General features: G+C 35.2%; 3 protein-coding genes, 1 non-coding gene and 1 pseudogene across 5 annotated transcripts in view; 2 read left to right on the top strand and 3 right to left on the bottom strand.

Annotated features, from left to right (window-relative positions):
- The first annotated feature begins 10,447 nt into the window (after nt 1-10,447).
- On the top strand, nt 10,448-23,058 carry LOC145302817 (uncharacterized). The gene is made up of 2 exons (XM_080144681.1): nt 10,448-10,572; nt 22,449-23,058. Exons 1-2 carry the CDS (start codon nt 10,567-10,569, stop codon nt 22,908-22,910), a joined length of 468 nt encoding a protein of 155 aa, XP_080000807.1. The 5' UTR covers nt 10,448-10,566; the 3' UTR covers nt 22,911-23,058.
- A 47,171-nt stretch (nt 23,059-70,229) lies between these two features.
- On the bottom strand, nt 70,230-191,839 carry LOC145302656 (engulfment and cell motility protein 1-like). The gene is made up of 21 exons (XM_080144672.1): nt 191,389-191,839; nt 160,870-160,910; nt 147,256-147,331; nt 145,350-145,400; nt 141,432-141,604; nt 139,644-139,743; nt 135,713-135,804; nt 133,086-133,148; nt 132,381-132,459; nt 128,531-128,581; nt 127,502-127,621; nt 123,487-123,621; nt 120,425-120,529; nt 117,041-117,149; nt 114,857-114,993; nt 108,883-109,052; nt 104,024-104,139; nt 95,068-95,166; nt 94,141-94,214; nt 83,170-83,295; nt 70,230-70,991 (listed from the first exon to the last, which is right to left on the bottom strand). The coding sequence occupies exons 1-21, from the start codon at nt 191,542-191,544 to the stop codon at nt 70,839-70,841; spliced, it is 2,226 nt and encodes a 741-aa protein (XP_080000798.1). The 5' UTR covers nt 191,545-191,839; the 3' UTR covers nt 70,230-70,838.
- A 4,653-nt stretch (nt 191,840-196,492) lies between these two features.
- Trnai-aau (transfer RNA isoleucine (anticodon AAU)) lies at nt 196,493-196,566 on the bottom strand. Its single transcript has one exon. It is a non-coding gene; the product is annotated as a tRNA-Ile (tRNA).
- Nucleotides 196,567-235,330: 38,764 nt separating this feature from the next.
- The window catches only part of LOC145302393 (uncharacterized), a 191,597-nt gene continuing 138,569 nt past the window's right edge, over nt 235,331-288,358 (bottom strand). For both annotated transcript variants that reach the window (XM_080144664.1, XM_080144655.1), the window contains exons 2-5: nt 251,637-251,803; nt 249,011-249,191; nt 243,062-243,267; nt 235,331-237,743 (exon numbers count right to left, since the gene is read on the bottom strand). In XM_080144664.1, the coding sequence (XP_080000790.1) occupies nt 236,211-237,743; nt 243,062-243,267; nt 249,011-249,191; nt 251,637-251,648 (1,932 nt within the window). In that variant the 5' untranslated portion in view covers nt 251,649-251,803 and the 3' untranslated portion in view covers nt 235,331-236,210. The remainder of the gene's footprint in view (nt 237,744-243,061; nt 243,268-249,010; nt 249,192-251,636; nt 251,804-288,358) is intronic.
- LOC145284240 (U2 spliceosomal RNA) lies at nt 283,476-283,602 on the top strand (annotated as a pseudogene).

The raw sequence follows: 288,358 nt of genomic DNA, 5'->3' as shown, positions 1-288,358 counted from the left end.
GCACTGGACCGAAGTGCTGGGCCTATTAGATTCCATAGTCTGTTTTGGACCCTGTTTAAGAGTGAGAGACTAATGCTAGATGCACCAACCTAAATGTGGTAGCAATACTTAATGCATGAGCGAATTGTGGATTTTGTAAAGATACTCTCTGGTGTAAGTGATTTTCTTGCGCAGTATGGAGCCCAACGTCTTTGTACTGTCCTTAATGTTTTGTTTTGTTTTTTCTCTCAATTCATTTTACCAGTGAATATTAAGCTGACGAGTTTAAAAGATGACCTCTCCGGTAGAGTTTAATCTGTCATGTCAATCGGTGGTTGAGAATTATTTTTGTAATTGTTGAAGGAAAAAGCTTAGTTTTATTAGCATTAAATATTACCATTCCACTAAAGACTATCTAGGATTTCTGCAATTGCAGGTTTGCAACATCTCTTCTTTGAGAAAAGGGATTACAGGGAAGGGAAAGGGGCATCCCCACAATGCTACGAATCTATTTTAAACTCTGTTAAGGCGGGATAAGCTGCTTCTAGAAGCTCCTGCCCAGGTGTGGCAACAGTACTCCATCTTTGGACGTACTTGGCTCTCACACAGGTAGAGAATTGCATCAGCAGTAAGATATCTACTGGAGCGATAGAACGGTCCCGCCATTTTTCCAACAGCCTTGACAACGGATTTAATGTACGTGTTCTATCTAAGATCAGGAGTAAAGGTCAGACCTAGAATCTTATCAAAGCATGGATCCTCCCCAAGACGAGAGTCATTTATTTCGATTGATGCCAGACGGAAATCAGAGCGTATATGATGTAAAGATAGAAGCTTGGTTTTAGTTACATTAAAATATACCAGCCACCTCTTCCCCCATTGCAACACGTGATCAAGACCAGAAGAGAGAGAATCAGGGAGAACTTGGTCATTTACGGCCTTTGAAGTGTTGCCATAGATGGTAGTGTCGTTAGCATAAATATCTACAACTGATCTTAGAACGTGATTTAAGAGATCATTGATGTAGATCAGGAAGAGAGTTGATCCCAGGATAGACCCCTAAGTGACTCCAGCATTCTCTCTTACAAGCAGTATGGATTTAGACAATGTTGTTCTACTGCAGATATTTTAACAGTCATTTCTGAACGCATATACCATACACTGGATAAGACGGGTGAAGCCAGGGCTGCAGCCCTTGATATATCCAAGGTCTGTACAAAGTCTGGCACGAAGGGCTGGTAATGAAAATTATATCGTACGGTATAACTGGACGTATATTAAATTAGATCCTTCTTAGACAATAGGACCATCCATCCAGGTTGTCATCGATGGACGTACATCCAAGCAGTATCATTAATGCGGCAGTGCTTCAGGTCAATCCATGGACCACTATTATTCCTGATATTCATTAACAACCTTTCTGATAATATTGTGCCCGAGATGAGTATATTTGCTGATGATACAACGCTCTATAGCATGCACTAGGGAAGAAAGAGTGTACATAAATCTAAGACAATGGCAGAATCGTTAGAAAATTACCTTCAGACTGTAGTAGAATGGGGCCGCAAATGGATGGTAACATTTAATACTCGTAAGACTAAGCTGCTCTCCTTTAACCATTACCAGGCGCCTCTTTAATCACCTATATCCATGACAAATAACACCCTACCTGAGAATCTTTCCTTCAAACTCCTCGGCCTAACATTCACGGGAAATATGAACTGGAACAAATACATTGAGGACAGTGTGTTTTTAATTGTGTATCTTTCTATTTATTTATATATTTATTTAGATTGCTACTGAGGCAGATTTAGACACAAGACTGATTTATAATGTACTGAATCTAACTCTCCAAGAAGGAGCATTCTAAACTGGGATAAAAATTTAAACTACCTCAGTCTAGAATGATTACTTATTCACTGACCGATGACAGAAAAGATAAAAAGCAGTATCAGAACAGGTACTGCACTTTAAATTATTTATTTGCTCAAAATATAACATAGAACAAAGCCATCAAAAGTGTGGGAAAACGGGGATCGTCGGTCATCCTCTACTGACCAACTTACTCTTCTACTGGGATCATTTCACTCACCACAATACCACACTTACTCTTATTCAAAATAATGTCAATATGTTGAAATATATATATATATATATATATAGATAGATAGATAGATAGATAGATAGATATATGCATAATATTTTTTCAATAAATATTAATAAGTTTTTTTTGTTTTTGTTTTTTTTTTACACAGTGATCACCACTTATCAAGGCCCGGAAGCCACTCAGGGATAAGGGTTATTGTAAGTACATCACGTTAGTGAGGAGATTTTATGAAGTGTTTAATTAGGGGGGGCGGTTCATTAGGAATTTGTTAACATTAGACTTGAAGACATCCAAGTTGTAGTCCGGAGGGAAGCAGGCAGACGGAACAGAGTTCCACAGGCGTGCAGTTCTAAGAAAGAAGCTTTGCTCATGAAATCCGCGTTTTGATTTAGGCACAGATATAGAGTGGGGGAAATTTTTCACAGTGGATTCAGCTAGACGGGTGTTTTTCGTGAAAGATTGGCGAGGGGGGACCAGAGATTGGAGTTCAGACGAGCACCTGCCATGAAAATAACGATAAAACAAGGATAGGCTCGCAACGTCTCTTCTGTGGGAGAGGGGTTGCAGGGTAGAGAAAAGGGCATCCCCCACTAAACCACGAAGTCTATTTTGTACTCTGTCAAGGCATGATAGGCTGTTTTTGGCAGCTCCTGCCCAGATATGGCAACAGTATTCCATCCTTGGCCGTACTTGGCTTTTATATAGATAGAGAATTGCATCAGTAGTGAGATATCTTCTGGAGCGGTAGAAGGATCCCACCATCTTTCCTGCGACCTTGGCCACAGACTTGATGTACGTGTTCCATTTCAGATCAGGAGTAAAGGTCAAACCCAGAAGCTTGTCAAAACACGGGGCCTCACCCAGAAGAGAGCCATCCATCACAATTGATGCCAGCTGGGGATCAGAGCGCTGATGATGTAAGGATAGGAGTTTGGTTTTGGATGCATTAAAGGTAACTAGCCACATCTTCCCCCACTGAACCACGCGCTCGAGATCAGAGGAGAGAGAATCCGAGAGAACTTCGTCATTTACAGCCTTTGATGTGTTGCCGTAGATGGTCGTGTCATCAGCATAGATGTCAACGAATGATTTAAGTATGTGTTTAGGGAGGTCATTGATGTAGATCAGGAAGAGAGTTGGGCCCAGGATTGACCCCTGAGGGACTCCAGCATTTATATTGCAGGCCTCCGATTTTTGTCCATCTACCACTACTCTTATGAGCCTATCAGAGAGAAATGATTTAATGATTGAGAAAACATTTCCAGTTATACCGTAGCTGGAAATCTTGTGAAGTAGACCCTTATGCCATACTTTGTCAAAGGCCTTTGATATGTCGAGAGCAATTGCCCTAGAAAGGAAGCCTTTGTCAAGAGATTCACTAATCCTGTGGGATATAACCGTCAGCACATCTGCGGTAGATCTTGCAGAGCGGAAACCATATTGTGTGTCACTAAGAAGGTTATTCCTGCTGAGGTGGTTTACTATTTCTCTATTTAATATTGATTCAAGTAACTTACTCATAACACAGAGAAGACTTATTGGTCTGTATTGAGAGGGAGATGACTTATCACCTGAATTCTTAAATACAGGGCAAACTGAGGAGGTCTTCCAGGGGGTCGGAAAGCACTTCTCCTTAAGGCAGCGCTTAAATAGTTTCGTAAGTATGGGAGCAAGTTCTGGTTGAAGCTTTTTTAACACTATAATTGGGATGCCATCAGGGCCAGTTGCTTTACTGGAATCTAGGTTTTTTATTAGCTTGGCGACCTCATGCACGGATATTTGTATGTTACCTAGCTTGTTCTGTGTTATAGGAGGAAATGTGGGGAGTTGATGGCCTTCGTCGCATAGGGTAGAATTAGCTGCAAAGTTCTTTGCAAATAGTTTGGCCTTGTCTGATGCTGACGAGATAACCTCTGGTCCATTGATAATGGTTGGGATAGAACGCACACTTCTGTTCAAGATCCTATTTGTTATTTGCCAAAACTGGTGGGAACCAAGCCGCTGATCAGCTACCTTGGATTTAACAGACTGGGCATATAGCTCTCTTGCATTTTTTATTACTCTTTTACAGTGGTTGCTGGCAGTCCTGAAAGCAGCTTTAGTCTCAGTGCATCTATTACGTTGGTAGTTATGGAAAAAGTGATTTCTGTGCGCGATAGCAGCAGCACATTCTGGGGAGAACCATGGCTGGCTGTTAGGTTTTTGTTGGAATTTTTTAGATGGTATGAATTGGTCTATGCCTACAATTAACCATTCGGTCAGATCTGATACTATAGAGGACACTTCCTTTTTAAACATGGAGTGCAGAGGTAAATCAGATATGAATGTACGGAAGCTATCCCAGTCAGCCATAGAGTATCGGTATACAGTACGGTGGAGGGGTACGTCTGATGGCTTCTTACATTTTGTTTTTATCTTAACTGATACGATTTGTTTTAATAAAAGAAATATTTTCCATAGGATAGCTGAAAATATCAATAAATTGTTTGTCAATAATAAATTTATTTAGTGTTAGAATCCAACCATTACAACTTCATACTAAATTATGTTCCCGCCTCTCCCCTTTCCACCCAATATTATTAGGGTATTAGAAAAGAAATATTATGTTGGCTCAAATTCCTTAGGGTAGAATTATTTTCCGTTGTCCCTTATAACATAGTTATAAATGTATAAGTTCTATCACATGAAAAGAAATTTATGATTTATGTATTTTACAAGTTTCTAAATTTATGATTTATGTATTTTACAAGTTTCCAAATTTATGATTTATGTATTTTACAAGTTTCTAAATTTATGATTTATGTATTTTACAAGTTTCTAAATTTATGATTTATGTATTTTACAAGTTTCCAAATTTATGATTTATGTATTTTACAAGTTTCCAAATTTATGATTTATGTATTTTACAAGTTTCCAAATTTATGATTTATGTATTTTACAAGTTTCTAAATTTATGATTTATATATTTTACAAGTTTCCAAATTTATGATTTATGTATTTTACAAGTGTCGAAATTTATGATTTATGTATGTAAAATACATAAATTTCCAAATTTATGATTTATGTATTTTACAAGTTTCCAAATTTATGATTTATGTATTTTACAAGTTTCCAAATTTATGATTTATGTATTTTACAAGTTTCTAAATTTATGATTTATGTATTTTACAAGTTTCTAAATTTATGATTTATGTATTTTACAAGTTTCCAAATTTATGATTTATGTATTTTACAAGTTTCCAAATTTATTATTTATGTATTTTACAAGTTTCTAAATTTATGATTTATGTATTTTATAAGTTTCCAAATTTATGATTTATGTATTTTACAAGTTTCCAAATTTATGATTTATGTATTTTACAAGTTTCTAAATTTATGATTTATGTATTTTACAAGTTTCTAAATTTATGATTTATGCATTTTACAAGTTTCCAAATTTATTATTTATGTATTTTACAAGTTTTTTTGTTTTGAACGCTACTAACTGAATTTCTTTCAATACAGTTTGCAATTTGGAGACGGAATTGTTTTTGTTGAGATAAGTGATTTCAATCATGCTTTTTATTTTAGATTTAAAATATTAACAACTCCATTTTATTTCAGTATTTAATTTGTGTATTTCTGTTTTATTAAATGCTAGCTTTCCCCCCCCCCTCGTACATATGTTTATTTATCTACCGAGTTGATAGCAAAAATTACGAATTATACTCATTTTTAGTTCGTGTGAGGGGAATCTATCACCATACTTTCCCTTAAACACGTCTGTTGGACTTTTATTAAGTACAATACTTAATAGTTTTTTTTGTTTTTTTTTTGTTTTTTTTTAATGGAGAGTAGAAAACGCATTGTGGATGCGTTATCGGCAGCTCCTGTTACTCTCGCTTCTTCTTATTTGTCCCTCAGTCCTCATTTTTTAAATGAGTGATTTTTCTGACAAAGGGAGAAGAAAAAGCTGTTTTCTAGGTTGGCAGTATTTTTGCGAACAGTTGGCTGAGATGGCGGAAATTTTCTGTTTCTATGTCTATCCTTGTAGCCATGTCACTAGTAAGGGTGCTGGAGGTAAACGTTTTGTCTGGGCTGACGTTATCCGCCTAATAGTCAGGGACCCGAACCTTGGATTAACCACTAAGGAGGCTGTCCTATCAGCAGGTGCAAAGTACTGGGGCTGCTGTATTGCCATTTGGTGAATGGATTCTGGACCATGCAGTAGCTTCTGGTGGGGCCTCTCGATGCCATACTAGTGGGTAATTGTTACGGCTTTACCTTATCATTAGCTACAAATAAAAAAAATTCTTCGTTTCTTTTTCTCTCTTAATTTCCCCTCTCTGTCCTGCTCTAAGTAAATCTGTCGACCTAGTCCACAAATTCCAAAATTTCATCATGACAAGTTTCAAGAAAAAATACACGATTAAACCCGGTTCTCCAACTTCCAACGTAGACCCCTACTACCATGTCTCCTTCTCCAACATCAGGGGTCTTCGTTCTAACCTTCCAGAGGTTGAAACCCAATTACAGGAGACTAAACCAGACCTTTTATTTTTAAGTGAAACTGGCATTGGACAGGCTATTTCCCTAGATGAGTTTGCAATTTCAGGATACTCTAACTTAACTTCTAAATCTGACCCCCAAGATCGCCATGGGCATGGAATATGTGCCTATATTAAAGATAGCTTTCCATGTGGGAGGGACATCTCCAGGGAAGATCCTAACTTACCCTATATGTGCTTCCGGGTTGCTTTAGCTCACACTACTGCATTTATATTTACTCTCTATCGCCCCCACAACAGCGGAGTTACTATCTTTCAAAGCATATCTGAGAAAATTGACCAAGTCCTTTCTACTTATCCTTCAGCTAACATTCACGTATGTGGAGACTTCAATGTTCACAACGTCGAATGGTTGACCCACTCGAACAAGACCGATGATGAGGGGAGGTTCTGTCATGATTTCTCCATTGCCTATGACCTCACTCAGATTGTTCAGGAACCTACCCGTGTGCCCGATAATGACGGCCAGTATGCGAGCCTACTAGACCTTTTTCTCACAACTTGCCCTGAACTATGTTCAGTTTCTGTTCTGTCGCCTCTTGGATCTTCCGACCACTCTGTTGTATCAATTAAGATAAAAATGAAATGTAATAAGTCCCCAGACGTACCTCTTCATCGTACAGTATATCGATACACTAAGGCTGACTGGGATAGCTTCCGTACATTTATATCTGATCTACCTCTGCATTCCATGTTTAAAAAGGATGTGCCCTCTATAGTATTAGAGCTAACTGAATGGTTAATTGTAGGTATTGACCATTTCATACCCTCTAAAAAGTTTCAGCAAAAACCTAACAGCCAGCCATGGTTCTCTCCAGAATGTGCTGCTGCCATTGCGCACAGAAATCACTTTTTCCACTGCTTCAAACGTAATAGATGTATGGAAACTAAAGCCGTTTTCAGGACTGCCAGTAACCATTGTAAGAAAGTAATAAAGAACGCAAGAGTGTTGTATGCTCAATCTGTTAAGTCCAAAGTAGCTGAGCAGCGGCTTGGTTCCCACCAGTTTTGGCAAATAGCAAACAGAATCCTGAACAGAAGCGTGTGCTCCATCCCAACTATTATCAATGGACCTGAGGTAATATCGTCAGCATCAGACAAAGCCAAACTCTTTGTCAAGAACTTTGCAGCTAATTCTACCCTTTGCGACCAAGACCGCCAACCCCCAATATTTCCTCCTGTATCAGAAAACACGCTATGTGATATACGTATATCTGTACGTGATGTTGCGAAGCTAATCAAAAACCTTGATTCGAGTAAAGCAACTGGCCCTGATGGTATTCCAATTATAGTACTCAAAAAACTTCAACCTGAATTAGAGCCCATACTTACAAAACTGTTTAAACGTTGTCTTAATGAGAATAGTTTCCCATCTCCCTGGAAAATCTCATCAGTATGCCCTGTATTTAAGAATTCAGGTGATCGCTCATCCCCCTCTCAGTACAGGCCAATAAGTCTCCTGTGTGTCATGAGTAAGTTGCCAGAATCTGTGTTAAATACAGAAGTAATCAAACATCTCAACAAAAATAACCTTCTTAGTGACACTCAATATGGTTTCCGTTCTGCTAGATCTACAGCAGATGTCCTTACAGTTATATCGCATAGGATTAGCAAATCTCTCGACGGTGGCAATCTTTCTAGGGCAATTGCTCTTGACATATCTAAAGCCTTTGATAGGGTATGGCATAAAGGTTTATTTCATAAGATCGCTAGCTATGGTATAGCTGGAAAAGTCTTCTCAATTATTAAATCATTTCTTTCTGATAGGTTCATAAGAGTAGTAGTTGAGGGGCAAAAATCAGAAGCTCACAGTATTAATGCCGGTGTCCCTCAGGGATCCATCCTGGGCCCAACTCTTTTCCTGATCTACATTAATGATCTTCCAAATCATATCCTTACATCATTTGTAGACATTTATGCTGACGACACTACCATTTATGGTAGCACATCTAAGACAGTAAACGACCAAGTTCTCTCCAATTCTCTCTCCTCTGATCTTGAGCACGTAGTACAATGGGGAAAGGAGTGGCTGGTTACTTTTAATGCATCTAAAACCAAGCTTCTCTCTTTACATCATCAACATTCTAATTCACATTTGTCTTCAATTGAAATGAATGGCTCTCGTCTTCAGGAGGCCTCAAGTTTTGACAAGCTTCTGGGCTTGACCATTACTCCTGATCTTAAATGGAACACGTACATCAAATCTGTTGCCAAGGCCGCTGGAAAAATGGTGGGATCTTTCTATCGATCCAGTAGATATCTCACTGCTGATGCTATTCTCTACCTATATAAGAGCCAGGTACGTCCAAGGATGGAATACTGTTGCCACATCTGGGCAGGAGCTGCTAGAAAGGACTTGGCCTGCCTTGATAGAGTTCAAAATAGACTTCGTAGCCTCGTAGGAGATGTCCTTTTCTCCTCCTTGCAACCTCTATCTCACAGAAGAGATGTTGCGAGTTTGTCTCTGATGTATCGTTATTTTCATGGAAAGTGTTCGACTGAGCTTCAATCTATGGTCCCCCCTCGCCAAACTTTCACAAGAAACACTCGTCTAGCTGTAAACACTATCAATAATTTCCCCCACTCTTTATCTGTGCCTAAACCTAAACGTAGATTCCATGAACAAAGCTTCTTTCTTAGAACTGCACGCCTGTGGAATTGTCTTCCGTTTTCCTGCTTTCCGGCTGACTACAATATGGTTGTGTTCAAGTCTAAAGTAAATAAGTTCTTGATGAGCCGTTCCATATAAGTTATTAAATTTACCAAATTTTCATTACTAATGATTACTATATTGACCAATTTCTACTGTACACTCTTTAACCCTTATCCTTGAGTGGCCTCTGGGCCTTGATAATGTGGTGATGCCTTTGTAAAAAAAAAAAAAAAAAAAGTTTCCAAATTTATTATTTATGTATTTTACAAGTTTCCAAATTTATGATTTATGTATTTTACAAGTTTCCAAATTTATGATTTATGTATTTTACAAGTTTCTTAATTTATGATTTATATATTTTACAAGTTTCCAAATTTATGATTTATGTATTTTACAAGTTTCTAAATTTATGATTTATGTATTTTACAAGTGTCTAAATTTATGATTTATGTATTTTATAAGTTTCCAAATTTATGATTTATGTATTTTACAAGTTTCTAAATTTATGATTTATGTATTTTATAAGTTTCCAAATTTATGATTTATGTATTTTACAAGTTTCCCAATGTGTATTTTGTATACAAATTATCGGTGAGATACAAATAAAACAAATAAAAATACCCGTATTAATGGATTTTATTCCACCGCAAAATTATTAAAAAGAAAGAACAAAAACTAACGTAAAAAATTGTTTATTGATTTTTAAAATAACTTTGGCATATTTACATCTTAAATTCATTCTTCTCTTTTCGATGAGTACAGCTCCAAATATTTGAAAATTTCTACATCTTAAATCGACACCATTTAATAATCTCTTTCCATATGGAGGCAGGAACTCTATTATTACTTGTACGCTGTGGCTGCACTTTTGTTATTGAAATCAGAATCGCTAATTTTATCGGTATCGGTAATTAAGAAGAGAATCAGTAATAGTATCGGGACGGGAATAATATTGAAATCGTCCCATCAATAACATATATAATATTTGCCATTAAACGGAATATTACCAGTTTTTTTTTAGATTTTTTTTATTATTATTTCCCTTTAAGATAAAAACAATACGTACTTAGAAACAAGTAATTTCATATCAAGGTCAAGTGGTTTTGTCTCTACGTACTTCCGAGTTTGAGATAAAACTCTATATAAAAAGTCTGTTTGTTCATAAATTGTTTGTCTTAGTTGAAATCGGCTGCAGATGAGACAAATTTAGGCGAAGAAGACAAACGAAAAGGAAGAACAAAATCAAACTGAAAACAATCTGACTTCTACCAAAGTTCACAATGCAGGTACGGCTGTAAACTACTCTCTCTCTCTCTCTCTCTCTCTCTCTCTCTCTCTCTCTCTCTCTCTCTCTCTTTCTCTTTCCCTTCATCTCTCTGTGTCTATTTGTTAGCCCAACGAGGTACATTTTCTGTGTTTCAATGTCAGATTAAATTTATTTGTAGTGCTATTTGTAACAAAATATCAGGCTCTTGCATAAAAATGAGGCATTACACACGCACATATTGTTTTGTCCGTGAATATATATATATATATATATATATATATATATATATATATATATATATATATATATATATATATATGTAGGCACCGCCAAAAATGGCCGCAAAATCAAGTTGTTGTTTTTTAAAACTAAATTACATTTATTAAAATCCATTATTTCTGAGTAACTTTTTTTTTCCAGAAAGATAAACCCCTGAATTTTATCATATAGAAAACAGAATAATGTAAAACTTTTTCTACTATTTTTAATTTAATTTTAAATGTTAAATTTTCCTAAAAAGTTAACAATTGACATTTTTTGTCTTGCACAAAAAACGTACTTAAATATTTTTTAAAAAAAAAGGGTTTTTGAAATAATTAATTTATTTATTTATTGTCTAACTAAGATTTAGGATGATTTTCTAAGAGAATATGCAAAAATATTATAATATAAGTACCTGAATTTCAAATAATTCCACTTATTCATATAGGTAACCAGATATTTCGCATCGACGTAGAGTTCAGATCGACTCTGTTTACGTTTTCTTTTGATAAGAAGAAAACTATGGAAAACCAAACAGGCCACAAAAAACTTATTTTTCAGTGACGAAAATTTCAATGTATTATTAAGCTGAGGCTGGCAAGTACCAGATGGGTGACCATTTGTATGAGTTTGGTTTTTAATGTGTATGTGTGTGGGGGCCAGGCTCCCCAAAATGGGGGGGGCAATTTAAAGCAGAATAAAAAAAAATTATTTCAGCGCGTTTGGTCCACCGTAGTCGAAAGGCGGCAAACGTTTTCAAACGAGATCGAAAAAAATGATGCTATTTTTAACACAAAGGGCACAATATTTATCGAATTTTTTTTTTTTTTTGTGTGTGTGTCGATTATTCAAAGCATGCCCTGTTAAATAATGGTCATGCATTATTCGGCTCGCTAAAAAAAAATTGTTAATTTATTTATCAAAAATTTTAAAATGGCTTTTTTCGTATAAATATTAAAAAAAAATTTTTTTGTTTTGCTTAACTTAAATTAATTATTTTACTTAACATATTCACCGAATTTCACACTTCAAAACTCAAAAGCGGGATAATTAAACACAATCGAAGTTCTGATATTCAGACGTCAAAATAAGGTATGCAAACAATTTTTTTTTTTAATCTATAATTCTGTCCCTTACAACAACACAATATGTTTTGTTCAGTTTCAGATGATTATTTTAAGCATATTTGTTCCCACTTCAAAACAAGGGGGGTTTTGTAAGCAAAAAATATATATATATAAATATCGTTTATGAAAAATAAGTAAACTGTTATAAAGTTCATTCTTCTCCTAATAATCGCTGAAAATTTCGTATTAATCGGATAATTACCTGATTTTTGGTAGATTTTTAAAAAGACGGTCCGTCAAAAAGTACTGACCTGCCCCCCCCCCGAAGTTTTTGCGGTGCCTATATATATGTCTGTGTGTGTGTGTGTGTGTGTGTGTGTGTGTGTGTGTGTGTGTGTGTGCGTATTATCCATATATGTATGTATATATTATCCATATATGTATATATATGCATATATATATATATATAAGTATATATATATATATATATATATATATATATTTCTATGCCAGCACTATATATTTTTTTAATTTAAAGATGAATGTTTTCTAGAACAATTTTATTGAAATATGTATGTATGTTTGTGTGTATGTGTAAAGATAGATAGATACGTAGATAGATAGATAGATACGTAGATAGATAGATAGATAGATAGATAGATAACTTTTTGTTTAAATTTTATTCAGAAAATTATTAAAGAGAATTATTTTTCAGAACAGAAATTTATTGTTTGAATAAAGAATAAAGTTCAGATTTTTGTTTCCTTAACCCATAGATTTTCGATGTAGCCTCATCTCCTCGGAGAAAAGGTCATTAGTAAAAAAAAAATAAGATGTCATTAATTTTTAGATATATTTTCATTGTGTATACTAAATAGCAAAATTATTTCGCATTAGATCTAATATTTGCTAATGACTTTTCCTCTCAGGAGATGAGCCTACATCGAAAATCTATGCGTTAAGTTTCTTCATTCAAACAATAAATTTCTGTTCTAAAAGATTATGTTTATCTGAATGAAATTTAAACAAAAATCTATCAGTTCCATTTCGTCTATCAAATATGTTGACCTATTCACTCTTGGGTTGGGATTGTCTTATATAAATATAAATTTTGTAAGACTCAGTACCATATGATTCATTAATTTATGTTCCTATTTGCCTTATGATTCTGATATATATATATATATATATATATATATATATATATATATATATATATATATATATATGCGTGTATGTGCGTCTGTGCGTGTATGTATATATATTTATTTATTTGTTTTATATATATATATCAGTTATTTATGAATATATATATATATATATATATATATATATATAGAGAGAGAGAGAGAGAGAGAGAGAGACAGACAGACAGACAGACAGACAGACAGATTTCTACGCCGAGTCGTAGAAATTTCCCAGTTGGTATCTGGAGTGGGGGGATTAATTCACTGGGGGTGATGCACTCCCAGTTTTCGTTAAGACATGCATCTCGGTCTATTGTATTCTATGTCTTGTGGCAATCATTTGCACCGAGAAAGATTAGCAGTAATACCAAAGAAAAAGTCTTCACCATTACAAACAAATCATTTGTGTGGATTTCTGAATAACTTAGTTGTTGTAGCGGAACCTCATACGTCGAAATCGACGGAGTCTGTATATATATATATATATATATATATATATATATATATATATATACATATATATATATATATATATATATATATATATATATATATACTAGCTGTACCCGGCCACGCGTTGCTGTGGCTCAGTTTGTTAAAATGGAACACATGTGAAAGTAGAGAAAAGTTTGATTCTTTTTTTCAAGAGAATGTACAAATTATTTATGTTTTTTAAAAAGATGTTAAGAAAATAAAAAGAAAAATACTTCCATCACTAATTATGCAAAAAAAAAATAAATAAAATGTTTCTTTAGTGTTTAAATATTATGCTTATAAATTACGATAAAACTTGCAGAGTATGCGCTGTTTTACAGTTATTGAAAAAATGGAACGGAAACTTAAATTTCGCTTCGTTTTAGTCTTTCTTAATTTTTTAATCGTGCCCCCCCAACGAATATAATCAAAACAGTAACATTCAACAATTATACTTTATAAAACACAAAATATTTATTTAAAAAAATTTTTTTTTTTTTTTTAAAGTTAATAACGAAAGGGAAATAATTCCATTTTTAAACGAAAAAGTCAGTTTGGTATATCTTTTTGTTATTTTTTACATAAGTCCAGCTTACCATTCACATTGGAAATGTCGACATTTATAGGTTGTCGGGTACGTTTACAATGAATAAACACTCCAATCTAGTAGATGTATCAGAATTTTTGTAGGAATTTTTTACACCCCTATCATGAAACTGCGAATAAAATATAAAAATCTCGTAATTTCTCTTTTAAAAGTGGGTTGTTTATTTTCTTTATGGATTATACTTCCAAAATAAACTATTAAAGTTGTTTTAAAAGTAATAGAAATATTTTTTTATTTTTTTAAAAACAGTAATGAACTTTACGAACTCAATATTTTTCAATTTTTAAATTTTAAAAATCTATCAAAATTTTTCTATTCATTCTATTTTACGATATTTTCAGGGTCAATGTGAAATTTTATGCTCTTTCCAATAAACCGAATATAATATTTTAGACAAACGTTTTTTTTTTTAATTCACGCCCCCCCCCATTTTCAAGTGTCTAGTAAAAAGTAAATAATTAATTTACTCACCAAAGTTTTATATATCACAAATTGAAGAGAAAAGGTCAATAAGTAATATATTCAAATTTAAAACAAAAAAGTAGTGTTTTTTAGAAATTTACCTGTAAAGTCCGAAGTTAAAACCTTTTTTTTTAAACATGTCGTTTGTTTTAGTTTTTTTTTTGTTTGTTTTTTTTGTTTTGTTTTAATAAAACCTTGGTCCTTGCTCCTTTAATTGGAAAAAAAATTAGGGCTTGAGTTAGATTTTTCGAGGAGTTATAAGCTTGGAAAGACGGGGTAGAATTATTCACTATTTTTCACGAAATTTCTGACAAACCTACCAATCTACCCATGTTAAGAACGGCTTTCGGAATAGACACCCCTAACCTTTCCAGAATACCCGAAAAGCTATAAAAGTTGACGCATCGAATGTGAATGATGAGTTGGACGTAATGTAAAAATGTACCGAATTAAAAAGGGAACGAAATTCAAATTTCCGTTCCATTTTTACAACCGTAAAGCAGAGCGTTCTATGCAAATTTTACCTAACTTACTGTATTAATGCTATTTTTTTAAGCAAAAAAAAAATTTAGGTTTGGCTATAAATTCCTAAACTCATTTCACCCTAAATAATTTAGGTGACTGAAATAGGAATCTAATTGAATCTTTAATTTCCTGAATAGTATGCGAGAATTCATTTTTCTTCGAGTTATATCGAATTCATTAATACGGACTTTAGGGGCTTTTTTCGTAATGTTACTGTAAAAATTATTTCTTATTGTTACAAATTACGATGCTTTATTTATATAAAAAAAGCAAAAATAAATTCTAGCGTTTTTTATTTACTACTGAAAACCATAACCTTAGTGAAGGTATTTTTTGTTTAAACAAAATAAAACATTCTCACTAAGAGTTAAGTAAAAAATAATTAGTTCATTATATTCTGCGACCATTATTTGAAAAATACTGCAATTTTCATTAGAATTTGTTAATTTCCTGATTTTTGGTGAATTTTTAAGTAAAGGGAGGAGTCAAAATGTTTATACACTTTGAGCGTCGGCATTCATTTTGTGTGTACCTACCATTTTTAGGTGAATATTTGATAGTAAAGCGACCACGTGTGGTTAATTTAAATTAAATTTCAATCACATGGTTACATTATCAATAATCATGTGATTAAACCCATTGAAAATTTACCGATATTGTAAACACATTCTGTTTACATTAAGCCTGTAGTGTTTTTTTAGTGATGCAATGTTGGCAACTGAGATTTTAAAAAAACCCGCGAGATCAGGAGAAAGATATCTCCAGAAAATCGCTAGATTTTTAACTTTTATCGTCTGAAATTTTCAAAAATCGCTAATTCTCCCCCCCCCCAACTCCATATTTTAACTATTTTTTAATTAAAAAAAAATTATAAATATAGTATATTCAATATATAAAATGTTCCGTGTTTTCTCACTATATGTTTCTGGAATTATATTGAAGCGGTTAGCTCCCCAGAAGGCTTACATATTTTATCAGCTAGTTTTGCCTGTTTTTTTTTTTCAGAGAGGGTATTATTTTTTTTTGTAGGAAACAAATCATAAACTCAAACTTTTTATAATAAAAGTTAAATTGAAATATACTGTAAATTAAACATCACAATAGTGGTGCAACATTGAAATTAGAAAAATAAAAAACAAAAAAAGTATTTAGGTTGGTAGATAATTAAATTCTACTGTATTGGTATAAGTTTTTTTTGTTTTGTTTTTTTTGCAGTTGTTTCTTGCTTTTTTTTTTTCGACTAAATACTTCTAAATAAAGCAGGGTTGCTTCGGAGGTTGGAATGCCCCCCCACCTAAAATGTACTTGGAAAAATCGATTTTATAGCGGGATTTAAGAATGGTTAGCCGAAAAAAAGGTGAAAAACAAAACAAATAATCAATAAATAATTGTTACCAAAGGCAATAAATGCGACTTTTTTTTTACTTACTTGAATGAGTTTATTTTATGTTTTAAAGTATTTTCAAGTGCTTTTCTTTATTTTTTAATCTAAAATTGAGGATGTGTGGGTGCCAAATATCTCCAAATTTTCTAGAATTCCCCGCTAGATTGCAAACGAAATCTCCAGATCTAGCAGGAAAACCGCTAAATTGTAACACTGGTCACGTGACAGGAAGCGGTAATAAATAATTGTCCCTAAATAAAAAAAAAAATGGCCTCTCGGTACAAAGAAATCCACCTATTTATCATAGAAAAATTAAGTATAATGTTATAATTGAAAAGAAATATATAAAAACGCACATGGATATAGTAAACATATTATACCAAAACGTGGAAGCCATCCGTCCAGTGGTTTTTTTAGACTTTTAATTGCGAACGAACCAAGAGTTACATTTTTATATGTATAGATTATTTATATTTTATATATCTATATATATAATATATATTAATATATAATAACTATATTATTTATATATAATATCATATATTAATATTAGCTGAAAATATATATGTGTGTGTGTGTGTGTATTATTTTGTTATTACCGTTTTATCTGTTTGGCTACATATGTTTCAGATATTGGACCATGTTTACGATCTAATGGAACGATTCTGCGAGGCCTGACGAGGCTGTTAGATCGTAAACATGGTCTAACATCTGAAACATATGTAGCCAAACAGATAAAACGGTAATAAAAAAAGAAAACACATATTTGCTCTGCAATAGTATTGAGCACTCTCTTCAAATTTCTACTAATTACCAATTTTACCATATATATATATATATATATATATATACTAACAAAAGTACACGTCGTTGGCTGGATTCAAAAACAGCCTACAGAAAATGGACTCTGATTTATTAAAGTATGATAGGTTATGAAAAGGAAGGGTTGTAAATTTGGGTTGAATTTGGGGGTATCAAAACCAAAGCAAAATATAATGAAAGTAAAAATAAAATAGATAAACCTCATAAGTTATTATACGATACCTGTTCACACTGAAACACTTATCACAATATTCTGTGGATCTATATTAAAAAACCTTGTTAAACTTTGTGACATATTTCCAGTCTATGGAGGTCAGGCGCGAACGAACACCACATAATTTTATTATACAATATTTCTTCAAACTGAAACATAATTATCAAAATATGCTTACGCAGATAGATATGAAAAGTCTTTATTAACGTTTGTGCCTATTTCCATTCTATGGAGGCCAGGCGCGAACGCAGACACCACAATTTTATTATACCATCCCTATTTAAGTTAAAACATACTTATCAAAGTATTATTATGTACATCTATATCAAAAACACTTGTAAACGTTTTTTTTTTTTTAATTTTTTAATTTTATATTTCCATACTTTGTGTACGAGGCGCGAACGCAGACCCCACAAATTTAATGAACCACTGTTCTGTTAGATCAAACATACCCATTCCTGTGTCTCGATACATCTTCTATTATTAAATGTAATCAGTTTTTTTAAAAATAGTCAACCATATAGGAGCCTATTCGTGACCACACACACACACACACACACACACACACACACATACACACACAGACATTCAGCTTTATATTATATATATATATACATATATACATATATATATATATATATATATATATATATATATATATATATATACACACACACACGAGTGATGCGACTATTCTAATATTTTTCCCGATTCCGATACAATGATCGATTCCGTACTAAATTCCCGATTCCGACACCATTACCAATTCCGAATCTGATTCTTTATACATCTCTAACTATTTAACTGTACAGTTGTTATTTTTCTCGATTTCTGTAAAAAAAAAAAAAACATGTTAAAAATGCAGATATTTTCCTAAACGTCAAAATACACTTGTGGAGGATGATCTATAGATTTTAACTTTGCTGGTATTTTTAAATCATTAAATACTTATTATTTTATCATTATTGCCAGCAATGGAAGATTTTGCTTTAAACAAAATCAGATAAAAAAGATAATTAAAAGAATCGTTTTGGCATCGGAAAATAGGCATCAATTTTTTCGATTCCGATACCGATTCCGATACCCCCAAATTTGTCGATTTTCCGATTAATCGTCCCAACATTAACCTATAAATATATATGTATATGTCCATTTTTGTTTTGTTTTTGCTTCGTGCTGACATTGTAATGTTTTGTTTTTTTATTCCGTTTTTTTTTTTAATTGTTTTTGTTATAATTATCATCATTTTTTTCGTATGTTTTTTGTCTCAATCTATTGTTTCTTATAATGCACTATTTTACCATAGTTCAATCGGATTAAGGTTAGCGTTGTAACTGTTCGTTGTCATGAGATCATCCGTCAAACATTATTTCCTCCTTTTCGGTTAAGGTTGAGGGAGTTTGATATCTGTTCTGTGGTTATGCTTCCATGTTGCCAGGCATTACATACTCCTTTTTGGAGGGTAGTATAGTATCGGTTTTATTATTAAGAGACTATCTTCCCAGGCATTACTTCTTCCTTTTATAGGTAGTGTAGTATGTGTTCTGTGTTTACGATACCATCCTCGCAAGAATTTTTTTGGTGCGTAGTGTACATCAACGAGAAATTATCACCATCAACTTTTCATTATCAGTTTCATCACTTACATTCTATATATTAGACATCGGAGAGAAAAAATAATTAAGGGTAACATTCACTGGTGGTGCCAAACACCGAGGATCGATTGAAAGCAAATTAATGAAATAAATTATCAGACTTTAGGGTCGATTTAATTATTTTGCAAATTTCTTCCAAGTGTTCGATTATTTATAGGCACAACTTCCTTTTCGCGTTTTGTTTTTGTTTTGTTTTTTGCTTTTTGTTTTTGTTTTGTTTGTTGTTGGTTTTTTTTTGTTGTTGTTTTTTTAGGGGGGAGGTTCATGTGTGCATCTTTATTCGTTCGTAGTGACTGATTAAAGATGCGCTCCAAACGAATGCTAAAAGCAATTGGCTTGAGTGGCTGTCCTCTTTCTTTTTCATTCGATTACCTTCTCTTCACTTCCAAAACTAAGTAGAATTTTCACAGGAACGTGTTAGCTCGATTTTCAACCAATGGAAATTGTTTTAAATGTAAACTCTAACAAGCCTATGTTAAATTAGTCAACCTCATAAAACAGTGACTTGTTCAACAAAATCAGTTTTTCAGATAAAACTTTATGCATTTCAAACAGAACCTCAGACGTACCATCCTCACGCCTTTGTCATGGCAGTAAGGAGGATTTCAAGTTCCATCATCTCGCGGACATGTACACACACACAAAAGGAAAAACAAACCAACACACATATTACCACGCTTTCTAATACTCACATAGTCATGATTCACATAAACAAACACATAAACACACACAGCCCAACCATCAAGTCTGATATTCACTGAACACCATCCTTACCCAAAACACGAGTTGTATAAACTTTCCCAAATTAATATTTGTTATAAAATGACTTATTTTCTTATATATACATACGGATAAAATAGGACCACCACCCATCCACCCCTATACCTCCCCTTGAGTTTTAAATCATTAACTACATACATTATTTAAAACTATGATAGAAACTCTATACACCTTTTTACATTCCACTCTATATAGTACGCTCCTCCTTTATCTTAGAATTCGATATATTCCCCCCCAACAACATCAATATTTTCATTGATTTATTTCGTTCCTGATGAATCCTACGCTAGACGTCGCATCCCCATTATGTTATCTAGCATCTTCTCTACTCTTCTGATGAGAAACATTAGACTTCGAAATACCTTGGTATAAAGAGGCCCCTCTATCCCCCAACTAAATGTTTGTATACCTTTATTAAATAAATGAACCATTCTATATTCACCAATATATAGTTTTTGTCTTCATTTTCCAATTTCATTGTTTCATATATATATATATATATATATATATATATATATATATATATATATATATATATATATATACATTATATTACAAGTTATATGCATGTTTTGTTATTCAATCATGTGTTTGTTGATTTTTCATTTGCAAAACAATGTTTATGTTAAGTTAGCACTTGCTAGCTGGTGACACTAATATTTCTCAATGTTTCATTCATTTCCATTTTATATGCATGCACGTCCGTTTAATATGCCTCATTTTCTTCCTTCGGTATAATATAACTTTTTATAAATAATTTATATTAATTGTCGATGTGGTTTTTGGCATAATAGTTATAGCAAGACTAGTGACACGTCACAACCTCTCTCGTAATGTTTTGATATTTCTGAATCAGAATACTTTTTCTTTCTATTAGTGATCCAATTTTCTTGCTTATTTGCAATGTTAATCTTCAAAATCACATTTTATATAATCATCTGTTGATATCTGTACATGGTTCATGTCAGTACTTGGTAGAGCATTGGTAATCAAGGTCTTGCTGTTGTCCCTTTTTCTGATCTGGAGCATGTAGAGCAGTGGGGGAGGGAAAGGGTCATTTTACTTTATACACCTTTCAAACCAAATTTTTCTCCTTCCATGAACAACGCTCGGGTCCTTCATTTTCCACAGTCCGAATGGATGTCTCTCTCCTTCGGTAAATACATTGATCTGAGCAGTTTCAGGACTTACTTTCATCCCAGATCTGAAATGCACGACTTACATCAAATCCGTTCCTAAGGTAACTCGTAAAAAATGGTTGAATCATTATACTGCTGCCGAAAATACATCACTCTCGATGAAATCTTTTGCCTACATAAGAATCAGATGCATCCTAAGATGAAATACTGTTGTCACATCTGGGGGCATGCCCAATCAGATCACTCGTTCTGGCTTTGATATTAAATCGACTTCGAAAACTGAAGGAAGCGACATTTTCTCTTCTCTGCAAATCTCTAATCGCAGAATTTGCCCGTCATTCTCTTCTCTGTCTTTGTTTATATAGAAGGTGTTCGATTGAGCTCCAATCTCTGTCCTCTCCTTGTTAGACATGCACTGCAAAAACTTGCTTACTTGCAAAACTGCAATTACCTTTCATTTCTCTCCTCGTGTGCCTAACATCAAACGAAATTTCCATAGAAAGAGTTTCTTTCAAGAACGTTTCAGTTGTGAAAAGTATCAAACCAGGTTCTTTTTACTAATGAGTCACTCGAAGATAAGGGTTGATGAGATGAGTGGATTGCCAGTTCAAACGATGAAGAATAATATGAGAGGATTGAAGCTGATGCATGTAATGAACAAAATCTGATTACGTATGAGATTTTTTTACGTTAATTATTTGTTGCCATTTGATTTGAAAACGACTGTGTAATAGTGTGGAAGTCGTGTGGTAACGTGCTCCAAGGATGGGAAGTTATTCGGTTTATGGAGAAATAAAGAACATTTTCTGGCATTTCTAGGTGGGGAGAAGAACTCTTGCTGTGAATGTGTTACTATAGAGAGCAGAAAAATTATCTCCACTAGATTTCAAAGTCGATTTTGTACTCTGTGAAAGTAAGAAAGAGTACTGGAAACGGTTTCTCACTAGATGTGACAGCAGTACTCCATTTTAGAATATATATATCATTTTTATATACATTCTGGAGCGGTAGAGTAATCTAACCATTTTTCCATAACAATATAGAATAAAATAATTATACACTAAATAAAAATAGAAACCCCCACCCCTACCCCACCAGACCATTGGTGAAGTAACATCTTCTTGTTTCCCCAGCAAATATATGCCTCTAAACTTTCTGTTCAAGCTCTTCGACGGTAAGTAGCACTAGCTTTGATTCAAGTTTGAATTATAGTGATTATTGATATTCCCCCTCTATATCGCGAACTCTTCATATAATTTGCATTACAGTTATATTTAAAATAATTTTTACATATAATTTTTATTTTTATTTTTTCCAGGACTTTATGGTTGTTTCTGTGGTGTTTTGTGCACTTGTCATCGCCGTGCACAATTCTCCTTTATGTCGAATTCCAACAAATCTGCAACAGATATATCAAGAGCTTTCAGGCGAAAATAAACTTCCTTTAGAACTCAATGACACCTCAAGTGAGTCGGAAGTGTCGTGTGCCAATCCTCACATGAAAAAAGGTTCTTGTCCGTCAATCAGCGTTACCATTGTTAATGAGACATTGTTTCCATCGCAAAGATCTCGCACTATATGTGCATGTCGTGAATGCTCGGGCACGTCTCTATTATATAATTGCGTTCATGTCTATGAATGGAAACCTGTTTTGGAACGAACAGGTACTTGCGAAAACGGTGTTTATATTTATCGGCCGACAACCATAGGAGTATCCGTCGGCTGCACGTGTCAACCAAGAAGAATTGTTTCGAATACCTGGGAGAAAGGCGATATATGAAAAAGAACTGATAAAATTAACCCGAATGCCTGATTATTTCTTTTACTTGCAATCAGGCGGATCCAGAGACTCGAAATCACATAAATGTATGTGTCGACAATTTTTCACAGATTTACGAATAATGAATAAAAGAAACTTCCGGAATTCACGTTGTATTTTTTTTTTTTTTTTTTTGCTTGTTTATTTCTCTTTTTTTTCTTCTTTTTGCAATTGGGTCAGCGCCTATCAAGGCCAAAAGCCACTCTATGATAAGGATTAATGGCACTGAATGAATATCAGCCGAAAAAATGAATAACATTAGGAGTGTACCAATATTCACTAATGGTGTAAACTGCGTTTTATTTCTTATTAGACGTAAGTATGACTTTCTTTACCCTAACAAAATATTTTTATTACTCTGATACGGGACCAGGTTTATAGGGGTAAACTCGGTGGGGAGTTGGCCATCAAAATTTTGATCACATTATATTTAAATGTTGGATTTTTTTTATTCTGTTGTGAAAACAGGGAGCAAAGACAAACGGATTTGAAGACAATCAAATTGTGATCAGTAGGGAAGCAGTAGGGAAGCAGTAGGGAATCCCCTGGTGTTGTGTTCGACAGGCGATAAGCCCTTCAAAACAGACTCTGTTCATGGAACTACCACCCCACCTTATGCACAAGGAGGGAGAAAGGAAATTATTTTCCGTTGTAATAGCAATACGAGTTCTTACTGTGAATGTTTTGCAAAGAAAACTATCGAGGCTCAGTCGAGCACCTTTCATAGAAATAACGGTAAAGTAGATAGAGGCTAGTGACGCTTTTTTTATGAGAAAGGACTACGGGAGAGAGGAAATAATCACCACTAGATTTTATAATGGGTTTTATTCTCTCTTAAAGCAGGAAAAGGTGCTCTATCCGACACTTCCCACAAATATGGTAGAAGTATTCAATCAAAATGTATCTGTTACTTCCGCTTCTTAACTGTTGGTTTACATTAGTCCTATTCAATGTAAAGTAGTAGTTTTCTTAACACACACACACATATATATATATATATATATAACATTTTTATAAATGAATATTAATTATTTTTACCGACAGACACTATTGTTTCAGCCTTATGCAATCATCAGTGTAGAAAGTGGTAATTCTTGCGGGTCGAAATATTCGAATCCAGTCAAAAAGTCACTTTTGACTTTGTAGCCCGTTATTCAACTCCTTGGCCAACAAGAATTATCGCGTAAAAGGAAAAGGAATTAAGTTCTATTTCCAATGTCAATTTAAGCAGACAAATACAGGAAGCTTGTCAGATAGTGTTCAACAGTAGATGTTGGAACATTGCATTACGCTAAAGTTGTTAGCTAACTTGAAGGAGGTTAATAATAATATGTTTTTAAATAAATATTAATTAGTTTTACCCACAGGCACAATGTTTTATGGGCAAACGTTATTGCATAGCACAGAATGTTTTTTTTTTCATTTTTTCATTTTCTCGATCTTTCGCATTACCTATTGCATATTTCTGTTGAATCGGCGTATATATATATATATATATATATATATATATATATATATATATAATGGACTCTCCCGTCGATTTCGGCGTCTAAGCTTCCACCAAAATAATTAAGTTGCTTGGAAATCCACATTAATGATTTGTTTATAGTGGTGAAGGCTTTGTTTACAACCACCCACACTTTTTTGGTATTACTGCTAACCTTTGTCGGTGCAGACGACTGCCACAGGACAGAGTTTACAGAGTTTAACTTTCTGGCACAGTAAAGAGAGTAAGCAACTTTCTAGCACGGTAAAGAGAGCCCACCTTCCTCGCAGCGGCCCTGGCAATGCTCTTGATGTATCTGTTCCAACTCATGTTTCCTGTGGACGTTAAGCCGAGGAGTTTGAAGAAGTACTTTCAGGTAATGTATCTTTAGCCATATCTATTAGTGGTTGAAAAGGTTTCTTGTAATTAGTTAAGGAAGCAAGCTTAGTCTTGGCATTTCCTTAGATATGTGTTCATTTGCTTTTTCTCTCGGCCTGTTATAGAGCGTGATGTCATCCGCAAATATACCCATATCAGAGACAATTTTATCAGGGAGGTCATTTATGAATATTAGGAATGATACATGTCCAAGTATAGACCCCTGAGGTACACCGCATTTATATCGTATTCTTTAGATGTACGACAACCTGAATTCTTCCCATATTTAAGAAGGGTTTAATTATGTTAAGTATTCGTCCAATGATACCGTATGATCTGATTTTTTTTTTTTTAGAAGACCATCGTGCTATACCCTGTCAAAAGATTTAGATATATCAAGGGCTACCATTCTACCTTCCCCTGTTTTGTTCAGTGTATGGTATATACGTTCAGATATTACAGTTAGGATATCTGCTGTAGAACGGGCTTGCCTAAATCCATATTGTTAATCAGTCCATGTTGTTGGTTTACTTTACATTTACACTTCTGCATATCAGGACAGTAAAGAAAGCGGGTAGCAGGAAGGGAATTCCAAAGTCCAACTGTTCGAGGGAAGAAACTATTAGAGTAGAAAGCTTTCTGGCATTTAGGAACCTCAACAGTGAAAGAATGAAAGTTTGTTGCTAAACGGGTTTGTCGTGGATATGTGCGTCGAGGGGTCACAAGTATAATGAGTTCATCAGTATTTTTGTCTATATTTAACTTTATATATGTGATGGGGAATAGATACCTCATTGTTTTTATCTTGTTTTATGAGTATATCTAGCTTTGTACTGGACCGTTTATATTAAATACTATTTCGTACTGGTTTCTAAATACTTATCCCATTCTTAATTATTGTCATATTTAAAGGTCTATGTTCATATTTACCTGCATATTCTTTCTCGTTTATAACACTATAAATGGAACTGACGTTACATTACTTCAATATAAGTATGCTTTTTCTAAATACGGGTATAGATAGACGAGAAAAAAACTTATTGAGCTCGGGTTAAATTATTTGAATTAGAAAAAGTAAGATTGAAAAGTCTGTTAAATATAAGAAAATAAAAAGACAAAATTCAAAGTAAGCTCTCTCTCTCTCTCTCTCTCTCTCTCTCTATATATATATATATATATATATATATATATTCTTATGCACACACAGTCTCTCTTTCTCTCTCTCTCTTTCTCTCTCTCTCTCTCTCTCTCTACGTATTAAATAGCAGTATTGCCTGTGGTAATATTCCCTTCTATTTATAACATTTCGAGATATCTTAGAAAATATTTATACATTATAGATTTTTAATGTATGTGTAGCAGTAACCAAATAAAGAACTATTTTCTTCTGTTATTGATGCCTCTATATCAAGCGATTCGGCCACAACTGATGGCAGAACGGTTGACTTTCACCACCTCCTCTCTACCAACCACCGTCATTAAATTCAAATACATTAATAACAATAATCCGCTGTGGCCAAATTGCGTATCATAAAGATATCAATTCGCAGAAGACAATATCAATTTCTCCTAAACATGTATCTTTTACATTCGACATATTTTAAATTTTTTTTAAATAGTAGTCACCACTTATCAAGGCCCGGGAGCCACTCGGGGATAATATCGTGTTAATCGTTAGTAATGGGGATTTGATAAAGTGTCTTACTTAAGGGGGGAAGTTTATCAGGAATTTGTTTATGTTGGACTTGAAGACATCCAAGTTGAAGTCAGGTGGGAAAAAGGCAAACGGAAGAGAGTTCCACAGGCGTGCACTTCTAATAAAGAAGCTTTGTTCATGGAATCTACGTTTTGATTTAGGCACAGATAACTATTGACAGTGGTTTCAGCTAGACGGGTGTTTTTCGTGAAATATTGGCGAGGGTGACCAGAGATATGAGCTCAGACGAGCACTTGCCATGGAAATAACAATAAAACAAAGACAGGCTCGCAACGTCTCTTCTGTGGGAGAGAGGTTGCAGAGAAAAGAAAAGGGCATCCCCCACTAAGACACGAAGTCTATTTTGTACTCTGTCAAGGCAGCTCCTGTCCAGATATGGCAGCAGTACTTGGACGTACTTGGCTTTTATATAGATATCTCATTGCATCAGCAATGAGATATCTTCTGGTGCAATAAAACATGGAGCCTCCCCAAGACGAGAGCCATCCATTTCAATTGATGCCAGATGGGGATCAGAGCGTTGATGATGTAAAGATAGGAGTTTGATTTTAGATGCATTAAAAGTAACTAGCCACCTCTTCCCCCACTGTACCTCGCGCCCAAGATCAGAGGAAAGAGAATCAGAGAGAGCTTTGTCATTTACGGCCTTTTATGTGTTGCCATAGATGGTTGTATCATCAGCATAGATATCAACGAATGATTTAAGTATGTGTTTTGGGAGATCATTGATGTAGATCAGGAAGAGAGTTGTGTCCAGGATGAACCCCTGAGGGACTCCAGCATTAATACTGCAGGCCTCTGATTTTTGTCCATCAACCACTACTCTTATGAGCCTATCAGAGAGAAATGATTTAATAATGGAGAAAAAATTTCCAGTTATACCGTAGCTGGAAATCTTGTGAAGTAGGCCTTTGTGTCATACCTTATCGAAGGTCTTTGATATGTCAAGAGCAATTGCCCTAGAAAGGAAGCCTTTGTCGGGAGATTCACTAATCCTATGAGATATAACATTTAGCACATCTGCTGTAGATCTAGCAGAACGGAAACCATATTGTATGTCACTAAGAAGGTTATTTCTGCTAAGGTGGTTGACTACTTCTTTATTTAATATGGATTCCGGTAACTTACTCATGACACACAGTAACTTACTCATGACATACCAAGCTTTCTTACTTAGAAAGATGACTACTATATATAGATAAATACATAAACAGACAAACAGGCAGTCAGACAGTCAGACAGTCAGACGGACAAATAGATAGATAGATAGATCGGAACTTTCATGTCTTTTTTATGTATACTTGAATAACACAAAATACATGCTAAAATATATTTTAATTTTATGATGAATTTACATTTGAAACAAAACATTTCAAGTATTGTAATGGGCCAATTGTATTCATGTCTGCTGTGAAAAATGCAAAAATTTATTTTTCCCTCAATTCAGTGCACACCATTTTAAAAACTAAACTTGACTCGATCTGTGTAGGAGTTCAAATAAACAGGGACTGGTTAGTTTACGAAGGCTAAAGAATTTCAAACTAAAGCCAGTGGGGATGGGTATCCTTATCCAATGGTATTAGTGAGCCTGCGTTTACAACCGCATTCACTTTGAAACTTATAGCACTCGTGACTAGGCTAACGTTGCCGGATTTATTTGCTTCCCCCACTGAGCAAATTAGGCACAAGGCCGTTTTTTTAATGTGGAGAGTGAAGGGGAAATGGGGGCCAGCTCCCCGGGAAGTAGGGGAGCTGGATAGTGACAATTGGTATGAAGGGTTTCCCCTACATTCACCAATAACTGATTGCTACAAGAGCAATGGTCTTATATGCGGGGTTGTCCCCACATGTGGTTTTTGATTGAACTTTGGTGCCCAGCCCCGCAGGGTGATGGCAAGTTGACTAGGCCAACGTTGCTTAATATACGTGATGCAACAAGATTATGTGTTCCAGTGTCATTTAACCGAATGTACACAGTTGTCAATAAATCGGTCGAGATCCGGTTCCGTTTTTTTGTTTGTTGTTTTTTGTTAGTTTGTTTGTTTGTTTTTGTATTTTTACTCATTGTCCCAATTGTTGCGCATTCTTCTACTTTTTTTTTTCAAGAAACAATAGTCTTAATTTTGTTAATTTCAATTTGCACGAATTGTTCAATCGTCATTCATCTAACATCATCGTGTTAACGTAATTTAAATTAATAAATCAAACCTTAAAATGACGACTTTCTTATTTCCGCACTTGCCCTCCCTGTCTACCCCTCTCTCTCTCTCTCTCTCTCTCTCTCTCTCTCTCTCTCTCTCTCTCTCTCTCTAAATATATATATATATATATATATATATATATATATATATATATATATACTAGCAGGCCGAACGTCATTGTCCGGTCGTAAAATACGATATATCTTAAATATGATATTTTGATTAATGCATATTTCGAATTTATTATTATACTAGCAGAAGTACCCAGGTTGTATATGATATATTTGAATATTTTTCCTCGCCTATTATAATAAAATAGCTGAAACAAAGCATAAATTCATAATGGCTTCTTTTTCCACACACTCTATATGGTGGGATCAATAGTGCGTTTTATTTTATAGAGGCCTCACCAGTAGATCTAATCTTTTGTTTTTTTATAGTTTAATCTTTATCTTCTATTCATTCTTTCAAAATATGATGTAATAATTGCAATTATTTTATATCATAGTGCATACCTGAAAACTGATAAATCCTCTTTTGTTTTAACTATTTAATGTACAATATATATAAAAATGTACAATATATATAAAAATGTACAATATATATAAAAATGTACAATATATATAAAAATGGCATTAGTAAATTTTTTTTTACATTTTCACCCCAAACAAGGCAAATAATCACATTAATGTAGGGGACTACTATCAGGGGCAACAACTACTGGGGTACTATGTAGGGATTTGGGCAACAAGATGTCGGTTCACGTTACACTTGAACTTCTGCATGTCAGTACAGTTGGGGAAGCAGGGACCTGGAATGGAATTTCAAAGTCCAGCGATTTTGGGGAAGAAACTATTGAAGTAGAAAGATCTTTTACATCTAGAGATCTCTACTGTGTGTGTTAGCTGATTTTGAGCTATGTGACATTTGCCCTTAAGGTCGTACATTATTGTTTCAAGAATGGAGGATCACTTTTCTATATTAATTTAACGTAAAATAAGCACCCATTTTATAGCCATCTTGGTTATAAAGTGGATGTTCATTTTCAGTTAAATTAACATAGAAAAGTGATCCCCACTTTGTGAAACTATAATTTCTTCATATCTTTTAAACTACTTGTTTCCTGGGATTTTAATTGTAATTTTCGTTTTCAGCACCCCTGAAAACCTATAACAGTGAAAAATTTAAAAGATTTTTCGTGAGTGGAAAGATACTGCACTTTAATCAGTGGTTTGTTTTCCTAGTTTTGCATATGAATTACAAAATATCTGATATTTCCCTAAAACCTCTGGCTTTGATCAAGGGGAGACTAAAACTTGCTGCTATGGATTCAAATGATCTGAAATAGCAGCAAGGAGACTTGATTCCAAATATTTCTATATTATGTCTCTCCTCTTCGGTTTTCATAGATAAAGTAATTTTCACAGTACACAAGACTTATTTGATACTGAGATACTCATAATCGTAGCCTATTTCCAAAAGTTTTTGTGATATATATATATATATATATATATATATATATATATATATATATATATATATATATATAAGAAGATGTACCCGACGTTGCCCGGCATTAAACTTAATTATAAATTCCTTTAAAAGAGAAAAAGAAGTAAAAAAAATGGAAAAAAACCTGAGACATGCACATTCAAGTATTATTTAAAAAAAAAAAAAACAGTTCGCTTCTTGTAAGTAAGAAGAAAAAATAATCGAACTGAGATCAAGACCAAAACCTAAAGACAGTGAGTTAAATACGATAACCATTATGCCAGATTAACACTTAAATAGTGTTTTCAAACTTTCCTTATTCGTAAAATAAATAATCTGTTATGTAAACGATTCGCGCATACGCATTCGTGAAATAGTTGACAAACATAAAAATTTGATGGTTACCAATTTTTCAGTTTTGCCCCCTTAGCAGCCCTTTTGTCCAGATAAAACTGATTAAAAAATTTTCCCATCTCTGAATGTCCCAAATTTCAAGTCTGTAGAACAAAAAATTCGTTGAGTATATAGGTGTAGAAGTGTCCTCACACACACACACACATTCTCACTTTTATAGCTATATAGAGATAAGTAGATAGATATAAACGTTATTAAATGACACGAGCGCTTTTGTTTAATGAAATTTTTTTTTTTCAATTTTTCTATCATTTTCGGGTGTTTATATTGTCGCTGGCTTGGAAAATATGTGCCAGACGGCTTCGTGTGGAAACGACCGGTAATAAATACCTTTTCTTTCACGTAAAAAGATTCGTGTCGAATTTCTTTCCTTCGTTTCTTTGCGAGACTTTCATACACAATGTCGATTTCGAAATATATATAGCTACAAAAGTACAAAAATATAGTATTAAATTAAATTCAGAACATTCGTTTCGTTTTTTTTTTTTTTTTTTTTTTTTTTTTGTTTTTTACTCAGTAATATGGATGGGATGAAAATAGTGAGTGAATGTGCTTATACTATTGCGAACTGTTCCTTATAATATATGTATGTAAATAGTAATGTACGATGAATTTCGTGGCGATTAAATATACATGAACTATACATATGTTTGAGTAAGGGATAGGAACCGTCTAATCACAAGAAGAATAAATGAGATGTTTAATAAGGTCAAATTTCTGTTGCCACATTTTATTCTATTTTCTGCTGAATAATTCCAATTTTGATTACTTGAATCACTTTAGAGTCTCGACGAGATGTGCTACGTCACAATGTTGTTGATCGGCGTACACTGTAATATTTACATAATTTCATTTATAAAAACTCTACTTATGTATTGAACATATTTTAAAAAATATTGTTTATTATTGCTATTAATATATTCGAACCTAATCAACTAATAATATATAAAACATTATTAAATAAAAATAATAATATAATATATAAATCTCATTATGTCTGTGTGTGGAGGGTTTTTTTATTGTATCTCCTCCTAGACTGATGGTCGCTTGACGGCGTGCAATAGCTCAAAAGATTGCATATAAGGTGCAGGATTTTATTAGGTTTTTAATTGATTAAAACAATTGTTAATGGATTCAAAAAAGGGGTTCAAACTTGAAAGAAATGACAACTTGAGGAGCATAGCGCATTTGGCGTCGTTCTGCGCACGCGTACGATCTATAACGGAGATTTACTTATTTATTTAGTAAATTTGCAAGCGTATGGAAGCAGTTTTCTGTTTGGGACAGTGCGTAACGTCATCAATTACTAACACCAGTGTTGTAGGTTCGAGCTCCACCATTTCTTTTTTTCTTTTCTTTTTTTTTTGTTACATGCTGATATTCTTGACTTTTAAATGTTACGTAATAATTATACAAGAACACTTTTATATAAACGAAAATGTCATATTACAAATATATAGGACATATTATATATCGGCTTATTTTACATTCCAATAATCACGTAAATACATCCAGTAATGGAATTTTGTATTGAATTCATTCCTAAACTAATTAACCGATCATTGTGAAGTTTATTTATGTGTATGATTATATATTTCTATGTATTGAATTCACTCCTAAACTAATTAACCGATCATTATTAATTTAATTATTTGTGTATGTCTGTATATTTGTATGCATTGGATTCACTCCTTAACTAGCTAACCGATCATTATGAATTTTTATTATGTGTATGATTATTTATTTCTATGCATTGGATTCACTGCTAAACTAATTAACCGATCATTATGAATTTTTATTATGTGTATATGATTATGTATTTTTGTGTCTTGGATCCACTCCAAAACTAATTAACTGATCATTATGAATTATATGTAATGTATATGTTTGTATATGTCTATAGATGTTATATTCCAGAAATCACATACAATTGTCAATTAGTTTGTTAATGTATTTATGTGTACAAGGAAATTTATTCAAGTAGTAAGGTGCTTGTACCGTATAGTACTCATATGAAACACTTATTTAAAATCATCGAGTAGTTTCATCTTTATATTAGAGATAAGATACTTGCACAGTATCCTACCGAAGAAATAAGGTACTCGTGCAGTATAGTACTCACATGAAAAAACAAAGTATATCTTACTTGTGACGTAAATAAGTTATTAAAACCGTACACCCCGTTAAATATTTGAGTAGTATGACTTACATAAAACTAATGTGCTTCTTCACTATTGCACCCAGATAAAAACAAATTCTTACCTCTGACGCACAGAAAATTTAGCACAACAAAAAATTTCATAAAAGTATTGAGTTCTTTCATTTTTAATTAGAAAAAAAGGTACTTGTACAGTATCCTACCCAAGAAATAAGGTACTTGTGCAGTATAGTACCCATATGGAAAACAAACGAAATTTTACTTGCGACGTGCGTAAAAGTAATAAAAATAGAAAATCAGGTAATATATTCTAGTATTACATTTATATAAGAAATAAGGTGCTTCTTTATTATAGCACTCTGATGTAAAAACAAACAAACTCTCACTTGTGACACACGGAAAAGTTAGCACAACAGAAAATTATGTAAAATTATCGAGTCGTTTCATCTATATCTTAGAAATTACGTATTTGTACATTATCCTACCCAAGAAATAAGGCACTTGTGCAGTATAGTACTCATATGAACAAACAAAGAAAATCCTACCTGTGACGCACATAAAAGTTACTAAAACCGAAAATCATGTAATATATTCGGGTAGTATGACTTTATATGAGAAATAAGGTTCTTCTTCACTATAGCACTCTGATGTAAAAACAAAAACTCTTACCTGTGACATACAGAAAAGTTTGCACAACAGAAAATTATGTAAATTATTTTAAATGTGTTTTGTAGATTACCCGCCCTAGATAAGGAAAATTCTTTCCATATAAGTGCTGAAAATTTCCTATCCTAGGGAAGGTACAATTATTTCATACATATAATACTCGTCCTAGAATAGGTAAAATATTATTTTGCTGAAGATGGCAAATGATACATAGACATCAAAAATTCCTCTATCCTAAGAATAACAGGTATGTTCAAAAATTTTCTTATATGATCCCAAGCAACGCCGGGTGACCTTGCGAGTAAATAAATAAATGATAAAATAATACAAATGTATAAAATATTTAAAATTATAAATTCATAAAAAAATTTTAAAAGTATGATTTTTTTTTTAATTATTTATAGAAACGTCATAAGAAATGTTATCATTTATTAAAATATATACACATATATATATATATATATATATATATATATATATATATATATATATATATATATATATATATACTAGCAGTTCAGCCCAGCTTTGCTCGGGTCCTATGTACTATTCATAACTTCATGTGCATATATATATATATATATATATATATATATATATATATATATATATATATATATATATATATATATATTAAAAAGTTTGTCTCATGTCCCGGTAACCTACATTTAAAATTTCAAGGGATTAGACCCAAAATTGACGGAGGAGTGTGGCAGAGTCTGCAAAGGTGAACTCTTTCAACTTTGACATCTTGGCGGCCAAATTTTCGCCCCAAAACTGATTAAAAAGCTTGCTGCATGTCTGAATATCCTTTATGTAAAATTTCAAATGTTTAGACCCAAAATTGACTGAATGGTTTGCTAGAGACGGTAATGGTCAAATCTTTTGAAGTTTGATCCCTTGGCAAACCAGAAATTAGCTGGGTAATGTAGAGACCACAGAAGTTAATTTTTTTTAACTTTGACCCCAATGTTTACCCCTTAACATTTATTGTTTTGGGCTCAACTCAAATTAAAATGTTTGATCCATGTCCAAGTAATCTACATCTAAAATTTCAAGTATTTCAACCCAAAATTGGCTGAGGAGTTTGATAGAGTTTTCAAGGGTCAAATCATAGAACTTTGACCCCTTGACAAAACGTTTTTTCTAAATCTCAATAGCCCTTATGTCAAATCTCGAGTCTATAGATTAAAAATTGACAGAGTAGTTTGGTAGGGAAATATACACACACAGACACACTCTTTCAGAGACAATTTCACTTTTATTGATATACTAGCATGGGTGCCCGGCGTTGCCCAGGTATTTGGAGGTGTGTGTTGACTAAAAGAAAAAATGGTAGTAGGAAGGCAGGCTCGAACCCGTACTGCAAAGGAGGAAAAGAACGTGAAAAAACGTGACGTCTTTGCTGTTACGATCACCGCAAATCCGGAAGTGACGTAGGTTTAAATTAAGGCTAAACAATCGAAAAGTGGCGATAACTTTTGAAAATATCGGCGAAAAAAGCGACCCCCCCTTTAGAAACGTCCCCAGTGGAGGGTGAAGAAATTAATATTTTTAGCCAATTTTTTCGGTATTTGTCGTGTGAAAGGTCGAACTTAAAAACGATACCGATCTTGTGAAAATCCGTTGCCTCTGTCGAAAGTTTTAGGCAGACATACAAACATACATACATAGATTTATATATTAACTAGCGGGGGTACCCGGCGCTACCCGGGTGTTTGGAGGTGTGTGTGATGTTAAATTAAAAAGAAACCGGGGGGTAGGATCGAACCCGAAGCCCTGAGGCGAAGTTTGAAAATAAAATCGGCCAGCCAGAATGAGTTAGTGAAAGATGTTTGAATGTATTTACCAAACCAAATTGACAGGTGCGCGCATGGAATTCGTCGAGCGTTACGACGACGACGACGACGACGACGACGATGGAAGCTATTCAGCAAATGAGGTCAATGACCAGGTTTGTTTGTTATAAGCGAAGTAAAAAAAAAGAAAACAACGTTAAAACTTAAGCGGGGGGGGGTAATCAAAACATCGAAAAAAAACACAGAAAAAAACTAACGAAAAGGCAAACGAACGATGTTGAAAATAGAAAAACGAACACGTGAAAAATGGCTTAAATAAGCCTGTTTCGATATTAAAATTTAAAAACTCGGTGGGTACCCTGGTGTTTTTGGGTGTGTGGTCGGGGGTGGATAAGCGAAGTAAAAAAAAAAGCAGAAAAACGAACGTTACGTGAGAAATGGCTTAAATAACACTGGTTCAATATTTAAATTTAAAAAATCGAAAAAGAAAAGACATCTCACACCACGATTCGAACCAAAAACGCGCTAATCAACTGAGCTAACGCGACGTACATAAAATTTAATCAGTTTTTCAACTATCTAAAGTAAACCAGGTCATAACGTCATCTGACACATGCGTAGAACCGGTCGTCGTCACGAGAGTACCGTTTTTGTTGACACTCCCCCGTCGAAAATTGTCGATTTCGGGGTGAAAACATGAACGTTTTTGGCCAATTTTTCGATATTTTTCGAGCGAAGGATGGAGCTTCAATATGATACCGAGTTTGTGAATTTTTGTTGTGTCTGTCGAAAGTTTTTAGCAGACACACAAACACACACACATACATACAAACACACATACATACAAACATACATACACACATTTTCGCTTTTATATATATAAATTAAATTTTCGACCCAAACCGATTAAAAAGCTTGCCCTATCTCTGAATATACTATATGTAAAATTTCAAATGTTTAGACCAGAAATCGTCTGAGTAATTTGGTAGAGACCGCAGAGGTCAAATTTTTTAAAACTTTGACCCCTATTATGACTCCTTTCCCGGGTTGTTTGGAAGTGTATTTTGAGCAAAAAAAGAAAAGGTCAATTTTTTTAACTTTGACCCCTATTATGACCCATTAACATTTATTGTTTGGGGCTTAAATCAAGTTATTAAGTTAGATCTATGTCCAAGGAACCTATATCTAAAATTTCAAGTGTTTAGACCCAAAATTATCGGAGTTTGGTAGAGTTCTCAAAGGCCAAATCGTTGAACTTTGACCCCTTAACAGCCAAATTTCTCTGTACTGTATATCAACTTTCGAGTCTGTAGACTGAAAATTGACAGAGTTATTGCGTAGGGAAATGTACACACACACACACACACACGTTCACTTTTATATATATACTAGCATTTCAGCCCGGCGTTGCTCGGGTGTTTGGAGGTGTATGCTGAGCAAAAACAAAAAAAAAGGGTTGATTTTTTTAAACTTTGACCCCTTAAAATGTATTGTTTGGGCCTCAAATCAAGTTATTAAGTTAGATCCATGTGCAAGGAACCTATATTTAAACTTTAAAGTGTTTAGACCCAAAATTGTTGGAGGAGTTTGGTAGAGTTCTCAAAAGTCAAATCGTTGAACTTTGACCTCTTAACAGCCAAATTTCTGGCCAAAAACCGATCAAAACCGGTACTCAATACTTATGGAGAGCTTTTGTATAAATAAAATTATAGGAGTTTCGCAGATTGATCAACATTTCATTCCATGTTTTCTTCAGGACTCCAACGGAACTTTGTAGTCGGACGTAATCGTGACAATACAGTCATCAATTATCAAGGCCCAAGAGCGACTTGAGGACAAAGGTTGATGAGTGCACAGTGGACGGTGAGACAACATTGTGGTCATTGGTAATGATGAAAGAAGTTCGGCAGAAGTTGATCATTGAAGAGGGCAGCTCAACCAGAATTTGTTGATATTGGACTTGGAAATGACAATCTTGCAGTCAGCTGGGAAGTTTTTCTACTTAGACGAGTATTAATGTTTTATAGATGAGGGCTATTTAATGAAGCTCAGTCGAGTACCTATCATAAAAATACTAATAAAGTACGGGGGGGGTCAGATAGGATCAACAGAATGATCCAACAATTTTCCCAGTAACCTTGGAAACGAATTTGGTATAAGTCTTTTATTTTAGATCTAGAGAGAAAGTCAGTTCCATAAGCTTGTCAAAGCAAGCAGTACCTTCAAGACGAAGGCTATTAATTTCAATTGAAGCACAGGGTGTTGGTGGCGAAAAGAGAGACTCCTTGTTTTGAGGCTAGTGCTGATACTATGAGCGTCGAACTTTTACGACTACTTTTGTTAACCTATCAAAGAAAACGAATTCGATGGTTAGGGGGACATTTGCATATATTCTGCTAATTAGAATTGTATGCGAACCCCTATCAAAAACCTTTGATCTGTCAAGAACTATTACTTTAGAAACGGAGCTAAATGAAGCTGCCACGAGCTATTGCTTTAGAAATAGAGAGCCGTCTGATCTTGCGTAATACAACAGTCAGCACATCAGCTGTTCATCTCGCAGGACGAAAACTATATTGCTTGTCAAGGAGTAAGTTGTTTTTGCTGTGGTGATTAACAACGTTTCCGATTATCAAATATTCAAGCAATTTACTCATGACGAACACGAGTTGATTGGTCTCTACTAAGATGCAGAAGACCAATCACAGCATTTTCGAATACTGATCAGATTGACCAATGTTTCCAATGTGTCCAATACATTTGCATTTGAGTAATTTTGAACTTTAATAATAAAAAAAAAGTGGATTCAACAATGACCAAACAACTAAAACAACTTTACTAAATATTACTTACCAAAATGTCAGGCAAAATGGTGAACATAAACTGAAGCTATAGCAAAAAAAATAACAGGTATCCAATACGTATGTTCCTAGCGCCGGCATTGAGCACAATATCAAACCGGGCAGTGCCGGCTAGTCTTTCTAGTTCAATGCAACATTTTATTTTTCGCGTCTATTCTTGTCGGAGATTCTCGGTGATTATTCTGATTGCTTTTCGTTGTTGAATAACGTAAGGGCGGCCCTATTGTGTTGAGTAGATATTAATGTGCATTTTTTTCTACACAAGCCGTTAAAACGAGACAATCTGTCTATTTTTCTGTCTGTATTTCTTGAAGACCTTTTTTCTCCCCTATGCACCGTTGCTAACGCCTGTCTGAGGCAAACACGCGCACTACCGGAGCAGGAATGGAAGCAGGATGAAAGATGGCCGATATCAATGCGTGCAGACAAACGCGTGATTTCAATCACAACATTTAATGGCGTCAGACGGATACACGTCAATAATAAGACTTTATTTATGCCTTCGTACGCATCTTACAAAATGAAACATACGAAAAACGAAACATATAAATGAAAAAATGTATCCTATTTCAACATTAATAAAATGATAATTTCTTTGTATTTTGCTTTTGTTCTGTTTGGTTTGTTGGTTTGTTTTTCTTTTCCAATTAAAAATATCTTTTTTAACACAATAAGTTCATATTACTCTTAAAATCTCATCTAAAAGTTCTCAACACTTTCCATTCGATCAACTAATTGAGATTTGGTATATGTTAGTTCGAAGCCGATTCTATACTATGACTATTATTAATTACGCTAATCTCCTGGTTATTACCAAGTATAATTTAAAAGAACTGTTTACTCTAGGATAGCGATACAAAATAGCTTTAAAACTAACAATAACAATAGAAAACAAACAAATAAATTAATTAAATAAACATGAATATACATAAACGATCACACATATATGTATATATATATATATATATGTATATATGTATGCATGTGTGTGTACACATAGGTATATTCATATATAAAATAAAAAATACACATAGGTATATTCATATATATATAAAAAAGGAGGGAAAGATCCACCTTAAACCACTAACCTAGTTCTAAAACAGATCCTTTGTTCGATAAAATGCATGCCCATTGGCTGATAGGAGGGGGCGCGGTGGATACTAAAAAGCTGATTGGCTAACTAGAAATCCTCAACATATATAAAAACAAGAAGCAACCACAAAATTTGCGCATAAGCCTGACGAATCCTACAGTGGATGAAACGCAGAATATTCAGTGTAGCTTAATTGCCATATATATTTTATAAATTACTATATATATATATATATATATATATATATATATATATATATAAAACAATGTTACTAATTTATACTCACCCCTTGTCATGAGAGCAGATTTAGACACAAGCTGGGTTTGGTTTAATACAGTCATTCCCAACGTGGGGCGCATGTCCCACCGGTGGGGCATGGCAATATTTTGGTGGGGCATGGGCAGGACGTGCACCCTTGGGCTTACTATACCAAAGAATGAGTTATTTTTTTCATTATTATTATTATTATTATTATTATTATTATTATTATTATTATATTAACAGTGAACTGTTTCATGGTGATAATAATATACCAATAGAAAATATAACATCTTGTGCTGCAGATGGTGCTCCTGTTATGATGGGCAAGAAAAAAGGCTGCTTAAAATTGATGAAAGATGAGAATCCAGAAATGATTGTTGTGAACTGTGTTATTCATAGAGAGAACTTAGTGACCAAAAATATTACTCCTGTTCTTAATGAGGTACTACGCTCAGTTATAAAATGTATCAATTCTATCAAAGCTAATGCAAAATGTGAGCGTCTCTTCAAGCAAATTTGTGAAAATGAAGATGTAGACTATTTTAATAGCACAGCTGGGATGAGATCAGGTCTACTGAGGTGAGGTGGCTCTCAAAGGGGAATTGCCTGAAAAAGATTCATGGACCTATATAATGTTCTTAGTGACTTTTTAAGTGACAAGCCTGAAATGAAGCACCCGCAAACTGTTGATGGTAAAGCATTTGTAAGTTATTTAACAGACATTTTTGAAAAACTGAATCTGTTAAATAAACAACTTCAAGGATCGAATAAAACTCTTTTGGGTGCAAAGACAAAGATATTTGGCTTCGTTTCATTTATTGAGGTCTGTCAAAAAAACATTTCTAACAAAATATTTGACCAGTTTCATTGGCTAAAAAATGTGAGGTGACTGATGCTGCTGTACTTGTCATTGTGGCCTCTGATTTTAAAGAACGATTTTCTGATTTAAAACAAATTGATTTTCCAACATGGGTGATGCAGCCAATGCTAGCGGATATATCTGAGATTTCGATGGAGTACCAAGAAGAACTCTCGGAAATGCAAACTGATGAGTCAGTTAAATATAAAAGGAGTGATGGCTTTGTGATGAGACAGAAACTAAATACCCACATTCAACCAACTTAGCAAGACAATTGTTGTTACCCTTCCCACCTTCATATTCAGCTGAATGTGGCTTTAGTGCTGCCAATGATTTATTACTGAAGAAAAGAAATCGACTAGATATCACTAGACGAGGAGACTTGAGACTTAAGCTCACTAAATTAGAGCCTGACATAAAATCTCTCTGTCGCAGACATGATGCTCAAGGATCTCACTAACAGATATTTTCATGTAAGCTAAATTTAATTTATTATTATTATTATTATTCAATAATTAAAATGATAAAAGTATTATAAAATAATTTTTCATTTAAAAAAATTTGATATTTTCGCATCTCAGTTCTCTATTATATGTTTTACATTTAAAACTTTATTTAAATGTCCTTTCGTTTTAAAATTTTTCTCTTTCGTTGATGCCATGTTCTTTGGAACCTTGTTTAGAGACAAGTTAATGGCCTTTTAAGCTTACTTCACTGAATAACAGAGGGATTTTTAATAACAAAAATTAAATATTACAAAGGGGAGGCATCAGGATTTTAGAAATGCCTAGGTGGGGCATGACCCAAAATAGGTTGGGAACCACCAGTTTAATATAAGGTAAAATCCAGCTCCGTCCAAAAAATGCATTCTGTATTTAAACATTTATAACAATGGTTGTCTATCTTGTCCTTTTCGGAACTCATCGATTGATCAATAGGTAACTCAATCTCTGCTCTCTAAGGGATGATGTGAGCTAGCATATATGAACACAAACGTGTGACGCTCCAATCTTTTTGTTTTGTTTTGTTTTATTTTATTTTCTCCAGTTTTCTTTATCGATGTTGACTTAATTGCATTGGAACAGAATTCTACAGAAAGCCGTTCGCGAACAAAAGTGTTATTTCCACCAGGAAAAGAGCCAAATAGACGGGCTCCAGCAATCGAACTGTTAATATAACATTCTTGCATATCCAAGTTGCGCGAAAGCACCTATTTACAAACTTCCTCATTCATCGGTTTTTGTTTGTTTTTTTCTCCTGTTGTATATTATTCATTAAAGTAAAATCGTTATATATATATATATATATATATATATATATATATATATATATATATATATATATATATATATACATTTTCACCCCAAACAAGGCACATGGAGGCTACTATCAGGGTCAGCAACTACTGGGGCACTATGTAGGGATTTGGGCAGCAAGATGTCGGTTCACGTTGCACTTGAACTTCTGCATGTCAGTACAGCTAGGAAAGCAGGATCCTGGAATGGAATTCCAGAGTCTAGCTGTTCTGGGGAAGAAACTACTGGAATAGAAAGATCTTTTACATCTAGGGATCTCTACTGTGTGGGGTGGGATTTAGCTGCCTGTCGGGTTTGTCGAGGGTGTCTGCGTCGTGGGGGCACAAGTGTCTGCAGTTCGTCAGAGCATTCACCATTAAAATACTTGTAGAACAGGCAGATCGATGTAACGTTTCGTCGATGGGACAGAGGCTGAAGCTTAGATGCCAATTCAGGGCCTACCAGATTGGCAACTCTTTTTTGGACCGTGTCTAGGAGCGAGAGACTAGTAGCAGACGCACCAGCTCAGATGTGACAACAATACTCCATACATGGGTGAATGGTGGCCTTATAGAGATACAGGATACTTTCAGGTGTCAGTAGTTTTCTAGCACGGTAGAGAGAGCCTGCCGTTTTTGCAGCGGCTCTGGCAATGTTTTCAATATAATTGGTCCAGCTCATGTTTCCTGTGAACGTTAGACCAAGCAGTTATAAAGATGTACTCTCAGACAGGGAGTCACTGGCCATTGCTATTGGTGGCAGAGAAGGTTTCTTGTAGTTATTGAAGGAAACCAGTTTAGTCTTGGCAGCATTGAATGTGACCATCCATTTATGTCCCCATTCCACTACAGATTGGAGGTCATCCTCTAGTGTTTTTGCCATTTCTTTAGATATGTGTTCATTTGTTTTCCTGTCATGCCTGTTAAAGAGTGTAGTGTCATCAGCATATATACCCATCTCAGAAGCAGTTTTGTCGGGGAGGTCATTAATAAATATCAGGAACAATAGAGGTCCAAGAATAGACCCCTGGGGCACTCCCGCATTTATATCACACTGTTTAGATGTTCGACCGTCGAGGACAACCTGGATTTTTCTCTTATGTAAGAAGGATTTAATTATGTTAAGTATTCTACCTGTGATACATTATTATTTAATTTTCCTGAGGAGACCCTTGTGCCATACCCTGTCAAAAGCCTTAGATATATCTACAGCTACCGCTCTGCCCTCCCTCGCTTTGTCCAGTGAATTTTATATACGTTCAGAGATTACAGTGAGCATGTCAGCTGTGGAACGAGCTTGTCTAAATCCATATTGTTTGTCAGTCAGAAGTTTAGCATCTGTAAGGTGATGGACTAGAGCATGGTTAATTATGGTCTCAAATATTTTGGTGAAAAGTGGGAGGAGGCTAATGGGGCGATAATTTGATGGGTCAGTTCTTTCGCCAGAATTCTTGAATATTGGTACCACAGAAGCAGTTTTCCAACAGCCCGGAAAGCAAGATTCATTAAGGCATTTGTTGTAGAGTTTGGAGAGAACTGGAGCTACTTCGGCTGAGCACTTTTTTAATAGCACAGCTGGGATGAGATCAGGTCCACATGCTTTTGAAGTGTCAAGATTTTTTATGATAGCATGTACCTGATCAGGGGTGATTTTAGATCGTCTAGCGTGGCGTCTGTCCGCAAAGGAAAGTCAGGCAGGAGGTGGTTGGAAAGGTCCAGTGTGGAGTTCGAGGCAAACTGGCTGGCAAGCATATTAGCTTTGTCGGTTGCTGAGCAAACAACCTCGTGATTGTTGGTTAGCGGGGGAATTGTTGATTGCCCATTATTTACTACACTGTTGTAGATTTTCCAGAATTCACGATTTCCTAATTTTTGTGCTTCGATGCGTTTTTTAGTGGCTTCAGTAAATTCTCTCATGACTGTCGCTATTTCTTTCTTAACGTTATTTCTAGCTTCTATATACTTCTGTTTGCTTGAACTGGACTTATGTAGGTTAAATCTGCGGTATGCATGCTGCCTTTGAGCAATGGCAGTTGCGCAAGTCGAAGTAAACCATTTGGGAGAGTGGGGCTTGCTATAAAATTTCCGCATGGGAACATGTGCTTCCATTGCTGTTTTGAACCATTCAGTGGTCTCATTTGCGCACTGTTCAGCAGGAAGAGAAAAACTATTTCCCCATGGGGCATCTCTGATAAGATCTCTGATGGCTTTCCAGTCAGCCTTTTTATAATATCTCGTTGTTTTGAGCACTGGCTCTTCAGTTTTGGGTCTAGAATTTAGGGCGATTTCTACCATTATCACTGCATGGTCAGCGTTCCCGAGTGGGCTGTCAGGATTTGTTGTACAATCCTCGGGAACTGTAGTCAGAAACAGATCTAGAAGTGATGCTTGTTGTTCTAGCTGGTCAGGGACACGGGTTGGAAACGTAACCATTTGTGATAGGGAGTGAGATATAGCAAAACTATGTGTTGTGCTGCCCGCTGCATCTGTTTGAGTAGAGAATCCAAGCCAGTTTTTGTGGTGAACATAAAAGTCACCAAATACATGGACTTCTGCGCTAGTGTCGAGGGAGAGTGCTGTGTCTATACTGTCAGAGACTTTGTTTATTATGGTGCAGTCCTGGGTCGAGGGAGAGCGGTAGAGAAAATAAAAGTAGCTAATGTTGTGTTGTATGTTTAGTCTAAAGCACATAAAGGCTTGATCGTCCGTTTCTACGTTTGTTTCTCTAGTCAGGGGGAGGGTGTTACGAATGTAGACTCCAAGTCCGTGCATATGTCTGTCAGAGTCCTTACGGCAGAGTGGGAGATATCCAGGCATGTTAAAGTAGTTAGAGGGGATGGAGGAGTGTAGGTTAGTCTCGCTTATTGCTAAAATATCCGGGGTATTTGTTAGGAGAAATGCTTCAACATCAGCTAAATTAGTTCTAAGCCCACGGATGTTAGTGAATGCAAGCCTCAAGGGAGGAGGCAAGTTGAATTTGTTTGTCCCTAGGCCTGGTTTAAGCTTATTTTTTTAATTGTAGTGTCATCATGTTTTTAAAGAGTTTCAGTTAAGTGAGGGGGGGCTGAACAAGAGGTTATGCAAGATATCAGACATGCAACACAATCAGACCATTAGCTGACCTTTCTTCAACTAGGATTGTGGCTTCGGGAAAGCCCATCGGGAATAAGTGCAGGGTCCCTTTCCAACCCGATATTATACAACTGTTGATGGAGCAGCCGCTCTAAGCGCTACCAAAGAGTTAGGGCTCTTGTACTACCAGTCGGAAACAGCAGCCAGGAACTGTCAATCCGGTACCCTCAGCCCATCAGAAGAAGATCACCCCAATCTAATTGCACAGGCATGCGTGGTACTCAAGCACTCCCAAGTGCCCAGTTATGAGGGGTGGGATGTGTCGGGAGTGGGGGAACGGCATTCAATGCCCTAGACAAGAAATAAGATCTACCACTAAGTGTTTTGTCGATTCACCTGTGATAGTGTCTGACTAATAGGCAAAGAAGGAGTATGGAAGCCGGCGATAGACAGAGCCTATCTACTCCTTAAGCAATTTAGGTTTGCAGACCGGTAATTTGTTTGAGTCACCAGCTCTAGGAAGGTTGTCGTCCAAGACTGGAGAGGCCTCCCTCCCCTTTGGTTTAGTTTCAGAGTTTTCATTCTCCTAGACGGGTGATCTGGGAAGATTTACTGGGTCCATCAGCTCTGAGATGGTTTGCTCCACGCCTGGGTCCTACTCCAGGTATTTCTGCGACCCCACGTGGTTAGTTAATGTTACAGGGTTAGCTTGTAAAGGTTATATATCTAATGAATAGTTACACTCCTCAAAGTAATTTTGGGGCATGCAGTGGAAGCAGTTTTGTGAGAGGGCTTGTTAGTTAATGTTACAGGGTTAGTTTGTAGAGGTTATATATCTAATGAATAGTTACACTCCTCAAAGTGATTTAGGGGCATGCAGTGGGAGCAGTTTTGAGGGGAGGCTTGTTAGAAAAGCGTTAGTGCGGATTAGGACTTTTACCTTAGGTTTTTTCATTTTTTTTTATAACTTTATGCTAGTTTGGGTTCAAGATAACGTTATAGTATGAGTAGGTATTAGGAATTGAGCTAAGAAATTTTGCCCAGTCACTGTATATTTAGGTTTACGGAGGTTAGGGTGTAGGTGAAGTACACTCAGGGTGTCACTGGAGGTACATTTTAGGTTATGGTGTATTTCTTGTGTATAATTAAGTAATATATATTTGGGCGAGTTTTCAGTAGATGCAAATAGGAGTTGTCAGTGTTTCCACTATTCAGGGGAAGATAGTTTCAGTTTTCATTTAAGAGTCATAAAGAGTTTTTCATGGCATGGAGTATCGGATTAGTTTAGTATTGTTTGTTGCAGAACCATCTAGGAAGAGGCAATTGCTATGTAATGAAGATCGCTTTGCATCCGAGTGCATACTTTGGCTGGTAAGTACCTAACTGGATAGGAATGACCTCTAATGTATGTCAGGGGTAGAAATGTATAGATGTTTAGTGAAGACCATTTGGCAGTTAGTATGTGAAAGTTAGGAACTTGAGGTTAAGGATTCCACTACTAAGGCGTATGTATAATGTAGGGTTTTAGTGGCAGCTAGAGGGGGGCAGATTGTTAGCTTTCAAGGGTCGGGGTTATTTACTTACAGAATACAGTAGAGTTTCATTTGGATTTTGAGTTTACAGTGTTGTTTTAGTTTGGGAGAAAAGAATAAAATCTACCTTTCTTTTCCCCTATTTTGCATGCAGGTTAGACATAGGCAGTCGTCTTAGAGGTAAAGAGAAACAATTATTTCGTCGTGATTCGGAATTCATATTTTTAGGCAGTCATTAAGGTTTGGACGGGGATAAGACAACGTATCTATTCAGAAATAAGTCCTAGTGACGCAGTTAATATCACTGTAGATTTCAGTTACAATTATAGTAACAGTTAATTAAAAGCTATATCCAGTGGTTTGGTAGAGATATCAATATTATCAATATTAATACAAGCGAGCATGGGGTAATTGGAGATATTAAGTATATTACTTAATAAAGTTCTCCTCACTTCTACGGTAGAAACATAAATCCACGTTTGTGCTAATTTCGGAACATTTATTCGGCCTAATGCTATTTTATCTCTAGCCTTAGTACAGAGCGTGGAAATTATTTTAGCTGGAAGAGAACGTGATTGAGTTTTGCTGGGGAGGGGTGAATTTAAAAAGCTAACCAGAGTAAAGACAAATGCATATATAAATTAAAATAAAATTTAAAAAGCTAACCAGAGTAAAGACAAAATGCATATATAAATTAAAATAAAATTTAAAAAGCTAACCAGAGTAAAGACAAATCCATATATAAATTAAAATACACATAATTACAAAAACAAATAAGAAATTTGAAAGAGAAGATATATATATATATAGTAAGTTATAAAATGTATATGGCAATTAGGCTCACTGAATATTCTGCGTTTCATCCACTCTTGGATTCTTCGGGCTTATGCGCGAACTCTGTGGTTGTTTGTCATTTTTATATGCGCATCTTCTATTGAGATTTTAGTTAGCCAATCAGCTTTCTAGTATCCACCGCGCCCTTCCAATCAGCCAATGAGCATGCATTTATCGGACAGATGCCTATTTGACCTCTGGTTGACCTGTTCCTTTGTGTGTTCTCTATTTAGCCTGGATATTTAGTTTCTTAATCTGTTTTAAATCTAGGTTAGTGTTTTTTTCTGTTTTTTATTAATGTTAGTTTATATATAAATATATATATATATATATATGTGTGTACAGACATATATGCACATATATATACATATATATATATACATACATATATGTGTGATCGTTTATGTATATTCATGTTTATTTAATTTATTTATTTATTTGTTTATTTTATATGGTTTTTGTTAGTTTTAAAACTATTTTGTATCGCTATCCTAGAGTAAATTTTATCTTGTGAACACAGTTGTTTGTAATTTATCTTCTACAGTTTAATAGATGTTGGGGTTCTTTAAAGTACAGGATAGCATTGGCTGATAGGAAGGGCGTGATGGATACTAGAAAGCTGATTGGCTAACTAAAATCTCAATAGAAGATGCGCATATAAAAACGACAAACAACCACAGAATTCGCGCATAAGCCTGACGAATCCTACAGTGGATGAAACGCGGAATATTCAGTGTAGCTTAATCGCCATATAAATTTTATAACTTACTAACTAGCTCTACCTACGTATTGAGCACTTTTGAAGTAAATACTTAAAGTTTACGCATAAATCTATACTTTCGTATATTAATTTTATGTGAGCAAATTAAGTAGGTATATATATATATATATATATATATATATATATATATATATATATATATATATATATATATAGCTTGGGTACCCGGCGTTGCCTGGGTTGACAGGAAGTTACGTTTGGAACACACCTGCTATACTAATCATTTTCATCATGGGCAACGTGAATACCCCCACAACAATTCCAAAAATAAAAGAACGGATGAAAATATATAAATGTAATCGCCGCCAAAAAGAAGAAGTACGTGATACACTCTCCGCCAGATATTTCGGCAGAGGGGATACAAAGAGAAGAAACTATTTTCCGGATATCGAGCACTGGAAAGAAAACCCCCAAAAAAAATATTGTTAAAAATAAATCATTACAACTTTTGTTTCAATAAAAATAACAGCGAAATGCCCGTTCGATCTAAAAAAAAAAAAATAGTCAAGTAGGCAGAACCCTAAAAAAAATGAAGATCTACCAAAAATTAATTCCAAAAACAATTAAATGAAATTTTTCGTCATTTTATGTTTCTAATGTAATCCTACCCTCCAAAAACAATTGAATTTGTCATATTTTGGGGTTCGTTTTGTTTATAAAATTGTTAGGTGAAAGTACAGAATGGTCTCATAAAAATTAATTAAATTCATCGTTATTTTATGTTTCAAATGTAATTCCCACCCCCACCCCCACCACCACCAAAAAAATATTGTATTTGTCATGTTACACCCCCTCCCGTTCGCCAAACTTAAAAAATGCTATGAATGACATGTCTCGTTGAACGCTTTGTGGACAACAAGCGGGTGCTCATTTTACGCGAAATTTATATATATAAGTGATCCCCGCCTCTAAAATGTTAATTTTCTTGGTTTTTTTTTCAAAATTTCTTCTTTCATATTATTTATAAAGGCTGATTAAACGTATTTGGCCCAAAATAAGTAGGTCTCTTTTTTTAGGGATTAAACGACGATGGGTCACGTTGTAAAAATTTACCTTTTTTTAATTACAAATTTAAGTTTGTAATCGATGAGATTAACGTGAAAAAAGAAAGAAAAGTGTAAATTGTGGAATTTAGAGGGGGACAGTTAAACGACGCTGGGTCACATCGTAAAAATTTGCCGATTTCTGTATAGGCGTTTAAAGAATAATAAAAACAAACAAATGAAATGTTCGGAAGTTTCTAAGGGGCAAATAACTCTAAAAAAAATCTTTTTTAATTGATGGTGGAATAATAATTCCAAATTAATTAAATTAAATATATTATCAATATAATTATTGTTTAAAATTTATTAAATAATAATTTTAAATCGAACACTTAAAACAACTCTCTCGCTAGAAACATTAATAAAATATCGCTATTTAATAAAATCGATTTTTCTTAATGTAATATGCAAATGACATGATCTCTTAATTATATATTTTACAAGAATCATACTATATATTGAAATAAATGAACGGAAACTTTTGTATATGTTAATCAAATTGGGAATAAACAAACAATCAATCAAACAAACAGACAGGAATACGAATTTATATATATAGATATAAAAATTACAACAAAATGACAGTTCATTATATACTGAATGTAAAATAGCGCGCAAACATGTTCTGTGTAGTTATATTATTTAATTTGTATAACATACAAAAAACTATATATATATATATATATATATATATATATATATATATGTGTGTGTGTGTGTGTGTGTGGTATATATATATATATATATATATATATATATATATATATATATATAAGGAGAGAGAGAGAGAGAGACTTTTAGTTTATAGTCGGATTCTGTTGCCCCATCCTATATATATATATATATATATATATATATATATATATATATAAGAACGGGAGAGGATCTATTTAGAATTAACCTGTTGGCTTTAAAAATATGTGAGAAAATGAACATTCAAGACAAAATAGAAATTTACACCCCCACTTAACCCTCAGTTTCTATTGAAGGACCATAAACCGGATTTCAATAATAAACCAAGTATTAGACATGCGCATCCGACATAGGTAATATTAGTAAAAAGATACTAGACAGAATCATACCAACCTTAAAATCCAAAATTAAGCACATCTTCAGGGAAATAATGAAATGGTTTGATAAGATCCCTAAAAACCCAAAAAGCAAATTTATCATGTTCGACATAGATGCGTACTACCTCTCCATTTCCCCTGCACTATTTAAGAAGGTATTTAAACTAGCAGAAGATGAAACTGACTTAACTAAGTTGGAAATTGAAATTATAAAAATAGCCAGAAAACCCTAATCAGATATAATGGTGAATTGTGGACCAGAAAAGATAGAGAGGGACATTTTGACATTACAATGGGTGCCCCAGACTCCTCGAGGTCACTGACTTGGTTGGTCTCTACTTACTAATGGAGATAGACAAGAAAATTCCAGGTTTAAATGGGGGTGTTTACAGGGACGACGCACTTTTCGTAGTTAATTCTAGCGACCGTATTAAGGAAAAATCAAGAAAAAACATCAGAAAGGAAGGAATTTGGATTAGAAATAACAATGGACAGCAATTGCAGGATAGTTAATTTTCTTGACGTTACCCTCAACCTAAACAATAGCACATATGAACCTTACCACAAACCTAACCAAAAAACTTTCTACATAGATTACCGATCAAACCACCCGAAATGCATGAAGAAAGCACTGATCCCCAACATTTCTAAAAGAGTCTCAGAACTTTCTAAGAATGAGAATCATTTTGAAAAAAACAAGGAATACAACAATGAGGTCCTTAGGGGATTAGGATAGAACGGAAAAATTGAATATAACAGTAACAATAATAGTAACCATAAACCAAACTGCGTAATCTCGTACAACATGGCAATGAGAGCTAGAAAAAAAACCAAGACCAATAAGGAAAACGTTGGAAATGATCATAAGAATAGTAACAGAGGGAAATAATAACAGCAAAACAGGGAAGGATGAGGGTGGTACCATTAATAGGAGGAATAGACGCAAGAGACAGTTCTGGTTCAATCCACCATTCAGCGAGCACATCAAAAATAATATGCCTAAGGAATTCGATAGAATAATAGACCAAAACTTCCCCCCTGATAATAAACTAAGCAAAATAATAAATAGAAACTCTGTAAAATTATTTTTCTCAACGTCCAGAAACTAAAATTAAAATAATTAGCTCCAACAATAGAAAAATCAGCAAAATAAGGAATAACAACGAACTAGCATCAAACGAAAACATACCAAACAGAAAATGTAATTGTAGATCACCTGAAAATTGTCCGTTGGATGGGAAATGTCTAACCTCGGAAATAGTGTACAAATGCGAGATAAAAATCGATAACTCTAATAAGATATATCTGGGAGCCATGGGAACAGTGTTTAAGGACAGATACAGAAATCACGTAGTGTCATTCAAAAAGGAACTGGGATAGAAACTAATAGAGATGGCGTAAACGACAGCAGAGGGTGGGCACAAAAATAAGCATTAGAAATAAAAACAAAAAGAAAAATACCACTGCATTAGGTGACTGGATCAGGGAACTTAACAGAAATAATGAACATTTTGAATTAAAATGGTCAGTAGTGGACAAGGGGGAAATAAAAAAGGTGCAATCTATGTTTATTGGAAGAGAAAATTTTGAATAAAAGACTTGATGCCATACAGGGATGCCTTCATAGAAATAGATTTCTGCTATCACGCCTTAAATGTAATTAAGACATAACCTTTTTACAACAATAAGGATCGTCGGACGCCAGGATTATATTTGAATGTAGAGTTAAATAGGTAGAACTGTTACAATATAAATGTAGGATCCAAATTTAACATGCGAATATAGCTTCCTTTCTTCTTAACCGGGCAAGAAATACAAATAAAGTATATTGCCTATCTAAGAATGTTTTTTCCATAACAGCAACCATTCTTATATTCAGTCGTAGCAGTATTAACGGAAAAATTAGTAACACCCTCTTCAAATCAATAAAACAACTCAGCAATTAATCTAGCTATTATTAAAAATTAAATTAGCAACTTGGGGGCTGTTAATCCATTTAAATATTAATTCAATTGATTTTGTCGTCTGACACCCTAGGTTGGTAGAATCCATGCTTACTTATTCTTCTACTTCACTCCATAGTCTAAGTGTTTTTTACCCATAAATATAGGAGTAGACATCTTCCCGCCGGGGTAAAACACACTTGGAGCCGTGGGTTGTTTTGTTGTAAGAATAGTAATTAGAGGACATACAATATTTTATTTATTTAGAAAACCCAAGAACACAACGCACAAACTATGACAGGATCAGCACACGGGATTAATAACAGATGCTGGCTAAACACATCCCATTCCTTTAGATAAAAAAAATACATAATTTATATACTTAATTGTTAAACAAGCCATTGTAGCACGTTCTGCACCCATCTGATTAAATTAATTTTAAATCATAGTCGCCTTCGAGTAATCAACGAACCAAAAACACAAACGGCCTGAATTACCTCCCTTTAACCATTATAAGAAACAAAATCGACCCAGTTTCAAACAGAATAGCAGTACTTAACAACTTAATTGGATTATATCCCCTAAAATCATCCCAAGCAACGGCACAAAAACATTTTTCAAGTAGAATTACTATGAATTTTCAGACAGTAAATAGATTAGAACACTTCACCCGAAATGTCCTACAAGGTTTATATATATTTAATACACCCATTTTACTTTATTCTCAGATTCAATCAAATTGTAAACCTGAAATGGTCTTAATCCAATTACCAATAAAACGACAATCTATAAACATTACTTGCCACTAATACGAAACTAAAACTACCCGTAATATCCTTACAATATTGTTACGAACATAATATAAATATAGATATCAAATTTTTAACAATTCTTTTTACAAAAAATCAACCATTGGGAAATAAAGGAATTTAGGAACCCAAGAAATGAGATATATTTTTTTTAGTGTTTCTTTTTTAAATGGCTTATGACTCCCCGTAGAAACTTCACATAACTCTGTTCTTAAATAAGTATACAAAAATTAGGCGATACATTAATATTTAAATGGGCTTTTCCGTAACCACAACCAAGGTAAATGTTTCTCGCATGTTTTTCCCGTTAGAGATCCTCCCCCCCCCATCTTTTTTCTTTCTATTCAAAAAATGCTACATTGCAAGAGTGTGTTTATTCATAAAGTTTGAAGAAATGCTGGTTTTTGAAAAATTTCAAACGATATAATATATATAGGAGCAAATAGTTAAAAAACATGTTAAAAACACTTTGAAAAAGAGTTAAAAACATATTTAATTTGAAAAGGAAACACTAAATACGTGGATAGTCCTTAATCCGTGGAGTTTCGAAGAAATACTTTTCTTCTCATCAGAGGGTAAGAATTAGAAAAATGCGTGATCGGATTTTGCTTGCAAAAGTATTAGATGAAACTGCAAGTAAGTCAAAGATCTTACTTGATAACAAAAAGTAAAGCAGAGGGCCTGTACATTTCAGTTGATCTCTTTTTTTGCCCTATATTTTTGCCGCCTTTTAACAGCATCTTGTCTGGGTCATTTTGACATTTGCGTTTCTATTTTATATTTTATTCAATCACCATTCAATCTTTTTTTCTTCTTCTTTTTCACTTATTTTTTCTCGTCTTCTTCACTCATTTTTCTTAATTACACCTTGTCTCGGCAGCCGAGTTTAACGCATATCTTATTTTTTTTAATAATATTATTGGAATTCTTTCCTCTTTTCCTTGTACCTATTTGTGAATTATTCCATGGATTTCGGCCTTTTGGATTATTTTGGACCATCTTCCAATTACGCGATTTCCTTGGATTTCACTTGTGCGAATGGAAATTTAACTTTCTTGGATTTACATTTTTGGATTTTGCCGTTATATGATACTTTACTTTACACCAGACTATCCATTCACGTGAAATCACCTTTTTCTCCACCCTATTCCCGCTGCTTTAATTTTTGTTATCAAGTAAGATCTTTGACTTACTTGCAGTTTCATCAAATACTTTTGCAAGCAAAATCCGATCCCGCATTTTGCTAATTCCTACCCTCTGATGAGAAGGAAAGTATTTTTTCGAAACTCCGCGGATTAAGGACTATCCATTTATTTAGTGTTTCCTTTTCAGATTAAATATGTTTTTAACTCTTTTTCAAAGGTTTTTTAACATGTTTTATTAACTATTTGCTCGTATTATAAGCTCTATCTCCTATCTGGTTTAGATTACTTTATAAATATCAATTCTTTAATATTTATAATATACTTTAGTTTTACCATCTTGGATCATTTTGTTAATTTAATTGTAATTTTTGTATTTATTTTATATATATATATATATATATATATATATATAGGTTTAATGGTTATATTAAAATTCTGAAAAAACAACATATAGACACATATATTCGAATTAAGAATTTATTGTTTGGCAAAAGGAATATATAGAAGGGGTTATGTTGATTTTCTTAATCCATGGATTTTCAATAAAGGATCATCAGAGGAATTGAAATGCGGTTAGCAAAATGTTCAGCTGTGAATAGACACTTATTTTGCTTTGAGTCTTTATTGAAAATCCATGGATTAAGGAAATCAACATAACTCCTTCTATATATTCCTTTTGTTAAACAATAAATTCTTAACTTGCATATATGTGTCTATATGTTGTTATTTTTTTTTTCAGAATATAAATATAACCACTAAACTTATATATTGCTCTATGCTTAAATATTGAGCTCCTCCTTTTTGGCTTGGATCGCCCTGAAAATATTACTTCAGGTAATATCTATCAGGATCTTTCATCTGATTTCTAATCAGTGTCTTAACTCGATTATATATATATATATATATATATATATATATATATCAAAACTAAAAACATCGTTAAATTCATTACCCACACAGCAGCAGCCGTATAGCGTAATGGTGAGAAGCCGTCATTTGGGCGATCAGGTTCTGATCCTGGCTTGAGGCAGTTGCCTGTCTAGCCGCACTGATGAGCTGTGAAACAGCGAAACAGTACTGTATGTGGATGACTATATATATATATAGATAGATAGATAGATAGATAGATAGACTTTTAGTTAAAAATCGGATTTTGTTGCCACATCCTGTATATATATATATATATATATATATATATATATATATATATATATATATATATTTAAATAAGGGAGTAGTCACCAACAATGTGTATTTTTTAACATTATTTTATTATTCCGTGTTTACGCGCGTTTCAGACGATCTGTGATGCGTCCTCGTCAGAAATTATTTTCAAATGTGTAAAAATGGCGATTTTCCTAGTTAATTTGAAGTTTTTCCAAGGGGTGGAGGCTTGTAAGTGTTTATTATTCGTTGGTATGCTGAATTTTTACTGCTTTTTTATTTGGCTTGTCCAGGGAGACGTTGACCTCGCTGTAGTCGCTATCTCTTTCTGCTAATGTTTTTTTCTTTTCCTTTAGTGTGGGGTAGGGTGTGTGTGTGTGTGTGTGTGTGTGTGTGTGTGTGTGTGTTTGTGCGCGTGTTTGTGCGTGTGTGTGTTTGCTTTTATTGGTTTGGGAATGTGTATATTGTTTTATAGTATTTTGGGGTTATTTGCTTCCTTAGGAAGGCGGCTGTGGTCCGAGGTCGTTACTAATGTGTATGTGTGGGGAGGGGGGGGGCTGGCTCTTCTGAAGTAAGGGTAGGGGTGCTTTCATTCTATTTTGATATTTATTTTTTGGATTCTTGGATTTTAGTATTGTGATTTTTTCGTTTTAATCTTATATTATGTTTGTTTAGAAAGAGGGGTGTATTTAAAATAGGGGATTTTTTAATGTTTCTATTTATTTGTCTCCCCATGTGGGTATGGCCAGACCCAGGATCGGTTCCTAGTGTGGGGAAGATTTTGTTCCCCAGAGGGGGGGGCATTGGAGGGGGGTGTAGGTATGGGAGGGGGATGATAGAAGGGATGATAGTCGTTTCAGTCATGAGGGGGTTCTCCTCCCCTGACTGAGGAGGGAGCGAGGTGTTGGAACAAATATTATACTATGGTTCTAGGTGTCTCCTAGTGTTGTTGGTTTCGAGGTTAAGTAGGTTTGGTATTGTTCAGTGTGTTGTATTAGAGATAGGGGTGTTATATCTGTGTGTGGTTGTATGCGCGCACGTGTGTGTGTTTTAATGTGTCGGTTCTGATTTATGTGTGGGTGTGTATATGTGTATGTGTATGGGTGTGCATGCGAGTGTACCTTGCATTTCATGTTTTTGTGTGATGGTATTAGGTTCTGTTCAGTTCAGGAGTGAATCTGGTGATGAAGTTTTTTTCCTGTGTAAGTAAATAAAAATAATTGTCTGTTTGGAAGATGGGTATTATTTTGAAGCTGTTTCCACTGCATGTGTGTACGTGTTTTGAAACATAAAGGTGTCTGTTATCTGCAATTTTGATGTTGCTCTTATGTAAGGCCACTCTATTGCTGAAATTTTTGGTGGCGCCTATGTAGGATTTGTTGCATGTTGTGCATCTTAGTGCATATACTACATTTCTGGAGGTGCAATTTAGATCCTTTTTTATTTTGAATGTTTGTGCTGGGTTTTTGAATGTGTATGTGTTACCTTCTATTATTATGTCACATACTCCACATCGCGGTTTGTTGCATTTTGTAACTCCTTTTGTAGTATGTGGGACGAGTTTTGAGGAAGTTAGGATGTGTTTTAAGTTTTGGGTTGGCGTTTGCTTTTTATTATTTTTGTTGTTTTAAGTATGTTGTTTAGTTTGTCTTTCTGATTGAGGAGGATAAGGTTTTTTGTTATCTGTGTGAATAGTTCTGGGTTGTTTGTGTTGTGTGTAGAGACGTATGCTAGAATTTGTTCTTTGTTGTGTTCTTTTGGGGTTCTTAGTTGGTCTATTGGAATTTTTTCAGCCAGTTCAATACCTTTCTGTATTAGTGGTAGTGGGTATCCTCTTTTCCGCAGTGTTATTTGTAGTTCATTCAGTCTAGTTGAACGGAAGTGTCTGTCTGTTGCTATGGTGCAGACTCTACGTGCTAGGGAGTAGGGTATTGATTTTAAATATACATATTTCTTTCGTTGGAATTTATTAACCCATTTTATATATATATATATAATATATATAGTTATTATTATTACATAAATATTGTCATTGTTATCAATACACACAGAGTAACTTTCGTGCCAAGAGCACATACATTTAAGTACTTGCTCTGATATTATCCTCGGACTATGTATGAGAATTCCTTCGGGACTGAGACAATTTTCCTTCAGGACCGTGACTGTTTTTCTTCTCATTTAATTAGTTATATTATTATTATTATTATTATTTATTTATTTATTTATTTATTTTCGTCCCTATCCTGCGTGCCATCTCTATAGATGGGAGGACGGAATCTACTCCCATTAAAAAGCCGACATTGTCTCTAATTCTGCCCTCTTTGGGAGTTTCATTATTATTATTATTATTATTATTCAAAACTATCACCTTTATTATTAATCATATATCATTAGCATAACTATGAATTACATTATTGTTGCCGTTTAACAATTTCATTTCAATTCCAATATACATATTGAAATCAATTGTGTCTCATTTTTGCCGTTTCAATTAAACGCTATTACGTTGCAACATTTTAAAAAGTTTAAAAATAAAAAAAATAAATAAAAACTACAATCTTCTTCCACAAATAGCTAAAATAATCCACGTGAACTTTTTCGAACATGATTGCTAGGAATGAACGCTGTCCACACTACAATTTTCCAGTTTTTTCAACGGCTTTCTTTTTCTTTTCGATACTTTTTTATGGCCAAGAGCGGAAGTCCGCTTGAATATAAAAAAAAAACGGGTTTGTATTACTGTACACATAGATTCGAAAAAGTTGTCAAAAAACAAATATATAACAAATAAATGTTATCAAAGGCAAGATAAGTTACTTTCTACCAAACTGGATATATTTTTTGTGTTTTTATTCAATGTAACATGTTTATTCAGCTCGAAAACCATACAGTGTTTACCGATGTATTGGAAAATTAAAGATGGCGGCCGATTCTCTCGTTAACACGGTAAGTTCAGGAAAAGGTGTTATAAATAATAAACTAGACAAAATACTATTAAAAACCACTGAATATATGTCAATTTATGTCACGGTAACATATACTGAGCGAATTTCTAACAGTATTTTGTCTAATTTATTATTAATTACACCTTTTTCCAAACTTACCGTGTTAAAGAGAGAATCGGCCGCCATTTTGAATTTTGCAATACATACATCGCTAAACACTGTATGGTTTTCGAGCTGAATTAACATGTTAAATTGAATAAAAACACGAAAATTATATCCAGTTTGGTAGAAAAGTAACTTATCTTGCCTTTGATAACATTTATTTGTTATATATTTGTTTTTTGACAACTTTTTCGAATCTATGTGTACAGTAATACAAACCCAAAATAACAATCAAAATATTAAATACAAAAAGTAACATCGTTTTTTCATGCTTCAAAAACCCTCATAACCTTTAAATCACTATTATATGTGGACTTTTAACATTATATATATATATATATATATATATATATATATATATATATATATATATACGCGTTAGAGACGGATAGAATGAATACAGAAATCAAAGAAATCCTAATGTTAATGTTCGGTTTATTGATTTCAATTACGTCAAAACGATGTGACGTCAATGGCGACTGAATAATCCGTGCCACATGAAATTATAAGAATATTGTTGTTGAATAAAATACACGGATATAGGGCAACAACTGGAACAATCAGTAAAAATATAAAAAAAAAAACGAAACCGGATGTTGATTTACTGAAAATTTTATAGATTTTTTTTTTTTTTTTTTTTTTTTTTTTTACACAGTGATCACCACTTATCAAGGCCCGGAAGCCACTCAGGGATAAGGGTTATTGCAAGTACATTACGTTAGTGTGGAGATTTGATGAAGTGTTTACTTAAGGGGGCGGTTCATTAAGAATTTGTTTACATTGGACTTGAACACATCCAAGTTGTAGTCAGGTGGGAAGCAGGCAGACGGAACAGAGTCCCACAGGCGTGCAGTTCTAAGAAAGAATCTTTGTTCATGGAATCTACGTTTGGATTTAGGCACAGATATAGAGTGGGGGAAATTTTTGACAGTGGATTCGGCTAGACGGGTGTTTTTCGTGAAAGATTGGTGAGGGGGGACCAGAGATTGGAGTTCAGACGAGCACCTGTCATGGAAATAACGATAAAACAAGGAAAGGCTCGCAACGTCTCTTCTGTGGGAGAGAGGTTGCAAGGTAGAGAAAAGGGCATCCCTCCACTAAGCCATGAAGTCTATTTTGTACTCTGTCAAGGCAGGATAGGCTGTTTTTAGCAGCTCCTGCCCAGATATCGCAGCAGTATTCCATCCTTGGACGTACTTGGCTTTTATATAGATAGAGAATTGCATCAGAAGTGAGATATCTTCTGGAGCGGTAGAAGGATCTCACCATCTTTCCAGCGACCTTGGCAACAGACTTGATGTACGTGTTCCATTTCAGATCAGGAGTAAAGGTCAAACCCAGAAGCTTGTCAAAACATGGGGCCTCTCTCAGACGAGAGCCATCCATCCCAATTGATGCCAGATGGGGATCAGAGCGTTGATGATGTAAAGATAGGAGTTTGGTTTTAGATGCATTAAAGGTAACCAGCCACGTCTTCCCTCACTGAACCACGCGCTCGAGATCAGAGGAGAGAGAATCAGAGAGAACTTTGTCATTTACAGCCTTTGATGTGTTGCCATGGATGGTCGTGTCATCAGCATAAATGTCAACGAATGATTTAAGTATGAGTTTAGCGAGGTCATTGATGTAGATCAGAAAAAGAGTTGGGCCCAGGATTGAACCCTGAGGACTCCAGCATTAATACTGCAGACCTCTGATTTTTGTCCATCGACCACTACTCTTATGAGCCTATCGGAGAGAAATGATTTAATGATTGAGAAAACATTTCCAGTTATACCGTGGCTGAAAATCTTGTGAAGTAGACCCTTATGCCATACCTTGTTGAAGGCTTTCGATATGTCAGGAGCAATTGCTCTAGAAAGGAAGACTTTGTGAAGAGATTCACTAATCCTGTGAGATATAACCGTCAGCACATCTGCGGTAGATCTTGCAGAGCGGAAACCATATTGTGTGTCACTAAGAAGGTTGTTTCTGCTGAGGGTGGTTGACTATTTCTCTATTTAATATGGATTCCAGCAACGTACTCATAACACACAGGAGACTTATTGGTCTGTACTGAGAGGGAGATGACTTATCACCTGAATTCTTAAATACAGGGCAAACTGATGAGGTCTTCCAGGGAGTCAGAAAGCACTTCTCCTTAAGGCAATACTTAAACAGTTTCGTAAGTATGGGAGCAAGTTCTGGTTGAAGCTTTTTTAATACTATAATTGGGATGCCGTCAGGGCCAGTTGCTTTACTGGAATCAAGGTTCTTAATTAGCTTGGCTACCTCATGCATGGATATTTGTATGTTACCTATCGTGTTCTGTGTTATAGGAGGAAATATGGGGAGTTGATGGCCTTCGTCGCATAGGGTAGAATTAGCTGCAAAGTTCTTTGCAAATAGTTTGGCCTTGTCTGATGCTGATGAGATGACCTCTGGTCCATTGATAATGGTTTGGATAGAACGCATACTTCTGTTCAGGATCCTATTTGTTATTTGCCAAAATTGGTGAGAACCAAGCCACTGATCAGCTACCTTGGATTTAACAGACTGGGCATATAGCTCTCTTGCATTTTTTATTACTCTTTTACAGTGGTTGCTGGCAGTCCTGAAAGCAGCTTTAGTCTCACAGCATCTATTATGGAAAAAGTGATTTCTGTGCGCGATAGCAGCAACACATTCTGGGAAGAACCATGGCTGGCTGTTAGGTCTTTGTTGGAATTTTTTAGATGGTATGAATCGGTCTATGCCTACAATTAACCATTCGGTCAGATCTTATACTATAGAGGACACATCCTTTTTAAACATAGAATGCAGAGATAGATCAGATATGAATGTACAGAAGCTATCCCAGTCAGCCATAGAGTATTGGTATACAGTACGGTGGAGAGGTACGCCTGGGGACTTATTACATTTAATGCCATTGCTTTTTATCATAACGTCAACAATTCCTATTTCCTAAGTCTTCAGAAACAGTGAAATTAACAAGAATCTCTTTATTATCAGATTAACATTTCCTTGTTTCCAATTTAAAGTTGAATTAACAAAAACTCTTTTTCTTACCAGATCAACACTGTCATAAAGGGTTAATAATAGAGATGGATTCTCAGTTAAATATTATGAGAGGAATGAAAATGATGAAAGGATTGAACAAAACTTGATAATTAATGAGGACAAGTATTTGTTGATTTGAAGATAACCATGTTGTAGTCAGCAGGGAAGCAATCCCATGGTAGCATGTTTCACAGACGGGAAATTCTTTGAAGGAAACCTTGTTCATGGATTATAAATAAACATAAAGAAAAATAGAAAAGTGAATAAGATGATTTATATAAATAGTTTTATTTACTTGACTAGTACAGGTACATCAGCAAATTATTGATATCAATTGTTTGAAATCACTTAATCCGGACAATAATGATGGGAGATGAGGGGAGGAATGACTGCCCAACAATTGCCAGGTTAATTACAATTTGTAACAAAGTTATTTGTCTTATCTACATGCAAGATATATATACATGTATATATGTGTGTGTGTGTGTGTGTGTGCGTGTGTGTGCATGTGTGTGTTTTCTTTGCAAACAACTATTCATCTTCAAAATTTTAACTTTCACAAAAAAAAAAAAAAAAAAAAAATAGCCAATATTTGTTGTTTATTTTAAATCGACCAATTGAAAAGTCTGTTATAAAGAAAGAATTTTTCTAATGAGAGGGAGGGGGTCATAAACTTGTCATATCTCATTATACTTATCATTTTTAAAATCAAAATTGACTATGCGAGAAGTGGGAATGATTCTTAAGATACACATTACACAGACATTGATGGTTCAGGTTCTAAAAAAGATCCGATTTGAGAAATCTGTATCAAACAATCAAATTTTTACTGTATATTATATATATTACACTTGTAGTACAATTGAGCACTCTGATTTATATATATATATATATATATATATATTAAAATAAAATGCATGAAAAACGTTTATATGACAAATGGCAATGCAATATTATACAAAATAAACAAATATTTATTTGTTTAAACTTTTAAACAAATAAATATTTGTTTATTTTACATAATATTGCATTGTAATTTATATTATAAATATATTTTATACATATTTAAAAATTTAGACAACCCTTTTCTTATGGTAACACAACTTTGACATTATATATATATATATATATATATATATATATATAGAGAGAGAGAGAGAGAGAGAGAGAGAGAGAGAGAGAGAGAGAGAGATAGATAGATAGATAGATAAGTATATACACACACGTATGTGTGTAACTGTCACTTCTTTACAAAAGAAAGGCCATCCATACAAGCAATGTCTGTTTTTTTTTGTTTGTTTTTTTTTTTACACAGTGACCACCACTTATCAAGGCCCGGAAGCCACTCAGGGATAAGTGTTTGTGAATACAAAGATGGCTTAGCACACCTGGTTTATATTTATAAGTCTTGCTGCAGATATGACCTACAATGACACTGATCTACATTTGTGCATAGTTATACTGAACAGGTAAGCTGTAAGTCACATCACATGTAAAGTCATAACTGTGTGCTCCCACCCTATTACCCCTGCATCATTTCTTTATCGCTATGGGACTTACAGAGACTTTCTCTCCTTCCATACAATGACAAGCAGTGGCAGGGTCACTAGGAGACAATATAGAAACAGGTTTTATTTCAGAGTGTCTGTCTCCTACATGGATGATCTAACATAATCAATGGGTCACAATATATATATATATATATATATATATATATATATATATATATATATATGTGTGTGTGCAAGAGAAACGTTTATCGCACAGTGTTCAAGTTGGTTTCATAAATGGTTAATGTTAAATGTCCTTTGGGTAAAGTGTCAAAACTTTGTCAATTTACATGTATAATTAAAGTAAACATGAAAACATTTTCATCATGAAATTTGATATTCACATGCATTTATGAAATGTGAATTATTTATGAAATATTGGTTATTAAGTACAAGAGATTAAAATTCAGAATTGAAATGATTTCACATCTTTCAATTGTAAAACAGATTTTAAATGTCTCGAAATAAATAAAAACATTTAAATAAAATATCTTTTCCTATTTCAGAGGAAAGAACTCTCATGCAGGTATACATAAATAAGAAATATATCCACTGCATCTAACTAAAATTATATAAATGGACCAGTGGCAAACCTGATTAACTTGACAATACAAAAAAAAAAAAAAAAAATAGTTAAACTAAATGCACTATGATCTATATATCTAGCCAAAGAGTTAAGAAAGTTATCAAAGGATTCACATGATCTGTTTTTGTTTTTACAATTTCATAGCATGAAGTCATTATTAAGAATGTTTTCCACTATTTGGAAATTTGCTGCAAGATTTTTAAATTTTAGCTAAGATGATTTGATGAGATATTTTGAAAAAAATGTTTTTTTTAATACACGAAAATTGTGCTTATTTTTGGTTTTTAATTCAAATATCAAAAATATTGTCCATCACAATTTTTAAATAGAAGTTTTCTCAATAAACATTTACACAGAATGGAAGCATATTACAGACGGATCCATTCTTGTTTAGTCTTTTATTTAACAAAAGTGAGAACAAGTTTAGAAAAACATTTTACAAATTTGTTGGTTTCAGTATTCTTGCAGATATACTTAAATATAATTTAAGTGTTCATTCTATTAAAAAGTTAGTTAAGTAGATAAGTCTGTAAAATGAAATGATAGTCACTGTATAAAGATTGCGATGCAGCAATTTTCAGAGTAGGAAGAACCTGCTTGCTAACCTTGAAAAAATGCATTGAAAACAAAGAGTACTGATAACAATGGCATAAAATGCTTTGCTCATCAAAATCATTTTATGGTAAAACAGTCTTTAAAATAGATTGGTCCGGATTTTACAAAAAATACATTAAGAATTTCATCAAATAATTTAACAAATGCCATTTTTGTGGGGAAAGGCGTCTGTCTTATCTCATGTCAACACTTTGAGGCTATTTAATGTGGAAACACAATAACTATTTAAACAATTAGATATGATTAGTTGCTGCAGAGTGAATGTTGGGGAATTGAGACTCATACGTTTCCCAACAATATTAGTACAACACTAGATCTGAAGAAATTTGAACTCAGCATTACTCTAATCATGCCTTGCCTTCGATTATAATATGATTTCAGGTATATTTACTACAATAAACTGAAAAGAACTTAGAAAATTGAAAAAAAAAAAAAAATACAATTTCTATCCACTGTCATTAAATTTCAATGTAAATCTATCAAACATTATTGCCTTTTTTTTTTAAATTAAATATTAACATGTTTTTTAAATAAATTTCTTATCATCAAAAAACAAATAGAAATTTAGGTTATTATAGACATGCAATAAGGAAAAATGTTTAAAATTTATAAACAAATAAAATATGTATGTATATGTATCTGTCTTCTGTATGTATATTTATATGCGACATGTGTGCACATATGCAGATCTGAATACACAGTTCTGCAGATGCATACAATGGTTAAGTATGTTCAATAAAAAAAATGTCATACATGCATACATATATAATAATAAATAAAATTGAATAATAAAGAATCTGGAATAAAACAAAAATCTTGAATATAATTAATTGTAATATAAATAGATATAATTATAGATGTTGCAAGTAAACCATTGTACTGACCCACAAAAGTAAAAAGATAAACCAGCAGATCTAATTACAAATAACCACTTTTAGGCTTCAAGCAAATTAACCAGTCTGTCAGCAACCAAGTTTAATTATTCAACCAATTTAGTTAACTAGTAATCAGATATTTACGTGAATTACAACTTCTTTTAGTCAAACTTTATTTTACACATGATTAATTAAGGAAGATCAACTAAAAAAAGTAGACAATTTTTAACTACAGACCTATTTATTCAACATAACAGAAAAATTGAAATATCGATGGTCAATGTTATATAGTGGGATCCACAAACTTAAAGGAGGGGATGGGTGACAAATCAGGGGTTAACAGGTGACCCAGCAAATGGAAGGGGAAGGAGATTGTTTCTTCTTTTCTGGTGACATGCTCAAGCAGAGTTTACCTAAAATGTCACTGCTTTCCATTTGAATCCATTGAGTATAAGGGTGAGTGCACAATGTTACTCAGTGAACGGTCCAGGCATATTAACATCTTTCTCTCTAACCTGTGTGTAAAGTCTATTTAATATCTTCCTTGTTTTCCACTGATTGTTTTGTGAACTAATGAAACTTGTATAAAAATGACTTGCTGTCTTTGTGTAGATATTTGGTAGGACAAACAAGTATATAATGTTACATACACATTTCACAACAAAAGGATACCATAACATCAGCAGCGATTTAAATTGGATAAATCACATCCCAAAACTTCTCAAACAAGTGAAGAAGTCTTGACATCAATCAGCCATTTTCTGGACATCTCTTTAAAAGTGTATACAAATATGAAACGGTCATACTTAGTATTTTACATCATTAATTTGGTACCTTCATCTAGCTTGGAACACTGACAGCTTGAAAACCGTCAGAAAACAACACAACTTCCATGACTTTTGGATATATTTTTCTTTCAAAATTGATGAAGCACCAAAAAAACTGTCAGCATCAATCATTGGCTGTCGAGATACTGCATCCTTTAAGACCTTCATGCTTCTTGAAATTTGACAAAACTAGACCTGATCACCCCCATCATCACATACACATTGGATAGGTTATAGAGCACATGAGAACTGTATAAAAATAAAATTCCATCATTTTCATTATGATCATTATACGTTTTTTGCACTGGAAATTTATTAGCAAGAAAGATTTCAAAAACTAAAACTATCAGACAGTCATATTTTTATTATCCCAATAGAGTAATATATTTTTAGAACATAATCAAATAAGCATTAGTGTAGAACACTTTAAAAATAAACTGGATGACTTGAGAAATAATGTTAAAAAAAATGGAACTACACAAATATTTTTGGTATCTATTTGATGAAATGTTTATTTCTTTAATATATTCTGTGAAATTTTAAGTATTTGTGTATATAATTATCTTGACTTTTTTTAAATTAAATGTTAAAATCTGAGTCTTAAAGCTACCATTTCCAGAAACATAATTACATTCTGAAACAAGTTCATATTAATAGATGGAGTCAGATTTTACAGAATTACAAAAATATTTAATCACAAAATTTACTACATGCCATTGAGGTGGTAATAGGTGGAAGGTTACAGATAACCATGTTTTTAATATAAAAAGTCACAATTAAATGGGTAAAATTGTGTTTTCTGTTTAATCAAATACTCAAAATGTGAACATTTTGAGTATTTAATTGCAGTATGAGGATGCTACAAGTGAATGATAGAAAGATTTTTCATTTATATGCTCATACGTTATTTGTATATCAATACTTCTGTAAAACTAAATAAAGCAAATATTTGTCCAATAAATGCAAGAATTTGCTGTGTTCTTTCAGATTTTCAAACTAAAAACTAGAATTCAAAGCTAATCCAACTACTAAACTATCTCAGCAGATTTTTAAATAGAGAAAATATATAAATGACAAAAATCAAAGTTGTTTGATTCATAGGCATCTGAGATCCAATCTATGGTCCCCCCCCCCTTGTCAAACTTTCACAAAAAATGTTCATCTAGCTGAAACCACTATCAATAATTTCCCCTACCCTTTACTTATGCCTAAACCTAAATGCGGATTTCATGAATAAATCTTTTTCTTAGAACTCCACGCCTGTGGAACTCTATTCCATTTGCCTGCTTTCCAGCTGATTACAATATGGCCGTCTTTAAGTCTAATGTAAACAAGTTCTTGTCCCATTGACTACCATGCACTCATTAACCCTGATCCTCAAGTGGCCTTGATAAGTGGTGACTTTATTGTAAAAAGAAGAAAAAAAACGTATTATTGGAGACAAAAATTATTTTAAATAAAATACAGTTGGGAAATTAGTTCAAAACAATGTTTGGTTTTCCTACTCATTTGAAACCTATCTGTATTCAGAAATTTAAGACAAGATATTATAAATTACTGTAAATATCAGTTCTGAGCAAAGTAGCCATCTTGTATAGTCACTTGTTTACATAAGATACCTTATTATCTGTAACTAAGCAAGATGGCAACTTTGTTCAAAACTAATATTTATAGTAACTTTATATTAAATATTCAATTTTTTTTTATGAACACAAATAGCTTACAAAGGGGTATCGAAACTAAAATAAATTGTTTGGGACTAATTTCCCCAACTGCATTTTCATTAAAATATTCAATGTTCTTCAATATGACAGAATTTCATTTGAAAAATAAGATTTTCCGTATGTTTAACAGCATGAATAAACAATGACATTCGACATCTGTTTTCTACATTTTAATTCAAGCCAGAAAAATTAATTTTTAATCAACAGTTTAAAGACTTAAAAATCTCCTTTCAAATTTAGAACAGTCACAAAATAAACAGATGTCAAGTATTCTGGTTAATTTGTATTCATGAATAAAAAAAAAAAAATAAATTCTTGAATGTATGCATGCTTTCTCAAAAAAACAAACCCAAAAGGATTATATTTCGAAGGATCATCTATGTTGAACAATTGTAGGTTGCTATTTTACTGACAGCGCAAAGAAATGAAAGTTCAAACATTTTCTAACAGTCTAAATACACGAGCAAATAAAAATAAATCCACCGGCTGATTTCATAGTCCATATCATTTAGATTGATTAGGCGCTATGTAAGAGTCATATTATCCTTTAGTTTTATAATATTAAGACTAGCGGGATTCCATGGAAATTCCATGACAATTTCTACATTAATCTGCATAATTTACTGCCAATAACAATATTCCTTTTGAAATAATAAACATCTGTCACGGTTAATAATATTGATAAAAAATGGGTCTGTCCTGTTTTCATAAAAATTATCATATTCTCTAAATGTATAAAATGAACGTTTCTTCTTTGTAGTAATTTAAAACAATAAAATAAAAATAATTGTCAGTTAATCATTCTTCAAATCAAACTGTATATCACTCTTTGAAATACAAAATGCCATAATTTGATTTAGGAAATATTCATTGCAAAACGGGTCAAGTTGCAATTGTTTACTTTAGCAACATCAGGTTAATCACCAATAATCATTTTTGCTGAATCGATGATCTCATTTTTTTAATGAGTGTGAAAGGTGATAACGTATGTACGGACATTAAATGCCTTAGCATATTTTTATATAGATACACGAAAATACAGATGTGTTTAGCTAAGTATGGAAGGCCACACTGGTTTAAAAAAATACCCCTTCTCAATCTCAAATTCCAGCAAGCAAAAAAGAAATTATTTCTATAATCTTGTAAAAACAGACTTCCATAGATTGTACTAAGGAAATAATGTATTTTAAAATTAATAATTAAAAGTTTATAATATTTAAGTCATTTCAGAGGATTGAAATATTTAACACAACATATATCTGACACTCAAGTTATATATAGGAGTATAAAAGATTAACTTTACAAAAGTATTGAATTCTGAAACAAGCAGAGTCAACATAGCAAGCTTTGCACGCAAAGGGCTCAATATCTTTTCAGATAGAGCTTTTAAAATAATAAATTTGGCATATCTGAAAATTTTATTGCAATTTCATGCTTTATCCATTCTTCAGATTGCTCAAGAACATTGCACATTTGAATAAACAAAATATTAATATGAACAACATTTACTTTCTTTTTTCGTATAAAACTATCTAAAAAGATACTGAGTCCTGTATATTAACCAAGTCTACTGCCTGCATTCAGCATTAAATTCATATCTGAACAATGGTTTTGAGAAATTGACTTTTCCACATTATATATAAGTTCCTATCAACTTAAGATTATGGGAATATTCTTTTAGCCAACATAAAAAAAAACGCTTGCTGCATAACTACAGCTTCTAATATTTTTAAGTGATACTTAAGCCATGCTCTGTGCAGCATAGAAAGCACCTCATTGCTATAAACTTTGACACATGAGTCATTCTCTACTGATTTGGGTCTACCTAGAGTGATGCCATTTGAAATCACAAGCAATGCTAGTAATTTACAATTGTATATATTCTGGCATTATCAGACCAGTACCTCTGCCATAGAGGAACATTTATTGGAGAACGAGTCCTGTGTTAAAATTTACAGTGACAAAGTTGTTCTGTATTACACAGGGCAGAAAAAATATTCTGATAATCATTAATGAGAATTATATTTATGATTATTTTACGAAATAACTAATAAAGACGTATTAATGACAGATAACTGTAACAGTTTTGTTTATTAAATTCATTCAATGTTTTTTTTTAAATTTTGCAGAAGTAATGTTAAATATATAGTTTTTTGTGTTTTTTTTCCATAGGAAAAAAAAAAAGAAAAGAAAAGAATTATATATTTAATAATATATCAATCATGCTTCTAAACAGTACAAAAATACAAAACCTTTTTAAAATACAAAACAAAAAATTACAGCTATCAGTAATTAAGTTGTTTTTACACCAGAAGCCTGCATGAACATGCAATATATATATATGTGTGTGTGTATATAATGGTTTTATCGATTGGTTTCCTAGATGTAAATCCAATGGAACTCAAGTGATTATTAAAGAGTGCTCAACGCAGGGCAGAGCTGGTATATAGTCTGTTTATTATACAAATATTATTGGTTACATACGTGCATACATGTTTCAGTGGAATTCCAATTCAAGGATAACACCTCATCAAACTAAAAAAGAATCAATATTGCGACAATATAGATACTTTTTTGGTTTGATGAGGCGTTATCCTTGAATTTGGATTCCAGTGAAACATGTATGCACATATGTAATTAATAATGTTTGTATAATAAATACTATATATAGATAGATAAATAGATAGTGTGTGTGTGTGTGTGTGTGTGTGTGTGTGTGTGTGTGTGTGTGTGTGTGTGTGTGTGTGTGTGTTTAGGAAGCATATTTTCATTAAGACAAATGTTATTAAATAACATAAGGGGGTTTCTGCTTGAAAAGACTTTTTTTTTTTTTTCTTTTCAATTTTAGAATGGGCCATTTAGTATTTCAGTCAAATTGGTGTATGAAAAAAAAAAAAAAAAAGACAAAATAAATTATTGTTTTGAAATTATGCCTGTGCATTTTGCATATCACATCTCACCTTCACATACATTTATTTAAAAAGGTGTAAATTAATATCCATTGGCGGAACTCAGCAGTAAAGACATTATTTTGTATACCCAAAAACTTACCACACCTGATGAAGATTTGATGAATCAAATCAAAAGTATTTGCAAAAAAAGGAAAATGGGACAAAAAATTAAACTAATTTGACTGAAAAATTAAATGGACTATTGGAAAAAAATTTTTAAATGTCTTATTGAACAGAAATGCTCCATGATATTAAGTAACATCTTCCTATATATTCATATTCTTTAAGTAGAGTGTGATTTACGCATGCCAGTAAAAGAACTATCAGTTTGAAAAAAAAACAAAAAAAAACTGAAATCAATTTCATTTAAATGAGATTTGGTTTCTACAAAAATAATTCTTTAAAAATATTACAAATATTATGTGGAGTGCTTATTTTGTTTTGTACAATATTGCTCCTCGCTCCAACTTCATCTACAGAACATAAAAATATTGGTAATTGGTTCCTGCACCATTGTGGAAGTTTTTGTTTTTATATATGGTCATTAGATATTATAGAAAAAGTCCAAATTGTCTGGTTCTGGTGGGATTGGTGGCGCCATACTTGGAATCGGAATGCCCTCAGTATCCAACAGACGTAATTTGATTTCCATACCCAATAGCATTTCCAAATCTTCTTTCATTTGCTTACTTCCCATCTGAAAAGAGAAATGAGTCAAAGTATAGAAAAAGTAAAAATGAATATACATATTGAGATTATATGCTAGAGAGCGTAATGTATTTAGTGTACAGAGCAAATATTTAGAAATAAGAATAACTAAATCTTAATGCAGATCAGACAATAATTATTTTTGCCTTAATGTTTTGTTCAGGTCTAGGAATAAATTTAAAATCTTAAAGTGGAATGGTTAGATTTTAAATTCATTCACAGACCTGAAAAAGACTGTTTATGGTCGAAATAATTAGTGTCTGGTATGTGTTAAAGTTTTCTGCTATCCTTTATAGATAAGAAGAAGAGAGAGAATACAGATGAGAACAAAGAACAGAGAAAGCTGAAACATGGTGAAAGTGGATGTAAGTATGTAAGATAGAAACATTTTATTATACATATGAAAAAGTTACATTTATTAATTTACATATATAATATATAGTGAATATATACATGAACCCAAAGTTGTAGATGGGCCATCTTCAACTAAACAAAATAAGAATATTGTAAAAAAAAAAAAAAAAAAAATTAATATATAAACATAAGTTTTTTTTTTAAGTTTTGATTTTTCTGATCCATTCCAAAATACAAAGTCGAGTTTCCTTCAAAATTCCTTAAATTAAATTAAATATATATTATTTGCTATTTATCTATTAATTTTTCTTGTTACTATAAATAATAATGGTAGTAATCATTTATATATATATATATATATATATATATATATATATATGTGTATGTGTATATGTATATACTTTGTACCACGTGTTTACCAAGAACGCAACAACATAAGAGAGAAAAAAGAAAGTTTTGCAAGTTATATCTGGTAATTAACAAAATTTTGTTTTAAAAACTTATTTTTATTAATGTCATGAGACTTCCACATAAAAATATAAAAACTTCTTAAAAGAAAACAAAAATCTTTGGGGGGGGGGTTCTTCCTTTACATTATACTAGCGAGGGGTACCCGGCGTTGCCCGGGTGTTTGGAGGGGGGGGGGTAAAAAAAAAAGTAAGTATGAGGATCAAACCTGAACCCTTGAGGCAAAGTTGTAAATTAAAGTGTGAAAAAAAAAAAGTGCAATGTTAACCATTGCCCCACCGCGGAAACACGTTTGAATTTATTTAATTAGTTGGATTTAGCAGGTGCCCGTTTTAATGAGTTTGACTGCGGGATAGTATTCATTTACTGCTGAACGCTTTTTTTTCCATCCCCAAGATGTTATAGGAAAAAGACTAACCCACATGCGGCGAGCGACAAATATTGAATATTTATCTTCCCGAAATCGAGCAAATTAAATAGACAGACGAGCTCCGTTGTTAACTGTGAGATATTACCATTTATATGTGATATAAAAAGTTTTAAAAAGTTGTGAACCGACCGACCGCTTCTCTGAAAGAAGCCTTTTGTAGACACACAGAAAAAGCGAACACACATACGTACATACATACATAATACATTTTCACTTTTATATTTATAGAAGACTAGCGAGGGGTACCCGGCGTTGCCCGGGTGTTTGGGGGGGTTTAAAAAAAAAAGTAAGTATGAGGATCGAACCCGAACCCTTGAGGCAAGGTTGTAAATTAAAGTGTGAAAAAAAAAAAAACGTGCAATGTTAACCATTGCCCCATCGCGAGATGCTAACAGAAACACGTTTGAATTTATTTAATTAGTTGGATTTAGCAGGTGCCCGTTTTAATGAGTTTGACTGCGGGATAGTATTCATTTACTGCTGAACGCTTTTTTTTCCATCCCCAAGATGTTATAGGAAAAAGACTAACCCACATGCGGCGAGCGACAAATATTGAATATTTATCTTCCCGAAATCGAGCAAATTAAATAGACAGACGAGCTCCGTTGTTAACTGTGAGATATTACCATTTATATGTGATATAAAAAGTTTTAAAAAGTTGTGAACCGACCGACCGCTTCTCTGAAAGAAGCCTTTTGTAGACACACAGAAAAAGCGAACACACATACGTACATACATACATAATACATTTTCACTTTTATATTTATAGAAGACTAGCGAGGGGTACCCGGCGTTGCCCGGGTGTTTGGGGGGGTTTAAAAAAAAAAGTAAGTATGAGGATCGAACCCGAACCCTTGAGGCAAGGTTGTAAATTAAAGTGTGAAAAAAAAAAAAACGTGCAATGTTAACCATTGCCCCATCGCGAGATGCTAACAGAAACACGTTTGAATTTATTTAATTAGTTGGATTTAGCAGGTGCCCGTTTTAATGAGTTAATGAGGTCAACTGCGAGATAATATTCATTTACTGCTGAACTCTTTTTTTTCCCACCCACAAGATTTTATAGGAAAAAGACTAACCCACATGCGGCAAGCGACAAATGTTGAATATTTATCTTCCCGAAATCGAGCAAATTAATTAGACAGGCGAGCTTCGTTAACTGTGAGATATTACAATTTGCATGTGATATAAAAAGTTTTAAAAAGTTGTGAACAAACCGACCGCTTCTCTGAAAGAAGCCTTTTGTAGACACACAGAAAAAGCGAACACACATACATACATACATACATACATACATACATTTTCGCTTTTATATTTATAGATAAAACAAAAATACTTTGCTATAAATTTATTGTTAAGCTCACACAAAAGTAAAAAAAGCTATTACTAAGCCCAAGTCCAATTGGAAAGCCCCCCCCCCCTCAACAAAATCTCTCTTAGATACACACAATTATCTAAACAAAAGCCTCCCTAAAAAAAAATCATACAGTATTTATCTCCCATAAAAAAAAGTTAACTGCCTTAAAATATTAGAATGACCTGGAAATGAGAGATTATTTTATATTAAATTTATATATGAAACCGATTCTCCATTCTAAGATAATTTTTTTCTTTTTTTTTTTTTTTTTTCTCTCTGCTAAATTTTTCAGAGTGTTCACATGCAAGGTAGAATCTCATATTTTGGAGTTGAATGCCAGATTTCACTTTCTTGTACCTAAAATGCATTATAATTCAACCTAGAGTTATCTCATTTCCTTTTTAAAATGGATACATGGTATTTTTAAGGTATTGACACATTACTTGGAAATCATGAATTTTTTTAAAGATTTTTAAGTGCCATATTCTGATTCCTTGTACAAAATATTTATTTGGCAAATTTCATTGTTTAAGCTGGTGTCTAAACAAAAAAAAAATAACATTTTAACTGAAAGAATAGTGTAAAATATATGATAAAATGCATTAGGCCTTAAAGGGGGGAAAACATTCACCCATTAGAAGTACAGAAAGTTATAACTTCTTTATTTTTAATCGGATTTAAAAAATTAAAAAATATTTTTTCTTGGATCATCAAGCTCTTTCTATTTTCACATATATGTCCTTACTAAGATAAGCAATTTCAATTTTTTCATACTAGTTAAAGTAAACACTACTTATCTAAAAACAATTGCAAGCAATATACCCACGCATTTAGCCTGATGACTTTGGAATTTTTTTTTTTTACGAATCTAAAGATTGATCAAGTCAAAAAACTTATTTTGGTTTATGTGGGCTTGATATTCCGACTGGAGAATAAATTTAATAAAATGACATGTTTTCCATAGCATATGCATGAGGCAATCTTTTATTTACAGTAGAAAACTAGACAAAGCACTCTACAAAAGATTTACAACAGAAAAGTGATTAGGGACGGATAACTAATCCTGGTTCTTCTTCGTTAAAATAGCAAAATTCGAAAAATCAAGAAATTGAATTTAAGTTATTTGGATTCATCAGACTACTGTTCTCATCTTGAGTGTCATTTTCACAACGTTTCAGTCGATGTAACCTTCTTCAGGTGTATCATGTCGAACTCAAGAATTTGGACATCGATTGAAATGTTGTGAAAATCACACTCAAGATGAGAACAGTAGTCTGATGAATCCAAATAATACAAATGACCAATGCTCATCTAAAAAATTCAGAAACATTGAATTTCAAGTAAAAATAATGGTATCTTCTTAATTGTCATGTCACAATAATGAAGATATAAAAAAAAAACAATAAGGTAGAAAATTAATGAAAATACTTTTCAAAGACAATTAGCAAAAATTAAGTTTTGCAAAAATAAAAAGAAACGGGAGAGTTGGAATCGTAACAAAAGGGAGGTAAATATTTTCAGAAAAATGATTTTCGCTAATTGTCTTTGAACATTGTTTTCCTTAATAATTAATCTTTTACCTTATTGTTTTTTGTAATTTTTGGATATTTTCATCATTGCGACATGACAATTAAATAGATATGATCGGTTTTACTTGATTTTTCTATTTCGCTATTTTAATAAAGAACCCTAATCCCTATATGATGAAGAACACAGGAGATAATCTGATCCCTATAAAAGGTTTTAGCAATCTGACTAAATTGATAATTTCAATAGATTTCCTGCGGGAATGAAACATTAACATTTCTGCTTACTTCCTAAATATATATATATATATCTATATATCTATAAAAGTGAAAATGTGTGTGTGTGTGTGTGTGTGTGTGTGTGTGTGTGTGTGTGTGTGTGTGTGTGTGTGTGTGTGTGTGTGTGTGTGTGTGTGTGCATTTCCCTACCAAATTACTCTGTCAATTTTCAATTTACAGACTCAAAATTTGACATAAGGGGTATTGAGATTTGGGGAAATCTTTGTAATCGGTTTTCGGCCAGAAATTTGGCTGTCAAGGGGTCAAAGTTCTATGATTTGACCTTTAAAAACTCTAACAAACTCCTCTGTCAATTTTGGGTCTAACACTTGAAATTTTAAATGTAGGTTACTTGGACATGGATCTAACTTTTTAATTTGATTCGAGTCCAAAACAATAAATGTTAAGGGGTCAAAATTGGGGTCAAAGTTTTAAAAAGTTTGACCTCTGCAGACTCTACTAAATTACTTAGCCAATTTCTAGTCTAAACATTTGAAATTTTACATAATGGGTATTCAGAGCTTTTTAATTGGTTTGGGTCGAAAATTTGAACTTCCAAGGGGTCAAAGTTCTAAAGAATTGACCTTTGCATTCACCAGTAAACTACTCAGCCAATTTTTGGTCTAAACATTTGAAATTTTACATAATGGTTATTTAGACATGCAGCAAGTATTTTAATAAGTTTTGGGGCGAAAATTTGGCTGCCAAAAGGGCAAAGTTGAAAGAGTTGACCTTTGAAGATTCTATCAAACTCCTCCGCCTATTTTGGGTCTAAACATTTGAAATTTTAGATGTAGGTAACTTGGACATGGGTCAAACATTTTATTTTGATTTGAAACCAAAACAATAATGTTAAAGGGTCAAAATTGGGGTCAAAGTTTTAAAAAATGTACCTCTGCGGTTTCTACCAAATTATGCAGACAATTTTTTGATCTAAACATTTAAAATTTTACATAACAGGGTATTCACACATAGGGCAAATATTGAACAATAAAAAGGGCATGAGCGAAGGAGGGCAGAAATGCACGTAGTAAATAAGGTTAGTGTTAAGAATAATAGTAAATTAATAGCAAATAATTTTGGGTTTGAGATTAATTGAAAAATTGTCTGCATGTGTGTGTACATTTCTCTAGCAAACTACTGTGTCAATTTTTAGTCTAGACTATAGATTTGACATAAGGAATATTGAGATTTGGGAAAATCTTTTTAATCGGTTTTCGGCTAGAAATTTGTCTGTTAAGTGATCAAAGTTCTACGATTTTAACATTGAAAACTCTACCAAACTCCTCCACTAATTTTGGGTCTAAACACTTGAAATTTTAGATGTAGGTTACCTGGACATGAGCACAAACTTTTTATTATATATATACATATGCATATAAAGTTATGAACAGTATATAGGGCCCGAGCAAAGCCAGGCTGCACTGCTAGTGTGTACGTATTGTGATACATTTATTAAAATGTATAATAAATTATTTTATTAATTTTTAGCCAAGAGGAGATATATTTTCAGTATATTTTATTCACTGTATCATTTTTCGTGCCAAAAGGATTCAATTCACGTCTGCTCGGTCACATTTTGTAAACAAAACAGAAGAAAAAAAGGGGAGGAGGAGGCCTGCGAACAGGAGGAGAAGGGAGAGACAGATACTGTGAACGAAGAGTGTAAAAGGAAAGAGAAAAGAAAGATAGAGAGAAATAAACTGTATATATATATAGAGAAACTGTGTAGAGAAAGAGAGAGGTAGATCGTACACAGAGAGAGGGGCCTGAAAAAAGTTGTCAACAGGCAGTGGAGCTTCGCACTTCAAAGCGACAAGACGTAAGTCAGCGAAGGTCGGGTTGGCAAAGCCGGCGAAAGGTGATGACGACGTGGTAGCGGCATTGCGGAGGTAAATATCAACGACACCAGCCAATGATCAGCAGTCAAAGTTAGAATATTGACTGAATAAAAGAATGAACCCAGCAAAGGAAGGAATCATGGAGCAGTGAAACTTTTACTATAAATCAAGGGCTTCGATGAGCTTCAGAAACAATATTTGGAGCAATTAACACGCACGCGCGTAATGAAAAATAAATAATCCGAAGGACAAAAATATGAAAATTAACCTGCGCGCGCGTAATCAAATATAAATAATTTATAGGAAAGAAATATGAATAAAAAAAGACACAAAAGAAAGGTCGCCTTTCAAAGGATATTAAGTGAGTTTTTCAATCAAAACTTTCATTTCTCCAACATCTCTCTCTTACCCTAGAACCTGTATCCAATTGAGCAGACGATTTCTTGTTTTATGTGAACATTGACTGTTAATATATTTTTCTCTCGGTAGAATTTGAATCATTAAATCATTTCATTTAGTTAGGCATATTTAATTTTCTTTTCTTTTCTAAAATTTTATTTTATTTTTATATAAATAAAAGTTTGTTAATTTTTCAACGATATTTGTCCTCGTTATTTCTTACGTGATTTCGTTGTCCAGTACATTTCATTTTATTGTTGTCTTCGGGACGGTTATACCATTCCCATAACAACGCATTAACAAGGAACCTGGGAAACTTTATTTTTTTTATATATTTCGTTACGTCACCCATCTCTACCATCCCCAGTAGGACTGGGATATGTCGTAACAGTATATATATATATATATATATATATACATATATATATTTATATTTATATACTAGCAAAAGTACCTGTCGTTGACTGGGTTGAAAAACAGCCCACAGAAAATGGACTTGGATTTATGAAAGTATGATAGGTTATGAAAAGGAAGGGTTGTAAAGAGATAGCTTCGAATTTGGGGGTATCAAAACCAAAGCAAAATATGATGAAAGTAAAAATAAAATAGATAAACCCCATAATTTATTATACCATACCTGTTCACACTGAAACACTTATCACAATATTCTGTGGATCTATATTAAAAAAACCTTGTTGAACTTTGTGACATATTTCCATTCTATGGAGGTCAGGCGCGAACGAACACCCCATAAGTTTATTATACCATATTTCTTCAAACTGAAACATAATTATCAAAATATGCTTACGCAGATAGATATGAAAAGTCTTTATTAAAGTTTGTGCCTATTTCCATTCTATGGAGGCCAGGCTCGAATGCAGACCCCACAATTTTATTATACCATCCTTATTTAAGTTAAAACATACTTATCAAAGTATTATTATGTACATCTATATCAAAAACACTTGTAAACGTTTTTTTAATTTTTAAATTTTTTTATTTCCATACTTTGTGGACCAGGCGCATAGCAGACCCCACAATTTTAATGAATTATCATTATGTCAGATAAAACATACCCATTCCTGTGTCTCAATACATCTTCTATCATTATATGTGATCAGTTTTCTATAATAGTCAACCATATAGGAGCCTATTCGTGACCAGACACACACACAAACATTCAGCTTTATATTATAGATATATATGTGTGTGTGTGAGTATATACTCAGTAAAATAAAATAGAAACCCGCGTTTTTTTTTGTCAAAAGAAAAATGAACTAAAATACTTTTCAACAAATGTGTATACAGCGTGATGTGTATGAACGTGAAACCTGGCCAGTGAGGATTGAAGATATGTGTTGCATGGAGAGAAATTAAACAAGGATAATACGATGGATATGTGAGTTATAAAGACAGGCTTAGATCTGATAAACTCAAAAAAAGTTAAATCTTGTGTATCCTTTGAACCAGACATAACTCGGCATTCACTCAGTGCATGACATCAACAGCCGGATTATGTCCAGTGTCGCCGCTAATAATAACACTACATAGAAGAAAATAGCAAAATCTTAAGTGTAGAAACATTAACAGAAAAAAAAAAGAAAAACCTACCGTAATTCTTAATTTTTATTAACTGTGTGAAGAAAAATTTTTTTTTTTTTTTTCAAATAAAGAATTTTTAACCAAATTTTTTTTTTCAAATGAATAACAACAAAAGCAGATGGGTTATTTTTGTTTTTGTTTTTTTTGGTCAATTCACCTATGAGCAGTTGGAATTTTTTTTCCAAAGTCAGGAAAATTTCCTTAGGAAGATGTTTTTTCCTCAGACTTTTGGACAGCATCAGATGACGGCAAAATGGATGGAAAAGAGGTAACGGATATGTAAGGAAGATCTTCACCAACTGGGTAGCTTTCAGCGATGTGAGTTAATATGGAGATAAATGGATAAAAATCCAAAAGCTCCTGGCTGATTTCACGTTTTTGTTTGTTGCGTTGTTTAGCCTTCTTCCACATTCGCTCCACATGATTCGTAGTTGCTTGCATTTCAAGATCTACGAAGTGAAGGCTGTGGTTCATCATTAAACAGTAATAACCCTCTCCTCTCACTTTGCTATATGTCTTCCAACAGTTTCATACGACCGTGGTCCCCGGCAGAATATATCTTTTTTATTAGTGGAAGGAGGGTTTCTGCATTTCAGTTTGTACGCTCACTTATCACTCTTTTATCATCGGGGGGTGGGGGGTCATATCCATCGAAGAACCAGACCAGTGTGAGTAGTCTGCTGACATTATGTTTGCATTGGTTGAAAACAGAATCGCTTATCTCCAGCATATGTCCTGGGCCTCCTATCTGTCGGGAATTCCTGAAAAAATAATCCCAGAAAATGTCTTGCAGGAAATTCTCCCAATCAACTATAGTGTGCGCCAATCTCAACCCACATTTGCGTTGAAGGTTTTTATTTGTTGCCATCTCAAATACCCATAGGTTTATCAGTTTGATAATGCATGCGATTTTCAGCAATGATTTTTGCAAAGAAGTTCCCAATCAAGATTGCTGTTTACCGTTGACATTTAACATTCCTACATCTCCAGCCATAGCAATCAGTAATGCTCCCTCTTTTTGCTCATCATCGCAGGTTGCACATCTTATTGCCATTAGTTTCCGCTGTTGACAAAAATCAACTATGGCATCCAATGTCTGGAGTTGTTGGGCAAGTATGACCAAATTCATTTTTTTAAGAGCTTCTCTACTCTTTCTGATTTGCATCTAAGAAATGGTGGGATTTCTTTTCCTCTTCTAATTGGTATCCTAATTCTTGTCTGTTGTTCAGGTACACAGGCATGTCAAGTTGAAACTCAATGTGTTGCATTGTGATTGGCTGATCACCATGTTATGTCAGACAACAGCTAAACCCAAGCTGTTAACATCGTATTCTTGGGAAAGCCGAGCGAACACTGAATTACGTCTGGTTCAAAGGATGCACAAGTACTCTGAACAGTATAGCGAGATGTGTACAGACTAGGAGACTTAGATGGTATGGCCACACTGATAAAAATTGGATAGAAGTGCTTAGGTTAGTAAATGTAGAACGGTTTAGGTAGTAGAATTAGTTCATAGTGGAAGAGCAAGCAAAACATGGGAAGAAGTAATAAGGATGAAAGAAAGAGGGATAAATAGAAACCTCTCCAGAGAATGATAATAATTATGATCTACAAGCTGTACCAGGCCACACATTGCTGTGGCTCAGTGTGTTTAAACACAAAAAAAATATGAGAAAGTGCACGTTTCTAATGTGCATAATTGCACAATACTTTTGGGTATACAATATTTGGCAATTTCTAAAAATTGCGCTTCCAAAACAAAGATGGCGGAAATAGATACAATTGATGCAAATATGGAACAGAAGCTACTAAGCATGAAACAAAACACAGAACCATACAGAAACAATCCATTTTATAAAAACTATCTCAGTTTTAACACTTCTAATATATTTAATATATTATTTCAAAAATACTCCATTTAAAAATTAAAAAAAAATTTTTTTATTGTTTCGTGTGGGAAGTGCAAAACAACATAGGGTGTTTTGTTTCAAGAAATTGTTTTTGTTTTGACATTATCTATGTTATCATGAAACAATAAAGGGTTCTCCTGTAGGAGACGTCTCCCTGAACTACTTTCACTTTTTCATGCCCCTATTCTGAATTCATAGCAGTGGGCCAACATCAGTAAACTTTCTTTTTTCTACCATATCGGTCATTAACAATGTTTTTTTAATGTTTTACTTATTCCAAACCGATATAAATTATCGCAGAGTAAAAATGTTTAGATTAAAACATAAATCATTTTTATTATTTAAAATTATTTAATCAAGTAAAAATTCCATTTTTACTTGATTACTAAATTTAAAAAGTTAATCTATGGTACCTAACAATTTGATAAAGAAAAATGTCATAATAAGTGAATTTAACTTGAAAATACTATAAAAAAATATAGGCTTTTAAATTTCAACTGGCGTAAATTATTGTACAGTAATAATAATTAAATTAAAACAAAAATCATTTTCGTATTTTGAATTATTTAATCAAATAAAAATTTCATTAACTTCAGTTTCTTAATTTGTTAGGTAATTTGCTAGAATAACTTGTTAATCTAATTATTTTTATTGTGCAATAATTTATATCAGTTTTTTTTATATCTAACACATTTATATATGTTAAACATTTAAAAAAAAAAAAAAAAACATTGTTAGTGACCGTTTTAGTAGAAAAAAACTAAAGTCCACTGATATCGGCACGCTTCTACGAATTCGGAATGGGGGAATGTGAGCGAGAATAAGTGAAAGTAGTTCAGAGAGATGTCCTCTAAAGAACCTAATAAAGATCTAATAAACTTTAATTTTTACATTCCTTTAAATAATGTTTTGTTTAGTTTCAACAAAAAAAAAAAAAAGCTTTTATTTTTCACATTTCTTTAAGTGTTTTTGTTTTAACACTTGTGTTATCAGGAAACAATAAAAATTATTCAATAAATACTGAAGTAATATGCTGCTATAATTCTAAAAACAAATTCAAACCATTGTAAAATAACATTTATGCAAAATATAGTCAAGTACTACATATTTCTGTAAAGTATTAAATGTAGGCAAATTACTTATTCAATATACTTAAGTCCTGTATCATAAATGGAACATTTTTATATCAATTTAAACAAATAAAGATTTTGCCCGGAGCTATAATCTGCAAAATGAAACTTATTTAAAAAATATTTTTTATTTTTTCATAATTGTATCAAAATTAAATTCATTTTCATAACATGAAATATGAGGGGAGGGGGGGGGTCACCTAAAATACAAAAAAAAAAAAAAAAAAAAATATTCCCCTCATATATTTAACAAAAACTGCTTTTAAAATATAAGTTAATTCAAAAATGAATAAGTATCGAAAATTACATGAAATTCTGACCATTAGATGATTTTTGCGAGATTTTTAAACACGGGTGCGTTTACACTTTCAAAATGATCACTACATAAGAAAATTGTTTTATGATATCAACAATGTAAACATGATTTTAGTCTCGCAGTTTCATTATTTTCTTACACTGAAAAGGAAATTTTTTTAAATATTACTAGTTTATTTTAAGCTTTTTTTAAATGGTACAAAAATATGATAGTAATATTAAATTAGATTATAGTTACACTGTGTTCCGTATGTGGCACGCGTTGAAGGTGCCTAATGATCTAAAGATTGAATAATTGTAACTAGAAAAATTATGTTTTCATCAATTTTTGTTTAAATTTTGTAATTTTTTGTTTAAACTTTAGTAATTAAGAAATTGTTTTTAATCTCAAAAGTTAAATCATGCAAATTTGTGGTTAATATTTCATTTCTATGCATAATTCCATGAATTTGCCTCTTACCAATGCTGAGGTCGCTATTTTTAATCATCAACCACAAAGCTCAGTAATTTATAAATTTCTTAAAATTATTTAATTTTCCTAGAAATTGAGACTTACCGGGTTCGCAAGAAGGGTATTAATCCCATCTGTCCACATGTCAAACTCATGCTGACTTGAAGCCACAAAATTCTGAGGGTCACACGTCACCGGAATCATCGAGAAACAGAGATTTACAGCAATATTCTAGAAGAAAAATTGGAAATAGAATTATGAATGGAATATTGGTAGGAATCTAAATTGGTCAGATAAACAAAAGTCAAAATTGGTAATTTTTAGATAATAAGGTCATTTCTTTTTTAATCAGGACTGTAGAGCAAGTAGGCAAAATCCAACTGATCCATTACATTTTAAAACATGTGACCCAGACTGTGATCTTAGAAGTCTTCCACTATCATATATATATCTACAATATAAAGCTGAATGTTTGTGCGTGTGTTTGGTTACGAATAGGCTCCTATATGGTTGACTATTATAGAAAACTGACCACATATAATGATAGAAGCTCTATCGAGACACAGGAATGGGTATGTTTGATCTGGCATAATGATAATTCATTAAAATTGTGGGGTCTGCATTCGCGCCTGATCCACAAAGTATGGAAATAAAAATGTAAAAATTAAAAAAAAAAAAAAACGTTTACAAGTGTTTTTGATATAGATGTACATAATAATACTTTGATAAGTATGTTTTAACTTAAATAGGGATGGTATAATAAAATTGTGGGGTCTGCCTGGCCTCCATAGAGTGGAAATAGGCACAAACTTTAATAAAGACTTTTCATATCTATCTGCATAAGCATATTTTGATAATTATGTTTCAGTTTGAAGAAATATGGTATAATAAAATTATGGGGTGTTCGTTCGCGCCTGACCTCCATAGAATGGAAATATGTCACAAAGTTCAATAAGTTTGATTGATTGATTGATTGGTTTTACGGCATATCAACCTATGTGGTCATTTAATGCCGGAGTCCTTTTATTTTTTTTAACTTTTTTTATTGGGAGGGGGGGAATGACTTTTTCAGCCTTTCCTCCCTTTTTTTATAAAATTGAACTAAGAAATTAAATGTTGTATTTATACATGGATGTGTATATTTGGGTGACTTTAAATTTCCTTAAATTTTCTTATATAAATTTACTTTCCTTAGGTATGCTAGAATATTTGCTGAGTTGACCTTTTCAAAAAGGTCTTCCATATTGCTTTCTGTATAATATAATTTTCTAGTTGGGGCAAGGTCATCACACCCAACTAGGATATGTTTTACTGTGAGTGTCTCCTGGCATGGGATGCACTCTGGTGCCGATTCTCCATTTAGTATATAAGAATGAGTAAAGTTGGTGTGCCCTATGCGCAGCCGAGTCAGTATCACATCTTTTCGGCGTGATCTCTTGATGTCCGGACATCGTTCCTTAAGTTCAGGTTTGATTGAGTATAATTTGTTGCCCTCTTGCTGACTCCACCGCAGTTGCCATTTTTCCTGTATGTATGCTTTTATCTGGGGTCTAAGATCAGTATGTGGAATCTTAAAATTGTCAGTTGGAAGGTGAGAAGATCTTTTTGCAGCTATATCTGCCCTGTCATTGCCTTTGATCCCCACATGGCTGGGGATCCAGACAAGAATAATGTTTTTAGTAGTTGAAAGGATATTGATTTTTTCTATTAATTTTGTTGTTAGTGGATTTTCTTGTTTTTGATTTTGTATAGATAATAGGACTGATAGAGAATCTGTGAGAATGATGAAGTTTTTGGTGGTTTCCTCTGAAATTATGTTGAGTGCTAGATCGATAGCTATAGTCTCTGCAGTGAATATAGATGCTTCATTTTGAAGATTTCTCTTCATTGTGGTTTTATGGTACGTTGCTGCACATCCAGTGTGATTGTTGCTTTTAGACCCGTCTGTGTAGATAAAGGTGCAGTCTGAATATTGCAATTTTAAATGTTGGAGTTCGTCGTGGTATTCAATTGGGTTTGTGGTAGATTTGGACTTTTTGTTTAGGTTGAGTTTTATTTCAACTTGTTTCATGGTCCATGGGGGTGTTTTAGGCAGTATGAAGTTGTGAATGCTGGAGATTGGAATTTTCGATTCTTCAATGCTTTCCTTCATTCGGAGCCCGAACGTTTTGATAGTTTTTCTTCTCATGTTAAAGAGTTCTTCATATTTAGGATAGAAGGTACATTGGTATGCAGGGTTGTTTGGGCAAGACTTCAGTTTCAGTAAATATTGAAGGGCTAACTTTTCTCGCCTTAGATCTAGTGGGGGTTTGTGTGCTTCCGTGTATAGACTGTTCACGGGGGAAGTTCTGTATGCTCCTAGGGCCAATCTTAGGCCAGTATGGTGAATAGGGTCTAGGCTTTTTATATATGATGTTCGAGTTGATCCATATATGAAACAACCGTAGTCTAGCTTTGAGCGGACTAGTGCTCTGTAAAGTTTAAGGAGTGTTTCCCTGTCTGCACCCCAATCGGTATGTGCTACCACTCTCAAAAGATTTACAGCTTTGTTACATTTTTTTTCAGATAGTTTATGTGTGGGATGAATGTTAACTTTTTGTCAAATAAAATCCCTAAGAATTTGTACTGGTCAGTAACGGGTATGGGCATTCCTTCCATGGTTAGGACAGGATCATTATGCATGCTCTTTAGTTTGCAAAAATGCATGCATTTCGTTTTTCTTTTGGAGAATCTAAATCCATTCTCTTCCGTCCATCTCATTACTTTGTTTAAGCACAATTGAAGCTTCCTTTCTATTATAGATATATATCTAGATCTACAGCATATTAGGAAGTCATCCACATATAGGGAGCAATCTACCCCAGGGTTAAGGTTTTTTACAATGTTGTTAATTCGGATACTGAACAGGGTCACTGACAGTATACTCCCTTGAGGTACTCCATTCTCTTGTTCTTTCAAGTCCGAGAGAGCTGTGCCAACCTTTATTCTGAACCGTCTATTTTTTAAAAAATTTTCAATAAAAATTGGCATTCTGCCTTTTAGTCCAAGCGCCTTCAGATCCCTTGTAACACCGTACTTCCACACAGTATCGTAGGCTTTTTCCATGTCAAAAAACACTGCTGTTAAATGTTCCTTCCTTACAAAGGCTTCTCTGATGAAGGTTTCAAGTCTGACTATGTGGTCTATTGAACTTCGGTTTTTCCTGAATCCTGTTTGAAATTCTGTAATAAGATTCTCTGTTTCCAGGAACCAGATTAGTCTTTTGTTTATAATCCTTTCCATGGTCTTACAAATGCAGCTTGTTAGAGCTATTGGCCTGAAATTCAATGGATCTGAGACGTTACTTGATTGGGATTGGATGTTTGAGTTTTCAGATTTGGGGATTGGTATTATTGTGGCCTCTTTCCAGGTCTCGGGTACGTTTCCACTGGACCATATAATATTGAAAATTTCAAGTAGGTATTTCATTGAGGTTTCTGGAAGTTTTTTGAGGATTTCATATGGAATTTCATCAGGCCCTGTAGCTGTGTCATGGGATTTGGTTAGCGATTCTTTTAATTCAGGCAAGGTAAGAGGTTGGTTGTATTTTTCAGTATTTTGTGATTTAAATAGAATTTTCTTTTTCTCTTCCTTTTCTCTAATCTTTTTGAATTTCTCTGTTTGTCTGTCACATGATGAAATTTTTGATAAATTATCTGCCAGGTTATTGGAAATGTCTTTTTGATCGGTGTATATTTTGTTGCCTTTAGAGATGTGGGATATTGGTGTACTACTACACTTTCCTTCTATTTTCCTCATCATGTTCCAAACTGTTTTCGCCTTGGTATTCACATTAATTTTGGATATATAATTTCTCCAAGTTGTTCTTTTGGATTCCTTTATGATTCGTCTGGCTTTTGCTCTGTTGTTTTTGAAGAAATCCAGATTTTCGCTTGTTGGATACTTTTCGAATTTTCTCAAGGCAGCTCGTCGAGCTCTGATGGCTTTTCTGCATTCTTTTGTGAACCAAGGTTTGTTGTGATTGTTGGTTTTGGTTGTTTTCGGTATGGTATTATTTGCTATGTTTGTGAGTGTTTTAATGAAGTAGTTCAAATGGTGATCTTCATCATTCTTTTCGATAATTAATTGGTTTTTGCACTGTTCCTGGAAGTCTTCCCAATCCGCTTTATGTAGGTTCCATTTGGGTGTTTTTTGTTCAGTGCTAGTACTTAGACTTTCCAGGATGATTGGGAAATGATCACTCCCACAGGTGTCATTGTGTACTTTCCAGTCATAGTCCATATATATGGAAGGATCACATAAGGTAAGGTCAATGGCGGTGAAAGTACCTGTTGCTGGGTACATATAGGTGTAGTTTTGATTATTAAGGAGGCATAGATTATTTTTATTTATTATGTTTTCTATTTCTTTTCCTTTTTTATTTGTTTCTTTACTTCCCCATATTACATTGTGACTGTTGAGATCTCCTAGTAGAAAAAAGGGTTTAGGGAGTTGTTTTATTAATTGAGTTATCTCAGTTTCGTTGATTGTATCTTTTGGAGGGATGTATATTGAGCAAAGTGTTATAGTTCTATGTAGAGTCACTGAAACTGCAATTGCTTGCAAGTTTGTGTTTATATTTATTTGTCTTTGAGGGACTTCATTCTTCACAAGTATTGATGTGCCTCCAGAAGCTCTGTCCGTATCTTTATTTATGTAGTTGTAAGATGTGTAGTGTTTTATGTTGATGGTATTATTTTCTTTCAGAAAGGTCTCCTGTAGACAGACAAGTGCTGGGCTCATATTTGTTATTAATAATGTGAGTTCATTTTGGTTTGCTTTTATCCCTGATATTCCATTGTAATATTTTGTTCATCATTTGGAATTGTGTTCAACTTCCATCGTCTCCAATCCCTCAAATCTATTTTCTGTCGGAGTCCCTGTTCGAGATATAGATCGGGATCTTTCTTTTCCTGTTTTTGTTTGTTTTTTTTTTTGTCTGGGGGGATTTTTGATTCTTTTCTGGCTTGTGATGTGTTTGATGGTTGTTCGGTTGTTTTTGTAGAAATGGTTTGTGGTTTTGTTTCTTTTTGTGGTTCAGTAGTGTCTTTACTTAATATTATCCTTGGATTGGTTGCAGACATTGCATTATTCATTTTCCTCATTTCTTCTAATAGTTCTTTCATTTCCTTTATTAGTTTGCTTAGGACATCAATTTTCTTGTCAGTTGTATCCGTTACATGTATATGACCATTTTGATTGTTGATTGGATTAGTTTTTTTTGTTGCATCTGCATATGTTTTAGTTTCGATGATTTTCCTGGCCTCTGGGTAGGATATATTCTTTATATGTTTTAGTTTGGTCACTTCTTTTTCTCTTTTCCATATTTCGCAATATCTAGAGCCAGCGCCATGGTTTCCCAGGCAGTTGGCACACTTGAAATCTTTTCTGCAGTCAATGTGTGGGCCACTTTCTCCACATCTTCCACACACTGGTAATCGTGTGCACCGATCTTGATGGTGTCCAAACTTCTGGCACTTGAAGCATTGGAGGGGGTTTGGAATATAAATTTCCACATTTATTTTCATATATCCGACTTTCACTTCTTTGGGTATGGTGAGGGAATCGAAAGTTAGTATATATGTATTGGTATCGATTTTCTCACTGTTTTTTTTAATTTGAACTCTGCGAACATCTAACACATTCTGTTTCTGTAAGTTTGTCCTGATTTCCTCCAAGGGACAAAGTGCAAGTTCGTGGCTTTTCACTACTCCTTTGCAGGTATTTAGGGTTGGATGTCTGTAGCATTTGACTTTGATATTTTCAAATAATTTTAGTTTCAATATTTCTTTAGTTTGTTCTTCGTTATGGGTTTCTATTAGTAGGCTGCCGTTAAATTGTTTTTTAACAGACTTTGGTTTTAGAGTTTTAAGATTTTTTTCAATCTTAAAAGGTGATAGTTTGCTCAAAGGAGTTTCCTCCATTGATTCTATTACTACGAATGTTGAGTTCCTTGGTTTTATCGTCTCTTCGTCAGAGCTACTGATGTCAGAGACATCAGAGTGGGTTCTCTTTGGGTGGTTGGGTGGTTTTTGGGAGGAATAAGCCATATATTTTGTTTTCTTTTTTCGTCATCTTTGTTCCCCACCCACCTCGGAGTCCTATTTGGGAAGAGCCTAGGGGGAAACCCATTCGCCCAGCCTCTACAGGGATACAATGATGATATAACCAACTTTGGTGGTATCATAATGATTATCTGTTCTCTCTTGATATTGCTATGGGATCTGTAGCAATCCTGAGGGGTTTACAGCCTCATCATCGATATTCACACCTAATCGATTGACCCTCAGCCACCGCTTTCCATCATATATTAGGGAGTACGGTTATTTGTGGGAGAGGGGGGATGTGTTGTATTAGTAGTGAGTTTTTGGAATGGGTAATATATGGTGGGGCTTGGCATGACTGGCCGATTGGTCGGATCGGGCCTCTCCGACCGCCCGTCTAATCGAAGTAAGGGCCAAAGTAATGTGTTGCGGTGCCTAAACTTCTATGTATCCTGGTTTAGGTTCACTCAATCACCAGAATCACGTCCTAAGACTTTACGGGTAGCAACCCACGGCTAACTGGTTGCCTCATTGAGGGATTTTTACCCTCTGCAGGGGGGCAGTCGGTTTGTTCTCATGCCCTACCGACAGGGCAAAAAAATAAATAAATAAATAGATAATTTAATAGAATATATTTGTTTTCTTTTTCTTTCTTTTTTTGTTGTTTCTTTTCCTTTTTAAAATCTGTTTCTATTTAACCCATAGTTGGGACCCTAACAGGTACTACCAATCAAGGTCAGGGTGGACCTGGGAGCAATGGCAATTAAGAGGTGGCTCCACACTCCCCAAGCCCGTAAGCCGGACCTCACCATCGGATGTAGTTTAAGGTCATATCCAGGACCGGGAGTAAGGTAGGAAAAAATAAAATAAAAAGGGGGGGGAAAGGCTGTTGTTTTTGTTTTTGGTTTTGCAGAACATAATTAAGTTTTACAAAAAAGATCAGAAAACAAAAAAAAACGTCAATGTAGGTGCATTTCGTCTCAGGAAGCCACAGGGCAGCCTGATCTGGTAGCACCAGGAAAGTTCAATAAGATTTTTTAATAAAGATCCACAGAATATTGTGATAAGTGTTTCAGTGTGAATAGGTATGGTATAATAAATTATGGGGTTTATCTATTTTATTTTTACTTTCATCATATTTTGCTTTGGTTTTGATACCCCCAAATTCGAAGCTATCTCTTTACAACCCTTCCTTTTCATAACCTATCATACTTTCATAAATCAAAGTCCATTTTCTGTAGGCTGTTTTTGAACCCAGTCAACGAGGGGAACTTTTGCTAGTATATCTATATATATATGTGTGTGTGTGTGTGTGATAGATTTCTTCTCAGCCCACTTGACACCAACAAAAATAGGCAAACTCTATTCTAACCTCCAACCTAAAAAAAGATGCTTACAATTTCCGCAACCACAGTAATATCACGGTAAAAAAAAGCTGATAAAATAAACATATTTATAATACTTAACAAGTCTGACCACCACAAAAACCTACAAACCATTCTTGACGATGGCCCTGTCGGTGGGGCATTAGAATACACTGACTGCCCCCCAGCAGAGGGTAAAAGTCCCTCAATGGGGGTCCTGGATATGACCTTAAACTATATCCAATGGTGAGGCCCCAGCTTGTGGGCTTTGGGGAGTGTGGAGCCACCCTTTAATTACCATTGCTCCCAGGTCCACTCTGACCCAGAGTGGTAGTACCTGTTAGGCTTCCAACTATGGGTTAAATAGAAACTGACTTGAAAACAACAAATATATTCTATTAAAAAAATTTTATTCAAAATCTTTGGATTTGGCATTAAATAACCCGAAAAGGGTTGATATGCCATAAAACAAAAACAACCAACCAACCATCCTTGACGACTGCTTATTATTTAAAAAATTTAATAATAATCTTAAGATAACAAAAGTTAACAAACTCATCACGGCTAATAATGCCCAAATTAGAAATTACCAACTTCCCAAAATTATCAATGAGTATAAACCTGGCTACATGGAACGGTAAAAATACATAAACCGAACTCTCCCTTATGACTCATTATATAACAGGTTGCCACCACAATCTACTCGCTAACCAAAATACTCAATGATCTAATTAGCCCATATTTAACCTAGTAAACAGTGTTAAATCAATACATGAACTACTACAAATCCTAAAAGCCAAACAACCCAACAACAAAATCATCGCCTCTCTTGATGTAGAAAGTCTATTCACAAAAGTTCCTGTAAAAAAAACATTGACATAATCCTTAATAACACATACAACAACCCATCTCTCCCTCCCCTTAAAATCAACAAAAAAATGCTTAAACAATTATTATTACTCTGTACCCTTCTACGACTATAAATGAAATATTTACACCCAAATAGAGAGAGTCTCAATGGGTTCCGTCCTCAGTCCGATATTTAGTGAGTTTTATATGAGTGATCTCAAAAACAAGATATTTAATTACACCAGCAAACACTATCTATGTACGGTATGTTGATGATATTCTTATCCTAGCCGATAACAACTAGCAAATGCTAAGACTGAAGGAGCTCTTTCAAGATAACTCCATACTTTCACAATAGAAATGAATGTTAATAATAAAATTCCTTTCCTTGATGTCCTCATTGATACTTCTAACAACACCATCAACACCTCCAACTACAAAAATATCTACTAGCCTTAACTCCTGCCTCCTAAACTTTAAGAGTGAATGCCCCCACCAATACAAGATAGCCATAATAAAAAACCTTAACCACACCAACTTAATCTCTGACAAAAATCACTACTACTTAAACTAAAAAATATCAAGCAAGTCCTCATCAATTAACATTTTCTATTGCAACCAGGATTTAAATTGGAAGAAAAGGCCATAAAAAATAGTATTCATAGATACATTTTCTCAACTGACAAAAATAACCTTAGACTTATTGTATATTATAAAAAATTTAAAAGCCAAAACCTAGTTGTAAAAGAACAAAAACAAAAAAAATCAATGCCTCTCCCATCCTCAAACAACTAGAATGGACCGACGTCATCTATAAGTTCCAATGTCTGCTGGTAAAGTGTAACTCCTATAATAAAAAAAAAAAAAACAGTAGTTACGTTGGTTATAACAGTTACACAATGACCATGTTATCCCATAGCCTCACCATGCATAATGTAGAATCTAGTGCTCAACATTTACACAAAAAGCATACTTCCTAAGTCAGATAAATTTTAGTTAGCAATACACAAATAATACACCATGAAAATGGTATACATAAGAACCTAGAAACCGGTCCTTAATATAGTTACTTTTCAAACCAGCCAAAGCATTTCGAAATGCCTATTATAACCCCCTTCCCTTTCTAACCGAGCCCTCATCTCAAAACTAGACACTTCCTCCCTCCCCACTGGGCAAAAACGTACGCATTGACCATTTTCCAACTACTACTACTATAGATCAAAAGGTATTAATAAATGTCCCAGTTAGATTTGTCTCTTTGAAGCATGTTGCGATTTTGTTGCTTTTTCGTCAAGACATCATCAAGAATGTGTAAGATTTGGTTGTGTTGACAGGGCGAAAAGCAATAAAATCGCAACATGTTAGAAGAGACAAATCTATGGGACATTTATTAATACTTTACATAAAAAACATCAGAAGAATTGAAAAAATGATAAAACTTAAACAAAAGCTGTTTTCTTTCTTTAACAATGTTTGTTTAAATGAAAAAATGCTGCCTATATATATGTATATATATATATATATAATATACACACAGGCTGTTTCAGCAAAATCCCCACTTCTTTTACTATAAAGGATGTTGTAACAAAATCTGTCAAAAAGAAAACGAAATAAGTAATAAAAACAAAAGCTGTATATGCAGAAAGTAGACAGTTTATTTAGCAATAGTTCGTTTACATACAACATTATTTTTCAATGAATCGCCATCAACAGAGGTGAAAGGATCACATACTTTGGCAATCATGTTTTTTTTTATAGTGGTGAATGTCTCGACAATGGCAGCTTTCAGAGACTAGACCATGTTGTGGGTGTGCTTGTTGTTCTTGACCTTGATCATGCCTCAGAAGAAATAATCAAGTGGATAAAGTCAGGCAAAGACGGTAACCACAAGTCCGGTGCCCAGTGATGAACACTGATGAGCTGCCATGCCTGGGTTGTCTTGACTTTGTGTGCAGGCACATTATATATATAAGTTAGGTATGTTTATAAATTTCTATGTATAGAATTCACTCCTAAACTAAGTAACTAATTAAGAGCTTTGGACCATCATTGCTAACATAGCCGCTAAACATAAATGTGTGCTATATTTAGTTTTAGTTTATGCAAAGGGAGAAAAAGGATTATGAAATCAAAATCCAGATACAATTTTTTTCTGAAATTTTAACAAGACACAGCAACTAATAAACATTCCCCAAATTTCAGTTTCTTTAGTTTATGTAAAGCATTTTTATTGGGAGCAAAAAATATGAGCACAACATCAGATTTGAAAATTAAAATACATTGGATTTCCAGTCACCTTGACATTGAACACCTAAGACGCAGAATCCATTTTACTTTTGTGCCTCATTTTTTTGTTTTTCAGGAAATCGTGCCAGAAAAGAAATTAACTACTTGATGCAAAGAGGTAAAAAAAAAAAAAAAAATATAAGTCAGAGACCAACCAACAATAATATTCTGACTCAGAAAACAGTAATTCTTACTCCTTTGTCACAAACATTGCTTATAGAATGTGAGAAGTAAAGGACAAAATAAAGGAAGCAAGAGTTACGAGGCTGTCGAAAGTAAACCCATGGTCCACTTTCTTCTCATAACGCAACATGTCAGTCTAATTCTAACTCTCACAAAGGCAAACAAATTCGAATGGCAGAACAGAGATGATAGATTCTGTATAAATTACAATTCAGTTTATATCAACCAATACTTAGCTTGAAGACATTAATAATATATTAAAAAAAATTCAAAAAGTCATTTTATTTTAACAAAGTTTGGTTTTGTCTTACCTTTCTACGAGTTCCTTCTTTGACATGAGGACACTCTTTGTCAACAACCAAGGATTTAACATCAACAACTGACACTAAAAAGAGAAAAAAACGTTTATATATAAGACTATCTTGCTATCGCTTTGCAATTTAATTCCTATTCACTATTTTCAACATACCAATACTACTAGTAATACTACTAATAATAATACAATATTTGTTTATCTATCTTAGAAGTGAAAGCAATTTTTTACTTTGTTATTATTATCAGTTATTATCAGGATAAGAACCTTTCTTCTTTTCTCATAAACTAAATTTGCATGTATAATTATTGTGTACATTCACTTTTACTTCAGATATACAAACAACAAAAAATGTTTTCACATTGCTGGTAAGAAAAAAGAAAAGGATAGTGGAAGCAAGAAGATATTGATTTCTGAATGTTAGTTTACTTAGAGCATTCCACAACGTTGGATGAAAACGTGTTACTGATAGCCGGACGCCATATTGAATATCCACTCTAGACAAGTGAAATAACTAAATATAAAGAAGATGGCCACCAAGTTCAATAACTAACACTGAAGACCTTCTAAAGGTGTCATATATACATATAGATCATCTATAGGTACAGCAAAATAGTTTATCTTCAGTGTAGCTAGACATGCAAATGTTTTAAATGGAAATTGAAATCCAACTCTTTTTTTATTATTTACAATCTTTGTTTTTATTCACTGCATCATCAGCAGAAGCTAAGAAAAAAAGAAATTTTACTGTTTATATAATCAACATTAACTGCCAAAGAGTGCTCTCTTCATTTTATGAAGAGTTTTGCATTTTGTTGATACAAGTTGGTGTTGCCACTTAACATAAAGGTCCTATGGACAATATGCAACGTAATTCAAAAATCCACAGATTTTATAAAAACTTCTTAAAATTCGATTTACTTACGCTTATTTGGCAGTTGTTCAATTGTTGGGATCGTCTCAGAAGACCAGTCACCATAGTGGAATGTTTTCAGATTGGTAGATAAACGCCAGAACCATTTATCTGAGGAGGAAATAATTTTTTGAATTAGAACAATAAAGCTTTAAAAAAAAAAAAAAAAAAAAAAAAAAAAGACAAAGAGCAAACTAACAGCAAAGAACGTCTGTTTCATGGCAAATCAACCCATTTTGGGATTGGCTAATGTTGAAGTACAATAACTATTGTCAAAGATTCATTGTATACGATTAATTGAACATAAGTTTGTTTTTACCTATCAGTGTTGGAAAATTGCAGGGTCATATCTTTCCCAATAATATCAAAACAGCAGAATAGATCTGATTGATACACATTATCCCCCCCCCCCCGCTCTCCATACACAAGTACGTCAGGACTGAAAATTACCCTGACAATTGTACATTGAGATTTTTAATTTTCTTCTCAATGAAGAGCGGGAAGGGGTTCAAGTCAAGAAAAAAAAAAACACTCAGATTAGATTCCTAGCAGTGTTTTACAAAAAATACTCCTTTGGTTTTGCAACCTCAACACTTGTCAAGAATCTAGTAATAATAGAACATGTTACTAAGTCGCTGTATGAATAGATGCCGTCACTAATAACATTAATTGGAATCATCCCAATCTTCTCCCATATAGCAGTTTTATAAAGAACTGCTGACCTTTTGGCTGGGAACAAAGCGTAGTATCTGCTACTGTGACACTTACGTCACCCGCGCGTCGTCCAGTGGTGGAATGCCCCCGGTTGTCGGTTCTGGTGTTTTCTCGGCGATGATGTCAACGGCCAGTTTCCTGAAACAGACTTGTCATGCAAAACAATTGAAGGGACCAAGTCAATAAGCGTTTCTTTTTGTTTAAACTTCTTTGTATTCAATCAGGGTACAGTCGCAGTCAGCTGTTCAGTTAGGGACTGGCCACTTGTTAACTGCGAGGTTTCCTCTTCTCTCTCCGACAGAAAACTCAATTATCTACGTGACAGGGTCAATCGATGGGGGAATCTTCGTTCGTCGGACCCAACTCTCTAACTCTCTCTCTCAATCTCTCAAGGCTCGCTGCTTATATTGTGGGGGCGTGGACTGGGTCTCTTCCTGTTTCAGGTCGTTGGCCAATCAGAATTAAGGGATCACTGTCCGTCAAATCTTCGCCAGGCGGCCTATACCCAAAAAAGGAGCTGTCTTTCTTTCTCTGTTGGCATTCGGGTGTTCTCTAATGGAACTTGACAGGTCGTAAAAACAGAGATGCCCAACTTAATTATTTTTTAGAGGACATAAAAACAGCTGAATCCGATTCCACAAAGGCCACGCGTCTTTTCAATAGGGTCACTTGTCGCCCCGCTGTTCGTCGACTGTTTGCTTTGTACATCGGAATTTCATTGGTATCCTCGCCACCCACGGGCTGTCATGGCCAATTTAACGTCATCACGTTCTCCCACCATAAGCTATGATCTTATCTTTTTTCTCTGTCTTTCTTTCTCTTCCTTTCGTCGTTTACAGCTTCCTTTTTTTTCCTTTTCTTTTTCCACGGGTTCACCGCTACTCTTGGCCTTTTGGTCAGGATCAAAGTACAGCATCTGTTCTTCGGATGCCGCACTTCCATTTCTTGTTCTCTTTCGGTGGAGGAGAAATCCTTCACGACTGGGACAACTCCTATTTTTGTACCCTTGAGCGTCTCTCATTCCACTCCCCTCCCATCGACATGTCTTTTACATCGTAAAATACACCTTTTGCCAGGTGAATTGTTTCTCAGATGGCTGGATTGCCAACTGCACTGACCGTTTCAATGAGAGAGAGAGAAGAAAAGGGGAAAAAAAAAAATCGCAAATCGTGAGCCAGCCCCTCTTTCCAGAATATATTAATCGCATGCCAAAAGAAAAGTGATAAAGTCTCTGGAGTTTTAATTGTTCGGATTAGTTGTAAGAAACCAAAAAAAAAACAGAGAAAAAAAAAACAAAATAAAGTAAAAAAAAAACAAAAACAAAAAAAAAAAAACAACAAAAAAAAAAACAAGAAACAAGCGGAATGAAAGGAGGGGAAGAAAAAAAAAACGTCTTGTTTGTTAGGAGAGTGTGGGTGTGTGTGTTCCCTCCTCTTCTGTCTTTGGTTTGTCTTAGATTTACAGGCGTAAGATGGAAGTGTCATGAAAAAAAAAAATTTTTCTTTTTCTACTTTTTTTTTTTGTGTGCGCGTTTTCACCTTTGTTTATCTTTGGTCTGCAGGTGTAGGATGAAAGTGTCATGCAACATTATTATTTTTTTTTTTTTGTTTTGCTTGCCGTGTGCGTGTGTGTGTGTTTTCTCTTCTGTTTGTCTCTGGTCTACAGGTGTAAGATGGAAGTGTCATGCAAAATTATTATTTATTTATTTATTTATTTTTTGTTTTGCTTGCCGTGTGAGTGTATGTATTTTCTCTCCTCTTCTGTCTTTGGTTTACATTCCTACAAATTTAAGGACCATTTTGGGCGGCCCCCGAACGGACTCGTCCTCCGCTCGTTCCACCACGCCTGTTAGAACTGGGAGCTGCCCCCCCCCCCGGCCGGTGCCCTTCTTTTCGCTTAGCTGCCCGGCTGTCTGCACTCTGGTGGTGCGCACACCCCCCCAGTGCAACATAGCACTGCAGTGCCTGTCTAACGAGGTCCACAGGCTACCTTAAATCATGCAGTCGCTCAACCCGTATTTTCAATAACCCGTCTCTCAACCTTCCCGGGGCCACTATACTGGGGGTACAGGTTTCCCGATGACAACACCCAACTGCGCACATACACGTACACCTTTCTTTTTCTCTGGCCGTTGGTATTCTCATCTTCATCATCTCCCCCCTCACATCCTTATCCAGCTATCTGCAAATTAAAAACACTCTCCAGATTTTCTTTTCTCACACCTCATTGAACAAATCCTATCCACATATCCATCTTTCTTTCTTTTTCTCTTCCTTCCCCCACCTCTTCCCTTTCCTTTTTTTTTTTTTCTTTTTCTTTCTTTACTTCACTTGTCCCATAAGCATTCTCTCATTCGGAACAAGGTACAGCATCTGCCCTAACGCCACACCCAACATGCACTATTCTCATCCAGTGAAGGAGAGATCCTCCCCGACCGAGGCAATCCTGCCCTTCAGTCCCATAATTTGTCCCAGCAGCGCCATTTTGGTCAGAGACCAAGTGCCACAACTGTTTCAATGCTACACTAACAATATTCAATCCCCGTCCCGTGAAGGAGAAATCCTTCTCGACTGAGCATTTCTAAATTTCTTTTTTTTTCAAAACAGAACAATATCAGCACCATTAGTTTCTTTAAGATATTCTACTCGACAGTTTAAATTCCCCCAAGACACCCTCGCTCAATACGCGACTTTCTCGTGCTAAGTTACTCTCCCCGTTGGCCAATTTACTCACTGCGAGATACTTCTCAATTACTTATAGTTCTTTCCTGCTATTTACGGCGCCCCTCCCCCTGAAGCCTTCCGTTTTAGTCCCTAGCTACCTCCAAGGTCAGTCCGCGACACAATCTGCCAACAGTGCGAACACATGGGGGCCCTCCATGCATCCACAGAGAAAACAGCTGCACCACATTTAAACCTGGAGATGTCGCTCCAACCTCCCGTCTCTGTCCTACTGACCCCCACTGGTCCTTGGTGGAAGGACGTCACACTACTCCTGGGACAGGGAGTCCCTTGCTCCCCTCAACGGCAGCCTCGGTTCACCTCTCCCCATTTGCTGGAGCCAGGAGATGGGTATTGGACACTCTTCATCCCCTTCGTTCGACTCCTCAGCTGACTCTGCAGTCAACTGCCATTCCACTCTCTTTTCTTCACGAGCCGCGCCTACTCTTCGTGACCTCCTATAGCTGGTGGAGTGGAACCCTGAAATTTCCCGTTCCAACCTTCCGTCCGTCTCTATATTTCTAGGCTCTATGGAGGTCGTCTCTTGTCTTAAACCGTCGCTCGGTGTCGTCCCTATAGTCGTCAGGAACTCTGTCCTCATCTCGCGTTTGACTACCCCCGGGATTCTTTATCTTTTTACCCGTCTCCCTCATCCAAACTTGGTCACCCTGTCTTAACTGTCCAGTAAACGCTGCCTTTTTTTTCTTCTTGACCTTCCTGGTCCTATTAGTCCTATCGGCCGTCGCCTTGAGGACCGTCCCTGATTCTCAAACTACTGGATCTGTAGGAGTTACTCCCTTCTTATTAACCTTATATGTCGCTACCCGTTTGACTTGGGACAATTTTTCTCCCTGTTCCTTGGTGCTATCCACCTTGCCCATACAGGCCCCAACCGTTCTTGGGGAAAGCTTCCTGTTGCTGTCAGCTCCCATAGGGAGAGGGACAGACCTTGTGTCACCTAGTGGTATCTTCACCCCTCTCACCGTTAGCGCGTCTGGATTAAAACTCAGAGTGGCTCCCCTCGCTCGGAGCCAATCCTCTCCCAGAATCATTTCGTTGCATAGCCCGGGTACCACATACAGGGGGAAATTCTCTTTCTTTCCGGCCACTGTACGGGTAGCCATACCTTCCCTGTCACCAACATCCAGCTACCATCGGCCTGACTGAGCCCCACATCCAACGGGTACAACCTTCTCCTCCCTGCCACAGTCCGACAGACGTCCGCGTCTATTAGGGATATTATCGCTCCGGTGTCAACCAGAGCCTTCACCTGCGTGGCTCCTATCGTCACATTACAGGTGAGTTCTCCCTTTTTTGTGAGCGGAGGGAACACCTGGGCTCTCCTCTTTTCCTGTTTCAGGGTTCTCTCCTGGTACCCCGCTCCCGTGAGCATCGCAACTTGTGACGGTGGTTTCTTTCCAACCCCACCTGTCTGCCCTACCTCTCTTTCTCTACAGATTCGCCGAGGGGGTGGGGTTTGGTTCTGATTCCCTCTCTCCAGAGGATCTTTCGCCCTCGGGTGGCTTTTTCCTCGGTCAGGACAGTCCCTCCTAATATGTCTCGGGTCTCCACACCGCCAACACCTGTGGGACTGGTGGCTGTAGGAGAAATGGTCAATTTTACCTCCTCTCTGACACGCGTTCAGTTCGGTCTTTACGATGCCCACTCTTACTCTCCCATTATGTCGGGGTGTCTTCTCGTGGACAGTGGGGCACTCTCTTGACCTGTGGCCGTCGCCGCCACAGTTCCAGCACACCAATCCAGGCTGGCCCCGGGCGAGTCCTCCGGCCCCATATCTCATTCTGTTCCCCAGTTCCCGGCTCCTATTTCGCGACTCCTCTCCCATTATTCTTTTCTGCAACCACGCATAGTTCTTAGCTATTTTGCGTGCTTCTTCTAGAGTGTCCGGGCAACTCTTTAGCACCTCTATTTTGGTCGCTTCGTCCCGCAATGCATCCACCATCGTGTCCACCAGCATTGCTTGGGTTGTGGGCATATCGCGGTGTTCGGTCACCGGATACGCCAGGACCGCCAATTCTTGCATGCGGTCGACCAGTCTATCCACATCTTCCCCGTCGGCCATCTCTATTCGAGACAGCTCGCGCACCGCCTGCACTGTGGTCTTTTCGCCGGCGAATTTCCTCTTCACCTGATCGCGAAAATCAGACCAGGCTATGCCCGGGTTACTTTCCAGGCATTTGCATATGTATTCTGAGGCCGCTGCGACTGCTCCGTCACAGGCAAGCAGCACCATTTCTCTATCGGTCAACCCATATACTAATCTTTTTTTTTCTATTATCGCCAACCACTCCTTGACTCCCCTCGGGTCTCCCCCATATGCGGGTACGCTAATTCCCCACAGTGGCCGCTCCATGGTCATCTGCAGCTCAACAGTCTGCTCTGACCCTTCCCCCATCGACTGACCCGCCCCGAGTCCTCCCTGAGAATACATTATGTTATTATCTATTTTTTTTCACTCCTACCACTCCTCGCCCCCTACAAGGTGTAACAGCGCCCAACACAAAACACAGACAGCCGCTGAAAGCAAAGCATACAAAAGAGGGAACCAGCAAAAAAAAATGGACTTACCCGGTCTGATGCACTTGTGTTCTTCTGCGACTGGTGGATGAGAATGACTAACGAGCTGTTCAAACTTTATAATCAGTTGATTAAAGTTCGTCGTCTGGCTTCACTCGTGGCGTTTTTTTTTTTTTTTCTTTTTTTTTTTTTTTACAAGATGCGCTTTGGTTTCGAATTTACTTTCTTTCCTTTTTTCTTTTTTTTTTTTACAAGATGCGCTTTGGTTTCGAGTTTACTTTCTTTCCTTTTTTCTTTTTTTTTTCAATTTTGGCTTTCTCTCTTTTTCTCCCTCCTTGTTTTGTTCGTTTTCTTTTTCTTTTTTTTCAACTTTCCCTTCCCACTCTCACAGGGAGATCTTGTGCCTTCGAGAGAGAAAAGAAAAAAAATTGTGTGCCCGTGGAAATTCGTTCGCACGTTTCCTACCGAAACGAGGTATCACCAGTTATGTGACACTTACGTCACCCGCGCGTCGTCCAGTGGTGGAATGCCCCCGGTTGTCGGTTCTGGTGTTTTCTCGGCGATGATGTCAACGGCCGGTTTCCTGAAACAGACTTGTCATGCAAAACAATTGAAGGGACCAAGTCAATAAGCGTTTCTTTTTGTTTAAACTTCTTTGTATTCAATCAGGGTACAGTCGCAGTCAGCTGTTCAGTTAGGGACTGGCCACTTGTTAACTGCGAGGTTTCCTCTTCTCTCTCCGACAGAAAACTCAATTATCTACGTGACAGGGTCAATCGATGGGGGAATCTTCGTTCGTCGGACCCAACTCTCTAACTCTCTCTCTCAATCTCTCAAGGCTCGCTGCTTATATTGTGGGGGCGTGGACTGGGTCTCTTCCTGTTTCAGGTCGTTGGCCAATCAGAATTAAGGGATCACTGTCCGTCAAATCTTCGCCAGGCGGCCTATACCCAAAAAAGGAGCTGTCTTTCTTTCTCTGTTGGCATTCGGGTGTTCTCTAATGGAACTTGACAGGTCGTAAAAACAGAGATGCCCAACTTAATTATTTTTTAGAGGACATAAAAACAGCTGAATCCGATTCCACAAAGGCCACGCGTCTTTTCAATGGGTCACTTGTCGCCCCGCTGTTCGTCGACTGTTTGCTTTGCACATCGGAATTTCATTGGTATCCTCGCCACCCACGGGCTGTCATGGCCAATTTAACGTCATCACGTTCTCCCACCATAAGCTATGATCTTATCTTTTTTCTCTGTCTTTCTTTCTCTTCCTTTCGTCGTTTACAGCTTCCTTTTTTTCCTTTTCTTTTTCCACGGGTTCACCGCTACTCTTGGCCTTTTGGTCAGGATCAAAGTGCAGCATCTGTTCTTCGGATGCCGCACTTCCATTTCTTGTTCTCTTTCGGTGGAGGAGAAATCCTTCACGACTGGGACAACTCCTATTTTTGTACCCTTGAGCGTCTCTCACTACTACACTTTGCCTTTCTGTCCTCTATCAGTGTATGACCGAGACAATTTTTATTTTTGTTCTTATCCAGAGTGCCCCTTTTTGAAAACTGAATTTTTCCTCACATTAAAAAACAACCTTGTGTCAAACTCTGCCATCATGGGGAGGCAATTAAATAGGAACAATTCGTCTGACGATGGACACATCCTTGTTCAAACAAAACAATAAAACTTTAACTGAAAAGAAAAGCGGAGGCATTAATATGGATATAGAAATAATACTGTTCCAATTGTTTCTCCTGATTTGGAATTCCATCTTCATCAAAAAGGTAAAATCTCAATACATATATAAATATAAAAGCGAAAATGTATGTATGTATGTATGTGTGTCCGCTTTTTTCAGAGAAGCGGTCGGTCGGTTCACAACTTTTTAAAACTTTTTATATCACATATAAATCGTAATATCTCAGAGTTAACAATGAAGCTCGCCTGTCTATTTAATTTGCTCGATTTCGGGAAGATAAATATTCAACATTTGTCGCTCGCCGCATGTGGGTTAGTCTTTTTCTATAACATCTTGGGAAGCGTTCACGCAGTAAATGAAATACTATCCCGCAGTCAAACTTGACCTCATTAACTCATTAAAACGGGCACCTGCCAAATCCAAGTAATTAAATAAATTAAAACGTGTTTCCGTTAGCATTTCGCGGTGGGGGAATGGTTAACGTCGCACGTTTTTTTTTTCACACTTTAATTTACAACTTTGCCTCAATGGTTTGGTTTCGATCCTCATACTTACTTTTTTTTTTTTAACCCCGCCCCCCACCCCCGGAGTTTCCACACACACCTCCAAACACCCGGGCAATGCCGGGTACCCCTCGCTAGTCTATAATATAAATCTCACCTGTGTGTTTAAATGTATGTATGTATGTTTGTTTGTATGTCTGCCTAAAACTTTCGACAGAGGCGACGGATTTTCATGAGATTGATATCATTTTGAAGCTTGACGTCTCGGATGACAAATAATGAAAAATTGGCAAAAAACATTAATTCCTTCATCTTCAACTGGGCAGTTTTCTACAAGGAGAGGTTGATTTTTTGTGAGCTATTTTTGCAAGTTATCGTATCGGTTGAATTGACTTGGCCTAATTTTAATATTCCGAACTTGCGGTCACATGATGGAGTAGGGGTAAGATGTCAGATTTTTTTTCGCTTTCTTTTCCGCTTTCACGTGACAGTTTCAAGCCTGCCTGCCTACTACCACTTTTTTTTTTTTTTTTTTGCTCAACACACACCTTCAAACACCCGGGCAACGCCGGATACCCAGGCTAGTCATAACATAAACTACACATGCACCTTTGATGGGATGTAGTCCACATGAGCACTGTATACATTTTATTATTATTTATTATTTATTATAAACTTAGTATAGTTGTTTATATAGTTTGTACAATATCCATAATCATGCTAACTTGAAGAATTATGAAAGACAAAAATAACTTGGAAAAAAAATAAAAGATATTTTTTCAATCACACAAAGAAAATATTATTTACCTTTTTTGAGTCCTCTGGCTCCAATTTTGGAAAATAATGTTCCGCCCATCATAAAATTCATTCGTTGCTTTTTTATCATTTCCATAATATCGGGAGTGATCTGTTTCCTTAGCTCACTGGAATTTTTTAATTACATAATTTAAATAGAAATAAATAAAATGGTATAATTTCAATAAAATTTAAAATCAAAAACAAAATATAACTTAAAGAATTTTAATGCATTTCAACCAACAATTCTTTCAAAAGATGATCTTTAAATAAAATGTGATTATTTCTTACTAATGAACTGACAATTTGGCAAAAGTTAATCCGATAGATGAAGTGCCAGTTAAATGATGAATATTATGAGGGGATTTAAATAGAATGAGGGTAATTTATTGACATTGGATTTGAAGATGACTATGTTTTAGTCTACAGAGAAACAATATAATCTATATATCTATAAATGTGAAATTGTGTGTGTGTGTACATTTCCCTACCAAATTACTCTGTCAATTTTCAGACTCGAAATTTGACATAAGGAGTATTGAGATTTGGGAAAATCTTTTTAATTGGTTTTTGGACAGAAATGTGGCTGTCAAGGGGTCAAAGTTTAATTATTTGACCTTTGAAAACTAACAAACTCCTCCACCAATCTTGAGTCTAAATACTTGAAATTTTAGATGCAGGTAACTTGGACATGGATAAACTTTTTAATTTGATTTGAGCCCAAAACAATACATATTAAGGGGCCACTCCATCCATCCATCCAGCCAGCATGGTCGTAGCCGAGATTGAACACTACTCGAGTTTTAGTGTGATTTGAATCTTGTCGGTAGCTGAATACTTGTTTTAAAAAATTTGACCTCTGCAGTCTCTACCAAATTACTCAGCCAATTTTTGGTTTAAAAATTTGAAATTTTACATAAGGTGTATTCAGACAAAGGGTAAGCGTTTTACTTGGTTTTGGGCTGAAAATTTGGCTGCCAAAGGGTCAAAGTTCAAAAGATTTGAACTTTGCAGTCTAGCAAGCTATTCAGCCAATTTAAAAAATTTTACATAAAAGGTATTCAGACATGCAGCAAAGTTTTTTAATCAGTTTTAAGGCAAAAATTTGGCTGCCAAGAGGTCAAAGTTGAAAGAGTTGACCTTTGCAGACTCTACTAAAATCCTCCACTAATTTTGTGTCCAAATACTTGAAATTTGAGATGTAGGTTACCTGGACAGGAGTCAAACTTTTTAATAGGTCATCTCGTCAGCATCAGACAAGGCCAAACTATTTGCCAAGAACTTTGCAGCTAATTCTACCCTATGCGACGAAGGCCATCAACTCCCCATATTTCCTCCTATAACACAGAACACGCTAGGTAACATACAAATATCTGTGCATGAGGTCGCCAAGCTAATCAAGAATCTTGATTCCAGTAAAGCAACTGGCCCTGGCAGCATCCCAATTATAGTGTTAAAAAAGTTTCAACTAGAACTTGCTCCCATACTTACGAAACTGTTTAAGTGTTGCTTTAAGGAGAAGTGCTTTCCAACTCCCTGGAAAACCTCATCAGTATGCTCTGTATTTAAGAATTCAGGTGATAAGTCATCTCCCTCAGTACAGACCAATAAGTCTCCTGTGTGTTATGAGTAAGTTACTGGAATCCATATTAAATAGAGAAATAGTCAACCACCTCAGCAAAAATAACCTTCTTAGTGACACACAATATGGTTTCCGTTCTGCAAGATCTACCGCAGATGTGCTAACGGTTATATCTCAAAGGATTAGTGAATCTCTTGACAAAGGCTTCCTTTCTAGGGCAATTGCTCTTGACATATCAAAGGCCTTCGACAAGGTATGGCATAAGGGCCTACTTCACAAGATTTCCAGCTACAGTATAACTGGAAATGTTTTCTTAATCATTAAATCATTTCTCTCTGATAGGCTCATAAGAGTAATGGTTGATGGACAAAAATCAGAGGTCTGCAGTATTAATTCTGGAGTCCCTCAAGGGTCAATCCTGGGCCCAACTCTCTTCCTTATCTACATCAATGATCTCCCTAAACACATACTTAAATCATTCGTTGACATCTATGCTGATGACATGACCATCTACGGCAACACATCAAAGGCTGTAAATGACAAAGTTCTCTCTGATTCTATCTCCTCTGATCTCGAGCGCATGGTTCAGTGAGGGAAGGCGTAGCTGGTTACCTTTAATGCATCTAAAACCAAACTCCTATCTTTACATCATCAACGCTATGATCCCCATCTGGCATCAATTGAAATGGATGGCTCTCGTCTAGGAGAAGCCCCATGTTTTGACAAGCTTCTGGCTTTTGTCCTTTACTCCTGATCTGAAATGGAACACGTACATCAAGTCTGTTGCCAAGGTAGCAGGAAAGATGGTGGGATCCTTCTACCGCTCCAGAAGATATCTCACTACTGATGCAATTCTCTATCTATATAAAAGCCAAGTATGTCCAAGGATGGAATACTGCTGCCATATCTGGGCAGGAGCTGCTAAAAACAGACTATCATGCCTTGACAGAGTACAAAATAGACTTCGTGGGGGATGCCATTTTCTCTTCCCTGCAACCTCTCTCCCACAGAAGAGACGTTGCGAGCCTGTCTTTGTTTTATCGTTATTTCCATGGCAGGTGCTCGTCTGAAGTCCAATCTCTGGTCCCCCCTCGCCAATCTTTTACGAAAAACACCCGTCTAGCTGAATCCACTGTCAAACATTTTCCCCACTCTTTATCTGTGCCTAAATCAAAACGTAGATTCCATGAACAAAACTTTTTTCTTAGAACTGCACGCCTGTGGAACTGTTCCATCTGCCTGCTTCCCACCTGACTACAACCTGGATGTCTTCAAGTCCAACGTAAACAAATTCCTGATGAACCGCCCCCTTAAGTAAACACTTCATTAAATCTCCACACTAACGTACTGTACTTGCAATAACATATATATATATATATATATATATATATATATATATATATATATGTGCACATAAAGTTTGCCTTAATGAAGCTTGCTTTCCAGACTGTTGGAAAACTGCTTCTGTTGTACCAGTATTCAAGAATTCTGGCGAAAGGACTGACCCATCAAATTATCGCCCCATTAGCCTCCTCCCACTTTTTGCCAAAATATTTGAGACCTTAATTAACCATGCTCTTGTCCATCATCTTACAGATGCTAAACTTCTGACTGACAAACAATATGGATTTAGACAAGCCCGTTCCACAGCAGACATCCTAACTGTGATCTCTGAACGTATACAATTCACTGGACAAAGCAGGGGAGGGTAGAGCAGTAGCTCTAGATATATCTAAGGCTTTTGACAGGGTATGGCATGAGGGTCTCCTCAGGAAAATTAGATCATACGGTATCACTGGTAGAATACTTAACATAATTAAATCCTTCTTAGATAAGAGAAAAATCCAGGTTGTCCTTGACGGTCGTACATCTAAACAATATGATATAAATGCGGGGGTGCCCCAGGGGTCTATCCTTGGACCTCTATTGTTCCTGATATTCATAAATGACCTCCCCCGACAAAATTGCCTCTGAGATGGGTATATATGCTGATGACACTACACTCTATGGCAGGCACGACAGGAAGACAAATGAACATATTTCTAAAGAAATGGCAGAAACACTAGAGGAAGACTTCCAATCTGTGGTGGAATGGGGACAAAAGTGGTTGGCCGCGTTCAATGCTGCCAAAACTAAACTAGTTTCATTCAATAACTACAAGAAACCCTCTCTACCACCTATAGCAATGGCCAACGACTCTTTATCTGAGAGTACATCTTTCAAACTCCTTGGCCTAACGTTCACAGGAAACATGAGTTGGAACAATTACATTGAAGGCATTGCCAGGGCCGCTGCAAGAAAGGTGGGTTCTCTCTACCGTGCTAGAAAACTACCAACACCCGAAAGTATCCTGTACCTCTATAAGGCCACCATTCGCCCATATATGGAGTATTGCTGTCACATCTAGGCTGGTGCATCTGTTACTAGTCTCTCGCTCCTTGACAAGGTTCAAAAGAGAGTCGCAAACCTGATAGGCCCTGAACTGGCATCTAAGCTTCAGCCTCTGTCCCATCGACGAAATGTTGCATCCCTCTGCCTTTTCTACAAGTATTTTAGTGGTGAATGCTCTGACGAACTGCAATCACTTGTGCCCCCACGACGTGAGCACCCTCGACAAACCCGACAGGCTGCTAAATCCTACCCCCACACTGTAGAGATCCCTAGATGTAAAAGATCTTTTTACTCTAATAGTTTCTTCCCCAGAACCGCTAGACTCTGGAATTCCATTCCAGGTCCCTGCTTCCCCAACATTACTGACGTGCAGAAGTTCAAGTGTAACGTGAACCGACATCTTGCTGCCCAAATCCCTACATAGTACCCCAATAGTTGTTGCCCCTGATAGTAGCCCCCTACACCAAAGTGGCAATTTGCCTTGTTTGGGGTTAAAATGTAATAAAAAAAATTAAAAAAAAAACAAAGTTATGAACAGTACATAGAGCAAAGCTGGGCTGAACTGCTAGTAATATATAATAATAATAATATAATAATAATAATATATAATAATAATAATATAATAATAATATAATAATAATAATATATAATAATAATAAGAAATTAACAAGTTGATTCCGCTAACAAAGTGGACATACCTTGCAGATTGAAAAACACCTCCGATACATTATGCATGCAATATCTCTAGTAAACAATTCATTGAATGCAGTTAATTGACCACAAATAACTATGTTACTCAAGAAAAACGATAATTAAAAAAAAAGGAAAGAGAAAGAAAAAAGAGAAAAGGTAAAAATAAACAAAAAAGAATTTAAAAAAAAAAAAAAAAGTAACTTACATGATAGGTTGTGCATTTGACTCCAATGCCTCTTTACTTTGTCGTTCTTTTTCCCAATTCTTAAGAATTTCTGCATAGGTAAACTGCTTCAAGAGATCACGGAAGTCATCAAAATTAAGTGGCCTGTCATTAAGACCCCGGACGATCTGTTCCCGCACAACACTCAACACCTAAACCAGAAAGTTAGAGAATAATCAAAAACTTAGTCTAAAATAAGATCAGACTATGATTTAAGTTTTTGCAATTATTAGCAGCTGTGCCTACCATTGCCAGAATTCAAAAATCAAATGGTTGGTCACATCCAAATGTGATTAACAGATAAAAGTCTAAATAAAAAGCTACTGCTGAGAGTAGAAGAAATTCTAGTACTATATGTACTTCATTTGTGTGCATATATTTTGATCATGTTATTTATTAATTTGAGAGACAAGAATCACATATACATAGCTAATGTTTTGTGCGTTACAATAAAAGAGATAATCGAGTAAACATTCAAGCAAATGCAAATACCAGCAGTAGTTAATTGAAGTATTAGTATTGTTTATCATGTAAACGACTGGTTTTTTTTTCAAGTTAATTTAATTCTAAGAATAAGTAAGGCCAGAAGCAAAAACTTTGAGAAAAAATTGGAGTTTAATTTTTCAATGTTTACAAAATATTTTTTATTATGTAAGTTTAGTAAATTCTCTATTTAAACATTATGTTGCTAGGTATATGTGTTTGTATCTGCAAGCAATATCATGCCAAGCATCAGTAGCTAACTTAAAGTATTAAAATTGTAAACAAGCCAATTATTGTTTTTTTTTTCAAGTGAATGTAATTATAAAAGTTGTATATTAGTTAGTAAGCAATAAAAAAAGAATGTCGTCATTTTTTATGATTTCAGTACACTGGTATTGTAGATAAACAATATTTAAAATAATTAAATTTTTACAATTAAAATGAAACCCCAATTAGTTTTTCAATTTGATTTTTTTTCCTATTCGATTTTATTCTGTCGAACTACCGCAAAAACTAAATGGCATCAGGTTTAATTGAATAAATTTTAATCTAATTATACTATTTTAATTTAATGAATTTTAATCTCATTTTACTGTTTTAATTGAATGAAATTTAATTTAATTTTACTATATATACTGCAAATATGCAGCAAATATAAAAGTTTGAATTAATACTTCAATCTAAATTAATGTGGCATTTCATCTCATCATCATTGTCAGTTTAGTTATGAGAGGCAGAAATAAACTTAAGACTAATTGGAATTATATTACATTTTTACTATGATACCTGTCTGCTGAACTAGCCACTTTTCTTCTTTATGTTTCTGTATTCTTGTTCCAGTTAAAGAAAAGACATATTATAATATTGTAGATGTTGATGTTTTCCTTGGAACTCATGGTGGGCCTTTTCCTATTTAAGTAAAATATGTACAGACATGGTTGATTCAACAAATTGGCTATCTCCTGTCTTGACACTCAACAAACACCATCACTATACAATGCATACAGTGCATTTCTGCTAACTAGATAAATGAGGAAAGGGAATAACTCCTGGATTAGTTCTCCCTCGAGATTTCAATCTGCATGCCATAATTATCTTAATGAAGAAAGATGGACAAAAGGGTCAGAGATTCAGTTATTGACAGGGAGTACGAGTTGGTAGCTGATCCACATCCAAAATGCAGCAAAGAGAGATGTTATTGAAAACTTCAACTAGAAGTCATTGGAGATGTGATAGTGTTAAGACTATCCTGTCAGGAACTACAGTTCTTGGAAGGGCCACCTAAGGCAGATTGGCCAGATATTCAGCAGTTTAATATCTGTAGTCACACTAAAAGGGATTGGTGTTTGTTCTGGCAAACAGGACCTCAGGGTCATTCTCTCTCTGTATTTGGAGAATCTGTAACAAACAGGATGTTTTCTAGGGTAGGACTTGGGGTGCACCACTATACAAAATCCCAAGTAAACTCTGTGTGAATTGATACACTGTATTTTTTCATGTTTTTGTGACAAGACAAAAAATTTATTTAGACAATAACATCTAAAATTTGAATGTTATGAATCTAAGAATATTCTAGTCGTTATTAATATGATCTTAAAACTGATGTATCTTATATATAGCATGGTTAACTGTAAGAGATTTACTTGATAAAAAGAGAATTTCAAAAACATAAAAGGTAAAAAAAAGAAAAATACTTTCATATTTTATCTAAACAATCTCACTCCATTCTCTCTTGAATTGTATTTATTTTAAAGTTAAATAGTTTCTCATCACTTTGCTTCTTCCTCCTTCAGCAAAATAGTAATATTATCTTTTTGGTTGCAGAGATGGAAGCAAAGTGATTTTTAATCCTAATATTATCTACAATTAATAACACTTGGAAATCTTTTTTAAAAAAATAATGATTTTAATTTCATGTGCAAAGACACTTAACGGTTGAAACTCATTTTTTCTTTTATTCGTTTTAATTTTAGGTAGTCAATAAACTTGCAGATGAAAAAAAATTGTATACAGTTGTGATTACAGAACAAGAGTTTATCCATCAGAATAAGTGTAGATTGAATCATTTGATTTTTACAAATATTTCTTTTTTAAATTAACATTAGAAAATTCCTGCTATATTCAATGTTATATTTACCTTCTTCATGTGTTGAACACATTTCCTTTTTTTTTCTACCAAGGAAAAGAAGGGTTAAATCTGCATTGCAAGAATTCGAACAACGGGGTTGAGGGTGGGTCCATAGATCATAAAAAAAGTTCAATCTTCAGGGGTCACTAGGATATGTTTTTAAGACTTTCTTTCGACTCAATTTTTCGGGATACCTATGCTAATTGTTAATATTAGTGAAAAAAATTACAAAGTCACAGGAGAAAAAAAAATAACTAAACATACAGTGATGATCATATTTATTGGCACGGTAAAATAAAAGTTAAATTTTGTCTAATAAATTCTAAAAAAGGGATTAAATTAAAGAAAATAACAAAGTATATTATGTATTTTTAACTGGCCTTTTCGATGCAGCAATCGGATTTTAGAAAAAATAAATAACAAAGGAACAACAAACATAATTGCAAAAAACCCTTGTTCAAAATTATTGGCACGATTTATTTAATAATCAATTGTATAGCCTTTGGCCTTGATTACCTTCCTCAGTCGCTTTTCATAGTTTACAACCAAGTTGTTGCACTCTTCAGTAGTAATTTTAGCCCACTCTTCCTGACAATAATCCTCCAATTGAATAAGATTCTTAGGCTTCCTTTGCATTACCCTCAATTTTAATGTTCTCCATAAATTTTCAATTGGATTAAGGTCTGGGCTTTGTGATGGCCACTCCAAAATATTAATATGATTGTCCTCAAGCCATTTCTTAGTCAGTTTAGCCGAATGCTTTGGGTCATTATCTGGCATGAACCACCAACGACGACCAAGTGAGAGCTCTTTAGCAGAGTCTTTCAGGTTTTCATCCAATATTTTAACATAATCTTCCTTTTTTATGCTACCTGTGACCTTAACAAGTCGCCCTGGTCCAGAGGCAGCAAAGGATCCCCAAAACATCAAACTGCCTCCACCGTGCTTCACTGTGGGTATGGTGTTCTTAGGCAGGAAAGCTTCGCCAGATTTTCTGTAAATATAAGACACTTTATTATGGCCAAATAACTCTATTTTCGTTTCGTCAGTCCATAGAACACGTTTCCAGAATGCAACATCTTTATCAATATGACGTTTTGCAAAGGCTAGCCTTGCTTTCAGGTGCATAGGCTTCAATAAGGGAGTCTTTCTCGGACGACATGCTTTTAAACCAGCTCTCTTCAAAACTCTACCAACTGTATGTCGAGATACATTCACTCCAGAGGTGCTCTGTTCATCAACAATCTCCCCAACAGAGATCCTTGGGTTTTGTTTTACTTGTCGAACAATTTTCCGTTCATCTCTTGGGGAAAGAATCCTTTTTCTCCCTCTACCCTCTAAACTCATAACGTGGCCTTGCGATTTGAACTTGTTTATTATGGCTCTAACAGTGGATTTGGGAAGGTTTAGCTTCTTTGAAATCTTATCATAGCCCTCCCCATTGGTATGGCATGCTACAACAAGCTTCCTGACGTCTTCGCTGTGTTCCTTAGTTTTAACCATGGCGATTGAAAATTATAATTTAGTCACTTATAATAGTTTAAATAAATCGCTATCTAAAAATTATCTGAAAAAAATTATTCACTGAATTAGCGTTAAACAAGCATAATATGGCTATAAAAAAGTTCAGAAAGCACGTAAACCGGAAATTGATTGATATTATACTGATACTAAAAGAAAAACAAAGCCGTGCCAATAATTTTGAACAAGGGTTTTTTGCAATTATGTTTGTTGTTCCTTTGTTATTTATTTTTTCTAAAATCCGATTGCTGCATCGGAAAGGCCAGTTAAAAATACATAATATACTTTGTTATTTTCTTTAATTTAATCCCTTTTTTAGAATTTATTAGACAAAATTTAACTTTTATTTTACCGTGCCAATAAATATGATCATCACTGTATGCCCAGCTCAAGGGAGGTAACCTCACACAAAAACTTTTTCCCTTGGAATTGTCTCCCTTGTATTTATTTAATTTAAATTTAAAAATGAGTTATCTTCTCTGTTAATATTTATAATTTATGTTATGTTTATTGTTATTCAATTGTTATATCTAAATTTAAAATGAGTTATCTTTGCTAATTTTTATTTTTACATGAGTATTTAAAAATACTGTTACATGATAAGGGCTGTCCCCTTTTCATGTGAGTAAAAAAATAGGGAATTAGTTAAATGTAAATATGAAATAGGATAGTCAAGGATTCGAACTTGCGAAGCTAGATTTGGAATTGAGAATTCCAATCATAAGTTAAAATAAATACAGAATGTTATTGAAAATAAAGAATGTGGAATTGCCATTGTTTAGCTCACACAAAAAAGTTAGATATCTGTTTATTGAAAAAGGAATGTAATGATTAATTTTGTTTCTGTTAAAAAAATGAAAATTAAAATAAGGAATTTAAAAACAGACAATGGAAAATGTTATTTGTAAAGTGGGTTACGAAAATTAGGTTAGAGGGTCAGCTTTGTAAGAAACATGTGACTAACAATGCATGCTTAAACACGGAGGCATGTCGTGCCATGTGTTTTCGTATGCACGTGCTTGGTCATGCAGTGACGTCATGAGTTATGAATTTAGTTAGATAAGTCAGAATAAGAGATTAGTCAGAGAGGAGAAGTGAGGAGAGATCAATCAGTGAGATCAGAGAAGCAGAGGAGATCAGACTGATACTCCGTTAGAGTCAAGGCACCCTCTGGAAGCGAGAGGGTTTAGAGATAACCATGTAACAACTTTGAATCCCTGAAATACAAAATCATGTCCGACCGGTCGAAGAAGAAATAAACGTATCATCACGTGTTTTTATAACTGCCATCTTGTGTTGTTATTCTACCAAAACAAAGGTAAAGTGTAATTGTATTAATATGAACTTTGCGTTTATAAAAATGTACAACTGTCAAAACGTAAACGCACTATCTATCGGTCTATCAAGATATTCAGAAATCTCCTCTCATTGAATTACAGGCTTGGTGCTCTTGTAGTAGTATGTACCGTACCTGCCTGTCTTGTTATATATAAGACCTGTCTCCATCTCCCAACAATATGAACACTCACAATGAATATATATAACATCTTCATCCAACAACATGATCACACACATGAAACACTAAGACTCTTACTAACATGAACAACAAATATAATACGTCACCTTAATACCATTCAGTACGTAACAATACTTCATATTAAAATTTGTAATTTTTTAAATAAATTGTAACTAAGTATAATATCAATAATATGGTACAACAATATGAAATTTGGCAAACCAGAAACAAAGTTTGATTTTTAAGTTACGACTACAACAAATTTTTAATTAATTTAAATGGATGACTATGGACACAAATTTTATTACCTTCTGGAAGTCCTGTGTAGTAGCTCTCATCTCTTTCCAAGTCTTGTTCCATAACTGAATGCAAGTGCTGAAAAATTCTTCAAATGACCGATCATGACTAAATAAAATCCGATGGTATGTATTGCTTTCTTCTGAAGCTGTAAAAGATTTTAAGTTATATTTTTTTTATTAAAAGCAAGTGTAAGATTATACAAGCTAAACAAATGGGAAGAGTTAAGCAATTCTTACTCAAATAATAAACAAGATTAAACCATTTCTTGGTGTTATGGAGAGGTGCGAGCGAGCTATTATCCAAGCAAACGAAAATGAAACAATAGAATCCCCGGGACCTGAAGCCATGATGTCAAATCATTATGGCTCAGATCAGGCAAGCAAAAATGAAACAATAGAATCCCCGGGGCCTGAAGCATGACGTCAAATCCTTTATGGGTCAGACCAGGCAAGCAGAATCCCCGGGCTGATGACGAACTAGATTACCAGGTCAAAATACTTCAATAAAAGAGAAAAATAAACAAAGCAGAGACAGTGAAAGAGACAAACGGCAAAGAGACACGACTGTCATGTTTCACAACCATCCCTGCCACTAATGCCGTCATTGTGTTGAAAAGTGTATATTAAATACTTCGTAAAATAAACTAAGTGTGTTTTTATAAACAAAAGTGTCTCGTATTCATTGATAACTGACTTAACTGTCCATTTTAATTGCTAGACGATCACCAAGCAGACATATACGTAACATTGGTGAATGGTTCTTGTGTTTCAGACATTCACATAGAGAAGCAATTTTAAAAAAACTAGATATGCCATACTCATTAATCATTCATTTCTTCTCAAAGATTAAACCCCAATGTAACTGCCGCCAGATTCATCTTTTCATAGGATAGATGGGTTTTGGTATTCTAGCCCTTTAATGCTGAATATCAAAGCCTAATAGACCCTAGCTAAATCTGTCACTGTAAAACAGGCCCTTAAGATAAGGCCAAAAAACATAGGAAAAATATCGTTCTAGTTAGAGTAATATCGTAAAAGTGGTATCAATATATTTAAATAAGATAAATAATTATTCATTTGTGTTATATATAGCTTAGAAAGCAAAATAAGATAGACGTTCCTACTTCCGGGTCATGATTCAGTCAATGCCCCAGGCGAAGTGATATCACAGAAAGAATGCCAAGCCCTTTCTGAGATTAGACCCTGGAGAGACCAGGTCGCTTCGTTTCACCATCCGTCCATCGTTCGGCTGGTTTCAAATGTAGTAGCAGTTCTTTTTTCTTTAGTACCTAAAAGTGCCAACGAGGTAAGAATCCAAAATCTTTATATATTTTGTTGGTTATGAATTAGTTATAAGTTTGTATGTAGCCTTGTTTTTAATAAGAATATATTAAATATTTCTTTACTTATATATACGTTTGGCAGTCACATTCTCATTCCACGTGATAGTCTTGAAGAACCCTTTTTTGTATCGCATGTGTCTGGTGTCACTGTCATGTCTATTTCCTTTGTATTATTTTATTTGCTTGCATGTTATTTTTGTTAAATAACATATCATTTTGTACGTTTTGTATTACATTTATGCCAATCGTTTTTATTTACTTTTATTGCAGTTTTCACAGCTGCATATGTACAAGAATAAAATTATTCTAATCATAATTAAAGCAGTTGTCAGTTCTTTCACGCATATCAAGAGACTAAAGGAATCACACCCAGTCTATACAGGCATATACAGTAAACCATTGCCTAATTGATTGTGATGACCTTGCCTCTGTTTCTCAAGGTTATAAATATGATTAATCTTAAAAACCTGTTTGAAAATGTGAATGCAGATGAAATCTTCACCTTTTGTAGGAAAGTCAATTCAAAGCATTAAAAAAAGAAAATAAAAATGTCACACATATACATCAGCAGAAGCAGATTGATTTTATCAGCCAGCATGACTTAAACTAAACTCTAACAGACAAATAAAGTTGAATTTTAAATTTGTGCTTTTTCTCTCTCATTCTTTGGCTAATATTGCCTCATGACATCTTTGTTCTATAAACATGTTTTTTTTTATTTACTTAATCTTAACATGAAAGTTTCTGAATTTTAATTTACGAGAAAAGAAAAAAAAAAACATGGAAAAGAAATACCAAACTCCCAGAAAAAATGGTTACTATTTAAAAGAAAGAAATGGACCATACTCACGGGGTTCTCCAATCTTCAAAATTTCACAAAGAATCTTTGTCAAATAGATGCTAGCCTGAGCAAACGGACAGTCATGTTCATCAGCACGACTGCAATTCTCCAATACAACCTAAACAGCATGAAAAATACAATTAACCTTCTGGGAATTTCCATGCAAATATGCATATTTGGAAGCTCTTTCAAATGAATACTAATAATTTGTATTATTTGGACTACTGTTCTCAGCTTGCGTGTTATAATCAAAGCGTTTTGACCAATGTAACCTCAGACCATTTTTAAATGTATCTTTTTGAACTTGGGAACATACAGAATTCCGAACGAAACCCTTTACATAATCCATGTTCTAATTTTGTCAGCCATAATCAATAGGTAGATGTGTTAATTATTACATTATTATTAGTTATTACCACTTGTAGTAAGAATTGAACCTTAAACTTCTAGATGACTGTCACTTAGAACTGACTGTTAATAAACCCACAAGCACAATGAATAAAGGCATTGATTAGTTCTAAAAGAAAATCTTCTGGGGGCTGACAAATGTTCTAACTACATGTGATAATAATATCATTTACACTTTTACCTGGTCATGACTGACAGAATGATAACAGATTAAATGATTCAGGTCAAAATTCTGTATAGGGTTTCCGAGTTGTTTGAAAAAGATTCCAAAATCTAAAAGGGTGCACATGAAGAATGTCTGAAATAACGTCAATGACGCATTGTGAAAATAACAACCAAGATGAGAGTTATAGTAATCCAAATTTTAAAAAATGATACAAAAGATTTGGAAGCAGTAAATAAAAATCTTTTTTAAAAAATTGTTTAAAATATGATGAAATCAATAAAATATGATGAAATCAATAAAATATGAAATCAATAAAATATGAAATCAATAAAATATGAAATCAATAAAATATGATGAAATCAATAAAATATGATGAAATCAATAAAATATGAAATCAATAAAATATGATGAAATCAATAAAATATGAAATCAATAAAATATGATGAAATCAATAAAATATGAAATCAATAAAATATAATGAAATCAATAAAATATAATGAAATCAATAAAATATGAAATCAATAAAATATGATGAAATCAATAAAATATGAAATCAATAAAATATGAAATCAATAAAATATAATGAAATCAATAAAATATAATGAAATCAATAAAATATGAAATCAATAAAATATAATGAAATCAATAAAATATGAAATCAATAAAATATAATGAAATCAATAAAATATGATGAAATCAATAAAATATAATGAAATCAATAAAATATGATGAAATCAATAAAATATGATGAAATCAATAAAATATGAAATCAATAAAATATGAAATCAATAAAATATGATGAAATCAATAAAATATGATGAAATCAATAAAATATGAAATCAATAAAATATGATGAAATCAATAAAATGCAAGTAATTGTATAAAGAGAGTAAAAAAAAACAAAAAACGGATTCTACAAAAGTTGAATCTTAGCCTTGGATTTTTAATTAAATCGTTCTGTTTTATTATAATATTTGATTCATGGTATACAAAGAAATTAAGAGCAATTGTAAGAGTTTTTGTTCATTTCTTCTTCATTATTATGCAGTATGTCTTTTCTCATATCAGATATGGATTGCATGTAGATAATGGTGGTACAAAATGTTTTTCTCCATGAAATTTTATCCTTTACATTGGTTTTGATGTGCTATAGTTTAAGGTCATCTTTAACCAAGTTAGTTCAAGTTTCTTCAGTCTTTCTTTTCTTTTTTTACTTTCAAGTGAAATGTGTATATATCTATTTATAAAAGAAAAGCTTCAGCTAACATGCCTATACTACTATCGGTGAATGCAATACAGAGCTGAATCCAGTCTGGACACTTCAACTTTAATCGCAGGGAGTCAAAGCTATGATCAAGACATTCACTAGAAATTCATCCAATCATAACAAGCCTATCCCTTTGCATATCCAGAAAAAATATAAATTCATTTTTTTTTTATTTCCCATTAATTTGGTTAGTTAATGAAGGTAAAAATAAGAAAGCAACAGACAGATATCAACTTTAATTTGAAGGAATTAAAATAAGAGACTTTAATATTAACCAAATGCAAGCTTAATTATAAAAAAAAAATGAGATTTTAAAAATCTGTTTGATAAGAAAGAGAAGCAAAGGGGAATGAATAATATCAAAATGATTGGCTGAGTAAAATCAAATGTTAGGAAAGGAGACTTTTGAAATCGTTGCTAAGTTAATCAGTTAGTGTTTAACTGCAGTTGCCTATGGACGCTCATGTGGGCCTGTTCTCAGAGCCACATAAAGAAGATGATAGTCAAACGTCCTAGGAATTTATGACTTAAACCAGAAACAATCTGTCGAAGGAGATTAATTACTGTTTGAAGAATGAAATATATATTATAAATATTTAACGTTGTTTATGCTTAATCTTCATCCATTCATACTAAACCATTGACTCAACTACCACAAAGGAAAGATGACAAATATCACCAACTGCAGAACTGAGGTACCAGATAAACCTACTGTTGTGATTTTATTTATCCACTATCTTTGTATCAGCAGGTGTTCTGCTTCTCTTTAGGGTAAAATTAATGACAGCAAAAAGATTGAAGATTTTAAAAAAAATTTTCTTGGTTGATAAACTCTGGGTAGATATCATCATCTTATATGCGTACACACTACATATAGAATGGTTGTGGTAACTACTGTTTTGTCCTGTTAAAGTCAACTACTCAAAAGCGTGTTATGTCACATGCATGAAAGATGTGGTGTTTTATTTAAGCAGTCGATTTTAACAGAACCAGACAACTAAAAAGTTTCAAGTTTTATATAATATATAAAGTACAGCCAGTCTGTTCCTTGTGTTATTGTGATTGATTACCTTTTTTCTGTTAAAATCAACATTTCATTTCGGTCAGTCAGTTTTTCTGAATTATTGTAACCTATTGGTAGGGAAAATAAAATGTAATTTGATTTAATTTATTCTAGAAAATACATTGTTTTATTCAGAATTATCTTTAAATGGCCCCTAACTTTTAAAACATGAGCTATAACTCTATATTTATTCATAGAGAACTGTATCCCTTTGATTAGAATAAAAAATAATATTGTGAAAAAAAAAACAAAAAAAGTTTGGTATCATTTAGAAAAAAATTTGCAAAAACAAATTGCAAATAAATACACTACCGGGAAAACCACTTATATTATCACAATGGAATGTAACAATAGCCTAACACGTTGCTCTGACAAAGGATTTTTTAAATCTAAAATATGAAATGCATTATTCAATAAAAAAAATGTTTTAAGTAATTTAAGTTATAATAATTTCATGTAAAAATAAATATTAATTTATGATAAACTTACTTTGACATAACTATCACCATGTACACGAGCAAAATATAGCATGCAATCCAAGGCCAGCACACCGGGAGGAGTTTGTCGAAAATCCTCTAATGGATTTGCAACATTCTGTAAAAAAAAAAAAAAAAAGTTTGATTTAAATCTCTTAAAAACAAGATCAAAGATTCGACTAGTTAGGAAATTTAATGAAAAATCTGTTTTGCACATGTCATAATCAAAGTTTAGTTTGAACACATTTTTCAGCATCTTTCTTAATTAAAAAAAAATTGAATATTTTCAGAGTTAGAAAAATAGAATATAAAAACTGTTGACCAATGAAAGAGACTGTTAGGCATGTCAATGCAGTGTGAGGATGTATGGAAGTAAAACTTGGCCAGAGAAAGTTGAAGACATGTATTGCATAAAAAAAAATGATATGAGCAATAAGATCGATGTACAAGTCTTCAAGATAGACTTAGATCTAATGAACTCAGAGGAAGATTAAGTATAAAGAGATGCATACACAACAGAGGGCTTATTGGAAATATAAATGAGAATTCTTGGATTAGTGCTACATGATAAGGGCTGTTCCCTTTTCATGTAAGTATAAAAATAGAGAGATTTAGTTAAAATGAAAATGAAATAGCATAGACGAAATTCGAACCTCGTAATTTAGGTTTAGAAATAGATTACATGTGAGAATTAGAAAATGGAATGTAAAACAAACGATTGTTTAGCTTAGAGATAAAATAGTTTCAAGAAAAGAATGTGCACTGTCAATTTTGTTATGAAAATTCAATTGAAAGAATGCAGCTACAAGATAATTTAATAAACATGTTTTTAACATATTGGAAATATAGGTTACTGAGAATATAGGTTAAAATTCCTTTTGTAAAAAAAAGGAAAAGTTTTGGGCACGCATGTCCAGAACACGTGAAAGAAGACATGTTTTAACATGTGTATGATGTCATGGAAAATAGAAAGTTCTAGATATAGTTAGAAAACTTTAGAGTTAAGCAAGGAGAAACTGGGGAGAGAGAGAGGAGACAGACAATAGTTTAGAGTTTGATTCGAACGTCTAGAAGCGAGACGGTCACTTTTGAAACTTAATATGTGAAGCTTTGAATTCTTGATAATGAAAACCATGGCCGGTCGTGAGAGGAAATAAAACCATCATGTGTTTTTATAAACATCGTCTTTGTGTTGTGATTCTACCAAAATGTAAAGTGAAAATTGTCATTATATGTCTTGTACATCATGTGTTTCAAAATGTCTGTACATACACATCTTACATACACGTCTCGACATCTCATATCTACACTAAGACTGTCTGAACACTATCTCTTCACTCAAAGAGCTTCCATCAACACATCTAAGTATAAACGTTTTTATAAATATGAATATCATTATAAAACGAACAATCTCTCTACAACATCTAATCTCTCTCTAAGACACTCACTATTAATAACAACAAGAACAATAATACTAATGAAACCCTATATAACATTAGTACATGTAGCACAGGTAAAAATGGAAGTGATAAGAATGGAGTTGAGAGAATTATTAAATTATGTTGTGAGGTCTAAAGGGCAAGGTTTAGTGAAACGAACAGACCAACAGAAATAACCAGTCATATAGATGCAATGTCCAGGTTTAAAACATATTCAAATTAAAAATACGAAAGGTGAAAACTAACAACTTATGAAAGGAGCAAAGTGTAGTATATGTTTTATTTTCTTATCTTTGGTTAGTAAAGGATAAATCCTTCAAAACCAAGGCAATTTAATTTTTTCTTTTGATTCAGAATAACCCATTTGGGGGGAGGGGAGATAGATTTTTCCCGCATTAGAAACAAATCTTGTGTTGAACTTTGTCTTCGTGGGGAGGAAAGTAAATAGGACCAGCATTATTAATTAAAAAAATGTTTTACAAAACAGACGATCGATACCCACGCGTATTTTCGTTTTTTTCTTTTCTTTTTTAAACACAATGCAAAGGAGATAACTCCAAGGGAAGACGTTTTTTTGTGAAGTTACTTCCCTTGGGCTGGGCATATGTTTTGTTAGTTTTCTCTTGTGAATTTGTATTTTTTTTTTTCATTAATATTAACAATTAGCATAGATATCTCGAAAAATTGAGTCAAAAGAAAGCCTTAAGAAAAAATATCCTTGTGACCCCTGAAGATTGAACTTTCTTTATTATCTACGGACCCACTCTAAAACTCACGGTTTGAATTCTTGCAATGTAGAGCTAAATCCCCTTTTCCTTAGTAGAAAAAAAGAAACATGTATTCAACGTCTAAAGAATGTTGCAGGGGTGTAGTGGCCAAAACGTTGTGCCAATAACACCCAAGATGAGAATAATTGTGCGATTAATCAAAATAATACAAATATTAACAGCTTATCTCAAAAATTCAGAATTGCATCGAATAAATGGTACATTTGAACGTTCTTGATTGTTCCAGTTAATTTGGATTTTTGTGTGAACTATTCCAATAGAAAAAAAAAAAAGAAAGAAATTTTGGAGGGAGGACATTTGTAGATTAACATCCTTTATTGACTCACCCTAAAAAAAAAAGAAGAGATTTTTTTTTGCAATTAAGTGTGAACACCCTAAAAAAAATCTTGGCAGAAAGAAAAACAAAAGGTAATTATTTTAGCATTTAGAGTGGTAAGATCAGTTTTATGTATAAATCTAACACAAAATGCTTTCCAATTCTGAGTCATTCTATAATTTTAGAGCATTTAACAATATTTTTTTACCACTAACCCGAAGACTGAGTGGAAATCAGTGTTTTTAGAAAACAGTAATGAATGTTTTGAAAAATAATTCATTGGGGAAGGTGAAATGCAGCTATATCATTGCAAATTAGATCAAATGCATTCTTGTCTTTATAATTTTGTTGCCACAGAAAAAGTTACAAATATTGTCTACAAAACTGACTGAACATCAAGAAAAGAAGGCAATACAAAATGGAGAATAACCAAAACTTCCAGTTAAGTTCAACATCACTGAATAAATTTGACTCAATTTTGTAAAATCTGAAAAAAATTGAGACACATGAAGAAAAAAAAATGTCCACTTACTTTAAAACCAAGTTTCTTAGCATCTTTTGAGGCATCCTTTGTGAAATCACGACTGACAGTGATAGTTTTTCGTGAACCAATCTCACCTTCAAAGTCAAAGGCAATTTTCTGAAGTTCACTTATATCTTTGGCATTCTTGAAATTGAAAAAAAAAAAATATAACATAATTAGATAGAAAAAGATAAACATTAATATTTCTTCTTCACCCGAAACAAATGTTATCATTTGTCATTGTAATACTTCAAGATCAACAATCAAAACATAAGTATGCCCCCATAGATAATCTATAAGGTCTGTTCAAAGTCTTAAGCTTTTTTCAATATAATTTCATTTTTGTTGAGCAAACAATTATGTTGCAGTGTGATGGATTTATTTGACCGCACAAATCTTCACTGACAGAAAAGCTGTTCATCTCTCAGACATGTAAATTACTAGATGATCAGCAGGTAGTGACATCTCTATAATTTTGGCTATCTTCCCTGGTAGCTGTAATAATAAATAATCTTATAAAGAAAAACGCTACAAATATCCTTACTAAGTGGCTCATCTTCTCTATTGTTTTATTTTTTACAGTATTAGAAATAGGTGAACAACAAAAACAGAAATTATGTTTTCGAATTTTGGAGATAAGGATTGATAATTTGTATTATTTGGACTATTAAACTCCTGTTCTCATTTTGAGTGTTATTTTCACAACATTTTGGCTGATGTAATCTCCATGGCATAACGGATGAAGAAATAGGTGAAATTCAGTTGTAAGTTATACTCTTCAGGAGATTGAAGAGTCACTCTTCAGTATGGGTGATACCCAGAATACAAATGTGAATTACTTAAGATTTCTACCTGGACATGATTGGCAGAATGAAAGCATACTATCACTATGGATTAAATAAAGGGTTGCATTCATAATTCTATGCAGATTCCCAAGTTCAACAGGATATACCTGAAGAAGGTCAGAAGTTACATTGGCCGAAATGTTGTGAAAATAAAATTCAAATTGAGAACAGTAATTCAAATAATACACATAATAAAGACAGAATTGAAAAAAGGAGCATCCAAACAGTCAGTACACAGGTCTAAAGAGGCAAATTTTTATTTCTTCTTTGCCATGTCTAATTTCAGATTTCTGCCTATGACATATACTGACACATACCTAAATCTATCTAAAACTTTTAAATAGAATTTTACACTCTCTGCTGAATTTTACCCTTTTATAGAAAACTAGCAGGGAGACCCAGTGTTGCCCTGAACTAAGTGAGGATCAACAAATGTTTCATACTTCTAATATTTTTATTGTCATCAAAATTGGTGAAATCACCCATATTTCAATCAAATCAATTGATTGCCTGCTCTAGTTAGGGGCACATCAAAGTGCACTAGGAGGAAGCTTCACATGCCTTCTCGCATACATTGTATTCACAATACATTGTAGTCTACATTGCACTGTAGAGAACCTACCATTGATTTTATAAAATTATTTTCATATAATAGCTTGAATAAAACTTCTTAAATGCACTTGCAATGTTAGGCTATTGCAGAGTGTTAACTTTGGTAAAAATTGTACTGTTCTTTCTTTTATCAGATTTTTTTTTATACAGTGGAGGCATTCCAATGCAAAACCTATCTAAGAAAAGTCCCAGACACATAAAATGCATTTGTGTGAAATTCTCAAAATCATTTCAGAATCCATAGGGAATGAACTCACACACACATACACACAGATTTTGATATACAAGTAGAGATATCATTTTTAACATTATTTTCACACACTCACATCTAAATTATGCTACAATATGAAAATTGCAATTTATCAAAAGAACTAGCCTGAGTGCCCGACATTGCCTGGGTATTTGGAGGTGTGTGTTGAGCAAAAAAAAAAAAAAAAGTGATAGTAGGCAGGCAGGCTCAAACCCGTACCCCGAAGGAAGAAAAGAATGTGAAAAACAAAAATATCGATCTTGTGAAAATCTGTCGCCTCTGTCGAAAGTTTTAGGCATACATACATTTAAACAGACAGGTGACATATATATTATAGATTTCAGTCATCTACAACTTTTTTCCACTCAAATGAAAAATAAGGCTCAACTTCAAATTAAAAAAGCTGAATATGAACTTGATAAATGGTTGCATACAGCTGGCTTACCTCTCATCATTTTTATTTGTCTCATATGTGCAACAGTTGCATGACTGAGATCAATTTTTTTTTACATGCAATCTCTTGTGTAGTGACTAGTTTGTGGTTCGGTTGGCTAAAACAGGCATGTTAAAACTCACCTAGAAATACATTAGGTAATTTCTATGCTTACTACATATTCTTGATTTCAACCCAGTCTGAGTTTGACACTAGAAATAAAAACAATTGCTGAACAGATGTGTGAAAACTACATGCCAAAAACATCTCGTCTCTTCCCATAAAGCAAGAAGACAAGATGAAACTGCTAAACTCAATTTTCTTTTTATAGCTAAAGCCTACCTGCTGAACCAAACCTGTGCTTGTATGTTAATGAAACTATTAAAAAAGTTGAGTCAATAGTAGAGATGTTGTTATTAGTTTTATATGAAACTTCAGTGATCTATGGTATCTCCACTCTCATGCTACACGTTCATCATGACAACATTTGTATTTGCATTGCCATTTGGTGAATGGATTCTGGACTATGCAGTAGCTTCTGATGTGGCCTCCTAATGCCATAATAGTGGGAAATGTTACAGCTTTTCTCTTCATGGTCTGCAAAAATCATTTTACCAGTTTCTTTTTCTCCTTTCCTTTCCCTCTCTATTTTGCTCTAACAAACTTCAGTGAAAAAAAAAAAAAAAAACATTTTTTAGCATTTTATGGTTGTATTAACCAAGAAAATCTTAAACAACAAACAACACAATATCTTGAACAGTCATTTAAATTTAACATTTTATTCATACTAAACACCTCACTCCCATGCCAGGGAGATAGGGGGGTGCTTACAAGTGCTCTTTATATACATCAGTTTTGGAGAGAGTCTGATTGAAAAAATAAGGTTTGTTGCCAGCCAGTACTTTAGTCTGTGACGTCATCCATCAAAGTTTCCAATTCACCTATTTTTTTTTTTTTTTTTTACATTGGAGTCACCACTTATCAAGGCCTGGACGCCACTGGAGGATAAGGGTTAATGAGTGTATGCTAGTCGATGGAACAATATCGTAATTGTTAGTAGTGGAAATTTAGTAAATTGGATTACTTAAGGGAATGGTTCATCAAGAATTTGTTTACGTTAGACTTGGAGACAACCAAATTGTAGTCAGGAAAACGGAACAGAGTTCCACAGACATGCAGTTCTAAGAAAGAAGTTTTGTTCATGGAATCTATGTTTAGGTTTAGGTACAGATAAAAAGTGGAGGAAATTATTGATAGTGGTTTCAGCTTGACAAGTGTTTTTCATGAAAGTTTAGTGAAGGGTGCTCAAACGAGCACTTACCATGAAAATAATGATAAAGCAGAGATAGGCTTGCAATGTCTCTTTTGTAAGAAAGAGGTTGCAGGGAAGAGAAAAAGGCATCCCCCAGTAGGCTACGAAGTCTATTTTGAACTCTGTCAAGGCAAAATAAACTGCTTCTAACAGCTTCTGCTCAGATGTGGCAACAGTACTCCATCCTTGGCTCTTACATAAGTAGAGAATTGCATCAGCAGTGAGATATCTACTGAAACAGTAGAAGGGTCCCACCATTTTTCTAGCGACCTTGGCAACGGATTTGATGTACGTGTTTCATTTCAGATCAGGAATAAAGATCAAGCCCATAGTGAATTTGAATGACAATATTATACTATTTTTAACTTTACATTAAAAGTTCAATGTAAAATTTAAAAAAAAACATATGTAAAATACAAAGAAAAATTTAATTTAAAATTCAGATATTTTTTTTTAATTCAAAGTCGACCTTTTTAAATTTGAGGTTCAAATTTTTTTATTTTTAGGATATAATGGTGTAGAAACAAATATGAAGACTGATCTGATTAAAAAAAAATGCTGAAAAAATTTACCTTTGCAGGATCAGGTGGGGAGTTCATTCTTTCTTCATACAAGTTCAACATTATCTGTTGTAAGACACTTAATTGGTGGGCCATGTCCGTATCAATAAGCTTTGATTTGAGGATGACATGCTGAAATCAGAAGAAGTCAAATCTTTTTTTTAATTATATAGCATTTAAAAGAGTATTTTTTTTTTACATGGATGTCACCACTTATCAAGGCCCGGAGGCCACTCAGGGATAAGGGTTATTGCGTGTACAGTAATCAATGAGATAGTATTGTAGTAATCATTAGTATCGGAGATTTGATAGTGTCTTACTTAAGGGGGCGGTTTGTCAGGAATTTGTTTATGTTGGACTTGAAGACATTCAAGTTGTAGTCAGTATTATAATTTGCTTGATGTGTCATGTGTACATTTGATTATTGAAGTATTTTTTTTATTATTATATTTTAAATATGTATTTCAAGATACAACCTCGTTTTTAAAACTTATCTTCATGTGGAAACTTGAAAAAATGCAGGAGATCTCTTTTTATAAGTAGGTTTAAAATTAGCACTTCTATCTGGTCATGGATGATAGAATGAGAACAAGCTACCCCTATGGATTAAATAAAAGACTGTTTGAAATTCCATATAAGCTTACAAGTTTGACAAAGATTCCAAAGTTTACTATTTGGTTTCCATTCCCAAGTTTACTCTTTTTTTTTTAAAAAAAGATGCACTTGAAGGTAAAAGTGACACGTTTGAAACTTTGTAAATATAACGAGATGAGAATAGTGATCCAAATAATCAACAATTTATCAATCCTCAAACTTAAAAAATTCAAAACATAGTCATATGCTTAAATGTTATATCATAAAAAAAGAAATAAAAAAATAAAATAAAATTTTAAGACACAAAACAATACCAAATTAAACAAAAAAATATTGTTGTTTTTTTTTAACTAAATTAGATTTTTAAGAAAAAAATTATCCTATTTTGAAAAGTCATATTAATTTAAAAAGGAAATGCCACTTGAACAAAGTAGAAAAGAAACTTACATCAATGATGATGTTTCGAAAGCTTTTCGACTGCAAGTTTTCAGTCATTTGCTAAAAGGAAAAAAATGGATTAAAAATTACAAATATTAACCATAAACATTTAAAACTGAAATTTCATTTAGTTTTTTTTTTTGTTGTTTTTTTTTTCACATTTTCAAGCATTCGAAAAAAAAAAACTAATAAAATACAAGCAGCAAAGCAAAAAGGTTAATTATCACAGATGAACGGATGATTTAGTCCATATTAATTATTAAAATACTATAGGTAAATCAGGTCACATTAAACTTATACAGATCCACTAAGGAAAACATTTTAAAAAATAATCTGAAAATTTGATACTCAAAAATCTATAAATATGAAAGGGATACATGTTGGATATGTCCACCATTATATTTTTAATATTTTATTATGCATGTGTAAAATGATTTTTATTTTACTGTAAGAATAGCAAAGGGTTATATTTTTCTTAAAACTCCAATTAACCATTTCTTAAATCTAAAACTAAAACATTCAAATTTTTAAAATGAATAAATTTTTTTTTATATGTTTAACTCAAATGATACAATTTATATCATTAACTCTTTGTTTTCCCCACAGGTATTCAATGATATATACTAACAAAATAATGCATTAAAAATATCTGATGGAGGGGCAAAACAACTAGTGCTTGACAAAGTTTAGTCCATATACACAAAAGATGAAAACTTTGAAGTTAATAGATGTATGAACTTCAAATTTGACAACCATATTGGTGTACGTTGTTTAAATGGGGGGGGGGGTCATATACTTATAGTTTTTCATTAAAGAAATTTTCCAAAAGAGCAAGCACTTTCCCCACTCACCATTCAAAAATGTTATCTTATTTTAATAAGACATTACATAAAATTAAAACAACCAAAATTGTAATAAATTTTGATTGTTTTAAGACAACCTCACCAAATAGGGGCTTAAAATTCAACAATTAAAACTTTTTCTAAATCCATAACTCTGACTCTGTAAAAACTCTATTTTCAATTTTCACCATGGAAATATATTTGCTTCCTGAGAACTACAGCATAGTCATTTTCAAATCCAGTTAAATTTTATCCATTCCATTCATTATTTTCAATCCTTTCATAATATTCATCATCATTCAATTAAAATCTATCCAACTCATCAGCTCTTATCCTCAAACGTCTTTTAGCCTTGATAAGTTGTGATATATTAGGTTTTTAGTTGAATTGAAGTATTTTGGGATCATCAGTTTTTAGATGAATTGAAGTATTTGGGGATTTTGAGAATTGAAGTATTTTGGAATGATTTTTTTGTTTGTTTTTAACTATCAGGATCACCACTTATCAAAATCAAGTGTCACTCAAGAATAAGTGTTAATAAGATGGAAATCAAAAGATGAGGAACACTATGAGAGTACTAACATTGATCAATGGAATGAACTGACTTTGATTACTCAAGGAAGGAATTTTATTGATGTTATCAGCAGTGAAGCAGTTTCATGGTAATGTGATCCATGGAAATTCCACCTGATGCAAGGCATACGGAAAGAAAATAGAATGTTTTTTGTTGTGCTAATGAGATGAGTTCTTAATGCAAATGTTTTACAAGAACGAATCAAACATTGGAGCTCAGTCGAGTATGCCTCACAAAAATAAAGATAAATTCTAAAAACTAGCAACATCTAGAAAGAAAAAGAGATAACCCCCTCCACTAGACTTCAAAGTTGAATTTGTTTATCAAGATAGAAAAGAGTGTCTTGTGAAGCAACTTCCCTTCTGTAACAGCAGTATTCTATCTTTGGATATGTATAAAGCTTATACAGGTCAAGGATTGCATCCGTGGTCAGGTAATTTTTTAAAAGGAATTTAACGTTACATTTAATATCTATGGTATTTCTGTTTATAATAAATAAGAATTCTGCATTAATTAAAATATGATATTTATGGATACTCTCCGATAGGGCAACGATAGGTGGCCTGCTAGTTTCTTATAAACAAACATATAATGAAATGATACGACAGATTAGTCTTGATATTCTAAATATATAAAGTAAATAATTAAATCATTTTGGTGGATACTTTAAGGAGAACAGGTGTGAGCCCCCCCCCTTTCCACTGTGTAAGGAGAGGGTGACTTCATGGCTGAAAATGAATAAGATAAGTCCTGGTTCACTAGGATTAGTTTTCTGGAGAGCTCCAATAAAGTAGTGAGCTTTATCTGTGTGGTCTCATGTTTTATTTTGAGAAGAGTTTCTTTCAACATGAACAATGCACTCTGAATCAAATATGGCGAATTGAGAGACCATTATCAGCAAAGCTGTCATCAGTTGAGGACCTAGTTAGATTGAGGCTTAGGGCCAAATAAAACTATTTTCATTATTATGAAGTAAAAAAAAAAAAAAAAAAAAAAAACAGAGACTGAGACATTATTTTTTTTAATTTTTTTTACATAGGCATCACCGCTTATCAAGGCCCAAAAGCCACTCGAGGATGTGAGTAGTGTTTTTTTTTTTTCGAATCAGTTCACTTTTTGTAAGTAAAAAAAAAAAAAATGCTTAAACTGAGATAAAAACCAAACCTAAATACAGTTTTTTTTTTTTTTTTTTTTTTTTTTTTACACAGTGATCACCACTTATCAAGGCCCAGAAGCCACTCAGGGATAAGGGTTAAGTACAATAACATTTAGACCAGCTTGATACAAATTTTAAAAAGCGTTTTCAAACCTACTTATTCTTAACATAATGAAACTATCATGTGAACCATTCATGCATGAGAATTTGTGAAACAGTTGGCAAACATAAAAATCCAATGACCGCTACGTACCAATTTTTTTTAATTTTGACCACTTAGCAGCCCTTTTTTCAGATAAAAACCAATCAAAGAGTGTTCCATGTGTCTGAATACCCTATATACTAAATTTCAAGTCTGTAGATCAAAAATTTCTTGAATATACAGGTTGAGAAGTCTCCTCACACACACACACATACACATTCTCACTTTTATAGATATATAAACTTTGTACGACAGTCAAAATTAATTCCTGAATAGAACAGTTTTGCACTAATTTTATGTCCCCTAACAAAGATCAAAATAAAAATATATTACATGATCTTTATCCTAGAAAATGTCTAAAATTTAAGGCTCAAGTCTGAAGAATCTAAAAAAAATTCAATTTGAGGAAATCTTGCTTAATTTGTGTCCGATGACTATGAATCAAATTTAATGCAAATCTGATATACTCGAATTTTCAAATGGGAGGTTGCACCCATACGATTCCACTCCAAAGAACCCCAAAAAATTAAAATTTGGAGAATACTTATTAATTGATGTCTAATACCTATTGTTCAAATTTTACAAAAATCGAAGGTATTTGAATTTTCATGAAGGACTTCTATCTCTTTGGCATAAAACTAAGTACATCTCATATTACAATCTTTAATGTCTAACAGTTGTGTTCCAAAATTCATGATAATTGGTTATTTAGGAGTAAATCTTGTATACACGAATACATAAACATAAACCTAATTTTATATATATATATATATATGAGACATGAGTATTGGCTGAAGAGAGCTTGATATGGATATCTAAAACGGTCCTAATTATCAGGCTTGAAACCGACGGTACCAATGACTTATCTCATCTGTACACCAAATACAAAATATAAATACACTCTTATTTTTCGGATATCTTCGGATTTTCCTTTTAATTGGGCACTCTGCTGGATTTCTTTTTCAAAAAAAAAAAAAAACTAAATCATTATATATATATATAAGGAGAGAGAGAGAGAGAGAGAGAGAGAGAGAGAGAGAGAGAGAGAGAGAGAGAGAATGTTTGAAGATAAATAAAAGTAATACTTTATGTTTTTCTCTGTCAGCTTTCATCAGCATCGCATTAAGTACTGCAATGAGGTTTTTGGGAATTTCAACAGAACTGCTGTAAAAAAGAAGACAAAAAGACAAAGGAATAGAGAATAAAGAGCAAATTTTTTTTTCAACAAACAAATTTTATAAGTCAGCATTTATGTATTTCGTTCTTACTTTACGAGTATCCGATTGATGATATAATATATAAAGAGTTTCTCTTCCACCAAACGCTCACTTACTCATTACTTCCTCTTCCTCTTTGTATCACATTGTATAGTAGCTGTCCCCCCAGCAGAACCTTACAACTGGGTGTCAGGTGGCCAGCACTCTCTACTTCTGTGTGGCAGAACCTGCACTTGTTATCATTGTTAAGATCACTCATCTTCTTCAAAGCATTGGTCATGAAGCCGATGAAAGTACACCAACTGCAATACTTCCAAACATCCTCTTAGCAAATAATGTATGATTGTTTTATTTGATATTATATGAGGTCTTATGTAAAAATTGGATTTAACGAAATATTTCTCATTAAATGGGAACTTGCTCCCATTTCCCAAAATGGAATATTTAACAAATTTTCACTAAGTTCTGTATTAATAAATACAAAATTCATTTTAAACAAATTTGCAGTAAATATTTTAAAGAAAACAAAAAACAAAACATAACAGCATGATACTAATAATCTATATAACTTACTTTTCGATGAGAGCAATGATTTCGAATGGGGTGAAAAATTCTTCAACGATTGTATATTTATCACTGAAAAAGATTTAAAAAAAGGTCAAGATTAAAGAGTTTTTATTATATGTATTTTCAGTAAAATATCTGACATTTCTCAATTATAAAAAAATCTGAGACATTAGAAATTGTTCGCTTATTTTATAACTAATAATCACAATTTATGACTACATTAAAAAAACAAAGGACACCAGTATGTAATGTTAATTTATTTCGGATAACACTTATTTTAAAAAGCAAAACTACAGGACAATCTTTATGATTTGCATACCTGTCAGAGAACGAAAATGTCATATTCCAAAAATTATGTCAGTTGATCAAGTAGTTTGTTTGTTTTTTTTTTTTTAATTTTATTTAAGAAAATCAAATTTTATAACTACCTGGAGGGACAGGCAGTAGGCACCCTATATTTTAGAAGGCATTAAAATTCAAGGGCGAACAACTCTATTTGATTAATGAGGTTTATCTATTTATCCATAAGTAGGAGATAATTAATGACTGCCAAAAATACTTAATCATTAAAAATCGTAAAATTTAATTTTCTTCAATAAAAAAATGCATGCTTTTTTTAATATAACATCTTTGTTCTGGGACGAGTACTTACATCATAAAGATTTTTCAGTAATTTCTTTTTTAATAAGTATAATTCTAAATATGCACACAAATTTGATTAAATCATTTGTAACGAAAAAAAAAAAGAAAAAAAAAGAGAGACAGAGTGAAGTATTAGACAATGGATCTACTCGTGTGATTTTTGCTTAGTTTTTGGTGGAAATTGAACTTTTTAAAGACATTGATATGGTTTGTTTTCTTAGTACATGTAAAAATTCTGTTCTGAAGAGATTCAATGTTTTACAAAAAAATTACGTTTTGTTATATTACTGAAAATAAATATTGCCTTGAAAGAACTGTAAACAATTTTAATACCTTTGTATATACCCTTTATTTGGAATATAACTTGAAAATGATTTAAATACATATATTATATATATTAATAGTTCAAGTAAGTTTACAGTCACAGGGTAAATTATTATTCTGTCCATATAAAAATGCTCAATAATAAATAGAGGTAAAAAGAAACATTTTTATTAATAAAAAATTTGTATGAATAAAATGTGTCATATATATATATATAGAGAGAGAGAGAAAGAGAGAGACAGAGAGGGGGGTAGAAGCAGCAAACTTTAAATTGCTAACTATTTTTTTTATTGCAGATTTAGCAACTATTCATTATTTTGAGTTCAGCTTGATTTAGCACTTGGAAGGAGCCATATGCCACACAATGCATGATACAATCATTTTACTAAGAGAAACATTTGATGAATGAATAATTTCACAAAATGGTCCTATAAACTGGTCACTTTATTTATGCAATTAAACCCCATTAGACTATTTTCTATGGGGATATGTAAAATCCTATGTCTACGCTGATAAACCAGATAAAATGGACCACTTGGAAACATCATTAGATGTGATGTGTTAATGCTAACATACAACCTAATTTAATACATAGAGTTGTAGAAATTAGACCTCTAGATCTGGGCTGATGCATCTACCTCTAGTCTCTCACTCTTAGACAGGATCCAAAAACAAGAGTTTAAAATCTAATAGATCCTGCATTGTCAACCAAGCTCCAACTTCTGTCCCATCACTGCAACGTCATATTCCTATGCCTGTTTTACAAGTACTTGACTGAAATGTGCTTCGATGAGGTTATAGCATTTGTTCCACCCCCCGACATACATACTCCCGACTAACCCAACAAACAGTAAAATTCTACCACTTCACTGTTCAGATTTCTAGATGCCGGACAGCCTTCTACTCTAATAGTTTGTTTTTTTTCCACAGACTGCTAGACTTCGGAATTCCCTCCTTGTTTCCTGCTTCCCTGACTGTACTAACTTGCAGAAATGTAATATGAACAAACATCTTGCTGCTCAATTTCTCACAATCCCCTGTTAGGCATGATCCCAAATAGTAGTCCCTTTACATTCCAAGTGGTAATTGTTTTCTTTGGAATGAAAAAGAGTAAAAAAAAAAAAAAACATGAAAATGCCTTCGAAACCATCAAATCCTTTCTTTCTGATGGATTTATAAAAGTAGTTGTTGATGAGCAGAAGTGTATACTATCTCAAGAATTCTGGGCTCAATTTTCTTCCAAAGATGCATTAAACAAAATCACATTCTAATATCATTCGTTAACATCTATGCAATATAATCAACTTTTTCTGACAACACTTCAAAGGGAATAACACAGCTGATCAAGATCTTGTTGATCCCTTCTATTTTTATTTTGAAAATGTGATGACATGAGGAAACAACTGACTTTGTACCGTTAATATCTCTAAACCAAGCTCTCTTTTCATCACCAATGCTCAGTTCCTTGTTTTGCTCCAGTCAAAATGAATGGCTCCTTCCTTGAGGAAGCCCTTGTTTCGATAAGTTCTGAGGACTGACTTTTACTCCAGATCCAAAATGGAGAACTTGTTGCTAAGGTTGCTAACTATCTGTACACGAACAATAAAAAGTATAGAAATCAGCAAGAAATTTTTAAAAGATGCAAAAATAACATGTTTTTGTCTTACCTATGTAGTAAAACAGATTCAATGATTTCTAGAGCAGCCTGGAGGCAGGTGACTTCTTTCACACAATCTTCATCCTTTAGACATTCAGCAACCTGGTAGTAAATAAGAGAAAATTCTTAGCTGCTATACAAGAACATTCTCAACAAGAAAAATAATATAAGTAATGATACACAAGATATATAATAATATAAAAAAAAAGAAAGTTCTATTTTTTGTTTGTCTGAAATTCTAGAACTTCAGAACTACAGAAATCCGAAATTCGGATTTATGATAACCTCAAGCAAGTTATGATCAAAACAAATTTAAAAAAAAAAAAAAAAAAAAGAAAGAAAAATTAAAAAAAAACTAAAATTTATTCATTTGGGATTACAGGACCAAATTAATTGTGGAGTTAAAAAAAAAGGTCCTTCTTTGTTATAATAGCGAAATTCGAAAATCAAAATATTGAATTTCAAGTAAAATCAATGTTATCTATTTAATAGTCATGTCGCAATAATGAATATATCTAAAAATTACGAAAAGCGATAAGATACAAAATTAATTATTAATGAAAATAGTTTTCAAAAACAATCAGCGAAGATTGTGCTTTGCAAAAAAAAAAAAAAAATTTTTTTTTAAGAAATCGTAACAAAAGGGAGGTAAATATTTTCTGTAAATTGAAAATCTTTGGCCAATTTAGCAAAACTTAATTTTTATTAATTGTCTTCGAAAATTGTTTTCATTAATAATTAATCTTCTACCTTATCGCTTTTCGTAATTTTTGGATATTTACATTATTGCGGCATGACAATTAAGTAGGTAACATTGGTTTTACTTGAAACTCAATATTTCGAATGTCGCTAAAGAAGAACAAAAAACGAAAAAACACTTACATAATTCAATAAATCAAGGGAAATAACTCTATACTATAAATTAATTGTTTAGCTTTTAAGAAAGAGACAACGTGCACATCAAAATAAAAAAAATGGATAAAATGCTCGATTGAGACGAGGTAAATGTTTGTTTCATAACTTCTGAAACCTAGAAATTAAATAAAACATGCCTTATCATACACTTGCTGCATTTACTTGGTGTTGCCCAGGAGTCTTTTTACTGTCATTGTTTTTGTCTTTTAAATTTATTTCTTGTGAATATTTAGATTTTTGGAAAGATAATACAGAGAAGAAATATATGTAATTAAAAAATTTATTTTGCAATAAAATTGGTTAAACATTTTTAAATCTTAGAAATACTTTCCATTTTTTTTTTAACTATTTTTTTCTAAATTATCTTTATTTTATTTTGAAAGTTAAATTCAATTATTTTTTTTAAATAAACAAATATCATCTGATATCAATTGAAATGACTAGCTCTCGTCTTGGGGAGGCTCCGTGTTTTGACAAGCTTCTGGGCTTGACCTTTACTCCCGATCTGAAATGGAACACATACATCAAATCCGTTGCCAAGGTCGCTAGAAAAATGGTGGGATCCTTCTATTGATCCAGTAGATATCTCACTGCTGATGCAATTCTCTATCTATATAAGAGCCAGCTACGTCCAAGGATGGAGTACTTTTGCCACATCTGGGCAGGAGCTGCTAGAAAGGACTTATTCTGTCTTGATAGGGTTCAAAATAGACTTCGTAGCCTCGTAGGGGATGCCTTTTTCTTTTCCCTGCAACCTCTACCTCATAGAAGAGATGATGCAAGTCTGTCTCTGCTTTATCGTTATTTTCATCACAAGTGCTCGTCTGAGCATCAATCTATGGTCCCCCTCACCAAACTTTCATCAGAAACACTCATCTAGCTGAAAACACTATCAAAAATTTCCCCCACTCTTTATCTGTGCCTAAACCTAAACATAGATTCCATGAGCAAAGCTTCTTTCTTAGAACTGCAGGCCTGTGGAATTGTTTTCCACTTGCCTGCTTTCGAGCTGACTACAATATGGTTGTCTTCAAGTCCAACATAAACAAGTTCTTGATAAGCCGTCTCACTTAAGTTAACAAATTTACCGAATTTCCATTACTAAAGATTATTATGCTGCCCAATTGACTATTGTACACTCTTTAACCCTTATCCTTGAGTGGCCTCTGGGCCTTGATATGTGGTGATGTCTATGTACAAAAAAATAAAAAATATTCAAAGTTTCAAATTTTCGGCTTATAATAAAGCCTTCATTGGGATGTTTTTAAAAAACAATAGATTTTTTCTTTTTTTTTTTCTTACTTGCTATGATGTTGTTTGGCAGAATCTATTTGTCGGAGATGATGATTGTGTATTGTCCAGTCCAGTGGGTATGCTGGTTATTGTGCAAATATGTAGTATTAGTAGTAATCCACTTGTTAGAAGCATGGAGAAAATGAAATTCAAAACAGATGAACGCCCACATACAAATTTTTACGTTTTAAATAAACATATATTCATTTATTTAATGTTTCAAATTTTCGGCTTATAACAAAGCCCTCATCAGAATTTTTTAAAAAAACAATGCAACACTTTTTTTTCTTTCTTTTCTTTTTTCTTACTTACCTCATTCTTCTAACCTCATGTTTTGAATTTCATTTCCTCTGTTCTTCTAAAAAGTGGATTACTACTAATACTACACATTTGCACGAGAACCGGCATACCCACTGGACTGGACAATACACAATCACCATCTTTGATAAATAGACTGTGCCAAACGACATCATAGCAAGTAAGAAAAAAAAAGAAAAAAATGTATTGTTTTTTAAAAAAATCCTGATGAGCGCTTTGTTATAAGCTGAAAATTTCAAACTTTAAATAAATGAATATTTGTTTATTTAAAAAAAAATTTAAATTTGCATGTGATCGTTACGTATACAGAGAGGGTTGTCAATCAATGTGCCAGCAAAATGGAGGAGACTATTTAAAAATCCAGAACGCATTCTGGTGGATATGATTTTTAATTAAGTTATTTTTTAAGTATGATTTTTTTTTAAATTTCATATTTTAGACTAGTAATCAAAATAACTTTTCTACAATTTCATTCTATTCAAGTCAATCTATTATTAAACTAAATGTGAATCGATCAACGTTTGTTTGTGTAAGGATTTTTCCTATATAATTTAATAGCACAAAATACATAATAAAATATACCTTAGCTCAAGGATTGATTTATGTCTGAAAAAAAAAATAAATAAATAAAAAAAATTGGTTTTAATCGTTTAATTAGCTATAAACTCTAATTAATAGAGCAACTTGTTCCCTTCTTTCTTAATTATCTAGGTATTTCTATTGGACTCCCCTGAATCCATATTGATTCAATCATTCTAATCTTCCTTAATACCTCCATGAGCATTTTGAGAAAAACTTATTTATATACATTTGTAAGTTAAATGGTAACGTAACACCCTTCTTTATATTTATATAAGAATACTTTTTCGTAATAATAATAATAATAATAATAATAATATAGAAGTAAGTAAAATAATATAGTAAAAATAATAATTATATAGAAGTAAAGAAACTTCTTATTTTTCATTATACAAAATGAACATCTTAAAACATATGTAATATTATATAAAAAATAAAAGTATAATAAATAGTTATAATGATTATAACCTAATTGGTAATGGATATAGCTAGTATCTACTAAAAATAGCTAACAGATAGAAAAAAAGGGATAGGGATATTTTTTACTCAGAGTTTTTTGGGGTACTATTTTGTTTTCGTACATTTTAAAAATAAAATGTTCATTTATTAAAAGAAAAAATATCTTGATTTATTATACTACTTCTCTTGGAATACAAAGTTGAAGTTTTACTGAAAGGAAATGTATTTATTTACATTCAAATTATGGCTTTCAACAAAGAGTTAATATGACAAAGAGGAACAGAAAGAAAAAAAGAAAAAGAAAAAGAAAGACAAAAAAATAAGTAAATAAAAATAATATCTTCTCATTTTTCCTCCAGAGCAAAATAGATGATTACCTTTGCAATAAAATCCTCATCCACAATATCCCAACTGACAATGCTGTGATCCATCAGAGACACAAAAGATTTGAGGGCAAAGGCCAAAAGAGGAATTGTGCTGAAAACAGATAGCAAAACAAAAACCTTTTAAAAGAACATTCCTTTTAAGTATCTTCAAATCAATTCTTAAGCTCTTACAGACAAATTAGCACAGATTATAGATGTGTGAAAATAAGAAAATATTTACATGCAATTCACTTATTTTGGAACTTCCTCAAAAGTGGGAAAATTTTTGTAAAAGAAAAATGTTTATTTGTAGCAAAATTAACGTTAATAAGGTGAACAAATGAAGGATGCATGGTCCCCCGTAAGTGCACAGTGAATGAATGAGACATAAAAAATGACTAAGTTCAGCATTGCCCCCATTTAGCCCCAAAAGTCCTCAGGGGATGTCAAATCCTAGTGAAAATGAACAAACCGTGCAGTTTTAGGCCTTAATATATGTAAATTTAAGTTCTGAACCATGCAAAAAAAGAAATGACAGTCCATCATTTGCCCCCCCCCCACACACACACACTATTTAGCCCCAAATTTCCTCAAGACCTTAACATATTTAAATTTGAGCTCAGCACCATGCAAAGCTGCTAAATAGACATACACAGAAAATTTGGGACAAATATGATAAAATAGTCCCAAAAATGGAGTGTTTTTATTAGCCCTAAAAGCACTCCTGGGGCACACCTAAGAATTATCACGAAATATAGACAAACAAAATTATATAGAAATCAGTTAGTTACAATTTTTCAGAAAGTTTTATAAAAATCCAAGGCATTAATTTTTTTTTTTTTTTTTTGATAAGCATAAAAGTGTCAATTTTAGCAATTTTAACCCAAAAATCACCCCTAGGGGATCAACCGGAGTTTTCCTGGAAAATCCATTCTGTTACGTTTTTACTCATATCATGTTTAATGTTTGTGCAAAATATTTTTAAATTCCAAAGCGTAGTTATTGAGAAAAGTGTGGACAGACAAACAGACAAGGGTGAATTTACAGGTCCACTCTCCTTTTGTCGGAGGACCAAAAATGGACAATTCCATATAAGGTTAATTAAACAGAGGAATGGCATACTCCATTAGAAGTCAAAACTTAGAATTGGAAGTAAGGCTAATGTGTATTGGTAGTTGTATAGTGGAAGGAACTATTTGGCAGATAATTTCTACCTTTGGGAATTATGTGCCAAAATGATCAAATGCGGTTTTTGAGTCTTCCACGACCCACAGGAGTTAGAAAGGGAAGATGCAATTCATCTAAATGTAAATTACTCTAAAGATTATTGTTAAACGAAAAGCTTTGAAGAGAAAGGAAAATAAAGGTGAAAGAGAGCAAAGTCTAATATTAGGGGACAAGATTTATTTTAATGCTTCATGCTCATGATTTAGTAGTTGCTTATGAAACAATAGAAAATCTACTTGTTAAGTTAAAGATTTTGAGGAATACTGAAGTAAATGTCTAAGAATGAATGTTACGAAAACCAAAATGATGATCAGTGGTTGTAGTGTTGCAAAGCTCCCTCTTCCCCAACAAAAAATAAAAGTTCCTTTGCTCAGTTTGTGGAAAAGGAGTCGGGAGCAACTCAGTTTTCTACATTTGAAGTTTGACTTATTCAGGAATTGTAAGCTTTGGAGAGAGTTCAGATTGTGGGAGAATAAGCTTTAAATGATTACATTCAACAGTAAGATTATTCAGATTGAACCTTTAGTTAATTAATCTTTTGTTTTATAATAAGTGTTATAAGTTTATACGTACAATTCTTGTCGATTGGTAACAATTTCTATGATGAGATGGAGGCCTTGCTTACTGATAAACTCCTGTGCAAAGGAACTATCTACAGACAAGACTGGCAGCTGTTTGAGAGCGTCAAATTTATTCTCTTTTTTGTTGTCCTTCAGCTTATCATAAATTTCTTGAGAGGTTTTAGCCTTAAAAAGAAAAAAGAAATCACAGCGCTTATAGACAGGAGCAAAACAAGAATCATGATTTAGAAAAGTAAATGCATAAATGATATCTTCCAAATTGAAATTCAGTCATATTAAATATTAACGTGTTTCTTTTTTAGTCTTAGAATGTTTTTCAACTTGGAGTGTGTGCTCTTAATATAAAGTCATTTATCTTATTTTTATACATATATATTTACATAAAAATGGTTATATTTGACTAGATGAACCATTGGTTCGACATTGGTATATTAGTTTTAGATCATTTAAAGGCAGGTGAGGCACTCTTTAGCCTTGGTAGGCAATCACCTAGTCACAGTGCCTCAATAAAAGCCATCCAACACACATGCCAGTATGTATAATGGTGGTGATTATCATCATCATCCTCAACAATAACGAATTCTGAAGGTGAATAGAGATCATTTATTTGAAGTTTGTCTGCATTTGAACACTTCCAACGAAAATACCCTTGACCCACCTGACTAGCAACAAATCACACAGTTGTAGATGGAGAACGCCTTCTCGGAGATAATGCTCTCCATGATGGTATCTCCCACCAGCTCCTTGTCATGTATTAACAACAACAGAAGTCTCTTCATCTAGTCATCAATTTGGAAATAATAATAATAGCTATATTTTCTACTTTAATAGTTTTTGTTTTTTCGGACTACTGACCTTTGAAATTCCCTCTCCATTTCTCCAATAGTACTAATACAGTATCATACAGTGGATGTCTATTCATGAACAAAACTAAGTATTATAGTAGTATTTAAATATAGCTTTATTGAGAGCAGGCATTTTTCTGCCTCCTCACTAAAGGAGAGCTTAATCCGAGGTGTAGTCATTGAATGCCTAAAGAGCATTCATGGCTGGTATTTACTACTCCCCTCAAAAAGAAAAACAAATTAAGTACATATGAATTAATCTTAGAAATAAATTGAAGAAAATTTTTCATATAAATTTTGGACTTCTGTAAAAGATGGAAATTTCCATAGTCGACCAGAACTTATGCATTTTGGGACCAGTCCAATTTTCAATTTTGTAAATCCTCTCTATCTGGTCTAAAATATACCCCTATTTTCTGAGATGCAACCATAAAATGTACTCTACATTAATCCTTGATGGAGCTTTCACAGTACCAGGATACCAGGAATCTTGATAAGCAACAACTATATCTTCACCAGTTGATGGTAATTTTTGTCATTTCTATTTTGTTGTTTTACTGAAAATTCAACTATGTAAACAAAGAAATAAAACAGTAATTTTGTACCTTGTTTCCACCTTAACATTTAAAATTACTTTTATAGTTTTATGGTATGCTGAAAACGAATATCACACTTAAATTTTCTGCAAATAAGTAGTTTTCCAGATATTAAGCAATGTCATTTCTTATGTTATTGCTGGTGGCCATCTTGGTACGCGTGAGCGCGCAAACGTAAACCCGAGAAACTATGCACAAATGCATGTACCAAGATGGCCACCAGCAATAACACAGGAAATGATATTGCTTAATATCTGGAAAGCTACTTATTTTCAGAAAATTTAAATGCAATATTCGTTTTCAGCATACCCGAAAACCTTACTAGGTAGTTATTTTAAAGAAAAATGTTAAGGTGGAAACTAGGTAAAAATTTACAAAATGCATCACAATGAAATTCTTTATCGAACCACCTAATTATTATTATTTAGATATTCTCAGTTAAAAATAAAAATAGGTTTGTTTTACAGATTTGAAAAAATGGTCTTCACAACGAGTTATAAATAAATACAAGTTTCACAATATATTTTATTTAAATGTTAAGTGAAAGTACAGAATAGTTAACAAAACACCCGTCCATCCCCATGTTAAGAATTTATTATTTCAGCATAGTAGCATAAGTGCACAAGTACATTTTATTTGTTATATATTTTTTTGTTTTTTATTTACCACTAAAAAAACACAATTCTACCTTAAGTACAAGTAAGAAGTTATAAATATAATAACAGAAACGCATGTACTTAGTACATTTTGTTGCTTTTTTTAACGCTTTTAGTACATGTGTACTAAAAGCGTTATAAACAACAAAATAGTATTGTTTGGAAATCAAATTTGAAAAAATTGAAAATAATTTTTTTAAATTAACAAACTCAGAATAAAAAATGAAACTGATTTTTCTGCTTTCGTTTTAAAAGCAGAAAAAAACAGTTTATTTAAACTCATTAATGTGCTGACTTTAGCGCATAGTGAGCCGTTTTCCCCCGTTAAGCAGATTTGAATTTCTATAAAAGGTAACATTTTAAAGAAATTTCAGCACAATTAATAATTATCAAAATATTTACATATTATACATGAAAATAATTCTGAAACTATTATCTTTATGAAAATGGATGATATATACCGATTTATCTATCAACTTTGAAATATTCTTCGTCAACTTTGCTCGGTTGTAACTTTGCTTCTTGTGGTTGTAAAAATATAAATCAAAGTCCAGTAGAGATGGACTTTTATGCTCATATAGCCTGTAAGATTTCAGCCATATTCAATCAAATTTGACCATACACATATGTATCTAAACGTAATGTATGAAATGTAAACATTGAAAAAACAATTTCCCTTTTTGCTGTTGTCATTTTTTATGTTTTTTTCATTTTAAACTTGGAGCATAAAGGCAAAATAAATTAACATCATTGGAATGTTTATTCTATTTTCTTTCCAGCAATGTAATTCTTTTAAAAATTGACCCACAAATAAAAAAGATATGACGTGTTGAAGCACATTAGGTATGTAATATTGCCAATGTCCACGAAAATACAATAATGCTACTCGAATCTATGCTCACTGTTTCCACAAGGCTGCAGTTTCATAAATAATGTTCACTTACTTTTTTTTTGTTACATAATGATAATCTGCTTCTTTTTTTTTTTTTTCCTTTCTACTTTTTTCCATTTTTTCCCACCTTATTATGTTTAAACCACCTTGGAAAAAATTTATTTTTTTACGGTTTAGCCCAGCATAGTATAAACACCTTCACCTACCCATGTTAGGAACGGCTTATTTAGAAATCCATTACAAATGTGTGGAGGGGGTTATTATTTTTCAACTGTTACATACTTCTACCTAACAAATTATTGACAGATGCTGTAATAAAAAATGAAATAAAAAACACTTCGCTACAGAACACATTAGTGCTAAAATTAAATTAAAACATTAGATACTGGAACCCTAACAATTTTGCTCTGGTGAGCTTTAATAAAAGGTTTAGGAATTATTGGTATTTTAACATGCACTGCCAATTCTTTCCTTACATACACAGAACTAACATAAAATGTAATCAGACACATATTGCTCTTAACTTGACAGGCACGCCTCCCCTCCCCCATGATTTATCATGTTGACACTCTCTTTATAGAACTGATTAAACACTTGCAAATAAGTCAGAACACAAAAATATTATGTAAGCAAGTTGCAACATACATTTTATTGGCTACAGAAAGATTTATTTGTCATATATTTGTTTTTTTACCACTGTTACTTTCTGTGGAGTATTTTATTAATTAGAAAATGTGCTAGAGCTACTTTCAGAAAAAATTGCTTGCAGTATACCAAGAAGAAAAATGCTGGCCAACTTGAAAGATATAGTAGTCAAATTAATAAAACCAATTCCAATCAAAAAAATTCAATGAGCATAAAGATTATTATAACTTTTTAGCCACATGATAAGAAAAAATGATTTTAAGTATATATACTTACCGGAGAACTTGTCAGTTTTAATATATTCCCTACTTGAATCTCATTTCGATTCTGAAAATATAAATCAATAAATATTTACAATAATAACCAAATATCTGTCTACAAATATATCCGCACATCACTTGCTAAACAAAATGTCAAAACAGTAAAGAATTCTTCTGAAGTGTACAAAATGTAGATGTTTTTGTAGTGAGGAGTTCTTTTTTTTTATGAAGTGAGAGTGCTGGTCTCAAACCTAACCTTCCCAGAAGGTACATACAGCACCTAGCCTTCCCAAATGGTCACCCATCTGGTACTGGCCAGGCTCAATGTTGCTTAATTTTGGTGATCTTGCAAGAACCGGTGTGTTAACATGATTGTTCCATACTTATATATTAATGTAAAGATCTATTTATTTCACCAGTGTCATCTATTTTCTTGGCCTCAATGAAAACAAAACTGTGACTTGTTAATCCTGTCATGGCATCAAGAATTGCAGTCACTGAAACTAGAAAAAGACAAACAACAAACACTGCTCACTAACTGACCGTTTCATTTTCCAGCCTATTTCAGTCAAAATTTCAAGTAACCATCCGTTCTGATAGTTCACAATTGATATGAGACATTATACAAATGATAGCCACTTGTAGGAATAAGTCCGGAGAGATCACTTGGATATTTCAGTGCATCTTCCTAACTATCATCAGAGTCAGTGACATTATCCTACAGCATCCAAGTCTTGAGGATGAAAATAAAACAACTTTGTCCTTGTGTACAAATAAGTAAATACACACTCTTTAATATCTTTGTTAAAATATCAAAGAAAAAGAATTAGGTTTTAGTTTTTTTACTTCAAATTAACAGGGACTTTTTTAAACAGGTTTTTGCATAAATAACAAAGGATGTTAAAAAGTACACGCATCCTGTTTGGGAGAGATCAACCTATGTCGATAGGTTAGATCTAGCATAGAACAACACTTGCCACTAGTTGATCATTGGTTGCCTGAAGGCCATGAACTTTTAACAACCTGCATCTCCATATTGGCATTGCTCCTGCAAATGTGAGATGGGAGGTTATCAGCTGTATAGAGATTACAAAGGCTATCAGTATGCACTATCTCTTTCATAGATATGAACATTGTTCCGAAGAGTGAAGTCGAGAAACTTTGTAAGCCATGTTCATCTAATATCTCAGGAAGAAATCAAATTACACCTATGAACCAGAAAGCTAAAGAATGAAACTCACTTTTATTGAGATGGAAATTAATCTGCCCACCTTTTGAATCTCTCTCCGTTATGACTTAGAAGCATTATTGATCCAATGGAAAACATTCAACTTGCTGAGAAGAGAAATAAGGTGATCAAACATTGCTATAAATAGAGGAGATCAGAAAACTTGAAAAATTAAAAGTTAGAATTTGTAAATTTTTCTGGTTCCAGAAAATTAAACTGTGGTGCCAAGATACTGCAATTCTTGATGGTGTGAAATGGTCAGCTCTACAAGCAAAGAATTTCATGCTATTGGGCTGGCAAATATTGCCTCTGTTTAGGCAGACTGATTTGAGAATTAATGCAAATACAACAGAATCAATATTTGACTACACCATTGAACGCAGAATGTAGAGGCAGATAACCAGCACTGGCAAGAAGGGGTGCAGAGCAAACATTTCAATACTTTAGCTGCAGCAGCTTTGATGTGGATGACATAAATGGACAGCTGCTGTGAGACAGCAATCCTTATAATGTCAATGTTTAAAAAGTTTTCAAATAATGTCGAAGAATCAAGGTATGGCAACCGTTCAGACAGAAACTTCTGTACTGATTGCAACTATGGATTCATTTGGAGAAACGAGATTGGCTCCATGTGTAGTTTCAAAATGATTGCTGTCTTAGATATGAAGAAGATATTAAAAAGATGCTGACTCACCTTTTCAGTAATATAAGTCTGACGATTTGCATCCGTAAATTGAAGAGCATAGTTTTCGGGCTCAGACAATTGCCATCTGAAATAGAAAAGCAGAAACTTTACCATTTTCTTTTACCAGCAACATTAGCTTAAATTTTCGGTTTGAATGTTTATAAATTAACAGGTTTCTTTTCCTTGGGTAGAAGACGTATATTTATGCAAATTAAGTTCACGTGACAAAATGCATTGTATTTTTGGATTTATTTTCTGCTTATATTAACCATTCCAAACCTGGTTACTAATTTTCTCTTGCATAGAATTCATAGAGGAAATGACCATTTTTTTTATTACCTCATTTTGAGTTTCCATCTCTTGTGAAGGGAAGAAGGGGATTATAACAATTAGATATGAAGAAAAATGATACGCGAATGACACAATAAAGATGTAATGTGATTCTTACAGACAGGCTTAGATCAATAAATGTAGAACAACTAAGATAGAAGGCCCAATTCAGAAGGGAAGACCAAGAAAAACATGGAAGGAAGTGATAAAAAGAGGGAAAGGAGGAGGGAATTAAAAATAGAGCTAGTGATAGGCTGGTTTGGAAGTAAATTTCTTAAAATTGTCCAATTCATGCCAACATATAGAATGGACATTAAACCAAATATGATGATGGTCATCATTAGTTTTATCTCCTCAAAAATTTACAATTTTAGTTATTTAATGCAGAAACAAATAATTGTCATAAATAAAATAAGGAGAATGCAATAATCTGTTTTACCAATATAAAAAAGACGAGATCCTATGAGACATATTATCTCAACCCAAATTTTGCTAAATTGCTCTGTTCATCTGTCTTGTTTATTAAAACGTTCTTTTTTTGGACACTTAATACTTGGAGCCTTTTCCTATTATTTTCTGTTCATCCCGACATTCCAGTTACAATATAAACAATTCACTTTTTACAATTAATTAAAGATAGTGTTATTTTACTCATAATAGGATAAAACGTTCGTTCATATAATTCCTAGGACTGTGTTACCAACAAGGACCACAAAATTATGAAGTTAAGTTAAATCTAGTCAGATCTGTTACACTTACAAAGTAATCCATTTGGAAAGGTATTAACGTCTCCCCCCCCCCTCTTGATAACAGGTAAATTAACAGAAAAACAAGAAGAGTAAGATAACATGTTTTATTATTGAATTAGTTTAGAGATGAGTAATTTGTATAATTTTTATTTAATTATTTGGACTACTGTTGGAGACGCCTCTCCATGGGATTAATGGACTATCTCATGACATCACTTCCTCTAGTGACGTCACTTCCGGTATCGAGTATCGGTGCCTGGCAGTCTGAGATTGGCACGCGACCAAGCTGGATGTGTTCAAAGGTCCTACTGTGAAGGAATGGATTTGTTCAACGAACTTTGCCTGTAATATATGTGAATACATGTTTGTTCCTAAAAATCCTGTGTTCCTTTCGTTTATTACCATTTAACCCCATAACAACTGGCAGCGAGGATTCAACTTTCACACGGGTTAATTCCACAAAAAAGAAAAAACAAAATTCTAATTGACTTCAAAAGAACTTCGAATTTACAAGCTAAGAATTCGGCTGGCAATTACATTCTGAAAACAACAAAAACAAAAAGGAAACAAACTCATGGCAAAGTTATTGACGAAATTGTAAGTAATCTTTTGTCTCTATATTTAAATTGAAAAGAACTGGGCGAAACGCATTTTTTATAATGTTCAAAAATTAAATTGGTTGCCTATTGAAAGATGAAAGAAAAAAAAAGAAAAAGAGAAAAATGCTGACCTAATTTTCACCACGAGAACAATTCTAGCGTAAAATGTTGACTGTTTAGGCATATGCAAATTTGAACATTTTTCAAATGAAGTGAAAAGTTGTTTTTTACTTTGTTTTTGCTTCTAACTTTATGCATATTTTAACGAAAGAGAAATGTTTCTTTTCTTCTTTCCCTTTTCGTTTTACTTGGACTAAAAGAAAAATACTTTTTTTTTTCATTGAGTGGAAGTTTCTGAAATATTCTATTTTCAACTGTCGGTTCTAAAGTGAAAACTTTTTTTTCTGCCGTGTGGGGACAACTCCCCCCCACACACACACACACACACACAAAGGAAAAAAATCAGCCATTTTGGTTAACTTCCAGATAATTCCACAATTATTTTTATTCTTTTGCAACTGTAGTGTACCACAATATATTTTTTTCTTGCTTTGTTTCGCAAGTAGAAAAAAAAAAGTAAAAAATTTTTTTGTCCACCCTCATATTGGATTATCTCTAAGGGTTTTACCAAGAAGCAAGGGACACATTGCTCCCTCCTTTATATGCACACACTCAAGGAAAGGACATTTTCTGTTTTTTTTTATTATTTTATCTCTTTTCTCCAGTCAAAAACGGAAATAATTTTTTTCTCGTGTGATGGAGATGTTAAAAGATGGAGGACGTTAAAGCAGTATTAATAAAGGCTCAGATGGACCAGCAGCAGAAAGCTGATGAAAATTTAAAATAACATGATAAATAGTTCTAGTTACAATTTCAAGAAAGGCAACAAGCGTTGGAGGAGAGAATGCTACTTCAACAAAAGAGACAAGAAGAGCTATTGTTAAAAATATTCGATAGAATGGAACACAGGGACGACAGTTTTGCTTTTTCCCAAAGTACAATATGGAACGCTATAGAAACGTTCAACTACCAACCAGAGTTGGAGGGGATGTTTGACGCTTTCTATCGGAGATATGAGGACCTATTCACTGTGGATTGTCAAAAGTGGAGCAACGCTAAGAAAGTTTGCCTACTTTTGAGGAAATTATGGACCACAGAACATAACAAGTTTGTGGATTATATTCTCCCCAAGAATTTTCTGAAGTGGTCAAACTTTTATCCGAACTATTCAGCCTGAATTCCACGCTCTTTCATAGAAGATGGAAGTGTTTGAACATGCAAAAAAGCGATGACAACGATTACCTAACCTTTGCATCCGTGGTAAATAAACACTGCAATGATTTTCGTCTATCTGACTTATTGGCAGATCACTTTAAGTGTTTAATTTTTGTGCAGAGTCTAGTCTCATCCAAAAACACTGAGATTAGACAACTTGTTATCTCAAGACTTGAGAGCGAACAGAGCATCACCCTCCAGAAGTTGGTCGAGGATTGTCAACGGGTAGTTTGCGTAAGGAACAATTCGAGACATGTGGAGGAGGCAGGCGCAACATTCATTAGAAGGACGAACTTCAGACCGGAAAAATACTCACCTCGAAAAAGCAAAGCTGGAAGTAAGAAAACTTGGGCTAAACCTAATAATAATAAACCCAGTCACAAAACCCGGATACAAGTCCGTGCTATTGCTGCGGCGGGAAACATTGGTCGAGTCAATGTTTTTACAAATATAAGTACTGCAACGAATGTGGCAGGAAGGGCCACAAAATGACCCAGTGCAGGAAGAACAAAGGCAAGAACAGCGTTCGACAGACTAGATTCAACTTGGATTCAGATAAGAACCGGCACAAATATGTCACAGTTAACATCGCAAATAAAACTGTGCATCTACAATTGGATTCCAGATCAAACCTGTCCATCATTAACCTTAAGACGTGGAAAAGGCTAAGGAAACTAACCATGCGGAAGACGAACAAATCAGCTCGAGCTGTGACAGGTGATAAAGTGGAATTTGAGGGAGAGCTAACACTTAAATGGTGTTACTAAAAAAGTGAAAGTGTATGTACATAGGACATCCGAAAACCTCTTCAGTACTGACTGGATGGAGCGATTCGAATTGTGGGACCAACCCATGCTTAAATTCTGTCATAGGGTAGAGGACTCGTCTACGAAGGAGCAATAACTGAAAGACAAGTTAAAAGTGGAATTTCCAGAAGTATTCTCACCAGGACTAGGAAAATGTACAAAGGCTATAACAAGATTTGAACTAAAAGAAAACACTCTGCATGTTTTCAAGAAGAAACTTAATGTCGCATTTGCAGCAACAGAGAAATCAAAAAAGAAAGCTTCAACAGAATCTTCCAAAGGAGGCATAAAAACTGAAACTGCAAAGCCGAAAGCTAAAACACTCGTGCCAAAAGAATTCCCCAAGCCAAAGCAACCAAAGAAGGCTCAAGGGACCCCAACAGATGAAGCACTTCAACAATTTTTACACATGTATAGGATTACACCCAATCCGGACACACCAACAGCAGTCTCACCTGCAGAAACGATGTTTGCACGGAAAGCGAGATCCGTTTTTGAGAAACTCTTACCCAGACAGTCAAGGCCATTAGTGACCACTTATGTACCCATTAAACGTTTCATATCAGGTGAAAGAATGTTTTTCAAAAGTTATAAAAACAACACATCATTCTGGGAGGTGGGTACAATTACTAAGTCGGTGACATGGTATATATCATCCAAGGACCAACATATACCCACAAACGTCACCAGAACCAACTAAGATGCCAATCAGTTGAAACCAGTGACTGTCCACCATTGGAAAATAAGCTGATAGCACTGTCTTCGAAACTTTTGATCTTAAACCTCCTCAACCAACACCTGAATTACGGCGGTCGTTCCGCAAGAGAAAGGTTACCAAGCCATTGATGGTAAACCCTAAAAGGAAGAGGTACTGACAGCTTTTACGAACAAAAAGCTTGGGAGGGGCTGTTGGGATTAATGGACTATCTCATGACGTCACTTCCGGTATTAAGTAGAGGAATGGATTTGCTCAACACATTTTGCCTGTAATATATGTGAAACATGTTCCTCTTTTTTTTTTCTTTTTTTTTTTTTTTTTTTACACAGTGATCACCACTTATCAAGGCCCAGAAGCCACTCAGGGATAAGGGTTATTGCAAGTACATTACGTTAGTGTGGAGATTTGATGAAGTGTTTACTTAAGGGGGCGGTTCATTAGGAATTTGTTAACATTGGACTTGAAGACATCCAAGTTGTAGTCCGGAAGGAAGCAGGCAGACGGAACAGAGTTCCACAGGCGTGCAGTTCTAAGAAAGAAGCTTTGTTTATGGAATCCACGTTTTGATTTAGGCACAGATAGAGAGTGGGGGAAATTTTTCACAGTGGATTCAGCTAGACGGGTGTTTTTCGTGAAAGATTGGCGAGGGGGGACCAGAGATTGGACTTCAGACGAGCACCTGCCATAGAAATAACGATAAAACAAGGATAGGCTTGCAACGTCTCTTCTGTGGGAGAGAGCTTGCAAGGTAGAGAAAAGGGCATCCCCTACTAAGCCACGAAGTCTATTTTGTACTCTGTCAAGGCAGGATAGGCTGTTTTTAGCAGCTCCTGCCCAGATATGGCAACAGTATTCCATCCTTGGACGTACTTGGCTTTTATATAGATAGAGAATTGCATTGTAGTGATATATCTTCTGGAGCGGTAGAAGGATCCCACCATCTTTCCAGCGACCTTGGCAACAGACTTGATGTACGTGTTCCATTTCAGATCAGGAGTAAAGGTCAAACCCAAAAGTTTGTCAAAACACGGGGCCTCACCCAGGCGAGAGCCATCCATCACAATTGATGCCAGATGGAGATCAGAGCGTTGATGATGTAAGGATAGGAGTTTGGTTTTGGATGCATTAAAGGTAACCAGCCACATCTTCCCCCACTGAACCACGCGCTCGAGATCAGAGGAGAGAGAATCAGAGAGAACTTTGTCATTTACAGCCTTTGATGTGTTGCCGTAGATGGTCGTGTCATCAGCATAGATGTCAACGAATGATTTAAGTATGTGTTTAGGGAGGTCATTGATGTAGATCAGGAAGAGAGTTGGGCCCAGGATTGACCCCTGAGGGACTCCAGCATTTATATTGCAGGCCTCCGATTTTTGTCCATCTACCACTACTCTTATGAGCCTATCGGAGAGAAATGATTTAATGATTGAGAAAACATTTCCAGTTATACCGTAGCTTGAAATCTTGTGAAGTAGACCCTTATGCCATACCTTGTCGAAGGCCTTTGATATGTCAAGAGCAATTGCCCTAGAAAGGAAGCCTTTGTCAAGAGATTCACTAATCCTGTGGGATATAACCGTCAGCACATCCTTCCTAAAAATCCTGTGTTCCTTTCATTTATTAGCATTTAACCCCATAACAGAAATGCATGACGATTTTTTTTCAACTACTATCTTCATCTTCTAGTCGCTGTCTACACAACGTTTCAGGCAATTATTTCTCTGATCTTTGTCAGTTTAACTGCGACGGGATAGGAATGTTTAATCCTCCAACTGCATCCACAGCAATTGCTGCCTTCAATAGCTGTTGTCATTTCACCATGGTTTGGTCAACTAATCCTCTGACCAACTTTTGAGTGAGATCGAAACCGCTATCTCTAGACAATGCTCACCTGGAATCATAGATATTGTACATCTCTATCAACTGCACCACAGGCTTTGAAGGGCAATCAAGGTTGGATTTTGGATTGGTTGGATTCAAAAACCGGTCAGAGGATTAGTTGACCAAACCGTGGTGAAATGCCAACAGCTATGGATGCAGTTGAAGGATTAAACATTCCTATCCTGTCGCACTTAAACTAACAAAGGCCAGGGAAATAATTGGCCGAAACGTCGTGAAAACAACAACTGGAAGATGAAGATAATAGCAGGGTTGCAGAGTCGGAGTCGGAGGGAGTCGAAGGTTTTAGCTGGAGTCGGAGTTCTAAAAACCCTAGGAGTCGGAGTCAGAATTTTTTATCCGACTCTGACTCCTTAAGTCCAAAAAAAAAAATTTTTTAAATGGTTTTCCAGGCACTATTTCAACCACAGACTCAGAGGGAACCTGCGATGAAGAAGATTTTGAAAAGCTTTTGGATCAAGAAGATCATAAAGCAAGGTCAAAGCGGCGTAAGCTACAGGAAACAGCTAAAACGCTATCTTCAGTGAATAAAGCCTTAGCAAGTTTCAAGCTAGACTTTCATGCTGCATTACAGCAAGTAGAACAACTAGATAGAAAGTCTAAGTTAAATGTTCATGAAGCTATAAAGCAGTACCCTGTGATAGTGAAAGAATCTGCAATGTTGGCAGCAGCACTTCCTCCAACACAAGTGAGTGTTGACCGTTTGTTTTCAGCGCTAAGACTAATCAGAACAGACCAAAGGGCTGCAGTGAAAGAGAAGCTCACGGAAGTCATCTTGTTTTTGAGAGTAAATTATTAAATTCTTATTTGCAACTTTCAATTCTATAATTATAAATAAAGCCTATTTTTTATGTTTACAAATAACACATTTTTATAGATTGATTTTTCCCCTAATATTGTGATAGAAGATTTATGAGAATGGACAAATGCAATAACAGAGGAGTTTTTCGGGAGAGGAGAGGGTACAAAGGAAAAAGAAAATATATAGCTTGAAGTGCAACTCTGCTATGACAGATTTGAATATGCTGATACCCTGGTAAATGATCATGAGCATAAATAATACCATTGTGTATTTTATATATATATATATATATATATATATATATATATGTATATATATGTATATGTATATATGTATATATATATATATATATATATATATATATATGTATATGTATATATATATATGTATATATATATATATATGTATATATATATATATGTATATGTATATATATATATATGTATATGTATATATATATATGTATATATATATATATGTATATGTATATATATATATGTATATATATATATATATATATATATATATATATATATGTATATATATGTATATGTATATATATATATGTATGTATATGTATATATATATATATATGTATATGATATTTCAATAATAAGCAATCCATGCTACTATAGCCCTTTATGGCTTTTTCCTGTTTTACCTTTGATCTTCATTTCATAAAGGCAATATTATCTTTTAAAATATTATTCTCTGTATAATGTCTTAATCCCCCTCTTCTGATGAGAAGTGTTTGGCTTCAAAATGCCATGGCCTAAAGGTTTCCCTATCCCTAAATATTGTATTCTATTTTGAACTGATAGCATAATAAAATTTAATTGTAAACTTTTTATCCCTTTGTTATCTAAACTTATTCTATAAAGCTGGTTGGGCTTATGTGTGAGTATATTCATCATGCAAGTGAATGTTAAACGTCGAAAATGATATACATGAAAAGTAATAATAAAATGCTTGCTGAATAGATGTGGGAGGCTGGTATATGGATCTACAAAATAGATTTTCACAAAGGGTCAAGGAGTCTGGAGTCCAGAGTCAGAGTCGGAGTTGAAGATATTAACGGAGTCGGAGTCGGCATCCTAGTAATTCTAGGAGTCGGAGTCGGACTTTTACCATCCAACTCCGCAACCCTGAATAATAGTCTAAGTAATAATGCGTTTTAGTCTAGCTGTTGACATTTGTAAAGCATATTTGAGTCAGGAGCATTAATACATTTCTTTCAGGAGGCTTGATAATATCTTTGTATATCACATCGATCAGTCCATGTATTTGTTTCTGTTTGCTTGTATCACATCTATGTTTTTTTTGTTTTGCAGTTAATTTTCCATCCTATTTCCATTGTCACACATTTTCTCTCAAGTCAACCAAATTGTGTTAATTGAAAACATTACATGATATGAAAAGGCCAATCCTATTTAGACTAGGCATCTCTGCTTATTGTCAGCTTAATCCTGATGCTCAATTTAAGCTTTGCTAATTTCTCCTTTGCACACTGCAACTTGACCTGTAAAGCATAGCTAACATATGGATGTTATCCAATAGACCTCTTTTCTTTTTCTCTAACACTCTTCATATTTTGTTTTGATAATGTTCTACACATCCATCTGGTTAAGTGACAGAATGTTTGATTTGTCAGCTATGCTGATTCACTTTCATATAGCTGCATATATGTAAGAGTCAATTGCATCTTCTTTTCATTGAATTAGAATGAACGAGATGCCTACAATAAGTTCCCAGACTTTTTTCATATGAGAACTTTTATTGATAGTACATACATGAAACTGTCTCATTTGAAGTAATCTCCTCTGGATGTAATGCACTTGTTATACCATTCCAACAAGTTCTGATAGGCAACATTGAAGTCCTCCTGTGTGAACGTGTCATTGAACCTCATCACAGCCTCTTTCATCTCCTCAATTGTCCAATAACGACAGTCTAAGGTTTTCCTTGAGCTTAGGGAATAAACAAAAATCACAGGAAGCAAGGTCTGGACTATAGGGAAGGGTACGAATCTTGATGCCCATCTTGATCAAATAGTCTGTGACAAGGATGAAGAACCCTTGAGTTCCTCACGAATAATTGTGTGTACAGTTCCCACACTGACATCAAACTGTGCACCTATTGTCTCTATAGACACACAATGATCCTTTTCAATGAAATTCTTTATTTGGCCAATAAACTCTGGTGTTCTAACTTCCTTACTCCTCCCACACTTATCATCTCTCACAGATTCCCCGCCTTCCCTGAATCTCTTATGCCACTCAAAAACTGATGCTCAATTAATGCAAGATGGTCTGAAGTATTCCATACATTTCTGTGAGATTTTTCCAAACTTAAAAACAGAATTTTATTGTGTATAATTCTTCTAAAATGTCCTCATATCCAGATTGCATTTTCGAAATTCACCTGCTGTGACAATCAGGCTTTAGTAGGGTGTATTCCAATCCCTGCTGTAGTTGTTCATTTGAACATTAAATCATAAAAATTGGTCAGTCATCGCATAAGATGTATAGCAATAACATACTTAATTTTCAAGTGTCTACAACAATTTTAAATGCCTGTATAAAAAAAAGTTTGGAAACTTATTGAAAGCACCTCGTATGTGCCTTTTTTTACAGCATATCAACTACGTTTTGGTTATTTAATGCCAAAACAATAGTTATTATAAAAGTTTTATACAATTAACTGAACATAAGTTGCATTTTTTCATAGCTAGGATCAACTGTGAGTTCACATCTTTCCAATGTGAAATTAGTACACAAAACTAAAAGTATTCGAACTCGACACAGACAAACCTATTCATAAAAAATTTGTAGCCATTAGGCAAACATTCTTTGATTTAATTTTTTATACATATCTTCTATTCATTTAATGTTAATTTTTTTAAGTTTTCTGATATTATGCAAGCTTATTCTTTAATTTTCACAGTTCAGTGGGTCAGCTGTCTCAAAATTCCACTCTGTGCAGTCCTGTCAAGTTTTTCTTGGTCAGCCAACCTTTCTGCAATTTTAGATATCTATTCTTCTGCAAGCTATATTTAGGAGGTTACGATCTCCACATGACTATACCAGTGTAATCGATTTGTCTTTAGATTAATCTCTATGCTGGACAAATGTAGTGCTTTCAGTAAGTCCTCTGACCTGATTTGTTGGGTTTGGTCAGATTTCACAATGATAGATCTATTCAATCATAGATCTGTAATAGTGCTGCAGTCGGACAAAAGAAAAGGCTGGGTGATATTCACTTTTGACACAGCTATGGATGTAGAGGGGGATAGCTTATTATAAATAATCATTCGTATTTTATTGTATTTTAATTAGTGAAAAAAAATATTATCGACTTGTTTCCATCACACTATCATAACATATTATACATGTGCATCCTGTTAGACATTTCATTGGAAAGATGTGAATGTATCACTTGTGATAGTGCAAATGCATTGTTTTGGTCAACAAATAAGATCAGCTCAGTTAATGAATCTCCCCTTCACCATGTCTCTAAAATCGACCTTGTGAAAATTGTGTGCAACCTTTCTACAATGTATCTTAGTGCCTTTTATTTAGACTCCTCACATATTTACCATATTGCAACTACAATACTGTCTTCTTCATAGCTGGTATTGGCTTTGGGATGAATTGGTGACTATTGACAATGTAGGATATTTAAAATATTAATTTATTAACAAATATACCCTTCATTAACCTCAACATTGATCTTAAATGTTGATTGAGAATGCAGTATCCAAGCTGAGACGATAAACATTGCTTGAAAAGTAGTGCGGAAGATAACTTGCACAATTCTAAAACAATCATTGAGCAATTCCAATGAATTTTATTATCGCTTTAGTCAGATAACCATGGCGAAGAGTGTACTACAGATCCTGTGTTTTGCAGATGACTCTGAACATAACTGACTCAAATTATTTCAAGATTACATTCTGTTCTTATTACATGATGTGATCAAGCAACCATAGCTCAATATCTCTCAGCCCTCCCTCTTTATTTTTGATATTTATAAAGGTTGATGGGGCAGACATGGTTACAAAAATATATATTAACAAAACACTACAACTCAATTACAACTTGAACAATGAACAAAAGCAAAACCATAAGTCAATGTAAAATAAAGTATTACAAATAATCAAGTACGTCTATTTTTCTAATCCCAACAATGGTTATTAGTAACAATTGGTAATAAACCTGGATAAGTAGTAGCAATAAACTTTAGTGATTACGTAGAAAAGAAAAAAATGTATTTTCTCACCATAATCTACAGGATGGAAGATAAATTTGTCGCCCTAAAGAAAACAGCACTAGAGCTTTATTTTAAAACTTTTATTGAAGAGATCACTCAAACAAACACCACGCTCATATTTGCTTATTATCTCTTACTTCATTTCAGTCAGCATCATCCTTATTTTTTTTTAATTTTCTTAGACAAAACCTTTTTATTTCCATTTTTCGAACTCAGCGTTAGAGTCAGAAAAAAGTAACAAAAAGGAGATGCAATGTGATCTGTATAGCGGGAAAGACATGTGGTATTGAGCCGGACACCGTAACTTGGATTTTCTCTCATATATATATATATATATATATATATATATATATGCAATATCAGACACAAGAAGGTAATTCCATCTCAAATCCTCCAGAAAAAAATATCTTTTGATACCCTTACTTCTCAGATTTTTTCCAAACTTTGTCTTTATGTGGGTATCATGAAAACTAGGGAATTCTGAAAATTTGAGTCTTTAACTCTTAACGGTTCTGGAAATATCGTAATTTTTGTACTTTGACAAGGTTTTCCACACGTGGAATTAAAAAAAAATCACATCTAAAACTTCTGAAAATGAACGGTTTCTGAGTTATTGAACTTTTAAGCCGAAATTTGGGTATTGGTCTAGTGCGGCCCAAAAAACCATGTGGTACTATTGGAAATTGAATTATTTTTATTCCTAGACATTCTTGATAGTCTAAACTTAAATTCCTCCAAAAATAGGGTTTTGTTCTTGTTAGCTCATAATCGAACCTCAAAAATGGGCCAATCACAGAGACCAATCCCAAATAATAAACTGCATGTGGTGTGGATACGATGTGTTTGAAGTATTTTTGAGCCCCTAAATATTGTCACGGCCCCCTATGATTGGCCCATTTTTAAAGTTTGATTGTGAGCAAGTGAAAAAAGAACAGGAGCCCATTTTTTGGACGAATCAATGCAGAGGGATATGGATACTAAAAAACAGCACTTATGCTGGGTGGATATGTGGTTCGAATTTTCTTTTTTGTAAGATAGTACAAATTAAAGTCAAAAACAATCAACACAACACATCATTTTATGAGTGTAAGGCAACATATGCTGTCACAGTTTTATCATAATCCTCGTCAGAAATAGTAAAGTTCATTCCACTTGAGTTTTTTGTAGGTACATGGATACTACAAATGATGTTTTTTAGAGGAACAGGACACTAGTCAGCACTGCGAGGTCAGTTGAAAGTTTTAGATGGACCATGGGGGTGCATGAACTGAACATCAACAACATTGAGGTTTACTTTCTGCACCAATCTAACCTATCAGAACGAGTTATACACACATGTACGTTGAAGGAGCAACATCCCCAATATCAATATGAGTGGGGATTTTAAAGTCGTGAATATCAACAAATGAATCATCCTCACTACAGAGTTTGTGTCTGATCTTGCATCCTGATTGTGGAACAAAATGATGACTACTTCCCGTCCCGGGTACTGTTTTCCCATCCTCTTCTCCATTCTATCTCTCACCTCAACCATGTCTTCCTTGTTGATTCCAAAGAACAAAATGGACTTCATTTCCGCTTAGTACACCTCCAGTACGGCTTTGTAAGTTAGAATCTGGTTGTTCAAGGGTCTCTGCAAGCTTTGCTTTGCTGCATGCCATTTAACTGAATCTCATCACAAGGGGATTTCCCATGGCTGGTTGTGAAAAAACTACACTCAGCGTCGATAGCATAATCAAATTTGTGGAAGCACAGATTAAGAAAGTTTTTAAATTTCTTATATTGGCCACCGCAACCATCTGAAACATAGATTTCGTTGATACCTGTGAGATGTTGTTTAATGAAATCCGTCACCATGCTCTGTATTTGATGAACAAAGCAAGTGTTGTGTGTATTGCCGTCAGAGATAAAACATAATGAATGATGCTGTAGAACTCACTCTTCATCTTTGTAGTATATTACAAGGGGGTGAAGTGTGCAGTACTCCTTGATCCAGTGAAAACTTTGTATCTCATCTTAAATGGAAAATTGATAGTTTTCAGCGAAATCACCCAGGTTTTAGACATGATTTTTGGATTCCTCATGTGGAAAACCTTGTCAGTGCAAATTTTCAAGGTTCTACAACAGAAAGGTCTTATACATAGAAGAGGAGATGAATAAATGAAGAAACACTTACTCTTTGCAGATATCATGCATTATAGCCACAAGTGGTCGGGACTGAAATAAAAAAAATTAAACAAATTGTGAAACATAAACATTTATTGTCTATGCAAAACTACATGTTTCATTAAAGATGATAGCTGCATTAATATATATATACATATATATATATATATATATATATATATATATATATTCAAAGGTAAACAGTTACATTTGGTCGCTACAAAGAGCCATCTGTTTCAGTCAATGAGACTTCGTCGAGTGACCCTAAAACAGATGCCTGTTTGTAACGGCCAAATGTAACTGTTTACCTTTGAATAAATAATAAAAAAAACATTTTGCTCTTGTTATCGAGCACTATCTAACAACCTTGGTGAGTTAATTAGTTCCTACTTTTGAATATCTCAAGCCTGGATTTATATATATATATAGGCAACATTTTCGTATCAATAAAATTTGTTTCTAGATTTTGGAGATGAGGATTGATTATTCGGACTACTGTTCTCATCTTAGGTGTTATTCACATAATGTTTAGGATGATCTAACCTCCCATCTTCTTCAGGTGTATCTTGTCAAACTCAAGAATCTTTATCGAACTCGGGAATCTTCACAGAATTTCAAACAGAACCATTTCTCCACGAGGGTATCATGCTCTCGTTTCATTAGGAATTAAGTAATTCACAATCATATTCTTCATATCGCCTAAACTGATCATTAAACCTTCAACCTCCAGAGGAAGAGTAGTTACAACTGAATTTTATCATGACAGTCATACTAAACAGGCCTTCAAAACAACTTGCTAATAACAGAGAAGGCTAACAGGACAATATTTTTAAAGATAGAGACAACAGAGGAATCATTCTAATTAAAGGAGTAACAGAACTAAAACGACATTGAAAATTTCAATAGAAGAAAGTTCAGGCGCACAACATTTGAGAACAACAACACGAATAAAATCAGAACTGAAAGTTTTAGACTGGTCAAGACCAACAAGAATTCTAGCAACCATCTTTGAAGCAATACTTGCAGAATTAAGAGACTAATCAGTTTTAAAGGAAAATCTGGAAGAACACCATTAGAATCATATAAATAAATAAATAAAAAGGAAGAGAAAAGCAGAATTACTTCAAGAAAAATAAGGCTTGAAAGAGATCCCACTACCAGCATTCAATCCTTAGACTCCAAAGAAGCTAACTAAAGATAAATCTTTCAAGAGACCAATAGTGAGGAAAGGGGTTACTAGGCTGGCCAATAAAAAGTCTCCCCCTAAATTGGTTCTGTGTCTAATCAGAAACCAGTGTTTTTTTTATCATGACACCATTACTCTCCAACAAAGGCTAAAGATGGACTTGTCCTCACCAGGTAAAATACTAGACTGGCATTTTAGAAGATTCGATGTCAAGAAATATCTAATATACATGAAGACGGTCAAAGAAAATAAAAGAAAGACCTGGTATCAAGAACGCACAGTACTTTACAATACAGTAGAGAAGGGTCAGAGTAAATAATAATTAAAAAAAAAAAGAAAGGAGATTAACAACATTTTTGAGGACACCAAAGATTCAAAAAATTGATGAAAGCAACAGCATCCTATGTTGAAGAAATAAAATCGAAGAAATCAAACTTATATAAAAACAGTGTCCATGTAACTTAAATATAGAACTGACCCAAATAAGATAAGTACTAGTAAATATTCAGGAAGTAATATTGTGCTACATGGTTCAATACTAATAATAAAATCACATTGTAAGAGAATATTTAATTTACTTTTTCAGTTCAGCACCTCTTGGTAGACGATTTCCTTCTTTTTTTTTGCCCTGTTTCTTTTGAATGTTTTCTTTTTTACATAACATTTTGCTGACTTCTCCGTTGAAGTACTACTGCATGTCGAAATTATTACATGTCCCTTTCTAACAGCATTCCAACAATGACCATATATTATTATGATATTCGAAAATAAAGCTATGTCAAAGGAAGGTCTCTCTCTAATATTCTTGTTCAGAGTTGCCAGATTAGCCTTATAAAGCCAAATTTTGCAAATTTGGCCTTTTTGAAGCTACTTGGCCTTCAAGAAAGTATTTATCCTTTTTCAAAACGTAACGTACGGACTAACTAATGAAGGAACAAGTAGAATATTATATAGATAAGAAATTTAAGACCCAAAACCTTATAGTAAAAAGCAGCACCTCCTCAACTCTAAAATCATTACATGCTATTTGGGAGTGTGTCTTGGCCTTCAGAACAAGATCAAAGTGTAGTATCTGTTCTCTGATACATACACAGCGATAGGCAGTGTTGTTCTGGCGACACATTCTCGTGCCTGGCGAGCTTGTTGGGTAGTGTTCTGTCCGCACCCCCACTTGGTCTGTCTTTCTCTGCTCTCCCCCCTCACGGGGGGATCCGAGCTGATAATTTACGACCTTCCCGCGAGGGAGGGTCGGAAACACTTTCTCTCTTCCCTCCACTAACTTCCCACTCCCTCTCTCAGTTCTAAGGACGATAAGAGAGACAGTGCTCCCCAGGAGGGCTACTGCCCCAAAAGGGGAGCAAATCAAGAAAACGAGGGGGCATACAGCCTAAACCTCCCCAAAACAAAAGGGGCAAAAGCTCCCAAGGACAATAAAGAGGACAATGCTCCCCAGGAGGCCGACTCCCCAAAAAGGGAAGTACTTCCTGGAAGAAGTATAGAGCAGGGAGAGTCGGTCCCAAAGGAAAGCGGAAAGGAAAATGCGCCTCAAAATAGCAACCCTTCCGCCAAGGAACAGCAAAAACAGTCCAACCTCACCAAAGATCCAACACCAACAAGAGGGTCGGCATGGGGGAAGACTGTAGAGAAGCAACTGTCCCCTCAAGAGTATAGAGACTTGTACTTGACCAAGTACAGACAATACATAGAGGGGGCAGAAATTAAACCAGTGCCAGGCGCTTGGGAGGCAATCGAAGACAGAGTGCTCTCCCTCATCATCTCGGATATGCCGGAAAACCGCCTCCTAGGGATGAAAAAGGAAGACATGGCAGGGCTCCTACACAAGCTAAACATCCCGGTATTATACCTGTACCAGAGGAGCTACGCCATGTGGGACATCCTCCTACCCACCAAGGAAGATGCGGAGAGACTCTCCCTACAGGAAATTAAGTATGGGAGAACAAAACTAAAGCCCGAATACCAGGGCAGGACAAGGACCCGGGTGCAGGTATTCAATGTACCTATGCAAATATCAGCAGAAATCCTGGGATCCTTCTTCACACAGTTCGGCGATGTGGAAAAAATAACCCCAGTGCGGTCGAAAACCGGCATGCACTTGGGCAACTACACTGTGGCCATGAGGCTAAAGAAAGAAGGCTTCCAGGCGATACCAGCACAGCTGACATTTAAGGAGGCAACTATGACAGTAGTAGTGGAGGGGCGTCGTCCGCACTGCTGGTTCTGCCAAAAACAGGGTCACATGGCCAAGAGCTGCCCTCAAAGGTCAACTCCTACTCAAGTGACACTAAAGGCGGTCCCAACCTTTGAGACAGCACCAGTGTCCAAACAGGCTGTCACAACTCCTGCAACCAGAGCACCAACCCCAGCACCGAGGAAACCCAAAACTGTGCAGGAGCCCAAAGGGGAGGAATGGATCACGGTAATGAGGCGGAAACGGTAGCCCACAATCCCATCTGCCACCGTCCCACAACCAACCCAACAACCGAGGCAGCAACAACAACAGCAGCCTCCACAACAGCCGCAGCAACAGCCATGGCAGCAGACACAGCAGCAGCAGCCAAACCAGCCGTTGAACCAGCCGCAGCAACAACATCAGCTGCCGCGGCCAATTCCACAACCAATGCCACGAAAACAGCAGCAACAACAAAAACAGCAGCAGCAGCAACAGCCAGAACAGCAGCAACAAAAACGGCTGCAGCAACCAGAAAAGCAACAGCATCAACCGGAGAAACAACAATTAGAGGAGCAGCAACAACCAACGGTCCCCACACCAATTGAGACGGGGATCAAGCGAAGAAAACACTGCTCCTCTGAGGATGAATCTGCTAGTGAGAGGGAGAGGAACTCAACCTCACCACTCCCCGGTTCATTCAAAAGAATAAAAAAGAAAAGGAAAGGGGAAGAAAAGGCAGCCCCCACTCCCTGTGAGCATACACCACCTTTAACAACAACACAACCCACTTCTACCCCCATACCACATACTGCACCAACACTAGACACCGCACTAACACCAACACCAACATCAGACACCGCACCAACACCAGACACTGCACCAACACCAGACACTGCACCAACACCAACACCAGACACCGCACCAACACCAGACACCGCACCAACACCAGACACCAGACATCACACCAACACCAGACACCGCACCAACACCAACACCAGACACCACACAGACACTCGTCCCCACACCAATGCAAATTGAGCCGCCATCCCAGAAAGAAAAGAATGAACCCGGGAGGGGGAGAGACCCTTCAGATTCTCCCACTTACGGACTCACTCCAACAGGGACTCTCGCCCTCGAAACGAGAGAGGAACTTTGTTCTGTAGACCCCCTGTCTGTGGCAATGGGTGTACCTCACCGGCAGAGAAAAAATTTAAAACCTCTGCTGGACTGCCAACAGATAGGGGGAAAAGACGTTAATGTCCCCTCTAATTTCCCGGACGCCCCACGGCTAACAACTTTCGTCAGGCTTCCTGAGGCCTGCAAAACCAACGTGTGGACAATGCTGGAAGCCGCTGAAGGGGCTGGTCCGGGAATTGAACTGATTAGGAAAAATGACCCTTCCCTTGAGGAACTCGCAAAACAATGCAAGGGAAGGGTCCCAGTGTTGGTCCATCCGTCACTCTATAGGGCCCTTAAATTGACTTACCCTTTGGATGTCGGCGGCATTGTGAGAGAAGGTCAGGACATGAAAAACCTGACCACCTTGAGCATTGCACACAACGTCGGTGTCCTTTCCCCGGCTGACTTCGGAGCTGAGTGTAACACACCTTAAGGTAGGTACCATGGCTTTGAATTTGGCTAGTCTGAATGCGAGGGGCTTGAGATCATCGGGCCGGGCGGCTCGCCTCCGGCACGACCTCTTGTCCCTGGGAGTGGATGTCGCTGCGATTCAGGAGACGCATTTCGTTTCCTCTGTGGACTGTCAGGTGCTGGCCCGAGACTTTGAGGTTTTCTCAGCATATGGCAGCCCGCGGGGGAAGGGAGTTTCCGTGCTGGTTAAACATACCCTGTCGGCGACGGTCGACGTTGTCCATAGAGATGCAGTGGGTAGCCTGGTTGTGGCCGATGTTGCCGTAAAAGATTCTGTGTTTCGGGTGATTGCGGTTCATGCGCCCAGCACCGCTCGTGAGAGGGTCTCATTCTTCAGTCAGCTTGACGCGTTTGTAGATTGTCGGAAGCGGGTAGTGCTAATGGGGGATTGGAATTCCATCTTAGACCCCGACATAGATAAGGTAGGAGGCGGAGCTAGAGGATCGGAGAGGTGCGAGTCCAGCCTGGCTGATCTGATGGCTAGATGCGGTCTGGTCGACAGGTTTCGGGTCGAGCATCCAGGGCGGGAGATGTGGACGTGGACCAATAGTGTTTCCTCCTATCCAAATACTTATTTGGACAGGATGTTAGTTAGGAGAGGCGAAGTAGACTTCTTATCTTGTCCCACGTTCACTTGGCTAGGCCAGACGGACCATAAATTAGTTATGGCCCGGCTGAAGCTAGGAAATAGGCCTAAGTTAGCGGGGTACTGGAAGTTAAACACCTCCCTTCTGGAGATACAAGACTTCCAAGATCAGTTAAGAGAATTGATTAAAAAGGCACTAGTGGGGGCGGTTACCGGGAGTAAGTGGTGGTTAGGTCTCAAAGCCAAGATCAGAAGCTTCTCCGTCAAGTATGCCCAGCGCCTCGCACTAGATAAGGCCAAGACGAAGAAGAAGCTAGAGCAGAAACTAGCCCAGGCTACGGGGGAGGGTGATAGGGTTAGTCAGGAACTAGCTAAGCAGGACCTTCTACGCGAGACTAGCGAGCGTTACGAAGGCCAAGTAGTTAGAGCTAGGCTTAGAAAGATAGGCAACGAAGCAGTCAATTCTGATGCAGACGTGCGCCGTGAGGTTTCTAGGCGTGGCTCGGACAAATACATTGCAAAAATCAAACATCCGAATGGACGCACCCTGGAATCGACTCGGGAGATCTGCGAGGGGTTTCGAGAACATTTCGAGGAGCATTTTACGCAGCAGCCCGATCTTCCGGTCCTTGAGTTTAGCGACTATTTGGCCGACTCTCCCCGCCTCCAGGCGGCTAGAGCGGCTAGTTGCGAGGGCCGGGTGACGGAGCGGGAGGTCTTTACTGCGCTGAAGCAGGTCAGCTGTGACAGATCGCCAGGACTTGATGGTCTGCCATACGAACTGTACTTGAGGCTGTTGCCCATGTTTCTGCCTCTTCTGACGGATATGTTCAACCATTGGTTTGCTCAGGGATCCATCCCAGGGCAGGTGACCAAGGGAGTGATCACATTGCTGAAGAAAGGTGACGGGCATGGAGGGGAAGAGTTAGACGACTACAGGCCCATAACTCTGCTAAACACAGAGTTGAAGATTTTGGCCAAGGTCCTGTCGAATCGGCTGCAGGTTGTTATCGACGAGTTGGTTGAACCGGAACAGAACTACGCTGTGAAGGGGAGATCGATTCAGAACAACTTGCACCTGATCCGCATGATCCTAGAGGGGGGAATAGATGACGACACGGAAGCCGCGCTGATAAACTTAGATCAGTCCAAAGCTTTCGATAGGGTCGACCATCGTTTCCTGGCATCTGTCTTAGAGGCCGCCGGTTTTAAACCGGACTTTTGCAAGTGGATCTCCATAATGTATCGACAGCCCATGGCTGTCGTGCAAGTGAACGGAAAGCGCTCGAAACCCTTTGTTATCTCTCGGTCGGTTCGTCAGGGTTGTCCGCTGTCGCCCCTGCTTTATGTCCTGGCTTTGGAGCCTCTTCTCCGCAAGCTGAGACATGGGGAGGCAAATTCGGCCCTGCGCGGAATGGCTCTGCCTGGCGGCTCAGCTGCCAAGGTATCCGCGTTCGCCGATGATGTCACGATCTTCGTGTCGGGCTTCAGAGACATTGAGGTCGTGTCGGAGGCACTCACACAGTACGAAAGAATTACAGGGGCCAAGATAAACCGCAACAAGTCGGTAGGACTGCAGTTGGGCGCATGGAGTGGCAACGCAAACCTCCCTGCGCCCTTCAGCTGGACAGATGGCCCGGTCCGGATCCTCGGCGTGTGGTTCGGACCGGGTCTCCAGCTTGACAAGAATTGGTTGGAGGTACGGTCAAAGGTGGAGGCTGCAGTCAATTCGTGGCTTCCTAGGAAACTTTCCTTAAAGGGTAGAGCTGAGGCGTGCGCCACTTACGTCTTTCCTCTCATCCTTTACCGACTGGCCGTACTTCCCCTGCCTGCACAACACCTAAAAGCTCTTGTCGAACTCTTGTCCTCGCTCCTTTGGGACAGAGGAAGACACTGGGTGAGCAGACAGGTCTGTATTCAACGTCCGTGTGAGGGAGGCTTGGGAATGCCGGACTTGAAGTGTCATCGAGATGCTGAGAGGCTGGCCTTCCTGAGCCACTATATGCAGGAGGACCAACTGTGGCACCCCGTGGTTACTGCCGCCTTCCCCGACCTCGTTCTCGACCCTTCCATCGAGAGCCGTCGCAGGCCGCGGGGAGAATCTGCCTACATGAAAGAGTGCCGAGCCGCGCTAAAACGACTACCAAGGTCCAGTGACCTTGTGACTGCTACCCGTAGGGAACTCCACAGGGATCTAGTGAAGGGGGCCGCTGACGACCCGCTATGCGCGCGTTTGGGGTGGCAGCAGAGTGAGATCCGCCCAGCGTGGAGCTGGGCGCCAGGTTCGAGTCATCTGAACAATTCGGAGTTCTCTCTGACCTGGCGATTGGCCCGAAATGCACTTCCACTCAACAACATACAATGCAGTTCTGGGTTTCTGGAGTCGCCTGATTGTCCCCGTTGTGGGACAACGGCTGTGGAAACTACGGATCACGCTTTCTTCGATTGCCGCGAACTCCGCCAGTACTGGTCGTATGTCAGTGGGGTGACGGCTCGCATCGATCCTGAGCATCCTCGCCCAATTACTGTATCCAATGTTGTGGACAACGTGAGGCCGCCGTGGGACCGGGAAAGACAAATGGTCTACGTTACGATTCTGGCCGTGGCGAGAATGGTGATTTGGACGTCGCGTCTGCAAGGTTGCCGGGGGGTGTTGTCTTTTTCTGATCAAGATCTGATCGCGTTCTTTAAACACCAACTACGGGTGAAGATCAGATGTGATAGAAGAAGGCTGCATCGCGCGGCATTTGACAGAAGATGGATACATGTGGCAAGTCTGTGTGTACGAAGAGGAGCCAAATTTGAATACGTGTTCCCCGCCTAGGTGTGGAACGCGCAGTTCTGTAAAGTTAAATTAAACAAGTAGTCTCTCAGCTAGCTGAGTGTGTGTTCCATCCCTCCCCGATTAGGAAGCCTCCAAGATCCCCATCCCCTCTTACCTGCAATTTTTGTTTTCACCCCTTCCTCTAAATTTTACCCATCTTGGAGAAAAAGAAATACAAACTAACCTCCATCCCTTACCCACAAAATTTTCTTTTCTCCATTCACCCCCATCTAGAGGGCATCCCCACCTAGAGACTGACCCGCAGAAGCGAGGTTCCTTTTACAAACCTAGTGGAACGGGCAGTCTATCAACTAGACGGGGTTGGGAGGGTCCTACTAATCACCTTTTGTTTTTTCTTCCCCCTCCCTCGACACAAATGAATTATTGTTACCATTTTATTGTTATCTTTTTTGTTTTTACACGTCAATAAAAAATGTTTTAAAAATTGGGAGTTACTAGGACGTCCCCCAATATGAAAGGGTGAATGCGGTATTATGGTGAAAGAAGATACTAGCTGGGAGAAACTTTTGACTTTGTTTAGTTCTGGAGTGACAAGGATGACCAACGACCCCCAAAATCCCCCCTTTTGAGTTGGCCATGTGCCTAAGTTTTTTGTTCATCGTTGATTTTTTTTCTGTATTTTTTTAACATGAATAAAAGATTTAATATCTCAAAGTGTAGTATCTGTTCTCTGATACATACACAGCGATAGGCAGTGTTGTTCTGGCGACACATTCTCGTGCCCGGCGAGCTTGTTGGGTAGCGTTCTGTCCGCACCCCCACTTGGTCTGTCTTTCTCTGCTCTCCCCCCTCACGGGGGGATCCGAGCTGATAATTTACGACCTTCCCGCGAGGGAGGGTCGGAAACACTTTCTCTCTTCCCTCCACTAACTTCCCACTCCCTCTCTCAGTTCTATCTCCCCTCTTGCCGCCTTTGGCGCCACTTCTTTTTGGCGCCAAAGTCGGCTCCCACTTTGGACGCCGACTCCACGTCACTCATTTTGGTGAATTATACAGGGAAGAGAGAGCTTTTTTCAAAAATGGACACCCCCAGCCCGGGGACCACCAATAGCGATACCCCCAGCCAGGGGACTACCACAAGAAAAACTGCTCCCCAAGAGGACGACTCCCCAACAGGGGAAGCAAAAAGCAACGGGGCATACCGCCCGGACACTAAACCGAAGGACGCCCCCCAGAAGGGAGAAAACTCACCAGCAGCTCCCCAAGAGGGCGACTCCCCACAAAGGGGAGGAAAAACAATGTTGGACGGGGCATCCCGTTCCGACAACAAAAATCAAGAGGCAGTAGCCCCAAAGGACGATAAGGGAGACAGTGCTCCCCAAGAGGGCGACTCCCCACAAAGGGGAGAAAAAACAATGTTGGACAGGGCATCCCGCTCTGACAACAAAAATCAAGAGGCAGTAGCCCCAAAGGACGATAAGAGAGACAGTGCTCCCCAGGAGGGCTACTGCCCCAAAAGGGGAGCAAATCAAGAAAACGAGGGGGCATACAGCCTAGACCCCCCCAAAACAAAAGGGGCAAAAGCTCCCAAGGACAATAAAGAGGACAATGCTCCCCAGGAGGCCGACTCCCCAAAAAGGGAAGTATTTCCTGGAAGAAGTATAGAGCAGGGAGAGTCGGTCCCAAAGGAAAGCGGAAAGGGAAATGCCCCTCAAAATAGCAACCCTTCCGCCAAGGAACTGCAAAAACAGTCCAACCTCACCAAAGATCCAACACCAACAAGAGGGTCGGCATGGGGGAAGACTGTAGAGAAGCAACTGTCCCCTCAAGAGTATAGAGACTTGTACTTGACCAAGTAAAGACAATACATAGAGGGGGCAGAAATTAAACCAGTGCCAGGCGCTTGGGAGGCAATCGAAGACAGAGTGCTCTCCCTCATCATCTCGGATATGCCGGAAAACCGCCTCCTAGGGATGAAAAAGGAAGACATGGCAGGGCTCCTACACAAGCTAAACATCCCGGTATTATACCTGTACCAGAGGAGCTACGCCATGTGGGACATCCTCCTACCCACCAAGGAAGATGCGGAGAGACTCTCCCTACAGGAAATTAATTATGGGAGAATAAAACTAAAGCCCGAATACCAGGGCAGGACAAGGACCCGGGTGCAGGTATTCAATGTACCTATGCAAATATCAGCAGAAATCCTGGGATCCTTCTTCACACGGTTCGGCGAGGTGGAAAAAATAACCCCAGTGCGGTCGAAAACCGGCATGCACTTGGGCAACTACACTGTGGCCATGAGGCTAAAGAAAGAAGGCTTCCAGGCGATACCAGCACAGCTGACATTTAAGGAGGCAACTATGACAGTAGTAGTGGAGGGGCGTCGTCCGCACTGCTGGTTCTGCCAAAAACAGGGTCACATGGCCAAGAGCTGCCCTCAAAGGTCAACTCCTACTCAAGTGACACTAAAGGCGGTCCCAACCTCTGAGACAGCACCAGTGTCCAAACAGGCTGTCACAACTCCTGCAACCGGAGCACCAACCCCAGCACCGAGGAAACCCAAAACTGTGCAGGAGGCCAAAGGGGAGGAATGGATAACGGTAATGAGGCGGAAACGGAAGCCCACAATCCCATCTGCCACCGTCCCACAACCAACCCAACAACTGAGGCAGCAACAACAACAGCAGCCTCCACAACAGCCTCCACAACAGCCATGGCAGCAGACACAGCAGTAGCAGCCAAACCAGCCGTTGAACCAGCCGCAGCAACAACATCAGCTGCCGCGGCCAATGCCACAACCAATGCCACGAAAACAGCGGCAACAACAAAAACAGCAGCAGCAGCAACAGCCAGAACAGCAGCAGCAGCAACAAAAACGGCTGCAGCAACCAGAAAAGCAACAGCACCAACCGGAGAAACAACAATTAGAGGAGCAGCAACAACCAACGGTCCCCACACCAATTGAGACAGGGATCAAGCGAAGAAAACACTGCTCCTCTGAGGATGAATCTGCTAGTGAGAGGGAGAGGAACTCAACCTCACCACTCCCCGGTTCATTCAAAAGAATAAAAAAGAAAAGGAAAGGGGAAGAAAAGGCAGCCCCCACTCCCTGTGAGCATACACCACCTCTAACAACAACACAACCCACTTCCACCCCCATACCACATACTGCACCAACACTAGACACCGCACTAACACCAACACCAACATCAGACACCGCACCAACACCAGATACTGCACCAACACCAGAAACTGCACCAACACCAACACCAGACACCGCACCAACACCAACACCAGACACCACACCAACACCAGACACCGCACCAACACCAACACCAGACACCACACAGACACTCGTCCCCACACCAATGCAAATTGAGCCGCCATCCCAGAAAGAAAAGAATGAACCCGGGAGGGGAAGAGACCCTTCAGATTCTCCCACTTACGGACTCACTCCAACAGGGACTCTCGCCCTCGAAACGAGAGAGGAACTTTGTTCTGTAGACCCCCTGTCTGTGGCAATGGGTGTACCTCACCGGCAGAGAAAAAATTTAAAACCTCTGCTGGACTGCCAACAGATAGGGGGAAAAGACGTTAATGTCCCCTCTAATTTCCCGGACGCCCCACGGCTAACAACTTTCGTCAGGCTTCCTGAGGCCTGCAAAACCAACGTGTGGACAATGCTGGAAGCCGCTGAAGGGGCTGGTCCGGGAATTGAACTGATTAGGAAAAATGACCCTTCCCTTGAGGAACTCGCAAAACAATGCAAGGGAAGGGTCCCAGTGTTGGTCCATCCGTCACTCTATAGGGCCCTTAAATTGACTTACCCTTTGGATGTCGGCGGCATTGTGAGAGAAGGTCAGGACATGAAAAACCTGACCACCTTGAGCATTGCACACAACGTCGGTGTCCTTTCCCCGGCTGACTTCGGAGCTGAGTGTAACACACCTTAAGGTAGGTACCATGGCTTTGAATTTGGCTAGTCTGAATGCGACGGGCTTGAGATCATCGGGCCGGGCGGCTCGCCTCCGGCACGACCTCTTGTCCCTGGGAGTGGATGTTGCTGCGATTCAGGAGACGCATTTCGTTTCCTCTGTGGACTATCAGGTGCTGGCCCGAGACTTTGAGGTTTTCTCAGCATATGGCAGCCCGCGGGGGAAGGGAGTTTCCGTGCTGGTTAAACGTACCCTGTCGGCGACGGTCGACGTTGTCCATAGAGATGCGGTGGGTAGCCTGGTTGTGGCCGATGTTGCCGTAAAAGATTCTGTGTTTCGGGTGATTGCGGTTCATGCGCCCAGCACCGCTCGTGAGAGGGTCTCATTCTTCAGTCAGCTTGACGCGTTTGTAGATTGTCGGAAGCGGGTAGTGCTAATGGGGGATTGGAATTCCATCTTAGACCCCGACATAGATAAGGTAGGAGGCGGAGCTAGAGGATCGGAGAGGTGCGAGTCCAGCCTGGCTGATCTGATGGCTAGATGCGGTCTGGTCGACAGGTTTCGGTTCGAGCATCCAGGGCGGGAGATGTGGACGTGGACCAATAGTGTTTCCTCCTATCCAAATACCTATTTGGACAGGATGTTAGTTAGGAGAGGCAAAGTAGACTTCTTATCTTGTCCCACGTTCACTTGGCTAGGCCAGACGGACCATAAATTAGTTATGGCCCAGCTGAAGCTAGGAAATAGGCCTAAGTTAGCGGGGTACTGGAAGTTAAACACCTCCCTTCTGGAGATACAAGACTTCCAAGATCAGTTAAGAGAATTGATTAAAAAGGCACTAGTGGGGGCGGTTACCGGGAGTAAGTGGTGGTTAGGTCTCAAAGCCAAGATCAGAAGCTTCTCCGTCAAGTATGCCCAGCGCCTCGCACTAGATAAGGCCAAGACGAAGAAGAAGCTAGAGCAGAAACTAGCCCAGGCTACGGGGGAGGGTGATAGGGTTAGTCAGGAACTAGCTAAGCAGGACCTTCTACGCGAGACTAGCGAGCGTTACGAAGGCCAAGTAGTTAGAGCTAGGCTTAGAAAGATAGGCAACGAAGCAGTCAATTCTGATGCAGACGTGCGCCGTGAGGTTTCTAGGCGTGGCTCGGACAAATACATTGCAAAAATCAAACATCCGAATGGACGCACCCTGGAATCGACTCGGGAGATCTGCGAGGGGTTTCGAGAACATTTCGAGGAGCGTTTTACGCAGCAGCCCGATCTTCCGGTCCTTGAGTTTAGCGACTATTTGGCCGACTCTCCCCGCCTCGAGGCGGCTAGAGCGGCTAGTTGCGAGGGCCAGGTGACGGAGCAGGAGGTCTTTACTGCGCTGAAGCAGGTCAGCTGTGACAGATCGCCAGGACTTGATGGTCTGCCATACGAACTGTACTTGAGGCTGTCGCCCATGTTTCTGCCTCTTCTGACGGATATGTTCAACCATTGGTTTGCTCAGGGATCCATCCCAGGGCAGGTGACCAAGGGAGTGATCACATTGCTGAAGAAAGGTGACGGGCATGGAGGGGAAGAGTTAGACGACTACAGGCCCATAACTCTGCTAAACACAGAGTTGAAGATTTTGGCCAAGGTCCTGTCGAATCGGCTGCAGGTTGTTATCGACGAGTTGGTTGAACCGGAACAGAACTACGCTGTGAAGGGGAGATCGATTCAGAACAACTTGTACCTGATCCGCATGATCCTAGAGGGGGGAATAGATGACGACACGGAAGCCGCGCTGATAAACTTAGATCAGTCCAAAGCTTTCGATAGGGTCGACCATCGTTTCCTGGCATCTGTCTTAGAGGCCGCCGGTTTTAAACCGGACTTTTGCAAGTGGATCTCCATAATGTATCGACAGCCCATGGCTGTCGTGCAAGTGAACGGAAAGCGCTCGAAACCCTTTGTTATCTCTCGGTCGGTTCGTCAGGGTTGTCCACTGTCGCCCCTGCTTTATGTCCTGGCTTTGGAGCCTCTTCTCCGCAAGCTGAGACATGGGGAGGCAAATTCGGCCCTGCGCGGAATGGCTCTGCCTGGCGGCTCAGCTGCCAAGGTATCCGCGTTCGCCGATGATGTCACGATCTTCGTGTCGGGCTTCAGAGACATTGAGGTCGTGTCGGAGGCACTCACACAGTACGAAAGAATTACAGGGGCCAAGATAAACCGCAACAAGTCGGTAGGACTGCGGTTGGGCGCATGGAGTGGCAACGCAAACCTCCCTGCGCCCTTCAGCTGGACAGATGGCCCGGTCCGGATCCTCGGCGTGTGGTTCGGACCGGGTCTCCAGCTTGACAAGAATTGGTTGGAGGTACGGTCAAAGGTGGAGGCTGCAGTCAATTCGTGGCTTCCTAGGAAACTTTCCTTAAAGGGTAGAGCTGAGGCGTGCGCCACTTACATCTTTCCTCTCATCCTTTACCGACTGGCCGTACTTCCCCTGCCTGCACAACACCTAAAAGCTCTTGTCGAACTCTTGTCCTCGCTCCTTTGGGACAGAGGAAGACACTGGGTGAGCAGACAGGTCTGTATTCAACGTCCGTGTGAGGGAGGCTTGGGAATGCCGAACTTGAAGTGTCATCAAGATGCTGAGAGGCTGGCCTTCCTGAGCCACTATATGCAGGAGGACCAACCGTGGCACCCCGTGGTTACTGCCGCCTTCCCCGACCTCGTTCTCGACCCTTCCATCGAGAGCCGTCGCAGGCCGCGGGGAGAATCTGCCTACATGAAAGAGTGCCGAGCCGCGCTAAAACGACTACCAAGGTCCAGTGACCTTGTGACTGCTACCCGTAGGGAACTCCACAGGGATCTAGTGAAGGGGGCCGCTGACGACCCGCTATGCGCGCGTTTGGGGTGGCAGCAGAGTGAGATCCGCTGGGCGCCAGGTTCGAGTCATCTGAACAATTCGGAGTTCTCTCTGACCTGGCGATTGGCCCGAAATGCACTTCCACTCAACAACATACAATGCAGTTCTGGGTTTCTGAAGTCGCCAGATTGTCCCCGTTGTGGGACAACGGCCGTGGAAACTACGGATCACGCTTTCTTCGATTGCCGCGAACTCCACCAGTACTGGTCGTATGTCAGTGGGGTGACGGCTCGCATCGATCCTGAGCATCCTCGCCCAATTACTGTATCCAATGTTGTGGACAACGTGAGGCCGCCGTGGGACCGGGAAAGACAAATGGTCTACGTTACGATCCTGGCCGTGGCGAGAATGGTGATTTGGACGTCGCGTCTGCAAGGTTGCCGGGGGGTGTTGTCTTTTTCTGATCAAGATCTGATCGCGTTCTTTAAACACCAACTACGGGTGAAGATCAGATGTGATAGAAGAAGGCTGCATCGCGCGGCATTTGACAGAAGATGGATACATGTGGCAAGTCTGTGTGTACGAAGAGGAGCCAAATTTGAATACGTGTTCCCCGCCTAGGTGTGGAACGCGCAGTTCTGTAAAGTTAAATTAAACAAGTAGTCTCTCAGCTAGCTGAGTGTGTGTTCCATCCCTCCCCGATTAGGAAGCCTCCAAGATCCCCATCCTCTCTTACCTGCAATTTTTGTTTTCACCCCTTCCTCTAAATTTTACCCATCTTGGAGAAAAAGAAATACAAACTAACCTCCATCCCCTACCCACAAAAATTTTCTTTTCTCCATTCACCCCCATCTAGAGGGCATCCCCACCTGGAGACTGACCCGCAGAAGCGAGGTTCCTTTTACAAACCTAGTGGAACAGGCAGTCTATCAACTAGACGGGGTTGGGAGGGTCCTACTGATCACCTTTTGTTTTTTCTTCCCCCTCCCTCGACACAAATGAATTATTGTTACCATTTTATTGTTATCTTTTTTGTTTTTACACGTCAATAAAAAATGTTTTAAAAATTGGGAGTTACTAGGACGTTCCCCAATATGAAAGGGTGAATGCGGTATTATGGTGAAAGAAGATACTAGCTGGGAGAAACTTTTGACTTTGTTTAGTTCTGGAGTGACAAGGATGACCAACGACCCCCAAAATCCCCCCTTTTGAGTTGGCCATGTGCCTAAGTTTTTTGTTCATCGTTGATTTTTTTTCTGTATTTTTTTTAACATGAATAAAAGATTTAATATCTCAAAGTGTAGTATCTGTTCCGGCAGATACTGCAAGCTATGACTAGCAAAGACCAGATGTGGGGGCAACCCCACATGCCTGACCTTTAACCAGCTCCCATTTTCCACCTCTCGGGAGCTGGTCCCCTTTTTCCCTTCCTCCTCCCTTCACTCCTCACATTAAAAATTGGCCTTGTGCCTAATTTGCTCGGTGTGGGAGCAAATAAATACCATCTGTTCCGGCAGATACTGCAAGCAAAGACCATATGTGTGGGCAACCTCACATATAAGACCTTGGTCAATGTAGGGGCAACCCTTCATACCAATTGTCACTATCCAGCTCCCCTACTCCCCGGGGAGTTGGTCCCCATTTCCCCTTCACTCCTCACATTAAAAATCGGCCTTGTGCCTAATTTGCTCGGTGGGGGAGCAAATAAATACCATCTGTTCCGGCAGATACTGCAAGCAAAGACCATATGTGGGGGCGACCCCACATATAAGACCTTGGTCAATGTAGGGGCAACCCTTCATACCAATTGTCACTATCCAGCTCCCCTACTCCCCGGGGAGTTGGTCCCCATTTCCCCTTCACTCCTCACATTAAAAATCGGCCTTGTGCCTAATTTGCTCGGTGGGGGAGCAAATAAATACCATCTGTTCCGGCAGATGCTGCAAGCTATGACTAGCTATGACTAGCTATGACTAGCAAAGACCAGATGTGGGGGCAACCCCACATGCCTGACCTTTAACCAGCTCCCATTTCCCACCTCTCGGGAGCTGTTCCCCTTTTTCCCTTCCCCCTCCCTTCACTCCTCACATTAAAAATCGGCCTTGTGCCTAATTTGCTCGGTGGGGGAGCAAATAAATACCATCTGTTCCGGCAGATACTGCAAGCTATGACTAGCAAAGACCAGATGTGGGGGCAACCCCACATGCCTGACCTTTAACCAGCTCCCATTTCCCACCTCTCGGGAGCTGGTCCCCTTTTTCCCTTCCCCCTCCCTTCACTCCTCACATTAAAAATTGGCCTTGTGCCTAATTTGCTCGGTGGGGGAGCAAATAAATACCATCTGTTCCGGCAGATACTGCAAGCTATGACTAGCTATGACTAGCAAAGACCAGATGTGGGGGCAACCCCACATGCCTGACCTTTAACCAGCTCCCATTTCCCACCTCTCGGGAGCTGGTCCCCTTTTTCCCTTCCCCCTCCCTTCACTCCTCACATTAAAAATTGGCCTTGTGCCTAATTTGCTCGGTGGGGGAGCAAATAAATACCATCTGTTCCGGCAGATACTGCAAGCAAAGTCCATATGTGGGGGCAACTCCACATATAAGACCTTGGTCAATGTAGGGGCAACCCTTCATACCAATTGTCACTATCCAGCTCCCCTACTCCCCGGGGAGTTGGTCCCCATTTACCCTTCACTCCTCACTTTAAAAATCGGCCTTGTGCCTAATTTGCTCGGTGTAGTATCTGTTCTTCAGATGCTGCACTTCCATTTCTTGTTCTCTGTCAGTGGATGAGAAATCCTTCACGACTGAGACAATTTTTATTTTTGTTCCTTTTCTCCACATTAAAAAACGACCCTGGCGTCTAACTCTGCCCTGTGGGGAGGCATTGTAAATAGGAACTCCTATAATAACCTTGAAACAAATAGTTACATTGGTCACACAACGACTATCCTGCTGCTTGACAAAACGAGAGCATGCTATCCACTCGAATCAAATAAAGAGTTCCGTTTGAAATTCTATGCAGATTTCCAAATTTGACAGAAAGATTCCCAAGTTCAACAAGATACACCTGAAGATGGTTGGAGATTACATAAGCCAAAACGTTGTGCGAATAACACTCATGATGAGAATAGTAGTCTGACTAATCCAAATTATCAATCCTCATCTCAAAAATTCAGAAACATAAGAAGGCTTTAATGATGCAGCAGAAATCAAATTTTTTTAGTGTCTGAAAAAAAAAACAAAAAAAAAACGTGGATTTTAACAAAAAAGTTAAGAACTCATATCTTTGAAACATTTCTTATGCCAAGAGTAAGGATCCAGAACATTGATATATTTTTTTATTTAAGAAATATCCAAATGTTGACTGATGCTAGTTCAAGTGTGGCCCTTATGACAACACAAACTGACTCCTGTGGCCCTTCAATGTCTAGTTTAGATGAAAAAAGTGTTGTTTTATCTGTATGAGTGTGGTGAGTAAATTCATAAGATTTTGTATAAGCTGTTGCTATATTTTGTAGTTCATGACTGTGTCGTGCTATTTGCCGTGATGGCCAAATGTCTACAATTAGTTTGTGTAGCAGTTGATAAAACTATTGTGACTTGTTATAAGTTGGTGTGGCAAGTTGAGTCCAACTGATATGTCCGATTCTCAAGTTCTGGGGCGACTTTCTCACTAATTGAAGCCCAGTATAGGCAACCAATTGAGATTGAGTATTTTAATAGAATTGACCACTCAGTATTATGTATTTGAACCAATAAATATTGAATATTTTAGAAATCGTTTCTCTAATGATGTTTTGTTGTTTATTTTTTATTATTGCTGATACTGTTCCAGAGTTTATAAGTCAAAGAGGTTGAATATTATGACTCATGTGTTGTTTTAAACCAAATATAAACACTCTTTGGAAAAGCCACTGATTAGAAAAAAAAAACATACTGACATTTGTCATGTCCACTGTTTACAACTTGATACTCCTTGTAAAAAACACGGATGTTGATATTTCAACAGACTCAGCACATGTGATAGAGATAAAAACACTTTCATCTCGCTGCACATGTCTTTCTTGGAACTGACCAGTCAAAGCTGTAAAAAAAGGGGTGCATTTTACCACTTAATGGTCACTTTTGGACTTTGCTGCAGTGTCACGGCTGATTATGACAATGACTAATAGTATAAGTTTACAGAGCCAGCAACAATAATCAGCAGCAGTAAGTTTCATTTTACATGCAATATAAACAGCAGTTGTTCCCAGCAATGAAAGTCAGGAGTAGCAACTCTCATTCTAGTTCCAGTAGCTCTGTCCCAAGTATCAAACTAATAATCTTTGCTACATTTCAAATATAATCATTGTACACAGTGATAATCTGACAGTGCGACAATCCAATCTGGTTGGCGACATTCCAATACTATCATCATTTCTCTGTTCCTATGCACTGCAACTAGTAGCTGTTTCCCATCTTGTCTGCAGCAACAGCATCTACTCCAGCAGTTCTTTCCGAGAGACATTAACTTAAAAAAAAAAAAACTACATTATTTTTATTCTATGCTGGTGCATCCTCAAATCAACACTAAAAACAATGGTCATAACAAGTTTCTTCTGTGTATAAATGAAAACTATACCTGAAAAAATTTTATAAACAAATTAAGAATGCAATAATTCTTGAATTGTGAGCCTTAGCCTCGTTTGTTTTTAGTTTTTTTTTTTTTGTTTTTGTTTTATATAGGAGTATCAAGGCAGAGAGGCAACTCGAGGATAAGAGTTAAAGAGTGTACAGTAGTCAATGGGATAATATCGTAGTAATCGTTAGTAGTGGAAATTTGGTAAATTGGATTATTTAGAGGAACGACTCATCAAGAACTTGTTAATGTTGGACTTGAAGACGACCATATTGTAGTCAGCTGGAAAGCAGGCAAACAGAAGAGAGTTCCACGGGTGTGCAGTTCTAAGAAAGAAACTTTGTTCATGGAATCTACTTTAGGTTTAGGCACAGATAAAGAGTGGGGGAAATTATTGATAGTGTTTTCAGCTACACAAGTATTTCTCATGAAAATTTGGCAAGGAGGTACCATAGATTAGAGCTCAAACGAGCATTTGCCATGAAAATAACGATAAAGCAGAAACATGCTCGCAACATCTCTTCTGTGAGAAAGAGGTTGCAGTGAAGAGAAAAGAGCATCCTCTACTAGGCTACGAAGTCTATTTTAAACTCTGTCAAGACAAGATAAGGTCTTTCTAGCAGCTCCTGCCCAGATGTGGCAACAGTACTCCAATACTCCATCCTTGGACATACCTGGCCCTTATATAGGTAGAGAATCGCATCATCTATTGGATTGATAGAAGGATCCCACCAACTAAAATCTCTTTTACTTACACATGATTTAATTTTTTTAAACTGTTTTGGAGTAATGCTGAAACTTATATCACTCATTAATTAAAGTGACTGAAATAGAAATAATCTGATTTTGTATTTATCACATTTTGAATGCGAGTCGAATGTGAAGTTCAGGGTAAAATTGATAAGGGGAGATAATCTAGTATTATCGCCATTACCCGTTGACGACAAAAACAACGAATATCCAACAAAATCAAAAAGTAGGAAAAGTCAGCTGTGAATTTTAGGGAATGGGAGGGCAAATCAAAGAACTCGATAGAGAACAATTTATAATTGACAAAATATAAAATTTATTTGTGTGTTTTACAAAGATTGATAAGTTTCAAATTTTAGTAATTAGCACATACTTAGAATAGATGCTGCCGCTGCCTGGATTTATTTTTTGCCATCTTTTCTATTTTCTTCAGTTTTTAAAATGCAGAAAACGACGATCACTTTTACGTTGTTTTTGGAATATGACATCGACGTTCTGTGTATATCATAAAGTGTTTTAAACATTTTTCTGTACTTCTGTTTTAAAAAAATAGGTTTAATTTTAAAAAAGCACCAAAACATCTATTTTCATGCACTAAGGGGCGGGGCCGGCGGGGGTCACTTCACCGTCATACTTTCAGTGTAAAATGGACAGTGACTTTATAACCAGTGTAACAGAAATTTCTGGTTTGTTATACAATACACAAAAGTACGAAAAAGTGGTAACAAAAACAAATAAATGATACCTAAAACAAGATCAGATAATTTTCTAGCTAGCTGGATAAGATTTTAGTGTTTTTATTTACATTAAATGTTTATTCGGTCGGAAAAGCAAGTAGTGTCGACCGTTACGCGAAAACAAGAAAAAATGGCCGCGAAATGTCTTAGGTTTTTGAAGTCTCGACAATGACTTAAGAATGAAAAAAAAATTAAATACTGATAGAAGAAACCTGCCTAGTAAATATTACGGTAACATTTAACTTATCTTGCCTTTGGTAACATTTATTTGCTATATATTTGTTTTTGTTTTGTTTTTTTGTTGGGCCACTTTTTCCTTCCTCTGTGTAACCGAAATTTCTGGTGTTTATGTTAAAAGAAAAGATGACGGTAATGACGCCATGAGACCGGCTAAATTCAAAACATTTTACAAGGAAGGTATTATAAGGGTCGTACTAAAAATGTACGTCTACTTTATGTCCGTCTAATTGCTGCTGCTCCTGATGATTATGAAGCAACTTCTTTAAAGCCACTTCCGGTTTTTGACAGTGGAAATTATCGTGTGCTATTTAAAAACAATATATATATATATATATATATATATATATATATATATATATATATATATATATATATATATATATATTATCTTTGTTAAAAAAATACAATAATGTTCGGACAAGTGATCTTTTCCTAAGAATTTGTAAAATACAATAACAGATCTGCATAAAATAAAATTAGAATTATATTTAGTAATTTACACTAGTTTTGGAGGATTAAAAAACAAAAAAAGAATCGAGTTTTCGACCATTCGCATGCTGTTTGTTTTGTTTTTGCGTTAAACATTTTTTGTAAAAAAATGCTTTTTTTATTTATTTTTTTATTTTCAGAATTAGGGAAATATTTTAAAAAATAATAATAAAATACGAGTCAAAAGTAAAAAGGAAAACACTCTGGCCTACAAAAATGCCCGGACGGTCCCATCGACATTTCCAAGTACGGGCGCCTCGGGCGACTAGCAGTTATCGAAGTATTCTAAAACGGTTTTTAGTCATATGTAAAACATATAGGAAAAGAAAAAAAAAGCGTAATGGAAGATTAGGTGACTACTGACTCGGTGTGAGCAAATAAAACGCTATTGTTTCAGTTGTTGTTGTTTTTTTGTTTTGTTTTTTTTCACTGTTTTGTGTTCGTTTTTAGTATTATATCATAATACTTACAAAAATATATCACTTTATGAAATATTTATTTATATTTGGCAAGGTTGACTTGAAATGTCCACAAGATAGCGACTGTGAACGAACGATTGAACGAATGTAAAAAATGAAAATGGAACGGAACGCACATTTAAGTGAAACGAGATTATCGCGTCAATAATAATGATAATAATAATAATAATAAGCGTGTATTACTGTATTAATTTTTAACTAATCAATACTTGTTATGAATATGTTAAAAAAAAAAAGACACAGTTGAGTAGTAGTGTTTACTTTTGTTTGTTTTTTTGTTTTGTTTTGTTTTGTTTTTTTGGTAAATAAAATTTGTTTTCTTAGGGGTTTTGGGGTCACTAACAACGAGTCTGATATTCAACCCCGTTGTAAATTTACCGTTTGCATGGTATTAACCCCTGAACGCTTGGACTACGCACGAGCGCGCGGTAGCATACACAAATTTACATTGGTCGTCGCTCGTCAACAAGTACTTTTCCTAATATTAATGCGTGCGTGTTGTTTTCACTGGTCGCCATGTGTTGTTTTTGCGTGCGCGAAAACAACACATGGCGACCAGTGAAATACACTGGATAATAAACGCATTAATATCAGGAAAAGTACTTGTCATCACTTTAAAGAAAAGTGTGGAGGTTGACCTAATGTAAATTCGTTTATGCGCTCGCGCGTTGTCCCAGGCTTTAGGTGTTAATACCATGCATTCATGCAAACAGTAATTTTGCGACGGGCTTGAATATCAGATTCGTTGTCAGCGGTCCCAAAACCTCCTTAAAAAAACAATTGTTTTTGGTTGGAGCTATTATGGTATTAAACGACATATTTACCTTTTCTTTTGGTTGGTGTTTATTTTTTCGACTAGTCTAAGTTTTACGTAACAATTTAATAAAGAAAACATTAAAAAAAAAATGAAATGAAATAACATAGAAATATTTGTTTTTTATTTTTCCATTTATTTTTTTTTTTAATTCAACTAGTCTGTACTTTCGCATGACGATTTAATAAACAAAAAATACAATAAAAATTAAATTTCATGTTAAATCTCTGCATAATTACCGAAAGAAAACAATGAAATAAAAAAAGTAAAAACTTCTCTTATAGTCTTCTCAATTATTAAATCATTTCTCTCTGATAGGTTCATAAGAGTAGTAGTTGATGCGCAAAAATCAGAAGCTCACAGTATTAATGCTGGAGTCCCTCAGGGGTCCATCCTTGGCCCAACTCTTTTCCTGATCTACATTAATGATCTTACAAATCACATCATAGACATTTTTGCTGATAACACTACCATCTATGGTAGCACATCTAATACAGTAAACGACAAAGTTCTCTCCAATTTTCTCTCTTCTGATCTTGATCACGTTGTACAATGGGGAAAGGAGTGGCTGGTTACTTTTAATGCATCTAAAAGCAAGCTTCTATCTTTACATCATCAACGTTCTGATCCACATCTGGTATCAATTAAAATGAATGGCTCTCGTCTTGGGGAGGCCTCAAGTTTTGACAATCTTCTGGGCTTGACCTTTACTCCTGATCTTAAATGGAACTTGTACATCAAATCTGTTGCTAAGGCTGCTGAAAAAATGGTGGGATCCTTCTATCGATCCAGTAGATATCTCACTGCTGATGCAATTCTCTATCTATATAAGAGCCAGATACGTTCAAGGATGGAGTACTGTTGCCACAGGAGCTGCTAGAAAGGGCTTGTCCTGCCTTGATAGAGTTCAAAATAGACTTCATGGCCTCGTGGGAGATGTCCTTTTCTCTTCACTGTAACCTCTATCTCACAGAAGAGATGTTGCAAGTTTGTTTCTGATGTATCGTTATTTTCATGAAAAGTGTTCGACTGAGCTTCAATCTATGGTCCCCCTCGCCAAACTTTCACAAGAAACACTCGTCTAGCTGAAAACACTATCAATAATTCCCCCCCCCCACTCTTTATTTGTGCCTAAACCTAAACGTAGATTCCATGAACAAAGCTTCTTTCTTAGAATTGCATGCCTGTGGAATCGTCTTCCGTTTTCTTGCTTTCCAGTTGACTACAATATGGTTGTCTCCAAGTCCAACGTAAACAAGTTTCTGATGAGCCATTCCACTTGTTAACAAATTTACCGAATTTCCATTACTGACGATTACTACATTCTCCAATTAATTGCTGTACACTCTTACCCCTTATTGCCGGAGTGGTCTCTGGGCCTTGATAAGTGGTTATGCCTATGTAGAAAAAATTAAAAAAAAAAAAATCCTTTTGTTTTCGTTTTTTTTTTTTTTTTTTTTTTTTCCAAATAGAATTTTATCAGCAGTGGAGTTTTTTTTTTTTTTTTTTTTTTTTTTTTAACAATTTTTTTTTTAAATACTGTAAATCTGCATAAAATAAAAAATAGAATCAGTTTTTTTTTTTTTTAATTCTTATGCCCAAAACAATAAGCAATTGTTGCCGCGTCAGCATTGACCTGTAGGGACGCCCTAGGCGACTAACAGCTAGATAATCCCTTTTCATGTTTTTCTGAAACTTTTATCACAATATTATAATGTTAGGTAACCGAAACTGTCTCTGAAAATTGAAGAAAACTATTTGTTTATTTTTACGCTAGTTTAATTTTTAATAGTAGATCCCCCACCTCTAAAAAAACAACAACAAACAAGCAGTGTTCATCAAGTTGCTTTATTCTGCAAAATTCTTGGGCAGAAATATTGCGTTCAAATCTATACGGACATAGCAAGCAATCTATACGGACATAGCAAGCAATCTATACGGACATAGCAAGCAATCTATACGTACATAGCTAGCAATCTATACGTACATAGCTAGCAATCTATGTACGTACAGATTGCTAGCTATGTACGTATAGATTGCTAGCTATGTCCGTAATGCTTGCTATGTACGTATAGATTTGAACGCAATATTTTTGCCCGAGAATCTTGTAGAATGAAGCAACTTGATGAACACTGCTTGTTTTTTGTTTTGTTTTTTTTTGGGGGGGGGGGTTGTTTGTTTTTGAGGTGGGGGATCTACTATTAAAAATTAAACTAGCGTAAAAATAAACAAATAGTTTTCTTCAAATTTAAGGGACAGTTTCGATTATCTAACATTATAATATTGTGATTAAAGTTTTAGAAAAATGATAAAAGGGATTATCTATTAGTCGCCTACAGGTGAATGCCGACGCGAAAGCGATTGCTTATTGTTTTGGGCATAAGAATTACAAAAAAAAAAAAAAAAAAAAAAAAAAAAAAAAAAACGATTCTATTTTTATTTCATGCAGATTTCCAGTATTTAAAAACAAAATTGTTACAAAAAAAATAAAAATAAAAATAAAAAACTCGACTGTTGATTAAGTTCTATTTCGAAAAAAAAAAAAATTTTTACTTTTTTTACTTTATTGTTTTATTTTGGTAATTATGCAGAGATTTAACATGAAATTTAATTTTTACCGTATTTTTTTGTTGATTAAATATTTATGCGAAACTAGTGAAGTTGAATTTTCCAAAGTAAAAGAAAAATAAAAAACAAATATTTCTATGTTATTTCATTTCATTTTTCTGTATGTTTTCTTTATTAAATTGTTACGTAAAACTTAGACTAGTCGAAAAAATAAACAACAACCAAAAGAAAAGGTAAATATGTCGTTTAATACCATAATAGCTCCAACCAAAAACAATTGTTTTTTAAGGAGGTTTTGGGGTCGCTGACAACGAATCTGATATTCAAGCCCGTCGCAAAATTACTGTTTGCATGGTATTAACACCTAAAGCCTGGGACAACGCGCGAGCGCATAAACGAATTTACATTAGGTCAACCTCCACACTTTTCTTTAAAGTGATGACAAGTACTTTTCCTGATATTAATGCTTTTATTATCCAGTGTATTTGCGTGTTGTTTTTACTGGTCGCCATGTGTTGTTTCCGCACGCGCAAAAACAACACATGGCGACCAGTGAAAACAACACGCACGCATTAATATTAGGAAAAGTACTTGCGGACGAGCGACGACCAATGTAAATTTGTGTATGCTACCGCGCGCTCGTGCGTAGTCCAAGCGTTCAGGGGTTAATACCATGCAAACGGTAAATTTACAACGACAACAACAGAGCGACCCCAAAACCCCTAAGAAAACAACAACAAAAAAACAAAAACAAAAGTAAACACTACTGTGTCTTTTTTTTTCAAAATATTCATAAGAAGTATTGATTAGTTAAAAATTAATACACGCTTATTATTATTGACGCGATAATCTCGTTTCACTTAAATGTGCGTTCCGTTCCATTTTCATTTTTTACATTCGTTCACAGTCGCTATCTTGTGGACATCTCAAGTCAATCTTGACAAATATAAATAAATATTTCATAAAGTGATATATTTTTATAAGTATTATAATGTAATACTAAAAACGAACACAAAACTGAAAAAAAAAAAAACAAACAAAAAACAACTGAAACAATAGCGTTTTATTTGCTCACACCGAGTCAGTAGTCACCTAATCTTCCATTACGCTTTTGTTGCTTTTTCTATATGTTTTACATATGACTAAAAACCGTTTTAGAATACTTCGATAACTGCTAGTCACCCGAGGCGCCCGTACTTGGAAATGTCGATGGGACCGTCCGGGCATTTTTGTAGGTCAGAGTGTTTTCCTTTTTACTTTTGACTCGTATTTTATTATTATTTTTTAAAATATTTCCCTAATTCTGAAAATAAAAAATAAATAAATAAAGCATTTTTTTACAAAAATGTTTAACGCAAAAACAAAACAAACAGCATTCGAATGGTCGAAAACTCGATTCTTTTTTTGTTTTTGAATCCCCAAAACTAGTGTAAATTACTAAATATAATTCTAATTTTATTTTATGCAGATCTGTTATTGTATTTTACAAATTCTTAGGAAAAGATCACTTACAAATTCTTAGGAAAAGATCACATTATTGTATTTTTTTAACAAAGATAATATATATATATATATATATATATATATATATATATATATATATTGTTTTTAAATAGCACATGATAATTTCCACTGTCAAAAACCGGAAGTGGCTTTAAAGAAGTTGCTTCATAATCATCAGGAGCAGCAGCAATTAGACGGACATAAAGTAGACGTACATTTTTAGTAAGACCGGGTATTATAATAACAACAATGAAATAATACCCTTCCGTTTGTTATATAAAAAATAAATCACTTTTTATATAGTTTTCGATAATAATGCTTTAATCGTGGTTTAAAAAAAAAAAAAAAGACAATACATAAGAATTAGGCGACCTTTTTTCCCAACCGAATATTTTAATATTCTTCCTCTTCAAAATTCTTCTGGCTGAAACCGGATCCAATAAAAAGCAGTCACTGGGTTTTTACGATGACAAAAGTTATAATTGAATAGTTTTCCCAATAGAAAGTTTCTAAATGTTTATAGTCGCTCCCCACCCCTCCTATTCAGAGTTGCAATAATGACGACAACTTGAACAAAGTAACATTTTAATTTTGTAGTTATTTATTTGGAGCTAGTTTTTAATAGTATTTTTAATTTTTGCATAAAAATAAATTTTATCTACATAATATGGTAGAAGAACGGGGCACCCGGCACGACTACTATATCTCGGTGGCCGTTGGTATAAGCCAAGAATTTCGGCGCTTCTACACACGAAATTTCGCAAATCGTAAAACTGAATTTCACATGAAAACAATGGTATCTACGTATTCCTCGTATTTTTAAGATGAATATCAAAAAATTTCTAATTAAAGAAAATAAAAAGTAGAATTTGATGTAAACGATCGTAAGACACAGAATAGTTCAAAAGGGAGGTAATTGTCCGTTTTGATTTAAACAAGATGGCGGCAATTTTTCATCTGTTTACACGATTAAAGTTGTTGTGTTTAATAATTAAATAATATTCACTGGTAATTTCGACTGCATAATTTTGAAGCTATCACTGAAACGTATCAGAATTGACAAAAAAAAAATCAGTTGAAACCATTGTTTTTTTTATCTGAAAACTCCATTTATCGACTACAAAATCTCGTCCCAATTCTGTAGAAGCGCCAGAATTTCTTATCTTCACTAGACCCGAACTATTGCCTCCAAGCCATGACATACTTAAACATAAGATAGATTTTTAATGTGGTGAAACTTAGTTGCTCAAAAGGAGGCAAATTTTAAATTGCCTAGTGATTTTTATTCACTAATTAAAGACAGAAAAGATTACTACAGCTCTTATATAAATTTTTGTTCATCCCCACTGTATATTGCCACTCAAGCGTAAGGGATTACTGTGATGGGGTGCAGATTTACAGGGTCGGACAACCTTGGTCGGAAGTTGGGCAGCAAAATATTTGTTAATATTACATTTAGCTAGAAAGTCATTAGAAAGCAAAGACCAAAACTTCATTTCTTTAGGCAATCGAATGATTTACTGACACATTTGTGATGTATTTAAGCGAAACATATTCAATAAATGTTATAAATATTGTAAGTTCCATAATTATTTTTGTGAGGTCCGATACTTCTTATAAATAAACAACATGGGTACTTAACATGGGTACTTATGCATTTATGTTACACTGCTGAAATATTAACGTTATTATTTTGAAAGCCATTCTTAACATATGGAGGGGAGGGTGTTTTGTAACTATTCTATACTTCCACCCTAACAATTTAAGGTGCTAATGCACTTACTGATCCGGGTTATTTTTTAAATCGTATTTCCAAGTTTAATTAAAGTTTTATTATATGTTTTTTTTTTATTATTATTATTCAATTGTAAGGTTAAAGTACAGAATAGGTACACAACACCCTCCCCTCGCCATGTTAAGAATGGCTTTTTAAATAATAACGTTATTATTTCAGCACGGATCAATAAGTGCATGGAGTACCCAATTTAATAATTAAAAGAAACTTGAAACTTGAATTTAGCACGATAACCTAAGTACATAAACATAAATTGTTTTCGACTAATTTCCCAGATGTATTTCATTTTAAAATAACCGATGTCGCCAATAAATAACGTTTACCACAAGAATCCGGGAGACATTTAAATCGGTTATCTTTATTTTACACAGACAGTAGTCGACAATCGAATTAATGTTTTGATTTCTGATCACAATAACACATGTGATCATTTTAGTCTATCTGGGAAAGAAAGGCGAAAAAAATTATATAACATTTCTGTAAAATATAAACCTGCGAACGAAATGTTTTTAGTTCATGTTTTTCTCTTTTCATCATGGGATGCTGTGTTGTGCCACAACACTGTTGTGGTGAACGTCAAAAATTGGTTGCGGAAATGAAATTCATAGTAAAAGGACTAATTGATTATGATCGCTTTGGTGGCATTTTTTATTCTAATAGTAAATTGTATTTATTTCGCGGTTTGAGACACGAATAAAATTGTTTCAATTCACGGAATAATAGGTTCATTGTGAAAACAATTTTACTCGGCGAAAAACTTTTCAGAGTAAAATAGGGATAATATTACGGAAAAGAATAAATTCACACCCAACTTAAAAATAGTATTTAAATGACATTTCAGTATTTATTATAAACATAGTTTAAACAACTAATATATGAGTTGACAATGAAGAGCTGTTGACTAAAATGAGAGAAATAACTTGTATTCAAAACTAAGCTGACATTTTTACTTTTGAAAAGTGCTTTGTTTTGTTTAAATGAATACGAGAACAAAACGCGTAATTTACGCCATCATAACAGCAAACATGACATTTGATCAAGATCAACAGAAAGTGTTCAGAACTATACGTATTTTCATGCAGAAAAATATACTCAGATTTGTTTAATCTCATACATCCGCCATTACAATAACTTTTTTTTTTCATTTAATGCTCTAAACATTAATTGAAGGGGAGTACAATAGAGATAGAGAGAGAGGGGGAAAATAGTTGTAAACCAATAGTGAGAGAGGGGTAAAAGAGAGAGCGCGCACTAACTTTAAACAGAAACGAAGATTACATCGTTTGACACACAGTCATGCTTTATTTTATACAATAAATGGCTATAAAAACAAGGCCACTCTATATAAAAAGGACAACTTACCTGATCCAATTCTATAAATTGTGCAGGTCTTCCATGCATAGTAACGGCCACTTTTCTAATAGTATCCGACGAAGGGCGGCCGTGCCTGATAAAAGATCTTGTCGGAGCCATGTCTGGGTTGTAAGTGACTCCGCCTCCTCCTCCTAATTCCATCATCAGCTTTTTTTTTTTTTTTTCGCTCTTTTAAAATTTCACTTCAAAAATCTTATCAGCCGTCGCTGCCTCACTCTGTCAGCTGCTTGACCGAGGGTCAGCCCTGTTCTCGCTCTTTTACACTCCTCGCTGAGGCCCTCCGGATGAGACTGCACGACAAACATATATATAATTTCTATTATAAATGAAGTTTTGACGAGAAAGACAGGTAAAAACTGAAATACCGTAGCAACTACACATGACTCGTCTCTCTCTCTCTCTCTCTCTCTCTCTCACACACACACACACACTAATGTCTAATAATAATAATTTATTTATTTAAAGGTGTGTGATTGTAGTGAGTTTACTACTAAGAAGTAATGTATCGTTTTACTTACCTGAATGAACTAACTTGTTGGTTCATTTGTATTATAGAGACGGTGAAAATATATCTCACTTCGTGATATATGTTTACTTGTTCGTTTTAAACTGTATTTTTGTCCTGGAATCAAATTGTAATCTATGTCTGAACGTGTTGAAAATGTAACTTTAATTCATAGTTTTACTCGCCTACAAGTTTTTTGTTTTGTTTTTTCTACATAAACAAATAATTTAAAATGATACCATCTGCACACAATATTTTTACGCGCAAAAAAAAGGAAAAAAAGTAATATTTATTAATGAAAACAAAATTTTTTAATTTCTAAAAGTTTGCGTGCATATTGTCAACTTTATAGGATACAAAATCGATGGTGTAGGAATAATATAGAATAAAACTGTTAGATTTGACATTCGAACGAATGCTAAAACGCAAATGGTTCTAATTGTTTACCCTTTTTCTTTCTTCAATTCATTTCAATATGCTCTCTTTGTCACTTCCTAAAGTGACTTTTGAAGGCGTTAATTCAAACAATTTTCAACCAATGGAAATTATTTCTAAACCTCAAAACTAACACCTATATGTGAATGAAGTAAGCCGGTACAAACTTAAAAATTCCTGTAAAACTATAGGGGAAGAGAAATTTAAGAGAAATTAAATTCCTCTGCCCCAAACAAAATAAGAAATTAAAAAGAAAGAAATAAAACACAATTACACCTCCTTCTCTTTTAAAATGCGCTGCATTTATTTTTCAACAAAATAACAAGATGAACAAGCAAAGTCTGATCGATAAGAGTTCTTGGGAAATCATTGAGGTTAGACTATTCAAATTAGGTGAAAATCCTAAAGATCTGAAACTATATTATATCTCTACCAAAAAACCAGCCAAACTAGAAACTTTCATTTTGTTTCAGTGTTCCCTTCGAATAAAAGTTGATTTATACTTTAGTAGAAGTGTTTGGTGTTATTCATAGAAGATGGTGGTACTTTTCTGATTCCATATAGTTAGATGCAACCAGACATGGCCAGCTCTACAAAGTAACTTTCTCCATCTTTGATGTTTTTCCAAACCAATCATCCATCGAGTAAATGTTAATCAAAGACCCCTTCTTATAGATTCTTTATCCCAAAGAAGAAATGTTTTGACAGATAAGTAATTAAAAATGAAAAAAAATGACTCAATGCTTCAGGGGGGCTGTCATTTGATCATCTTTAAAAGTTCATATTTCAACCACTCTTCAGCACCAACATATTATACTGTGACACAACTCTAGGTTTTCCCAGATCCTACATGCTTAGCATGCCATACCTGCAAAGAACTAAAACATGCAAAATCTCAAGTTCAATAATCCCAACACCTGCTTCACGCACATTCATGTCTATTATCTGTGTTAGAATTATCAGTATCTGCTTAAGAGAGTAAATTGTTTCTCCAGCTAGACTGCATTAATGTCCATAAAAGATACCACAGTAGTTACCGTCACTAAGGTAATCCTAATGGATTGCATTTAGAGCATACATATATATATAGAATGCCATGGGTGTAGTTCAAATTGTTACAGTTGATTGGAAAATTTAGTTCTGATCATCACCTTTTTAGAAATTCAACCACATTCTTGGAGTAAAACACATCCAAACTACTTTGTACCAACCTTATGCCAATGATCTGATTTGATGCTACTAGACCAGACTGTATGAACATATCGATTTTCTGAAATACTTAAACATTGATGTAATTGTTTTTTTCCTTTCTTGTTCCAAAACTCAATTATGTTCTGCAAAGTCCAAAGCAAAAACATTTTTTCTCTTCAAAACAACCAAACTGAACACCATGAATAAATACTTGAAGATATAAAGAACTTAAAGCATAAAACCTTTTGCCAAAATGATTGAACCCGAAAAGGTTTGCTTTGCAAGACAAAATAACTATCCAAACGAATTGTCTGGCATATTTTAGCAATTGTCTGACATATTTTAGCAATTGTCTGACATATTTTATCAATCGCTTAAAACTTTCTTTATGTCTTATTTATGAATAGTCAAGTGCTATGTAGTCCTTCTTCCTGCATCTTCCTAGATATACTGACCTTTCTTTGTTTTCTAGAAAGCAACTTAATAGGGGATTATTAAGGGGAAGTGGGGAGTCCTAACTATCTGCTCATCAGGCAGTTGAGATGGCTGGAAGAGAGAATCTGCTCTGAATGAATTTGGCCATCAGGTTTGTATCATCTCAACAACTGAGTTTTATCTGACCTGGTGATTGGCTCGAAATGTATTATCCCTCAATGTCATACAACACAGTTCCAGAATAGAGGATGTACCTGAATATTCCTGATGTGACATACTCGAAGAAGAAACATGTGCTTTGTTCAGATGCCATAAACTCCAGCAGTACTGGGAGTATGTCAATGAGGTGATGTCTTGTATTGATCCCAAGTATGAGGTGATGTCTTGTATTGATCCTAAGTATCCTCTGTCGCTAATTCTATCCTACGTAATCAACAATACCAGGTCACTCTGTGACAAGGAGCGACGAATGATGTTTTTCGTCATCTTGGTCATAGCATGAATAGTAAGCTGGACATTGTGACTGAGAGATAACCAAAATGTTGAATGTTTTACTGATCAGGTTCTGAGTGCTTTCTTCAACACCAATTAAAGGTAGAAAATGATTACATTCCTCAGTTTTAGAAAAAAAAAAAAAGTTAATACCAGTAGCAAGCTTGTGTGGATGAAGAGAAGTCAAATATGAGTATATGTTCTTTGTTTGAGCATGGTACATACGTCGCCTGTCAGACCCCAGTGCTTTGGGTAAGTTTTAGTATCTTAGGTAGTTGAGTGACTGACTTAGTTCCCCTCCTGCTAAAAGAAAACCTACAAGATGTCCATACCTCACTTCCAATTTGTTGCCTTCGGCCTCTCCTAAATTGCATGGACTATAGAAATTTCATAGCAAAATATTCAGTAAAAAATGTAAAATATTCTAGAAACATGTTACAACATAATGTAAAGCGTAATGTGGTTTGATATGTAGAGATGATTATTTCAAGTTGTATAATATGTGCGTTATTGATAGTATGACATAAAATAAAAGGATAAGCATTAATATATAACTAGACCTTCTGGATCGAGTTAATTCATCTAATGTATATATATTTTATTATCAGTTTATACAAGTTCTAAGTCTGCAATATGAAATTTGTCATCTACCTGTTTTTTTTTTTGTTTTTTTTTTTTAACAAGGGAGGCACCATGTATCAAGGTCTGAAGGCCACTTGAAGCTAAAGATTAATGAATGTGAGGTGGTCAGTGAGACCCTAGTGTAGTGATCAGTAGTGGTGAAAGTTGGGTAGAATTTAATTATTTAAAAACTTGTTTACATTGGACTTGTAGATAACTGTACTGTAGTCAGCTGGGAAGCAGGCCAGCAGGATAGTTCCGCAGGTGAGCAGTTCAGCAGATGATAACTTCTTCCCTCTGACATTAGCGTGACAAAATGAATCTACAAATGTCTTAGCCTTCGGATATGAATAGATGTTAGCATGTGTTCCAATTTGCTATATTTTTTTTCTTTGTCCAATATAGTATCTCTACCGCCTGCCACCAAATGTAAACAGAATTTTTGTAAAATATTAAACAGTTCTTCTGCTTAGTTAATGTCGGCGCGTTACTTACGTTAAAACGGTTAATTAAACTGCATAAGGACCTGTTAAAAAACTATACAAGTTCTATAATTGAATATCCCCCTCCAAAAAAAGAAAAAAAAGCAAACCGGCAGCCCCCCCCTATCCACCCGCTCAAAAAAAAAAGGTGATCAATAAAGTGAGTGCATTTCTTTATATCTTGGAAACTACTTGTTTCTTGGAATTTTAAACGTTAGTGGTAATTTTAAAGGATTTTCCGAGGGTGCAAAGACCCCCCCTCCCCCGAAAAAAATCGTGGCTACAAAGTGGGTGCTCATTTTACGTTAAATTGATATAGGAAAGTGATCCCTCACTTTTTAAAAAACTAACATTTCTTCATATCTTGGAAACTACTCCTTTGCCGTAATTTTAAACGTTATTTTCGTTTTCAGCGACCCCGAAAACCTTTAAGAGTGGTAATTTTAAAGGAATTTTCGAGGGTGGAGTGATTCTTAGTATTTACCTAAGTTTATTCCATAGTGAATAAATATCGAAAATTTCAGGAAAATATGACGATTATTTGATTTTTGCTAGACTTTTCAAGCATAGGTATGTTTATGGCTTCAAAAAACGTCATTACATAGGAACGTTGTTCTAAAGCGTCGATAATGTAAACACGACTTTTGTCTCGCATTTTCATTATTTTTGTATGCTGTAATTTTTTTTTTTTTTTTTTAATATTAGGAGTTTATTTGGAGCTTCTTTTTTTAAATGATAAAGAAGTTAGGATGATAATATTAAATTAAATTACAGTTACATCGTGTTACATAGAACGGAGATTAAAACCGTGGCGCTTGTTGAAGATACCCAGAGACCAAATATTAAGAATAAAAGAAGTCGAATATACAAAAAGGAAAAAAAAAAAAAAAAAAAAGCTTCAGTAAAAGACTTTAACAAAAGCAATAGCTTTTGGCCAGTATGGGGCTCGAACCCACGACATTCGCGTTATTAGCACGACGCTCTAACCAACTGAGCTAACCGGCCTGGCTGATCTCCGCTGTGATCATATCTTATTTAAACTCTAAAATATTTTGTAAATGATTTTATTTATTTATTTGTTTGTTTTTTATTAAAAATGTTTTATAATAAAATTCATTGAGTAAATAAGTAAATGTATTCTAGAAATCTTTATGTAAGCCAGAGAAAATAATAATAATTTATTGCAAGTCTTCCGCGATGTTTTTTTTATACTTTTTCTGTAGTACGAATAAGCACCGACCTCTTTCTGCATAAGGAAATTCTCCCAGAGTTCTCTCCCTTACTTGCATTATATTGCTACTACGCCCTTTCCTCTACGCGAGCTAATATATTTTTCATTATTAGAATTAATAGAAAAAGAAGTATTTCCACAAACAAGTTTTTAAATTAACATTATAGTTAAGTAAATCAAAATATACGAATAAATTTTACCAAATACATATAAAGTAATGTTTCTAATACCCTGAAATTATTCTAAAGATTTTATTTGTTTGTTTTTGTTTTGTATTTGTACAGTTTAATTAAGACATTAAAAAAATGAAAATATCGAAGAAAAAAAAGGTTAGGTTTGTATTACTGTACACATAAATTCGAAAAAGTTGTCAAAAAACAAATATATAACAAATAAATGTTATCAAAGGTAAGATAAGTTACTTTTCTACCTAACTGGATATATTTTTCGTGTTTTTATTCAATGTAACATTCAGCTCGAAAAACATACAGTGTTTACCGATGTATTGGAAAATTAAAAATGGCGCCCGACACTCTCTTTAACACGGTAAGTTCAGGAAAAGATGTTATAAATAATAAACTATACAAAATACTGTTAGAAACTCGCTCAATATATATTACCGTAACATATGTTGACATATATTCGGTGTTTTTTTAATAGTATTTTGTCTAGCTTATTATTTATAACACCTTTTCCCAAACTTACCATGTTAAAGAGAGTGTCGGGCGCCATTTTGAATTTTCCAATACATCGGTAAACACTGTATGTTTTTCGAGCTGAATAAACATGTTACATTGAATAAAAACAAAAAAAAATGTATCCAGTTTGGTAGAAAAGTAACTTATCTTGCCTTTGATAATATTTATTTGTTATATATTTGTTTTTTGACAACTTTTTCGAATCTATGTGTAGAGTAATACAAACCCAAAAGGTTTGTACGTATCCGTTTTGGACTGAAGATCTCCGAAAAAAAAAATTTCATTTAATTTGATCGAGTAGTTTTTTTGTTTTTTGTTTTTTTTTTTTTTTTACAGCCTTCTTATGGGAGCGCGATGAAGTCAGCCATTATGGAATTTGTGAAACACGCCACGGGGAGATAACTCCAGTTAAAGCGCCGACACTCCCTCCCCATCTTTAATACTAGCTGTTCTTCCTAAAAATAGAACATTTTGCTCAGTAGTATTATAACAAATTGTTTTTTCGCTGTAAAAAAAAAAAAAAAAAAAAAAACTACTTGATGAAATTAAGTGAATTTTCTTTTTCCTAAGAACTTCGTTCCATAACGGATACGTACAATATAGCCTTTTTTTTTAAAGTGTCTTGATTAAACTGTACAAGTACCTTTTTTTTAATTTGACAATTAGAGTTTGTTCAAAGTTCTTTTTTCAAGGCATGAGACAAAAAAAAAAATAGTCGCTTGTCGCCGAGATGGGGGGGGGGTCTTTATTTCTGAAAAATATTAATAAAAAATTTTTTTTTTTTTACATGGCTTCTTCCCTTCCACTAATCCAAGTGGTTAGCTCCCGTCTCGAACTTAGGGTTAATAGTAAGGTGGATCGATTTTTTTTATTTTTTTAATTATTATTATTTTACAAAACTTACACCCCTCTCCAAACATTTAACTCTCAAACTGACGTTTTTAGGCGCGCAGTATGATTATGATTATGTTGGTGCATGAAAAATAAAAAATAATTCCCACGCAAATTCCGGCGTGGCATTATATATTAAATCGACTCAAAACGAGCGGACGTAGTACAGAGCACCCCACGTGATGTTTCCGTCCAATGGAATTTCTCCAATAACATTTTTCTAAACTTTTCTTTTTAAGCTCGCTGGGAGCCGGTTCAAATAGTATTTAAGCACACACAAACATCAAATCTCTTTCTCAACTTCTCTCATTGGTGTGTTCCACGCGTGTTACTATCACTCTTCCATTTTCACCGCTCCGCGCGCTTCATACAATTTCACAGGCGAACATTACCTATTGCCTCTCTTAACATGTTTTAACATATGAACAGTTCAACAAAAAAAGACATTCTCCTTTTTTTTATACGAACACTTAAAAAGGACTTCTGAACTCATTATAAAGAGAATTATATTTTATTTGTTAATGGTTGGTTTCTGTGAATAAACCTCTGTTTGTTTTGCATGTAAGTCTTCTTTTTATTTTTATTTATTTGTGGAGGAAGTTAGTTCCTAAAAAGGCCTGACGACCCCCACAGAGGTAATCGAGGTCGCTGACAAGGAATTTGATAATCAAACCCTTCGCAAATTTACCGTTTGCATGGTATTAACCCCTGAACCCAGGGACTATTTTCCGATATTTTTTACAGCTTCCGTTTACGCTACGCGCGAGCACGCAGTAACCTAAACGACGGCTGTTGAATATGCCTTCACGTAGCAAACTGCCTTTTCACATTTTTTTTTTTTTTTTTTTTTTTACATGATGGTCACCACTTATCAAGACCCGGAAGCCACTCAGGGATAAGGGTTATTGCAAGTACAGTACGTTAGTGTGGAGATTTGATGAAGTGTTTACTTAAGGGGGCGGTTCATTAGGAATTTGTTAACGTTGGACTTGAAGACATCCAAGTTGTAGTCAGGTGCGAAGCAGGCAGACGGAACAGAGTTCCACAGCCGTGCAGTTCTAAGAAAGAAGCTTTGTTCATGGAATCCGCGTTTTGATTTAGGCACAGATAAAGAGTGGGAGAAATTTTTCACAGTGGATTCAGCTAGACGGGTGTTTTTCGTGAAAGATTGGCGTACGAATCTTTTGTAGAACATTTAAAATTATATGAACAAGAAGAAAAGCACTCCAAGTGGAGTGGGAGTAATGTCAGAAAGACATTTTTTTTTTCTAGAACAGAATTTTCAATTTTTTTTTTTTTTTTTTTTTCATTGGCGGATAATTTAAAATTCGAAGAAAAAATTGTCTAAAACAAAATTTTAAAAAAATACTGGGGGGGATATTTTTTTTTTTTTTTGTCTTAACTAGTTTTTAATGCGGTTTACAAAAACATAAGCACGTTAAAAAACGACCCTGGTGTCTAACTCTGTTCCGTGGGGAGGCATAGTAAGTAGGTACAAAAACATAAGCACCAAACATTGTTTAATTCTTTTTTTTTGGAGGGGGGGGTCAATTATAGAACTGGTGTGGCTTAACAGGTGCTTTTGCAGTTTAATTAACCATTTTTTTCCGTAAGTAACGCGCCGACATTCACCGATTAGAATACATTTTAACATTTTTAGGAGATTTTACTGTTTTCTGTTTACATTGGGGGAAGAGGTGCTGGGCCTCCTATGTCAAAAGTAAAACTTGGAACGTCAGGAATGAAATCTTATTTTGAAATTAAGAACAAAAAATCTAAAACTGTTTTCGGTAGAAAAATAAATCTTGATATATTACATTTGTTGCATTGTTTCCTTGGTGAAAGTCCAAAATTCAATCTAATAATATAAAATAAAATAAAACCTCCAGAAACATCTTTACCTGTACCCGTCAAATCATGAAAATGCCATATTCCAAATTGATCAAGTGTATATATATGTATATATATATATATATATATATATATATATATATATATATATATATATATATATATAATGCTCCTCGTCTTGGGTTGGGCATATCGAGAAATGATACAAGAATTACCATTAGCGTATAAGCGATGCTCTTTGTGTAAACAAATCGAGCTTAGGTATTTCGGACGATGTCAAAACATCGTTAAACTCATGACTCACTCAGCAGCTGCCGATAGCGTAGTGGTAGGGAGCCTTGACTATCATACAGACGGTCAGGTTTCAATCCTGGCTTGAGGTAGTTGCCTGTCTAGCCGCACTGATGAGCTGTGAAACAGCTAAACAGTACTGTATGTGGATGACTATATATATTGTTACGACCCGGAATGTCTAGGGGTAAAAGTCGTAACACAAAATATAAAAAAATTAGTTTCCCCGGGTTTTTAGATATGGGAGGGATATATCCATTTTCTCGAAAGACATTTATAAACACAAGACAGGTAAAACACATCCAAGTAACAATACCGAGGCCAATGGAAAAATTAACACAATTTTATTTACTTATATAAAAATATATTGTAACAAAAGTAAAAGAGAATGTGTAACTAGATGAACAAACAAACTTGAAATAGATTCGAGAGAGAATTTCCGCGCAAAAGAAATAAACAGTTCACACCCTGTCGTCTGCTTTTAACTCCAAAATGGAAGGATATCCTTTTTGTGTTTTTGTTTTGTAGTTGTTTTCATATATGAGAGAGAGATATAGAGAGAGAAAAATAAACAATCGACTCATTCAGCGCCGGGTTTTAAATATTTCTCTCTCATTCCTTTCTTTTGAAACAATTTCATTCCTTCATCCATTGGTTATATCATCATTCCTCATTATCGCCTTTTTTCGTTTTCTCTGTCGTCAAAATATATCGTTCATTTCTTTGCCGTCGTCAGCACCACAAACGCCGTCACTATCGCCAACAATGTCGCTTCTCTGACCCTCCTCCTCGGCTGCTATATCATAACTGTTTCACCACCCTGCACCGCTCCTTTCCCTCTCTCTAATGGTATACCTTTCTCTCTCTCTTTGGCGCCCCCTCTCTCACTGTATGTACCTGCATCTCTCTCGCGTCACTCGCTCAATAATACGCGAGGCGGATGCCTGCAGCTTTCCCTCTCTCTAGTTTCATATCTTCTCTCTCCCCCTCTCTCTTTCTTTACAGTTTATAGGCGTCCCCTCGCTGTATTTTCGTATGTTCTCTCTCTCTCTTTTTCTTTTTCCGGATGTTTACAAATTCACTGAGAGCAGACGACAATATAAAGTGCGATAAAACAGAATTTTCTCTCTCGACTTTTTTTTGATAATATTAAAAGTAATTATTGTCTCAAATTATATATTTTTTCACATATGAAACAATATGTATAATTTTGAGGTTGTTATTTTTTCAGAGGTAAAGTAATCAGTGAAGTATAACAAGAGTGCTCAATTTATGTGAAATTTGTTTTAGATTTGAAATATGGTCATTTGGTTATCAGGTGTTAGTAATATGACCTGGGTTCTGCTGTGGTTAGAGTATGCCTCTTACCCGTCTCCACTACCCATTCTGGCCATATCCTTGTTGTATTAATTTAGATTGGTCAAGACATAGGGAAGACAAAAGGGAAAAGACATAAGGGAGAAGAGGAGAGAGAAAGAAAATGAGGAAATAAAGTAGAGGGGATGAAATAGAAGGGAAAGAAAGAAAAGGAGAAGAGGGAAGAGGTCCATAGTTCGCTTATTGGTGACCTCCATAATTTTATTGGCAAGGTCAGCCAAAGCAACTCATCTTTTTCTTCTAGAAAATCAAGGACAATGTGTTTCCAAAACCATTTTAGAACTTAGAGAACCAACGCTACTCACATTGAAGATAGTAAAAATAATTCTTGCTAGTTTTTACTGTCCTGACCTTCCCGGCTATCTCCCACCTCCACGATTATATCTACGATTACATTCATAAATCTTATATTATCTATTCTTTTATATCTATATCTTCTCATAGTCTTAATCTGTCGTTAAAATAAAATAGAAAACTAAAATGTATATTATTACTGAAACTTCCATGTTAAGATATAATCATTTGTTATAATAGTGATAATAATCATTAAAGATAGAGAGTGAGTTGGGAGATCTGTAGAGTTAGTTACTATGGTATGTACGATAATTGATAATTCTTTTTATTGAAGTTTATATTGATTATTCATGTACTAATAGCAATAAGTACAGATCTTGAGGCACCAACCTATTCATATATGCCTACGCATATATATATATATATATATATATATATATATATATATATATATATATATATATATATATATATATATATATAATTTTTTAATTTTTTATTGAGCCCATAATAAATTTACATTACTGTTTCCATTGGATTTTCTTTTTAAACGTATCCAATAGACGCTATTTAGCGTTTTCTCACAACTGAAATTCAACTATAAAACCTCCTCACACTACCACACGACCTCCCTCTCTATTTAATACCCCCCCCAATAACTTTCTATCCATTTCTGTAAGTTTAAACTTTAGTCCACCTATAAATTCCGATGAAATTGGTACTCTACCTCATCTCCTGGGGTGAAAATCCAATGGAAATAGTAATGTAAATTTATTATGAGCTCAATAAAAAATTAAAAAATTATATACCGCTCTATTAACATATCGTGCACTTTTATTGGGTTTTTTTACCTTATTTCCCTTGAAAAGAAATATATATATATATATATATATATATATATATATATATATATATATATATATATATATATATATATATATATATATAAGGAAAAGAAAATTAAAACTGTAAATTGAAATTTACAATCAGGTAAACATTACATCCTTTTGATTTCATTATGAGGGAGTAGTTAGCAAGTCAGAAAGGAGGTGTGATTTGTAATGCCTACAATTTATTGATGTTTCTTGTTTTTATTTAAGAGTTTATCCCTGTCTTTAAATTTCATGATAAAATGTTTCTCATTTAATCAAAGAAGACCAGGTGAATTAAATGATTGGCAAGTTTTGTTCTTTTTTAAGATTTCCCAGTCAACAATTAGAGTTAAGTTTTTTCTTGTTAGTTCATTGTAATATACAACCAATGACTTTTTGTCCCTATAATTAGGATTTAGGAAGGAACTTTTATGGTCTGTATATCTTTGTTTAAAAGTATTGCTAGTTTGACCTATGTAGAATTTGTTAATGGTAGGGTCTTCTTTTACAGTTTCATTGTACACGCGCATGAGGTCGATTTTGGAGAAAATTGATTTTCCATTGAACGAATTGGAAAAATCATACAAGTGAGGGATTGGGTAATTATCTGATATTGTTCGGCTGTAAAGTGCCCTATAATCTCTACAAGGGTGCCATTAACCCAATATCTTCTTGGGGACCATGTGGAGCAGTGACGACCAGTTGTTTTAAGACAGATGAATGATGCCTAGGTCCTGTATGTGTTGAAACTCTTGTTTAGTTGCCTTTAAGCGGTCAGATCGGTGTCTGCATGGATGCTTACTTACAGGTGGACCTTGAGTCTGCATGGGATGCCTGATGTCATGTTTGATAGTATCTCCCATGTAGACAGGTCGTGTAATGTTTGGAAAACGTCAGTGTATTCATCTTCCGTGGTTTTTAATACAACTGGGCTTATTTCTGCTGATTTGCTGATTCTGCCTTGCACTGATAATCCAGTATTGTTATCCAATATTCTCAGTATTTGATGTTGACGAGATGAAACCGTATAGGAAATCTGCCCCAAGTATTGAAAATGGGATCTTTGCTACCGTGAATATCCATTGAAATGTACGTTTCAAACCTAGGTCTAATGTCATTGATTTGTGACCGTAGGTTGGAATTGGGGAATGGTTCACGGTTTATAAAAGAAATATTGTCTGCGTGCGTCATTCCTTTACCAGCTTGCTTGAAATGTATGCCTGAATTCCTGTCAGTGATGTAGAAAGTGTGACACGTATAATGCCAGCCAGAGGTGTCATTTGCTTTTACCAGCTGGCCATGTCATTTCCCGACAATTTAGATGTGTTTGTGTAAATGCACAGGGCCGTTGGCATCTCACAGCTTTTTCTCCATAATGCTGATAATAATAGTATAATCGCATATCATCGCTGTTGTCTCGACAAGAGTATCTGTTCTAACTCTCAGAACGTTCGTGATGAAAGTCATCTTGTTGAGGACAGTATTGCTTGTGCTGCCTCGTGGTTAGATTCCACATCTTGTTGATTAACTCCTGTATGCATTTAGCTTGCTTTTTGAGCATTTCTCTGACGTCTGTGGTGTCTCCGTCAGCTTCAGGTGTGGTGAAGGAGATAGTTGAAGCTGCAGTTTGGTTGACTGGAGAGACTGACGCTGTGACCTCCATAATTTTGTTGGCAAGGTCAACCAAAGCAACTCATCTTTTTCTTCTAGAAAATCAAGAACTGTGTTTCCAAAACTGTTTTAGAACTTGTCCTTTAGAGAGCCAACGCTACTCACAGTTTAAGATAAAATGACCATATTCCTCATCTAGCAATTCACAGTATTCTCTGAATTGTCTTCTGTTTAAACTTATTGTTCCGATTTTGTTTACGCACTTTACAACCGGTACCGTAGGATGTTGTAAATTTAAAACTTTTTCACACAGATTTTTCATGAATAATGCAATGATATTTTAGGAGAGCGTGACCTAAAAACATTTTGAGCAAAGTTGCAGCCCCAGCAACTTTACCGATCATTGACAGTGCACCATCAGTACAGACAGTTAAAAGTTTACTTAGTTGTAATTGCTGATTTTCTAGATATGACTATTTTTTCAAATATATCTAATCCTTTTGGTTTTCCATGGAGTGACTAAAAGCTGATAAGTTCTTTAAAGACATTGGAATTATTATCAATTCCTTGTAGAAAAATGCTTAATTGGACTACATCGCACATGTCAGCAGATTCGTTCAATTTTAATTAAAAATAAAATGCATGTGCATGGCTTTTCACTTGTTCACTTACATCCTTTTGGTCAAGATCAAAGTGTAGTATCTGTTCACTTACATAATGCAAAATGTCCTCGATTCATCTTGTAATCGTCTGCTTTGACAACGCGACTTTGTTTATTTTTCTTTCTATATTTTTTATCACCAAGACGTTTTGTAAATTTTTGGAAACAGGGCTTAATAATATCTTCACCGTTTAAGAAAGGCTTATGCTTTTTAATCAATATGAAGGCAATTTTGTAAGATACTGCGAGCATTGCTAAACTATCACAGCTTTTTTGGGTTTGTATTACTGTACACATAGATTCGAAAAAGTTGTCAAAAAACAAATATATAACCAATAAATGTTATCAAAGGCAAGATAAGTTACTTTTCTACCAAACTGGATATAGTTTTTGTGTTTTTATTCAATGTAACATATTTATTCAGCTCGAAAAACATACAGTGTTTACCGATGTATTGGAAAATTCAAGATGTCGCCTCACTCTCTCTTTAACACGGTAAGTTTGGGAAAAGGTGTTATGAATAAAAAAAACTAGACAAAATACTGTTAAAAACTCGCTCAATATATGTTACCGTGACATAAGTTGACATATATTCGGTGGATTTTTAACAGTATTTTGTCTAGTTTTTTTTTATTTATAACACCTTTTCCCAAACTTACCGTGTCAAAGAGGGAGTCAGGCGCCATCTTGAATTTTCCAATACATCGGTAAACATTGTATGTTTTTCGAGCTGAATAAACATGTTACATTGAATAAAAACACAAAAACTATATCCAGTTAGGTAGAAAAGTAACTTATCTTGCATTTATTTGTTATATATGTGTTTTTTTGACAACTTTTTCGAATCTGTGTATAGTAATACAAACCCGCTTTTTTTTTACAAACAAATTTTGCCTCTTCATTATATCATCTTTTTTCTTTACCACATATTGTTTCTGTAACTTAGAACCAGAACTTTTGATTTTTGTTCTATTTTAGCTTGGTATTTTTTTTTTTTTTTTACGAAGACGTCATCACTTATCAAGGTCCAGAGCGGAGGCCACTCAAGGATAAGCGTTATTGAGTGTACAGTAGTCAATGGGAAAATGTCATAGTAATCGTTAGTAGTGGAAATTTAGTAAATTGGATTACATAAGAGGATGGCTCATCAAGAATTTGTTCACATTGGTCTTGAAGACAACCATACTGTATTCAGTTGGAAAGTAGGAAAACAGAACAAAGTTTCACAAGCATGAAATTCTAAGAAAGAAGCTTTGTTCATAGAATGTACATTTAGGTTTAGGCACAGATAAAGAGTGGAGGAAATTATTGATAGTATTTTCAGCTAGATTGTTATATTTTTATTATTATTATTAAATGTTCTTATTTAGTGTTATTGTTTGTAAAGATAAGCGTCTTAAGACTGTTCCTGGAAGTAAGAGATCTTTGAGGTTCATGTGTGTGATCATGTTGTGAGAAGAGATGGGAGATATAGAGACATTAACACATTAGTGAAATATATATAAATAGAGAGAGAGTTTATAAATGAGTGAAATTGCATATAAATACATTTTGAGAAAGTGTTTTCATATCTAGATAGACAGACTGATAATTGAGAGGTTTGCATTTGTGCCGATGGATTGACAGGTTGGCATTTATGCTTTGACAGTTCGTATGAACGGGAGTGTTTGTATAACATAAATAGACACATTTACTTTCTAACACATATATTTTTTAGATGATGAATTTCAAATAGTTCTTATATATAAATTTACAATACCTTTTTCATGTAATGATGGACACAGGAGACGGCAGTATAAAAACACGTTGAACATTTATTCTTCCACTTGAACCGGTTGGTGGCTTTGCGTTCAGGAATTCAAAGGTTCACATATTAAGTTTCAAAAGTGATCGTCTCGCTTCTAGACAATTGAAACCCATGTCTGGACCCAGACTATCGCCTGACTCTCAGACTCCCCTCTCAGTTTCTCACTAGCTAACTAACTAACTCTCACTTCCTATATTGAGAAATCCATGCATGTCCGGCCACGTGACCAAACTCACGTGCCCCCAACATGCGCGACTTGCACGTTTCCGACATTCTGATTTCCCAATAACCTATTTTTTCTTTTGTTGTTTTCACAAAGGAATTCAACCTGCATATCTAATTCATTTAACCCATATTTTATTATCCACATTCTTTCTAACAATTGAATAGTTTATTTATTATTTATTTCATCAGAATTAACAATTTACTGGACATTCCATTTAAACCTATTGTTCTTTAAAACTTATATCCAAGGTTCGATTTCTGCTTTCTCTCATTTTATTTTCATTTTAAGTAATCTCTCTATTTTTATACTTACATGAAAAGGGGACAGCCCTTATCATGTAACAAGATGAGTGTTTTTGATGAAAGTCAGGTAAGAGAGAGATATAGATTGGAGCTCAGACGAGCACTTGCCATGAAATGATGATAAAGCAGAGACAGGTTCACAACGTCTCTTCTGTGGGAAAGAAGTTGCAGGGAAGAGAAAAGGGCATCCCCAACTAGGCTACAAAGCTCCTGCCCAAATGCGGCCACAGTACTCCATCCTTGAACGTACTTGGCTCTTATACAGGTAGAGAATTGCATGATTTTCTTGAAGAACTCACAATAAGAATTCATTCTCCCATAGTTTATTAAATTGACACTTATTATCACTTTCAGCTTTTCTTTTGTTCATGTTCTTTCTCACTGTGAAGGCCAAATAAACTGCAAAAAATGTTTAAATACTTGTTTACAAGAAATATAATCTTGCTTTATACTTGGCATGCTAACAAGCATAACGGCAGTATGCAATGTTGCCATCATGGCAAATATCTGGCAAACATAATAAAACATTGTATTGTTATGTAAATGTTGTCACAACGCTAGTTACTTGATGACAATCTCACAAGGAAAAAAACATCTATAGTTTAAACTACTGTAAAGCCAGATTGATCTAATTCAAAATGTTAGATCAATCTGGCTTTACATTAAATATAAACTTAAAAATGAGGTTTTAAAAGAAACAGAACAATGCTACAAAAGACGCACAAGAAATCTAAATCCCTGAATAAATGAGTAGAAAAGGCTTAGTTTCTTGTCATTATCAAAAGGATATAATGTGCTACTTATAGTGCATAAACCACAGGTTGATGATCCCTGCTCTAGATATTACAAGACTAAAGTCGTTTAAAATATTGGTAGTTTGAGTTGAGGGCAGGTCAAACCACAATGTCTCACTTAAACATAAAATTTGATTTTCTTTGTTTAAAAAAGAGCTACTTATCAGTTAATGTGAATTTTTGGAATATGATATCTTCATTCCTTGAAGGGTAACATCATAAAAAATTTTCTATAATTTGTTTAGGCTGAATTCTGAACAAGAATCGTTTTTGTTTAGATTTTTCGATTTCTTAGCAATTAATTATACTTGGACGTTTACATCTCTGCAACATTTATTTATCTTAATAACTTCTAATGAAAAAATAGTAAAATATATTGATTTCTTAAAAAAAAAAAAAAAACTTTCAGAAGTAACACTACATCCTCTCACTCTCAATTAGAAGTCTTTATGCACTAGGGTGTGGAGCAATAGCACCCTATCCTGTCAGTCAGACATTTTTTTTTGATCATCCTTTAGATCTCTGAAATTTTATTCTCGTTTTTCAACCACTCCTGTCATCCTATAATTTATAAAAGGTCAAAAAGGTGAGAGGTTAAAGGTTAATAGCATTTGGTGACATTCAACACTGTTGTGTTTCAGTACATTTACTCATCTTAGTTTAAAATTTGTAGGTTTTGATATTTTGAAAAAAAATAAAAAATAAATAAATCAGGATTTTTAAAAGGAGTGATTTTTTAATAGTTTTCCTGAAATATCTATTTATATAAAGTTAAGGTGTGCATGTTTATGTATTTGTATGTATAGGATTTACTCCTAAACTAATTAGCCAATCCTTATGAATTTTCATACACAGATGCTATGCTTAAGTGATCCAAATTTGGGCTATATTTCTTCAGTGAATGTGTTGAGCAGTTGACCCAGAGTCTTCAGACTGATGTCACCTGGCGCCCCCTCAGTTGCCCCCCCCCCCGAAGAATAGCTGCTATGCCTCAACTCACACCTACATTAACTAACACACACACATAGGTACATTTAATTCTTCTTTATCGTCTGCCGATCTGTATAAACTTCCTTTTTGAAATATTCTTAACTTTATGGATGAACTTTATTTTTCATACAAAAAACAATAGATATTGACTCTTATTAACACCCTTTAATTAAATACAATTCTGTCTTATTAACACCCTTTAATTAAATACAATTCTGTTCTGTCTATTGCTGCAATTTTCTATTCTTAAACAAATAAGTAACAAATACCAAGCAAAGCAAAGACCAGCAGTTGCTCCAAGTTATTGAGGAAAGTTGTCATCTACAGATACTGACTGGCAGTTTCACATGCAATGGAAAATTAAGCTTAAAAGGCAACACATACCATTTTTGACATTGGTAAATTGTCACAAATTTTTCTGATACCCCAAAATGTTCCGATTTTCAATTCTAATTAATCGTCTCAATGCTAATACGAACCCTCGATCCCCTTTCAACCAGCTATGAATAAAATAGTAACTTGTTTTCAATATATGTATTATGTTTCAGCATTTAATAAACCAAAAAGTCTACCTACACTGTCAAAGATACAGATCAAATTTTGAATGCTCCCAATAATTTGGGATGCTAAACGATTTAGGGATATGCCAATTTGGGGGATTCATACTTTTTGGAGGGTTACATTTCGGGGGTTTGCTTTGAGCAAAGTAATTTTGGAATGAGTCGGTTTAGAGAAATATTTTCATTGAAGAAGGTTCACAAGATTTATAATCAAATGTGAGAAAGACAAGAGACATATTATACGGTAAAACAAAACAAAGTAAATAACGAATTCAGAGACATACATTCACAAAAGGGATATTTTATATATGTTTAAGAATAGAAGATTACAACAACAGAATTGTATTTAATTAAAGGTTGTTAATAAGAAATATATTAGAAATAAAGTTCAGCGAGAAAGGTTAAGAATTACAGATCAATCTTGCATCCTCAACAACCGAAATCTGATGACCTGTGGAGGTGAAAACTAGCATCTAACTTTTACAGTTACATGTTTTATTAAACCCTTCTCGTGATTTATTTGATTTTTGTTTTTTTTGTCGGTGTCCCTATTCTAGAAGCGTCAATCCTCTTGAATCATGGATTTCTCAAATAAGTGAAAGGTAATATTGCAATAGAGTTAATAGCTGAGAAATCGAAAATAAAACAAAAGTGCAACTATTAACTTTCACCACATTAAAATTTCATTTTCTACCAACCTGTATACTCTTAAAGTGTGGAAACTGGTTGTTAGATTCATTGTCTCTGAATTTGTTATCCTTATTTTGACTTATTGAAAAATGCAAACAAAAACAATCACCATGATTTCTTTAGTGCAGTACCTTAGCTTTAGATAAAGCTGAAAACATTTTTTAAATTATTTATCCAATCACTCATCCTAAGACTGGTGTGTGTGGGGAGGGGTACGTTGGACTTCAAATTAATTGTAGGGTAAGTCATTTTCTTTCACAGTTTTTTTTTTTTTAAGGAATGAAGCACTACCAACAATGAAGGACCAAACAGCCATTTTGTTTCTCATATATTAAAAGAGAAAGCTTTGTATGAATTCTAATTATGAAAGTAAAAACAGTTTCAGAATATTAAAAGTATACAGGTTGTTAGAAATTATATTTTAATGTCTTTGGTAAAAGTTAATTGTTATGTGTGTATGTGCGTAGTAGCTACAGGTTTGAGTTATTTTTTTGATCTTGTAAATGTACTTTTTATGACTGCTTTTGTCAAATATATTTTCCTGTTATATGCTCACATATTTTTTCTTTTGTTGTATCATCATTGTCAGTAAGAGAATCAGATACATTACAAAGGCACATTTTCCTGAGTAGTGCCAATGTCATTTTTTTTGCATTTAAGGAAAAAGTAAACAACAATAAAACGTGGTTACATTCACTTTTTCATCCTCATCTTCATGAGAAAATCAAAGAACTGCGAGACTTTGAACTTTGAAAGCCATGAATTAGCAAGTTTTGATGAGAGTAAAGGACAAACTTAATCATCAATCTTTCAACTAAACTTTTCACTAACAGACAATTTTACTGAGTCACAGTTGAGTAAACCATTATTTATGTTGCGATTTAAAACGTTTCAAAACCATTGAGAACATCAACTGATAATGATTCAGTTTATCATATCACTTGCTGGACGCCCGGCGTTGCCTGGTTGTACAATACCATGGCTCTTGATGACCTTGACAATACGCTTAAGCATGATATTTTAATTTATGCAGATTGCGTATATATTATTATAGAATCAATCCTCTATTGAATATTATATTTTACAAGGAATAATTTGCCCGGTAGACTAATGTTGTGGGGTACAAATCATCCCTATTTCAGAACTAAGTGGAATCAACCAGTCCTATGAATACCATGTTTAACCGCATGATATGAACACGTTCCTCTCATACCACTTTATTGGCTCCTGTATTCTTTATGATAAATACATATTATATATTATAGGGCTCGTCTGAGCTCCAATCTTTGCCCCCACTTGCCAATCTTTCATGATAAACACCTGTCTAGCTGAAACCACTGTCAATAATTTTCCCTACTCTTTATCTGTGCTTAAACCAAAACGTAAATTCCATGAACAAAGTTTCTTTCTTAGAATTGCACGCCTGTGGATCTCTCTTCCATTTGCCTGTTTCCCACCTGACTACAACTTGGATGTCTTCAAGTCCAACATAAACAAATTCCTGATGAACCACCCCCTTAAGTAAGACACTCTATTAAATCTCCAATACTATCGATTACTACAATACTATCCCATTGATTACTGTACACACAATAACCCTTATCCCCGAGTGGCTTCTGGGCCTTGATAAGTGGTGACCTCCATGTAAAAAAAAAAAAAAAAAAAAAAATTTATACACTTTACGGTACTTGTGGTTTCTTTCATTTGTGACCCCCTAGCACAGGTCTACAACAACTAATTTGCAAAAAAAAAAAATAAAAATAATGATCATGTAATTCATCAAATTCAATCTTACAATATCACGTTAGCTGATATTTGGGCTTGACAATGAATGCCCTGGAAAAGTCACTTCTGATTAATGTTTAGTTTTAAATTATGCAAACAAAGAAATGATTTGCGGTGAGTTTAAAGTGTACCTCTTTTTTTTATCATAAATTGAATTCTGTGGGAAAAATAGAGAAGGCTTACTGCAAAAACTTACTCGTGTCTGTCTGTCCTGCGGACTTTTCCAAACTTGTTTACATTGGACTTGAAGGCAACGATATTGTAGTTGGTCAAAAAGCAAGCCAGCAGAACAGTGTTTCATAGGCGGACAATTCTAAGAAAGAAGAGTTCAGACCTGTGTAGAGTGAACATCGTTGTGCGACTCGTCAGACTTTTCCGATTCAAATTCATTAGTAAGAAAAAATTAAAATAAAATGGTGAGGTACACCCGGGCTTGAACACAGGACCATTTGATCAGTAGTCGAATGCTTTACTACTAAACTATATATCCAGATGTTATCAAATCTGTTTTTTTTTTTTTTTTCAAATAAATTATTTGTTGAGATTTTATTATCTCCCTTGCCAGTACAACCCGAAATATTCCCCTATAAAAATTCTTTTTTATCTATAAGAAAGAAAGAAAGACTATTTTTAGGATCAGATTTTTTCGATTTTCAATACTTATCGGATACATTTTCGCACAAAACATATCTAAAAACACTGCCAGACATATAAATTAGCTTTGTGTAAAATTGACAAAAGATAGGCTCAGCCGTTTTGGAACCTATAAGGAAGGAACTCTCACACACACACACACACACAAAGTGACTTTTATATAATAGTAGAGATAGAGATTCAGAATTGGTAAAAAAAGTAATTAGACATTTTGAAACCGAAATCAAAACATCCTTATCAATTATTATACTAAAGCTGAGTTAATCAACATTTGTTTTCCTTGAACTCTTTTCAATATAGTTTAATCACAAATAATACATAAAATATTTCCCAGTTTGTTATTGTGTTATTTTTGAAAAAACTTCCCATTTTATTTTTTCTAATCAGCTGAACTTTGCAATTAACTCACCAAGTGACTCATATCTTATTGAGTTTCTATTAATTACTCTCATTGTATTTTGTTTCCTCCCCATCACAGTTTTATTTTATATGTATGCATCAATCTTGCGTCCATCAATTTCTGTTTATTAACAGTCATAAGTAATGAAGAAAAGTAAGCATAAAAGATCATTCGTAGACATTTATGCTGATGACACAACCATCTATGGCAACACTTCAAAAGCCGTAAATGACCAAGTTCTCTCTAATTCTCTCTCCTCTGATCTTGATCACATGGTGCAATCGAGAAAGGGATGGCTGGTTAATTTTAATGCATCTAAAACCAACCTTCTATCTTTCCATCATCAACACTCTGATCCCCATCTGGCATCAATTGAAATGAATGGCTCTCCTCTTGGGAAGGCTTTATGTTTTGACAAGCTTCTAGGTCTGACCTTTACTCCTGATCTGAGATGGAACATATACATCAAATTTGTTGCCAAGGCTGCTGGAAAAATGGTGGGATGGTTCTACCGTTCCAGTAGATAGCTCACTGCTCTACCTGTATAAGAGCCAAGTACATTCAAGGATGGAATACTGTTGCCACATTTGGGCAGGAGCTGCTAGAAGCAGCTTATCCTGCCTTGACAGAGTTCAAAATATACTTTGTAGCCTAGTGGGGGATGCCCTTTTCTCTTGCTTGCAACCTCTTTTTCACAGAAGAGACGTTGCGAGCCTGTCTCTGCTTTATCGTTATTTTCATGGCAAGTGCTCGTTTGAGCTCTAATACATGGTCCCCCCTTACCTGACTTTCATGAAAAACACTCATCTAGTTGAAACCACTATCAATAATTTCTCCCACTCTTTATCTGTGTCTAAACCTAAACACAGATTCCATGAACAAAGCTTCTTTCTTATAAAAAAAAAAGAAAGAAAAAAAATTGGAATTAAAAACAAACAGGAATATCACTAAAAGTTAAAATTCTGTTTAAGCTATACCTAGAGAATGAAAAAGATAAAGAGAAAAGGGAATATAACAGAAAAGGATCAATTTAGGATTTTGTCTTTTATATTTAACTAAATTGGAGAATTCGGTTTTAAATGGTACAAATGAACTCAATAGGTAACACCTGGAGCAATCCACTACATCCGGCCGGAATAAATCACAGGTAGGAACACTTTACAATGATCACTGCTTTGAAACGCCTATGCATTATTAAAAATGCATAGGAACACAATGCTGTGATGCGACCACACGCATGCATAAAAGAAAAGTGTTACACTCCCTCGCGTTTGAATACGGTGATCAGTCCTGAAGCAGCAGATGGGCACATGTTTACCTGCCAAATCAAAGCAGTGTTTCTTCAAATTCTTAAATGCAACATGTTTGAAGCAACTCCGTGTTCATGAGACGTTAACACACCCATCATGGTTTTATGCGGGTTGGAGGTGAACTACAATACCCATCATAGAAATTGGTAATTGTGCATAAAACCAGACACTAAGTTTCAAACATGGCGGCAGGTCTGTCAATTAAGGTATGGAAGCTCAAAATGGATACAATACTCACGCTTACTTATATATTTGGGTAAAATATCAAAAATTTTTTGTTAGTATATTTTTCTAACATATTTATTGTTTTTTTTTTCAAATATAGTTACGTTTTCTTTCTTAAAGGTAATATATTTAAATATACTTTATTTACATATACTTTATTTAAACATGTGCAGTTTATTACGATCATTGCTGATTTTAAAAAAATATTATAGTTATAATAATGTTATAGTTAACTATATTTTATGTTTTTTTTACTCCCTTATAATAAAAATATATAAAAATACGTAAACTTTCTTTATCAATTGATTTTGCGTTTTTAATCCCATAGAAATATCTAAACAATTTGACAAAATAAACAGTTATTCGAAAAAGATATACTACTAAAAAACACAAAATAAATTGATTAAGAATGTTTACGTATTTTTATATATTTTTATTATAAGGTGGGGGGAGAAAATAAACATGAAATATAATTAACTATAAACATGTTTTTTGTTTTGTTTTGTTTTTTTTTTTAATCGGCAACGATCGTAATAAACTGCGCCGGTTTACATAAAGTATATGTAAATAAAGTATATTTAAATATAGTACATTAAAAAAGAAAACATAACTATATTTAAAAAAAAAAAAGACATCAGTTTTGAAGAATAGCGGAAGTATTGTATCCATTTTGTGATTCCATAACTCAATTGACAGATCAGCCCGGCTCAATTGACTGATCATCAGCCGCCATGTTTGAAACTTAAGGTCTGGTTTTATGTACCATTATCACACACACACACACACACACACACACACACACACACACACACACACAAACATTCAGTTATATGGATTGAACTGTTTCCACCAGAAAATAGGCATATTAACTCCAAACCTTCCTGCGGCACACCTATCATGCATATCAGTACTTTCAAGCCTTGTGCCATACACACAAAATCTACACACCAGTAATTATTTATTTAAAATGTTCAAACACAAGAAAACACTTATGTTAGAACGCTTTATTTTAATATTTCTTTCACTTAAAAGAATGTTATTTATTTTATATAAACTCAGCAATTCTGTGTTGTCTTTTCCTGAATTTATTTGTATTTTTTTATGTAGGGATGTAAATTGGTAACCCTTTCTGTAAATTGACGACCCCTTTTAATTTATCATTAAGGGTACTTAAAATGCATCCTATAAACACAGTGGGAGAGTGAGATTTTTTTTCCTAGTTAATATACAAATGTCCATTCTAGCATTTTTATCATATATAGTTTTGTCTTCCCTTAATGTAGAAAACTGTGCCTGCTTTTATTTTTGTTGATTGAGTTATGTTTATATAACGGCACACATTTAGATCAACATCTAAGTAAAATAAAGACTGAAGGACACAAAAATAGCCATTAAATAAAGATATGTCAGTTGTTTGGCAAGTGGAACGATAAAGACAATCTAATTATCCTACAGATGATGGATGACATGGGAGTTTGTTTAAATTGAAGCTGATTTCTGCACAGCCAGCCTCACTCTCTCATCCAAATCTGACCGAGTCAGCAGCAAGACAGCTGAAGGCCAGATGGGATGCAGAAGCTGATGGACGTATCAACATCCTCCTACATTCAGTACCTGGTATTCCCAAATGGTCACCCATCTGGTGCTGATCAGCCTCATCATTGCTTAACTTTGGTGATCTAATAAGAAGTGATGTATCAACGTGATTGTGTCATATAGCAATGTAACTAGACAGAAGAGGGTAATGTCAGAGAGAATATTTGGCATAAACATTCTCAGGCCTCTCCCACTACTTCCAGGGTGATAGAACAAAGAACCTATGTTTATATAAAGTTAATTTCTGGAAGCAGGAGGATAAAATCTTAGATTTCTAGAGAATGGACATCAGCTATTAGGCACTTTAGCTTAAGCTTTCATTTGACTCCACTGTCATTTAGTTGATGTGAACGAATAAAACTGACTGCTAGATTTTTGTTGTGTGAACGTTTATAATTTCATGATGGGCTATTAGATACAATTACTAAGGCCACTAATAATTTTTCTTGTTTATTTCACAATGGGTTACTAGATGCGATTATTAAGGTGATTGATAAAAAAGATGAAACATCTCTGTAGTTATCGCAAAATATTCAAATACTTATTGCAGGTAAAAATTTGTACAGAAGAAGTTATCCCTTACGAATATATTAAATAAATAATAAAAAAAAGATTTTAATTTTTGGAATCTTTAGTACAATTTTTACATTATTTTGATTCTAAAAAATATGTCAAATTTAAGGCTTAACTTAAGGAATCTTAAGTAGACAGTGAAATTCAGGAAATCTTGCTTAATATCCAATGAATACGGATCAACTTCAGTGGAAATCTGAAATATTTGAATTTTCAATTGAGGAAATATGTCTAATAGCTATTGTTAAATTTCATAACAATAGGAGGTACTTGAATTTTCACCATTCTTTTTTTTTTTTTTTGCATAAAACTAAATATAGCTCACATTATGCACGCTTAGTCCTAGAAGACGTGTTCCACAATTTATCATATTTTGGGGAAAAGGTGTTTCTTTTTTTATTTAACATGCTGCAATGTGTCGGACAGCTTTTAGAAATTGACTTCCAAACCAACCTTTCCCTGGTCAGGTCTTTATCTCTCTATTCCATCTTTATCGCTTCCTCCAAAATTTTCTTTGTCATCCCTAGTGAACTGAACCTGCTACCTCAACTGTTCTTTATCTCCTGACCCAACAACTCTCATTCATTCTTTCAATGTGGCCATACCATCGAAGCCTCCTTTTCTGCATTCATCTCCCCATTCTGTCCAGATTTCATTTTTTTCTAAGTTTATCAGAACTGTGTTTGTCTTTGAGACTCACATTACACATTTATTGTATGTATTTCCCTCTATACAATGCATGCCCTCAATCCTCACTGGCTAGTTTTCACTTCCATACATCATCACATTGTGTACACATACCCGACTTTGCTTTGATTGTTTGCCGCAGAGGCTGTAACTGCCCCTAGTTCACCAGGCTATTTTGCCAACAATCTAGCATGCCTCACGAAAGCCAGTTTTACAGTTTTGTCAAGGCTGCATACTGCATATCCAGCCAATCCCGTTAGTCGCCTTATCTTTGCCATATATACATCCACCAACTCTTTGGTCCAGGTAGCTCTTCTGAACTTATTATAAGCCTCAAATGCGGTCTTTAATTGGTTTTCAATACTCTCAGTAATGGTCTGATCTGCCTCTCCAATTTCTAGATAGACCGCTAGAGCATTCTCTTCCAAATACATTGGGATCATTGTGGTTATGTCTTCAATCTCCTGCAGCTTTGCCACCAACTTCACCTTGTTAAGCCACGCGACCACATCCCCTTTCCCAGTAAACGACCTCAGGATGTCACTGCTTAACCTTACTTGTTCGCCTATTTTCATCATGCCGAAATAGCTTGCAGTTAAATATGTTGTAATACTTGTATTAGAAAGTTAGGGTTAGGGTTAGGGTTAGAAAGTAAAGTCCAAAGAAAGATTTATGTCCTCCTTTTATGCGATTTTCGGTATCAAACTCCAGCACACATCTGTCAAACTTATTTTTGCCAAAGACACGCACTCTCTCTCTCTTTGACACATAGGCTTTTTATTTGAAAAACCGACTGCATCTCATTTGCATATTTCCCCCAACTCTTGTTACCTCACGTAACCACTAGTCCATAAATAACAAGAGCGGCCATTTTTTTTTTTTTATCCTTTCCCTGAAATGGATGGCACGTTGTACGAGGTCAGGTTTGTACTACTTTTGAATCGCACATCACATGGGATAATTGCATGGTTCACCTTTGGTACATACTCACTGGGTCTTTTTGCACAATCTCCTCATTTGGTATTCTTTACTGGAGTTATCCTATTTAATTATTAGTAGATATTTCCATTGTGATCCATACAGAGCCAGAACAGATGCTCAGGCTTGAAAGAAAGGTGCAACTGACTCCAATCCCTGTGGCATCACCTTTTGTCTCTGTCCAGTGATAGGATTTGTCCCCGTCACTGTAGTTCGCTTACTTGTCTCCAATCTTGGTTTAGCTTCCAAACTATCAACTGGGCCGATCTAAAAATAGACTGCACTTCCAAACAACAACGTTTTCCAAACAAAACAAAACAAAAATTAAGGGTTAACTTTTTTCATAACGTAAAATAATTATTGCATTAAATGTTACAAATAATATGTACAAAAGGTGTTAGTCACTTGCACAAATTCTAGGGGCTGGTCTTCATTTGCTAACAAAGTTCTTAGTCTGTTACCGTCAGTTTACACTGGAGAAAAAGATCAACTTAGAAAAGAAAACAGAGGCGTGTATCAACCCGGTTGCAAAGAAGTGTGGCAGTGTGTGCGTTCTCTGCTTCAGATGTCTCTGTTCTATATTGGTTGTAACTAGGTCCCAAACGGTCACCAGTCAATCAGAGCCAACCCTTTCGCTAGGTTCAGTAAAGTTCCTTCCCAAAGGTGGGTGGGGGGGGTCGAAGTATTTCTCACTGACCTCTAAACGCCCTCAAGCACAAGAACAAAAGAAATAAAAGATAAAAAAAAGTTTTCGGTTTTAACAAGCTCCTTCTTCCTCTCCTTATTTGAATTTGTCATGGCCACAAAACTGAATTATTATTTCAGTAAAATCAATAAATATCCATGCCCCATGGATTGGCGACTTTTGTGGCTTCACTATCAGATGTCATATTCATTAAAGTTCAATTTATGAGAACTAGTCTATCTTGCAAAAAACATTTTTTTTCTTTTGTCTTTCATTTTGCTTTTCCCAAGGGCCTTCACGGTCGATTACAACTTAACTGGCCATCTGGCTATCACTTGCCTCAATTCTCTGGAGGTCTCTCAATTAAAACCAAATTTTCACTGCTTGGGAAATATATATTTATGGTGTCTACTTGAACCTTTCAACTATCTATCTTGTGGCCATCTGTTAAGAACACATCTACCCTTTTCTTCCACCACCATCATCATCATGTTAGATTCAACAATGGGAAATCTCCTGAATGTGCCAAAAGAACCACCCAAGAGATCGGTTGCCTCTCACCCACCAGCAAGGTTCTCCATCCTTGCCCCGTACCCCATCGGGTCACACCATTGCACTTATAAAGTTGGTACTGTCACAGCTACATGCAATTAGAGATTGGCAAATTTCAAATATATAATTGTAGCAACATTTCGTTGTCATGTCGATAACATTACTTATTCATACTGCATTCTTTAGTAGGAACGATCCACTTGTGCTTCACCATTCCATTGTTCACTTTTTTTCTAATCAACAAATAGCACAAAAAAACATTTTTAACATTTAAGAAATGTGTCTACTACTTTGAAATATCATATTTGCAAAATATTGTACCTTGTTAAATTGAATACACTTAGCATTAATTGTAATCACTTCTATCAATGCCACCAATGGAATAATCCATATAATTTACTGTTAATAAATAGGGTACTTGTTTAGTTTAATCAAGACATTAAAAAATAAAAATATTGAATGAATATATATATATATATATATATATATATATTGTATGTACCGATTATGGAATTAGGTTCTCATAAAAAAATTTCACTTAATTTGATCAAATAGTTTTTGTTTTTTCAGAGGAAAATCAAATTTTTATGAGATTGATCATATCCTGGCCATCTTGCTTATTTCATGGACGAGGAGGGAGTGCCTTCAAATGAAAAAGGGATTACCAAAGGACAAAATGAAAAAAGGATGAAAAAAGGACAGAGAAACTCTGTAAAATAAGTGAAAAAAAAAACTAAAATATTTATCTAGGTATTTTTTCTGTCCATGTTTCAAAATAATCTCGTTAAATTTTGACAAACTTTAAGCAGTGATTGTGTTAGCTCACTTAGCGATCCCCCCCCCCTCATTATTTGCGAAATAAGCAAGATGGCAGGATACGATCGATCTGACTAAAATTTGATTTTCCTCTAAAAAAAAAAAAAAAAAAAAAAAAACTACTTCATCAAATTAATGAAATTCTTTTCATGAGAACTTAATTCTATAACGGGTATGTACAATATAATTTTTTTCTTTCAATATTTTTATTTGGTAATGTTTTGATCAAACTAAACAGACATAAATAGTATTGCTTTTGAAATAATACATGTCAGGGTGAATACTATCAAGAAATTTTGTAAAAATAATGTTTATTACCAGGAAAATATTTTAAAATGATATTTTTATTATAAGGAAATAAGTCAGCTAAATATTCTTCAAATCAATGAACATCACTTTTTGATATTTATTTAAAAATGTACTCTTTTAGTCGATGGGACGATATAATCTGATTTTAGAACAATTCCTTTTAAAATAGGTAAAGTTAGAATTGTTTACCTCAGTGACATTAGATTAATCACCTACTATCATCTCTGCTAATCAGATCTCATTTTTTAAAAATCTGTATGAAAGATAAATACAAAAATTAAATGCTTTTCTGTAATTTTATACAGATAGCATCGCATCTACCAATAATTTTCCATATGCTAAAAAAATTCCCATTTGTATGCCTTTCATAGAATAAATTCTATTATTCCATCCTGCATCTTTCTCATCTATTTCCATGTAGAATGTGAATACATGTTCACAAGGATTAATTTCACCAGGTCATTTGCTCTAACCGTTCAACCAGTTTTACTTTTGTGAGTCATACCACTGTAACTCCTTGCTCATTGAAGAGTGTGAGCATACTGAGGAAACACAATCTGTTTTTCCATGGAAAAGGTTGGAATACAGAGGGGAACAATAAAATTGTTGCCCTAGAAAAGATGACATGATTCCATTTCCGGTTGATGAAAATCGGTTTTCTTTTTTGTTGCAGACAATCTACTAGTTGGCCAGTTGTGTACAAATCCCAAGGAGCCCTCTATCATGTCTGAAAGTGACACAATGTTTAACGAGCGAGATCAGAGATGCGCCGCTTTAAAACTCATGCTCTCTACCAATCCAAGTTATGATAACAGGACCATTGCCAACACCCTCAAAATGCAAATCCAGACGGTTCAATGCTTGAGGGAACAGATCAACAAAGTTTCCGGATACAATTATGATTTTTGATGTGGTTTTATGCAGGGTTGCGGAGTCTGAGTTGGAGGTTTTAGCTGGAGTCGGAGTCAGAGTCGGATTTCCAAGAGTACAAGGAGTCGGAGTCAGAATCTGAATTTTTTTATCCGACTTCGACTCCTTAAGTCCAATGAATTTATTTTTTATATGGTTTTCCTGTTTGGTTTTACCAGCTTTTTTTTTTTTTTTTTTTTTTTTTTTTTTATTATTACATTTTCTATTTTTTTTTTTTTATTACATTTTCACCCCAAGCAAGGCACATTGTTACTTTGATGTAGGGGGCTACTATCAGGAACCTAAGTTTCAGGGGTACTATGTAGGGAGTTTAGCAGCAAGATGTCTGTTTACATTACACTTGGCAGCTTTGAACGTTATCATCCATTTCTGACCCCATTCCACTACAGACTGACGGTCTTCCTCTAGGATTTCCGCCATTGCATTAGATATGTGCTCATTAGTTTTCCCCACATGCCTGCTATAGAGCGTGGTGTCATTTGCAAATATACCCATGTCAGAGACAATTTTATCAGGTAAGGATCGATCCCTGAGGTACACCTGCATTTATATCATATTGTTTGGATGTACGCCCATCGAGGACAACCTGGATTCTTCTCTCATTTAAGAAGGATTTAATTATGTTAAGCATTCGTCCAGTAATACCATAGATTTTATTTTCATGAGAAAACCATCCTGCCATACCCTGTCAAAAGCCTTAGATATATATAGGGCTATTGCCCTCCCTTCCTCTGCCTTATCCAGTGCTTGGTATATACGTTCAGAGATTACAGTTAGAATATCTGCAGTAGAACAGGCTTGCCTAAATCCATATTGATGGTCAAACAGAAGTTTAGCAGCTGTAAGGTGGTGGACTAGAGCTTGATTAATTAAAGACTCAAATATTTTAGCCAAAAGCGGGAGAGATTAATTGGCGATAATTTCATGGGTCAGTTTGTTCGCCAGAGATTTTGTAAACTGGTACCACAGAAGCAACATTCCAGCTGTCAGGAAAGCAAGATTCGTTAAGACATTTGTTAAAAAGTGTAGCGAGAACTGGAGCAACCTCAGCAGAGCATTTTTTTAATAACACAGCCGGGATGAGATCAGGTCCACATGCTTTTGAAGTGTCTAGGTTTTTATGATATCATGTACTTGAGAAGGGGTGATTTTCAGATCATCTAGTGTGGTTTCTATTCACAGAGGAAAATCAGGGAGGGAATGGTTTGCTGGGTCCAAGGTAGAGTTTGATGGAAAATAACGGGCAAACATGTTAGCTTTTCAGTTGCTGTGCAAACCACTTCATGATTTTGGATAGTGGGGGAATTATTGATTGCCCATTATTTACTACACTATTGCAGATTTTCCAGAAATCATGAGTTCCTAATTTCTGTGCTTCAATGTGTTTCCTGATGGTTTCAGTATATACACTCTTAGCTGTTGCTACTTTTTTTTTTTTTTTTTTTCTTTTTACAATTACTTCTAGCTTCTATATACTTTGTTTGTACAGGACTTATGTGGGATATATCTACGGTTCGCATGTTGCCTCTGAGCAATGGTAGGTGTGCAAGTAGAAGTAAACCATTGGGGAGAGTGGGGTTTGCTATAGAACTTCCGTGTAGGAACATGTGCTTCAATTGCTGCTTTGAATTATTCAGTTGTCTCATTTGTGCATTGTTCTGCTGGAAGATAAAACATATTTCCCCATGGGGCATCCCTGATATGATGTCTAATGGCATCCCAATCAGCCTTATTTTAGTATGTTGTCGTTTTGAGCAATGGCTCTTCAACTTGGGGTCAAGAGTTTAGAGTGATTCTATCATTACCACAGCATGATCAGCATTCCTAAGTGGGCAATCAGCATTTATTACACGATCCTCTTGTCAGAAATAGATCCAGATGTGAGGCTTGCTGGTCCTGGCGATGTGGGAGACGGGTTGGGAATGTTAGTGTCTGTGTCAAGGAATGGAATAAAGCATAGATGATGCTACTAGCTCTGTCAGTGTAGTTAGAGAAGCCAAGCCAATTTCTGTGGCAGGCGTTAGAGTCACTAAATACATGTATTTGGGCGCTAGTGTCAAGGGAGAGTCCTACATCTATGCTGTCAGATACATGATTGATTATAGTACAGTCCTATGCTATGTTGTAAATTTAGTTTAAAACACATGAAGGCCTGGTCACCTGATTCTAATTAAGATTCTCTAGACATGAGGAGCTTGTTACAAATATAGACTCCAAGTCCGTTCCTGTTAAAATCCTTACAACAAAGTGGAAGAGAACCAGACATATTAAAGATGTTAGAGAGGATGGAGAAGTGCAAGTTAGTTTCACTTAATGCAAAGATATCCGGGGAGTTTGCTAGGAGAAATGATTCTACATCATCTAAGTTAGTTCTAAGTCCTCGGATATTTGTAAATGCAAGCCTCAAAGGAGGAGGCGTAAGTGCGTGCCTGGTTTGAACATTTTTTTTTGGATTGAGCTGTCATTTCATTCTATTTTGTAGTTTCAGATCTAGATTGAGGTGCTAGGCAAAACGGATGTGCATAGCCCCCATCATGCAACACGAGTAGACCATCAGCCGGCTCCTCATCCACAGGAATGTGGCCTCGGGAATGTCCACCAGAGATGAGTGCAGGGTGCCTTTCTATGCGCGACATGGCACTACATATATCTCGATATTACACAACTGACAATAGAGCAGCCACTTTAAGCACTACCAAAGAGCTAGGGACCCTGTACTGTCAGTCGGAAACAGCAACCAACAACTGTCAAACCGGTACCCTCAAACCTGTCCGACGGGAGTGGTCCAGTCCAATCATGTTAGCATATATGGTAAATAAGCACCACCAAGATGCCCAGGTATAGGGGAAGAGAATGAGGCAAATGTGGGGGATGGCATTCATTGCCCTAGTCGGGAAACAAGACTAAGCACTAATCATTTCTAATGAGTCCTTTTGGCCGCACCTCTGCTCCTGGCTAATAGGCAAAGAAGGAGTATGGAGTATAGATAGGCAGAGCCTATCTACTCCTTAAGCAGTTTAGGTTTGCAAACCGGCGATTTGATCAAGTCACCAGCTCTAGGGAGGTTGTCGTCCAGGAATGAAAAGGCCTCCCTCCCCTGCTTCGTGCCAAGACGTATGAGGTCTGTGGCACAGGTTTACAAATCAAAGTTTTCCTTATCCTACATGGATGACCTAACCAGATCTACTGGTCCATCAGCACTGAGAGTGTTTTCCCTGCACCTGGTTTCAAAGCCAGGTATTTCTATGCTCCCATACGGATAGTTAGGATTGATAGAGTTAGTATCAAAGAATTAGTATTTGCTTTGAAGTTACACTCAAAATAGGATTAAGATTGGTTACATTTTTAAAAGGAGGTATGTATGAGTGTGGGGTGTAGATTAAAGGTGAATATCTACTAGGGTTAAGAAAAGATCAAATATGGTTTTTGGATTAGTGACTAATTGGAAAATTATAGTATAAGGGTTAGGGCGCATTTCAAAATGTGCTTTAGGTGTTAGTTTTCATATAAAGATAATCACCAATACTTTATCCCATCTAATGAAAGAAAGATATAGTTGCTAGTTAATATAGATCACTTATAATCTGGGCACTAACTGTGGCTATTAGTTATCTATTTTTTAGATATTCTAGAGTATAAATATAGTTTAAGCTAATGCATCCCTTAGCAATAGAAATCTATAGATATTTAGTATTTATTGATTTTGAAAAGGTCAGCCTAATAAAGTTTAGGACCGGAAGCTAAATCCTCCTCCCAATGTACGTGCAAAAGAAGTGATTTTATATCAGCTTGGGGAGAAGAGCAATTGGTTTTTTGTCCACTTGAAACAGGAGAGATGATATAACTTACAAGAATACAGCATTAATATACAATATAGATATACAGGGATTTGGTGAGGATTTAAGAGTATAAGGATTTTTAATGTTTATCATGCAAAACAGACAGGAAGGCGTCTTAGAGACAAAGCATTATCCCTTTAAAGCAGACATTTAGAAATAACATTAGTGCCAGTTATTTTAGTGACATATATCAGTAACAATATACATGTGGCCAGTTTAGGCCTTATATTTAATCATTACACTTTAGTCATAGAATGATAAATTATGATTTCCAAAAAGAGGGAAGCAGTATAAGTAAATAAGAGCAGGAAAACAGGTTTGGTGAATAAGCAATAACTTAATTGCTTCCTTGGTTTGCACAATTTAGCAGTTTTTGTATGGTTTTGCTTTTATTTTTTGAGATGTCTCATATTTTGTACTGTACTGTAATGCTTCCACTTCAAGATATTTCGGTCTGTCGGATATCTGCAAATCCTGTCTGGACAACTGTTTTCGTTTTAGTCGTGATGTCACACAAGATCAATGAAAGTTCTGTCTTTGAGTAGGATTACTGTGGATTACATTGGATAACTATCGGATTGTAATCTGAAAGTTATCCAGTTACTGAATCAAATAGAATTTGGCAATTGGATTAGTCCGGGATCGCTCCGGAATTACAATCTTATCTCCCCCACCCAAAAAATAACAGACATGAATTAATAAGAAACAACCCATGGCACTATAGCCCTTTAAAGTTTTTTTTTTTTTTTTTTTTTTTTTTTTTTACATAGGAGTCACTACTTATCAAGGCCCAAAGGTCACTCGAGGATAATGGTTAACAAGTCAATGGCACAATATCCTAGTAATTGCTAGTAGTGGAAATTTGGTAAATTGAATTACTTAAGGGGATGGCTGATCAAGAATTTGTTTATGTTGGACTTGAATATGATCAACTTGCAGCCAGCTGGAAAGCAGGCAAATAGAAGAGAGTTCCATAGGCATGCAGGTCTAAGAAAGAAGCTTTGTTCATAGAATCTACGTTTAGGATTAGGCACAGAAAAAGAGTGGGGGAAATTATTGATAGTGGTTTCAGCTAGACGAGTGTTTTTTTTATGAAAGTTTGGCGTGGGGGGGACCATAGATTGGAGCTCAGACAGGCACCTGTCATGAAAATAGTGATAGAGTAAAGACAGGCTCGTAACGTCTCTTCTGTGGGAAAGAGGTTGCAAGGAAGGGAAAAAGGCACCTCCACCAGTCTATTTTGAACTTTATCAAAGCATAATAAGAATTTTCCAGCAGTTCCTGCCCAGATGTGGCAACAGTACTCCATCTGTGGATGTACCTGACTCCTACTTAGGTAGAGAATTGCATCAGTAGTGAGATATCTACTGGAGCACTAAAAGGATCCCACCATTTTTCCAGCTCAGAAGCTTGTCAAAACATGGAGACTCCTCAAGACGAGAGCCATTCATTTCAATTGATGCCAGATAGGAGATCAGAGCGTTGATGATATAAAGATAGAAGCTTGGTTTTAGATGCATTAAAATTAACCAGCCACTTCTTTCTCCATTGCACCACAGGCTCCAGATCAAAGGAGAGAGAACTTGTGTTGACATAGATGGTAATGCCATCAGCATAAATGTCTTCAAATGATCTTAGGATGTGATTTGGAAGATCATTGATGTAAATCAGTAAGAATGTTGGGCCCAAGATCGGCCCCTGAGGAACTCCGGCATTTATACTGTGAGCTTCTGATTTCTGCCCATCAACCACTACTCTTATGAACCTATAAGAGAGAAATGGTTTAATAATTGAGAAAACATTTCCAGCTTTACTGTAGCTGGAGATCTTGTGAAGTAGGCCTTTATACCATAGCCTCCGTTGAGAGATTCGCTAATCCTATGAGATATAACCATTACCACATCTGCTGTAGATCTAACAGAATGGAAACCATATTGCATGTCACTAAGGTTATTTTTGCTGAGATGGTTAACTACTTCTCCATTTAACATGGATTCCAGCAACTTGCTTTTGATGCACAGGAGATTTATTGCTCTGTACTGAGAGGAAGATGATCGATCACCTGAATTCTTAAATACGGGGTATACTGATGAGGTTTTCCAGGGTGTTGGGAAGCAATTCTCTTTAAGACAATGCTTAAACAGCTTTGTAAGTATGGGAACTAGTTCTGGTTGGAGATTTTTCATCACTATAATTGAAATGCCATCAGGGTCAGTTGCTTTACTGGAATCAGCTACTTTGGACTAAACAGACTGAGCATACAATTCTCTCACATTCTTTATTACTCCTTTACAGTGATTGCTGGCAGTCCTAGAATCGGCTTTAGTCTCTGTACAGCTTCATGTTTTTCCTTTGATCCTCTTTCTATAAAGGCAATATTATCTTTTAAAAAATTTCTTCTCTGTATAATATGTGTCTTTACTCGCCTCTTCGGAAGAGAAGTGTTTGGCTTCGAAATGCCATGGCCTAAAGAGGTTTCCCTATCCTGAAATATTGTAGTCCCTTTTGAACTGAAAGCATAATAAAATTTAATTGTAATTGTTTTTATCCCTTTGTTATTTTAACTTATTCTATAAACTTATTTTGTGTTTTTAAATGTATTTATACTGTATTTTAAACCATATTTCCAAACTCCCATTCTTATCTGAATTCATTTTAACTGGCGAGTCTACTCCCCATGTTATACAATAAAATATGATGATGAAATTTTCTAAGATGAACTTGCATTTAAAAAAAAGCTTTAAATCTATTTCAAATTTTAACCATCTCTTAATCTGCCTTTAAAATCGATATTACTGAAAAATTAATTTATTTTATTGTATTATTTTATTCTATTTCTACATTCTGTGCTATCTACCCACTTGAAACTATTTTTTCAGATTTTTCTCACATGTCATTTGTCATATATTAGTAATAGTTAGCAATATATGTATATACACAATAGAAAAAGTGGAAATATGAATCTCTTTTCTAGTATTAATCCCCTTTGGCTTTTAAGGCAGATCCTCTCTCTTTCCCTGCTCTCAAATAAATGCTAATCTTTGCACCTCAATTCATTCCACTTGGAGACACTGGTCTTGTAGCAAGACCAACCTGGGTCACTAAAAGAACACCTAGTTAAGTGCATCTATTTATCTGCGTTGTGTGGAATCTATGTAGATCTAGTCCCACCATTTCTTTTGCTTTATATTTTCCTGCATATTCAAATAATTATTAATATCCTATTCATTTATTTTAAATCAAATTAGTTGCTAGAGCAGATTGGTTTTCTCACGATACTTGAAAGATAAAATTCCTTGTAAATGTTAGAGGGAAATCTATCTCCAATCCTGCACTTATTTATGAAGAACTCAATATCTTCAGCCATGTGGGGGGTGGGGGGCGTAGGAATACCTGGTGTAGAAACCAGGCACATGATTAACCTCTCGGTGTGATGGACGCGTAGATCTTGTCAGATCATCCATCTAAGAGAAAGAAAACTGATAACAAAACAGAGGGAGGCCTCCTCAGTCATAATCGAGAACCTTCCTGGAGCTGGTGACTCGAACAAATTCCCGGCTTGCAAACGTAATTTACTTAAGGAGTAGATAGGCTCTTCCTATCACCGGCTTTCACACTTCTTTGCCTATTAGCCAGGCCAGAGGTACAGAACCAGGGACTCACCAGAGTCACCCTGTGCTTGACCTTATTTCCTGACTAGGACATTGAATGCCGTTCCCCTATTTTAAATTTCTCTCAGAAACTGAGAAAATTTGCTTGCATGCCACTTGTGCTCATAAGACTTGTTTGGGCCTGTCTTGTCTGAGAGGTTGAGGGTAACTGATAGTTTGTCTTGCTGTTGTTTCCGACTGTCAGTACAGGAGCCATAACTCTTTGGTAACACTTAGACTCGCTGCTCTATCATCAGATGTATAATATTAGGATAGTTGTAGTGCCATGTCGCGCGTGGAAAGAGATCCTGCTGCTATATCTGGTTGGCTTTCATGAGACCACACATTCTAGACTGGCTAATGGATCACTGTGTGTGTATACTTGGCGTCAAAACAGGCCCACTTTGCTCAACACTCTTCCCCTAACCTAACATTTAACAAAAACATAATTAAATGACAACCCAAACAAATATCACAATAAAACCAGACAACCATCCAAACAAAATCAATTCGCCTCTGCCCTTGAGGCTCGATTTCACAAATATCCGCGGGCTTAGAGGTAATATAGATGTAGAGTCTTATCTTTTAGCAAACTTCCCGGATATCTTAGCATTAAGTGAAACAAACTTACACTTTTCAATCCCCTCCAACTACTTTAACATGACAGGATACCCCCGCTCTTTGCCGTAAGGCCTTGTATAGATGTATGCACGCACTTAGAGTCTATATTTGTAGCACCCTCCCTTAAACTAGAGAGAAAAATCTTGAATCAGATGACCAGGCTTTTATGTGCTTTCGACTAACATTTCATCACTGCGTTAGTTACTTATATTTTCTCTGCTGTTTTTCCTAAAGTCAAGATTGAACCCTAATTGATCATATCTCTGATAGTATAAATGCAGCACTCTCCGTGGATAGTAATGCCCAAAATACATGCATTTGGTAACTTTAATGTCCACCATAAAAATTAGCTTGGTTTCTCAGGTTACACAGATGCAGCTGGATGCTCCACTTACAGCTTCTCTATAACCCATTCCCTCACATAGACAGTAATGTTTCCAACTAGCCTACCAGATCGTTAACCCCAGCAGGTTTCACTTCTAGACCTGATGATTGTATAACTAATACCCACAGTCCACTTGGAAACGCAGACCACCTAGTGGTATCAGTTGACATCACATTTAAATCACAACCTCAAGGTGAAGAACCATTGCTCAAAACCACAAGGTACTACAACAGGACTTACTGGGAAACCATTAGAGAACACATCCGAGATGCCCCATGGACCGATATCTTCTATCTTCCTGCTGAACAGTGCGCCAATGATACAACTAAATGGTGCAAAGCGGGAATTGAAGCACATGTTCCCACACGGAAGTATTATAGCAAGCCCCACTCACCCCCATGGTTCACTGCTGATTGTGCAGCTGCTATGGCACAAAGACAACATGCATTCCGCCAGTTTGTACATCAGAAGTCAAATACAAATAGGCAAAATTTGTAGATGCTAGAAATCATTATGAGAGCGAAATAATGAAAGCCAAAAGAAAGCATGCTGAAATAATCAGGGAACGCATAGAATCGCTAAAGATAGGAACTTGTGATTTCTGAAAAATTTATAATTGTGTAGTGAATAAAGGACAATCAGTAATTCCTCCACTGAACAACAACCAGGTTTCATAAATGGTAACAGAGAAAGTGGAACTGCTATCCTGGCGATTGCCTCTAACTCGACCTTAGAGCCAACAAACAACTCCCTCCCAAATTTTCCTATGTAGACTAAAGCCACATCAGATGATGTAAAAATTACCCCTTCTCATGTCTGCGATATCATAAAAAACTTAGACACTTCAAAAGCATATGGTCTTGATCTCATCTCTGCTATACTAATTAAGAAATGTTTAACTGAGCTAGCCCCCATACTTTCCAAGCTCTAGAATAAATGTCTTGCTGAATCTTGCGTCCATAATAGCTGGAAGATGGCCTCTGTGGTACCAATATACAGGAATTCGGATGAAAGAACAGATCCTCTCAATTATCACCCCTATTAATATCTTCCCCTACTTCACTAAAATCTTCGAGACCTTAATTAATCAAGCACTAGTTCACCACCTTGCAAAGCAAATCTTCTCTCTGACAAACAGTATGGATTCAGGCAATGTTGTTCTACTGCATATATTTTAACATTTATCTGTGAATGCATTTACCATGTATTGGATAAAGCTGGTGGAGCCACAGCTGTAGCCCTTGATACATCCAAGGCCTTTGGCAAAGTCTGGCATAAAGGGCTGCTAACGAAAATTAAATCGTACATTACAACTGGACGTATACTAAATACAATTATATCCATCTTAGACAATAGGTTGTCATTGACGGACATACATCCAAGCAGCATAACATTAATGAGGGAGTGTCTCAGGGGTCGATCCTTAGACCATTATTATTCCTGAAATTCAAAAACGACCTCCCTGATAATATTGTGTCTGAGATGGGTATATTTGCTGATAATACAACGCTCTATAAAATGCATTAGCGAAGAACAGATGTACATAAATCTAAGACAATAGCAGAATCATTAGAAAATGACCGCCAGACCATAGTTGAATGGGGACGCAAATGGATGGTAACATTTAATGCTAGCAAAACTAAGCTGCTCTCCTTTAACAATTATAAGACGCCTCTCGAACCGCCTATATCGATGAAAAATAACACCCTACCTGAGAATTCTGCCTTCAAACTCCTTTTTGGGGACTATTTTACCATATTTTACTTTGTGGGCAATATGAACTGGAACAAATACATAGAGGACATTGCAAAGACTGCTGCAAAGATGGTGGGTTCTCTCTATCGAGCTAGAAGACTACTCATACCTGAGAGTATCCTGTACCTCTACAAGGCCATCATTCGCTCATGCATGGAGTATTGTTGCCACATCTGGGCTGGCATATCTATCACTAGCCTCTCCATCCTGGATAGGTTCCAAAAAAGAGTTATCAATCTAATCGGTCCCACTTTACCAACGAAATTCCAGCTTTTGTCCCATCCTCATAATGCTGCATCTCTGCCTGTTTTAATGGAATGTGTTCTGATAAACTCCTTACACTTGTACCCCGTGCATATCCCCAACAAACCTGTTTAACAATAAGATCTCACCCCTTTACTGTTGACGTCTCTAGATGCCAAAACGCTTTCTATTCTAATAGTCTCTTCCCTTGAACAGCTATACTTTGGAATTCCCTTCCTGCTACCAGCTTTCCTAATCATACTGATATGCAGAAGTTTAAATGTAACATAAACCGACATCTTTCTAATCTTTCCTAGACATGGTCCCAAAAAGTAGCCTTTTTCATCCAAGTGGTGATATGCCTTGTTAGGAGTTAATGTGAGTAAAATAAATAAAAGCTGGTAGAGTCTATATGTGATTATATTTATCATACAAGTGAATGTTAAATGTAAAAAATGATATCCATGAAAAGTAATTATAAAATGCTGAATAGGTGTGGGAAGCTGGTATATGGATCTGCAGAATAGATTTCCACATAGGGGTCAAGGAGTCAGAGTATAAGATATCAAAGGAGTCAGAGTTTCACCATCCGACTCCACAACCCTAGTTTCAAGTGAAGGCAACATTATGTCACCTCACATCTTCGAAGTCGGCTTGAAAGTCAACACCAAAGTGTACCTGGATGTGCTGTAAAGTGTGGTACTCCTTTAGTGCAATCAGATGGTTGCTGGCAGACCTTGGGTGTGGCAGCAGGACTCAGCGCCAGCCCACAAGTCCAAAGAGACACAGGTTTGAATTCAGAAGGAGTGCTACGGCTTTGTACCCTTCTCTCACTGCCCCTCTCCCTCCTCCCCTGACCTGAACCCACAGCACCACTTCATTTGGTCATATGTCAATAACATCACCAACATGATCTCGTACAATACTAAAGCCAGACTGATTGCCAACATTTACCAATGCTTGTGGAAAAGGCATGCTTCCAGTGCCGGATTTGTATTGAGGCACTGATTGAGGCTGAAGGCGGCTAGATTGAATAGATGTCAGCTCTACTACATAATTAAGTAACCTGAATTGAATTTTTCAATAAAAGTTTTAAAATAAATCTATAGTGTTGTTTTCTTTAGGGCGACAAATTTATCGTTCCACCCTGTACTTTGTTCTATTTTTCTTAACTATATTCTGCATTAGTACACAAGTTTCCTTTACACATGTTATCTTTTTATTTTTTCTTCCACCACTTCTTATTACAGTGCCATCAACTGTCATCTCTTTCATTTTTATATCACCAATTACTTTCCATAATGCATTGCACTTTTCTTTTTCACTCAATGTCTTCTTTCCAGCTTTTTACTCCTTAGATTCCAGCATGGGCTGGGTAAGTACAAGTTGGTTTTTGTTTTTTTCTTCACAGTATCTATTCAGTACTTGCTTGTGTACTAGACATGCATCTTCAAATCAGGTTTTAAAAAGGTAAATATCATATTGCTTTATTTTCAATTTTGCATCATTCTGTAGAAAGTCATTGGCCATATGCATTGCATAAGATGCCAATGAATTTTTATAAAACTATTTTTCTGCAGCAATGAAATCCTAATGTGTTAGCCTTGTTTTGTTAAATATAGAATTTCAGATATAAAAAAAAAAAAAAAATGGAAATTAAATGTTAAAGAAATAAGGAGTTGGGGGTGTGTGCATTTCTTTACATCCATAAAAAAGTGCATTAAATTTTTTTTCTTTTTTTTTTTTTTTTAAATAAACCAATTTTGAGAGTTTGGGGCTGACAAATTATGATTTATTTTCTCATCAATGGTGATATTTTTATTTCTTTGATTTTAGTGGATGTGCTCACCGACCTTCTAAATGTGTATTATTCATTTACATTAATGCTTTTTCTGTATTTGAATACGATCGTTGTTGATTATTTGTATATGTTTACACTTCATGAATGGCTGTAAGAAAGATGAACACATACAAATAAACAATCATATTTAAATACGAGGAAAATATCACCATAAATGAACAACACATTTTTATACCACATTTCAACCAATGTTGATGACAGTAATAATTTGAAGACAAAACAATCTTAACAATTTTTGTGTTTTCTTAAATTTTACAGTTGCTGTAATTTTGCTTGCAACTATATTACACCATGGCAGTTTACAAGTTTGTTGTTTAACTGCACAAAACATTGAAAATAAAGTTAGGTTTATCAAAAAGATGACTTGGTTTAATCATTTTTACGGAAATACGTCAAGATGCAAAGAGTTAATAATTATCAAGGAACTCATCTCAAAATTTGGCCTATTTACAAAATAAGGACTTTTTTGTTTATGATTATAAAGAGAAAAAAAAACATCATTAAGCAAACATTTTTTTAAATGTACTGTATCAAAAATTCTTATTTCAAAGAAAATCAGTACAACTTTTTAGTCAACTTTTAAAAGTTAATTGTAGGGCACAGTCATAAGACCCATGGTCATTTTTTGCTGTCAGTTTCTATGTTTCATATTTTCTTTTTAAAATACACTTACTGCATCCACAATTGAGGTATACATAAAATTCAATATCTTCAGACTGACCTTTCCTCATTTGTGAAAAGCAAAAAAAGAAAAAGAAAAACTACAAAATTTTAAAATCCCCCATTTAATATACAAAATTTAAGAATGATTCAATGAAACAAAAAAAAAAAAAAATATCATTAGGTTCATTTCATTCATAAAAGAAAAAAAAATCAAGTTGCATCCATTTAACATTTTTAAATTTGCAGGGAAAAAATGAACAAAACTAAGAGAATGTCCCTTCAAAAGCTTTCAATAAAATTAAAAACAGTGTTATATAGGAGACTCCTAGGAGAGTCTAACAAAATAAAATTAAAATCCTCATTTGTCTAAAAGTTTTCTTCATTGTTTAAAAAAGCCTCAAAATGCTTCTTGAGAAACAAGGGAAATAATCATTTCTATTTCATGTTATGTTAGGACATTTACAAACTGAAATCATAAAACTCATCTTAAATATCAAACATGTTTTTAGCTAACGTTTCTAATATTTTTGTCTTTTTTTATAAAGTCTATTTTGACATTTAGTCATTTTCTTTATTAAAACTGAAGTTTTTGTGTTTATAAAAATTTGATTTTTGTGGGCTTTTAAAATTTAAATAAGTTTTTTGCATTAACTGTTCATAAAAAAAAGTGGTTTTCTTTTGTCCATGTAAAAAAATGCTGATTTTGTTAAATAAGTGGTTTTAGTGATGAGAAACAGTAATGGGAAAAGAAAAGTTTGTTTTGTTTTAAATGAAAAGGATAAATTTCCTTTAAGTACAAACACATCGGGATTTAATTTCTCTTTACAAATGTTTTGTTCCTTGCATTTTTAAAACAAATGAAAGGGAAGACAGTCAAGGATACAAATTCACTTTTATATTTTCTTTTATATCTTTTTGATCTTAAATAATAATAAAAAAGATGACCCCCCCAACCCCTATATTCCTTTTCGTTCATGGCCAGAATTTTAAGAATCTACTTTTACCCGGCTTGACCGCAGTTCTTTCTTTGAATGTAAATTACTGAACCTTAAATTAAGTCGGCACGATCGTTTCTGGGAGAGGTTTTCCACTGAGGCTTCTACTCCAGAATCTCGTTTCCGCTTGCTGTATCGGAGATTTCTTGATGCTTTGTGGTCATTCATCAACTGTTGCTGCCATGCAAAGAAGCGTTTCAACACATGTGTCTTCTCGGCAGGACATTTCTCCTCTTTGCTTTGACTTGGAAACTGCATACAATTGAATGATGATGGGCGAGCAGGATTTCCGCTGTTTTCCGATGATTTCCGAATACTTTTCTCATTAAGCTTATGTGACGATTCATCATCGGAAATGCTGGTCCGGGAATGTTGCTTCTGAGAATTATTTGATGACCGCAAGTGTGGTCCAGAATTTTCGGTGATGTTTTGCGTGTCCACCAAGTGTGGGCTAAGAAATCGTTTTGCAATTCTCTCCCTGAAGTCAAGTCGCCCATTAGAAGTCTTTCTGGTAGTCTTAGTAGTAGGGGTTGGTGATTTGGATCTTGTAGACTTGGCTGGATCGGTATCACAGGTCTCAAACACATCATCTAAAGACTTTTCAGTTCGAGTACGAAGCATCTTTGGCCGTAAACTGAGTCTCCGCCGTACTCGAGGTAATGTGTCTACGTTGTGGTTATTGTTTGTAGCAGAGTTTTTCTTGTCCACTGTTGCTGTGGCAGATGCTGATGTAGAGTCTTTGTTTTCACTGCACTCACTATCATCATCTTTGAGGTTAGCGTTGTGGTCAATTTCTCCAGTTTCTACACAGCGGTTGGCAGGTGATGTATCTGTGTCGTTGCCTCCTCTGCTGTCTTCGGACTCATCTCCAGACAGGCAGATAGAGAATCTCATTTTAGATTTGCTTGGTCTGTGCTCAATTTCATTCTCGATGTCAGTTTCTTTACAGATAGAAATATCTGAAGATTCCTCTTTGCTCGAGTCTAAGAACGGTGTAGCACCAGCCAGAGAAAAATCTTCAGGACTTGCAGAATCGGATTTGTTAGTTGGAGACTCAGATTCTATTTTGGCATCATTCAATTTCTTGGTCTGAGAGCCAGTCCGAATATTATTGACTATTATCTGATTGGTATCATTAAGTGATAAAGGTCTGGTGGTCCTTGTGCTATTCTCATGTGCTGCTATTGGTAGGCTTTTCCGCTGCACATTAGCACAGACAAGAGGCTGATCTGTACTGGAGAGGCCAACGAGATTGGCAGCAGCATTTTGTCCATTTGCACCAGGCAACAAGTGGTACTTGAGGTAAGCATTTATGTCCATGCTCAGCTTTTGTTGCTTGCTCAACTGGAGGATTCGCTCTTCTCTTCGCCGCCGTAGACGTTCCAGCTTACTTGGACCCATTGTGTCAATCATGACGATAACACATGTTGTATTGTCTGCCTTCAACATGCGCTCATTCCATTTTTGAAGGGCATAATTAACAAGGTGTTCAGCCGGGTTGTTCCAGTATGTCAAAGGAGAAAACTGGGAAAAGATAAAAAAGAAAAAAAAAATTACTGTCTTGAAAATTTTATATACATGAGAATACCTACATTGTTGTATATTAAAAAAAAATAAAAAAAATAAAGAAAACATTTTTAGTTTAAAAATGGTTATCCAATTCTCCAAGGACACTGCTTATATCTATTCTGCAATATAGACATAATCTTAACTCGTTTAAGCTCCTTTATATTCATTAATATTGTATTTTCTAACCATAGTTCAAACCGTTTCTAATTGAAATTAATGTGAAATGATTTGTCTGCTACCCATGTTGACACATAATTACATTTCCGTATTTTAATATAAGGGGGACTTATCCTTTTTTTAAACTTTAGAACCCAGAAGAATATATATTTAAGTATTCGAAACTAACTTGAGAGAGAAAGAGAAAAAAAAGTAAATAAATAAAAATACAAAATCCTGTTAAGAGATTACCCCACCACACACTATCGCCAGGTTCTTAAGTACCAAGACCTATTCAAAGACAGGCAAGCAAGCTTCTTTCTTTCTTTTGGCCACTTGCCACACAAGAGAAATGCATGTAAACTTAATTTTTTTTAGCATGACAACTGAGCCATTTTTTATTTATATTTTTATTTTTCTGGAATCCATTCTTTCTAAAAATTGCAAACATGTTGTATATTGTATTTTTAAATCTTATTGACTTAATTTCTAAACATTTTTAATTTCCATTCGTTTTGATGTTTTAAATTCTTTTTTTTTCTTTGAAAAAATGTATTCTAATAATAACCTTTTTTTTTTTTTTTTTTTTTTTTGATAAATCCATCACCCAAATAACAGAAATAACTCCTAGTTTGAAAATGATCAGCTATTTTAACTCCTATTCTGCATTATAGACATAATCTTAACTCGTTTAAGCTCCTTAATACTTAATTCCATCTTTTTATCTTAATATGCATTCATACTCTATTTTCTAAATATAATTCAAGCCATAGTTTCTAATCCAAATTAATATGAAATAATGAGTCTACTTCTCAGGATTACATTTTCATATTTTATTTTAAGGAAGACTAATCCTTTTTTAAACTTTAGAACCCAGAAGAACTTTAAGTTAGATACTTAATATCTGTATTTTATATTCGCTTATATTGATGTAATACCAATATTGAAAAGTACTTAAAAATCATAGTTTGTACTATTACTTAAAACTATATTAGTAAATACTCCTTATTTTTTCCTTTTTGTGGGCTAAAGAATGCAGAGTCCTTGCTTTAGAACTAAATATAAAATCTTAATATCATTTGGAATCATACTTTAACATTTCATCCTATTCTTATACTACTAATCTATTAGCAATTCTAAACGATATCTTAATCCTTTTAAATCTAATAGTTACTAAAGTAAATGCTTTCACTTTAGTGTAAATTCTGTTTCAATTCTTTTAAGTGTAACTTTTCAGTAGAGATATATAGACTTAGTACTAACTCGATCCTCACTATCCATGCAGGGATGCAGAAATACCTGGTTTAGAACCTAGAATGGGGCTACCCTTCTTGGAGCTGATGATCTTGTAGATCTCCATGTTATCCATGTAGAAGGAAACATGTTAAACCTATGCTACTACCCTCATACATCTTAGCACCAAATCAACAGAGGAGGGAGGGCTCTTTAGTCCTAGTCAACACCTTCATAGAGCTGGTGAGTGGAACAAACTATCGATTTGCAAACCTAAACGGCTTAAGGAGTAGATAGGCTCTGCCTTATTGCCCGGCTTTCACACTCCTTTACCTATTAGCCAGGCACAAAAGGTATGATCACAGGGATTCGGCAGAGGCACCCAGTGCTTGGCGTTGTTTCCTGACTAGAACAATGAACGCTCCGTTCCCACCTCATTTCCATCCCTTAAAACTGGGCATCTTGGGGATGCGTGATGGTCACATATGTCAACGTGATTAGACTGGGTCGCTTTTGTTTGACAGGTTCGAGGATACCAATTTGACAGTTTTTCTGGCTGCTGTACTCTGACTGACAGTATAGAAGCCCTAACTTTTTGGTAGTGCTTACAGCGGCTGTTCCATCATCAGTTGTATAATATCAAGATGGTTGTAGTGTCATGTCACGCATGATAATGGACCCTGCACTTATCTCCGGTGGGCATTCTCGAGGCCACAATTTTGTGAACGAAGAGTTGGCTGTTGGTCAACTTACATTGCATGTTTTGTATTATGCACCTTGTCCAGTACCTCTCAACCTAAAACTGAAACTATTAAATAAAATGTCTACTCTATTAAAAACTACAATCAAACCAGATACAAACTCAAACAAAACCAAAGCGCCTCCTCTCTTGAGGCTTGCATTCACAAATATCCACAGATTTAGAACTAACATAATGTAGAATCCTTTCTCCTAGCAAACTCCCTGGATATCTTAGCGCTAAGTGAAACTAACCTACACTCCTCCATCCTCTCTAACCATGTTAACATGCCTGGTTATCTCCCACTTTGCCATAAGAATTCAGACACATATGCACGAACTTGGAGTCTATAATCGAAATACCCTTCCCTTGATTAGAATTCAAACTAGAATCATACGACCAGGCCTTCATGTGCTTTAGATAAAAACCTGCAACATAGCGTTAACTACTTACATTTTCTCTACCGTTCTTCCTCTACCTAGGACTGTACCCTAATCAACCAAGTCTGACAACAGAGATGCAGTACTTTCCCTAGATACCAATGCCCAAGTACATGTTTTGTGACTTTAATATCCAATACAGTAATTTGCTTGGTTTCTCTAGTTACAGACACAGCTGGTAGCATCACATATAGCATTTTCTATATCCCATTCCCTGTCAGATAATCATGTTCCCGACCCATCTCCCAGATCGATAGGATGAGCAAGCCTCATTTTTAGATCTATTTCTGACCACAGTAACCCTGGCTTGTGTAACAAATGCACACAGTAAGCCACTTGGAAATGCTAATCACGTTGTGATAATGGTAGAGATCAACCTCAACTTGATAAGCCATTACTCAAAACGCTAACAAGTACTATAAGAATCATTACTCAAAACGATAACAAGTACTATAAGAAGGCTGACTGGGAAGCCATAAGGAATCACATCCAAGATGTTTCAGGGTGTAATATCTTTTCTCTTCCTGCAGAACAATATGCAAATGAGGTTACGGAATGGTTCAAAGAAGAAATTGGAGCGCATGTTCCCACACAGAAGTTTTATAGCAAACCACACTCCCAACAATGACCAATAGCAGCTACACAATCAGATGAACTAAAGGCAGCATGCATTCCGTAAATTTATCGAACATAAAACCAATACAAATAGACAAAAGTTTGTAGAAGCTAAAAATAATTGTAAGAGAGAAGTAGCTGCAACCAAGAGAAGGTATTCCAAAGTCACTAGAAAACGTATTGAATCACAGAAATTAGCGACTGGTGATTTCCATAACAGTGTAGTAAATAATGGTCAATCAACAATTACCCCACTATCCAATAACCCAGAGATTGTCTCCATGGCAACCGAAAAGGAAAATTTGCTTCCTGGCGGTTTGCCTCTAACTCCACTTTAGTCCCAACTAACCATCCCTTCCCAAATTTCCCTTTGTGGATAGAAGCCACACTACCATATGAAAATCACCCCTTCCCTTGGTGATACCCTAAAAAATCTAGATACCTCAAAAGCATGTGGGCCAATACTATTAAAAAATGTTCTGCTGAGCTTGCTCTGATTCTTTCTAAACTCTTCAACAAATGCCTTACTGAATTTTGCTTTTCAGAAAATTGCTTTTGTTGTACCAGTTTTCACAAATTTTGGTGAGAGAACTGACCTACTAAATTATCTCCCCATTAGCCTCCATTCTTTCTTTGCCAAAATCTTTGTGTCTTTAATTAATCAAGCACTAGTTTGCCACCTACTAGACAAACTCTTTCTGACCAACAGTATGGATTTAGGTAAGCCCATGCTACTGCAGATATCCTAACTGTAACCTGCAAACATGTACTATGCACTGGATAAGGCAGGGGAGGCTAGGCCAGTAACTCTAGTGGCATCACTGTGCCTGTTTTACAAGTACTTTAATGGTAAGTGTTTGGATAAATTCAAAGTACTAGCGCCCCCTCGACATAAATACTCACGACAAATAGCAAAATCCCACTCCCACACCATAGAGATCCCTGGATGCCAGAAAACCTACTTAAATAGTTTCTTCCCTCGAAATGTTAGGCTTTGGAATTCCCTCCCAGACCACTACTTCCCTGACTGTACTGACATGCAGAAGTTCAAGTGTAATGTGAACAGACATCTCGCTGCCCAGCTCCCTACATAGTATCCCTGCAAATATATTACCAAATATTAGTCTCTTACAACTTAGTGGCACTGTCTTATTTGGGGCGAAGAAAAAAGCAAAGAAAAAAGGTAAACACTATATTACACGAAAATATGTTTCTTTTTAAACAATGAACATGATGCTCATCAACATCGGTTTTATTATTGCAATGATTGTTTATTGCTACTTTAATCAAATAACCACAAACAATTCTCATATTTTATACATTTCAAATCAGCTCCTCCAGATGTTATATATTGAATTATCTCCCTTAATATTAGATACTATAGATATAAACTTGCTGTAACTCCTCAGCATTGTAGTGAAGTAATTTTAGTTTTTTCATTTTTATTTGTTTGCACATTTTTTAGGCTTAAAGGTAAATGAGTTATCTCCCTTGTTAATTTTTATTTGTAGGCGATGATTTAAAATGTTTCATATTAGTAATCATCTGGCCAAAATAAGTAATTTTTTAAAATAAATTGTAAAGAACATTATCATTAATATAGTACAACAGTAACAAATAAAAATTGGCTAGTCAGAAAGTAAATTTGATTCTGACTTTATAATCAGAAAGAGCACATAGTTTTACATAAAGAGTACAAAGTTCCAGAAGACTAGATTTAATAAATAGTGGAGAAATTACTGAATTTCTTGCAATGATAAAGTCGATATTTTTTTTTAAAAGGTTATTAAAAAAATAAAAATAAAAAAAGTCCCATGAAAAACACAAACTTTAACACTTAAAATTTTTTAAACTTTTAAACTCATGACATTTGCATAATTTAAATGGTTTTCAGCTTTTTCTACACAGCTTTATTCACCCAAGATGATAAAATAATTAGTTAAAAAAAAAAAAAATCTTATGCTATATTTAACTCGTTTGTGAAAGACTGCATAAAAAAGATATTGAATGCAGAAATAAGGTTTAAAAAAGCCACCATCATGATTGTATTATGCAAAAGAGTCATGAAAAGAGAAAAAAAAGTTACTCACAATATCGTTTACTACTAATTGGTCAAATTTACGCTCATTCTCAACCACAACCATCACAGCTTCGAGAGGGGTGAGCATATTCCAGAGGCCATCACTGCCTAAAATTAGGCATTTGTCATTTTTGGGTAAGAGGCTATGCACAGACACATCAGGCAGGGGGGAAATTATAAAATCTCCGTGGGCCAAGTTGAAACTCCATAAGTCACCTGGAAAGAAAAAGAAAAACATCTAATTTGATCTGGAACTTGGAATGAGAGAAGTCTACCTAAATGAATTAAATAAAGGGTTGACTTTGAGATTTCCTGGAACGGTATCAACTATGACAGAATAGAATGCCAAGAGAGTTTCATATAGGTTGTTTAAAAGAGATGCATTATGTTGATGGTTTAATACTTACATTGCAAGAAATTTAGTAATTTCTATTTTTTAGAAGTTATTCTTATGAAACTTGTTAAGGTAGGAATGCTAAGGAAATTAATGGTCTGAGAGTGAATGTTACCAAGACCAAAATGATGATCAGTGATTGTAGAGGAAAGTTCACCTACTCAATTTGTGGAAAGGGACTTGGATGCAACTCAATTTTTTGTGGTACTTATAACGTACATAAGTGCAGTGAAATTACAAGTAGATTGAGACATGATAACCAGTTTATGTACAAGAAGTGGACGACCATGTAGATGACAGATGTGGTAAAAGTATATCTGGATGGCAAAGTTATTAAGGTTGTTCAAAAGATGAGCAGGTGCTAGTGTGATTGTAAGTATTACAAACCAACAGAACATTACTATTGTCAAGTAAAGGAAGAGTCTATCAGACGTGTGTGTGTGTGTGTGTGTAATGTTATGATGTATAGAAGTGAAACCTGGCCAGTGAGAGTTGGGGGACATGCATTGCATGAAGAGAAATTATATGAGAATAATATGATGGATGTGTAATGCAAGTCTTAAAACTAGACTAAATCTGATGAGCTTATGAGGGATATGAAATTTGGATAATAAAAGGTGTGACGAACAATGGCCATATTGAAAGAATGTCTAAGAGTTTCATGGTTAATAGCTGGGTTAGTTCACAAGCCAAGAAAAACATGGAAGGAAATGATATGCATGAGCTTGAGAGGGATAAAGAAATAACCAGAGATACAGTTGTTTGGAAACCAATTTCTGGAAGCTGTTCAACACATGGCTGTAGATTTGCTTAAAATCAAAATAATCACAGTAAAAAATTCTTTTTAGAATGCATTTAAGATAAGATAAAAGATCTCTGTAAAACAATATCTTTATAGCAAAGCTATAGATGCGTATTTGTGTAATATTTATCAAACCATAACATCAATTTTTATGATAAAGAATTAACAAAACCAATAAATGGTGTTCAAGTTATAAACAAAACTGCTTCAAACAGCAGGCAGAGCTCATCAACCATTACCATCTGTTGGTTCTAATTCCTGTTGTTTCTGATGTTCACCAAGATCTTTCTATAGACTGGATCAATCAAAGTATAGGACACAGTATTATGGAGGGGCGTTAAGTAGTATTTTGGCTTCTATTGTTTCTTGGTCCCGGAGAAAACATTTTTCACCATTGCACTTTAGAGTGTTTTTTTTTTTTTTTTACACAGTGATCACCACTTATCAAGGCCCGGAAGCCACTCAGGGATAAGGGTTATTGCAAGTACATTACGTTAGTGAGGAGATTTGCTGAAATGTTTACTTAAGGGGGCGGTTCATTAGGAATTTGTTAACATTGGACTTGAAGACATCCAAGTTGTAGTCCGGAGGGAAGCAGGCAGACGGAACAGAGTTCCACAGGTGTGCAGTTCTAAGGAAGAAGCTTTGTTCATGGAATCCGTGTTTTGATTTAGGCACAGATATAGAGTGGGGGAAATTTTTCACAGTGGATTCAGCTAGACGGGTGTTTTTCGTGAAAGATTGGCGAGGAGGGACCAGAGATTGGAGTTCAGACGAGCATCTGCCATGGAAATGACGATAAAACAAGGACAGGCTCGCAACGTCTCTTCTATGGGAGAGAGGTTGCAGGGTAGAGAAAAGAGCATCCCCCACTAAGCCACGAAGTCTATTTTGTACTCTGTCAAGGCAGGATAGGCTGTTTTTAGTAGCTCCTGCCCAGATATGGCAACAGTATTCCATCCTTGGACGTACTTGGCTTTTATATAGATAGAGAATTGCATCAGTAGTAAGATATCTTCTGGAGCAGTAGAAGGATTCCACCATCTTTCCAGCGACTTTGGCAACAGACTTGATGTACGTGTTCCATTTCAGATCAGGAGTAAAGGTCAAACCCAGAAGCTTGTCAAAACATGGGGCCTCACCCAAACGAGAGCCATCCATCACAATTGATGCCAGCTGGGGATCAGAGCGTTGATGATGTAAGGATAGGAGTTTGGTTTTGGATGCATTAAAGGTAACCAGCCACCTCTTCCCCCACTGAACCACGCGCTCGAGATAATTGGAGAGAGAATCAGAGAGAACTTTGTCATTTACAGCCTTTGATGTGTTGCCATAGATGGTCGTGTCATCAGCATAGATGTCAACAATGATTTAAGTATGTGTTTAGGGAGGTCATTGATGTAGATCAGGAAGAGAGTTGGGCCCAGGATTGACCCCTGAGGGACTCCAGCATTTATATTGCAGGCCTCCGATTTTTGTCCATCTACCACTACTCTTATGAGCCTATCGGAGAGAAATGATTTAATGATTGAGAAAACATTTCCAGTTATACCGTAGCTGGAAATCTTGTGAAGTAGACCCTTATGCCATACCTTGTCGAAGGCCTATTGATACTTTGTCATGATTATCTACAGCTGAATGGGAATAAGTTTTGTGTATATCGATATATACAAGGACAAAACAGACAAAATCTTCACCACAAAAAATGTTCTGTATCTCATCTCTCTTTTGTCAAAAATGTTTCATATTAAATTTGTAGGAATTCTGAGCAATAGTTTAAGCCCATAAGTATTTACTAACATAAGTAGTATTTGTAGTACTATTAGAATTATGACTTCCACTATGTGACATCTGACATGCTAATGGTATATCAAATCTTACTAATAGTTTAGGAGTCTGTAGTGGAATGGGGGCAAAAATGGATGGTCACATTCAATGCTGCCAAGACTAAACTTGTTTCCTTCAATAACTACAAAAAACCTTCTTTACCACCAATAGCAATGGCCAAAGACTATCTGAAAGTACATCTTTTAAAGTCCTCGGCCTAATGTTCACAGAAAATATGAGTTGGAAAACTTACATTGAGAGCATTGCCAGGATCGCTGCGAAAAAGGTAGATTCTCTCTACCGTGCTAGAAAGCTACTAATACCCGAAAGTATCCTGTACCTCTATAAGGCCACCATTCGCCCATGTATAGAGTATTGTTGTCATATTTGGACTGGTGCATCTGCTACTAGTCTCTCGCTCTTAGACAAGGTTCAAAAAAAGAGAGTCACCAACCTGATAAGTCCTGAACTATCATCTAAGCTTCAGCCTCTGTCCCATAGACGAAATGTAGCATCCCTCTGCCTGTTCTACAAGTACTTTAACGGTGAATGCTCCGACGAACTGCAAGCACTTGTACCCCACCCCTCGATGTAAATACCCCCGACAAACCCGACAAGCAGCAAAATCCCACCCCTTCAGAGTTGAAATCCCTAGATGGAAGAGAGCCTTCTACTCCAGTAGTTTCTTCCCCAGAACCGCCAAACTTTGGAATTCCCTTCCAGGTTCCTGCTTCCCCAACTGTACTGACATGCAGAAGTTCAAGTGTAACATGAACCAACATCTTGCTGCCCAACTCCCCACATAGTACCCCTGTAGCTTATGTCCCTGATAGTAGCCCCCTACATCAAAGTGGCAATGTACCTTGTTTGGTGTGAAAATGTAAAAATAAATAAATTAAAAGAAAAAAAAAAGTGTTTTTAGTATTAACAGTATTAACATTTAACAGACTAAGGATGTACAGAGAAAGGAAAGTGAATGAAAAGAAAAAAGTTCCAAAAGAAATTTGTTAAATTATTTGCATATCATTAGTTTTACATCTTAGGAAAATTCAAGTTCCTCAAAAAGTGCACTTAGGAAGAGAAGAAAAAGACCTTTATAGACTTGTCTCTACTTCCTCATTACAGAAGGGACTTCAGATAAAAGCTAATAAAGCCACCCATTCAAAAAAAAGGTAATGCCAAATACTGTCTCCATCTACTTGCCTCCTCATGAGGGCAAAATTTGATACATGTTCAGTTTTATTCTGAGGAAAATCTAGCATTGCCCAGGAGCAATAACTTAAAAAATAAAGTTGCTTATTTTCAATAAAACTAAAAAAAAAAACAGAAATTGTGCATGAATAATTAAAAAAATGTTGAAAGTTCATACATTTTATTAATAGTAATGAAACTGTGGATGAACTAAACAGGCATTGACATGTTCATTTTTTTTTTTTTTTTTTAAATACAAGTGTTCAAAAAGTAATAAGACTTACAATTTACTAAGGACAAGAAATTAAAGTATTAATATTTTTTCTAAATACAGTGTGTTTAGAGAAATGGAAATAAAAGCACAATAAAGATAGTAGACACTATTAAAATTCAGTGTTTTTGCTAGATCATTTTTTTTTTTTTTTTTGCAATTCATGCATTTGAGTTAATATAGAATTAATATTTTAATTTAGCCATACAATATTATGTAAACTTTTTCTTTTAACTATTGTTTGATATTCACATCTTAGTATCTTGCTCACATATAAAGGACTTCAGTCTGTATGCATGTCCAACTAAAACTCCAAAACCAAAATATTTACAAGATAAAAACCACATTAAATATCTCCTTAGCAATGTTTTATTGAAAAAATATCTAAATTTTATGTAAGCGAATATCTTTACAAATCTTTTAAAAAATACAATAAAATCTTTAGAAAAAACAAAAAATATGCAGCAACAACATTTGAAAAGTTATGGTTGATAAAAAAATAATATTTAAGGTTTTAATTCTAAATTCATTGTTCTCGCGTGAAAGCAAACACAAAACATTTTTTACTACTTCTATCTAATACACACTTTCGTTTTGTGACAACATAAATTAAATTATCTATCTATACTTCTCTTATTTTTTAATCTTTTACATTCTTATGTTGATTTATGTACTGAATATTTGTTAATGAAATCTGTATAAAATCTGTTCATTATTTCATTCTAAACACTTCTTTTTTAGAGAATTAAAATAAAGTTATTTAAAAGTTCTTTTACGCACATTTGAAAAATTGAACATTTCATATCTACATCACCATTTGCTTCATAATAGATAATTTTTTTTTTTAAGTGCAACAAAATATATATCACATAAAATAAATCCAAGGTAATTCTTAGATTCAATTTTAATTAAATTTTTATACCTTTGTAAAATCTATAAAAGTGCACTTTGAAAATGAATAACTTTCAAATTAAATTTTGTACCTTAATTTTTTAAAGTTTATAAAAATCATTTTCATGCATTGCAAGAAATGCTTTTCTTGTATATTGATGAAACTACTTTAAAATTTTACTTTATTGAAATGAAAAAATAGTAAATAAATTATAAAGAATGCATCCTTAATTGGACTATTACTGGAGAGATGGAAATTGCTTATATTCCTTCTCTCTCCCAAGCTTTCTAATGCTAACAATTATACCAGTTTTTCTTCATTACTTATTTTTTTATTTATTTTTGTTTTTATAATAAATCGGCAATGTCAAGTAAGTCTTTTAGTTTGAAATATTTTTATTTCAAATAATCACAAATAAATGAAAAATAAAAATACCACCCTAATAAAATCTAATCCCAGGCATACTACATTATGAAGCTGTATTTTGAATGTATATATCAAGGAAAAAAAAAAAAGTAGCAGCCAAACATGTGTACAACACATACAGGTCTAATAAAAGTGTCTATAATTTGAGTCACTTACCTAAAGAACGTGCCACAGCCAGGAAGGGAATCTTGTCGGTAACTGTGCTACGTCTAATAGGTCCCTTATGGCTGAGCTTGGGTCGGTTCCATACAACCCTTTGTACACCTGCCTTGCTCACAACTTCTCCGCCACATTCTTCAATTCGCTTGCGTTCCTCGGGACATTCAGGCTTATGATCCTGGAAATAAGAGATGCTTGTAAAGAATTACTGTATATAAAAATGTACTCATGACAACAGTCTATTAAAACTTTTAAATACAATTTTCAAATTATCTTATTTTTATTCTGAATGTTATATCAAAAGCAATTGTTAAAGGATTTGTTATCACCATTCAGGTTTGGTTAGCACAGATCACAATTTTCAGCTATCTCCATTATAGAAACAAGTTGGTAACTGACGCATAGTTTATAAAGCTATTAAGACTTTTTACTTATAACACCTGGTATTCCCAAATGGTTAGCCATCTAACTAGTCACAAGACTCAATGTTGATTAATTTTAGTGATCTTATGGGAACCAACAGAAATGATAGAAGCTATTACAAAATAGTTTGAGGACAATGACTAGGATAATAGTTGGTTGGCCATTGGGCCAAGATCACGGCGTAATATCTGTTCTGATACTACACTTCATCTTTTCTGTCCTCAGTCAGTGGAGGAGAAATCCTTCATGACGGAGACAATTCTTATTATTGTTTCTATCCAGAGTGCATCTTTTTGGGGAGCTGGATTTTCCCCACATTAAAAACTGACATTGTGTCTAATTCTGTCCTCATGGGGAGGCAAGTAAATAGGAACAGTTGAAGCATCAGCTTCACCATGGTCTACAAAACACGACCCGCCTCTGAAATTCACCAGTTACATAACCACCATTACTAACAGATCTCCCTTTCTCTTGAAGGGAAAGTAGAACCCATAAACAAATAAAAAAATCGGATCAAATTTGATGTACGATGACTGTGATATTGCTAGAAAAAAAGTTTTTGCTATTTCTTGATTATTATGTCTGGCCACCTTTTTCTCATTTTTGATGTGATCTACATCACCAGTTGTTGCACTCCGCATTCAAGAAAAGCAAACAGGACATAACATGCAATGAAATAATATACAGATCTGTTCCCATATCTCAAGTAATAAATCTGATACATTTTATTAAATATCTACCTAAAACTAAAGATCAAGTAGATATGATACAATTGAAAAAGTAAGAAATCAATATTTTTGCAAGGCGATATGTGATTTTAGTGGAAAGTGTATATTTGTGTGTGAAAAAAAGTACAAAGAACGGGGGAAGTACTAAAGGAAAAGGAAAACAACTTTTTTTTTTTTTTTTTTTTTTTTAATTGAAAACAGTCCTATATCAAATAACTTTTAAATGAACACAATCATGGTATTAATTCTTTATTAAAAGCTTTTATAATAACGTTTGTAGTGGATATACATACACAGCAAAACTGTTTTCATTTATCTTAGTAATTTAAAAAAAAAAAAAAAAGAAAAAAAAAAGGTAATATGAGGTTCAGGGATGGGAACAGGAGTTTAAAGAGTTTATCATGCATTCCTGAACCACACTGTGAGTTCTTAGGTTGTAAACTTTAAAAAAATATTAAGTGGATGGAGAAGAAAAGAGAAAAATCAATAATTATAATACATATATTACTATATTTGGGACAGCATTTTTTCTATGAATATTTCATTGAACAGCAGGGATAATTCCTGTTTGTTTTTCATGCAATCTGTTTTTCCCATTTGACGGGACAATGTTCGAACGTTCTATTCAATTGTAAAAATAAATTTACCATAGTCGCAAATGTTTTCGGCCTCCAATGAGTAATCTTTCAGCAAGTGATGAATTCAAAAATTGTGTTTAGTGAACTTATTGAAAGTCGTTCAAAATCCAATCATGGAAGCCCTACTTGTTCACATAAACAAACCGACCATGTTCAATATGAGGAGAAGGGCACACTTAAGTGCTTTTAAATGATTTTGATTGACTTTTTCAATAAATTCACTAAACACTATTCAAATATTTGCCTACAAAATGGAAAAAAATACGGATTGCAAGAGAAACAAACAGGAATGATCCCTGCTACTCAATGAAACGTGTGTGTGTGTATATATATATATATATATATATATATATATATTGCTTGAGATGCAACAAAGTCATTTTAGGACTTCATTTTTATTGGTTTGCACATTTTGAAAACATCTTGAAAAATTGTATGAAACTTTTATATTATTCAAATAAAAATGAATTACCCTCTTTCTGATTTCTATTTTATTTCAATGTTTATTAGAGGATTTTTTTTTTTTTTTTTTTTTTAAATATCTGCTCTCCGTTTATCATAACCTATTTAATGCGATATTCGCAACTGAAGAGGGGTGTCTTTACTTATGCCAATGCTATCACAAGTAAATGCAATAGATACAGCTGGAGTTCAACTCTGCTTAGCAGATCCCCATTACAACACTCGCACACTTCTTTCAACTCAACCCTTTAGGAAAAAATTTTTTTTTTCTTTATTAATTTACTCACATTTGATTGCAAAACAAACAAAATCAAAAATTATTCTGGAAAGTTAAAGAGGAATCAGTCGTCATCTGTTCAAATATCAACTCACCTTAGTTAACATGAGAGCATGGATATCAGAATGGTCTCCTTGGAATCCAAGTGCAACTCCAGAATCTCCCACATGTCCAATATATAATTTACTGTATTTGATGATGGCAATGCTCGCGGTTGTTCCTGAAGTGCTGGGGAATCCACTTAATGTTTTAGGCCAGTTATCTGAAGAAAAAAGAAAAAACTTTAACTAAAAACTCCAAGATTTTGAATGTTTATTGCAAGAAAGCACACACATTTTAATATTTAAACTCAATATGTGCAAATACTAAACTTGTTTTTGCTATCTATAAACACCTGTTTATGAAAATTAAACTTTTTATAGACAGTAACAAACCAAATGATCTATAATTTTCTGCCATATTTCCTGAACACTAGCTCAATCTAGTAATACTGAACCAGCAGTGATAAAGATATAAGCATAAAATATGAAATAATTGATGTGAAGTGGTGTTCATTAATGCGTTCTGCAAAACTTAACTGTTGAAAAGTCAGTGCGGAAGTGAAGAAAAAAAAGGATTAGCAAAGAGACATTTATAGACGCATGCCATTATCACTGGTTACTGTTTAGAACTGGAAAAATAATGCTTTCTATAAAAAAAAAAAAAAAAATTGGGGGTAGGACATTAAATAAAATGAGGCCATAATACACTTCAAAGATATTTGCTGAATAAATATAAAATGAAAGAGGGAAAGAATTTCATAAATCGATATAGCTAGCAGAAAGGAAGAAAAAAGAAAATGTCCCATGGAAATAGAGTGAAGTTTTGTCCAATTTATTTATGTTCCCTTATTTATGGGGAAGTTTTCATTTAGTTGTTGTATGACAGTCATATATGTTATATATACACACACAAATACACATTGCTCTTTATTTTAGGATGGAGGATTCATCAAAAGTATCTTTTTAAGTTTTGTCTGTTTGAATAATGCTTCTCGCTAAATACACAGATCGCTGACAAGTTACTAAAAATTGAAATGGTTTCAAGAGAAATCAAAGTATAAGCCTACATAAATATCTGTCTTAATTATTTACATATTTATTGTTTGTGTTTAAAGAGCAGATTTTCAGCAACCGATTATTTGGAGAAGGGCATAACATTTTCCAGAGAAATCCTCAACTGAATATGGGGAAAAAATAGATCAAACAAGCAGAAAACAAATACATGAAAACATTTGAAATGTTGAAAGAGAGGTTCAAGAAATGTAAGATGCACTTTTATCCAAGTGCCATGGGCAGTTTTATATTAATTGTTGCCGTGATAACAAAGCTAAAGACTAGAAAAGTTGTATTTTTTATGAAAGGTATATTTTTTTTCTAAGAGTGTGATAGAGATAAAGAGTGAGATCATATAAGTTCCATTCAACTAAGTTATTTAACATCGTTTATAACAGACTTCTAGGTATGTCTTTGTAGAGACATAAATACACTTTTAATCTATTTTTTCTTTCACCGTAGTTGTTAGGTTGGCAGCATAATTCAAGGAGTTCAAACAAAAGTTCGAATGTTGACTGGAGTTCAAGGTTTGAATCGTATGATCACCAGGAAAGGATGAAACGTGTATGTGGATAAGAATTAAAAAATATTTATCACAGTATTGTTTAGTCTACTTAAGATGAGAATGCTTAAGAATTATAATTTGGTTGTCAAATTTAATGCATAATTCCATCAGATCAGGTTGAACACTACAGCAGCCTTCTAGGTATGTCTGCTTGTAAACTGTAATTCTCATCCTTTCACCATGGTTGTAAGGTAAGTTGCATGGTTCTAGGGCTTAAGACAAAAGTTAAAATAGTGATTTGGGTCTGGTATTTTAATCTTATGACTGGTATTACAATCATCCTTCGTAGTGACGATTTTCGAAAACTATAATTTTAAAAATATTTATTGTAATATTGATTTTTTTATTATTATTATTATTATTATTATATTCATTTAACATCACTTTATCCTTGTTTAAGGGTCAGACTACACAAGCTCACTTTTCACTTCTTATAGTTCAGCAGTTTCCAAATTCCACTCTATAGTCTTGTTCAATCACTTACTTTCAAGATTTCCTTGGCCAGCCAACATTCCTGTGATTCAAGACATTCATACTTTTGCAATGGTTCATCCAAAAAGATAACCATTCCACATGACCATACTGTTGTAATTGATTTGTCCTTAGGCGAGTGTAGTGCTTTCAATAAATTCTCTGATCTGATGTGTTGGGTTTGGTCAGATTTCATATTACAGATCTGATCATCGATCTGTCATTATGCTGCAGACAGTTAAAGGCAGACAGGATGAGCTCCCAACATTTATTGCCATATATCATGACGTTCATGATACAGATGTTATACAACTTATTTTCAATGTAGAGAAGGACAACACTGGATATTATCATAGGCAACAACTGATAAAATCATATCCTGTACCTCTCTACATCCAGGGTCAGTTGTATAACAGCTGTATATGGAGTAGAAATTTGAGAATACAGAGAGTTTTTTTTTTTTTTCTTATTGTTAGAATATTTCTTTTTAACCTAGACTTTTGAAATAAAATTCCATTTTCAAAAGCGAAATATTTTTTCTTCATAATATGTATATCATATATACTTATCCATAAACACGTGCTTTGCCATTATACGCCTCATCAGAGTGAACATGGCAAGATTCAAAACTGGAGACTCAAGCTTAATAATTTAGTAAATCCCTGCTTATAATAAATGTATCGTCATTTATTTATTTTACCTGTGATACTTCTTTGTTGAAAGCACTACCTAAGTTTTAATCTAATTTATAAAACTCACTACGCCTGTCTGTCTGTCTGTGTCTCCATATTTTCAAACTCTCTCTTCCAAAACTAAAAGTCAGAGAGTGGCGTTAGGGGACTCAAATGATTGGATTTTTTATGGACCGTTCTTTTATGGGTCTTTAGTCAGTTAAAATAGTTTTTAAGGGGTCAAAACTGAAAAAAAAAAAAAAAAAAAAAAAAAAAAAAAAAAAAAGTTATATTTTGTACATATATATATTTTTTTTTTTTAAAATCAGTTCATATGCGTGTCACGTTGGTACAGTGGTGACGTCACCAACTTTGAATGCTACAATTTTGCTTTTGATTATGATTCTAACTGATAGAACACAAATACGTTTTTTTTTACCTTTTAAATCACGACTATAATAATATATACGAAATCTGGACAAATTAAAATATCACATTTGAACATATTTTACGACCGGGTAAAGCTGGCCACCCCCCTCTCAAGCTAGTTGGGAATAATTTCCCCTCACCAATGTGATGCCTCTAAATGGATAGCAACAGCAGATGACACCCAAATACTTTTTTTTTACTTTGAAAATCACAACTATAATAATATATATGAACAATGAACAAATTAAAACATCGCATTTAAGTGTATTTGACCGGGCAAAGAAAAGAATAATTTCCCCTCTCACCAATGTGATGCCTCTAAATCGGTACCAACATTATATATATATATATATTTGAAAATATACTTATTCATGGACATGTTTAGGGAGAGAAGGAAGGGGAAAGAGAGTGAAATGGAGAAGACAGGTGAGAGAGAAATAGAGAGGGCAAGGAGAAAGAAGCAGCAGGTAATTCTAGTTTGTCTAGATGTTGGCTGGTTTCCATGCTTGTGCATAGCAAAAAAAGAATCTACTCAATGTTGATGTCAGCAGTTGCCAACAGGTTGGTTTACACCAGATTCTACAGAATAAGTAGAATAATGTGTAGACAAGAAAAAGCGGGCATTTCTATCAAGATCGATTAATACAACTAAAATGTAAAAAAAAAAAAAAAAAAAAAAAAAAAAAAAAAGATTTGATTAAAAGTTGCTATAGGAAAACTAAGTCTCTTTATAAGTATTTCAACATGAACACTAAGAAATGAAAATAAAAAAAACAAACAAGTGAAATATTGTTGTCTCCTCTTGCCCCGAGAAGCATTGGATACCTTCTTGAAAGGTTACAGTTTTCAGTGAAGACTGTGCTTCTCAAAGCTGTCCATTTTGATGTTGGCAGATTCCCATGTAAAAAAAAAAAAAAAAAAATCCAAAATAGTAAACAATGTTGAGATAAGCAGAAAACAACCAATTATGATTAGTAGTTATTCTTCTAGATGAGTTGCTCTACCAAGGCTTGAGGTTTTAGTTTACACTAGAATTTCAGACATTTCCCAAAGGATAATTAAAAAAGTGACATTACAGCCAGAGAGCGGGAGAACTTATAGAACTTGGTATTCCCAAATAATCACCCATCTAAGCTACTAATCCAAATCATCATTGTTTAATTTTGAATGTATACAAGTTAGCTTAATTGCTTCATAACGAACTTTTATGCATGTGTTTGCATTCACTGTACTGACTGACTTTATTGTCTTTGTTCTAACTGAGGTTACTCGATTTCGAAACTAGTTAATTATGTGCTGAACACTACTACTAAAAACAGGAGGATTTTCCTTCCAAACACAAGTTTAAAACAAGTTACAATGTTTTATTTCAACAAGCTAAAATTATACTTGATTTCCCCACCAACCAACAGACTTTTCAAACCATCAAAAACCCTTCCAATTAAACAGTCTATCAGGATGAGAAAAGCCTATCTCTAAGTTTCTTTCCTTGCTTGAAATATAGACACCAACTGGAAGTCCTGCTTGGATAGATAGTGAGTTTACTAAAGAATCATCAGCTCCTAATCTATGGACATAAAAAGTGACTGAAGTGCTTGGTCATACGCACGTGTTAAAATTCATTATTAACGTGAATGATTGAGCACTTACACACTGAATCTAACATTTAAATCTATTTTCAACAACACCTGATGACTGTGCCAAACACCAATAATACAGCAAGTATAAATAATAACAAAAAAAGATTGTCTGAATCAAAACTTTAAATTTTTAAATAATTCTGTACTCGTATGGTCTTTTAACCATTATATTTTGAATTTCAATATCACAGTGCTTACTAACTAACACTGGATTTTTGCATTATTTTTAATATATATATATAGTAGCTGTACCTTGCCACACATTGTTGTGGCTCAAATAGACGCAATGGAAAAAGTTCCAAAATGAGGAAATGCATGTTTCTTATAGATTTAAGTTCCCATTTCGTATGGGTACACAGTTTTTGTTGTTCCATTTTCTTAGCTGATATAGAGATTTTTTTGGTTTGGTGACTCTTTAACACATAACATAAATTGTCCATGTGAAAAAACAGTCAGTGCATAGCTGTAAGCTACACAATTGTAAAGATTGTTTTCTGAGCTTTGTTGATGGTTATTGCAAAAAACAATAAAATTGGAAAGTACAATTTCCTATAAAGTGTAATGGTGTATCCAGTGGAATCATAGGAATACGTGGACTGAAGATATATTCACCTGTGAAAGGGCTTGTTAACTTTATTTTTTCTATGATATTGTTTAATTTTTTTACTACAAGCCATGCGCCATTGCAAACTTGGATTGGTTTATATTTCACATGATAATTAGTATGCCAATTTTCAGTTGCAGTACATGCGGTGGCATCCCTGGCAAATCTAGCTGTTGGATAATTAATCACTTTATCTGCTTCCACAATAGTGTCGATGGATTTGTATTTGATTACCTCACTTGAAATTTTACGTTGAATAATAGTGTTAAGTTCATAGACGTCTTTGTACTGAGCTGCAATTGTATTGATCTGCAAGATTACCTTGTTCACTCATCAAGTGGAATTCATATAATTAATTTGAATATCTGGAAAAATCTTTTTAACCAACTCTTCTTTGGATGTGATAAAATTACAGAAGTTAAGAGTCAAGAATTTGGCCTTAACTCAGATCAGCTGGCACTTTTCCGTACCCAATTTCCCAAAACTGATGCAAAAATTTCTGTGCAGATCGAGCAGTCTACAACTGGACACGCATATTTTGAGTTAAGTTTAATGTCTTCATATCGCACCAAAAAGTAGAGTATTTGAGACAAGCATTTATTTCATCTGTTATTGTTGAGTGAGGAATTGCAGGTAACATTTGTCTGAAATCTGCAAGCAATATTACTGCATTCCCAAAGGGTCTGACATTACCATGCAAATCTTGCAAGGATCGACCAAGAGCCTCAAGTGATTTTTGTGTGCCATTGTGCATTCATCCCAAACAATAAGTTTGCATTTTTGCAATATTTTCCCCCATACTGGATGTTTTGGAAATGTTGAACATGAGATTTTTGAAAAATTGAATGTTTAATAGTAGTTTCAAAGTAGAATAAGTAGTTCTTCTACTTGGTAGCAAGGTCGCAGGTATTCCGCATGCAGCAAGGGCTAAGGCTATGTCATTTTGTCACTGAATGGCTGCCAAAATCAATTTAATTAGAAAGGTTTTACCAGTTACTCCTGGTGCTGTTCAAAGTAACAGCAATTTCCAAATAACTTCTAATCTCACAGTAAGTAAATTAGGTGACTAAAATAAGATTTATCCATGTTTTGACAATGCCTTATTCACTGTAATTAATTTAGGAGACTAAAATAGGATGAAGGATTAGAGATGGACAGATAGAGAGGAAGATATATAGGTAGAAAAGAGAAAGTTTGTTTGGTTTGGTTGTTTTTGTTTTATGGCATATCAACCCTTTTCAGGTTATTTAATGCCGAATCCAAAGATTTTGAAGAAAAATTTTTTAATAGAATATATTTGTTGTTTTCAAGTCGGTTTCTATTTAACCCATAGTTGAGACCTCCATAGTTGGGACCTTAACAGGTACTACCACTCTGGGTCAGAGTGGACCTGGGAGCAATGGCAATTATAGGGTGGCTCCACACTCCCCAAAGCCCGCAAGCTGGGGCCTCACCACTGAATATAGTTTAAGGTCATATACAGGACCAAAGAGAAAGTGAGAGGAAAATAGAGAAAGAGAGAGATAGAGGGATTGAGAGATAGACAGAGAGAGGAAAGAGTTAGAAACAGAGAGGGAGCGAGACAGAGGAAAAGAGAAGGGGAGAGAGAGGGGGAGTTAGAGAAAGGTGCTCAAAGAGAGATGGAGAAGGTGATATAGAGAGAAAGATAGATTGAGAGAGGGAGAGAGAGAGGAGGAGAGAACTAGAGGGTGAACTACACTTCACCGTTTTTTTCCCCCTCGATCAGTAGAGAAATCCTTCAAGACTGAGGCAATTTTTATTTTTGGTACTATCCAGAGTACCCTTTTCTCGGGAGCTAGATTTTCCCTACATTAGAAACCGACCGGGTTATCTGTACTTTCACCTAACAATTTAATAAACAAAAAGATATTGTAAAACTTGAATTTAACACGGAAATACTATTTTAAAAGATAGCACGGTACCATAAGTGCATAAGCGCCACTTTATTTTAAATATTTATTTTCCAAAAGAATTGTTTGAATAAATCTGTAGTGGTTAACAAACTATTTTATATATGCGGATCAATGCCCTTCGTCAACGTGATCCAGCAAGACTGACCAATCAGTTGGCAGAGAGCATTGATTGTACCTATTTACAATGCCTCCCCACAGGACAGAGTTAGACACCAGGGTCGTTTTTTAACGTGGAGAAAAGGTACAAAAATAAAAAATTGTCTCAGTCGTGAAGGACTGCTCCTTCACCGAAAGAGAACAAGAAATGGAAGTGCAGCATCTGAAGAACAGATACTACACTTTGATGTATTTATTTGCTCCCCCACCGAGCAAATTAGGCGCAAGGCCGATTTTTAATGTGAGGAGTGAAGGGGAAATGGGGATCAACTCCCCAGGTAGTAGGGGAGCTGGATAATGACAATTGGTATGAAGGGTTGCCCCTACATTGACCAAGGTCTTATATGTGGAGTTGCCCCCACATATGGTCTTTGCTTGCAGTATCTTTTGGAACAGATACTACACTTTGAGATATTAAATCCTTTATTCATATTAAAAATACATTGAAAAATCAACACTTTGATCTTGGCCAAAAGGCCAAGTTTGTAGCTGTCCCCTAAAGGACTATTTTTAGCCCTTTGGAAACTCAGCTGATTTTGGCAGAGAGACTCCAACCAGTGACCAGAACAGATTTCTCTCACAGCACTCCTAACACCGCTACTCACTGGCTACTGCCATCCGTCACTCATCTACCCGACCATCAGCAGACAACACCCAGCCAGGCAGATTCCTTTGCCCTTTCTTTCTTTTCAGTTCGAGAAACAATCTCGTCTTTCTTCTGCAAGAAACCCCTTTTGTTGTTATTTGTTTCAAGATGTTTTGTTGTTTTTGTGATTATTAATTAAATTATTAGGAGAGTAATGCACCTACTTTTCTTCTCCTAAAAATCCACAAAGAATTAAATTTTAAGTGTTGTGTAATTATTTTCTCAGCGTTCAGATAAAGCCGAGTGTTGCCGATGTAATAAAGTTACGGGAAAGAAATTATAAAGTAAAATTTTAAATGTAGAAACCAAACATTAACAGAAAAATACACCCTACCGTTCATTTGTATTTCTTATTAAATGTTTGTAGAAAATGTAGTTTTTTTTGTCAAATAAATTTTAAGCTATTTTTGCAATAAATAATAGCAACTTCATTAATCTTTACAACTTGCCCCAGCATATTATAAACACCCAACCTCCCCATGTTAAATAGGCTTTCCGAATAACTTCCCCCCAACCTCCCCATGTTAAGAATGACTTTCGAGGTTTTGGGGGGAAGGCGTTTCATCCGAAAGCCATTTTTAACATGGAGAGATTAGGGTGTTTATAATACGCTAGGGCAAGTCAACCAGCAACTTTCCTGTCAAAGCATTTTCTTATAATTTAGAAAAAGTGAAACAAACTTTTTTTTGTATATATATATATATATATTTTTTTTTTCAAGTTTTTAAACAACAAACAAAACTGGTGTGTGTGTGTGCATATATATATATATATATATATATAGCCGAATCTCGGTGAGTAGTTTTTTTGTTATTATTATTTTGTTATGCCAGGGAGAACATGTAAAAAAAAAAAAAAAAAAAAAAAAAAACCAAAAAACAAATTAATGAGATTTTTTCTATATAAAAAAAATCAGGATAAATGGTATACTTGTCGAAATGAAAAGTCATTGAATCGAAATAATGAAAGCAGATTCAATATAAACCGGAAGTATTTCCGGTAAGTAGCCTCGGCTGAAATCGGAACAGAAAATAACGATGTCGAAAAAAGTTTTTATAATATGTTAATATTTTTTTACTTTTTAATATTTAAAAACACAGTTGGGTTAGATACAATCACTGTTGCAAAATATGACGAAAAACGAACCTGTAGTTTTCTAGTTAAGTTGAGCAAACCAGACGTTTCATATATATATATATATATATATTATATATATATATATATATATTACATACACAAAATGACAGTGTGTGCATGTTTTTTATAGAAAGAAAATTTTTATGTAGATTCTCTAATCTAAGTGAATTTGCACATAAAATTTCCGTGGGAAAACAATAGAAGTAGTCTTGAGTCTTGAAATGGCCCCCTCTACCCGCCGAAAAATTATGAGGGCAGACCTTCCCTTTAAACTTCAAATACATCCTCTTATGAAATTCAAACCGTATGGATAACATTCTTCAGTGGAGACAATGAAAGTGGTGCATAGTTTCTAAGAGACCTATGAAGCAGAATCTTAAAACTTAAAATATGTATATTCGATTTAATGAAATTTTAACCTTATGTATAAGACATTGTTTTCCAAAATTTCAGTTTTTTCTCACTACATAAGGGAGCAAAATGAGAAGCAGTCAAAAAGAAAAATCAATCATCACTTATCAAAACCCAGAGGCCACTCGAGGATAAGGGTTAATAAGTGTACAGTGGTCAATGAGACAATATTGTATAATTGTTAGTGAAAATTTGGTAAATAGGATTACTTAAGAGGAACAGCTCATCAAGAACTTTTTTCATTGGACTTGAAGACAACCATGTTATAATCAGCCAGAGAGCAGGCAAATGAAGTGGGTTCCACAGATGTGCAGTTCTAAGAAGCTTTGTTCATGCCATTTACGTTTAGATTTAGGCACAGATAAAGAGTGGGGGAAATTATTGATAGTGTTTTCAGCTAGACGAGTGTTTCTTGTGAAAGTTTGGCGAAGAGGGACCATAGATTGGAACTCAGATGAGCACTTGCCACGAAAATAATGATAAAGCAGAGACAGGTTCACAACGTCTCTCCTGTGAGAAAGAGGTTGCAGAGAAGAGAAAAGGGCATCCCTCACTAGACTATGAAATCTATTTTGAACTCTGTCGAGGCAGGATAAGGTCTTTCTCACAGCTTTTGCCCAGATGTGGCAACAGTACTCCATTTGTAGTAAATAAAAAAATAATTCAATGTGTAATTATGAAAATTACATTGACATGAGAAAAACATGCATGTGAAGTTGTCTTATAAGTTTATCAATATAAATTATGCTACTGTGGCCACTAAAACAATTTTAATTGATCATAAAACAGAGTATTATTTTCTATTGATGAGCAACAAGTGAATAGAATTTTAATATTTGTCTCCAACCATGATTTCACAATTCAATAGAAAGCCACAGAGGCCTCATTTAATCAAGTGATTTTTCTCTTTGCTTCATAAAATCAGATCACAAGAATATTTGTTATTCATGAATGCATTATTGAATGAATGTGAATAAAAGAGCCGCATAATTGGCACAGATTATCAGTTTCATGATAATTAAACTAGAAAAACTTCTTGTTTTGTACGAAGGAAAGAGGAATCCATTGGAAATTTCAGATTCGGAAAGCAAAGTAATAGTTGAAAACCGGTTTGAAGGAGTAGAAGTTAGTGATCAATTTACTGTAAAACTGAATAGAGATAGTGACAGAGGTGGGCAAAATATATCATGAATAATCATAACCACGATGGGTGTATCTACAGAGTTTTCCCATCTAGTCAATCACTACTGAATCATTTTGTTTTGAACTTTATTTTTCATAAAGGAAAATCGCAAATGTCTACCTCATGAAATATGCTTGTTAGAAAATAAAAAACTCAAAACACAATTTCAGACTTAAGTGATAATTTATTTTGTCTGAAATGAGTCACCTGTAATTTAAACTGTATTATCAGTTGACTTTTGAGACTAATTGCAATATTATCAATATGAGCATTAGTAGCAGCGGTAAGCAAAATTCAGGCAATTTTTTGGTTATTTGAATTTGAAAATTTCTTAGAATATATAATTAAATTTAATTATATTCTGATAAGAATATATACGTTTAAAGTAAAAAAAAAAAAAAGCTTTTATCTTGAAGAGAAAAAATAAAAGGTACAGCGATTTTTCAAGACTTAAGAATTTAAAACAGAACTTTTTGAGGATTTTAACTGCTTGGAGCCAACAATTTTAAAACTGACACTATAAAGCCTTGATCACAACAAAATAACAAAAATGTTTTTTCAAACATTAAAGAATCTATGATGCACCTTAAGTAATTACTTTTATTTCATGATTTTTGTGTTGGAAAGACACTTAACCAAATTTTCTCATATAGATGATGCTTTGAATGTTTAAGAAAATTAGGATCAGACAAGCATACTTGATACAGAAATGTCATTCTTTCAACAGAAGTTTTACTGAACCAGTGGAACAGATTACAGAAATATTTAGGTTTCCGTCTGCTACAATTGCCTAAAACTGTCAAAAAAATGATGCTGAACTACATTATCTTCGCTGGTCTAGCAAATCGTGAATATGAAAGATTTCAAATGAAATCACTTACAAAGAATCAGTTTAAATGTCTGATATTTATTGCCGGACTTCAACCTCCACAGGATTAAAACATTCATACAGATGTATTTTCAAGACTGAATCAGGATAAATAAGTCACAGTTCAAGCTCTCATTACAGAATGCCAATGTTTAAGCTTTGAACATGACACAATAATGTTATATCCTAGAGTAGGATCATCCTTATCAACCAATCTATATATATAAAAGCGAAAATGTGTTTGTGTTTGCATTTTTTCTGTATGTCCGGCAAAGGCTTTTTTCTGGCTGCTTCTCGGCTTGCTCGCTCATTCTTAGAACTTTTTATATGCTACCGAGATAATATCTAACAATTACAAAATGACGTCGTAAAAATCTTTTATTTCAGCCAATTTTATCTTACAAAATTCATGCTATGAATTCGTTTTTTTCTGCTCCTGCTGCTATGGCGTGATAATTGACCTACAAAATGACCTGGATTTTTAAACGCTTATTTTGCACTCTCCTAAAGTCCCTACCTTCATGGCGTAATGCTATGTTATGAGACTATTAACCTCAAGGCTTCGGGATTGAGCCTACCTCCTTCTCAAAACTTTGACTTTTTTTTTTTTTTTAAATATTTAAACAGGGTTATTACTTTTAGTTTCCATCTACAATCCCCTAACACACACACACCTTTTTCTTTTTAAGATTTTTTAAAGTTTTATCACATTCGTGTTTTTTTTCTATCATGTTTGTGTTTTCTGTTTTAGTTCTCGTTTTTCCGATTTGAAAAAATTTTAACACTGTTTGCATCACGTTCGTTTTGTTTTTTTTTAAATATTTAAACAGAGTTATTACTTTGCTTATTCTTTTATTTTGATTTACCTCCCTCAGCACCCACACGTCTAAACACCCGGGCAACGCCGCTAGTCTCTTTTAAAGAGGAAACTTAGTTCGGCCATGCTGTGCACCGCAACACAGGAGAGTATAAACCCTTGTATTGAGGAAAGCAATAATTTCAGAAGCATTCCAAGGTTGGCAAAGAAAAGATGCCTAGGAGGCCAGCTGAAGACATGGTTGTATACCCCTAAAGCTGATGTTGAACCTAAATCCAGTTCACAGGTTTATTATGTTCACCGCTGGTTCCTTGGCCGCTATAGAGCATCATGCATGGTCATCATTCATCTAGGATGGTTGAATATCGCTTCAAGTACAAGTAATGATGGTACAATAATCCGATAATCCATCCACAACAATCGGTGAACAAAAACTAATAAACCTCTTTGGAAACCAAGTGTTTGCTGGATTTGCAACAAGATATTTTTTTTTGTGTGCCTTTGTCCTTTTAAGAAGCATAAGTGTTAGGAATGTTTCAGTTATGGGCATAAAGGATTTTATAATCCTCAGAAAAGCCAATGCTTCTAATTAACACACACACACACACACACACACGTTATTCAAATTTGACACAAGAAATGAAAAGAAATAAGAAAAATAAAGACAAGCTCAAAGAAATCAAATTCAAATTATTTTTTTCAACATTCAAAATTTATTTTTGATTTTGCAGAAAATTTATCACTTGTAAATAGCAATAGACTGTCTTGTTTCACAAAGCTTCGGACATTACCCTCATCTCATGCTTCATGTGTAAACATCTTGGAAAACCCGGCATTAACAGAAACACATCTAGCTCAAAGTGGGTCAGGCGACACTTCAATTGACAGGCGAGTTAAATTGCAATATGTCCTTTAAAGAAAAAAACATTTTCTGAAACATGCCATCTCTGATAATTTTTATTTAAATTTGCTTCACATAGACTGGATAGAGGAATTAAATTATTTTTGATAATCCTCTTAACTGCATTTGTGGAATTCTAAATATCTTCTATTTCTGATCTTGTAAAATAATTCACAGAAACAAGCAAAATTTTAACCATAATTTTGCCTGCATGAGTCTTGGTTCATCAGTAAAGTAGCTTCATAAACTAAAGTGCACAGAAATAAATATTTTCGTGAGAAAATGAAAAGATGGTAGAATAAGTACATGTGTAGATTAAATCGATTTATAAACTCAACTTCATTGTAAGTGCAATCAAGCAGCATCAAGAAACTCTTCAGATATTCGAATGTCTATTGACTGTGACAGCACACTTTAAGTACATTCAGATTTCCTCATTATCAAAAGCACGTCATGTCTTGAAAGGGAACAGATTTAGAAGCTGTCCTCAAAATGCAGTTATTTTTCATCATCGCATTCAACACCTTGTGAGAATATATAAAAAAATTTTTTATTTGTTTTTCACTACCATTTTCAAACACTAATAGATTTCTAATCTGAACGTTTCAGACAAAAATGTTATTTTTGCGCTTTTTTAAAACAATCCGATGAAATTTGTAGTTTAAACGTGGCCAAAACTGAGCAGATATGATTTCAGAAAATTAATATTCAATTTGTAATTCTTTTATACTTTTAAAGATAAATTTATTACTACCTCTATTACGCTGATATCTAAGTAGACATAGTTCTGGTCATAATGACACGGATTTATTTTTTCACAAAAGAGTCATCACTCGTCAAGGCCCAGAGGCCACTCCAGGATAAGGGTTAATGAGTGTACAGTAGTCAATGGGAAAATGTTGCCGTAATCGTTAGTAGTGGAAATTTGGTAAATGGGATTACTTAAGGGGATGGCTCATCAAAAACTTGTTCACATTGGATTTGAAAACGACCATATTGTAGTTAGTTGGAAAGCAAGAAAACAGAACAGAGTTCCACAGGTGTGCAATTCTAAGAAGAAGCTTTGTTCATGGAATCTATGTTTAGTTTTAGGCACAGATAAAGAGTGGGGGAAATGGTTGATAGTGGTTTTAGCTAGACAAGTGTCTTTCATGAAAGTCAGGCTAAGGGGGACCATAGACTGGAGCTCAGATGAGCACTTGCCATGGAAATAACTATAAAGCATAGACAGATTCGCAACATCTCTTCTGTGAGAAAGAAGTTGCAAGGAAGAGAAAAGGGCATCCTCCACCAGATTACAAAGTATATTTTGAACTCTGTCAAGGCAGGATAAGCTGCTTCTAATAGTTCTTGCCCAAATGTGGCAACAGTATTCCATCCTTGGATGTACTTGGCTCTTATACAGGTAGAGAATTGCATCAGTAATGAGATATCTACTGGAGTGGTAGAACGATCCCACCATTTTTCCAACAGCCTTAGCAACGGATTTGACATGAGTGTCCCATCTCAGATCAGGAGTAAATGTCAAGCCCAGAAGCTTATCAAAACATGGAGCCTCCCCAAGATGAGAGCCATTCATTTCAATTGATACCAGATGGGGGGTCAGAGCACTGATGATGTAAAGATAGAAGCTTGGTTTTAGATACATTAAATTAGCCAGTCAACTGTTTCCCCATTGCACCACGTGCTCAAGATCAGAGGAGAGAGAATCAGAGAGAATTTGGTTGTTTACAGCCTTTGAAGCATTGCCATAGATGGTAGTGTCATCAGCATAAATGTCTACAAATGATCTTAGGATATGATTAGGGAGATCATTGATATAGATCAGGAAGAGAGTTAGGTCCAGTATGGACCTCAGACTTAAAGCAAACTAAATACTGTATCACTGGACGAATACTAAACATAATTAAATCCTTCTTAGGTAAGAGAAAAATCCAGGTTGTCCTCAACGGTCGTACATCTAAACAATATAAATGCAGGTGTGCCTCAGAGGTCTATCCTTGGACCTTTATTATTCCTAATATTCATAAATGACCTCCCCGACAAAATTGCCTCTGAGATGGGTATATATGCTGATGACACCACGCTCTATAACAAGCACGACAGGAAAACAAATGAACACATATCTAAGGAAATGGCAGAAACACAAGAGGATGACCTCCAATCTATAGTGGAATGGGGACAAAAATAAAGTCACATTCAATGCTGCTAAGACTAAACTTGTTTCCTTCAATAATTACAAGAAACCCTCTCTACCGCCAATAGCAATGGCCAAAGAGTCATTATCTGAAAGTACTTCTTTTAAACTTCTCGGCCTAACGTTCACAAGAAACAAGAGTTGGAACAATTACATTAAGAGCATTGCCAGGGCCACTGCGAAGAAGGTAGGTTCTCTCTACCGTGCTAGAAAGCTACTAATGCCCGAAAGTCTCCTGTACCTCTATAAGACCACCATTTGCCTATGTATGGAGTATTGTTGTCATATTTGGGCTGGTGCATTTGCTACTAGTCTCTTTCCTAGACAAGGTCCACAAGAGAGTCTCCAACCTGATAAGTCCTGAACTGTCATCTAAGCTTCAGCTTTTGTCTCGGTGCTTCCCCAACTGTACTGACATGCAGAAGTTCAAGTGTAACGTGAACCGACATCTTGCTGCCCAACTCCCAGTAGTTCATGTCCCTGATAGTAGCCCCTTACACCAAAGTGGCAATGTGCTTTGTTTGGGATGAAAATGTAATAAAAAATAAAAATAAAAAATTCTACAATAAGAAAAAATAAACTTGTAAATGATGCTGTTCAAACTATTATACTACAACTCATTTCAATACAAAAACGACATTGATAGCATTTACAATTTCTTCCGCTTTGAACAGGCAAATCTTTAATGAAGTGAGAAACACTTAAAAACACTTTAAAATAATCACATGCATGCAAATATGTACAGAACATGAGTTTTTGTTAACTACTTTTTACACTAGAGGACATAGAAAACTGAAATTTCATTAAAATAATTCCATATCAATGCAAATTATTTACCATGTTTTCTTTGAAATGAATAATGATAAATATTTTTAACTTTAATGAGATTTTAAACAAATTTTGATGGACTCGGTATAGTGGATATTAAAATCTCACTTAATAAATCTTTGGCCTAATTAATGAAACAACTTTTAGGCAAACCCCTACTTTATCCATCAACAGTCTTCTTGAATAATACAATAATTCCTAACATTTCTAAAATTTTGTAGAACAATTTGATATGTTTCTAAATTTATTTTTATTTTTTTTAGATGAAGATTAGACATTTGTTTCATTTGGATTCTTTGGATTACTGTTCTTATCTTGACTGTCATTTTCACAACATTTAGGTTGAATTACTTAGGATATCTATCCAGTCATGGCTGCTGCCTCTGAAGTAAATAAAGGGTTCAATTTTAAATTCTGTTCACATTCCAGAGTTCAGCAAGATGCACCTGAAGAAGATTGGAGATTACATCAACCAACATGTTGTGAAAACACTTAAGATGAGAAGAGTAGTCAGATGAATCCAAATAATACAAATTTGACATCTCTTCTTCAATGCAACCAAATTTTTCCTCCCCGAGCATTCTTTTGAGGTCTACAAGCAGCCAATAGTTGCTGGGTTACAGATCTAGAGAAGGGAGTGGATGCAGAAGCAATTCAAAGTGTAATTCATGTAGGTTTGCCAACATTGTGATTAACTTGTGACGGTTTGTCTTGGTGAAAGCACTTTTTTTTTCTTCATTTGTGGCTTTCTTTTTTTGCAATTTTTTACCATCAAACACACTGATAATGCTATATAATTCGCTATTCATAGTTTTTCCTTTTGAGGTAATCAATGCAAAATGTACCTTGTGCATCCCAAAATACGAAAGCTAAAACCTTACTTGTTGATGTTGTTCATCATTCATTTCATATGAATCAGATGATTTTTGTTAGCATTCATTTCCTCAATATCTTTAGTTAGAATCTTCCTAGAAAAAACATTGGGTACTTGTGGAAGAAGCAACATGAAGGTTGCCAACATAACTAAGTAAAAGTGATGCCCTGGATTAAACTGAATTTGAACTTGGTACATTCATGTGGTCAGTCTGTTGTTGGTTGCTTTGGACGGTTTTCACCTGCTACTGTCTACTCAGTTGACTGCAAATTTGATATTGGAGTGAAGTGATGAGTTTATGTTTCATCCAATATCACGTATCGATGCAGAAACTCCTTTTTGTTGCATTAAAACTTTTGCGGACAATACAGAAAATTTAGGTTTTGTTTTTGATGGACTATGAGCAAACATGGCACTCACTTTGAATGCAGTTTTCTCATTAGCTCATAGTTCATGCAAAATAATATGCTATCTTCAAATTCTCTGCTATCTCACACATCTTTAATTTACGATTGTCAAAAAGAAATATGGAGATTTTAAAGTTTTTTTTGTTTTTTTTTAAAAACAACTGACGAATTTGGGTAACCTGCATGTTCAGCATCATTTGAGTCTATACACCTGTGTTTAAAGTCAACATACCACTTTAACTATTGTTTCCAATGGAGTAGAGTGAATAATACTTATCAAGTCATTACTTTGCTTGAATATTTTTTTTTTCTCTATCAGAAAATAATACTTACCATAGGAAAGTAAAATTTTTACAAGGTTTTGAACATCTGCAACAGTCACTTCACTTAGATAATTATAATTTTTAAAGTGATGATGAAACTAGGCTCAAATTGAGACATGTACCATTTTGAAATAAGTACTTTATAAAATTCAAATGGATTTGCATTAGTGGCACCATTTACATGTCAGTTCTGGGACTTATTAAATGTTTGTTACAGACACACAACATAAAGTTATGTAAATTTCTTTTGTTTCAAGACACTTTTGAGAGGTTATCACAATTAAGCAGCCATTTCATCTGAATATATTGGAAATATTTGAAAAATTGACATTTCTGAAATGAAATTTCACAAATTTGTGAATTTTATATATTATGCATTATAACTATTATACAGAATGTTTTTTACCAACATAAAAAAGGTATAACTCAAAATACAAGTATAGATGCCATACTAAAATTCCAGTTTCCAAGTTGTATGCAAATTAAAGTTATTAACAAAAACTTGCAGAACTTAAGTGTATCTCTAACAGTTCACATTAAAAAATATTTTTAAACAGGTTACAAATTTATTCAATTAATTGAATGCTCAAACGGTACTCTAAATAATTCAAGTAAATTTCACAAAAATTTGATTTAAATATAGAGCCAGCATGCAGCATCTGTTAATGAAAATAAAAAGATTTCTTTTTTCAGCATTACTACTGCATTTTTTATTTCAACAATTTTATTGATAGTAAATCAAAATAACAATTTAATGTGAAATTACAAGTTCAATTGAAACGAGAAACACAAATAAATTGTTTCATTGAAAATGTTCTCTATGGCAAACTCCATAATGATGATGAAAGCCCGTGAAGGCAAAAAAAACCTACTTTCCTAAGCCCCCTCCCTCACTCCCAAGTAGTCTATTTATGGTTCTGTGATAGGTGAAAGATTGGAAGGCAAAACTAGGATGAAGAGATTAAGTGTTGTAGAGGTAATAACCGAGAAGCTATTGACTTCAAGTAAAAAATCCTGGCAACTGAGAAGAAAATTGTGCAAAGTTAACTCGGCAGAGGGAAGGGGGTAAAGGAGGAATTGGTTTATTCGCAACTTGCATTTCTATAGACATAGATTACCTCCATCCCCATTAGCATACAAAAATACGCTTGCCTTCTCAATAATGAAAAATCCATGTCAGAAGAAAACATGAACACACACCATAAGAAATGTTTCCTGATATTCTTGCATTAAAAAAAAAAAAAAAAGTCTAATAGGTTTCTTATGAATTTATTAGAAGTACACTTCAGTTATTCAACCTTTTTCATCATCGACTGTATGAGACTTTAGCATAAAGTGGATTGGAATCGATTCAACAAGAGAATATAAGATGCATAAATTATAAGGTAAACAGAACACTATCTTGTACTCTGTGTGTGCGAACGTAATGGAGATAAAAAGTTTATGTAAATGTGAAGAAATTAAGAGAATAAGATTATATGTTATACACACACACACACAAATTAATAAAAAATCTTTAAAACGTATTTATCATGTAACTGATAAATACACGTTTTGATAATTTAGTGTTAATTGGCATTCATATTTAACAAGGAAAATAAATGATTAAATATCCTTTACGTCTAAGCCATAGAAATATTTTAAGCAAAAGTTGTATACACCGGACACTTCTCTTATAAACCGACATTTTCTTTTAGAAATTCATGCAAAAGTACAACAATTTGTAACACTAAATAAAGTGTTGCAAATTATTGTATAGGAGGTAAAAGAAAATGTCAAGAACTGTCCAGTGAATACAATTTTTGCTTATTGTTACTGGAAAATATTTGTGGGGCTATTTTCTTAGCATTTAATATGAAATATGTGAATCATTGCAACGTCTCTAGCGAAATGTGTGATGCAATTCAATTCTTTACCTAGATATTGTGGACTTTAAATTCTGAATTCACATAGAGAGAAACCGATTATCATGCCGGTTTTGATTTTGTAATTATCATTTGAATAAAAAATGTCATTTTGCAAGGCACTTTGAAGGTTAGATTGTTAAATTTTATAAATATATCCAGAAAGTGTATGGAGTTCTTTTTCTTTATTATAGGCAAGACTTTATATAGGGTTCAACTATTTAATTTGTTTTAAAAGATTTTTCTATTTGTATATTTTCAGGAAGAAAAATTAAAATGTTGCCTATATATATATATATATATATATACACACACACACGCATATAATTTACAAGGGAGGCATCACTTATCAAGGCCCGAAGGCCACTCAGGGATAACGTAGGGATTGCTAGTGGTGGAATTTGATAGCATTTGATTATTTAATGGGATGGCTCAATAAGAAGAACGTGTTTACATCGAACTTAAAAACGATCATATTGTCAGCTGGAAAGTAGGCCAGCGGAACAGAGTTCTACAAGTGGGCAGTTCTAGGAAAGAAGCGTTGTTTGTGGAATTCACATTTAGATTTCTCAACAGAGAGTGGGAGAAATTATTGATAGTGGTTGTAATTAGATGAGTTTCTTGTGAAAATTTGGCAGAGAGGGGGTATAGATTGAAGCTCAGTCGAACACTTGGCATGAAAATAAAAATAAAGCAGAGATAGGCCTGTAATGACTCTTCTGTGTGAAAGAGATTGCAGGGAAGAGAAAAGAGCATCACCTCTAGGTTTTGAAGATGATTTTGAATTTTGTCAAGGCAGGATAGGATCCTTCGAGCAGCTTCTGCCCAGATATGGCAACAGTACTCCATTTTAGGACATATCTGGATCTTATACAGCCCAAGGATTGCATTTATAGGTTTTGGATGCGTTAAAATTAAGCAGTCACCTTTTACTCTAAGTCAGCAAGTGCTGAAGGTCAGGAAAGACTGAGATCTTGGTCGTTATTGATCTTTGAAGTGTGCCAGGGCGAGAGCAAAAATCACAAAATAATAAATGATTGTGTTATATTCATCTTGGCTTTATTCGTCACCAACAATGTCACTTTAAAGGTTGAGTGAAAACATGTGGTGAACTGGTGTAAATAATGCAAATTCATGTATTGGAGAATGGACACCTCGAGGACAGTCATCTGGCCTAGGGATCACGAGTGTGGCCCCGAAGATCTGATAAACAGCTTGCAACCTTTGCAGGTGCGATTTTGTGGGAATTCTAAAACGGGACCAATCTAAACATGGCAGTAGTGACACTGTCGTGGTTGATTAGTTTGGGGAAACCTCTCACGTTACCCCGCTCTGCACTATATAATCATATGTAGAGCCAAAAAACGTCAGTCAGTCATTCAGTTGAGAGTGATCGCATACCCCCCTCTCCACAACACCCCGTATTACTAATGCTGCACTATCAAGAAAGAAAGAAAGAAGGAAGGCCTAAAGACTAATTGTCAGCTTATATGAACTCAATACATGTGAACTGTAAGAGCATTTGTATATATATTTTTCTTTGAAAATTAATCAGTAGACCAGAAGAAGCCGAGTTTGTTTTCATTCCTCTATGCATTGAGTTGCTTTCCAACTGGAAGGCAAATTGTGGATTACTGTTTCTTTTTCCTTAGCAGGCAACCGACCAGTGAAACAACGGCATATCAACCCTGATGCTTGAGAAACTAACAAGCACCGGCCGTGAACGAAAGACTGACTAGCGCAACCAACAGGTCCTACTGCATGGAAAAGGTCACATCTGACCATTGTTGATCAGAATAGTGACTCGGATGAGATCATACTTTGGTGACCTGCGACCAGAATAGCAGCATACTTTGGCTCCGTGAACGACAAAAGGGTCCCTTGGGAGGGGATCCCATCACAATGACACACAGAAAACTGAGATGCAGAAGACCGATCTCCAATATTTTTAAGTATTGGGCAAATTAATAAGGTTTTCAAAGGTATTGGGAAGCATTTCTCCTTAAAGAACGATTGAATAGCAGATAGTGGATTTGTTAAACATCTGTGTTAGGCCATAAGATATAAATCAAACAAAATAGATGATGAAGGTAGATTTTGTCATGAGTGGACTAACCATTCAACATTGTGAACATTGAAATCTCCAGACGTGAATGCTGGCTGAGAAGATACAGTATGATCAATTTACTTTATGATACTCTCAAAGATAGCTACTCCATCATTGTGCAGACAGTAGAGGACAAATATAAATGCTGTGCTATCACTAAGTGCTACTTTAAAGCATATGTAGGGATGTTTGGGGTCTCCTTTAGCAATGTTCCTGCCAGGAAGGGGAAGGTATTTTTAATATAGGCATATATTCCATGTTGATCTTGAGGGTTGGGTTTGCTGTGAAATTAGAATAACCTTTGATGGAGAAATCAGCTAAGGAAGCAGTTGAATTAATGCATACAAGAACAGGTCAGGTTTTAAACTTCTGAAAGGTTGAAAAGTAGACCCCTAATATTAGAGAAGGAAACCCTGCAGTAAGATCTACATTGGAAGTTGTGGTTCTGGAGTTTCTCTTGATTTGTTTGTTGAATTTTTTATATTTGTTGTGGAGTTTGTGGAATAGGTCAGCAGAGTTATTAAGAGCAGGACAGAAGGGAAGCAAGAGAGAGCGAGAGAGAGAGAGAGAGACAAACAGACAGAGAATAGGGACGAAAAAATGAGTGAAGAAGGACAACTTCTTTAAACAATTGAAAAAGAAAAACTGTAACAGTTTGCACTAATATAGCATCAAGAGACCCACCAGAAGCGACTGCATGGTCCAGACTTGATTCACCCAATGACAATGCAGCAGTTCCAGTATTTTGCACCTGCTGATAGAACAGTCTCAATGGAAGTTACTTTAAGTTTCAGCATCCATAATGCTTTTTATATTCTCGTTTAATTAAGAAAGAAAAAAGAAAAAAAAGAAAACCTCCAAAAAACTAAGTATTATAAAATTCATCACTACTATTTTGAAAAAGAAGTTTGGAGATAGGTTCCCCTCTCATGGTGTCATGTGGCCTAACAGAAAAGTAACTTAAAGAGCTAAATTTGCATAGTTTATGGGTTTAGAGCTAAGAAATTCGCCTACCTAAAATAAAAACTATTATTAAAAGACGGGATGACTATTTGCAATAACAAAGAATATAAATAAATTTGCTGTATCTTACCAAACCATCCGTTCTTTTCAGAATAAGCCATGTTCGTTGCTAGTTTCTTAAATATCTGGACACACATAGGTGGCTTGAGAGCTTTTCAATGTCAGCAAGAGAAAGGATAAGGAGGAGGGGATCTGAATCTTGACTGATTTTATTTTCTAAATATTCTTTTTTTATATAGGAATCACCACTTATCAAGGCCTAGAGACCACTCAAGAATAAGTGTTAAGAGTGTACAGTAGTCAATTGAACAATATAGTAATCATTAGTAATGGAAATTCGGTAAATTTATTAACTTAAGTGGAGTGGCTCATCAAAAACTTGTTTACGTTGGACTTGAAGAAAACCATATTGTAGTCAGCTGGAAAGCAAGAAAACTGGAAGACAGTTCCACAGGCGTGCACTTCTAAGAAAGAAGCTTTGTTCATGGAATCTACATTTAGATTGAGGCACAGATAAAGAGTGGGAGAAATTATTGATAGTGTTTTCAGCTAGACAAGTGTTTCTTGTGAAAGTTTGGCGAGGGGGGACCATAGATTGAAGCTCAGTATGAATGATGTAAGGATGTGATTTGGAAGATCATTAATGTAGATCAGAAAGAGAGCTGGGTCCAGGACGGATCACTGAGGGACTCCAGCATTAATATTGTGAGCTTCTGATTTCTGCCCATCAACTACTACTCTTATGAACCTATCAGAGAGAAATTATTTAATAATTAAGACATTTCCAGTAATACCAAAGCTGGAGATCTTTTGAAGTAAACCTTTATGCCATACCCTATCAAAGGCCTTTGATATGTCAAGAGCAATTGCCCTGGTAAGGTTGCCTCCGTCGAGAGATTCGCTAATCCTATGAGATATAACTGTAAGCACATCTGCTGTAGATCTAACAGAACGGAAACCATATTGCATGTCACTAAGGTTATTTTTGCTGAGATGGTTGATTACTTCTGTATTTAACAGATTCCGGCAACTTACTCATGACGCACAGGAGACTTATTGGCCTGTACTGAGAGGGAGATAAGCGATCACCTGAATTCTTAAATACAGGGCATACTGATGAGATTTTCCAGGGTGATGGAAAGCAATTCTCCTTAAGCATTTAAACAATTTTGTAAGCATGAATGCTAGTTCTGATTGAAGTTTTTTGAGTATTATAATTGGAATACCATCAGGGCCGGTTGCTTTACTGAGATCAAGGTTTTTTGATTAGCTTGCCAACATCATGTACAGATAATTGTATATCACATAGCATGTTTTCTGATACAGGAGGAAATATTTGGGGTTGGCGGTCTTGGTTGCAAAGGGTAGAATTAGCTGCAAAGTTCTTGGCAAAAAACTGATGCTGATGAGATTACCTCAGGTCCATTGATGATAGTTAGGATTCTAAATACATTTAGCGTTTTCTGGTAATCTGGATTTGAATGAGCTACATTCTAGTAACTCTAAGAATAGGCAGGGATACTATGTAGAGAGTTGAGCAGTAAGATGTCTGTCCACATTATGCTTGAACTTCTGCATGTCAGTACAGTTGGGAAAGCAAGAATCTGGAAGAGAATTCCAGAGTCTAGAAGTTTTAGAGAAGAAACTATTAGAATAGAAGGCTTTCTTACATCTAGGGATTTCTACTGTATAGGGGTGGGACTTTGCTGCTTGTCGGGAGTATTTATGTTATGGGGGTACAAGGCTTGTAGTTCATCGGAGCATCCACAATACTTGTAGAGCAGGCAGAGGGATGTAACATTTCACCGGTAGGACAGAGGTTGAAGCCTAGATGACAGTTCAGGACCTATCAGGTTAGCGACTCTTTTGAACCCTGTCCAGGAGTGAGAGACCAGTAGCAGATACACCAGCCCAAATGTGACAACAATTCTCCATACATAGGCGAATGGTGGCCTTACAGAAGTACAGGATACTTTCAGGTGTAAAAAACTTTCTCGCACGGTATGGTATATACGTTCAGAGATTACAATTAGAATATCTTTTTTTTTTTTTTTTTTTTTTTTTTTTTTACATAGTGGTCACCTCTCATCAAGGCCCGGAAGCCACTCAGGGATAAGGGTTATTGCAAGTACATTACGTTAGTGTGGAGATTTGATGAAGTGTTTACTTAAGGGGGCGGTTCATTAGGAATTTGTTAACGTTGGACTTGAAGATATCCAAGTTGTAGTCAGGTGGGAAGCAGGCTTACCTAAATGCATATTGTTGGTCGGTCAGAAGTTTAGCCACTGTAAGATGGACTAGAGCTTGATTAATTATGGACGCAAATATTTTGGTGAAAAGAGGGAGGAGACTAATGGGGCAATAACTTAATGGATCAGTTCTTTCATCCAAATTTTTGTAAACTGGTACCAAAAGCAAGATTCGTTAAGGCATTTGTTGTAAAGTTTGGAGAGGACTGGAGCAACCTCAGTGGAGCATTTTTTTAATAGTACAGCCGGAATGAGATCGGGTCCACATGCTTCTGAGGTGTCTAGGTCTTTTTATGATACCATGCACCTAAGGACTGATTTTCAGATAATCTAATGTGGTGTCACTCCGCAAAGGAAAATCAGGGAGGGAGTAGTTTGCTAGGTCTAATATAGAGTTTGAGGCAAACCAACTGGCAAGCATATTAGCCTTCTTGGTTACCATGCAAACAACCTTATGATTGTTGGATAGTAGGGGAATTGTTGATTGCCTATTATTTACTACACTGTTGTAGATTTTCCAGAAATCACGAGTTCCTAGGCACTACAGCCATGCCGATATTATACAACTGATGATGAAGCAGCGCTACCAAATAGTTAGGGCTCCTGTACTATCAGTTGGAAACAGTAACCAATAACCTCAAGCCGTCAGACAAAAATCAACCCAATCCAATTTAATTGGCATATATGGCACTTAAGCACCAAACAACTCTTGCAAGCATTCTTTCATTCCAACTCTGAGGTGTGGGCATCTCTTTAACAACATTTGACTGAAAAAATTGCCAAATTCTGGCTTCTCATTTGTTTAGTTTTTTTTTTTTTTTTAACAGAGTACAATATCATTGTTCTTTATACCATATAAACATAATTATTTTAGCCAATATTTTAACAAAGATAAAATTGACTTTTTTTTTATTTGTATAACTTTTTTTTTCTTTATCTAACTTGTTTATCTGATAAAGGCCAGAGTAATAGTTGTCTGAAACATTGTGAAAACAACTTTGAAGATGAGGATAACAGTCCGCAAATAAATAAATATACAAATGACTAATCTCAAAGTATTTCAATAAAAAATAATATACCATTCAGTACATACCTGGCAATGGAAGATCAGATAAGAACAAAAAAACACAAAAAAACAAAAACAAAACAAAAACAATTTGGATTTATAAGACAAAAAATCCAATCTTGATCACGCTTCTGGACACGTGCTGCAGTGGATAGCAGTGTTGAATCTTTATGGTACTAGGTGAGCATTATCTAAAGATAGCAGTTTACCCAAAGCTGACCAAAGGATTAGTTGGCCAAAATATGGTGAGACGATAACAACTATGGAAGGCCACAGCATTCCTATCACAGCACGGTAAACCATCTGACGAAATTAGTAGAAAAGAAAAAAATGACAGCAAAAATAATTGAGAGTAGAAGGAGGGATCATGTTCGCATAAATTTTATGTATAATGATCCTTCAGTTCCCAGCCATTCTTGCCTTTTTAAAAAAATATTTTTTAGAACAGTACTCCAAATTTTGATATTTTTTCAATTTGAAAAGTTAGTATATATATCTAAAAAGAAAAAAAAAAAGAAAAAAAAAAACTAAATCTAGGTCAAAGTGACAAGCCCCTCTCCTAAAAGTGCCTGTGTACCATTAAGCTTAAATCGGAGTGATAAGTCCAACCCGCAAAAAATCTCCTTTAACCCTACCACTAATTCTAAATCCGAATGGCCTAAAAACCCTTTCATAACTATCACTAACCCTAAATTTGAGTGGCAAGTTCATCATCATACAAAACGTCTTAAAACTACACATAATAGTCTTAAAAAACAAAAAAAACAAAAAAAAAAACACCTGCAATCTATAATAATACCAAAGAAATGTTACAATTTTTTTTCAATTTTAAACAGTCCTAGATTTCAGTTTCTTGTACATGTGACGAAACGCACATGGTCTTAATGCGAGAAAAATATCCAAATATGTGTGGCACAAAAAAAAAAAGTAATAATTTCCTTATTTTTGGTCAAATTAAAATTTTTTTAAATGATTCTTTCTTAGACCATCACGCTCTTTCCATGTATTCCATTATCAAGATATTTTAAGCAATTTCAATTTTTTCATGTGTATTGCTACTGAAAAGGATTCCAAATCAAATCAGTACAATATTGGTGACCATCCGAGCATAACCAGTTTAAAAAAAAAAAAAAAGTGAAAGAGAAAACCTAGGCAATATTCCAGACATACCTGGTTCTATCTGGGAAGCAGGACTGGCCAATATCCAAGTAGTTTTGCACTTTCTACAATCATGCAAAGGTCGGTCGGATTTCATACGATACATTTAACTGCTGATACAGTTGTCAGTCTACATGTTAGTGTTGCACTAAGTAGGTACAAAAAATGATACACAAGTTAGATTAAGAAAAAAAAATTATACAAATCAAAAGTCAATTTTATCTTTAAAATATTGACTAAAATAATTATGTTTATATGATATCATACTCTATTTAAAAAAAAAAAAAATCTAAGCAGATGAGAATCCAGAATTTGCCAATTTTTTCAGTCAAATTTTGTTAAGATGCCTACACCTCAGAGTTGGAATGGAAGAATGATTGCAAGAGTTGTTTTTTTTTTAAAACCGATTATCCCATCTCTCAGTTGTAATCATTAGTGAAAGAAAATGGTAAATTCATTCAAATTATGTTACATTAAAAAGAAAATCCCCAGAAATTAATAATCTACAATTTTATAGGTTAACTTGTCAATTGTTTAAATAAACATTTTCCAAATTAATGCTGTTTTGTATTTTAGCCTCAAATTTTATAAATATTTTTAACACACACAAACATATATGAAAAGAATTTTAAACTGGTGTAATATCATGAATCCACATAATTTTGAAATTAATGTACACATTTTCTCCAAATTTCAAATGACAACAAACGTTTATTTGAACATCAATGTATATAAGTTCTTTCAAGTCTAAGATTTGCACAGATTCCTAACTAGAAATATTAAAAACCACTAGATAAGATTTATTTAGATTGCATTACATGAATGGCTACATCTTTCAGTTCCAAACTGTTGTACTTATTTTATCAAAGTGTTGTTCAAATAATAAGTGAAGGATGTATGGTCCCCCATGAATACAGTGAACAAGGCATTAAAAATAAAAATGACTAAGTTCAGCATTGCACCCCCCTCCCATTTAGCCCCCAAATCCCCAGGGTACGTCAAATCCTGGTGAAAATAAACAAACGATGTAAATTTTAGGGGGGTGGACAACCAGAGTTTTCCTGGAAAATCCGTTCCATTACTTTTTACTCATATCATGTTTAATGTTTGTGAAAAATTTCAAAAAATTCCAAGGTGTAGTTATTGAGAAAAGTGCAGATGGATGAATGGACAAGGGTGAATTTACAGGTCCGCCCTCCTTTTGTCGGAGGACCAACAACGCAAAAATATTATTGGAGTTTATCCTAGTCACAACCAACAAGTTTGGGTTGGTTCCAAAATAACACTGAGGGAATCAATTTAACATCAGACAAAATCAGTTTTATTTGGAGCTGATGGTTATATCAAGTTTCAATAAAAATTACATCTAACTTTGTCTTTCAACAATCGGTTGAACATTTTTACAACAATAAAGCCTCCACCTCAATCTCTAAGATTAGAAGTTAATGGTTTTTCTCCAAACTATTGGCTTCAACATTAATATAAAACTAGAATATCTATTCTAGGATGAGTAAAATTAATTTCCTGAACTGAAGTTTTACACTTTTGTCTCCTTACAAAGAATAAAATCAAACATAAAACACGTGTCACAATCGGAAAAATGTTTGGTTACGAAGAGTTTGGCAGCTATTTGGCTGACTCGCCCCGCCTCATGGCAGCTCGAGCGGCCAGCAGTGATGGTCTTGTCACGGAACATGAGATCATTACTGCGTTGAAGCAAGTTGGCTGCAACAAGTCCCCGAGGCTTGATGGTCTACCCTACGAATTCTACTTGAGGCTGTCGCCCATGTTGGTCCCTATTCTGAAGGATGTGTTCAACCATTGGTTTGTTCAGGGTTCCATCCCTGGGCAGGTGACCAAGGGAGTGATCACATTGCTGAGGAAAGGTCAACGGCATGGTGGGGAGGAAAATTTCAGGCCCTTGACTCTGCTAAACAGAGTTACAGATTTTGGCCAAGGTTCTTGCAAATCGGTTGCAGGTTGTCATCACTGACTTGATTGAACCAGACCAGAGCTATGCTGTGAAGGGGAGATCGATTCAGGACAATCTTCATCTGATACGCACGATCATAGAGGGGACAGAAGACGATGCCGAGTCCGCGCTGATCAGTTTGGATCAGTCCGAGGCTTTCGATAGGGTTGACCATTGGTTCCTGGGATCTGTGTCGGAGGCCGCCGGTTTTAATCCGGACTTCCGCAAGAGGATCTTTGTACTGTATGACAGGCCGACGGTAGCGGTGCAGATCAATGGTAAGCTGTCAAAGTCATTCGCCATCTCCCAGTCGGTACGACAGGGTTGTCCGTTGTCGCCTCTCTTATACGTCCTGGCATTGGAACCCCTCCTTCGCAAGTTAAGGAATGAGGTGACTACACCAGTCCTGCGCGTGATAGCTCTCCCTGGAGGCACACGAGCCAGGGTTTCCGCGTTCGCCAATGACGTTACTGTGTTCGTGTCTTGCCCCACGGATATTTAAGCGGTCACAGAGGCGCTCGCTCGATACGCAGAAGTTACGGGGCCGTCTTCAATCGCAGTAAGTCGGTGGGTCTGCGGTTGAGTGTGTCTGTCTGTACTTGCGCTTCCTGCAGAAAAACGAATCAGCGTACAGGAGCACCTCGACTCACTCTTGTGGAACGAGGATAAGCATTATGTTAGCAGAGAGGTCTGTGTTCGAAATCCGAGCGAGGGAGGTTTGGGACTGCCCGATTTCATGCGTCACAAGCACGCAGAGAGGTTGGCCGTCCTAAACTGTTCACTGTACGTAGACTTTCCAATCTCTCATCTGACCCCTCAGTCGAAGCTCGGCGGAAACCGAGGGGGGAACAAAAATTCTACACCGAATGCCAGTCCGCACTTAGAGCGTTGCCGGGGACCAGTGTCCTCAAGCAGTCTAGGAACAGGCTTTATCGGGAGCTAGTGGGGTGTAGCAAAAAGAAACCACTAGTGAAGCGGATGGGGATGTCGTTAGAAGAGGTCTGCTCCCAGTGGAGTTGGGCGCCAGAACGGGACTTTCTTACCAACTCTGAATTTTCCCTTACCTGGCGACTTGTCCGGAATGCAATGCCCCTCTTTGAACTCCACTTGCACAAAGAAGAGACCCGGGTCTATTGCCTGCGCTGCGACAAAGACATGAAGGAAACAGTTGGTCATGCTTTTTTCCGCTGCAGCATGCTGAAGACCCTCCTAGGGCATGTCAACAAGGTAATGGCTCGCATCGATGCCACGTGCCTGCTTGAACTCGACGAGTCATACTTTGTGGATATCCTAGTGGTAGCGAGAATGGTCATATGGATCACATGGCTCAAGCGAGTCCGTGAAGGGATAGCTGTTCTGGATCGAGATCTGATCGTCTACTTTAAACATCTGCTTAAAGTAAAGATCAGATGCGATTGGAGGAGGTTGCTTCAAGTGGCATTTACAGGAGGTGGGTGCATGACACTAGCTTGTGCATCCGTCGAGGCGCCAAGTTTGAATTTGTGTTACCACCATAGGCATGGCACACGTCGTACTGGGTCCTATGGAATCCATCCCGCTAGGTTAGCAATAGAAAATTAAAGAGACTCTTGATTGATGGTACAAATGAGATCTGGTCCCCCGATTGTTTGTTTTGGCACTAGAGAACCTTCTGAGACTACCCTTCCATTACCCCCCCCCCCTTTTTTTTGTTTTGTCACCTCTGGTCAACCCTTACTCGGAGGCCGCCTTCTACCTATTCCCCCCTCCTTTTCTGTTTTTTGATGCTTCATTTATTTTTTCCTCCAATACCCGATAAGAATCCACCCAATCTCCACTAGGGATCTCCCCACTTGTTTTCCGGGGCACTGAAAACAGTAGGCGATCTAACTACTTAGATTAGCTCAGAGAGGTACCTTACTAACAATGCACTAAGCAATTTTATTTGATCATTTTTTCTAGGTTGTTTTCCCCACTCCCCAACACGAAGTATTCGTTACCAAATTAAGATCTTTTATTTTTCCAATGGATTGAACTTTTCACACACACACACACACACACACAGACAGACAGAAATTGTAAATATATGCTTTTTGCTTAAACGCTGGGAATTCATTAGTTCGCTTTAGATTCGACAGAGTGAATGAGGTATTGTGGTAAATGTTGTCAGTCAAGAGCAAGTCGCCAAAGACTCCAATTTTTACTTTAGTTACAAAGACCCTCCCCTACTCCCCGGGGAGTTGGTCCCCATTTTCCCTTCACTCCTCACATTAAAAAATCGGCCTTGTGCCTAATTTGCTCGGTGGGGGAGCAAATAAATACCCTTTTCTTTGCCTTTTGGCCAAGATCAAAGTGTAGTATCTGTTCTTACTACATGCTGTACTTATTGTGATATAAAGTGGGAGATCACTTTTATGTATTAATTTAATGTAAAATGATCACCCACTTTACAACCAGTCAGTCTCAAAGCCATTCAAGTCATTCTCCAAATCATCCAAGTTGTTTTTGAAGAATTCCAGTTATTTTTTAAGCATTTAAGTCATTCTTAAAGTCATTCAATTCATCTTTAAGTTCATTAAAGTCATTCTAAGTCATTTCAGCCCATTTCTCGGTCATTTTAGTTTATCTTTAAGAATTTCATGTCAATCCTACATTCACGCATTCATTCATTACACGAGAGCATGCGACTAATGGCTATCGGCCTTGTTAACACTGAGAGTTTTGTAACTATTCTGTACTTTTACCTAATAATTTAATAAGAAAAAGATATCGTAAAACTCGAATTTAAGTTTAAAATACTATTAAAAAATTGCATGGTATCTTCCTCGCATAAGCAACTTTTTTTCCTTCTTTTTTTATAACTGCATTAATTTTATTTTTTTATTTTTTATACACAGTGATCACCACTTATCAAGGCCTGGAAGCCACTCAGGGATAAGGGTTATTGCAAGTACATTACGTTAGTGTGGAGATTTGATGAAGTGTTTACTTAAGGGGGCGGTTCATTAGGAATTTGTTAACATTGGCCTTGAATGTTTTGAATATAATTTTGTATATTTTTCTATAAAACCTTCAGATGTTTTATGATTTTCACATATACTTCCCAGTACATATTTTTATATATTTCCCTTACTTTATAATAAGTGTTTTCAAATAATAGGACTGAGAATAAAAATAAAATGTCTTATTTTTAGCAGGTGGAATCTTGTATTCTGATAATTCTCAAATTTCAAATCTTAGCATCAGCTGGTTAAACTTTTGCACAATGAACCGACTTATCCATTGATATGGAAACCAGAAAGTTGTCAAATGAATGCGAAAATTTGACAAATAATTCAGTTTAAAAAACTTTCAAATATCCTGGAAATTTCACAATCATAGACTGATTAGAAAAAGAAAAATTAAGAAATCTTGCTAAAATTGAGGACCTAATAAAAAGAATTTTTTGTACTTCAAAACCCTGTATTAGTGTTGCTTGCTAGCATAAGTATTGCTTGTTAGTATAAGTATTGCTTGTTACAAACCCAAAGGCTCACAGCTTATATTATTCACTCATGTTGTTCCCTTCAAAGTCATTTATAAAAATGAAAATACTTAAAATACTGCGATTTTTTAATGATGGGACAATTTTGGTTGTTTTTTTTTACGGCATATCAACCCTTTGCAGGTTATTTAATACCGAATCCAAAGATTTTGAAGAAAATTTTTTTTAATAGAATATATTTGGTGTTTTCAAGTCGGCTTCTATTTAACCCATAGTTGGGACCCTAACAGGTACTACCACTCCGGGTCAGAATGGACCTGAGAGCAAAGGCAATTAAAGAGTGGCTCCACACTTCCCAAAGCCCGCAAGCTGGGGCCTCGTCACTGGATATAGTTTAAGGTCATATCCAGGACCCGGGACATAATTTTATGTGCTTGAAAGCATAATTGAAATCTGTACAGAATTTCTTTTAATTTGATGTACTACAAGCTATATTTTGTTAATACTTTCTATAAATCATGTGGTGGTGGCTATTTTGGCTTTTCCAGTTGCCATCTTAGATGTTTCATGGTGTGATGATAATATTTCACATGATGATAAAGCCTTATCTACCATTTTTAAGCTGTTTTTACAATGTTTCTCCTTAAGTCATTAAAATGAAAATTTACTATGCTAATTAGTCTAAGTTACCAAGCGAGATGCCCTAAAGACAGTCACCTGAACCTTCAAGGTATTATGTGTTCAAAATTTCATCATATCTTAAAAAGTTGGCAAAAAGAGGCTGAACCATTATGGCAAACGGACGTTAAGTATTTTTAAAAATTCATCCTAAATGTTTTTCATGCTACCTTTTTAAACTTGTTTTTCTTGTTTTATTTATGTATTTGTATTTATTTGTATCTACTTTCCTGTCTTATTCGTCACCCTCCCCCCTTTGCGACTATTGAAACAGACAAAACAGTTTAGCAATGCTACAAAGTAAACTAACGATAAAAAAAAGCAAAAAAAAAAAAAAAAAAAAATGACGGGAATTATTTTCTCTATTAGAGTAGATAAAGTTTGGACTTTATTTAAGTAATATACTTAATATATACTATTACTGCAAGCTTGCCTATATTGAAAATGCTTGCTTCCTGGCTAGCCAATCAAACCATCTAATATAGTTAGTCTTATTTTCTATTATATTCGAAATATAATACAGTGACATTAGCAAAGAAAAAGTCACCTATGAAAACGAACCTCCCAAACTAAAACCTTGAATAATTATCTAAACTCAAATGTAAATTAATATTAAGCCGACTTCACAAATTGATAAAATTTAATTATTGGATTTTAATTATAAGGTGAAGCTCCAATGATTCAAACTAGATATAGATAACGACAAACTTCCACCCATTAATATGAGAGTGTAGATTATCAAAAGTGTCCTGAATTGGTAACTTAACACCGGACTTACTACTTAGATATAAATAAGTCACTTGTACCCATTCCCCCCTCCCTTTTTCTTTTTATGGAGAGTAGATAATACAGTGGATGTGTTATCGGCAGCTCCAGTAACTCTCGCTTCTCCTTTTTTGTCCCTCAGTCCTCATTCAATGAGTGATTTTTCTGACAAAGGGTGAAGAAAAAGCTGCTTAAATGTTGGTAGTACTTGGTGAACAGTAGTCTGAGATGTCGGAAACTTTTCTCTCTCTATGTCTATCCTTGTGGCCATGTCACTAATAAGGGTGCTGGAGGTAAACGTTTTGTCTGGGCCGACGTTATCCGCCTGATAGTCAGGGACCCGAACCTTGGATTAACCACTAAGGAGGCTGTCCTATCAGCAGGCGCAAAGTACTAGGACTGCTGTATTGCCATTTGGTGAGTGGATCTGGACCATGCAGTAGTCTCTGGTGGGGCCTCTCGATGCCATACTAGTGGGTAATTGTTACGGCTTTACCTTTTTGTGTGCTACAAAAAAAAAAAAAAAAAATTTCCTGTCTTTTTCTCTCTTACTTTCCCTCTCTGTACTGCTCTAACCAAATATGCCGACCTGTTTCCACAAATCCCAAAACCTCAACATGAATTATCTCCAGAAAAAAAACTCGAATAAACCTAGAACCCCATCTTCCAACGTAGACCCCTACTACCAGGTCTCCTTCAACATCAGGGGTCTACGTTCCAACCTTCCAGAGGTTGAAACCCAATTACAGGAGATAAAACTGAACATATTTCTAAGCGAAACTGGAATAGGGCCGACCACTTCCCTAGATGAGTTCATAATTAACGGATACTCTAATTTAACAGCTTAATCTGACCCCCAAGATCGCCACGGGCATGGAATATGTGCCTACATTAAAGATGACTTCCCGTGTGGCAGGGATATCTCTAGAGAAGATCCTAACTTCTGTGCTTCCGGGTTGCACTTACTAACACCACTGCATTTATATTTGCCCTCTATCGGCCCCACAACAGCGGAGTCACTAACTTTAAAAACATATCTGAGAAAATAGACCACATTCTGTCTGCACATCCCTCGGCTAACATCCACATCTGTGGTGACTTCAACGTCCATAACGTGGAATGGCTGACCCATTCAAATAAGACAGATGATGAGGGGAGGTTTTGTCATGATTTTGCCATTGCTTATGACCTCACTCAGATTGTTCGCGAACCCACCCGTGTGCCCGATACACCCAATCAATATGCAAGCCTCCTAGACGTTTTTCTCTCAACTTCCCCTGAGCTATGTTCATGTTCTGTTCATTCTCCTCTACGATCCTCCGACCACTCCGTTGTATCAGTTAAGATAAAAACAAAATATAATAAGTCCCCAGATGTACCCCTCCACCGTACTGTATACCGATACTCTATGGCTGACTGGGATAGCTTCCGTACATTCATATCTAATTTACCTCTGCACTCCATGTTTAAAAAGGATGTGTCCTCTATAGTATCAGATATGACCGAATGGTTAATTGTAGGCATAGACCAATTCATACTACCCAAAAAATTCCAACAAAAACCTAACAGCCAGCCATGGTTCTCCCCATAATGTGCTGCTGCTATCGCGCACAGAAATCACTTTTTCCATAGCTACCAACGTAATAGATGCACTGAGACTAAAGCTGCTTTCAGGACTGTCAGCAACCACTGTAAAAGAGTAATAAAAAATGCAAGAGAGCTATATGCGCAGTCTTAAATCCAAGGTAGCTGATCAGCGGCTTGGTTCCCACCAATTTTGGCAAATAACAAATAGGATCCTGAACAGAAGTGTGCGTTCTATCCCAACCATTATCAATGGACCAGAGGTCATCTCGTCAGCATCAGACAAGGCCAAACTATTTTCAAAGAACTTTGCAGCTAATTCTACCCTATGTGACGAAGGCCATCAACTCCCCATATTTCCTCCTATAACACAGAACAAGCTAGGTAACATACAAATATCCATGCATGAGGTCACCAAGCTAATCAAGAACCTTCATTCCAGTAAAGCAACTGGCCCTGACGGCATCCCAATTATAGTGTTAAAAAAGCTTCAACCAGAACTTGCTCCCATACTTACGAAACTGTTTAAGCGCTGCGTTAAGGAGAAGTGCTTTCCGACTCCCTGGAAGACCTCATCAGTTTACCCTGTATTTAAGAATTCAGGTGATAAGTCATCTCTCTCTCAGTACAGACCAATAAGTCTCCTGTGTGTTATGAGTAAGTTGCTGGAATCCATATTAAATAGAGAAATA

This window comes from Euprymna scolopes, chromosome 1 (assembly GCF_053919585.1).
Source record: "Euprymna scolopes isolate OS-2025 chromosome 1, ASM5391958v1, whole genome shotgun sequence".
In the NCBI taxonomy this organism is placed as follows: Eukaryota; Metazoa; Mollusca; class Cephalopoda; order Sepiida; family Sepiolidae; genus Euprymna; species Euprymna scolopes.
Note: the sequence above shows the minus strand (reverse complement) of the source record. Positions and strands in the feature narration are given on the sequence as shown.

What these genes read in the sequence shown, in the direction of transcription:
- LOC145302656 (XM_080144672.1), bottom strand. Translation starts at nt 191,544, where the DNA reads ATGATGGAATTAGGAGGAGGAGGCGGAGTCACTTACAACCCAGACATG. An exon ending in TAAAACTGACAAGTTCTCCG is followed by an intron (nt 141,605 to 145,349) that starts GTAAGTATATAT and finishes TTTCTTTTTAAG; the next exon opens with GCTAAAACCTCTCAAGAAAT. An exon ending in CTAAGAAACTTGGTTTTAAA is followed by an intron (nt 120,530 to 123,486) that starts GTAAGTGGACAT and finishes TTTTTTTTACAG; the next exon opens with AATGTTGCAAATCCATTAGA.